Here is a 251,177-nt window from a genome sequence, read left to right as displayed (position 1 = left end):
TCTGAATAATGTGGATATACAATCCTTTGGCAACTGTTAAAGCCACTACAATGGTGTTTACTTTGGAGTAAGCATGCAGGATCAGACTCTTAAGCTTGCAGAGGTCACCTGCAGCATCCAGAATTGTGGGTGCCTGTCAATGAATGGCAAAGTTGGTGGAGTGGTTTAGGAAAGGCAAACTTTCTCTCAGCCTCCATCCAGCCTCCCACCCCTCCAATTTAAGATCATGTATGGCTGCCTATTTGCTTTAAGGTGCTGGCACTGGTCTTCAAAACACTAAATGGCTTGGGACCCAAATAGCTGACAGAATTTATCGAGAATTCAAACTTCTCTACTGTATGAGAAAGTAAAATTGAGTCCTATCAAATGCGGTTTTTTCTTCCTCTTTTTCTCTCAGGTCTTCCTTTCCCCTCTTAAACTGGATACTGAAGGTCATTTCTGTTAACTTGCAATAGAAGTTATTACTGTAGCACAAACTCTGATACTTGTACATACACAATGGGGAAAGAGGAACCTTGCAGCCTGGAGAAAAAGTGAGTTCATTCTGTCTTCTTATTTCCTAATTCCTAATTGCAGCTACTCTCTCTAGCCCCATTCCAGCAGATGGAGTTATGAAATTGGCTACATTAGATTTCAGGCAGCACCTGGTATTGTCAATTTCATTTCCTTAAAATATGTTCTCCAGTGTGACAGAAAAGGGCAGTATATACTGTTCAAATAGGAAAAACCTAGAAAATGTTTTTCAAATCTTCTGGCCATGGAGGAGCAGATACCTCTGTGCTTCCCTACCCTTTTTATTTATTTGTATTTGTTTGGAGAAAGATCCCCTGCCTTTCCAAAGCTTTCTCACAACTCAGAGCAGTTTACTCTGAAACTGAAATACAGTGGTACCTTGGGTTACATATGCTTCAGGTTACAGACTTTGCTAACCCAGAAATAGTACCTCGGATTAAGAACTTTGCTTCAGGATGAGAATAGAAATTGTGCTCCAGCAGCGCGGTGGCAGCAGGAAGCCCCATTAGCTAAAGTGGTACCTCAGGTTAAGAACAGTTTCAGGTTAAGAACGGACCTCCGGAACGAATTAAGTACTTAACCCGAGGTACCACTGTACTACATTCCCATAACAAAACCATAGTTTTCAAAGGCTCATAGGGAAAAGCAGATATGAACACATTGCAACACTGTGGAAGTGGGGGGGTGTTTAAATAAGAAACTTTAATATTTTGTCTGGGCAGAGGCTGAGGAGAAGGAAGAGTGTGTTACCCATCTCCAGCGATGTTATACCCAGTAGCTTATGCAGTGATGCCAATGGGTATCCAATGGGTATCCTTTGCAGCCATTCAGACATATTGCTGCAGAGCTACTTGGGCTGTCCGGTGTTTCGCTTTGTGTCATGTGCTGCTTTAAGGACTACAAAATCCTGAAAAGCTAGTTTGTCCAAAAGCTATGGCAAAACATGTACCATAAACACTAAAAGACCTTCAGTATTGCCTGTTATAACAGCTGAAGTGCTACGGTGCTGGGCTGGATGCAAAAGCAAAACTTCATGAGCATTTGAATTAAAAGCCACAGAAATGCTGATTCTAACACAGTTAATAGGATGAAATTGCCTATAATGATATGCAGACTAGAGATAACCAAGCAAGGTGACGAGAGCAGTTTTAAAAGCTATGCCCATGCTATTTTCATTTACATATTTATCAACTGCCCTTCACTATAAGATACCAGGTCAGGTTACAGCACTAAAACAATATTTAAAATGGTTGAAAGCCAAGCCAGTAGAATTCCAGTAGGATGATGGTGTCCAAGTATGTTTACCTGGATAGACAAGCATTTCACAGAATGGTAGAGTTGGTTTGTTCAACATTTTTCTTTCTGCAGACATGAAGTCATCTTGTGCCATGCTCTTCTTGAATAAAAATGATCACCACCAGAATAGAACTGGGTCTAGTTTACAGGTAATTTCCAAGCAAATAATCAACATTGACAGAAGAGGCCTACCAAAATTGATCCAAATACAAACTCTGAAGCTTCAAGTTTTGACTCTGCGTTTAAACTGACAGCCAGCTGGTCAACTGTAACCAGGTGAACTTTGTGAACTTCCCACCAGACGTTGTACACCAGGCATCTTTTCCTCCCATGTGCCTCCCATGTGCCTCCCTGCCCCAGACTGTACACAAGAGTCTGAAAGCCTTGAATCTCTTTAACAGGCCTAATATGTGCTGCATGGGGACAGGATGGCAAATCCTAAATCACAAAGTTCAGCGAAGAACATAATTTAAATCTGCATTTTGTTTTCCTCAAATAGAAACCAGGGGAAAACAATAAAAAGGGCATGGTGGCAGGAGTCAGAAGGGTGGGAGAAGGGAATTTCCTCCACATTCTAAATGTTAAAAATGCTGTGTAGCTTTGCATTTACAGAATAATGTATAAACTGGTCCATTATTAGTTTCGAACAGAGAGGCAGTGAGAGATTCCAAGATGATTCCAGGCGGTATATATTAAAGTGCCCAGGGGTACAGACTTTCCTCAGGGATATTCCAGGCTATTTTCTGAATGTTGAGCTTTTAGTAAAGGAAATATGAAGAAAGTATTGGCAATATTCTCTCCCCCAATTGCTCATTAAAGAATAAAATGTTTCCACCTTCCCGTATTCTAGCCGTTGAGCTCAATGACCCTGGGATAACTGACAAACATGGCTGCCTCATTTCTTTTTAAAAAAAAAACACCTCACTTTAATTGTATTTTATTTTACTTGTATTTATTAACATGCTAGGCTACTGTGAGGGTTTGATTAGCTGCTTGTGCGTGAAAACGTGCTCCCTCAGAGTTTGTGCGCCCCCACAAACCTCCGTGTGTGACGGAGCTCCTCAGACATGTCTGCTCTAGTCACTAGTAGAGTCCGACAGTGGCTGTCTGCGGAAGCGTTTCCAGCAAAGAAGTTCCTTAACGGAAACGCGTCTCCTGGACTCACGGCGTGACAGTTTCCTGCGAGGTATGGGTCTCCCTATGGGAGACTCCGATACCTCCCCACTGTTCTCGCTGGAAGCCTCCCTGAGCCCTCCCTCCTGCTCGCATTCCCTCAGAGACCCACTCCTCCCCCTGCTGGTCCCTGCTTCAGCAGTTGAGTCTCTTTCATCCTGCCTGAGTCCCTCCACCACCTGATGCTCTGATGGCAGTTCCCTGACATCCACCTCCCCTCCAGGGCCCCCCTCACCCCCTCCCAATTCCTCCCCCCTGGGAGGTGAAGGGCTAAAACCCCGAAACGAATCTTCCTCATCTTCTGACGTCTCGAACAATTCTCTCCATCGATCGTCGTCCTGGCCAGCTGAATCCTCCTCCTCTTCAGAATCTGGGAACCCCTCCAACTCCTCTTCCTCGTCGGTGGTGGCAAAGTATTCCCTTCGGAACCTCGCTACAGGCTGAGGTTTACGTGGGAACCTCTGATGAAAAGTCTCTATTAAAACCTCGTCATTGACATCCTCTGCCCTAACCCAGGTGTTTTCCGACTCCGGTTCCCCTTCCCACATTACCAAATACTCTACTTGATCTCCCTTCCACCTGGAATCGAGGATCTCCGCTACATGGTAGCTGTGTTCCTTCTCCTCCATTGCTGGTCCCCTAGTGACCCTCCCCTCACTGTCTCCTCTATACGGTGACAGCAACGACCTGTGAAAAACTGGGTGCAGCTTCATGTGGTTCGGTAACCGGAGCCTGAAAGCCACTGGATTGACCTGCTGTATGACTTCAAACGGACCCAGCCTTTTGGGTCTTAATTTCTTACAACCTCCTTTGAATGGCAACCCTTGGGTTGACAGCCACACCTGGTCCCCCACCCTGATGCTTTCACCTTCCCTTCTGTTTTTGTCTGCTTGCCTCTTATATTCCTCCTTAGCCCTGTTTAAGTTGAGTTGGAGCTGGCGATGGATCGCTTCCATTTCTTCCACGAACTGTTCTGCAGCTGGAACGCTCCAGTTCTCCCCCTCCCCCCCTGGGAAGGCTCTGGGATGGCACCCGTGATTAGCCAAAAAGGGGCTCATCCCCGTGGACACGTTCTCTGCATTGTTGTAGGCAAATTCTGCCAACGCCAGCTTCTCCACCCAATCATTCTCTCTGTCATTAACATAACACCTCAAATATTGTTGGAGAACCCCATTTGCTCTTTCCGCCTGCCCGTTGGTTTCAGGATGACGGGCCGTCGAGAAATTAACCTCTACATGCAGTAAGCTCATGAGCTTCCTCCAGAACCTGGAAGTAAATTGTTTCCCTCGGTCTGAAACCACCCTCAAGGGGGCGCCATGCAACCTAAACACATTCTCTACAAACAATTTGGCGGTTTCTTCTGCTGTAACCGCATGTGAGCAGGCTATGAAGTGGGCCATTTTAGTTAACAGGTCTACTACAACCATGATGGCTGTTTTCCCTCTAGACCTTGGCAGATCAGTCATGAAATCTATTGCCACTGCTTCCCACGGTCTCTCAGGTGTGGGCAGTGGTTCTAATAAACCAGCCGGCGCCTGCCTCTCCCCCTTGGCTCTTTGGCATTGTTCACACCCTCTCACATACTCCCGCACATCTTCCCTGACCTTGGGCCACCAAAATTCCCTGGTAACCAGCCACATGGTTTTGTGTTGCCCAAAGTGCCCTGCTGTGGGGCTATCGTGCAGCTGCTTGAGTACTTTCTCCCTCAATTCCCCTTCAGGTATATATAACGCTCCCTTATAATACAATGCCCCATTTCTCTCCTCAAAACCACCGGGTTTGTCTTCCTCCCCTCTGAGATCCCTGAGTTTCCCCTGGGCGTATGCATCCTGCACCGTACCCTCTACCAATTCCCTTTGCCCCACCAAAGTCGCCCCACACACCCAGCGGTCCTCTGGAATGATATGGGTTTCTTCGGGTGCTCCCTCCCCCTCCAAATATTCAGGTTTGCGTGAGAGAGCGTCCGCCCTAACATTCTCTGGGCCTGGCACATAACAAATCTCAAAGTTAAATTTGGAGAACTCTTGGGCCCATCTCAACTGCCTTTGGTTGAGCACTCGCGCCGTTCTCCAGTACTCTAGATTTTTATGGTCCGTGCACACTTGCACTTTATGTTGTGCACCAACTAGCAGATGCCTCCATCTCCGGAACGCCTCATGAATAGCAAGCAGTTCTCGGTCGTACACCGTGTAGTTCCTCTCGGATTTGTTCAGCTTCCGCGAGAAGAAGGCACACGGACGCCACTCCGACTCCTCCTTCCCCGGCTGCAGAAGAAGCACCGCCCCTATGGCTCTGTCAGATGCGTCTGTTTCAACCCTTAGCTTCTTTCGTAAATCCACATGCAGAAGTTGTTCTTCAGAGGCGAAGGCCCTTTTCAGTTCCTCAAACGCTCGCTCCGCCTCCGCCGTCCATACAAACTTCTTCTTACTGCTGAGACAGTCAGTGATGGGCGCCGTCAGATGGGCGAAGTTGCGGATGAACTTACGATAAAAGTTTCCAAACCCTAGGAACCTCTGCACATCCTTCTTGGTTTTGGGTGTTTTCCATTCCAGCACTGCCTGTACCTTGCCGGGATCCATGGCCAATCCCTTGTCTGACAGGCGGTACCCCAGGAATTCCACCTCCTTGGTATGGAACCGACACTTCTCCAGTTTGACCCACAGCCTGTTGGCTTGCAGTCTGCTCAACACTTCTCTGACGTCTCTCACATGTTGCTCCTCATTCTCAGAATACACCAACACATCATCTAGAAAGGCAACGCAATTCTTGTAGAGCAAAGGGCCCAGCACGTGGTTCATAAAAGATTGAAAACACGCGGAGCCTGCTTGTAATCCAAATGGCATAACGAGGTATTCAAACGCCCCCAAAGGGGTAAACATGGTGGTTTTCCATTCATCCCCTTTCCTTATGCGTATCAGGTTGTACGCCCCCCTTAGATCCAGCTTTGTGAAAATCTTTCCCTTCCTCACCATGGTCAAAATATCATCAATTCTGGGCATAGGGAACGCCACCGGTTCAGTCACTGCATTCAGCCGCCTAAAATCACATACAAGTCTCGGCTTGTCCGCATTTTTTTTGTCCACAAAGAACACTGGGCTCCCCCCTGCTGCTTTGGACTCTCTGATGAAGCCTCTCTTCAGGTTCTTGTCAATGAACCCTCGCAACTCCTGCATTTCCCTGTCTGACATGGCATACAACTTGCCCACGGGAAGCTGTGCTCCAGGGAGTAAATTGATCTGACAATCAAAGGGTCTATGAGGTGGTAGTTGGTCAGCTTCCTTCTCGCTGAACACGTCGCTGAGATCTGCATACTGTGGTGGTACCTTCACCTTCCCCATTACTTCAGTCCCTGCTAGGGTGGCTTGGGCCCCTACTGAACCCTTCTCCCCTTTGCAGTGTTCTAGGCAATGTGCTGAACCAAAGGACACCACTCTTTGATGCCAGCCAACCAGCGGATCATGTAGAGCTAGCCAGCTCATTCCCAAAATGATGGGAGCGCCTCCCAGGGTGGCCACATTAAACGCTATCAGTTCTGTGTGCCTTGCCACCCTCATTATCATTGGGACAGTCTGCAAGCGGACTCCTCCTCCCAACAACTCCCTGCCATCAATCGTGGTCACCTGCAGGGGGTTGCTTAAAGGGATGGTCTGTATCTGGTGTTCAGCAGCAAACTCCTTGCTCATAAAATTGCAGGAGCTGCCTGAGTCCAATAGCGCCTTTATTTTTAGGGGGTGCCCATTCTGCAGCTCTAGCGACACTTCAATCACTAGAGCAGGTCGAGGAGCTTCTGGCACGGGCACTTTCACTGCTCTTTGGCCTGGCTGCAGTGCCCCAATTGTGGCAACCAGGCGTTGGCTTTTACCTGCTCCGCTCCCCCTTCTTCTCCCCCCTCAACAGCTCCCACCATCCCTTGCCATTCCTTCCTCTGGGGGCAGACTCTGGCAAAGTGGCCTGGCTGTTGGCAGAGATAGCATTTCCGGGGGCCCTTTCCCTCCTTCTTAGCTCCCTCGCTGGTTTTTGAAAATGCGCGCGCGCGCGCTGTTCCGATTTCCATCGGCTCTGCCGGCGGGAAAGCTGGCTCAGGAATGTCTGGAATGCGGAACTCCTTCCAACGTTCCCCTCTCCCTTCCCGCCTCTCCAAGGCTCTTGCCTCCTGCCGCGCTCCTATGGTCAGCGCAGATTTGGTCAGCTGATCCATAGACTCCGCCCTGGGGCTCCGTGCCAGCTCGTCTTTCACCCCCGAAGAAAGACCTTCTTCAAATAGCATTTGAACGGGTGCCGCCGATAAATCCCAACTCAGTCTGTGAATCAGCATGGTAAACTCAGTCCAATATTCACGGACAGATCGACTCCCCTGCTTACAAGCCATTAGCTGTCTGCGCACCACCCCTTCCTCAATATCGCTGGAAAACATGATATCCATTGCACGAAAGAACTTCATTGTGTCCTTTAGTATGTCATTGTGCGTTGCCATTAGGGGTCGAACCCAGTCTCTAGCCCCTTTCTCAAGATGCCCAATTACAAGAGCAACTCGCGATTCCTCATCAGGGAACTCATCGAACTGCACATTAAGGGCATATTGCATCTCTGTCCTAAAAGCATGGTAGTCCTTGGGGTCCCCCCCCAAATTTCTGCACCAATCCTGGTACCTTTCTGGGGAATTGAGTGGCTCTCCCCTTCTTGTCTGCATCCTGAGCCCTTCTCTCCTCCAGCCTCGCCGTCTGCAGGGCCAGTTGAACCTCCAACGCTCGGTATCTATCTTCCAAGCTTGGACCAGCTCCAGCCCCTGCTCCTCCGGTTCCGGTTGGTTCGCTCATGATGCCTTCTCTTGCACAGGCAGCGTACAAAGACTGTCGGACTGCTGTGAGGGTTTGATTAGCTGCTTGTGCGTGAAAACGTGCTCCCTCAGAGTTTGTGCGCCCCCACAAACCTCCGTGTGTGACGGAGCTCCTCAGACATGTCTGCTCTAGTCACTAGTAGAGTCCGACAGTGGCTGTCTGCGGAAGCGTTTCCAGCAAAGAAGTTCCTTAACGGAAACGCGTCTCCTGGACTCACGGCGTGACAGTTTCCTGCGAGGTATGGGTCTCCCTATGGGAGACTCCGATACCTCCCCACTGTTCTCGCTGGAAGCCTCCCTGAGCCCTCCCTCCTGCTCGCATTCCCTCAGAGACCCACTCCTCCCCCTGCTGGTCCCTGCTTCAGCAGTTGAGTCTCTTTCATCCTGCCTGAGTCCCTCCACCACCTGATGCTCTGATGGCAGTTCCCTGACAGCTACCTATATGTTCTGGCTGCTCTGCAGTGTTTCTCTGATCTCCTAAAACAGGCTTCCTCCAGATGTTTTTGGCCTACAACTCCCATGATCCCTAGCTAGCAGGACCAGTGGCCAGGGATGATGGGAGTTGCAGTCCCAAAACATCTGGAGGGCCGAGGTTGAGGAAGCCTGTCCTAAAGTCTCACAATAAAATGTCTGGCAACAGATTTGGTTCTTTGTTGTTCTTTGAATGTATTAATCAAGGATACCACTGACTGGTTGATTTTTAAAATTTCATGGGCACAGCATAAAAAAACCATCTAAAAAGTTATGGAAATCTAAAAGACTTCCTGATGAGTTTTACCGCTCAGTGTGCCTGGAATACAACCTTTGTAAAGCCTTGATGTGAGGAAGAAATATGCCTGAAAGATGTTGCTTCAAATATTCTTTTCTTATTTCCTGCATGCATGTATATCTGAAGTTAAAAAGATGTATGTGCTGTTGTCATACAGGAAGTGATTTTGGTTAAGAAAAAGGCTTACGTTTTGAAGTGGTACCAGGTTTCAATGGTAGATAGGCTTAGTAAATTGTAAGCCAAAGAAAACTTCTCTTCGGTATAGAATTAGACCACAATTTCTGTAAGCTTAAACTAGGTCTCTAATTATAGATTACACTCTTAGTCAAGCCTGAAGGTTATAATTTAAAACTGTCATAGCAACTATAGTTCAAGTTACACAAAATCCTGTCATGGGGACTTAGTAGAAGCATGAGAACGAAACCTTTAAAATGTAGTCATGTGTCTTTTTAATGGGTTGGGATGAAGCAAAGACAAACAGTAAACTCAAACAGAGGGAAGAAAAGGAGACAACCTCCGCCTCTTCTTAACAGCAGAGCGCAATTGTATCAAGAACAGGATGTGCATTTATTTAAAAGCATTTCCCAACCGCTGTCCAAAACACACACTCAAAAAGGAAAAATAGATTTATTAACATATACAGTGTGGTAGTGAACTAGCTGATCATGTGCGAACTTCTATGGAGTCTGGAAGTATGTCCCATAAAAAGTTTGGAAGATGGTGGGTGATAAATATGGAAATATAAGCTGCCATATGCAAAGTGAGACCATTGGTTCAGCTGGCTCAGTATTGTCCACACTGTGCAGCAGCTACTCCACTGTGTGGGTTGCAGGCAAATATATTTCCCTGCCCTATCTGGAGATGCCAGGGATTAAATTTGGGACATCGTTAGTTAGTTAGTTAGTTAGTTAGTTAGTTAGTTAGTTAGTTAATTTATATTCCTCACATTCAGTATGAGTTTATGCTCTCAGGGCAGCAAAGAGAATCATAAGAAACAAAAGCTACCATTTTTGAAATGAAATAGATTGGAAAATCAAACTGTTCTAAGTTAAAGAATGCTTGCATTCACAGTTCTTCAACTGGGAAAACAGAAATGTTTTTGTCTGACATTTAAATGATAGGCAGGCCTCTTTGGGGAGGGCATTCTCAAGATGAGGAGCCACTACAGAAAAGCCTCTCCAGTTACTATCACCCACTGAACTTCAGATCAGATGCATAGCGTGGGCAAGGGGGCTATTGCCCTGGATACAGCTTTTTTTGAGGCCACATTTTGCTCCTCACACCACCCCTGCCAGCACTGCACTGCTTTGTGAGTCGGATCCCTCATCCCAGCAAAGCGGCGTGGAGCTGGCAGGGCATCAGGAGGACACAACAGGCATGTGCCCTTCCAATCAGCCCAGTCAAACCGATTTTAAGGGCACCTGCCTGCCTTGCTACGTCCTCCTCATGTCACCCTCCGCACCACCACCACCCTGGCGTGTCTGTCCTGGGCGCCTTGAAGACACATTCCACTGCTGCTTCAGATGGTGCAGTTCCCTGGAGAAAGATCTCAGATGATGATCTCAGTGGATGAGCAGATTGATACAGGAGAAGGTGGTCCAACAAATATATGCATGGTCGTCTTCTTCCTTGGCAATCACTCATAGCCGAGTAAGATTGTCTTCCATAAACAGGGTTTTAACAATGAGTCCATAAGTGACTCTGGAGGCCAATTCTGGATCCCCACGTCCTTCCACAGTGGAGACATTGGTTTCCGGGTAGGAGTTGATCACGGTGTGGATTTGCCAAGCGAGCCTTCCTCTTAGCACATTTCTCCATTGCGTCCTGAGATCAAGTGTCTTCAAAGCCCATGACACTTTTGGTAAAGGCTGTTCTCCAATTGGAGCGCTCACGGGCAAGTGTTTCCCAATTGTTAGTGTTTATACTACATTTTTAAAAATTTGCATTGAGACAGTCTTTAAACCTCTTTTGTTGACCACCAGCATTATGCTTTCCTTTTTCAAGATTGGAATAGGGTAGTTGCTTTGGAATACGATAATCAGGCATCCACACAACATGACCAGTCCCACGAAGCTGATGTTGAAGAATCATTGCTTCAACACTGATGAGCTTAAGCTTTAAAGAGAAACCACTTTGAAATGAGATGAGAAACTCGTAGGGAGCCAGTGGAGTTGTTCCAATGCAGACAATACAAGCTCTCTTCACCAGATCCCTGATAGCAACCCAGCGGCCATGTTCTAGACTAGCTTCAGTTTACAAACAATCTTCAAAGGCAGCCCTACATAAAGGGCATTTTAGTAATCCAGCCTCAAATTTACAACAACATGGATAACTGTAGTTAGGCTATCTTTGTACAAGAAGGGGATCATAGTTTACCTATAAGTCTCAAACTGATAGAAGGTCCTTTGGACTACCAAAGCTACTTGAACTTCAAGTGATCAAGATGTCATTTCCCAATGTTGGTATCACATCATTGTGTTCAAATTCTTCTGCTTTGGAAATAATATATGTATTTGTCATGGAATTCTACTTAATATTGATCCAGAGCAGAACCTCAATGTATAGTTAGCAGAGTAAAAACTTAAGCACGTTGCAGGATTCCCCCCCAAAATAGACTACTGAAGGCAAATGAGCATAATGGTCACAAATCCAATACATTTAGGATTGGCACTGTCCATAAGAAAACAAGTTGCAGCAGACTTAATTTAAACTTACAATAACTTATAAGTCTAAACTTTAACACTAAGCAAACTATGTACAGAACCCCACCCCAGAAGGAAAAGAGATAGAAAGAGAAAGTGAAACCCAGGCTCCTTCTGGCCTGACTTTTATAGTCAGCATGACTGAAACAGATAAGAGAACCAGTTTAAGCCAGCTGTACTCAGCTTCTCTGAAGGAATAACCCAAACATCATTAACTTTCTGCTTGTTTCTTTCACACAGAGAAGCTTCCAGGACCCTCTAATTAATTAATTAGAATAGGAAAGATATCTACACATCAGATTGATACTTTCTGCACTAAGAAATGCAAACTGACAGTACAGTGGTACCTCGGGTTAAGTACTTAATTCGTTCCAGAGGTCCGTTCTTAACCTGAAATTGTACTTAACCTGAAGCACCACTTTAGCTAATGGGGCCTCCCGCTGCCGCCACGCCGCCGGAACACGATTTCTGTTCTCATCCTGAACCAAAGTTCTTAACCTGAGGTAATATTTCTGGGTTAGTGGAGTCTGTAACCTGAAGCATATGTAACCCGAGGTACCACTGTATGTATTGTTGTTTTTAGCTCTCCTTAGAAACTCCCCTTAGGCAAATGGCTGGTTATTGTGAGAGCGCAATGTTGGATTAGATGAGCCACACTGGCCGGATCCAGCAAGGGTCTTCTCAAGCCCAGCTCTGCATGGCAGCCATGGCAGAAGGGGGAAGGTTGCAGGGTGTAGGCTGCAGGCTGGCACAGAAACTGGGTTTAGATCGGGCCCAATGGCTATGATACCATTTGGGGATTCAGTGCTTTCTCTTGCCCCCTCTCACTCTGGCAGGGATACCACCAGTAGGTCTACCACCTGCCCACATTTTCAGCAGAGCTGACTAGGACCACTCTGCTAAATCCAAGGCCCTCGCAGCTCACCATAAGGAGTAGCAGGTTGGATTGTCCTGTAAAATAGCAGGGTGGGGAATGGTGCTTCTCAATGCAGATTTGTTGCACGCAAGCTACCAGTGAGGAAAGAGTAAGCATACCTAATTATAGTTTTAATTGGATATAAATACCTGATCAACAGATTTAATATTCAGTGGAACCATCTGGCTACTGCAGAAGTACATAATATATTTGGCTTATTAGTGAGAAGCAGAAATGGGGGGGGGGGGAGAGAGACATAATAAAGAGGCAATGAAAATTCTTCTCTAGCTGAAGTGGCAAATTTCTGTCTTTGTGACAGTATTTAATAATGTTCTAATTGTACCAGCACTGTGAAGTTATAAGTAACTCAAGTGTGCAGTGATGATTAGAGGATCACAGTTGGCTAAAGACATGTATCCAAGATTAGATTAATGGAATCTTTATTTAGCATAAAGTTAAAATTGTTTCATGACAAAGCCAAAAAGAAAGAAATGAAAATACCCTATTAACATTTTCACAAGCATTTTTCTTTTTAAATTGCTGCTAGTAAAGCTTTTCTGCTATACCATTTCTTATCTAGAAGCATTATTCTTATCATATTTGCCCATTTTTTCCACAATACATATTTATTTCATTAGTATGTCTAGACAAGAATGTGAAATCACCCTGATGCCATATGTTTAACTGTTTATTTTATTTTAGTATGACTGTAGCTCAGCTGAATGCCTACTATTATTAAATCTTCTGAAAGAACAAACAAACATTTGAACTCTCTGACACCTCAAAAATGTAATACATGTTTAAATTCTACAGTAGGTAATAAGGCCCAGCAATTTCATTCAGGCTTAGCTGTGAAAGAGTTGCACAAAATTAATGTAAACCTCTGTTATAATCCTATACTTGAGATCTGTGGCAGAAGAGTAACAGGATTTGGCAGAAGCCCTTCTATGCAAGTAGAATGCCAGATATACCATTAAAAAGATGCTGGCAGAAAATCCCACATGCCCCATGAAAATAGGCTACCAGCAGACTCATTCCACTGGTATAGATATGCTGGCGCAATGGCCCAAAGAGGGTGAAGTTTTGGGTAGAACATGAGCAACATACATATGCTGTATCCTAGTAGCCTTCAACCTTTTCAGACTCCAGTACTCACCTTCAGCCCAAACATGCATTTTGGGACCAACTACTTAAGTTTTTCACCATATAGTTATATGGTAGCTGTACTACTGTTGCGACTCAGTATTGGGTCTTAACCCACCAGTTGAAGACCAATCCTCTACTCCAGGGGTGGGCAACTCTCAAGAGACTGTGATCTACTTTCAGAATTAAAAACTGGCAGTGATCTACCTCCTTTTTGGGAGAGGGGGGTTCAGCTCAAAGTTGTTGAGCTTTTTGTGTGTCTTATGGAGCGAAAAAACAGCACTTAATACAGTGGTGCCCCGCAAGACGAATGCCTCGCAAGACGAAAAACTCGCTAGACGAAAGGGTTTTGCGTTTTTTTGCAAGTTTGTTTCCTTTTTCTTAACGCCCTTAATACAGTTGCGACTTGACTTCAAGGAGCAACTCATAGAACGCAGTGTGGTAGCCTTTTTGGGGGGGTTTTGGCAATTTTTGAAGCTTTTCCAAAACTTTTCCGACACCGTGCTTCGCAAGACGAAAAATTCGCTAGACGAAAAAACTCGCGGAACGAATTAATTTCGTCTTGCGAGGCACCACTGTAAATCTATATAATTGAAGACTTAGGCTGGATATATAACAGAAGACTTAGGCTGGATCTAGACACATCAAAGAAGCATTTCATTTAAAGGTGTTGCAAACTTCATACAGGGAAATCCCGTTGGCGAAAGACAGGACTCCACAGCGCCATCTGATGTCACAGTGTTAAAACGCATATAAAGCGCTTTTATCTTTACGAATGTAGCTGAGTCCTTAGTGGTGTAGGGAAAAACATTACCTTTTCCAGCTGCCGTCATGCTGGAGACTGAAACAATGTCATGATTTGTTAGAACCACTAATCTAGAGCAGTATCAGAGAAGGTTTCAGTTACCCGCTACTGCATAGCCAGATGAGTAATGCAATCACACACCTACTAAGTTTGTATTTGCAAGCCAGCACTGATACTAATGAACAAACACACTTTTGTTCTACACTAGTGGATCCTGAAATGAATTTGCTGGCAAGGAATAGTTGCACCGAAGGGTCTTTCAGTTCTCTTTTAATTATTGAAGCACTTTATCATTGCAGGTGCATATTATTCAAAGTGTGAGGGCTAACCTTTAAAGCCTTCTTGATGGCCTTGGTACCTGAAGGAATGCCTGGCCTCCACAGGAGCCTGCCCACATGCTGAGTCCTTCTTGTGGGATGTAATCACTATAGCAGTCAAATACAACATTTCCTGTTTGCCTAGAGTGGACATGCAGGGGAATGTTACTCCAGCCAGGAGGACTTCCTGTCACACCTGTCTGGAGGATCCTTCCCCTGCGTGTGACCAGGTAGATGGCCGTGGCCCTGGGAGACCCCATAAAAGGGCTGGTCACGAAGCCACCTTCCCTTCTTCCATTTTTTTCTCTTGGACTGCACTGATGGCTCTCAGCTAGCAGCACATGGGTCCATCTTCACAAAGGGTGTAAGCCACATTCTGTAACTGTAACTACCAGCCAAAGCCTGCCTTCAGGGATCATACTGTGAACTGAATGTAAGTAAACTTCTCATTACTTATGAAGAAGACTGTTGTGTCTTTATTCTTTTAAAGATTGAACAAAGGGGATTTACCAGGAATAAATTCCAATCTGGACAAGCCAGATTGGATTGCTTAACTCAAGAGAGTCAAACGAATCCACCAACCAGCTTCCTGCAATATAAAAGGGTAATGTACTCTGCTGCTGACTCACCAGCGTGAGTGAGGAAGGATAATATTTAATCAATATATCCTCTCCTACTATTCACAACATCCCCACACTTCTCTGTCTTTTCCCCAGGTGTGCCTTGCCAAATGAGGTGAGGCAGGTAGTGAATGGGAACAGTGAAGACATATTCCATTACAGTTAGAATGGGTAAAGGTAACTTTTGGCCTTCCAAGTGTTGCTGAACTACACCTCTCATCACCAATGACCGTTGGCCATGCTTGCAACCAGCTTGAGGTGAAACAGGAAGGTGCCGCCCTACCACCTCCCAACGCCTCCCTTACCTGGGTTGTGAGGCAGTGCCTCCAAAGCAGGGACAATGATGACAGGTTTCTTGCTGGAACTCACTTCCAGAGGTGGGGCACCCATGGGCTGGTTATTCCACCTGAGGTGGCTGCCTAAGCCCATCTGCTTGCACCATCTGGAGAGCCATAGATTCCCCACACCTTACTGTATGCTTGTGAAATGTGGACCACTTATAAACACCATCTCCAACTCCTCAAAAGATTCCATCAACGGTGTTTCCAAAAATTTTTAAACATCACTTGGGAAGATAGGCGAACTAATGCCAGCATACTGGAAGAAGGAAAGATGACCAGTGTCAAAGCAATGATTCTTCAACATCAGCTTCGTCGGACTGGTCATGTTGTGCGGATGCCTGATTATCGTCTTCTGAAGCAACTACTCTAGAAAGCATAATGCTGGTGGTCAACAAAAGAGGTTTAAAGACTCTCTCAAGGCAAATCTAAAAAAATGTAGTATAAACACTGATAAATGGGAAGCACTGACCTGTGAGCGCTCCAGTTGGAGAACAGCCTCTACCAAAGGTGTCCCGGGCTTTGAAGACGCTCGAACTCAGGACAAAAGGGAGAAACGTGCTAAGAGGAAGGCACACTTAGCAAACTCTCACCATGATCAACTCCTGCCCAGAAACCTATGTCCCCACTGTGGAAGGACGTGTGGATCCAGAATTGACCTCTACAGTCACTTACGGACCCACTGTGGAAGGATGTGTTCATGGAAGACTATCTTACTCAGCTATGAGGGATCACCAAAGAAGAAGAAGAAGAGACACCTAAATTAGAAGAAAACCATTCTGTGTTTTTTGTTTTGTTTTGTTTTTCAAAAAGAGCACAAAGGTTGATAACATCCCATCCGCCCAGTGTAATCTAGGGTGAGAATTTTTAGCATTGGAGAAATGAAGGTAGTAAATGGTCATTTTCAAAATCTCATCCATTAAATACACACAGAAGCGAGGCTGGAACTCTGAAGCTAAGCAACCTGATTTGGAAGCATATGGCTTTGGAATTCATGGCATTGAACTTCCAAGTTAATGTATGAGGATTTGGACGTTCTGTTCACTAAGCTGGTGATACTGTTAAGTAATGCCCAGGGCTGGTCTTCAATAGGTGTGGTTTGTGGACACTATGAAATCTGATTCATCCTACTTTGACTTTATGAATAAGGATTATACTTGAACACAGGTAATCACTACTCGGAAACTGTAGCGGTAAAAGTAAATCATAAAGGGGAAACCACAGGAAACCTCTTGTTTGTTTCTCAGACAGATGAATCATTGCAGAAAAATAGAAAGGGCTTCATTCCACCCCCACCCCCATGAAAGAATAGTTGCAATTAATGGTGACCTATTATTCCAAATAAAGGTGCAATCTCCTGCTGGAAAAAAAATAAAGCACAATAGCTGAGTCTCGTGCAACTTTTGGAGATGGTAAAGTTCCCAAGTGATTAACGTACCCTGACATTTTTCTGTGGGCGCACTCTTAAACTGTGATGAGTTAGAACTGCATGGGCTACAAAGTGATTTGCCTGGAAGGGAGGTGTTATGTATTCAGTGGTCTATGTTTGCCTGAGCTTGAGTTTAGACACTAAGGATTCTGAGCTCCTGTGTTCTGATTCGATACATGATTTCCAGTCACAGAACAGTTCCGGATTTGGGCCTCTGCCATTGGCCCTTAAACTCTGAGTCATGATTTGCAGCTTGGAAGTTTAGACAGCCAATGACGTTGGAAATGGGAGTGGCCCAGGCCTTCAGAAATGTATATAAGCAGTTGCTTTGCCCCTGTTGTCCAGTTCTGTTAGTTCAATAAAACTTCTTGCTGTTATCACTGTGTCTTGCCTCATGGGAACCCACCTACACTTCAGGATGGGTGTTCTAAACTGATTACTTAGAAATATTTCTTCATTTCTTTGCAGGAATGTGTCAACCTTGAGCGTCCGTGGACAGGACAAGGTATGCATACAATAGCAAATTTAAAAAATCTAAAAAAATAAACGTATGCACATGCACACACCCCAATACATTCATGCGTAGGTTTATGGGAAGTGGATTATCCTTTTCCACCTGTGCTGTGATTTCAAAAAGCAATTAAAAATCCCCCACAACCCTCCAAAGCTGCAATTTGACTCAGAAAGGAAGTTGCCAGGGCTTTGACAGGAACACCAGCCTGTCCACAGGAAACCCCTGTTGGGTCTCAGGAACCTTTATGGATTTGTCATTCTAACTACCAACCAACCTTGCAGAGAGGAATAATCGCCATAAGCCTAACCTTCACTGGGAATTGACCTGACCATTACAAGTGACTCAACAGAGAGATCCCTACTCTCAGATGACCATCTTCTTGCCCAGATGGGAATACCAGATTGAACGTATATCCTGTTAAATGGGTCAGGCAGGCTGATGACACCATGGATCAGCAATGCAGCCTCAGCAAAAATATTGGAGTTTCCCAGATCCGATCGCCGTGGGGTTGTCAACATCAGATCTCAGACCACTTCGGTCAGCTTAGGCTTTGGGGAGACTTTCAGGCATTCACAACACACTTTCCAGTGACAAGTTGTTGAAGTGTTTTATTATAATAGTCACAATACCAGACTATCTCTTTGTGCAGCTTTGTGCATCGTCAAGAAGCTGGGTAAGTGGGAAAATAAATCACTGTTCCTTGCTGATGCTTTGTCGAGAGTGCTGTGTTCCCTCTGTATTTAAGTAACCATGTATGACCTAACTTACGAATAATCTTTCCTATTATAGGCTGGAACAAAGCTGGCTGCTAAATACATTCATTATAGGCTTCAAGCGCTGAAACGGTTCTTGGTTGTTTTCAATGGAGCCTAGGAAATACATTGTTGGTTGGGAAGTTAAAAGCTGCAGAAGCCTTGTGCTGTTTACAACTCGCAGCTGTTTCCCTGCCTTCTGAAGTGTCAGTTCCAGTCTGTTCCAGCTTTGCCGTTTTCAGTTAAGGCCCTATCAGTGTGTGCCTGTGCAAGGCAGAACCCCCTGAGAGATATTCTAAACATGTCCCTGAATGCTCATATTGTAGACAGATAGATCTTTTACTTGTGGAGATTGAAAGAAAAGCATGCAGGCAATAGTTTACTCAATGGCTCCCTAAGAGGTAAGACATTCAAGTAACCTTAATCATGTTGAGTCACCTGTATTTTATGTTCTGGTTTATCTGGACTACACTGTGGCCCCCACCTCACCACAAAATTTCTGCCTACAGGGCTGGTAAACTCTGGGCAATAGTGGCAGCTTCGCCTCCCAGGTGAGTAGCTGCTTGGGGAGGAATTTCCATTGGGCCTATGTCACAGAAAAGAGTTAAACAAACCAACCAACCAACCACTCTTCCACAGGCCATGGGACCAGTCCCTATCATAAGCACTCCAATGGCAGCTATTTCAAAAAAGGACAAACCCATTAAATGCATGTACACACAGGGTGTGATGTGGTGGTGGTGCCACAGAGGTAGTAGCCCCGGGCACAAAATTTGTTAGGGGCGCAAAATTTCAACACCTGGTGCTGCCTCAATACAGCTACGTGCTTCCGTCGCTGGGCTCTATTGAAAACAGCTTCTCAATGAGAACCAAGAAGTGACCTCTCCAGGCAACAAAACAATTCTTCTTTTCCTCTCTCTGCAATCTCTTGGTTGATGCGGACACCTTAGGCAGCAGAATACTCATGCATGCTCTGTCTGTTTCTCTCCCTCCACTCCTCCACATTGTCCCGGGTGCAGGCAACCCATGCTATGCCACTGCGTACACATATGATGTATCCTTCAGAAGAGCAGAAAATGGAATCCTGGCTAGGAATCAGGGCCACTGTAGCCATGCTTTTAAAGCACAGGTGTTCTGGATGCAAACAATGGCCTTGAATAGCGGGGTATCTTCCTTTTTGTCCTCTGGGACATAGCCATCATCCAGCTGAAATCTAGAGATGGGTTCTTCTGAAAAAATCTCAACATCAAGCTTATCTGCACAGATTTTTCTTTCTTTCTAATTTCCATCTTACGCCTTGATCCTAATGAGAAGTGAGTTATTAGGAACATGAGAAGAGTCCTGCTGGCTCAGAGCAAAGGCTCATTCAGTCAAGCTTCCTGGTCTCACACTGGCCAACCGGATGCCTGTGGGAAGCCTGCAAGGCTTTTTTATTCTCACTATTTTACCAAATTCTATACAGCTATACCCTCCATGTTCTCAAAAGTAACTGCACCCACCCAAAAAGATACTACAATGCATAGGACTGTATAAAAATACTTACCTATTAATACTTTCAAAATTAAGTTGCAGAAATAAAGCCTTTAATATTTATTATACATACTATAGGAGACTCTTGAGAATCCCATGGACTGCAAGAAGATCAAACCTCTCCATTCTGAAGGAAATCAGCCCTGAGTGCTCACTGGAAGGACAGATCATGAAGCTGAGGCTCCAATACTTTGGCCACCTCATGAGAAGAGAAGACTCCCTGGAAAAGACCCTGATGTTGGGAAAGATGGAGGGCACAAGGAGAAGGGGACGACAGAGGACGAGATGGTTGGACAGTGTTCTCGAAGCTACCAGCATGAGTTTGACCAAATTGCGGGAGGCAGTGAAAGACAGGAGTGCCTGGCATGCTCTGGTCCATGGCGTCACGAAGAGTCGGACACGACTAAATGACTAAACAACAACATACATACTGTATATGTTTAGGCTTTTTGCATACAGTTTTATGTATAATGTTGTATATAATTATCGTTCTGGAGGTCTGTTCTTAACCTAAAACTATTCTTAACCTGAAGCACCACTTTAGCTAATGGGGCCTCCTGCTGCCGCTGCACCGCCAGAGCACGATTTCTGCTCTCATCCTGAAGCAAAGTTCTTAACCCGAGGTAATATTTCTGGGTTAGCGGAGTCTGTAACCTGAAGGGTATGTAGCCTGAAGCGTATGTAACCCGAGGTACCATTGTAGTCAAGTTTTTTTTTAATGCACAAGTGACTTGGACATAAGAGAGCTCATGTGATTAAAGAGGTGGTTCAATGTGGCTGCTTAATCAGCTTAAAGTGTTCCCAGTATTCAGTGATTAATTGTTTTAACTCTAAATTCATGGAATCATAGAATTGTAGAGTTGGAAGGGACATCTGGTCCAACCCCCTACAATCCAGGAATCTCAACTGAAGCATCCATGACAGATGGCCATCCAACCTCTGCTTAAAAACCTCCAAGGAAGGAGAGTCCACCACCTCTCGTGGGAGTCGACACAACTTTAAAAACAGTTCAAAACATTTTAAGGTGACCAAATGATAAGAAGGACGCGGGTGGTGCTGTGGGTTAAACCACAGAGCCTAGGGCTTGCCGATCAGAAGGTCGGCAGTTCGAATCCCCGCGACGGGGTGAGCTCCCGTTGCTCGGTCCCTGCTCCTGCCAACCTAGCAGTTTGAAAGCACCAAGTGCAAGTAGATAAACAGGTACCGCTCTGGCGGGAAGGTAAATGGTGTTTCTGTGCGCTGCTCTGGTTTGCCAGAAGCGGCTTAGGGCTTAGTCATGCTGGCCAAATGACCCGGAAGCTGTATGCCGGCTCCCTCGGCCAATAAAGCGAGATGAGCGCCGCAACCCCAGAGTCAGTCACTACTGGACCTAATGGTCAGGGGTCCCTTTACCTTTATATGATAAGAAAGCTCTGTTGATGCTAACTTCTCTTTAATAGCCCATGTCACACAGTCATGCCACCATATGGTACTTGTCGTCATCACATGATCCACCGGGCAATTATGATGTCCCTAGACCAGTATTGTAAATAGGAACTATGTATTCTAATTGCATTTATGTTTTTCTTTTTTGTAGTCCAGTAACCCCTGGAGGGCCACAGGTTTCTTTTTCTAATTCTTTAATTGAAGTTTTTATCTCTACGAAATAACAGAAAAAAGAAAAGTTTACATATATGTACATGTTAGTAACACAAAGCATCCCACCACCTCACCCCACCACCATCACCATTGGTTCGACATAACTCGAAATGTGAGTTAAAATCTGACTTCCTTAATTCTATAACTTATCCTTACAGTTGTGTTGTTACATTGTATTTGACAAATATTCTGATTTTACTAAGCTTTTCCCCTTACAAACTTTGTACTTTACATATCAATATTTCTGTACCGGAGCAGTGTTTTTTCGTATATTCATTCACGCAACTCCATTCTTTTATTAAATTTTGATTTGTTTGACCTCTGACAGCTGCCGTCATTTTGGCCAATTCAACAATTTCATTATGTTTTTCGATGCTCACCAGGAGGAAACAAATGTAGTAACACACTTTCATGCCTAGAAATTCATGTGGTTTGTGGTTTCCGTAGTTCTTGTGGTATTATGGTTTCCTTAGAAGCTACGAAATACACCCACTGATTGCTGTGCTGTGTCGCAGGTCCCACCAGCCCTGTTATATACACACATATATGCACAGAAAACTCACTCTCTCCGCCCCCCCCCCCATTAAACTCAGGGACATTATCATGAGCCATGAACTGATATCAGCTAGTCACCTGCATGTGTTTTCTAAAGCCCATATTTGAATAATATACAGGAAGGGAAGTAGATTATTTCAAGTGACAGTGCTCAGTACAAAAGAGAGGTCAGTTTCCAGGAAATGAGACAGATGCATGGAAATAAATTTTGCAATTTTATTAGCTCCATTCATGCATTTTATATTAGGTTGACATTGGTTGGTGGAACAGATATGTGCTGTAGCCTGCTTAAATTAACTGATACGTATAAATATGAATTAGTAGCAAAATTTTGTAGTATCCAGTCTCTTTTCTCCAATATCTAAGTAAGTTTCTCCCTGTCAGCAAAAGATGACTGTTATTGCACTTTAAATGCTGTGTTTTTAGTAACTATGTTTTTTATAGATTGTATACCCCAAAAAACACACAAAAACAAATAAGAGAAAACCTGAATACACATCCTGCTCACATAGACTTGGGTCCAAATAACTAAAGAGAAAATGTATTAGGGTTTCTCTTGGAGCTTTTGCACTCAAGCTAGTGGAAAGGTTTACACAAGTCTGTGCAAATGGAGAAATTCTTCTGGATTTGAGGTCACGTTTAACATGAAATGTACTTTTGCTAAGTCAGAAACAGGTCATCATGGAAGAGGCTTTACTTTGGAACCTACCCAAAGTTAATATTTATAGAATAGTTTAGATTATAATGTGAAAATTATAGACAGAGGGCACAATTCTTTCCCTCTGACACATATGTCTGTGTGCATGCAGAAGGAATTCCTACAGGCTTTCAACCCCACTGCGATTTTGAGTGCAATGCACCACTCAACAGCAATAATTCAAAGCTCTTTTGTACCCCGCATAGAGGTTCTTCAGCAGTCTCTGGCACACAGAAAACACTTGCCCCTTGTGGGAGGCAGGACTGGGCAAGAGCAGATATGGGGATCCATTGGTTCTGATGATGTTGCTGAACCAAAGCTCCCATCTGCTCCAGCAGACATGCCCAAGGGTCAGGAATGATGGGAGTTGTAGTTTGGCAATGTCTAGCAGCACATATACTAAAATTGGAATGATACAGAGAAGATTAGCATGGCCCCTGCGCAAGGATGACATGCAAATTCGTGAAGCGTTCCATATTTTTGGGACGTGGGTGGTGCTGTGGGTTAAACCACAGAGCCTAGGACTTGCTGATCAGAAGGTTAGCGGTTCAAACCCCCGCGATGGGTGAGCTCCCGTTGCTCGGTCCCTGCTCCTGCCAACCTAGCAGTTCAAAAGCACGTCAAAGTGCAAGTAGATAAATAGGTACTGCTCCAGTGGGAAGGCAAACGGCATTTCCATGCGCTGCTCTGGTTCGTCAGAAGCGGCTTAGTCATGCTGGCCACCTGACCTGGAAGCTGTACGCCGGCTCCCTCGGCCAATAAAGCGAGATGAGCACTGTCGAGAACCAGCTCGACATCAGTAAGAAAATCAGTAAGAAATCAGTCTCACACCAAGATGACTTGAAGAAAAAGCTTTGGCTTCAGCCGTGCCATGTTTATTGTGTGCAGTAAGAAATAAATCATCCTTTCTCCTCCAGCACTGCGCTTGCTCTGCCTGGTACTCAAAAGTACCAAATCAAAGGAATGTAACCTTGCTTTTGCCCACAGACAAAGAGAGTGTTATGCTACGTGAGCCAATCATTAGTCTAGCATGAGGTGTTCACGTGCTCATCAAGCTCTTAACAATATCTCGTGCTGTAAAATCACTCTGCAATAATAAGAACTCTGCTCATGCTCTTATGTACAAGCAATCATTTTCCCACAGAGCACCGCAACCCCAGAGTCGTCCGCGACTAGACCTAATGGTCAGGGGTCCCTTTACCTTTAGTGGGCACCGGTTCCCCACATCTGAGCTAGAGGGTGAGGACCAAAACAGGAGAAGGAAGTTCTCATTCAACATGGGTAGTATTCCTCAATGCCTTCTTTGCCTCAGTCTTCTCCGATAAAGAAAACAATGCCCGACCTGAAGAATTTGGAGCAAATGATTCAGCAAAGGAAACACAGCCCAGAATATCTAAGGAGATAGTACAAGAATACTTGGCTAGTTTAGATGTATTCAAGTCTCCAGGGCCAGATGAACTGCATCCAAGAGTATTAAAAGAACTGGCAGATGTAGAAGAAGAAGAAGAAGAAGAAGAAGAGTTTGGATTTGATATCCCGCCTTTCACTCCCCTTCAGGAGTCTCAAAGCGGCTAACATTCTCCTTTCCCTTCCTCCCCCACAACAAACACTCTGTGAGGTGAGTGGGGCTGAGAGACTGGCCCAAGGTCACCCAGCAGCTGCATGTGGAGGAGCGGAGACACGAACCCGGTTTCCCAGATTACGTGACTACCGCTCTTAACCACTACACCACACTGGCTCTCGTGATCTCAGAACCACTGGCAGTCATCTTTGAGAATTCCTGGAGAACAGGCGAAGTCCCGGCAGACTGGAGGAGGGCAAATGTTGTCCCTATTTTCAAAAAGGGGAAAAGAGAGGACCCAAATAATTACCGCCCAGTCAGTCTGACATCAATAGCAGGGAAGATTCTGGAGCAGATCATTAAGCAAACAGTCTGTGAGCACCTAGAAAGGAATGCTGTGATCACCAATAGTCAGCATGGATTTCTGAAAAATAAGTCATGTCAGACTAACCTGATCTCGTTTTTTTACAGAATTACAAGCCTGGTAGATGAAGGGAACGCAGTGGATGTAGCCTACCTTGATTTCAGCAAGGCATTTGACAAGGTGCCCCATGATATTCTTGTAAAGAAGCTGGTAAAATGCGGTCTTGACTATGCTACCACTCAGTGGATTTGTAACTGGCTGATTGACCGAACCCAAAGGGTTCTCATCAATGGTTCCTCTTCATCCTGGAGAAGAGTGACTAGTGGGGTGCCACAGGGTTCTGTCTTGGGCCCGGTCTTATTCAACATCTTTATCAACGACTTGGATGATGGACTCAAGGGCATCCTGATCAAATTTGCAGATGACACCAAACTGGGAGGGGTGGCTAACACCCCAGAGGACAGGATCACACTTCAAAACGACCTTGACAGATTAGAGAACTGGGCCAAAACAAACAAGATGAACTTTAACAGGGAGAAATGTAAAGTATTGCACTTGGGCAAAAAAAAAAAAATGAGAGGCACAAATACAAGATGGGTGACACCTGGCTTGAGAGCAGTACATGTGAAAAGGATCTAGGAGTCTTGGTTGACCACAAACTTGACATGAGCCAACAGTGTGACGCGGCAGCTAAAAAAGCCAATGCAATTCTGGGCTGCATCAATAGGAGTATAGCATCTAGATCAAGGGAAGTAATAGTGCCACTGTATTCTGCTCTGGTCAGACCTCACCTGGAGTACTGTGTCCAGTTCTGGGCACCACAGTTCAGGAAGGACACTGACAAACTGGAACGTGTCCAGAGGAGGGCAACCAAAATGGTCAAAGGCCTGGAAACGATGCCTTATGAGGAACGGCTAAGGGAGCTGGGCATGTTTAGCCTGGAGAAGAGGAGGTTAAGGGGTGATATGATAGCCATGTTCAAATATATAAAAGGATGTCACATAGAGGAGGGAGAAAGGTTGTTTTCTGCTGCTCCAGAGAAGCGAACACGGAGCAATGGATCCAAACTACAAGAAAGAAGATTCCACCTAAACATTAGGAAGAACTTCCTGACAGTAAGAGCTGTTTGACAGTGGAATTTGCTGCCAAGGAGTGTGGTGGAGTCTCCTACTTTGGGGGTCTTTAAGCAGAGGCTTGACAACCATATGTCAGGAGTGCTCTGATGGTGTTTCCTGCTTGGCAGGGGGTTGGACTCGATGGCCCTTGTGGTCTATTCCAACTCTATGATTCTATGATTCTATGATTCTATTCTATGGCCTCTACATGGGAGCATGGCTTAGTGCACTTGAGGTTCCCTGTAGTCTGCTAGGCCAGAAATGGAAGAAGACAAAGTCCCCACCAGAGAGGAAAGGCAAGCTAAGCAGATGGACTATGCTGAAACGGCAAAGCTGACTGGAAAACTCAGGAACCCAGAGGACAAAACTTTTTAAAAGAATGAGGGGAAATTATAACTGATCTAGGAGACCACTGCAAGCAGATGGAAACATTAGCAGGATTTTAATTCTACTTGTAATGTTAAAAATACTATGGATAATATGGATTGTTATAAAATTTAGAGTATTGAAGGGTATGCCGTTCTAAATGTTGAAAATAGGACCCAATGGGGGGGGATTGTGAGATTCAGAGTGATCTCAATATATGTATAGGTACTTGGACTGTTATAATGTTATATTTGTAAAATCAAATAAAAATGATTAAAAGAAGAAGTTCCCTATAGTCAATCAGGAAGCTAAACGGTTGGAGACAAGGGATTTCCTTGTACAGTTCAGTCTTCCAGTGGACTGGCATATGACCATATGATAACTTACATCATCATCATCATATTTTTTTATTTATACCCCGCCCTTCCCGGTTCAGAAAACCAGGCTCAGGGCGGCTAACAACAAATTTAAAACACTTAATTGTAGAAGCAGCATAAAATACAGTATAAAAACATGAATAACAATAAAATTCAAAGTTCAGAAATCAATTTGGGGGAAATCCATCTAATAAGCATTAGATAATCCCCAGGGCTAACTGGCGGAATTGGTCCTACTTGGGCCAGCGAGGAGTCCAGGGGAGAATTAGCTGTGGGGTCTCAGAGCGGGTAATCTTCATAAAAGGGGAGGGGGAGGGAAGGGAAGAGAAGGGAAATAAAAGATCAGGCTGAATTCAAATTAAAGGCCAGGCGGAATAGCTCTGTCTTACAGGCCTGACGGGCCCTAGTCTCATGGGACAGAGCATTCCACCAGGTTGGAGCCAACACTGAAAAGGCCCTGGCCCTGGTGGAGGATAGTCTGACTTCCTTAGGGCCCGGGACCACTTAACTATGGTTATTCATGGACCTTAAGTCCTCTGCGGGGCATACCAGGAGAGGCGGTCCCTTAAATATGAGGGCCCTAAGCCACAAAGGGCTTTAAAGGTCAAAATCAGCACCTTGAACCTGACCCTATACTCAACCGGGAGCCAGTACAACTGGTAAAGCACTGGGTGCATACGCCTCTTTTCTTTTGACTTGAACAGGGGCAAACAATTTTAAGCGCTTTGCCACTTTAAATACTGAGGTGTCTGCTTTGAGCTCCCAAATAGTCTCCTTTTCCAGGTTTCTGGTTTAAATCCAACATGTAAATTCCAAAGTTCCAAATTACTTAATTTCTCCCAGTCATGTCATTGTGATCTGGCTATAGCTGGAGCCAATGGCTCTTCGCAAAAAGCTGTGGCTTGTTAATACTTGCAATGGGGTTAACAGTGCCGCCTGGGCTGAGGAGCTGCAGAATTCACAATATGCCCCCGCTTCATAACTGAAAGCAAACAACAGTGAGGTTGAAACACAGAACCCAAGCCACCTCCCTCTGACTTTGGCCTCCAGCTGTGAGTCAAACTAAGGTGCATGTTTGGAATAACTCAACAGTGTTTATTCTGTTGGGTGGGGAATGTACTCTGGGAAACAGACTTATCTAGATGTGCAGCCCAGACTTATCTATGCATGTTACCTGCTGAGTTCAATAGAAAGTTTAGGACTGTAGGATTATGCCCATTTCACAACTGATGCAATTATACGACACACACACATGTACTTGCAGTAAGCGTCGTTGAACATAATGGGTTTTGCTTCTGAGTAAACTTGATTAGCAAAGGGCAGCAAATCAACATTGCATTTACTGCATGGTACATTAACCATAAAGCAACACCGATTGCAACGTAAATCCAATTTTGCGGTGCTTTTTCCCCCCTGCTGGCTGTACCATATTCACAAGCGACACAATCCAGACTGAGGAGGGTTTCTCTCTTTTCTTTTGGTTTGCTTATTTTTAGCACTGCTCGTGAAAAATGATCTCACTGTTTGGGCTTCAAAGGTTAAAGAGCTTCCGAAACAGCTTCCCTTTGAACGTAAATGCAGCGACACATCTTATTCTGCATTTAAGTGGCAAGAATTTAGCCGGCGTTTTTTTGATAGAAGTCACACTCCTTTAAAAAATGCAAACGAATCATTCAATATATTCATACAATATATTACTGCTGTGGCTTGGCATATATATATATATATATATATATATATATATATATGTTAACTGGGTTGGCAGCCAAGTTGCAAACAGGCAACTGAGACATGGTTATGCCAGGCTTTTATCTTTTATGCCCCAAGAGCATTTGTCCCAAATCCCCAATGGTGTGAAATCTCTGTTGTTTTCTCAGCCAGTTGCTGCCGCCTTCTTTTTCTTACCAACTGCATCTTTTATTGGGCAAGCTTATGGAAGGGTTGGTAGTTCTGTGTTGCAATGTCTCATGTACATTAATGGCCAAACCTCGCTGGATCTGTGCCAGTTCTATTTTCAAACAGCTTGTGGGCCATCCAAGGTGGGCAGGGGAAATGATCTCATTGTCTTTTTCAGCATGGGGGAAATGGAGGGAAATGATCGCATTGCCTTTTTGGACATTGTTGGTAATAAAAGACGACTGCGATGCAACTGTAAAACATGGTGTTTGACCAAAGGGCCAATAGAACTAATGTCTGCAGACTCCAAAAGACAATGGCTGTTTCTCTGCCTGTGGGTAACTTATTTTTACTTATGGGCACCCTCAACCCACTTCCCAGGATTTTTTGGGGGGAAGCCATGACAGTTAAATTAGTAACAATACCAATAAAAATGTACAACTGCCTTCTAATCGGTGTCGGTACCAGGCTACTTTGTGCCCTGGGTTAACTATTTGCACTCCCCCCCCCCCAAAAAAAGATCGCTAACTTCAATTTTCAAAAGCAGCTGTCTTGTAGAAAAAATGAAAGGCACAGAATTTGAAACTGCTAAACTTATTTTCAATTGCAAGGGTAAGTAATGCAACCATACTGTATTTGGTTATCTTTTTCAAATGCTATATATATATAGCATTTATATATATATATATGCGTGCGTGCGTGTGTGTATTCTAGCACACGAATCATTCTGTGAATTGTGATGTTAACATTTAAGTCTTGCAATTTCAGGTACATCCAAATCTCACTTTGTGTGGCTTTTCCTTTGCCAATTTTGTCACCTGTCCCTTCAGGTCAAGTGCTGATGCCATTGTCCTCAGAGACACCCCCATCCCTGAGGGGGGAAACCTGTGGCAATGTAATCACCATCTAATACAATTTATTTGTACAGTATTACTAGGTGCTTTGGCAGAGAGAGGGAGAGGCGAGGCTGCAGCTTCTGCATCTTCCATAATATCGAGTTCCGGCTGAAGTTTCAGTTCAAAAATGCAGCAAGATTTCGGGAGGCAGGACAAGTAGTTTGTGCGAACCAAGTCTCTCAACAGGGCTAGCAATGGATGTCTTGAATGCCTGCAGAATGAAGTGAAGAATGGAAGCAGTCACTGGGCATATTCTGAGGTTGGAGGGCACAGAACAGCTAAATCACTATTCACTAAGCTGTGGCACTACACTGTCAGATGATAATGCCATTTTGAAGGTAATCGACTGGGATCAGAAATAGGAACAATGAAATGGAATCAGGGACTTTGTGTTTCATTTCCATCCCCTTGGTCCTCTCTGGTGTTAGGTTTAACCAAGACCCCATAGCTGAGAAAACCGCATTCTTTTGGCATGGTGATTAATGCTTCACTTGACAGGAATTCTTGCTGGCTGAAACTCAACTATGCACTCAGGTTTCTATTTGGCTGTTTTCAGCATGGAAACGTCCTACCAAGACCGATTCCAAACTTCGCACAATAACAACATGGCTGGCAATTAAAAATGTACATGCTAATTGCTGGGCATAAAATGCCTCATTTACTTCTTTGCACACGAAGCAGGGGCAGAAGTAGGGGAGGAATGCAGAGTCTTGAAATGTAGAGAGATGTCAGAACTTGGTCCAAAACATCCAAAATTCTGTACCCACAGATGGTACGCTCATTCTTTGTTTATGCAAATCCGCATAAACTAACAGCATCGTTCATTGACTTGCAGCACCTGGACTGTGGCAGAATCTGTAAATTTCTGGGAAGAAAATAGTATGGAAGAATGCGCAGGACAAATTGGCATGGCAATCACACCCAACTCCCCTGGCAGACTGAAGGTTGGGTTTCCCTTGGTGGTTCCTTGGCTGCTGCCTCCCACCTCTTCGTCCTGCCAGTCCCTGACCCCCCGCCCCCATCCCTGAAGTTGCGTGCTCTCTTCCTTGGCTTATGGGTGCTCATGCTCTGTTGTGTACACACACACACAACATGCACACAATGACATGCAGCCCTTTAAAAAAAACCAACAACAAAGTTTTTTGGTTTTTTCCCACATTTTAACTTAACCATTTCAAACATTAAAATACAAGGTTCTTTCGAACCTTCGGACCTCCCTCCCTCCTTCCATGGGTTCCATGTTTAAGATTAAATTTGCTGGATCTTTTACCATTATCCATCTGTTAAATATCCATAATTATCATAAATAATTCCACATTACAAGGGTCAATGCCAATGATTTTAACTGTTTACAGTGGTCTTTTAAATAAATTTAAAATTTACTTCAGTCCTTTGGAAATACTTGATCTTCCTGGTTTCGGATCTTCCCCATCAGTTTCGCCATCTCTGCATACTCCATCAGTTTCATCTGCCGTTCTTCGTTTGTTGGTACATCTTCCTTCCTTCCTTCCATCTCTGGGCTACTAGCATCCCGCTGACGTCATTGCATACATAGAAAGTCTTTTGCCTTCTCTTGGTATCTCTTCACCTATTATACCTAACAAAAAGGCTCCTGGTTTTTTAACAAATGTGTTTTTAAACCTTTCCTTTGATTCATTATATATCATTCCCCAGAAAGCCTTTACCAGTGTACATGTCCACCACATGTGGTAAAAAGTACCTTCCTTCCCTTTACATTTCCAACATCGATTTGAATTCGTTTTGTACATTTTTGCAATTTTAGTCAGTGTTAAATACCAACGATACGGCATACGGCCCTTGAAGACAACGCCAATCCTCAATGTGGCCCTTGGGCTGGGGAAAAAATAGCTACTTCCTGAATTATTGCCTCCAAGTTGGAGTCTTGGGAGTCTGAAGAGGGTAATACTGGCAAAATACATAGACGCCTCTGGGGTGGAACTACTGAGGAGGCCCGGGTCTCAAAGGCCGCCTCAAAGGGCACATTATCTATCCAGTCCATGGTGTCCTCTGAATTAAAAGTGTCTTCCCCTGAGGATGGGGATTCAGATCTCTGGGTCATGCCAGCATCTCTTCTCAAGTGACATATAAATAAAATTGTAGTTTGCAGCATTTTATGAGCCTCTAAATAGGCCTGAGCTATTTGTAGTGTTATAAACTCCCCACCCCTAACATCCATCTCCCATATATCAGGTGTTTCCTAACACAGTTGCTACTGGAAAAAAATAATATTTCTTTGCTTAAGGCTGTTTTATTTCTCTCCGTACCACCCAAATAGAAGCTGGGCATTCTGAGGCATAGTCTAGCCCATAGAATATATTTTTTTAAAATACTAATACTTGCAAACATATTTATAGTCTCCTCTATTAGGCTATCTGACATTTTATATAAGCAACACCAGCTGCTCTTGCAGAGATGATTACTTTATGCTACTGTTTATTTCCCCCCTCTGTAAAGGATATAGCACTTTGCAAAAATCTGGATTACAGTGTCACTAGAAAATGATAGTTAAGTTATACCAGAATGGTGACATTTGTCAATAGAAAAATTACAGAACAGTCCCAGAGCTCCAAACAGAAGGTGGAGGATTTTAAAAATGTGTTCCTGTTAAGCTAGTCTCAATAATAACACTCACTATTTTAAGTTTTCTTTTTTCCGTGTTTTTTCCCTTTGCTATTCCTGCACAAAATTTACAGCATGGAGTCGAAAATACTGATAAATATGAGTCACGTTGCGTTTAGACTGTACAAACTACAAGACTTCAAATAAACGGGGAGCTATAAAACAATGAAAAATAGAGGAAATAGAAATTAAATTCACCACAATGACCACGGGATGAATAACAGACATTGGGGCAATATTGGGCAACTCATATATTACTCCTCATAAGCTCATTAGGAAGAATTGAAATGGGCTGAATTTAAAAGGAGAAAACTTTTAATTAATGTTTCAGGGAATCTTTGCTGAATGAGACTAATGTGTGCAGAAGGCTCATGGCCGCAAGGAACAGCGCTGCCAAATACAGTACCACAGGGAGCGCTTCTGTGCAAACTTCATTTAAAATCTGAGTCTAGCTAATTGTGGAAAACCGATACCTCAGCAGTGCTAAAGGGCTCTAATGTAGACGCAACCTTCCCGCTGCTACAATTTACACTTGGCCATCTATTGATTTTGCCACGACTAAAGATGAAGGGAAGCACAGTATGGTTGTCTAAGAAGTGGTCCTCCTCATGAGGTACTCTCAAAGAGAATCCAGAATTGTTCTCAAGAAGTTCATGGAGGATGGTTTGCAATTAAGTCCCAGGTTGAAGAGAAAACCTGCTTTGAATGTACATAAACATTCCAGTGATAGATATCCTAACCAGGGCTTTTGAAATATACTCAGAGTCCTGTAGTGATTTCATGCTCTTTATTGCAGCTTATAAAACAGTGATTGAATTGGCCCCCAAACCTCAGGCTTTTATATACATTATTTACACAATGAGTCACGTCTGATTGGCTGATTCTGCTTCCCTCCTGGAGCCTGATTGGTCTTTTCCTGCAGGCCAATCAATTGTTGCATTCTACGATCCTACCAACCTAATAGGCTGATTAACTTCCTCCTGGAGCCTGATTGGTCTTTTCCTGCAAGCCAATCAGTTGTTGCATTCTAGGATCCTGCTTGCCTATTGTTCTAGGATCCAAGCTTAGTACATAACAGCTTTCTTTTGGCCGGAATTTGCCGGAACTCAGTTCTGACACCCCTTAGGTGGGCGCCATTGCCATTATAAGAGAACAAGGGAGGCGTTCACGGTGAGTTCTGACACCTCTTTTTCTAGAAAATAGCACTCCTAACTAACTATACCAGTGCAATCGGATGCCTGAGACGAGTAATGTTTAATGCCTGAGACTATTAATGTTGTATTTTAACTTGTAACCTGTCCTGGAACCTAAGGATGAAGTAAAATAAAATAATATTGGTATATAATTGGTAAGTACATCATGGTTTGGAGCTGCAGCTGAACTGCATATACTTCAGAAGCAGACATGCACTCTTTATTCATACTACTTAACTTTTATCACAGACAACAGAGTCTAATGTCATCTTGGATTCTGGTTTATGAGCCCCTTGTGGAAAAGCTAAATTTAGCAAAAAAATATCTACGGTGCAATAAATCACTAGAATGGAACATTGCATTAACAAATCCTGTTCAAAGAGGATTTATGAGTCAATGCTTAGATATTTTACTACTTCACTTCTTGATTTTTTATTAACACTGTAGAGTCATAAGCCATTATCTCTAAATATACATATGGCAATATGGATCTAGTTGAAATTATTCTGTATAGTACAGATAATGTCTGTAAAAAGCATTTTGTTTGATATAACTTTTTGTTGTTGTTTTGCGGGAAGACTAGAATTACCGTGGCTAATGGAAAAGAAGGAACCTTAAACCCTCAAAAGCTGTGAAATCTCTTTTTTACATACGGTTAAAACCCACTGACTGTATTAAATTAATTGTAATAACAAGAATAAAGTATTTTAAGTTGTTGGTTCATTGGGACATTATGATGTAAACATCAAATAAATTTCTAACCAAAGAATGATGTCAGCATGGCTGTTGATTTGCCAAGCGGAAGCGGATGGAGTCGTGAATGAGGCCCGTCAGCAAAAGCTCTACTCAAGGACTTCCACTTCTGCAATGGGGCTTTCATCCCTCTTGTGCCCCACACCTCCCCAAATAGGCTTGTGGGGGCATCGGAGAACCCCCAGAACAGTACACAGGGTGTGGCAGTGGGGATTGCTCTATCTGAAATGTGCCAGTGTTGATGGAACTTTGACCCTAGTGCCAGGGGCGGAGGAAGAGGGACGGTGGGGGCGGTCCACCTTGGGTGTCATCACTGAGGGGGGGTGACATTCGGGACGGTGCTGGCCCCGTGGGTTACCTGAGAGGCGAGGTCCAAGTCCGGTCCGTGGTCAGAGGTGCAACGTGGAGGCAGTCTGTAGTAGCTGAAACTGGGTGAAGGGCAGGGAGTCGGGTGAAGTCAGGAACAGGCTTGCAAGCAGGGAGCCAGAGCGCGTCAGGAGCTCAGGCAGGGGAGCAGGACAGGGTTCAGGCAGGAACTAGCAACCAACAATGTTGTTCCCGCAACTTGGGACTGGGGCTGGCTGGCTTTTATCTGCCCCGAGGCATAGGGCGGCCCCGATCCTCTGGTGACTCGCCTCTCCTGGCCTGGAGGCGAGCACTCCTCCTGCGAGAACTTAGTTCCCTCCGCCTCTCTGCCCTGAGCCTCTGCATCTCAGGAGAGGCTGGAGGGTTACCGGACCCAGAGGCAACCTCAGCTTCCTCTGACGGGGCTGAGAGTGGAGCACCTGCAGGCAATGGGTCCTCCATCACCTCAGGAGCCAGAGCAGACTCAGCTGGTGCCTGCACCTGAGGATTCAGCACAGGTGAGGACCCTTCAGGCTCAGGCCCCAGCCCCAGCTCAGCTGCTTCTGGAGGCGGGGACTCCTGTGCAGGCTGGGATTCCTCAGGTTCAGCATCCGAGTCCGAATCCCAGGCCATCACAGGCACACTGCCCGCCCACAACCTCCAAGCCATTGGGGGGAAGGGGCAGAGCTGCACCACCTTGCAGCTGGCCCTTACCCGTTTGTTTTGACAGCTCAGTGGAGGCTTGGAAGTTGCAGGCGGGCGGCACGCCATTGCCCCCCACTCCCGGGCTTCTTCCATGGGGGGAAGCCTCCCCCGAGCTGTGAAAAGGAAGATGGAAGGGAGGAAGACTGCTGGCAAAGCGGCGCAGCTCCCTCCTCCCCACCCAGGAAGCAGCCCACCATGGACAGCTCGCTCTGCCCCCATGGGCACCTCATCCCTGGGATGCTCGCCTCGCCCCCGGGTGCACAGCATGCTAGCTCCGCCTCTGCATAGTGCAACAGTGAATTCAACTGATTATTGTTGCATCAAGGAAAGCTGATTTCTCCATGTTGAGTGTCAAAGCTGAAACGTCAGTTCCTCCCAACACTACCCCGTCTCTGCAAGTAACTAGCATAGGGAGACTTTGATACTACAGTCAAACCTCTGTTCCCAAACACCTCCGTTTTGGAACGTTGCAGCTCTCGAATGCCAAAAACCCAGAAGTAAGTGTTCCGGTTTTCGAACGTTTTTCGGAAGCCGAACGTCCGACGTGGCTTCCGCCTGAGTGCAGGAAGCTCCTGCAGCCGATCGGAAGCCACGCCTTGGTTGTCAAACATTTTGGAAACCGAATGGGCTTCCCGAATGGATTACATTCGACAACCGAGGTTTGACTGTATGTAGGATGAACACAACACAGCCAGATTCACAGGCATGGGTAGTAGGTTAAATCAATATTCTCCAGCTATCTTCCTAATTCCAACAGAATAACATTTCTCTAACCCAACCCAGGCACTAATTGGCCTCCATTTCCACATTTTAGAATCATAGAATCATAGAGTTGGATGGGACCATGAAAAACATCTAGCCCAACTCCCTGAAATGCAGGAATCTTTTGCTCAACATGAGGCTCAAACCCATGATTCTGAGATGAAGAGTCTAATTTGCTCTGTCTTTTATCTTCAGAGGTAGCGACTAGCATCTTCTGTTACTGAGGGGAACAGACTACACAGAAGCAGTCACACCCATTTATGTGATGGAGATTTCCCTTTCTTCAGCCACTGCCACTACTGACTACCCCACCATAGAGGAATGTGTACAAACAAGTTGTGAAAAATGCTATTTTTAAGCTTCTGAAGTTGAAATATACTCGGAGTCGAGAGTGGATTTCATGCTCTTTATTCAGCTCATAGTGGTGAGGAAAAATGGAAGTTCCACCAGAATGTCTGCTTTATATACATTATTTACACAACGGGCCCCACGTGATTGGCTAATTCCGGGATTCTACTGTAGGCCAATCAGGTTGCGGATTCACTTCCACCTGGAGCTGGATTGGATGGCTCCTGTGGACCAATCAGACTGCTGCATTCTGGGTCCTATTGTTCTAGGACCAATCAGACTGCTGCATTCTGGATCCTATTGTTCTAGGACCAATCAGACTGCTGCATTTTGGATCCTATTCAACTCAGTACGTAACAGAAGTTTATCTTGATCCACGTGCCCCAAGATCTTTGGAATGGCAAACTGAGTAAATTTACACTTAAATTGTGCTGGTATTAACATTACCATCACAATCATTTTCTATGTGCACAAGATGATGTTTGTTCCATCCTAGTCATATGCAAATACTGGTATTTGAATCACAGATTCACCACATAGGTTATTGCAATCTTTGGGTCTCTGTCCCTCCCCTGTTCTTGTCACACAGATTGCAGCTGCTTTCTAAATCTGATTGTGTGTGGCTGCTTAAAAACAAACAAACCTACAAACAAACTAGGGGCATTTAAAACTTAAGCCATTGCCGAGCTTCCAGTTTAGCCGGTGTTTTCATTAGAAGTTTGTATTATTTGGCTGAGCTCTTCAGCATCCTCTTGGACTGTTTGTTTTATTTCTCCTTCATTCATTGCAGATGCATATAGCTATTTCAAGTAAATGCACAGCTGCTGACCCCTACAGTAGAATATAAAAAGACACTTGGCGATGGTACATTGTAGGAATGCTGGAACAGTGTGAGAAAAGAGATTTCCCCCACCCCCAAGAGACTGTTTCTTTCTTGCCTTTCTTCAGTACTCCATCCGCGTTTTGTTTTTTAATTGGGGAGGAATAGAAGGAACATGCAACCCAAGCCTACACATGTGTGGGCCATACTAGATGTGATGTTAAATGTGTGCTGGCATTCATCGTACATACAGTGGTACCTCGGGTTACATACGCTTCAGGTTACATACGCTTCAGGTTACAGTCTCCGCTAACCCAGAAATATTACCTCAGGTTAAGAACTTTGCTTCAGGATAAGAACAGCAGCAGGAGGCCCCATTAGCTAAAGTGGTGCTTCAGGTTAAGAACAGTTTCAGGTTAAGAACAGACCTCCAGAATGAAATAAGTTCTTAACCCGAGGTACCACTGTATTTCAAAAATAGAAATAGCCACCATGACCTGGAGTAGGAATGGGACTGTGTTGGGTGGCGAGGGGAACACAACTCATTCTTCTTGCCACAATCCATGTTGCTATTTCAGACCCTCAAAGTGTCCCTATTTTTCCAGGGACAGTCCCAGATTTACAGAAGCCATCCCGGTTTCTGATTTGATCCTAGCTTTTGCTGAGGACACCCCTATTTTAATCAGAGAAATGTTCAAGGATATGGTAGGACATCCCCAGGGCTTTTTTACCCAGCCAAAACTCAGCGGCTCTCCATTGGGTGCCATTGCTATTCTAAGAGATGAGTGAGGTGTGCATGGCGAGTTCCGACACCGCTTTTTCTATAAAAATAGCTCTGGACGTTCCTATTTTCATCAGAGAAATGTTGGAGGGTATGCCATTTCAAATAGTATTCGCAGATGAGAGAAAATGTCCCATTGTAGAGGTCTAGTTGTTCCAGTTGTCCTGCTCCTAGAGAGGAAGTTTGGACGCCATATTTCTTAGACATTAAATTCTGGCAACAGTTGTCCAATAATGAAAACTGTCACCTGATCTGTCTGAGTGGCACATGTAGTTTTGGTGTAGTGGTTCAGAGCGGTGGACTCGTAATCTGGTGAACTGGGTTCGCGTCTCCGCTCCTCCACATGCAGCTGCTGGGTGACCTTGGGCTAGTCACACTTCTCTGAAGTCTCTCAGCCCCACTCACCTCACAGAGTGTTTGTTGTGGGGGAGGAAGGGAAAGGAGATTGTTAGCCGCTTCTTTGGGTAGCAATAAAGTGGGATATCAAATCCAAACTACTACTCTTCTTCTTCTTCTTCTTCTTCTTCTTCTTCTTCTTCTTCTTCTTCTTCTTCTTCTTCTTCTTCTTCACAATACAAGCTATTATTCAAGTCCATAGTATTCAAGAGGTTTCTGAGATTTTAAGCACTCTAGCCAGGGGCCACCTCTACTTCATTTTCTCTACACAGTGAACACATTTCATTCTGTTTCTCCTGTACACACTTCTCTGGTTGTAATTGGGATTTACATTGGAGTAAACATGTCCAGGATTTTGCACTTTTAAGATAAATAGTAAGCCTGTAAGGTCGGCCTTGCAATTCTTAAAAATTGTTATATTTTATGCAGTCATTTTAAGTGCTTTCTTATTAAAATATGATGATGATAGAGATACAGTGGTACCTTGGGTTACATACGCTTCAGGTTACAGACTCTGCTAACCCAGAAATATTACCTCGGGTTAAGAACTTTGCTTCAGGATGAGAACAGAAATCGTGCAGCAGCGGCGCAGTGGCAGCGGGAGGCCCCATTAGCTAAAGTGGTGCTTCAGGTTAAGAACAGTTTCAGGTTAAGAACGGACCTTCGGAACGAATTAAGTACTTAACCCGAGGTACCACTGTAGTTGGTATGAAGACTGAAGACAGAGGGCGGGATTCACCTAACATATCCCATCAGCAGAAGCCCTGGGCAATGCTTGTGAAATGGGGGTTTCCCCATTCCTCCTCGTGTAACCCCTAAAATTGGCTTGATGGGGGCAGGTCTGGAAAACCTCCAGAGGGGCGGGGAATCATCCCCCTTGGCAAGGGGATATGTTTGTGAAGACAGAAAGTTTGCAGAATCGCAGCGGCCACCATTTTGTTTTTCCCAGCAAGCCCCCTTCTGAAGTGCTTTTTTGAATTTTGAGGCGTTCAAACTGTCTGCCTCCTTTGGGGACTACTTTTATAGCGGGCAGCAGTTAAAATGGTAAAGAAAAGTTTGTTTTTATATAGTTGGTGGGTTGTTCAACAAGCTGTTCATTTCATTCAAGAGGGTACTGTGTGAAACAGCTTCAAAGAGAGTGCAGTGATTGAAGAAGGATTATTAAAAAAAAAAAGAAGATATATCGTTCCATTCCATGCCACCTTTATTTAAAACCTTAAATACGAGGAAAAAACTACTGTATTTTTCCGTGTATAACACGGCCACATGTATAAGGTGATCCCTATTTTTTGGGACCGCAACAATTATTTTTGAGGGGGGCAGGGGGAATTGCCCAAAGCTGCTGAGCTTTTTTTTGCCCTGAGTTGTTCAGCTTTTGTGGGGGGCACCACCGCCAATCGCTCTACTGCCTAGCTGCAAATGCAAATAGCACGGCTCGCCACAGCCACCAATCGTCTGTACGCTCGCCGCCAAAAGCCCACCTGCACACTCAATGCAACCACAGCTGATTGCACACACACCTTGCAGCTACAGCCAATCATCAGCAAGCCTGGCTGCAGCAACCAATCACATGCCCAAACGCTGCTGACAATCTCCTGCTGGCTGCTGCCACCAATCACCAGTCCGCCCGCCCCCCCGCTATCCGTGTATAAGACGAACTGCAATTTTGGCTTATTATTTGTAGGGGGGGGAATCGTTTTATACACAGGAAAATACAGTATTTGTATTGGGGTGTATTTGTTTTTTAAAAGGTAAGACTGCCTTGGAACCCCCTGCCCAATACTCTTTATTCAAAAGCAAGCCCACAGGGTTGAAAGGTGTCTCATACTATATTTGGGGGGGGGGGGTCAGGGTGTGGGAGCTAAGAGAACAACAGATCAACGGTGTGTTGTGTAAGTCTAATGGGACTTACTTGCAAATAAATATGCTGATGATTCAGACAAATGATTTGAGGAAACAAAGTTGGAAAGGGTACGCTTTGATGAAACCATTTCTCCTTAAATTACTGGGTCAATTTCACCAGTTTCTGGTCAAACCGGAATGTAGAAAAATTGTGTGCTTTTTGGCAAGTGTCTGTGGAAATAAAAGGATAGAACACAGGTTTTGTTTGTTTTTTGGAGATGAGATGGGAAACCCAGTAGTTTTAATTACAAAAACATCGCTGTTCAGAAGATGGTACACTCGGGGAATGAATATTTTGCAACAAAATGAATTTACTACATTACAAATGTCAGACATTTATATATAAATATGCTGCTGGCTATAATCTGTTTCAGATAATATCGTAACAGTGAGTTGTGGTATTTAGTTGAGAAATGTGGAAGTTTTGTTCTGATGTTGATGTAATATCGTTATGGGACTTCCACAACTAGTACGATAAAGAAATCAAGAGCTGTTTTATTCCCAGTTGAACAAAACATCCCATCGAATTACGCCAGTGCTTTGGCCGAATATCAAGAGCTTGGTGGGAGTTTTTAATTCACATATTGACAAACAGATGGTTGAAAGAGAGAATGATACCGACATTCAGTAGCACGAATAACTAGGTTAGACTTTAATTTATGTGCTGCCTTTCCACAAAAGAAACTTTGTTCAAGGCATCTCACAATATATCAAACAAATACAGTAGTGAGTAGAACAATATATCTGGTAATTGTTGAAAGGAACAATATTAATTTTCACAATATGATGACTGAGAAGGATCTGAGATGACCCTAAGCTTGAGGGGCATTTGATTGTGTGTTTTGGCAATAAAATCCTTGTTTTACATTTGACACAAAGCGAGGCATTATTGCCAGGGGTTTGATTATGTTTTGTCATGCTGAATCCTGATTATAACCATTCATGGCATGAAAACTTTACTAATTAGGTCAAGGTTAACGGAAACATGGCTTGCTAATAGTTGAAATCATGTACTGAAAATAGCAGTAACCAGAGCTTGGGAAATTTATTTTAAAAAGTAACTGGTTCGAGTTCAATATGCTCAAAAAGGAACTAATTCCAATTTACCCTCATCCCTTTACAAAATGAACTAGTTTGGCTTAGGTTCAGTTTACAGTTCACTGCAAGTTTATCCAAATGCTCCTCAGCAGAATAAATTCAGAATTGAGAATGTTACAAGCTGCTATGCTGAAATATAACACAGATTTAAGAAGACCCATAAAAGGTCTATCTGAATGGTTTAATTCTGCTCCCCCTCCCAACATTTATGATATTTAAACAAACTCAAAATGGTTCAAAGTTCTACCCAAAATCAATTTAATTCACATTAAGTACACTAGGCAACGATGAGAACTACTTTCAGGCATGGTTCAAATATTTCTGATCTAGTGAAGCTTATTAAATTGAACTAGTTCATTCCAAGCCCAGAAATAGCTAAGGCCAGATGGCAGGTGCTTAGCTGACATAGGGTAAGGTTGCCATATTTCAAAAAGTGAAAATCCAGACACAAAAAGTTGTTGAGCTTTTTTTTGGCAAAATCTAACAAAACCCAAGTTTTTAGCTGTTTTTGAGAAAATTTCCCAAAATCTGCACTTCCAACACGGGTTGCCATACGGCTGGATTTTCCTGGACATATTCCAGTGATTTCTGCCCAGATGCTGTTTACAAGGACCGAATCCCAGCTATGTCTGGGAAATTCCAAAAGTATGACGCCCTGAACATAGGGCTAACCTGGCCATACATTAGGGTGAAGTGACTTAACTTCAGGCAGCACCATGAGGGGGAAAGAGATGAACAATTAATGTCTGATTACTGCTGGATTTTTTAAAAAAGGTTGGCTCTAGCAGGGGTGGAGAGAGCACAATTTGGGTTCCATTGCAGACAGCAAATTATCTTGCCTGCCATTGGCTGAAAACAAAACACTTGTCTACCATTTCCTTTCTTCACATAACGTTTAGTAAGGCAGATTTGAATACACGATGCAGTGTTGCATTACGTATGCCCCTGTATCATTCACAACAGTTCATTGGGGAAAGCCTACAACATTAGACAAAAGCATGATGTGTCTCCATAATGCAACATAGAAGCTCAGCTGCTATATATGGGCAAATGCATTTAGAATTATGAACAATAAAGAAGCTGTAACACCAGGTGAATGATGAGCATTGGGTGAGTGACAGCTGTGACACACTTCATGAGCAAACAATTCAGATTTCAATATTTGGGGCCAGCTACAATGCTAAATAAGTCAGAACCTTTTGCACAAAACAGAAATATCACTGCTGGATTTTGTTGGTACTTGAAAAATATTTTGACGATATCTAAATATGGACAATGAAGGCATGCATTTAGAATTCTAGGTTTCAATGAGATCCTTTAACTCCCTGAAAATCAGTGAGGACCAGGCCTTAGAGGTCTTTGCAAATTGGTTGGAGAAGAATGGAGAGAGAGTTGGAAAGCTTTTTGACAGCCACCATAAAAAGGTTTACTAATGAGTTCCCAAACAGTCACAGTGTGAAACCTGGACAAAATGTGGCCAGCTTCTGTGAACTGGGATTGTGGAATGGCCCAACGGACCACTATGACAATACCTTACATTATAGCTAGCCAAAAAGCTTAGCAATTATTGGTGGACGTTTCATTGCCTAGTTTTGGTTATCCATTTGCAACTCACTCTATTAAGTTTGGGCCTAACATGTCATGATACTTGGGATATGGTGCGGTTCCTCCTCCGCCAGCAATTCTAACATGTTTTTCATACTTACATGAAATTTCATACTGAAAATAAAGCATTCGCTCCGTGAACGAATTGCCTACAAAGTTGCTAGGGACAACAGTTGATCACATTTCCTTCCAGCAACCGTAACGTTTACATTCTGTTCTTGGGTACAATGGGTTGAAGCTGTAAAAGCAAACGGCGCTATGAATCGCTATGTTCCTGCTCCATCTCTTCAAACTTCTACACAGGCACCTAGCAGCAGCAAAGTGGAGCTCTAACTCTTTCACAAACCTGCTACGTCGACGAGGTAATTTATAGTCATTATACTCAATATGTGTTTCAAAAAAAGCACGGAAAGAATAGGACTGGGGTTATTATTGGCCAGTGTTTGGAACAGATGAAAAAGAAGTAACAGGAAGATGTCTCGCAGCTTTTTCAGAACCGCAACTCAAAGGAAATCATTACAAAGTGGAGAAGTAAAAGGCCAGAGTCGCCGCCTCATACAGAAGGATCTGAAAAGTTTTTGTATTGTCGATCTCTGATTTCATTACTCCTAATAACTCGTTTCCTGATGGAAGGTAAAGAGCTACCTGAAACACAGATCCATGTCCTTTTAGTTAAACCTTTATCCCTTTGTCATTGTGGGTTTTTTCTTCTTCTTCCTCTGTACCTCCATTCATCTGCTCTACTGGAAGAGCCGCACGGTGTTAGAAAATGGCTGTTCGGAGCTAATATGCATTAACTTTTTAAAAACTGTTTTATACATAACCTATTGTATTAATATAAAACGCGAAGGCCATTCCCCCCCACATTTCCTGGGAATGGCCCATTACATTGTGAGCAATCTACACGTGCCTTTAAAAAAAGAAGAAGACGACTTTGAACTCAATACAAAAGGAAAATATAATCATGTACAACTATAAAGACGGCTTTCCCCCCCGCTTTTGTGCAGTCTAACTGAGGTGGATGTGTAGGATGGTAATGAAGAGATGGCCCGCCTTTATTAGCAGGCTCAGTGAAAAGGGTTCTTTTCAGAACTTCAACTTTTCTTATCTCCCTAGTTTTCGTGGTGTCTAAAATGGACGCTTTCATTTCATGACTTTCTTTCAAATGCTCCAAGTAGATTGGCAAAGCCAAGCCAGTTCAACCTTCTATCCAAAGGAGGCTAGGAGCAAGGTCGGCTAGTTTGGACGCTCCCATTCAAACAAAAGTTTTCTTGCATTTAGACTTGGTTTGGGTAGCTACTGTTAAAAGATGTCTCGTGCGTCGGGCGCCTTAATTTGTCAAGAAATATCCATGAAAAGTTAGTGAGTCAATATATATATATTTAGAAATGGAGTGAGGAAGTGCTAATGATGTAGACTTTCCCCTCAACTACCGTAAAAAGGCCTAGTTATGCTACTTAACCTGCTGCCCTTGAAATTGTTTAATATAGTAAGTTTTCTTAGGATTATTTGATGATCTCCAGGCCTCTTCTCTTTATTATTTTCCTAGCTCTCTTTTGGCGCTGTCTCCTCTCCTCCCACCCACTCTCTCGTTTTCCTTCAGTGCTCCTCCCAGTACATCTCCCGGGAGAACTCTTTTAGCATAGTCTGAATTCGCTTTGATCTTTCTCAATTAGAAAGAAAACATGCAGTTAAATGGGGGTGAAATACGACCGTGAAGGCCTTTTACAAACAAGAAGGCAGAAAAAACTATGAACGCCACCCATTTTCACAAATACTTTATCCAATGGCAGAAACTATATCATTCCACACCCCCACACCCCATCGTAGTGAACTCCAAGGAAGATGCCTACTTTCAGATTTCGGTCTTAGTAATGAAATGATCGGATTTTAAAGGATTTTCACTGGTGCCAAATCCAGTCAGAAATCAACATACATAGGTCGTTTTATGGAAATGTAAATGGACTGGGAGGTATTGATAAATTGTTCTTTCTCTTCTTCGGCATAAATATAAATAAATAATAGAATAGGATGTCCCTATTTTCATCAGAGAAATAATTGAGGGTATGCATTCAGGTGTCGATACCGTTGACTTAAGCATTCTTGCCATTGCCCTGTAGTATCTTCCTAGAATCATAGGATCATAGAGTTGGAAGAGACCACAAGGGCCATGGAGTCCAACCCCCTGCCAAGCAGGAAACACCATCAGAGCACTCCTGACATATGGTTGTCAAGCCTCTGCTTAAAGGCCTTCCTCTCTTTGTACTGGCCATCTTTCTTCACTTGCTACTTTTGAAGGCTAAAACTGCCTCTTAAGGTACAAATGATGCATCACTTCTGTCCTGAATGCACACCTCTTCCACATACTTCCTTCATTCTTCTTGACCCTACAAAGCCCACGCTTCCTTATGTGCGATTAACATTATAGAGGATTTGCAACCGATGAGAAAAACCTAGAGCGGGAGCTGCCAAAGGGAATCGTGCAAGCTGTGTAATGCCTATGCAGACTATTCCTTCTGGATTGTTAATGGGTTGCTTTTTAAATTTCCTTAACATTCTATAAACCAACAACATTTTGCCATTATAAAGACATATTGATAACTAAATTTGATTTATTGGTTTCTTCGTCATGTTTTTCTGCTTTGTTAGCACATAATGTGTCAATTTATTGTGGCACCATTGACATAAATATAATACTCTGCCCTGATTATAGTTGAAAAACAATGGGGAAAATGATAGATAATACAGCCACAAGCATGCTATGAACGGAAGCATCTTTATCCCAGGTAACATGCAATATATATCAAGAGATTAATTAAGCCGACCCAGTTGATTCTGTAATGAGCCATTATTTAACATGTCCCTTTTCTTTTCTCTTTAAAATCAAGTACCTTTCTAGCCTTTGCATCCTTGGAGATACCTGTCAGTCTATTAGACATCCAATTCTGGTGCTTGTTTACTCAGAAGTAAATGAAACAGTTCATTGGGGCCTGCTCACATGAAACATGTGCATAGAATTCCAGCCATTTAATTGCACCTCATTCCCCCCTCCACCCCCAGATTTTCATAAAAGAAGGTAATGAGCTGATGGTATTAGCAGCCCTAAATTGAAAACATGGTGCCCTTGCTATTTTATAGGTATTGCAGAATCCATTCTGCAAATGGTAATGTCCAACTATTCTTGAACACACCGAATCTGAAGCATTCTTTAGTGAATCTGGGCCTTGAATTTAAGTTGATAAATTAAAATTGGTTGGATTTTTTTCTTTAATTGGATTATATGCTGGGTTCACAACTGGATAACATATCACACATGCTTTATTTCCTTCTTTTGTCTCCTTATATTGTGCCAGAGCTGAATCAACTGGATCCTTCCACTGCTCCATAACTGTGGGGAAGTATTCAAATATGCTTGCCTTCTGAAGTGGTACAGGCCACTCTGTCACCTCAGTATTCTGCATGTGTAAAACTGGCCTCTATTATAGCCAACAAGAAGGCTGATAAAAGGATCTGTGGGTTTGTTCTCATTATAGATGACTGTGGAATTGACTTTTCCATTTCCAAGAGCAATCCAAATCTCAAATGTCATGCTAATCAGGGAAATGATTGCATCTACCAAGGAACAAAACATTGTGGTTTAGTTCTGAGAAAAATGAAGTATCTTCAAATTGGAAATGTTTACTTGCAAAAAGGATATCTGGAGGCCAAGGGTTATGCTGCTGTTCCGTTAACACGGCAGACATCTTATGCAACGGAACATCTCCTTTTTCTCCTCTCCCCATGCATCCTCAGAATTGGCTCAGAAGATTGGGGAACCCTTCAAATAAGATTTAGGGGGCACATGGAGAAAGAAAATCCCATAGAACTCTCCTCATACAGCACTGGATAGAATCCCAAGCAACAACTTCACATTTGCTGTGGTAAACTCTCTGTACACAGGGTAGGAACATTGGTTTTGTACTTATGCATTTTCCAAAGAGAGGAAACGCATCACCCAAAAAACCAGGAGACATAGTTACCTAAAAATTGAGACTCCTAATTTATATGCATAGATACAAATTTGGAAGCAGCTAGTATAATTTAAATAGAAATACAACATATCTCATTATAGTGGGAAAGACAGTGAACACTAGGTGATTTGTGAGCTCGCTCAACGTGATATCTGGCGCTAACTGTTGATTGGATATTTCAGACTCCCGGCTCTCTCGTCTTATGATTTCTGATCTTTAAATTGTCTCAGGGCATGCAGTCCTTCCAAGAGAGGACTGTGGTCTGTAAAGTAGGACACACTAGTTTTGCATCTTATGCAATCACAATGAAAAATGGTTCAAGTTAAGAAACTACATAGGGTTCAGTCTTTTAAAGTACTGAGATATATATAGAGAGAGAGAGAGAAAGAGAAATTGAGAGAGAGATTTTTCTGGTTTCTGTGCTCCTAATATGTGCTTTTCTGTGATCTCATTCATCCCTGTAACGTGGGCAAAACAATATAATGAATTTCAGTTCATGCCAAAGACACTGCAGCATATAAGATTTGTTAAGCTGTAAATACTTCTGTGCTTCTTAAAAAAATAACATTTTTTGTTTGATCTGTTTAACCATTGAATAAGATGTTTCTAAAATATATTGGACTGGTGCCATTTGTAGACTACATTTTTTTACCATACATAGTAAAATATGAACAATTTATAGCATTTTGACATCATGTGTTTCTCCTCCCTAAAAACCAGTGTTTGATTCACAGCCCAGAATAAAAAGTGACATTGGGAACATTTCTTTTTAAAATCTGCAATTAAACAGGTAACTTACGTATTATGTAGTTATTTTATGTGTATTCTTGGTTTGTTTGTTTTTAATGTTAGCCTACTCCAAGCACTCAAAATAGGATATGCTGCTTATTTAAAATAAATAAATAAATAAAATTGCTGCAATCCTCCAAACATTACTGGAAGGCATGGAAAATAAATTTGTGAATCATTTTGAAAACAAAACAAAACAAAACAAAACAAAACACATGCTTCCCAAATGATGCTCCATTCTTCCCTGTCTCTTGACCACTGAATTTATAACCAATGAAGGAATGGCCCATGAAATATGATAGGTCAACAGGACTTTGGAATGAAGGACACTCTCTCTCCATCTTCCCTATTTCTCACACTTTGATGTTCCCCAATTCTTGCCCTTATCTAACCCTAGATTCCTTCTTCCTTTAACCCCTCCCTTTTTATTCTGAGCAATGGCCTCAACAGCATAGAGGCAAGGCTTCAATGGTACCCTGGACAGTGCCATGCAAGGTTCAGACTGGATATTCCGTAATAGATGTTGCTTCAGTAATGGATGGAGGGGGGGGTTGATGCCTTCGCCTGCCCCTCCTCAGTAAGGGTATCCTGTTAAAGGGATTCAGGGTGTGAATACTGTCTGAAGCCTGGGCTAGGGCCATGTCACAGCCCCTATGGGGACCCCACGGGGTGCCACTATCTGATGTAAGTTACAGGGCACCCCCAATCGGTGGTTTACCCTTCCGTGGACTCCCTGCAGACGGGCAAGAGTCAAGATATAGCCTGGCTTCACCCCAATGCCTAAGCCAAATTGCTCATATCCGTAACCAATAAAGTTGTGGCCTACTCAAACCCATAAACCTAATGTTCTGTGTCAGTGTGATTTATTGTTCTCCTGGGAACTTTGGGGCTCAGGTGCCTTGGCATGCAAGGGAGCCCCCTAGTTCGTCCAGAAGAGCAGGTTCCTTCCATAGCAGGAGGAACTTATTGGCATCTGCTAAGGGATGCGGGTGGCACTGTGGGTTAAACCACAGAGCCTAGGACTTGCTGATCAGAAGGTTGGTGCTTCGAATCCCCACGACGGGGTGAGCTCCCGTTGCTCGGTCCCTGCTCCTGCCCACCTAGCAGTTCGAAAGCACGTCGAAGTGCAAGTAGATAAATAGGTACCGCTCCAGCGGGAAGGTAAACAGTGTTTCCGAGAGCTGCTCCGGTTCACCAGAAGCGGCTTAGTCATGCTGGCCACATGACCTGGAAGCTGTATGCCAGCTCCCTCGGCCAATAAAGCGAGATGAGCGCCGCAACCCCATAGTCGGCCACGACTGGACCTAATGGTCAGGGGTCCCTTTACCTTTACCTTAAAGGCCTTGGCAAGCCACTGCCAGCCAGGATGGTGCTGGGCTTCATAGACCAATGATCTTAATCTGCATTCTGCCACCTATTTCTAATCCCTAATGTAGCTTGTTACATGTTTGGCTTCCGCACGGAGCAACATTTCAAAGGGGATAAACTAAGCACTTCATTTAGGGCAATAAAAGTGTCCTTTAAAGCGTATAATCTACATATGCATCAAGAAACTTGAGACTAGTGCATTTTATTCTGTAAACAATATATTATTGTTGAATGGACATTATTATCCTTATTATATCTACCTCAAGTTGCTATCTTTGTACCTCATGAACTCGTTATGATATTTAAATGAATCCCTTTGACTGCACCTTTTAAGAAAAGGGTTGGTAAAAAAAACAACAACAAAAAAAGAGTTCAGGCATTGTTGCAAAGACATGAAAAACTGAAAGCGTACTGACCACACATATTTTTCTCTTTTCAATTGCTGGGCATTTGCATTGCTGTGAAATGCTTTTAACTAAGTAGTTATTTCTCAACCCCCACAAGAGACATTCCTGAAACATGAATTGCAGTCTGGCTTGGGCTGTTCCCACTACTGCTGCTGACCAGATCATGTGCAGCCAAATGGAAGCATTTTCAAGTTATGGTGGATTGCCAAGTATGGAAAGACAAGAGATGTGAATAAGGGCAGAAAGCCCATTGGAAAGAAATGCATACTAAGCCTTGGAAAACCTTATAATGTGTATGATACTGCGGATAGTGCTCCCAGAATAAAACTTTGATATAACATGCAAGTTTCTAAATGTGATTAGAATCTGCAGCATGGTTCATGACTATAGTTAATCTCAGGGTTGTGGGTTCGAGCCTTGAAGGTAAAGGTAAAGGTCCAGTCACGGATGACTCTGGGGTTGCGCACTCATCTCGCTCTATAGGCCGAGGGAGCTGGCATTTGTCCACAGACAGCTTCCGGGTCATGTGGCTGGCATGACTAAGCCACTTCTGACGAACCAGAGCAGCGCACGGAAACGCCGTTTACCTTCCCGCCAGAGAGGTACCTATCTACTTGCACTTTGACGTGCTTTAAAACTGCTAGGTGGGCAGGAGCTGGGACCGAACAACGGGAGCTCACTCCGTCGTGGGGATTCGAACCGCCGACCTTTCGATCAGCAAGCCCTAGGCTCTGTGGTTTATGACTACAGTAAATCTCAAGGTTGTGGGTTCGAGCCTTACTCTGGGCTAAAGATCCCCATATTGCAGGGGGTTGGACTAGATGGTCCTTTTAGTCCCCTTAAACACTACAATTATATGATTCTATGATTTATTCATTTAAATAGCTGTCCACATGGATCTTTGCATCAGAGCCATAAGGCAATAGCTAAGTATGAGATCTAAGGCTGCTAACATAACCTCACTTACCTAGGAGTAAGCCCCATTGAATTCAGCAGGACTTACAAGCAAAATAGTTAGGATTGCACTGTAAGTCCAGTTTACTATGTGCGAATTCCTACTGTTCTGGGGATTTCGACTTTCTGCCAACATTTGGATTTGTGCTAACAAGTTAGCGTACAAATGGAAGACAGGAAGCCGCCTTACGCCAAATCAAACCACTGGTTCAACACCAAGTCATGTTTATACTGGTCAACCACAGCTCTCCAGAGTTTCAGTCCCAGGTTCAAGTCTGGGAGAACCCCATCTGAAATCCTGGAGAGCCACAATCAGTGTCCTATGGATGTACACTCAGAATTAAGTCCAATGAATTCAGTGGGACTCCCAGGTGTCATAGGATTGCAGCCTAAGTGAATAAATCATAGAATCATAGACTTGTAGAGCTGGAAGGGACCTCAAGGGTACAACCCCCTGTGATGCAGGAATCTCAGCTAAAGCATCCATGACAGATTACCATCCAATCTCCGCTTAAAAACCTCCAAGGAAGGAGGGTCCACAACCTCCCAAGGGAGACTGTTTCACTGACGAACAGCTCTTACAGTCAGAAAGTTTTCCCCCTGATGTTTATAAATTGGAATCTCAGGTGCTGACCTTTAAAGCCCTAAATTGCCTCGGCCCTCCATACCTGAAGGAGCGTCTCCACCCCCATCATTAAGCCTGGACACTGAGACCCATCGCCGAGAGCCTTCTGGTGGTTCCCTCCATGCGAGGTTACAGGGAACCAGGCAGAGGGCCTTCTAGGTAGTGGTGCCCGTCCTGTGGAACGCCCTCCCATCAGATGTCAAGAAAATAAACAACTACCTGACTTTTAGAAAACATCTGAAGGCAGCCCTGTTTAGGGAAGTTTTTAATGTTTGATGTTTTATTGTGTTTTTAATATTCTATTGGGAAACCCAACCAGATGGGTGGGGTATAAACAAACAAACAACCAACAACAACAATCTTGTAACTTGAAGCCATGGGTTTGAGTCCTATTCTCCAGATCAGGAGAAAGCAAACTTGTTCCCTCTTCCATGCGACAGCCCTTAAGATATTTGAAGATGGCTATCATCTCTCAGTCTCCTCTTTTCCAGGCTAAACATACCCAGTTCCTTCAACCGTTCCTCTCAAGGCTTGGTTTCCAAACCCTTGATCATCTTTGCTGCCTTCCTGTGCACACGTTCTGGCTTGTCAACATCCTTCTGAAATTGTGGTACCCAGAACCGGACACAGTATTGCAGGTGTGGTACATACATGCACTTTAAATTTATCTTTTATTTGTTGATGATCTCAACTGCAAACTGCTGCCTTATGTAGCTGGGATTGAAAGAGTTACAAGGAAGTGGGGTGAGCAAGGTTGACTTATGTACTTATCGCAGGCAATCTCGAAACAAGTTGCTGGACTATACACACAGCATGTCTGATCTGGTCTGGCAATTCCAAGGCTCAGTGTCCCAGCACGCCTTTCTGACTCAACTTTGTAGGCCCTGATCAGAGAGCGGAGGTGGGGGCGAAGTGCTGTAGCATTAATGGAAAAGCAGGGGGTGAGGCTTGGCTCTGCATCAAATGTAATGTAACTAATCAGCTTTGGTAAGTAGATTATGGCATGACAGAAGGGCTGCTATAGTATAATGTAATTGAAAACAAATGTATTGCCTCTGCACAAGAATGCCTAAAGATTAGGGAGTAAATCCAGCAAACAATATTTAAACCAACTCTGCCATAAGGGAAAGTTATGCAGCGTTGCATTTTAAGACGGGAAAGGGGACACCATAAATATATCAGGAAGCATGAGGTTCCCCTGGGGTACCGTAGGATCTACCAGCCAAAAATGCTTGATGTGACTATCATTACGTTCAGAGGCTGGGTGCCCTGCCATGCCTAGGAGCAGATTGTGAGGGTTAGTGCAGATTCCAAACTCACATCTGGCACACTTTCATTAATTGCGTTTTTATCCCAAGCTTCTTCCAAGTAGCTCGAAGCAATGTGGAAGGTGAACCTCCATCTTGCTGTCACAACAACTAAATGAGGTAGGGCCAAAGTTCACATGGATCTTGTGAAAGAGTCACTTTTCCACCATACATACATTCTAGGCAATGCAGATGCCTAGCATTTGTACTGTTTGAGCAGACAAGCCCACCCTGTAGTTGTTATATGCAACTTGTAGATGGGGGCAGTGCCAAAACGCATTGAAACGTCCCGGGACAATATCAGTGCTATTTGTTGTGAGCCGCACAGCATTGTGGGAATCAGGTTTTGATTGGCAGGCCCTGAGATGAAGGAGGAGCCAGAAACAGAGCGGGGAACTGAATGGTGGGAATGTGAATTGGAGGAAGTGTTGGAGGGAGGAGCAGGGAAGCCATCTCCTCCCCCCACCCCCTCCACACAACCTCCCTGCAGAGGGGAGAGCCTCAGGGGAGGCTGGGGAGGAGCTTGTGAGCAGCTGAACGGGGAAGCAGAACTGGAGGTGGCAGCAACTGGGCAGGAGTTTGGTCTTGTCACCTAGAACCAGGGGCCACCTTCGCTGATGGGAGTAGACTCACCATCCCCAGTGGAGTGCATGTTTGCAATCTTGGCATTCCCACAGAGCAAGTGAGCCTCGTGAGTGAGCGTGCCATGCCTTGTCTCCAAAAGTTTGGCAGGCAGGACTTGGGAAAATGTTGGGACGTCTTCATAGCTTCCATCCAGTCCTAAACTTCTTGCCTTGTTCGTGGACTCTTGAGCCCTGTGTCTACTGCTGAGCCTGCACAGTTACTTGCCTGTGGAATAAGCATTATTTCTTAGGAAAATTAAGTTGTAATTTCCTGGGCAGGCCACAGGCCTTCCTGTTATATACCTGCTGGGAATGACAACCTGAATCTCATAGCTCTCCTGACAGGTGATTTGGTCTGCAGCCACAGCGTGGAAATAAAGGAGGAGATTGTCCACCAGATACCAGGCACTCTATTATTCAAATTAGGCCTCTGGTTTTTTTTTCTTACAATCCCTTTCTCAATGAATTAATCAATTTTAATCTAGCATTTAAATTCTCAAAACTTTCTTATTTGTTAATTTGAGCAACTACTGCTATCACTTCATTACAAACAGTATTTCTACCTGCAACACACTTGAGCAAACCTGCTCCTCTTCCTTTCACAGATATTTTGTTTCCATTTGCAACTGTAGCTGCTTCTAATGAGTTATCATTTAACTCTTTGGGGGGGGGATTAGCATCAGACGTCATGCGCATGGAAGATGCCAAATCAATTAACCAACTAGAAGGGTTGTTAATAGTGCCAGTTTTCCTATAACTTGATATCGCTGGATAGTTCTGATGAACTGCAAAAGCATTTTTAGTTTGCTTTCTGTTGCCACCCTGGAACTTTTCTTTATTAGTGCCACTTTGTTTTGTACAATTCCTTCAATGAAGGAAAACAAATTTTCTGCTTGTATATATTGATAATATAATTTTGGTTACTGAGAACAAACAAGATTGTACAAAAACAAGATTGGGTGCAGGCCTGTCCAGGACATAGGCGTCCTGTGACAAAGGTGACCTGTGTGCTTGCTTGCTTGCTTAACAGCTATTGGAAACTTCAAGGTCCCTGTTCTCCCTTCTTATGGTCTTTGTACTGGACCTGGAGACTCCAATAGAGAGCATTCCATGTCAAGAAGGAGGGCAAGTGGGCACTCTATCAAATGACAGGGCAGGAGTTACACGGAGAAGGGCCTTTTCAGTCGTGGTGCCCATTGTATGGCTCGCTCTTCCCAGACCTGCTCTCTTTTTTGGTCTGTATTTTGGAGTTTTATAATTTAGGAAGACTTTGGAAGAACTGGTTGACAAGTCTTATCAGTCGCTGACATATGAACAGATTTTATTTGCTGCAATTCTGGGCTTCTGGTGCACCAGGGTTTACACCAGCATAATAGAGTTGGCCAGGATGCCAGAAGGTATACAATTTACGAGCTTTCTCCATTATCTGCACAGCAGGGGGTGTTCAGTCGACAGTGCAAAGGCTGAGCTGAAGCATTTCCTGCTGGTTACCTATAGGGGTCGCTGTTTGGTAGTACCCGATTGCTGAGCTGTCAGATTCTAGAGCTCCCTATTGGTGGCTCTTAGGTAATTCCAAAAATACAGAGTGCATTAATAAAACACAGTGATCATTCATAAATAAATCTCCATTTCTACATATTGGGTGTGTATTTCAGCGGTTGAACGTACAGGTTTATGGACATGCTGTAGTGTAGTGCTTATGCGACTGTGAATAAAAGATGGCTGGGCTCATCGTCCCGGGGTTTTTTTGGGGGGGGGAAGGTGACAAAACTGATTTCCAATAAGTGCCCACCCTTTATTTCCATAACAAGTCCTTGAATCTGTATTCTGAATAGTGACACCAGAGACCTAGAAGGTGCAGGGCTTGTCAGTCCAACCCCTGCACAGTCTCATCAGGGCTGACCTTAAGGCAATTGGAGCAACTTTGCCAAATTGGGGCCTGCAGGCCGCTCCCAAGGGGGCCCCCGCACCAGGGCAATCTAGATGGATTTTATTTATATCTATAGCGCTACCTCGGGGTAAGTATTTAATTTGTTCTGTAGGTCTGTTCTTAACCTGAAACTGTTCTTAACCTGAAGACCACTTTAGCTAATGGGGCCTCCTGCTGCTGCCGCGCTGCCGCCACGCGATTTCTGTTCTCATCCTGAAGCAAAGTTCTTAATCCAAGGTACTATTTCTGGGTTAGCAGAGTCTGTAACCTGAAGTGTATGTAACCTGAAGCATATGTAACCCAAGGTACCACTGTATAAGGTTTTGCAGACTTTGACTGTGAACTGGAGCCCTACAAAAAAACAAACACTCAAGTTGGGCCCCACTTCTTCAAATTGGGCCCCACTGGCTAGCCCTGAGTCTCATAGTTGCTGGGCCTGAATTGCCCTGCCCTTGCATGAAGTTCTTGGGTTTGCAATTTTGGGAGAAGGGAGACTGCGGCACTGGGGAGCTGGCAGGCTGGCGAGGCCCCCTAGATTTAGAGACCCAAGTTGCCCTGCCCTCACATGAAGTCTTGGATTTGCAGTTTTGGGAGAGGGGATGTTGCCTGCTGGGGCGCAGGCAGGCTGGCGAGGCCCCCTAGATTTAGAGGCCCTAGGCTTCAGCCTACTTAGCCTATACATAAATCCAGTACAGTGGTACCTCAGGTTAAGAACTTAATTCGTTCTGGAGGTCTGTTCTTAACCTGAAACCGTTCTTAACCTGAGGTACCACTTTAGCTAATGGGGCCTCCCGCTGCCGCCGCACGATTTCTGTTCTCATCCTGAAGCAAAGTTCTTAACCTGAGGTACTATTTCTGGGTTAGCGGAGTCTGTAACCTGAAGCGTCTGTAACCTGAGGTACCACTGTACTGCACACAGAGCACTTGGTCTAAGCAGGAGCTGCCTCAGTCGCTTCAACAGGAATGCTCTGCTATCACAATTGTATGCCTGCAAAATATTTCCCCATATGGAAGTGGAGGAACTATCCTTCCTGTTTGCATAGAGCTTCATGTGAATTTCGGAGCCTTGCCCTGTAGAGTGCTGGATCCAAGCCACTACTTCCCGATGTACACAGAGAGAGCAATCATGTTTTCATGGTAGTATAATCTTGTTGTTTTTTCCACCATGGTATTTATTTCATGGCTTATGTTCTTCTACAAGTAGGTCACAAGCTATTTTGGTTGGAATGTGTAGATTATAATTAGTCCTACAAACGGAGTGCTAGTTCTGCAAACCACCAGGCATGTTTCTGGAGACGATGGCCACGCCGTTACAGATTTGTAACATTTCCCCTTGGATGGGAACTCTCCCATTGTGCAAAGGCTTGAACTTCATGTTACAGGGCAGACATGGGGTCTCCAATCTGTGTTTGACTTGTAATGCTGTTGCTGGAGGAAGGGTAACTAACACAGGGAAGAATGAGCAGATTGGGTTATTGTGCTTAACCCTTCCCCTGAGATATGAGGCAAACTGTACAGCCATTGTAATACTCCATCTGTGTGAGAATATAGCTTTCTTCACCCTTTCAGTGTTTTACTTTGCTGCCAACCCCCCAGACCCTGGAAACAAATCTTGTGGACTTATATGTATGTATGCAAGGGAGGGAGAAAGAGGGGAGGCATACGATTGCATAAAAGGTGAAGGTAAAGGGACCCCTGACCATTAGGTCCAGTTGTGGCCGACTCTGGGGTTGCGGTGCTCATCTCGCTTTATTGGCCGAGGGAGCCGGCGTACAGCTTCCGGGTCATGTGGCCAGAATGACCAAGCCGCTTCTGGTGAACCAGAGCAGCACATGGAAATGCCGTTTACCTTTCCTCTGGAGCGGTACCTATTTATCTACTTGCACTTTGACGTGCTTTCGAACTGCTAGGTTGGCAGGAGCAGGGACTGAGCAACGGGAGCTCAACCCGTCACGGGGATTCAAACCGCCGACCTTGTGATCAGCAAGTCCTGGGCTCTGTGGTTTAACCCACAGCACCACCTGCGTCCCATATGATTGCATACTTTCTCAAAATTCAGAATGTGTCTGCTGGCCTTGCAGCAGCACAACAGAAGTTGCTGCATCAACAAACCCAACATTAAATCTCCCTCTATGCTTCTTCTGACCCCTAGAACGCCCTGCAACAAAACTTGAACTTGCAATAATATCAATTTTGTACATAAGTACAAGCTTTCTTGCTATTTAAGAACTCCTCCATCTGGTAGGGTTTTTGGTTTTTTTAAGTATTATGAAATCAAACATTCACTAAGCTGTGTTTTCTGGAGTAGTTCAGAACAGTAGATTATGATCTCACTTAATCGTTTTTCTTTTCTTTTCACAGGGCATAAAATACCATATAATTAGCAGCCTTCTCTAAAGCCGCATGCAGAACACAAATTCAACGTGACGTGATAACACGCCCTTTTATGCCTTACAGGTGTGGGAAAGCCATCAACATATGCATATCGAGGTGATGGGGAAAGGTATGGAAGTGTATGTGTTGGAGCAAACCACCAATAATTTCCCTATGAACTGAGAGGGAATTCCTTTACCCAAAACTCCTCTTTCAAGAGGTGCTCTTTTCCAAATATAGATTCTTTACATCTAAAGAGCTGCAGGCCGAACAATCAACCTTGGTGGCATGCTCAGGGCATACTGCCAAAGAGAAATTGACCTGGGAGTTGCACTGAAGCTCCCAATTCTAATTTGCTCATCTGCCGCTGTATACAACAAAGGGGGTGGAGTGATTTGTCAAATAGTGAACCAGCATCTGGCAGAATATGCGGGGACATGGGAGCATTGTGGATGAAATCCCTGGTTTTCAGCACTGAGTGGTAGGGAAGGCACAGCAGAAGTGAAATGGCATCTGGGTTATATAAGGTAAAAAAAGGCAAAGGATCCCTGGATAGTTGTTGTTGTTGTTTAGTCGTTCAGTTGTGTCCGACTCTTTGTGACCCCATGGACCAGAGCACGCCAGGCACTCCTGTCTTCCACTGCCTCCCGCAGTTTGGTCAGACCCATGTTTGTAGCTTCGAGAACACTGTCCAACCATCTCGTCCTCTGTCGTCCCCTTCTCCTTGTGCCCTCCATCTTTCCCAACATCAGGGTCTTTTCCAGGGAGTCTTCTCTTCTCATGAGGTGGCCAAAACATTGGAGTCTCAGCTTCAGGATCTGTCCTTCCAGTGAGCACTCAGGGTTGATTTCCTTAAGAATGGATAGGTTTGATCTTCTTGCAGTCCATGGGACTCTCAAGAGTCTCCTCCAGCACCATCATTCAAAAGCATCAATTCTTTGGCGATCAGCCTTCTTTATGGTCCAGGTCTCACTTCCATACATCACTACTGGGAAAACCATAGCTTTAACTATACGGACCTTTGTTGGCAAGGTGATGACTCTGCTTAAGTCCAGTCAAAGGCAACTATGGGGTTGCGGCACTCATCTCGCTTTTAGGCCGAGGGAGCTGGCGTTTGTCCACAGACAGCTTTCCGGGTCATATGGCGAGCATGACTAAACCACTTCTGGCGCATCAGAACACCGTGACAGAAATCAGAGTGCACGGAAATGCTGTTTACCTTCCCGCCGCAGTGATACCTATTTATCTACTTGCACTGGTGTGCTTTCAAACTGCTAGGTTGGCAGGAGCTGGGACAGAGCAATGGGAGCTCACCCCATCGTCAGGATTAGAACCGCCGACCTTCTGATCGGCAAGCCCAAGAAGCTCAGCATTTTTGCAGCTATTGCCTATGCCGTTCAAAACACAAGACTGGAGTCACAGCAAACGGAGGGGAAAGATATCCTTCTCCCTCAAAACAATCTCGAGGAACCTGCCTTCCTCACTTGCTCTTTGCTTTCGGGCAAAAATTTATTTTGGCATTTTCTGCTTGATTAGAATCCGACATGTAATACTTTAATTTCACGTGGATGGGCTTTGAAATTTATCCTGGGCTTTGAAATTTATCCTACTTGAGAGGAAACAAAACTGCATTAGTGTACAACTGCATGATGCTACCACTGCTAGAGGTTTGCTTGTCCTATTGTGGATAAACTGGACATCGTGGTGGTCCAATCCAATGCATGCCATGCCAAATTCCTTTTCAAACAGGGAAGGAGTGATTGAAAACTTAGTAAGGATGGGTTGCAAAAGGGCACTAAGCAACATTTGGACAATGTGTTTTATGTGTCTTTTATCTTGTTTCCTTGACACTGGCCATTGACTGTAGTGATAAATATTTGATTTGGTTCTATACTCCTGCCTCCTGAAAACAGTGGATTTTCTTCCAGCTGGGAAGGGGCAGTTTCAGAGTGTAGGCAATTCATCATCGCCTTGTTGACCACCCGCTACTGAACTATACTTCACCCCACCTCATTCCTGCTTTTATAGGGCTTCAGCAACAACTCGACGCAGAGACATGAGTCTCTGCATATCTAGTTTGGACCTTAATGACATAGCTAAAACACACACACATGGAGGATGTACAGAAAATATTTCATGAGGAACTGCGAGGCTCAAAATGGAAGGGAAACACGAGCCCTTGTGACCTTCACTTCAACTAGCCAAGTTCCTCTGAGCAGCCGGCTATGAACAGGGAGTTCTGTTTGGGGTCGTGTTTTCCTAGAGGCTGTCGTGTTCAAATATTTGATTGCTTACTTCTGCAAAAATAGATTTAAATTAGTGCTGCAATAATAATAATAATAATAATAATAAATCATCTGTTGAAAGAGTGCAGCTTTCAATCTGTAGCTGAAGTGATCCACCAGGGTTATAAGTAATACACTGCTTCACTCCAGAAATATTCATACTGGGTGAAAGGGTAGGATATCCTGTCGGTCAAGAATACTTCAAACACACATAGTTTAGGTTTCTCCTATTTTAAGAGCTTTTGGGAGTGGTGGATTCTTCCTATGGTAAGGGAGGAAAGCTTGCTCCCGATTGCTTCTGACCTACTTTGTTTTGATGGTTCAGGCAAAGAAATGATCCTCCCAGTTTCTCCATCAGTACTGTGCGTCTAATCACCGGTTGTGGACCAAATATGCTGAGTGAAGTGAACCCAGAAAGAAAAGCAACTCCCCTCCAACTAATGATAACAAATGGGTGGTGGTGGGTGTGATTCAGGAATAGTTGGGAACTTTGTTATGGGCAGTCCCAAATCTAGTAGTTGGATTGTGTAGAGTTGTACTGAAGGCACAGAGGTGGTGAAGCAAAAGACCAAAACAAAAACGAAGCAATAAGAGCAGGGCTCTTCTGTTTGTTTATTTGAAACATCCACATGTGAGCCCTTAGTTTGACAGCTCCCATGCGTGGTTTCCCCCAAAGTTTTCTTAAGCTCAGCATCCAAATACAGAGAAAGAACCACTGTTGCACCATTGGAAGTCAGAAATCCTTCCTGATCTATGATTAGATCCGGATCCAGCCTCTGTCTCCCCCGGTGTAGAAGAAAGACTGATCATGGAGTTGTATCTTTTATTATTATTTTTGGTAACTGCCACATCAAGCGAGTATTGTGCAAACTGGATCTGTTCCTTAAAAAGATAAAAATAAAAGCAAAACCCACGTTCCAAATAAACGTGTTTGGAATTGCACTCAAGTTGCTAACAACTCAGAAGGACATTTTGAATACCGCTGGGTCGCTGCTTCATTTATCACCAGTTATGACCCTTGCTGAGGAAGAAAGCAGTGGGAATGTGTTGCTCGGAAAATCTGAGACCATTTGAGATAAGGAAAGTATTCTGAAAATGCAGGATTTATTGCAAAGTAAATCTTGTGAATCTTTTTAATCTACCTCAAACTCTAGTGGGAATTATACACAGATACCTTTGTGTACCAACATGGGAATTCATTGCCCTAATTTTAGTTTTGCTGCATAGTTTCTTTTTTAAAAAATAATTCACTTCAGAATTCCTCCTTTTGTTTTTGCAGGAAAGTAGCATCTGAAGATGACAGGTTTATTGCACAGCTGCTGTCGTTGAGCTTTCTATGGCCCAACAGCATTCTAGGTAATGTTTACAATCACTATCTACCTTCTGTTTCCAGCAGCAAAAACACAGTTCTTACCTAGGGGAGATTCTTTTATACTTTGTCCTCCCATTCTCCATTGTTCTTCACTTGCTGGAACACTTTTCCACTGAGTTGTGTTCTTCTAGAGTTAAGCCGTCTGTGTATTCCATTTGCTCCATTCCTTACTAATTCATTCTGGCCGTAAAATGGAAATGTCATGTTCATGTATAAACTTGTAGCTGTTTTGCATCAAGAGCACATGAGTTCAGACTCTAGATAGAAGGCTGCAAATATTGGGGTATAAAGTTACTTTTACAAGGAGTCATGCAACCAGCGTGCCAGCTAATCAGCTATGGATGGCTATGCCTGTTTCTCTAGTTCCATTTGCTCAGTTTCAGTATTTTTGTTTTAAGGGTGCCACCACCAGGAGCTTAGAGAAACAGAAACTTTAAAGACATATAAAAGCAACCCAGCATGACAGAAATTAAGGCGCACTAATACTGTGCTGTAAGATTACATTAAACCACAGAGCCTAGGACTTGCTGATCAGAAGGTCGGCAGTTCAAATCCCCGCGACGGGGTGAGCTCCCGTTGCTCGGTCCCTGCTCCTGCCAACCTAACAGTTCAAAAGCACGTCAAAGTGCAAGTAGATAAATAGGTACTGCTCCGGCTGGAAGGTAAACGGCGTTTCCGAGCGCTGCTCTGGTTCACCAGAAGCAGCTTAGTCATGCTGGCCACATGAAGCTGTCTGCAGACAAACGCCGGCTCCCTCGGCTCCCTCGGCCCATAGAGCGAGATGAGCGCCGCAACCCCAGAGTCGGTCATGACTGGACCTAATGGTCAGGGGTACCTTTACCTTTACCTTTAAGATTACGTTGGGTTTGTGTGGAGTGCCAGGGCAAAATGCTGCTGTGAAAATGGGAATGTTAACAGTGTGTCTGTGCTTTGCTTTTAGAGGGGCAACTCATCTCTTGGGCTGAAAATGTTGCAGGTTACCTGTCAGTGTCAACTCAGTCTCCGACACAAATTGGAATTCTCCTGGTGCATAAACTGATGTCTCTTGTGACACATCCTTAAGGACTGTGGAGGTGGGTGGTATGGCTGGTGATTAGAAGGAGTCATGAGAGTAACATTAAAAAATGGAGAAGTCAGAACAAAATGACTAAGGAAGATAACAAGCATGATACAATACAGTGGTATCTTGGGTTAAGTACTTAATTCGTTCCGGAGGTCCGTACTTAACCTGAAACTGCTCTTAACCTGAAGCACCACTTTAGCTAATGGGGCCTCCCACTGATGCCGCGCCGCCGGAGCACAATTTCTGTTCTCATCCTGAAGCAAAGTTCTTAACCTGAAGCACTATTTCAGGGTTAGCAGAGTCTGTAACCTGAAACGTATGTAACCTGAAGCATATGTAACCTGAGGTACCACTGTAATTTAAAAATCCTTTAACAATTCAGACAACACAACACCACTTACAAAATGTATTTTTTAAAAAATGTTAAAAGGAAAAAACAAATTCTGGAAAATTTGAGGTTTCAAAAGACCACAAGGATGAGCTGCCCTTTCAATCAATATTTCATGGAGAAAAAAGATTGCAGGAAGGTGTGATTAACAGAGGAAGCATAAGGTGAAGAAAAAACTTTGTTTTGCTGAGAATAAGGACAACATATGACCTTCGGGGCAAAATACCACCCAGGGAGCTGGGAGCCAAAAATTATTAACATTAGTAAAACCCAAGTTGCTCAATCAATTGTGAAATGATTTTTTTTTTAAAGAAGACAGTCAAAGTCACTTACATCAGTTTCAAATTACAAGGTGGTTAGTGAACTGAATGACTTAATGAGCTGATTTTGTGCAACCAAATGAAAAATTCCAGCAAGATCCATCCCTATTATTCTGACGTGGTTATTCCAGTTCCTGAGTGTTCATTACAGCTCTACCAGCCACTAGAAACTGACATCCTAGCGGTTACTAAAAATTACAGTAGATGCTTGTTATGCATTAGTTTAGATTAGAACTTACAAAAATAGAACTTAACAATGGCAGCAAAGGAGATTTAGGGACCTGCTGACAGGTAACTTTACATACATGCTCAAAAGCAGAGCCACAAAATGCAGCTACAATGGGACACTGCCACCACATGTATCAGACAGTGCTTTTCCAAACATGGGGTGCATTTAAACCACCAGAAGTTTGTATGTTTGTTACTGTGTGCAAAACTAAAGTCATGTGTCTCTGCTCTAAGCACAGTGATTTGGAAATAGGTGTAACTTCCTTTAAGCAAATGTAATTAGGATTTTCACCTCAATTAGTCCATTTGTTCTTACGGGAAGATGCTAACCTTTCCTACCATAGCTAACCAATGGTTACCAAATGTTAGGCATAGAACTTTGGATATGAACCCAACCCTCTCCCTAGGTTGGGATGTGTAGCTAAGCAGTTGTGCCCCAGCCCCTGTTGGTTGTCCTTCAGGTCATAGGCACACATATACCCAAACATGCATAAATGCAGAAGCAAAGAACCGCACTAGCACTTGGTGGTCTCAGTAGGGCACAATAATGAAATTACATCAACCCCCTACTCCCCTAGTGTCTCCTTAATGTAATTGCTTCCTGCTTCTCCCATGGGATGTTGTGATAATGAGATTTCAGAACAAGTGCTTCTCGCAGGGTCGCCATGAGATTTCAAAGATGGTAAAGAAACCTAAAATTGAAATGCTACCTACATGAGCACATGTACTTTCCGTTAACTAGAACTTAGGAAAGTTTTACGCCATTGTACTTTTCACTCCTTACATTTTGGTTTGTTTTGCACATAGAATCATAGAACTCTAGAGTAGGAAGGGACCCCAAGGGTCATTCGGTCTAACTCCATGCAATCTCAGCTAAAGCATCCATGACAGCTGGCCATCCAGCCCCTGCTTAAAAACTTCAAAGGAAGGAGAGTCCACAACCGCCTGAGGGAGACCTTTCTCTTTTGAAGGAAAGGAAAAGGCAGCACTGAAGAACCATACAAAGTTTACATGTATCTGTATTGGGGTTTCCCAAACTTGGGTCTCCGGCTGTTTTGGGACTACAACTCCCATCATCCCTAGATAGCAGGACCTGTGGTCAAAGATGATGGGAATTGCAGTCCAAAAAAATACAGTGGGACCTCAGGTTAAGAACTTAATTCGTTCTGGAGATCCATTCTTAACCTGAAACTGTTCTTAACCTGAGGTACCACTTTAGCTAATGGGGCCTCCCGTGCTGCTGCTGCACGATTTCTGTTCTCATCCTGAAGCAAAGTTCTTAACCCGAGTATTTTTGGGTTAGCGGAGTCTGTAACCTGAAGCGCCTGTAACCCGAGGTACCACTGTAAATGAAGACCCAAGTTTGGGAAACTCTGATCTAAATGTTACACTTATGCGTGTACAACTTTGCATTGAAGGAAGCGAAGCAGAAAGAGAAACATTCCACTTTAATAGTGACCCTGACAGATGATCTGTTAATTCCAATCTGGTTTGCTGTTAGGGGCAAACAATATACGATGCTGAATGTAGGACTTGGTGTCATGCCTAGCTCTGACTGGGTGCCAGGCATGCAAGGATGAACTAGACGCCTTACAAGACAAGGACCTTGAAGAGCAGGCAGGGTCCACTGAGTTCCAGGTTCTCTGAATTGATACCTGAAGAGGAGGAGGTGGTACCATCCCCCAATCCTTGAGAGTGCTGGTGCCAGAAGCTCGGGGTCCAGGCCGAAGAGTGATGAAAAGTATCTAGGGACCCCAGAGTCAGTACGCTACCTATGAGTAGGGGGTTTACAGGTGTATAAGCAATTACTGATACTCCTTCACTGCCAGCAGCTGTGGTTAGGCTGCAGTTGAGAAGGCCAGATTATATATAAGGCCTCTTTCCCAAGTCTTCCTGTTATTGGAAGCATCCCAGGGATCTGGTTAGTTCCCGCTTGCTGTGTTGTACCTTGTGAGAGAAACCTTGGACTGTTTGTGGCCATAGCATTGGAATCATGATATGTCATAAATGGATGCTTGGTTTGTTTGGACATGGTTTGTATGGTGAGAGGCAGGGCTTTTCTTCAGCCGGAACTCACTAGAACCCAGTTCTGGCACCTCTCAGGTGGGCGCCATTGCCATTATAAGAGAAGCAATGATTCTTCAACATCAGTTTCGTTGGAATGGTCATGTTGTGCGCATGCCCGGTTATCGTCTTCCAAAGCTGCTCTATTCCGAACTTAAAAACGGAAAGCGTAATGCTGGTGGTCAACAAAGGAGGTTTAAAGACACTCTCAAGGCAAACCTTTAAAAATATAGTATAAACACAGAGATCTGGGAAAAACTGGCCTGCAAGTGCTCCAATTGGAGAACGGCCTTTACCAAAGGTGTCGTGGGCTTTGAAGACGCTTGAACTCTGGATGAAAGGGAGAAATGTGCTAAGAGGAAGGCATGTTTGGCAAACCCTCAACTCTTGCCTGGAAACCAATTTGTCCACCGCAGAAGGATGTGGGAGTCCAGAATTGGCCTCCACAGTTACGGACTCGCTGTTAAGATCGTGTTCATGGAAGACAATCTTACTCAGCTTCAAGGGATCGCCAAAGAAGAAGAGAAAATGGGAGGCGTTCATGAAGAGTTTCGGCACCTCTTTTTCTAGAAAAATAACACTGGCGAGCGGCTTACATCCCCTGCAAGCCAAGGGGACCACCAGTGTGGCACTCTGGAGTCCTAGAGGGTTTGTGTTTTTTGGCATGGCGGTAGGGAGAGAAATGGGGTGATTTTCCTCAGGAATGATGTGCACCAAGAGCTTCCGTTCTCTTATTTCTCTGGAGGCAGGTGGCAGCGGCCTTGTCTCCAGCCGCAGTGATATTATCATTACAGCTAAGGGCCAGGAGAGGAAGGCCCGGCCCGGTGGGTTAAGATAGGTGAGGCGCCCCTCTTCCTCCTCCTCCCTCCCAAGCGTCGCCAGCCTCTGCGCCAAGCAGCGTAGAGCCGAGGCCCCTCTTCTTCTTCTTCTTCATTGCCGAGGCTGACTTCAGGGGTTTATATTTAGCCCATTGTGTCCAAAGGGAGACTGCAGCGCTCGCAGAACAGACCCGCCGCACGAGCCCAGGGAAGGGGGGAGAAGGCGGGCGCCTAGGTGACAGAGACGGACGAGCCAGGTGGCGCTGCTGCCGACTGCGCAGCGACGGGGCGACGCGGGGAGGCGGCTGCAGGCGGGAGCCCCTCCAGGCTGCGGGCAGGGAGGCGCTGAAGGTGCCGGCGAGGCAGCGCCAAGGAGCAGCAGGCAGCGGGGAGGAAGGGAGCCGAGCCGAGCAGCCACCCACCGCGGCGGCAGCATCAGTAGCCGCCTGGGTCGGTGCCCTGGGAAAAGATGGTCGCTGCTCACACTTCCCATTCTTCCTCCTCCACCGAGTGGATCGCTTGCCTGGATAAAAGGTACCACCGGCGCCTTTGTGTTTTTTGGGGGTGTGTGTGTGAGGGAATGGGGTGCACCCTCCTGACTGGGTGTCGTCCCCCCCTCTCCCTTCGCTACAGTCGTGGCCTATATAGGAATACATTCAACCCACGAAGCAGCTGGGTGGGAATATCGAAATCCCTGCGCGGGAAGAGGGCGGGGTAGTGGGACCCCCGTGTTTGTAAGCGGGGGGGGGGGGCAGCGCTTTCTCCACACGGGTGTATTATCGTGTGTCTCTGGGGAGGTGAGAACAAGCCCCGAGGGGCCACGCGTTTCGCCTGGGAGATAATGCACGTGCCCGAGGAATAGGAAACGAAAGGGTTGTTCACCCCCACCCCAAGCACCCCATAGGAGCTTCTGGCTCCGCCTCGTGTCTTTCCTGGCCTCCCGCTGCTGCTGCTGGTGGCTCCTGTGAGGGCTCTTGCTGCAAGGCCTGTGCATTTAGGCACTGCTGGCAAGGGAGAAACGGGGAGATCAATAATCCATCTGTGCAAGAGCACCTACCTTGGAGATGGGTCACAAGACTTTGGGTGGGTGGGGTGGATATATATATATGTGTGTGTGTGTGTGTGTGTGTGTGTGTGTGTGTATAAATGTTACACTGCAGAAGATGCGCACTCTCTCTATATATATACACAGTGGTACCTCGGGTTACATGCGCTTCAGGTTACATACGCTTCAGGTTACAGACTCCGCTAACCCAGAAATAGTACCTCGGGTTAAGAACTTTGCTTCAGGATGAGAACAGAAATCGTGCTCCAGCGGTGCGGCGGCAGCAGGAGGCCCCATTAGCTAAAGTGGTGGTTCAGGTTAAGAACAGTTTCAGGTTAAGAACGGACCTCCGTAACGAATTAAGTACTTAACCTGAGGTACCACTGTATGCGCTAACTTTTCCGGAATGATGTTTCAGTTGTGGGATGGTACGAGTGTGTAAGAGAGAGGGAGACACAGTGAAGACATAGGCCATTGCAATTATGCCTGGTCAGATTGTCCAGGGATGTCTAATCTGACTGGCAGAGAGACACTCTGGGGTTTCAGGCAGATTGACCCTGTGGGTTGGGGGGGAATGCTGTCCTTGGGAAGCCCTAAAAAGGTGATATTCATGTACATTCTGACTCCATATTCTTAATGTGTTGGTGTGGGTTGATTTTATTGTGTGGCTTGATTTCGTAGGAAAGCGAAGACGTACCTGCATTGGCGAGATGGACTTAGCTGGCCTTTTGGTCCCTGAAATGAGATGGTTCTGTATGAACTTGGGCTCCCTGGTGTATCTGTGTAGTGCGTTATACTGGTATACTATATACACATACCCTTTGTGGTATATTCCAAAAAACGATTCAGTCAAACAAGGAGGCCACTTGGCATCTCAGATGCTTGAAGACCACGCACCAAGCTGCATGCATGTAGCTGCTCACAACATGGATCCTATTGCTCACCACGGTGGATTTCACCACCCCATCGCAATCCACAACAACTGTGGTTAGTGAGGTGGAATCAGCAGATTGGTGTGGTGTGAGGAGTTATGCAGGAGAGTCTTGCCTCCAAGGCCCACCTGCAGCCATTCTCGGTTTTCAAGCAGACATGGCAGGGTCACTTGTTCCAGATGACTGGCCCTCTGGCTTAAAGCAGGGGGTTCCCAAACACTAGCCCATGGGCCGTTGCTTCATTCAGGTAGTTCAGTGTGTCTGTGAATTTGTGGCTGAAGTCAAGAGATGGCACAACCATCGTATTAAATATATTGATTTGTAATTGTATATTTTTCGCTGCTTTTATTCCTTACGCTGTTTTATGGCAAATGCATGTTATACAATAAAATGAAACCTGTAAGATATGAAAGGAATAAAAAGACCGCGTTGAAAGGACTGCATCTAGCACTGCACATTGCAATTACTACAACAGGTGTAAAAATCTGCCAAGACCTGCAGCAATTTGCAAGTGGTCCATGGTGGTGGTGGTGGTGGTGGGAGTTCTTGTACCGCTGGCTTAAAGCCCATAGTGCAGATGAGAATACCGGTACCTTTATTACTGCGCCCACCGATACAAGTATGCCAACTCTCCCCTTGTTACTTCCATTTTCTCTGGGGATTTGAATTCCCATTTTAAAAAATCCCGTGAGTTAACATCTCCTCTTACCTGACTACATTCCTGGAGATTTATCCTTTCTCCTTCACATGAAAGTGAAAGATCTCTCTACCTTATGTCAGTAAAAGCCAAGTTGGTAACAGAATGACACTCATCACTTCATTCTCTTCCCCACCTTAAAGTTTCTTAAATGATTTCTTCATCACCATGGGCTGCAAATGTGATTGTTCCCGGATGCTGGCAGGCAGGGTAATTTCACATTGGATCTGATTGTAGGTTTGGCAATAAACAATACGTTGTTAGTCACTGTTCATTAACACTGATTGATGGGTGAAAAGAGAGTAGTAAAGCAACATTTTTCCTTAACGCACCTGAATTATTCTTGGGGATTGGATATGGCAAAAAAAGACTAGTGTGATCTCATCCTATCACCGGCAATCACATGATAGTCATCTTGCAGTGTGCACCATTCATGACCTTAGCTGATCATACTGATTGTAAAATTGATTTCAGTAGGTTATATCTCTTCAGCTGTTTCCCTAAATTAATTGTTGAGCGTTTTTCAGGTAAATGGTGCATATTTATTCAGGAGTATGGCTTTCACTGAGTATGGCATTCACACCAAGCCTTTGCTTCCCCCCCTAAAGTATCCTGGGGAGTATAGTTTTTAAAGGTGCTGGGAATTGGCTCTTTGAGGGAATAAACTGCAGTTCCCAGTATTCTTTGAAAGAAGCCATGTGCTCCGCTCTAAATGTGCTTTGAGTGTATTGTGTGTATGCAGCCTTCAAAGCGCATTTAGAGCACATAGCTTCTTTCAGCGCATGGTGTTTATGCAGCCTTCAGTGGGGCTTACTCCCAGGTAAGTGTGTATACTGTGTGTGGCATTAAGAGTTAAGTCCCTGTGCAGCGTATGGGATTGCAGCCTACAGAGTCGTGCCTCATACTGTACAGATCTGAAAATACCAGAGAGGGAGAAATAATGTGAGACAAGGCTGTGGTGTGAAGAAGGCCTATGATAATAGCAACCTCACAGAAGCTAAGCTGGTATGAGTCTGATGAAGACCTCCTTGGGAGTTCTGCATGAGTGCTGTTGAAGAAAGGCAGCTTATCAAAGAAATTGCTTTCCAGGCTAAACAGCACAGCTGTTATTTTTGGCTGACAGTAACTTGCTTATAACCACACCTAATTTAGCTCGGTTTGGTACCAAAAGAACGGGTACCTTTCCACCCAGCCCTTCATGTCACAAAGAGGGAGGCTGCTAGGTTGTAAACCCTCTTGCCTCCAGAGTGGTGGGCAAACATCTGTCTTGTAGGAACTGCTTCGTATTTTACTAGAATCATAGAACCCTGAGGTATGCCTGTCAAAGCCATATTCAAAATGGTGGCACAGTGAGCAAAGCTGGTGGGCTACTGCATCCCAATTGAAATAAATAAAAGCCGCCTCAGAAGATCTCAAAACCAGGGCAGGCTTGGATACCCTGGACCCAAGCCATGTAGGGCTTTGTAGCTCATAACCAGCACTTTGAATTGAGCCTGGAAACTGACAAGTGGAGCAGTTGCAACAAGGAGTTTGTGTTCCTCTTGTAACTGGCTCTGGTCAGCAATCTGACTGCAGGATCTTGGACCTGCTGAATTGGCCCAACACTTTGTAAAGGTAGCCCCATGTAGCTCATCTTACTGTCATCCAAATGGGATGAAACTAAAGCTGTTCAGATATTTGGACCCTAAGTTGTTTAGGGCTATAAAGCACCAGGACAAATTGGGCCTGGAAATGAACAAGCAGTCGGTGTAACTCTTCAATGTGTAATATGGCTCCGTTTCCCCACACCGGATTTGTTGTAGCTGAATTCTTCAGCAGTCGTATTTGAGGGCAGCACCACATCTAATGCATTGCAACTCTTTTTCAAGAGCCTCTGGTTGGTTATGTACACCCGAGGCTGATTCCCTCATCCCTTGAAGAAGGCAGGGTCTGATCCTGGGAGCCATGACCCTAAGAGACCAGAATTGAAATCTCTTTAAATCAGAGTTGAAGACTGGATATATGTGAGCCCAACATGTATTCCCAGCTTGCTAGGCTATGGTTTACTAAGCTAGGAACTTTGTGTCCAAAAGTAGTGAGGTACTCTAGTGTCTCAGTACTCTTACACAATGCTTAGAAGATCAAAGTTAAGAGCACAGCATCCCCTCATTGCAGAGTAAGTCTTCCAGACTTCTTGCTGTGGTCTAAAAAAGAACGGCCACATTTACATCTTTGTTTTATAGAATTTAAGATGATGCATGTTCCATATGAACGATGATGTTCAAAGATCACACCAGTTAGCCCAAGGAATACAGTTCCATACAGTGAAGTATATATTAATTCTTAGGCTCTCTTTGCAGTTTTCAGAACCTGCAGTGCCTTTGCCAGTTCTTGTACTTGCTTGCAGGAGCTGATCACAGAAGAAACCATGTAATGCCACTGTCCTGGTGTGTCAAGAATGTTATGATCCTTGCTTGGCTTTTCATGAATTATTTAAAGATTGAGGGTTGCTTTGAGGACACAGTGCACTGAGCTAGTATTTGCGGTGTGACCTTTGTTTGAGTGTACCTTTTGAAAATGAATATATAAGTACAGCATTAACGCTAAAACAAACAGATGGTGCATGCAAAATGCATGTGATTATGGGCAGGCTCTATGTGCTTTTCAAGGAGGAAAAAGGTAGCCAGAGCAACAAATGTGTGTGTTTGTGGGGAAGCTTCAGAGGTTTTCCAGGTGCTAGGTGAAGTCCTCAAGGATGCCATTGCAACGATTGGCATCATGCTGACAACTCCAAGACTTGAGGAATGGTAATGCTGGACAGGATTGTTGCCAATCTGTATTATTTGCCTGATTATTATTATTATTATTTGCCTGGTGTAGGGATGTGGGTGGCGCTGTGGTCTAAACCACTGAACCTCTTGGGCTTGCCAATCAGAAGGTAGGCAGTTCTAATCCCTGCAATGGAGTGCGCTCCCGTTGCTCGGTCCCAGCTCCTGCCCACCTATCAGTTTGAAAGCATGCCAGTGCGAATAGATAAATAGGTACCACTGCGGCGGGAAGGAAAATGGCGTTTCCATGCACTATGGTTTCCATCACGGTGTTCTGTTGCGCCAGGAGCGGTTTAGTCATGCTGGCCACATGACCCGGAAAGCTGTCTATGGACAAATGCTGGCTCCCTTGGCCTAAGAGCGAGATGAGCGCCGCAGTCCCATAGTTGCCTTTGACTGGACTTAAACATCCAGGGGTCCTTTACCTTTACCTATTTGCCTGATAATAAGTAAGAGCAGATCAAACCAGGCTGCACCAAGTCTTAATTAAGCAGATTTAATTGAACTTGATACAGATTTAATGAAAACCTGACACACATTTGTTGTATTTGCAACTGGGTGCGCCAATCACACTCCTCCTGCCTTGCAGGTTAGATTTGGGAGTTTTGCTTTTCAAATTAAAAATGGTTAGACAAATGGTTAACAGATCTTCCAATAGAGAACATGAGGCACTTGGCCATTGGTTGCTTTGTCTTAACTCTTGGTATGTTGCTTAGTAGTGATAAATTCTTTTCATTGTCCTAATATTGCACTTAAGAAAAAAGAAAGATCATCATTATTAATTATTTTAAAAAGGATACAGGCTGATGCTTCCCCGATCCACTAAAAATCCTGACTAATCCCAATGAAGATTTATTATTTATAAAAAATACTGATATACCACAGTATTATGAAAATATATCACAGCATGTTTGCAACAATATAGAAACGTAAAGCCAGACAATAACATTAAAAAATGTTTAAAACAAGGCCACAGCAAAAAAATAAATTAAAAACAAATATTGATAGACTATTGTGGGTGATGCCTACTTAATCGCCTGCATAGGCCTTGGTGGAATAGAAAAGTTTTTAGTAGGCGTTAAAAATTTGGCACAGAAGGCACCCACTGATTTTTTATTGGCAAAGTATTTCACGAGACTAGACTAATGGCACTAAAGACTCAGTTTCTTGTTGTTGTCGATGAGCCTCATCAACTGGGGGAGAGATGACCAACGACACTCTGAACAACTTGGGTTCAGCCAATCCCTGAGGTATCCTGGCCCCACGTTGTTCAGGACTTTGTGAATCCTTACAAATTATTTGTAAAACAACAAATGGCAAACGATAGTCTGATGAGGCAAGGTAACAGGATGACCAGAGGTGGACAGTGGCTTTGTAGGAAGCCCTTGAGCCATGACTGGTGCATTTAAAAATGGCGGAGAGGAGGAGAGATCCAGAGTTAGACGTTACTGCAGTATTCTGAGCATGTAGCAAGAAAAAGCCATAGTTGTGCTGGGGCTTGGAAGTGTTCAGAGAGACTCGCAGCCTAGCACAACTGTGAGGCTCTCTTCCCCCACTTGCCTGCAGCAGCCTCAGAGGGAAGCCTTTGCGTTATTGCAGCACTGAGCTTCCGGGATTATCTGAGCATCTTAGCCAAAACGGCAAGCCTTAGCATTCCTGTCTGGAACTGAATTTTTAAGCTCGGCTACAGAGGCACTCTTGAGTGGCTCAGCATTCTAGTGCCAAAATGAGTGGCAGGTTTCCTTTTCTGGCTTGCACCTCAAGGACGGACAATATCCCTGTTGATGCGCGAGGCGTCCAAAATGCTCAGAGCGCCATAAGCACACCCAATCCTAATTCCCCCTCCCTCAGTTCCCACGTTGTGAAGGAAGTCTGGGGGTTGTTTTGTCATGGTTACCAGCAGGCGATGGAGGAATACTTGTCATGAAAAGTCTGGTAAGCAGAATTGTATACCCTTTGCAGAATAAAATTCTGAGCTTCCCATTGCAAAACCCCTAGGGAAACCCAACAAAACATTTAGCAGATGCTGACCTAAAATTTATGAATGGGGCTGAAGATACTGTAGTTACTAATCTGGGGCCTACCCTGATCAGACTGAAATACTTGAAGTCCCTTTGATTTCAATCAAAAGGTTAAGTAGGTGTAATAAAGCGTAAAAGCATGCTTACAAGTAATTAATTTGTTGCTGGTTCAATTAGGCTCAGTAAGTTTGTTTTAAGTTATTCCAATTACAGGGATTTTTTTAAAGCCCACAAGCTGACTTCTGACACCATTTATAAAAACAGCTTGACCATAAATCAATTTTCTCTTGAGATTTTCAGCCTGCAAGAATTTTTTTTTTAAGGTTTATGAGGTTTCAGCAGAGTAGTAATCGCTAGATTTGTAGCTAAGTGCTTTCCTGACAAAGTGGTATCTGTCCCACAAAAGCTTATGCCCACAAGTATTTTAAGCATCACAGGACTCTTAATTTGCTCTTTTTGTTTGGAATCTCTGGATTTTAATTTGATTTCACACTTGAGTTTGTAAGAGAGTCTAAATCAGTGGTCTCCAGCTGTTTTTGGACTACAGTTTCCATCATCCCTGACCACTGGTCTTGCTAGCTAGCGATGATGGGAGTTGTCATCCAAAAACAGCTACACATACACACACACAATGAGTGGACTCCCTACCTTTCTATCTGTGTCAGCGTTGACACAATGCTGCAGGTATCCTGACCATAGCTGTCAACTTACAGATTTGAAAATAAGGGACCAGCAGCCTTGAAAATAAGGGACCAGCAGCCAAAATAAGGGACCTGCAGCCTCACCTGTTCCAGGCACTCCAGTCTTCCTGTCCTCCTGCAGTCTGGTCAAACTCATGCTGGTAGCTTCGAGAACACTGTCTAACCAACTTTGTAACCAGAGGTTCAACTGAATAGAATCTGAATCACATGCACCACAAGGCCTGTGCAGCCTCAACTTAAGATGGCTCCCCGGCCTGGCTTTGCATTGCAAAGTTTGCAGCAGCACATGCAACAAAATGGCATCCAGCATTCAAAAAACCCCTCAGCTTGCATTAACTAGCCACACACAAGGCATGCAAGCTCCACCCCCCAGTCGTTCTTAGACTTCTTATTGGGTGAGCAACACAGCCAATAAACACAGTTGGAGCCTCCCTCCTCCCTGGCCGGCAGGGAGGGAGGGAGAGGGAGAGGAGCTGCTTCCTTTGAAATTTAAGGGACATCATTTAAGGGACATCTATCAATAAGGGACATCTATCAATAAGGGACAGCAGTAGGACATGGCGCTGGAATAAGGGACTGTCTCTTCAAATAAGGGACACTTGACAGCTATGATCCTGACCACATTTCAGAGATACAATAAACATAATTTTTCATGGTGCACTAATGCTTGCTCCTTTTAAGGCAGCTTGCAGTTTGAGCACTGTTCAGATACTATAAACAGATTGCCACCATTGATTGCTTGATGATGGCACTGCACAAAACTTGTGCAAACAGTGATGAAGCCTGAATTTTCTGGTCTGCGAAGAAATAATCAACCAACCGTTTATTATTTAATTAGCAGTTAAATAATTGCCATTACAACTTCCAGCCATTCTTCTGAAAACTTGGACAAACCGTTGGCAGTTCAAAAACAGTCAGGCAAAAAGAGTTTCTTTGGTTCAGGCAGACTCTTAAAGAATCTGTGGTGGATCTTAGAGTTCATCTCATGCAGTGTCTTTCATGTGCATTGAGTTCTTTTTCAACTAGAGCAGCCCGCACAGGTACAGGTTGCAGATTGTTTCTGGGGCCATGCAGTTGCCTTGCTGCTGCAACTGATCAAGAGTGGAATTTCTTATCAGAGCCAGAATTCAGTAGCCAAAGAACCTTCACCCATCCATACAGAACCACGCAGAATCTATCTGGAAAGATAGGCTTGTAGGTATTTTATGTTATTTAAGACCCCACCTTTTAATTTTACACACACATACACAATAGGCAGCTTTCAGCAATAAATAATACATATATTAACACCTGAATAGGCAAAAAATCAACATCAGATAAAATCAGCATCCCTGGTTTGTTTTTTAAAAAGCATCAATTATATTTTATTACATTTCAGCATTTCTAGCATACACAGTCAAAACACGATTACATCTTTTTTATTTTTGTCGACTTCCCACCTCATTTGTTGTTTTTCCCCTTCTGCTGCACCTTAGCTTCTAAATAAACAACATCTCTGTTTATTAAGAGCATGAACAAATACACACACACACACACACACACACACACACACACACAGTCTTAAAACAGAAAAAGGTTTGGTGTCAGATTAACATTTCTATAGCAGGAATTCCACAGCCTGGCACCACTCTGGAAAGGGCCTTATTGATGATTGTCACATGCCTAACCTCTGAGGTTGGGGACATCTGGATATGACCTTAACTGTCAAGTCAGGTTCATGTGAGAGCTGGTGGTCCTTGAGATATCAGGGATGCCGCCAGACGCAAGGGCTGTAACTCAACAATAGAATACCTGCTTGGCATGAAGAAGGACTTGGATATCCATTGTCTATACAATCTGGGCTGCGGCCGACTCTTCACTGAAATGCTGGGGAACTGCTGATAGTCAATGGTATAAGGCAGCTTCCTATGTACTTATGCATAGCCTCAGAAACCAAAGTGAGAATGAGTAGCGTTGCCATTTGTTAAGGAGAACAAAGCTTCTGGTGCACTGCAGAGTCCGTACCCCGTTCCCCACCAGCAAAAGGCTCATACAAGTAAACAAAGCAAACATGCTTTACTTGCATATTCTGTACAGGTCACAGAACCCGGCTCTTTTCTCAAGGCAGCATTTCGGTCTCCCTGGCCTCATTCTCCAGGAGTGTGCTGGAGGTAGAGAGAAATGTTTATGAAATGGTAGCAGAGGGAAGACTCTTTCGAAACATCATCATTTCGAAGCTCCTTCCCTGATCAAAGAAGCACGATTATTTGGGCACATCCAAGGCTGCAGAGACATCACCTTGCCAACAAAGGTCCGTATAGTTAAAGCTATGGCTTTCCCAGTAGTGATGTATGGAAGTGAGACCTGGACCATAAAGAAGGCTGATCGCCGAAGAATTGATGCTTTTGAATTCTGGTGCTGGAGGAGACTCTTGAGAGTCCCATGGACTGCAAGAAGATCAAACCTATCCATTCTTAAGGAAATCAGCCCTGAGTTCTCACTGAAAGGACAGATCGTGAAGCTGAGGCTCCAATACTTTGGCCACCTCACAAGAAGAGAAGGACTCCCTGGAAAAGACCCTGATGTTGGGAAAGGTGGAGGGCACAAGGAGAAGGGGATGACAGAGGACGAGATGGTTGGATAGTGTCTTCGAAGCTACCAGCGTGAGTTTGACCAAACTGTGGGAGGCAGTGGAAGACAAGAGTGCCTGGCGTGCTCTGGTCCATGGGGTCACGAAGAGTCGGACACGACTAAACGACTAAACAACAACAACAAGGCTGCAGGGCTCATCCCCTTGGGGTTTCGAGATGAGAAGGAATTTTGGGGATTCCATTTCTCCCGCACTGCAGATGTGTGGGATTGTTACATGTCACATGCCTGTTTACATTCCAGCACAGATTGTTGGAGTCTCGTGAGCGGAACATCCGCTCTGTATTGCTTTTGTGTTGTCTCTCTCTGAGAAGAACAACAAGGAGAGAGGCCATGTTTTCTTTGTCCTGATTTATGTACAATAAAAGTAGCCTAGTATCCACGCCTCGAGCCAGATCTGTTGTGTGTTTACTCTGCTGAGTAACGTGTGCTCATGCACGCCAGCATGAGTCGCAGATGCACGTCGGAGGAGGAGTAGTGATGGATCTCCGCAGCGGCAAGGCTGAGAAGGGGGACGCTCCAGCTGGGGCCTGTCCATCTGGCTTTCCATTCCACGGTTCTGACAGGAATGATTAGCAGATTAAAAAAATAAAAACAGCATTGGTTTTAGTGTGTTCGTTGAAAACACGTGCTATACTTGTAGGCCCCTTCTGTGAGACTTTGGCACATAATCCCAAAGACTCTTCATATTTTGTGAAGGTTTCCTTAGCTATTGTTTCTGGAAAGCTATTGCGGGGAGGGGTGTAAACTGGCAAAAACAGGGAGGGTGTGAGGGTGTAGATTCCATTAAGAATGGCCTTCTCCCTGCCATAATAAAATTTGAGCACTGTCCCAAGTACATGCCCCACCATTTATTATTTCAATCATCTTTGCTGAACGAGAAGCAACATGTGGCAAGTCATTCAAATCCTTCCTCCTTTTGGAATCCTTGCTGATGGAAATTCTCTGGGCATGGGTCAGTTGCTGCTATTTCCTAGACAAGTGAGGACACAAGACATCCACAAGTGCTCTCTGTGAAAGCCGGAATATTTGGAAACAGCTTCCCATGCACTTGTTGCTGATGCAAAGCCTTATAATACCAGCACCAGGAGCTGCCCGGGAAGGTTTGGCTTATCATCCAAACTGGGGGTCGGGGCGAAAGCCACTCTTCCTTAACTATGATCTGCAATGGCAACAGATTATGCTTAAAGGGGAGGGAGTTTAACCACGATCCTGGATTCAGGTGATAATCTAAATTAATCTTTGCTTAGGTGCCATACCATGCTTTGCTAGAAGGACAGGGGAGAAACGGATGTGAGCTCCTCTCTTGGAGCCAGAATGGCTGAGTGATCCTAGTAAACCAAAGTTTGATTTTGCTGTGATTTGTGAACCAGTCCAGTAAATGGAGATTCTCATTTTTCAATGTTTGCAGGTTGGAGTAATGCATTAGCTGTACTCTTTGGGTTCTTCTAGATTACCTGTTTGTTAAGCATTCATCCTGACTTGTTTGCACAAAGCTTACATGATGGTTCCATTGCATCTAGTCTTTATTTAATATTTATTCTGATTCATTTGTGGGAAGGTTGTAAGACAATAAGTATTCATCCTCCATCCATCCTGATTTGTTTGCGGGCTCTTCTAAATCTTCCCATTCATTATTTGTTCATTACTTTTCAACGCATTTTCCCATCACCTTCCTAACCATAAAAATCTCAGTTTCTTTTTAAGAATTGAGTTTGTTGTACTAGGGTGGCAGAGTGCTTTAATCCACTGTGCAAACCTAAATTTAACTGTTTGCTTGAATCCTTGCTGCAAAGCGCTGATAGTCTGGAGCTTCTAGAAAAGACCTCTAGAAAAATGTTTTCAGTAGCTACTTAAGCATTGCAGAATTCTGTGCAGCTCATCAGAGTTGGTGCACTTTTCTGAAGTTCCTAGTTGAAGATATAATCATCTCCTTGCAGTACTAACACTTATAACCTAGGATAGGTTGGTATTTGTTGCTGAAGGGTTGAGGGTGTGTGTTTGTGTGTGTGTATTAATCATCCATAGCCTTTGGGAAAAGGTAACCTATAAAGAAAAATGAACCCATTATTTGATAGACAGGCAAACATCTCATTTCTGTCCTTGCAGGCCTTTGGAGCGCTCTGGTGAAGATGTGGATATTATATTCACCCGGCTGAAAGAAGTGAAAGCTTTTGAGAAGTTTCATCCAAATCTTCTGCAGCAAATATGTCTCTGTGGCTATTACGAAAATCTGGAAAAGGGAATTACATGTAAGATTTTTTTCTCTCTTTCTGTGGATAAGAAAATCTCTTAGCAGTAATCAGAAATCACAAGGTCTTTGAATTATTAGAATGTTGGTAGCATAGAACATTCTTTGTAGCAGTGGTTTGTTTGACTGCAGTACTATTGGTCTTGTAAATCTTACTTCCATTTCCGCTGTGTAGTTTGCAAAAACTCTTATTTTTAATAGGAAATCCTTCAGTTTTATGTAAATAAACCCTTTACAATTGTTAGAATAGTCTGCAGCAAACTTGAATCTCCAGCTGTTTTTGGACTACAATTCCTATCATCCCTGACCACTGTTCTTGCTAGCTAGGGATGATGGGAGTTGTAGTCCAAAAACAGCCAGAGACCCAAGTTTGGGAAAACTCTGGTCTACAAAATCTTTGCATAGGGGCCTGGTAACACTTGACAATAAATTTCCAGACTCTGGCTGCGACGCTGCCTTGACAGCGATAAAGGCTAATGACACGGGGAGGACACACAGTTTGCCCCATCATCAGTACTACATCTGTGCATACTTGTGAGAATTTCCAAATATTGTTATCTCCTCTTTGCACTAGGTTTTCTTAAAAAGCAGCATTGATAAACTACAGCAAAACCTGCAGAATATTATGTACATACATCTGTCACATACAAAGAAAACTGAGCAGGGACACTGTCAAACTATTGAGTCATTGAAGTCACCAAGGCTTCAGCTATCTGTGGCATAGCCTTGTCATAAGGAAGTGTGAATGGCTGGAGGTCTGGCATTAACACCACTGCTGTTTACTTCGCAGTGGTATAGAGGAACCATACCTTGTCAAAAGGATCGTGTTTTGTTTGACAGCTCTAACAACCCCTCTGTGTTGCATTAGGTCAGGAGTCCAGCAGGGGGCCGGTCCACTGTCCCTCAGGCCTTGTGGGGGGCTGGACTATATTTTGAAGGGGGAAAAAATGAACGAATTCCTACGCCCCACAAATAACCCAGAGATGCATTTTAAATAAAAGCACACATTCAACTCATGTTAAAACACACTGATTCCCAGACCATCCATGGGCCGGAATGAGAAGGCGATTGGGCCGGATCCGGCCCCCGGGCCTTAGTTTGCCTATCCATGTGTTAGGTGCTCAGGAAGAGCTGGAACCCAAACTTTCCATTGCCATCCTCTCCACGATGGACCTTTCCAATGGGAAGTGATGTCTTTTAAGTGGCCAACATCGTACAGTATGGCAGTTCTTTACGTACAAGGGGAGGTTCCTAATAGGTGTTTAGTGACAGAAGGACCAGGAGCAGGGCTCTGGAGGGAGAAGGAGAAGGGAGAAAACTGTTACAATGCTAAGATTACTAGAATGCAGCTTAAATATCAAGTGATGACTATTTGTAAACTAGCTATTGCTCATCAGTCACCATAGACAGAAAAGTCACACATGGCTTCTAGGTTGCCGTCTGGAGAGACAAGCCACACAGCTCTGAAAGATAATGCTACCACAGTTTCTCCTGCCCACCCCATCTGTTTTCCTGCCTCCCCCTCTCCTGTTTGCTGAAGCAAGAAGGGTTCTTGACTTGCTGCACAGCAGATGGGAGATGAATGTGAGAACAGGACCATAACAGAAGCAAGGTGAGAGAAGCCATGGCTTCATCCTCTTCCACATTTGTGGGACATGACAGTTTTCCAGGATGTGGCCTAACAACCCGGCTCCATCAGTTGCAGACTTCGGGCTTTAAAGTTTGGCGGCCCCCTGTGCAATGCTAAAATTTGGTGTCCCCCCCCTTCTGTTGTACATTATTGTTATGGTGCCCTCTCAGCTCGGCACCCAGTGCAGATGAACTGGTTGTGCTCCCCTAAATCTGCCTCTTGCTCTAGAACCCCTGCCCATCGTTCCAGACACAATGCTTTTCAATGGAGACAGCTTCTATCATGGCGGCTTCTCCCATTATGGTGTTTTGGTCATCCGTACTCTTTCCTTTGTTACCCTCGAGGCATGAGTTTTGCACCTCTTCAAAGGAAGAAAAGTCAATCGAGGAGGCTGTATTTATTTCTGGGATTGTATTGGCATAGCGCAGAGATGAAAAACCAATTTTTGGCTCAATTTAAGAAACATTGGGGCCACCCGCCTGTCAATCACACGGCGTCTTTATTTGACATCACCTCTCTGTACAGTTTCATGTAAATGTTTTGAAAGCCCAGGAATCCAGAATAGATCTCTGTAGAATTCCACAGAAAGGTCTCCCACTGGAAGCAACAGCAAGTTCCAGTTACCACTTCATAGAACAGGCATAGGCAAACTCGGCCCTCCAGATTTTTTTGGGACTACAACTCCCATCATCCCTAGCTAACAGGACCAGTGGTCAGGGATGATGGGATTGTAGTCCCAAAACATCTGGAGGGCTGAGTTTGCCTATGCCTGTCATAGAATCCTGCAGTGAGTAGAATAATTGCAGAGAAGCTCAACCCACACAGTTGTGTCCTGAAGGTTACTAAAAGCTGCCAAGAGATCTAGAAGAACCAGCAAGATCCTACTCCCCCAATCCACATCTCTCCTTGTAAAGGTAATTAGCCAGGACAAGCAAAGCCATCTCTGACTGGATGCCAAATTAAACAGCTCCAAACTGAACTTGCATCATGCAAGAACCGAAGAAGTTCCACAGCCGCCATCCACCTTGGCCACAACTGAGTTCTGGTGTGCATTGTCAGCAATATGCTGACAGCACACAGCTCTGCTTCTCCTGTACGTCTGCAGATGTGGCAGGTGTATACTGGACTGTTGTCTTGCCTCAGTAATGGACTGGATAAAAGCTAACAAACCGAAGCTCAATCCAGATAAGACTGAGGCGCTGCTAGTGGACCCGATAGATGGGAGGGTGCCTGCTCTTGAGGGTTATAAGCCCTCTGAAGGGGCAGGTATGTAGCTTCTTCATGTGTTTCTGTGAGAAGCCCAGAGGGCTGGAACACGAGAACGGGCCTTTTTTGTGATGGCTCCCCATTTGTGGAATACTCTCCCCTGGAAGACTTGCCTGGCCTCTTCATTAAATATATTTAGGCGCCAGGCAAACACCCAAGGCCTTCGGCTAATTAAACAGTTGATGACCTTTTAAACTGTGTGTTTGGGGGGGGTGTTCTTTCATTTGTTACTGTCTTACGTATTTTTGTATTTTAATTTTTTAAATCACCCTGTCATTCTTGGATGAAGAGCAGTATAGAAATCAAATGAATGAATAAATAAATAAATAAAAACAAAAGATTAGCCTGTGGTTCTCTTAAAAAAAAGAGAGAGAGAGTACTGTCTCTTTTTAGCTGTATCCACCCCCAGTGCTCTGTCCCAAGGAAACATTGATTATATGATGCAAATAGGCCAGGCATGTCTCCTGGATCTTCAGGTCTAGACAAGATGAACCATGGGTTGAACAGACACGTTGCAGGCATGAACTGAACCATGTACCCTGCCCACATTATTGGGTGTCAGAAACTGATGCTCATCCAAAACAAACACAAAATTAACATGAAGAGAATGGCTCTGCTATTAACTCAGCATCCGTGGTGGAGTCAAGGTCAGAGCCATTGCGAATGCACCTCTCTGAAAGAAGAAAAGAAAGGTTTGGCAAGTTACCAAAGATTCTCTAACCTTTCCAAAGAATAGGTAGGGGCAAAATGCAAAAGTCCAGTAACTATACAAACAAGAATGTAAAGACTCAGAGATTTCTTCTCTGCCTTCACCACTACAGAGTAGGCTTTATGATGCACTCTAGGCCATGGGTAGGCAAACTAAGGCCCAGGGGCCGGATCCGGCCCAATAGCCTTCTAAATCTGGCCCACGGACGGTCCGGGAATCAGTGTGTTTTTACATGAGTAGAATGTGTCCTTTTATTTAAAATGCCTCTCTGGGTTATTTGTGGGGCCTGCCTGGTGTTTTTACATGAGTAGAATGTGTGCTTTTATTTAAAATGCATCTCTGGGTTATTTGTGGGGCATAGGAATTCGTTCCCCCCAAAATATAGTTTGACCCCCCCCCACAAGATCTGAGGGACAGTGGACCAGCCCCCTGCTGAAAAAGTTCACTGACCCCTGCTCTAAGCCATGTTTGAGAAAGAAGAATAAGAAAGTGGGGGGTTGAGGGGAGGTGCCAAAGTAGCAGTAGAGATGGGAAAACACGGGCAGTAAAAAGACAAACTTAACCCAAATATAGAGGTTTTGGAAACTGTTCTGTCTCCTTGAAAGTATAACTTCTGATCTGAACATCAAAATGGGTGAAATGGTTCATTGTGCAAACTTTGTGCCCTGATAGTTTAACCTGCACACCCCACCCCCCACCCTGATTTTGTTGTTTATGATGGGATATCGGTAGAAAGCAATAAGGGAGGGTCTACATTTTAAATATATATATATATTTTTTTTTTTCAACCAGTTTGACTGTCAAACTTTAAGTAATCCTGAGAGTTGTAGTTTGATGTGGGTGCTAAACATTCTTTTAGGGGTTCCCTGTCCCCACCCACAATACTATAGAACCCATGGTTTGTTTGTTTTTTAAGGAAAGAGAAGTAATATTAATATAGATATGCCCCTTGTTAGAAAGCAGTTGTCACACATTAGTCAGCATCAACCATATAGTTACTATATGGTATGTCAACAGCTATGGTTAGTCACCATACAAGTTAAGAATCTGTTGTTTGGAAACAGATGCAGTCCCAGCACAGTCGTATAGTAATGGTGGTTGAATATGCCTTTTAACCTGAGTCCTTTTCTTTTTCTTTTCTTTTCTTTCCTTTCCTTTCATTCTTTCTCTTTCTCTCACAGTATTTCGCCAAGGTGATATTGGAACAAATTGGTATGCCGTGCTGACGGGATCTTTGGATGTTAAAGTTTCTGATACGAGCAACCATCAGGTAAAATTACATCTCTGACATGGCTTCAATTGTCTGAAGAAAATGCTACCCTACAACTGGATAAAACTGTTGAGGGGTTTTGTCGATATTGTGCTCTTTCCCCCACCCCTCGCCACACACACACATTGACACCGGTGTCAAGTATCAAACGTCTGCGGTAGCAGTGTGAATTGCTTTCAGATGTGAAATATTTTGTGAGCGCTTCTCAATTTCTTTTCGTTACTACTGTGGGCGAGGGACTCTGTGTCATGATCCTAACCATCTGTGACTTGGGCACTGATTTAACAGCCAGAGTTTAGCAACTAGGGACCACCTGACTCTGAAATGTGCAGATTGCAGGCCAGAGTCAGACCCTAACAAGCCTTGCCTCCCCCTCCCAAGAAAATCTTGCTTACCACAGACGTGTCCTGAAAGAGAAAAAAAGGAAGGTGATCCAGTCCTCTACTAAAAACCAGAGGGTTGACTCTTCAGGGATTTCTATTCTTCAGCGAGGAGGCAGGGGCTGCCTAAAGGCCTGGAGCGCCTCTGCCAGTCAGAGTAGACAATTTTGAGCTGGAAAAAACCAATGATCTGTCTCCGTATGAAACAGCTTCCTATGAAGGGATCTGTATTTTTATGATAATTTGCAAAATGCCATGTATACAAGTACCATATTTTTCGCCCTATAGGACGCACTTTTTCCCCTCCAAAAATGAAGCGGAAATGCGTGTGCGTCCTATGGGGCGAATACAGGCTTTCGCGGAAGCCTGGAGAGCGAGAGGGGTCGGTGCGCACTGACCCCTCTTGCTCTCCAGGCTTCAGGAAGCTCCGCGCTGGGCTCCCGAGGATTGCGCAGAGCTGCCTGCGCTCCGGGGCTCAGCGCAGCTCCGCGCAACCCTCCGGAGCCTGGTGCGAAGCCGCGCCGGGCTCCCGAAGGTTGCGCAGAGCTGCCTGCGCTCCCGGGCGCGCAGCCAGAGCGATGCCGAATCTGAGTGCAGCTTCGGCATCGCTCTGGCTCCCGTTCTGGGGGCTGGGGTCAGGGGAAGCTCGGGCTTCCCCCGCCCCAGCCCCGCACCTGTACGGGGGGGGGGAAATAAATTTTCCCCCTTTATTTCCCCCTCCCCCCAAATCTAGGTGTGTCCTATGGGCCGGAGCGTCCAATAGGGCGAAAAATACGGTAAATACTGGGAGGGGGGTGGACAATTAAGATGGAGCTGAACTGAAAGTGTGGGGGGAAAAACATCACTTTTGTTTGTCTCTGAAAACAGCTGTCTAATGTTATATGGCTGATTTTTATGGGGACAGAAGTTGAAGCAGCAAGGGAGGAACTCAGCAGATATTGGTATAGTGTTGCAATCCTCTTGGATTTTCATGCTCTTCCTGTACAGGTCTCAGTGATGGTTGGACGCAGTATGCTTCTGAATTTCAGCCGCTGGGAATCACACATGGGAAGAGTGCTGTGTGGGCTCAGGTCATGCTTATGGGCTTCTCATGGGCATTTGGTGGCCCACCTTGAGAACATGAAGGTGGTCTAGATGGGCCACTAGCTCTTCTTACACTCCTAACTTTTGGCTTCTCATATGCACTGGCATCTCATATGTTTAACATTTTAAACCAAAGGATCTAAGCTTTCCCCCCCTGGAAAAAATGGTGGGGGAACTCGCCTCAAAGTGGCTGCCAGTGGCAGCGCCACCTCCCTTCCCATGCAGTGGCTAAATGTAAGATGTGATCCATAAACTCAAGCAGACCACAATCTGGGTTAGAAATGGCAACAACTTTACGGGGACGCTGGTAGTGCTGTGGTTTAAACTACTGTGCTGCTTGGACTTGCCGATCGGAAGGTTGGCTGTTCGAGGCCCCGCTACGGCGTGAGCTCCTGTTGTTCAGTCCCAGTTTCTGCCTACCTAGCAGTTCGAAAGTATGCAGTGCAAGTAGATAAATAGGTACCACTCCGGTGGGAAGGTAAAGGATGTTTTTGTGTGCTGCTCTGGCTTTGCCAGAAGTGGCTTAGTCATGCTGGCAACATGACCCGGAAAAACTGTCTGCAGAAGCGGACAAACGCCGGCTCCCTCGGCCTGTAAAGTGAAATGAGCGCCGCAACTCCAGAGTCGTTCGCAACTGGACTTGACTGTCAGGGGTCCCTTTACCTTATTGATTACAGATATAGGTGGATTTTTGGCTCAGGTGTTGGGTGTATATCCATTCCAGCCTGCCCGCCCTCGACAAAACAACCACCATATTTTTCGCTCTATAAGACGCACCAGACCATAAGACGCACCTAGTATTTGGAGGAGGAAAACAAGAAGAAAAAAATTCTGAATCCCAGAAGCCAGAACAGCAAGAGGGATCACTGCGCAGTGAAAGCAGCGATCCCTCTTGCTGTTCTGGCTTCTGGGATAGCTGCGCAGCCTGCATTCGCTCCACAAGACACACACACATTTCCCCTTACTTTTTACGAGGGAAAAAGTGAGTCTTATAGAGCAAAAAATACGGTGATTGTTTAAAGTAAGGGAACTCAGTTCCTGCTTAAAAATTCAAAAAACCCCAACCTGGATATAAGTGTACTAGAAATCACCCCCCTCCAGTTTAGACATGAATTATACAGTGGTACCTCGGCTTTCAAACGTAATCCATTCTGGAAGTCCATTCGAGATCCGAAACGTTTGAAAACCAAAAGCGGAAGCCTCAAAATGGAAGCCTCAATATGGAAAAACTCAAAACAGAAGCCGCGTTTCCTGTTCAACTTCCGAGGAGCGTTTGAAAACCGAGGCATTTACTTCCGGGTTTTTGGCGTTTGCGTTCCGAAACGTTCGACTACGGAGGCGTTTGAAAGCCGAGGTACCGCTGTACCAGCTGTTGGTTTAGGGAAATAATAAACTCAGAATTTCACAGGCAAGTGTAATGCTGGATTGTATGAATATCTGTAGAATGATAGCATGCCACAAGAGGGCAGTACGAGAATGCATTAAGATTTCTTTTCTTTTCTTTTTTTAGTCGCATGAAAATAGGCCGACTTAAGTGCCCATGCAGTTATAGCATTTTTCTTTCTATGGGAAGTCGTGCTTGATTATGGGAGCAAACCTACAAAGTTTACGAGGCAATAAAATCTAGCCTACCTAAATCTCTGTGGGCATACTATGGCTGTCCAAGTAGGATAGCAATGGCAGTTCATGGGTACTGGTTTGGCCATATTAGGGGTGACAATCACTTCTTCTTCTTCTTCTTGTCGTCATTGTCGTATTATTATTATTATTATTATTATTATTATTATTATTATTATTATTATTATTATTATATACCACCCTATACCCGCAGGTCTCAGGGCGGTTCACGACACTAAAATCTCAATATAAAACCACAAAATGCACAATGAAAACAAAAACAAGGACAGCCCATTAACCCCCCTCCCCAACACATTTTAGTCTCTTGCACACATGCCAGCTCCCCACTCATTGTTACAGAAGCAGCAGAGGAAACAGGAAGCCACAACCGCCCATCTGATTTTGCCACTGTTGGCATAAGCAAGGAGATAGTTGGCATTGTGGCCATGTGCAGTGCGGGATAGAGGCGGCGGATCATTTTAGGCATGTCCAGTTGGTGCGTGTGTCCTTTTGGACCTGGAAGAGAGCAGAACGGGGAGCTGGGGTGGAAAGGGGCTGACCTGTACGTTGGGGCAAGACATGGAACCCCCATGCAAAATGGTTGTCACCTGTACAGTGGTACCTCAGGTTAAGTACTTAATTCGTTCCGGAGGTCTGTACTTAACCTGAAACTGTTCTTAACCTGAAGCACCACTTTAGGTAATGGGGCTTCCTGCTGCTGCCGCGCCGCCGGAGCCCGATTTCTGTTCTCATCCTGAAGCAAAGTTCTTAACCTGAAGCACTATTTCTGGGTTAGTGGAGTCTGTAACCTGAAGCGTATGTAACCTGAGGTACCACTGTACTTCATTTCCCCCGCTTCTAGCTCCTTTGTTGCACTTGGCAGAGGAAGCAAAATACAGTGGTACCTCAGTTTACGAACTTAATCTGTTCCAGAAGTCCGTTCTTAAACCAAAACCATTCTTAAACTGAGGCGCGCTTTTCCTAATGAGGCCTCCCGCCGCCGGTGCCCTTCCACCGTTCGGATTCCGTTCTTAGACTGAGGTAAAGTTCTCAAACCAAGACACTATTTCCGGTTTTGCGGAGCTTGACAACCAAATCGTTCTTAAACCGGACTGTTCTCAAACCGAGGTACCACTGTAAGTTTGGGAACTGGCAGGGGGCGGAGAGGCAGCAGAAGCATATAGACAGCAGGTAGAATGTCTGCGATTCGACCTGTCAGTCACCCAGCATCTTGTTATAGGCATTTTAGAAGTATCAGATAAAGCAGAGAGGAGGAACCTGTGGGCCTTCCAGATGTTACCAGGCTGCCGCTCACGTTACTCTTGATAATTGTTCATGCTGGTTGGAGTTGATGGGAGTTATATAAGGAGGACCACAGGCTCCCCAGCCCAGAAGTAAAGGATAAATGCTAAGCATTTTTTCAGGATGGAGAAAAACCTGAAAGGGTTTCCAAGAGGCAAATCGTTCTGCTTGCCTACTCCCCTCCCCCCAAAGAAAAAAGAATGATTGTTGCGCTTTTTAAGACCTTTTCTGTGTAAAGATACTGTATAGGCTTTATGTGCTGGTTAACAGACAATAGCTTATTGGGATCAAAGGGGTCTAACATTCAAGTATTTCCCCCTAAGATATAGAATATCAGCTTTTGAAGTTTTTTCTCCACCTCCCATTCCCACTTCAAGCAATTTGTAACCTTTTGTGGCCCAGAGAAGACAATAAATGAGTTAGGACAGGCTGGACATTCAAGATTATGGTGCAGTTTGTTGAATACACCGTGTGAAATAAATTTGCCTGGTGGTACAGTAAAAGAAATGGCCTTTAACAGCACAAGCCTACTCAGAAGTAAGCCTCACTGAGATCAGTTGAATTTACTCCCTAGAAAGTATGGACCACAGCTTAAAAAAAAAATTTTTTTTTTGTAGGTTGCTGTAAAGGTAAAGGGACCCCTGACCATTAGGTCCAGTCCTGGCCGACTCTGGGGTTGCGGCGCTCATCTCGCTTTATTGGCCAAGGGAGCTAGCGTACAGCTTCCGGGTCATGTGGCCAACATGACAAAGCCGCTTCTGGTGAACCAGAGCAGCACACGGAAACGCCGTTTACCTTCCCGCTGGAGCGGTACCTATTTATCTGCTTTCACTTTGATATGTTTCTGAACTGCTAAGTGGGCAGGATTGGCTTCCGATTGCACAGGCATGCCGGAAACAATAGCAGAAGCCCAGTGCCGGATATACGTATAAGCTAAACAAGCTACAGTATAGCTTAGGGGCCCGCTCTCTTGCCCCCCCCAATATACTTCTTCTTAATTGTATTTCACTATTAATATACTACTTCTTAATTGTATTCTGGCGAACCAGAGCAGCGCACGGAAACACCGTTTACCTTCCCGCTGGAGCGGTACCTATTTATCTACTTGCACTTTGACGTGATTTCGAACTGTTAGGTTGGCAGGAGCAGGGACCGAGCAACGGGAGCTCACCCCGTCGCGGGGATTCGAACCGCCGACCTTCTGATTGGCAAGTCCTAGGGACTGTGGTTTAACCCTCAGGTTGCTGTAGGAAAGGGTATAAATAAATTATGTAGGATGGTTGTCATTGTTATTCATACATTGAGTTCTGGCTGGACAAAACCCATAAATTAGAAAGTAAGAAGCTTAGCATCACATGCAAGGCACATTTATTGGGTGGGTGGGTATAATTTTCCTCAATTTCTTAAATTTCACATACAGAGCTCCCTTATTTGCTAGTTTTAAATATTTCTACAGTAAATTGCTTTTTAAGCAGGTTTCAAGCTAATCATGGCTTGGATTGGCTCTCCAAGTTGGGGCTGGGCAGTATTGCTTTGCAGTGCTTCCACTCCTGTTTGGATAGTTGACTCCAGAAAGTGTTGCTGGGGACCCTTCACTGTGAGGTTCCATGGGGTTTAATCTTGCATTCCATGCTGTTTGAAATGACACGCAATGAAAGCATTGTGATCATCTTCTGACCTAATAAACCTAATACAGTCGTACCTTGGTTTTCGAACAGAATGTGTTCCGGAAGTCCGTTCAACTTCCGAAATGTTCGGAAACCAAGGCGCAGCTTCTGATTGGCTTCCGATTGCGCAGGCACGCCGGAAACAATAACAGAAGCCCAGTGCCGGATATATGTATAAGCTAAACAAGCTACTGTATAGCTTAGGGGCCCGCTCTCTTGCCCCCCCCAATATACTTCTTCTTAATTGCATTTCAGTTCAACAATTACCGTATTTTTCGCTCTATAAGACGCACCAGACCACAAGATGCACCTGGTTTTTGGAGGAGGAAAACAAGAAAAAAAATAAATTCTGAATCTCAGAAGCCAGAACAGCAAGAGGGATCGCTGCGCAGTGAAAGCAGCAGATCCCTCTTGCTGTTCTGGCTTCTGGGATAGCTGCGCAGCCTGCATTTGCTCCATAAGACGCACACACATTTCCTCTTACTTTTTAGGAGGGAAAAGGTGAGTCTTATAGAGCAAAAAATACGGTACTTTGATAAAATACATATTTTGTTAGGTGCAAATGGCTTTATATACCCATTAGGTCCATAAATTACCAGATAGCATTCAACACAAAAAACAGTGACAATTTGTTGTTGACAAAGGACAGCTGGACATACAAAGGGCCCCATTACCTTCAGTAGCTTAGGGCCTCATCAAACCTAAATCCAGCCCTGCAGAAGCCGCATCAGACGTTTGGCTTCCAAAAAAAGTTCAAAAACCAGAACACTCACTTCCGGGTTTTGATTGTTCGGGAGCTGAAACGTACGAGTACCAAGGTGTTTGACAAGCAAGGCACGACTGTATGCTATTCTACAAACTGTACAAGTCAGCCTACAACATTCATATTAGAGTTTGCAGTAAGGATCATATCCAGGGTGCTTGCCAGAACCTGATAGATCGTGCAAGATCACCGACAACAAAACAAACAGAAAAATACCTGACTTTATAAGCATAAAATAACTACACTTACCTGCTGCTATGAATAATTTTGCAAATGAACATTACAAAACGAACATTACAAAACTGGGTGATACGGTTTTTATTTATTTATTTGAGCTCAAGGCTATCTGGTCTCCTCTTGAAACCACAACACTGACCTTTTAAAACCAAAAGGTGCCTGTAGGATTTGAGCCATTCAGGTGTGCTATGTACCGTATTTTTCGCTCCATAGGATGCACCGGACCATAGGAGGGGGAGAACGGGTGCGGAATTCTCCCCCTCTCTGCTCAGCGTCCCTTCAGCGAAGCGGCAGGCGAAACGGAGCCCCTTCCATTTTTCCTCCTGCTTCGCTGAAGGGGTGCTGCGCAGAGAGGGAAAACTGTGCAGCGCCTCTCCAGCGAAGCGAAGCCTGGAGAGCAAGAGGGATCAGTGTACACCGACCCCTCTCACTCTCCAGGCTTCAGGCGGGAACTCCTGCTGCGCTCCGAAGGCTTGCGGATAACTGCCTGAAGCCCCCAGAGCGCAGCGGGAGTTCCCTGCGCTCCGGGGGCTTCAGACGGCCTCAGTGAAAGCAACGTGAAGCCTCCAGAGCGCGGGGGGGGGGAGCTCTCCCTCTGCCCTTCGGAAGCTTCGCGTTGCTATCGCTGAAGCCAAGGAGCCGGCATTCGCTCCATAAGACACACACACGTTTCTCCTTAATTTTTGAAGGGGAAAAAGTGCGTCTTATAGAGCGAAAAATACGGTAATGCAGGTTTGAGATTCGTGATGTGAACTTCACGCTTTGCCAGAATAGCAGATTTGTAGGTTGCAAAACAAACACACCTTTCAGTACGTGTGTGTGTGTTTCTAAAGCGCTTGCCTTCTTTTTAGACAGTTCTGTGGCTGACCCAGCCATTCTGTGGCACCCAGGCGTGGGGATCCCCTGCAGCTTCTGGGGTTGCAGGCGGGTGGGGAGGGGGAAGCGTAGAGCAAGGCATCTGATAACATTCTCAAAGCCAATCCATGGGAACAGCGGGGGTTCTTTGGGAGCCATGTTAACCAGTCTATAATAGGCCCCAGGTGCCCCATTTTCCCAAGGATGGTAGATGCAGAAACAGGGAATAGAAAGAAATTAGGACTCTGAAGTCTAGGGTGTCGAATAGGCTTGCTTCCTGACCGAAGCAGATTTTGTTTTAAGCCCCTTCTTTCCTAAAACCTCAGATTCTTTTTCTTTGATATATGAACACAGTTTCCCCCCCTCTCCACTTCTCCATCCTGATCTGTTACTATCTAAATGGAAACTTTGATTTATGTCACCAGGTTCATGGATGGTAAAACAACAAGAAATTATGGACTTTCCTGTGTTGTTTACTGTTTCCTTTTTTTAAAAAAAGAGGTTTTCTTAGAGAAGAGAGAATTTGAGATTCTTACATCTTTTTTCCAGGAAGTAGGAAGGCAGAATAAAAAAAAGCTTAGATGTTGTCGAGAGCAGGAACATCCCTACCTCAGTTGAAACGGGCGATATGTTGAATTCGGCTACCCTGAGTGAAACCCGTACATCTAATTTATCTTTGTTTTTGAACTGTGAATTCCCCTCTTCAGACAAAAGCAGAGAATTGGTTGTCAGCCTTATGATGAATACTATCAGGGATAGACAGTAAAGGTTATTTCTCTTAATAAACCTTATCTGAGTATGTTGCTTTATAACTGTAGGTTATGCTCTCGACCGCAAAGATCAGGACTATTGTTAAAAGCTATATATAGGTGCTGGCTCAGGGTTGCCAGCAGCTGCCCCTTCTCTTAGCTCTGCTGCTATAGCTTGTAACATCATTATGGTATAGAGGAATTTAAGCAGGGGAGGGTTTTCCAGGTGCTTTTCATTCTTAATTTCTGTATGTCAGGTGCTGTTCATAGCACAGCAACAAGGGTGGCCAGCAAACCTAGCTAGGACTTGGACATGCATATAAGCTGTTCGCTCTGATCTGAAACACCCACTGTCTGCCTAATCTGAAAGTATTTGAGGGCTGACAATGGCAGAACTTAAATTATGATAGGAAAAGGTGGGGTGAAATCCCTAAGTTTCACTTCTTGAGATTACCCCCTAGGTATCAGTGGCGTAGCGTGGGTTGTCAGCACCCGGGGCAAGGCAAGTAATTTGCGCCCCCTAACCCGTGGATTTGCGCCCCCTAACTTGTGGATTTGCACCCCCTAACCCGTGGATTTGCGCCCCTAACCCTAACCCCCAGATGTTGCGCCCGGTGCGGCCGGCCCCCCCTGCACCCCCCACGCTACGCCACTGCTAGGTATATCCATATTGTGTTCCTCTTAGCTCTTTCTAAAAGCTAGCCATATTGTGTTCAGCTTTCTAAGGGCCACTATCAGGGTGGATTTGATTTCACAATTTAAATCACTAGTCATTAAGACTTGATTTAATTAATTAATTAATTAATTAATTTTACAGAAAGACGTGTCTTTGCTGATATAATCTTAATGTTTACATCCAGATGAAGGTTTCATTTTTGGAATAATAAATTTTCAGAGTAGTTTTTACAGTTCTATCAAAAATTACTGATTTGGTTATGCTTTTACAAATACATAGACAGATAGTTATGAAATTATTGTGAAGTTCAATAAGCCAGCTGTTTATATTTGGATAACTTTTCTGCTGTACTTTATTGGAAGGAGAAGAATAACCATTTACTTAATAACAGTTTAAACAATTTATTAAATTAAACAATAACATTATAGCATATGTATCCATGTTTGTTAACTGATGTGGCTAAATGGTGTTTTTTTTAGACTGAGTTTCAGCACACATGAAAAACTTAAAACAAATCCTTATTTCCTGAAGAATAGCCTTTGGACTATAATGTAACTTAAATAGAAAACTAGAAAGATTTTTCCTCCAAAAGCATTTTATTTTAAAAATCCAATTTAAATTTTAAAAAAATCTGATTTAAATTTTTAAAAATCTGATTTTTAAAATATTTTTTATTTCATTGATTTTTATCCCCCCTGGCCACATATGGTGGATGTCACAAAAGGTAGCAAGATGAGACCCCCCCCCCCCGGTCCTCCCTTCTAATTTGAGCACTGGGCGGTGGTGATAGAAAGCTATTCTCTCATAGGCAAAAATCTCTATGATTTGCATTGGGCAGACAAAATACAGGTTCATTCTGATCCTGAGCTTTGGTTCAAATGAAGACACGGTTTTGCTAAAACCCCGCTCTGCTGTGCATGACTTAGACAGGCATAGGCAAACTCTGCCCTCCAGATGTTTTGAGACTACAGTTTCCATCATCCCTGACCACTGGTCCTGTTAGCTAGGGATGATGGGAGTTGTAGTCCCAAAACATCTGGAGGGCCGAGTTTGCCTATGCCTGACTTGGAATATCTGTTTACAAGCGAAGGCTGCTGCAAATCTTTTAACAGGTCTGTAGCGTTAAACCCTCCAGAACCTAAAGTCTATGATTCTATGATTCTAAGTTCATGTCCCTTGAACTTCACAGGATGCTGTGACAATATGCACATTGGGAATAGGAACAGCTTTCGGAGAGTCAATTTTGGATAACACCCCTCGCCATGCCACTATTGTTACAAGGGAGAACAGCGAGCTGCTGCGGATTGAACAGAAGGATTTCAAGGCACTTTGGGAGGTAAGCTCAAAAGACTACTCGATGGAATTATAACATAGGGGAGAAGACATGGAGCTTAAGGAGCCTAGCTGTGTTATTAGATGTGTGTGGAATGCACAGGGAACCTTGACTAATACAGTGGTACCTTGGTTTAAGAACAGCTTAGTTTATGAACAACTTGGATTAAGAACACTGCAAACCCGGAAGTAGTTGTTTTGGTTTGTGAACTTTGCCTTGGAATAAGAACATGTTTCGCTTCCTGTTGAGTGTGTTCCATTTGTAAATTGAGTCCCCTGCTGCTATGGGAAAGCACGCCTTGGTTTAAGGACGCTTTGGTTTTAAGAACAGACTTCCGGAACAGATTTAAGTTCGTAAACCAAGGTACCACTGTCAAAATTTGTTGTTAGGCCGGCTCTGAAAGTGTGTGTTTGTTACATAAAACAAGAATATATAACTTACATACAAGTAATTGCTGAAAGAAGGTGACAAATTTGTACCAATATTATGAAACTTAACAAGTCATAACATACTAGTTCATAATGTGGAAATATATATATATGGTTGCCCTTTCTTAAAAAAACAACCACCAATGGCCATTTCTTCATATAGTTGTCTGTTTGTGTACTGTTGTAACATCACATAAAATAAATCGGTTCAGTCATTAAAGCAATCTCCCATTTTCTCTCGAGCCCTAAGAAATTACTGGTTTTTTGTAGTTTTATCAGCGCCTGCTCCACTCAGGCCTCAACTGCACTCACCTCTAAGCCGAAACATGGCTTAGCAAGAGTGAACAGTCAGGGCAGAAATCACAGCCTCTCTGCTCGTCCCTTGGTCCTGACTGGCTACCCAGAGCTAAGCCATGGTTTGGCTTAGCATTACATCCAAACCATGGCTTGCGGTTTGGCTCCCCTCCCGCTGCCAACAAGCCTTGAACCGTAAGCCAGAATAAACTTTGATTACAGCTTGTGGTTTATTGGGAGAGAAACAAACCATGGGTCTGGGTTTCCGATGTAACAATAAACTGAACAATGGCTTAGCTCTGGGTAGCACGGGGGTAGCAGGACCAGGAGAGGAACAAAGCAGCCATGGCTTTTGCTCTGGGTACCTGTATGCTTGCTCCATCCTTGCTTAGCCATGGGTTGGCTTTTAGTGTTCCGTGCAAACTGGACCATATTCTTGCTGCCATCCATGAATCAAATATTTATTTTTAATCCACTGATACTAGTTTTCCTTTAGTTTATGATAACGAGGAGGAAGATTTTGAATTTGTTTGTTGCTTTTTACAATAAGCAAGATTTAAAATGCAAAAATGCCATTAATAGAGAGCAGTGGAAGCATATGTAACATTAGGTAACCAAATAAGATGAAATTATGTGGTTTTAAGAAATTTTGCAGAGGTGTAGCTATTTTATCTCCCCACTCACACACCCTAGTTTGCTAACTGGTGTTTCCTATGAACATTCCATGACATAGTTTTTCGTTTTAATTAGCTAGCTTTCCATACTTAATTTGCTGAAATGAAAATGCCTTTGTATTAAACACCGGTAGTGTTAAAACGGCCTTTTATCTGCAACGTGACTTTTTATTTGGCAAACTTTGCTTTTCTTCTGTTGCGCTGCCCCAGAAGTATGGATGCCGCTAACTATTTCTCATGTTGTGGGGAGAATCCTGATGTCAGGCCTTTGCTGAAGTTTAGAATTGGCAGTAAGATGAAATTAATGAAATTGAGAGTACATGGGTGAGAAACCGTTGAAGCTCTCGCTGCTTTTAATTAGTCACGTCTTCATGCTCAATAAGCATCATTCATGTGTTGACGTACTAATCTGGCAGGCATTTCAGAGAAAGCACTTTCAAGGTTTTAAAATGTGACCTAAAAAGTACTGGGAAAGGCATATTTGTTTCTCACTAGGAGCTGCATAGCCTGTAGGCCTTACATCACTGAGAAGGGACTCTTGCTGTACATGGGATTCCATAGAAGCGATAACAGTCTACTTTTTACCTGTCAGGCTATATGATACAGAACCAAAAATCTATTATCAATCCATTGTTGCTCAGTTTTGGGAAAGGTTATTTAATGTGCTTGAGGCCATGTACCTGATAGCATCTTAGCCCTAGGTGCAAGAAATCAGAGTTTGACACTAATTCCCTGGCCAACATTGGATGTCAGTTTGTGGAAAGAGACTTGGCCTTTTGGCTCTAGGTATATTTAGACAGCACCTGATTCTTGCGTCTTGTTCTTCAAAGGTCACCCTGCAGTATGACTATGTGACAGCATCAGAACAAACACTCTCTACTGGTTTCTTTGCATTTTATTTAGCTCAAATTATACTTTCGTCTTTATAAATGCCGTATTGTCATGCTCTGGGTAGAAATTGCAAATATTGCAGGTGGTATTCAACTAAATATGTGCCCTAGGTCAACGGGATTTCTTTCCCCCACCCCTGCATGTATTCTGCACCATCTCCAAAGCTGTTCCAAAGGCTTGAAGAACCCCCAGAACAAATTTAGAGGGCGTTGGGAGGAGGTTGAGAAGGGGAGAGAATGTTCCATTGCACAAGGAGAACTGGCAGAACATTCACCGTAATGCTATGTTGAATACTGTACAACCCTCAATGTCTGCTTGAGGAACTTAACCAATTGTAGAGGATAGTGGTTCAGTTCAGAACTATGAGGACTGGAATAAACGTTGAGCTTCCATGCTCCTGGTCACTTCTGGCTTATTTATTTAATTCATTATTTGTACAGTGGTACCTTGGGTTACATACGCTTCAGGTTACATACGCTTCAGGTTACAGACTCAGCTAACCCAGAAATAGTGCTTCAGGTTAAGAACCTTGCTTCAGGATGAGAACAGAAATCGTGCTCCGGCAGCGTGGCGGCAGCGGGAGGCCCCATTAGCTAAAGTGGTGCTTCAGGTTAAGAACAGTTTCAGGTTAAGAATGAACCTCCGGAACAAATTAAGTACTTAACCCAAGGTACCACTGTATTTGGCTTTTGAAAGGAGTACCCAAAGTGGCTCAAGTCCCTGATAAAATATGACAGGAGCAGACCTGGTGGTGTCTTCATCTGCGCCACTCCTTCCCCTCCTGAGTCTTTGCATAGGGCAGTTGTCCTTTTTGGCAAACCATAGTTTGCCATTGCATTTGAAATAACAAACCATAGTTTCATCTTAATGGTTTCCCTGCTATTAATTTTCAACATTATATCAAAACAACCAATATTCTCCTTCTGGCAGCAATTATTAGCAAAAATAGCTGTCTCCTCCCGCATTGTCTACTTCTGTTAGAATAACACCCAGCCGATGAACATCTGCTTAGCCATGGATCATGTTCTTCCTCAGAGACATCTAGTTTTACAAAGGCAGCTGTTGAAGCAGCTTGTTAAAAAGTGAAACATTGGGTTTTAAGATGCCCGATCCCTTATCTGCAAACCACGAAGCTCTAAAACTGGTGAGCTCATGAATCCTTAGGCTTTTAATTTTTAAATTGCACCAAGTTTAGAACGACAGGCTGCTCTCTGCAGGCTTTGAAATTGGCTTCAAAGGAATACAAATCCGAAACACAGTATTATTATTATTATTATCATTTAGATTTAGATTTCATCCTCCAGTCCAGAGGTTCATGATAGACTATAAAATGTATAACCAGTATAAAAGCCATGGAAAAAAATATCAAAAAACCCGAAGTACTAAAACAAAAAAGAACCAGAAATTACAAGCAGTCTAGCAACCAGTCTAAAAGCTCTCAACCACAATATACATAAAAGAGGAGCTTTTGACCGCTTGCTTTTGGGAAGAAAGGATGGCAGAAAATGAGTTTATTTGTACACATTGCAGGATGTTGCAGTCGCTCTGCTCACTCTGTGCCCATGCATTTTCCTTCAGTTCAATCACATAAATTCAGACAGGAAGGGAGTGAATCCACTAAGAGCTTTACTTATTTTTAGTGCTTACTTTCCGTAGTGTCCCTATGCGTGGCTTGGAACTTCCCCGAAGTGACAGCAGAAAAAAACAAACACGTTTTCTCTTACGTGGAATAAAAAATAATAGTTTGGCGCAATTGGAATCCGTGGATAAGAGTCTGTGTACAAGGCGTTACCAGAGTGTTTTCCAGGGAGTGATAAGAGCAAGTTTTCTTCCTTGGTTATTTGGAAAGAGATCACGACAGGACTTCGACGGTGGTCTGGCTCTTCCTTTTGGCTAGGTATAGTAGCAATGAACTGAGAGATTTGATAAGTGCTGCCATATCTCATTTTCTTTTGATTGTTATGTGTGTGTCTCTTGCTAAGCCGTAAATCTGAAAATTAAATTTCCTGAGCCAGCCTAAAAGCAACAACAACCCATAGCAGAAATGTGTGGCTTAAAAAAAAAAAAAATACAAATTGCACGGTGCTGGAACGGTTACATAACATCAGATTCGAATGCTTTTTGAAAGGATCAGGAAGATTTCTTAAAACCAAAATACGATTAAAGGCCTTGACTCAAATATACCACTCATCTGAAGTCTAGATCCTTACGTACATAGCTTTTAAAGAGAATGCCAGTATTATACCTACATTTTTTAATATACACTAATGAGAATTCTGTTTGCAGCTCAGGAAGCAGATTAGACAGTACAGTTTAATAAGCTTTGTGATTGGAAGGATGAAGTCTACTCCACATTTCAAAAAATCCTGATATATTATGGTGGTGTCTAATGGCTACGGTGTTGCAGTGGTGCTGATGATGAAATGGACTTTTCGCTTATATTTGCATATATTTAAATTTGGATTTTTATAGTATTGTACCATGCCATGAGATTGGTGTCAACGAGGAATGATTTAGAACTATACGAAACAAAGCCTAATTTCAGTCATGTATTTTAGATATTTGTCTAAACAGTACTAGGCACTTCAGCTGCTTTTGAAATGTTCTAGGGGATGTTTGTGTGTGTTTAATGATGCCGTTCCTGTTCCTGTGGATATTTGAAATGAATGACTCAAATGTACAGTACTGTTGACCATTCGACCATTTGTTTGATCATTAGCAGATTGGACATAGTATGTGTTAATTACAATTTAAATGCAACTAGAAGTAGCTACTTTACAACAGTAGCTGTGGTTTGAGGAGCAGTTGGAGTGCTGTGTCAGTAAAATATAACTTATATTTCCCCCTTCTTCTTCTTCTTCTTCTTCTTCTTCTTCTTCTTCTTCTTCTTCTTCTTCCTCCTTTCAAGCGTTGCACGTCAGCGAGTGTTTTACAGTTCATTTGCGAAAGAGATTAAACTTGATATAAGACCTGAAATATTGCAGTAAAAATTCAAGAGGAACTTTCGATTCTAAGGCTAGCCACTCGAAATTACTGGGTTGATTTATGGGGGGCTGTTTTGTCAGTTTATTACACAGTAATCAACTCCAGAGATCTTTGCTAGGATTTAGTGATTTCTCCCTAGGCAAGCCCTGTACAGATACAAAAACCAGAGAGTTAATAAAGTGAGGAATATTGGGTTTTATGGGATGATCATGTGATTTCAAGTAGTAAAGTGTTTAGAGACCCTCAGAAGCACTAAAAACACAGCCAAGAAGCAGGCAGCTGCTCTGTAGACACTTAACTGACACGCTCTGTGTAGACTGCTCTGATTCATCTATTTGTTGTTGTTGTTTAGCCGCGTCCGACTCTTTGTGACCCCATGGACCAGAGCACACCAGGCACTCCTGTCTTCCACTGCCTCCCGCAGTTTGGTCAAACTCATGTTAATAATAATAATAATAATAATAATAATAATAATAATAATAATAATAATAATAAATTTATTTGTACGCCACCCATCTGGTTGGGCTTCCCCAGCCACTCTGGGCAGCTTTCAACAAAATATTAAAATACAGTAATGCATCATCAAACATTAAAAGCTTCCCTAAACAGGGCTGCCTTCAGATGTCTTCTAAAAGTCTGGTAGTAGTTCTCTTTGACATCTGGTGGGAGGGCATTCCACAGGGCGGGTGCCACTACCGAGAAGGCCCTCTGCCTGGTTCCCTGTAACTTGGCTTCTCGCAGTGAGGGAACCACCAGAAGGCCCTCAGCGCTGAAGGCCCTCTACCTCAGTGTCCGGGTAGAACGGTGGGGATGGAGACGCTCCTTCAGATATACTGGACCGAGGCCGTTTAGGGCTTTAAAGGTCAGCACCAACACTTTGAATTGTGCTTGGAAACGTACTACGGAAACATAGTAGCTTCGAGACCACTGTCCAACCATCTTGTCCTCTGTTGTCCCCTTCTCCTTGTGCCCTCCATCTTTCCCAACATCAGGGTCTTTCCCACCAATATGCCTTTTTTCTCCCTCTCTCTAAATGCAAAGTGGGTGGTGGGAGATCATGATGTTGCAGCACAACAAAACTGATTGCATTCAGCAAAAGTTAAGCAGCTCACCTGCTGCTGTTGCTCCCATATTATACAGTGGTGCCTCGCAAGACGAAAAGAATCCGTTCTGTGATTCTCTTCGTCTAGCGGTTTTTTCGTCTTGCGAAGCAAGCCCATTGAAGGATTAGCGGATTAGCGCTATTAGCGGCTTTTAGCGGCTTATCTGCTGATCGGATCAGCTGATAAGCGGCTTAGCGGCTTAGAAAAAGGGGGGGAGAGGAAAAAAACCAGCAGGAACTTGCAAGACATTTTCGTCTTGCGAAGCAAGCCCATAGGAGATTCTTTTTGCGAAGCACCTCCAAAACGGAAAACTCTTTCGTCTAGCGAGTTTTCCGTCTTGCGAGGCATTCGTCTTGCGGGGCACCACTGTAATAGGATTGCCACAGACTGCAAAAGAAAAAGGAGGGAAGCAGTCACTCTCGTAGCGAGAAATACACCCAAACACACTGGATTTAAGCAAACAGAGACATACTTACCCTTTCCACACCATTTCACATAGAATCGGTCTGCAGGCCGGCCCTACTGTTCAGTAGAGCAAGGCAACCACCTTGGGCTGCAGCTGTTGGGCATGGGGGGAGAGCAAACAACGATGAGACACAGTTGTTTGTGCCACGCGGTCTACCCTGTATCCTTTAAGCTAGCCTGCTGCCCTTAGTTGGATGATGCTGTGTCATTTTCAGGATTTAACTGCCTTCCTGCTTGGCTCCTGTACGTGGAACCTGTGGTGGGAGGCATCTTGTCCTATGCCTCAGGCAGCAAAACGTTTTGGGCTTTGTTTGAATTGGTAGCAGGGGGAAGTGGAATTGTGCCCACTAGCCTCACCCGTACAGCCTCATCTTGGTCCAAAAAAGCGTGAGCAGAGGAATCCGCTATAAAGCTGCAAATATGATGTTTTAAGTGCATTGTGCAAATGTGACACAAGATGGCAATGGTGAACTAATAGGAAATTCCATATATATTTTAAAAGTTGTTTTTTTTAAAAAAAACAACCACATTTTCACAGCATTTTTAAAAATATATGTCTAGATTCAGCCTGCGTCTACTCTGCATGCAGACTGAATTTTTATGTGCACAGGGTATGTAACACCTATGGCTTAACTATTCAGACATCCGAGGGGCACGATGTTGATTGATAAGGAGAATTACTGTACAAAACGGGCTGGTGTCTTTGGTGACTGTAAGGTTGAAGACAGACATAAGTTTGGTTTGTTTGGTTGTTGTTGTTTTTAAAGAAAAATAGAGGCAGTTTGATAGTACCATTGCCATCCCCGGCACTTGATTACGCTTTTTTTTCTGTCCTGGGGCAGCCTCTAAAAAAAAACAAACAAACAAAAAAAAAACCTGGTTCTGTAGGTTCTATAGATTTGAGGAGTATGAAAAATGATTCTGAAGTTGCTGTGATTTTCATAACTTCAACAAGACACAATTTCTGATAAGCATGGATTCAATTATCCTGAGACAGATCTACAGCTAATCCATCGTTTCTATGGTGAGATGATGTGGGGTCTTGGGCTGCCATTTTATTATTTCTGTCGCATCTTCTGTTTTCCATGCTTTTCGTTCAGAGGTTTGTAGTTTTAGCAGGTATTCCTCTTCTGGTTGGATCTCCATTCCTCTGGAATTAGAAGCTGGCACACTGTCTACAACTTATTGCTGACAATTTTTTAAAGGGCGTCGTCAAAGTAGTGTAACCCTGAATGCTTTTAAGTATTTCTAATGTTTTATTTTTAGGAAATGATCTTTAGATGTAATCAGATTTTATGCCATCTCAGTGCACAATGTTGCACACAAGGTTTATTGATCTACTCTTAATGTTGTGCTTCTGGTGGATATTGCATTTTGTGACCACTCCAACTGCAATACCTAGAGGAAATGTATATCTATGGCAATTTGCTCTGCAGAATGCCGTTCCACAGAAAGAATAGGAGCCTGTTAGATATTATTCACAATTTCACAAGCAATGAGCAACACATTTCCCCTTATACACCAGGAATTGGAAACCTGAGGCCTTCCAAGTGTTGCTGTACTACAACTCAACAACTTTCACTTTTTGAAATATGGCAGCCCTAACTACGATATCCCTGGACCATTGGTCGTGCTGCTTTGGGCTGATGGGAACTGGAGTCCAATAACATCTGCAGGGCAACAGCTTCTTCAACCCCATAGTCGCCTTTGACTGGACATAACCATCCAGGGGTCCTTTACCTTTTTTTACCTCATAAATTACGAAGGGAAATGGCTAGATTGGGGCTTTCAGGAGTATTGCACCAAAAAAATAAAGTGTGGTCGGAGGACATGCTTTGTTTGATCACAGTAAGGAGGCCTCTTTTTCAGCCTCTTAAGAAATGTTAACATCATGAGTGTGCTGGTCCCGTGGGTTACCCGAGAGGCGAGGTCCAAGTCCGGTCCATGGTCAAAGGTGCAACGTGGAGGCAGTCTCTAGTAGCTGAAGCTGGGTGAAGGGCAGGGAGTTGGGTGAAGTCAGGAACAGGCATGCAAGCAGGGAGTCAGGAGTTCAGGCAGGAAAGCAGGACATGGTTCAGGCAGGAACTAGCAACCAACAATGTTGCTCCCGCAACTTGGGACTGGGGCTGGCCGCTTTTATCTGCCCCGAGGCATAGGGCGGCCCTGATCCTCAGGTGACTCGCCTCTCCTGGCCTGGAGGTGAGCACTCCTCCTGCAGGAACTTAGCTCCCTCTGCCTCTCTGCCCCGAGCCTCTGCAGCTCAGGAGAGGCTGGAGGGTTACCGGACCCGGAGGCAACCTCACCTTCCCCTGACGGGGCTGAGAGTGGAGCACCTGCAGGCAATGGGTCCTCCATCACCTCAGAAGCCAGAGCAGACTCAGCTGGTGCCTGCACCTGAGGATCCAGCACAGGTGAGGGCCCTTCAGGTTCAAGCCCCAGCCCCAGCTCAGCTGGTTCTGGAGGTGGGGAATCCTGTGCATGCTGGGATTCCTCGGGTTCAGCATCCGAGTCCGAATCCCAGGCCATCACAATGAGATTGGACAGCTCCCACAAGACAAAAGGAAGAGAAATAGGAAGTTGCCTTATAGTGAGTCAGGCCGTTGGTCCAATTCATTGACTGTCTCCATTGACCGGCAGCAGTTTCTCCAGGGTTTTGAGCGGAATTCTCCCCCTACCGGGAGATGGCAGGGATTAAATCTGGGACCTTCTCCTACTGAGCTGCAATCTTTCCCAATCAGGAAATGTAAGCAATAAGAACAAAAAAACACCGCACTCAGTAGCCCAGTCTTTAGCGCCAAAACTCCACAAGAGGGTCAGGGAGAAGGCAAGAGAACTGCGCGAGTAAACTAGTCAATCCCGTAGGCTTCTCTTTTAGCTGTTTGGTTTAATCTGATAGGGATATTTAGGTTTTGACTAATCATGCGGAGCTCTGTGAGGCGCGCCCCATGCTGAGTTTTTAATTAAAATGTAAAGCTTAGGGAGAGAACTCCAGGAAAGAAATTCTAATTCAGGACTCTCGGGGGTATATACAAGCTAAACCTGGTTATTTTAAGTCTAACAGTATACGCGTTGGGGAAATTTGTGTGGGACAAGATTGAAGAAAGGATTTTTAGCAGCTTGATTTTTTTAAAAAAAGAAGTATAAACTGTTTAAACACGTGACTCTTCAGTCCTTTGATAGCTAAATCGATCCTGCATAGTCTGCACAAACAGCAGATTGTGAGGGTGGATTGTACCCCTTCAGACTCTGGTGGAGAAATGTGTGTGAGTGTGTTTAAAAAAATCCTTAGTTTATTGAGGAGAAAGGATATTGCTCAGCCTACTTCTTTCTGGGCTTTCTACTTGGATGGAATTTGGCTTAGTGGTGGGTTTTTACCATACGAACCCCGCTTGCAGTGAAATAGTCTGTCCTATTCTACTTCTTTAGGATTCTACAACATTCTGCTGCATACAAAGATCAAGCCTGCCTTAATTTCTTAATCCAGTGGAGCAGTGCATAGATGATAGATAGATAGATAGATAGATAGATAGATAGATAGATAGATAGATAGTATGGCGCATCCTCATTTTAAAATATGGCATCTCCTTACTTTGTTCTTAAACACATTTTGCAAAGCACAGCTGAAAACATAAAAATTGCATATTCTGTATTAGTTCTAGCTTTTTGATAATTGATTTTTCGTGACTGAGAAAAGATCGTGGCAAAATACATTATGTTTGCATTTATGTCAGAAATGCGCATTTTTATTTTTATAATATTTGTTAGATTTGATCAAAACTTTGTGTTGTTGTTTTTAACATGTGACTAGTAGGAACATTGACTGCTCTTCTAAGAATAGCACAATAAGTACTGGTGAAAACCTACACTTATATTTCTGGAATTTGCAGTTCACCCAGTCACGCTAATTCCCAAGGTCATATGCGACTGAGGTTATTTCAGGGACTGAAATTTCTAATCTCTCAGCTACTATTCCCATCTCACTCCCCTTGGCTTTTTAAAAAAATAAATAAATCTTGCTACCATAAAGGATTAATCTGTGTGTACTGTACTTGTAGCGGCATAGTTTTATCTTGTTTCAAGTAACTATTTCATTTTGTAATGGAAAATATTTTTAAATATATACTGATGATGGTGGCTATTATAATATTTCATGCTTGGTTTAGGAAGTGTACTATATATACATTTACAGTGGTACCTCAGATGTCCAACGGAATCCATTCCGGAAGTCTGTTCGACTTCCAAAACGTTCAGAAACCAAAGTGTACCTTCTGATTGGCTGCAGGAAGCTCCTGCAGCCAATCAGAAGCCCCGTCGGATGTTCGGCTTCCAAAAATAGTTTCCAAACCGGAACAGTCACTTCCAGGTTTGCGGCATTTGGGAGCCAAAACGTTCGAGAACTAAGCTGTTCGAAAACCAAGGTATATTTGTTAAGGGGAATGTAAACTGACCGATTAATGTACATAATAACCAGCTATTGTGCATGTTCACCAGGCCTCATAGATAATGTGCACATAACCCTTCCAGGGAGGGAGAATTGTGCACATGCCCCAGCCAATATGCAGATAACAGGTTTGTAGGCCCCCTTAAGCATATTCCCAGTGCTCAACTTTATCACCCATAATAATAATTTATTATTTATACCCCGCCCATCTGGCTGAGTTTCCCAGCCACTCTGGGCGGCTTCCAATCAAGTGTTAAAAACAATACAGCATTAAATATTAAAAACTTCCCTAAACAGGGCTGCCTTCAGATGTCTGTTAAAAAGAAGATAGCTGCTTATTTTCTTCACATCTGAAGGGAGGGCGTTCCACAGGGCAGGCGCCACTACCAAGAAGGCCCTCTGTCTGGTTCCCTGTAACCTCACTTCTTGCAATGAGGGAACCGCCAGAAGGCCTTCGGTGCTGGATCTCAGTGTCCGGGCAGAACGATGGGGGTGGAGACGCTCCTTCAGGTATACTGGGCCGAGGCCGTTTAGGCCTTTAAAGGTCAGCACCAACACTTTGAATTGTGCTCGGAAACGTACTGGGAGCCAATGCAGATCTCTCAGGACCGGTGTTATGTGGTCCCGGCGGCCACTTCCAGTCACCAGTCTAGCTGCCGCATTCTGGATTAATTGCAGTTTCCGGGTCACCTTCAAAGGTAGCCCCACGTAGAGCGCATTGCAGTAGTCCAAGCGGGAGATAACTAGAGCATGCACCACTCTGGCAAGACAGTCCGCAGGCAGGCAGGTCTCAGCCTGCGTACCAGAAGGAGCTGGTAGACAGCCGCCCTGGACACAGAATTAACCTGCGCCTCCATGGACGACTGTGAGTCCAAAATGACTCCCAGGCTGCGCACCTGGTCCTTCAGGGGGCACAGTTACCCCATTCAAGACCAGGGAGTCCCCCACACCTGCCCGTCTCTTGTCCCGCCAAAACAGTACTTCAGTCTTGTCAGGATTCAACCTCAATCAGTTAGCCGCCATCCATCCTCCAACCGCTTCCAGGCACTCACACAGGACCTTCACTGCCTTCACTGGTTCTGATTTAAAAGAGAGGTAGAGAGGTTCTAAATTTTGTGGCGAGCACCTGTGAGCAGAATCTCTCATGTAGAAGTTCCTCCATCCCACACGAGGGATGCTGGAGCTGAGTGACAGGAGGGGGAGGACAAGTATGTACCCACTCTCTCCTCCTGCAATCCTAGTTGTGGGGGGAGGGAGGGATGGGACTCCCCGGACAGGGCTATAGATATCACGAAGCTTGAATTGCAAGTCTCTTTGTGTGTGTGGTTTGCTGGCAGATCAGAGACTACGGTTTCCTAAGCCATGGTTTGGTATGATGTCTGAACTAAGCCAGGCATGTTATAGCTGTGATAGGCAGCAGCGGGAAGACAGTTTAAGAGGTGTAGGATGAGGGAAGCTGCGTTCGTGGGACCGGAGCGTTCTGCTTTCTATTTTGATGCATTAAAAAATGTACACTTGGAAAATAGCATGATTGGGAAAAAGAGCATGATGAGGCTAAGCAATCTTCTGTTCTAGTTCTGATTTGTGAACTTCAGGTGCTGTAATTTTGACAAAATATTTATCTGGAAATCCTTGCAGAGTGGATGATGATATAAGGAAACAGACTGAGAAACAAAACTGTATCATTTAGGCTCCATCTTACTGCTACCGCCGCCTACAAAAGCTTGTCAAAGGACTAGTCTATACAGTACTTGTACATGTAGAGAACTCCCCCCCCCATATCACCTACATAGCTTAGCTCCTTAGTTTGAAACTACAGGCAGAACAGGGGGGAAATTAAATTAGTCATAGAGAAATAAATTTCTTTGGGGAGCTTGGCTGGCCGAGAATTTGACACTTAATTTGTCCCCAGAGATAGTTCCCCTCTCGGCTTCTCTCGGTACTATTTAAGTCCCTAGCTCATTATAAAACTCTTTTCTCTGCACCTCTTTCAGATGGGTCAATTTCTCCATCTGTTTGAAGCCCGCAACAATTTCCAGAGTTTACATCTTCTGTTTGAGGGAAATCTCCATGAACTGAAGCTATGTTGTCAGGTTATCAGTTTGAAATTCTAATTTTAGAGCCTGTAAACTCTCAGTTGTTGTTCAGGTTCTTGGTGGTCCTTCGTCACCACCTTATTCTTCCATATTCTTTCTCTCGCCTCAGGGCAGTACCACCTGGGTACCGTTCCAACTGCCCCTCAAATCTGCTGCCGCTCACACCAAACTTATTTTAAAAGCGTAGGAAGCGTCTTCCCTTCCCTTTGCCAAAATAGAACCCCACAGTGTTTCAAATTCCACTTGCCCATGCTCTGCCTGGATCTTTTTCTCTCCTCACCACTTACAGGACAAACAGCAGCTTTTAATGGGGTCTCGTCTGAAAAATATCACGAGGAAATGTTAGGCTCCCCCCACCTCAGCGCCCCATCATAATTGAAAAAAGATCGATACTTGTGTCAGCAAAATGGAGGCGTATAGGAATTGCTGAGACCATTGTCAGATCTATAGTGCAATGGAAGCAAGTATGGAAGCGAGTATATGCAGGTGGCACTGTGGTCTAAACCACTGAGCCTCTTGGGCTTGCTGATCAGAAGGTTAGCGGTTCGAGTCCCCATGATGTGGTGAGCTCCCATTGCTCTGTCCCAGCTCCTGCCCACCTAGCAGTTCGAAAGCATGCCAGTTCAAGTAGATAAATAGGTACCGCTGCGGCGGGAAGGTAGACAGCATTTCTGTGCGCTCTGGTTTCCGTCACGTTGTTCCATTGCGCCAGAAGCAGTTTAGTCCTGCTGGCCACATGACCTGGAAAGCTGACTGTGGATGAACGCCGGCTTCCTCAGTCTGAAAGCGAGAGGAGCGCTGCAACCCCATAGTCAGCTTTTACTGGACTTAACCGTCCAGGGGTCCTTTACCATTACCTATATCACTATAACTGCCAGGACTTCCCCAGAGAATTGTGGGAATTGTAGTTTAATGGTCAGAATTCTGTTAAAAATCCCTAGTCCAGATCCTGCTGCCTTGACTCTTCTGTTTTTCGTAGCATCATTCATGTTTACAGTATCTCCGTTAGCAACCATGATGTGTTCTCCAGCTCCAAACAGCACTCTTGATCCCGTTGATCCTATTGGATGACCATGATTCGCTTTCAAAAAAACCCTGATGTTTACATAGTTACGATTAAAAAAAACAAAATAAAATGCAACAATGCGTCGTGATGGGGAGGTCTGCACTGCTTTCCATGCTTCAGCCTTGACTCATGCTGCCTCCAGAGAAGGATGAGAAAATAAAATGATGCTTGCACCATTACCGTTAATGGAATGCAAACAAACAAGAACATCTTAAGAAAAGAGGGTTGACCTCGATATGCATTGCACCAATTCAAGAGCTAACACTCTTGGATGAACTGCGTATGTATGAAAAGTAAGAACGCAGCCCAAGGACAATGAGCACTATGCCATTGGTTTACTGCTGGAGGTACCACTTTTTATTTTTATTAATATTTTATTAGAACAATTCCATTTATAAAAAGAGAGTGAGAAAAGTGAATGAGATTGAAAAGAAATAAATACTGTTACATTACCATATATTAATATACAGGTGTGTATATTCTTATTATCCTAATGCACATATAACCTTATATCACGTGTCCTTGTGTTTTCATTCCACTATGCGGGGATCGGGTCCTTGAACCACAAAGACTCTCCTCCTGCAAGAGAGGGGAGTGGATGTGGTCGGGAGCCGGACTCCGCCTCAAGCCTCCCACTCACCTGGCTAGCGCCCACGCCCATGGGCAGGCACCCAACCAGGTGCCTCCGAGGGGCGTGTACAGCAGCCTTAATACTGCGGCGCCAGCCCCTCCTCAGCCTCACTCTTTGTCGACCCGTCGCGATTCACCCACCCTCCACTCCCTTTGAGCTCAGGGTCTTAGTTTCCTTGGCCTTGCTATGGACCTTAGGTTGGTCGCCCTGGTTGTCCGGGGGGCCTGGTAGGAATTTTTCCATTTGGCATTAGGCTTTTTGGTTTTTTCGCCTACCTCGTAGCAATCGCCACAACTTTCGTGGTATTGGTGGGTAGGTTAGGCATTGGAATAATGTGTTGTGGTGTGTCGAAGGGCTAGGTGTGGCCATCGCCTACGCCTTCAATTTTTGGGTATTCCGTTAAAGGAATCCGGCGGTCGTGTATTCTGTCCGATGCCTGCTTGGCGGGAGGCCATGGCACGACCCTCGGTGACATCAGGGGAGAGCCTATAGTTGGATTAGCATCAACAGGCTCCACCTACTGGTGAATAAACCCCCCTGTTTTAGACTCACCCCTCTCTGAGGGGCTGGAGTCAGCTGACGTAATCCAATGCCTAAGCCAATACCTTTTCACTTTGCTGTAATGAATAAAGTTGTGGCCTTTTCTTGCCCATTAACCTTATATCACGTGTCCTTGTGTTTTCGTTCCACTATGCGGGGATCGGGTCCTCGAACCACAATGTTGTCATGTCAAGCCATTGATTAAGGGGAATCGTATCTCTATTCTTCCTTAATGATGGCCCTACCTCTGTGGCAGACTTCACATGTTACGTTAAGTGCTGTTATCACTGGAAAAAAGGGTATCGGGAATAATTGGCTTTTTAAAATCTCATGCATTTTTATACGGCCCTTCATTGTATCAGATGTTAGGGTGGTGTGTACAGCTTGAGAGAAATACCACCAGCAGCCCAAACAGGAAAACAGCTGTTAAAGCTTTGAGACAGACTAAAACTTGTCCAGTTCTTAGCATAGCAGGTATGTTATCTGAATATATGAATTTGGGATGGGAGGAGATAAAAACTACCACAGGGGTTCTCCTCACCTGTCACAGCCAGTTGGTGACCCACAAGATAATTCTGTCTGCTTCCCAAGTTTGTCATTTATGCAGCTAATCAGGAACTCTCGGGTGTGGGTCTCCACTTCCACCTATTTATGAGCAGTGATAACAAATCTGAGAAGTGTCCAGGAGTGGCCAGGACTCTCACAATCCTTTCTGATTGTTTTTCTTTTTTTTAATCATTCTGCTAACTTACAAAGCATGATGCTCCAGTCCTTCCTGCTTCGCAAGTGCACAAGTCTGTACATTTTCTTAGCTGTGGGTGGGATGGAATAAGATTAAATAAAACATAAGCAGTGCATAACTCTTGCACACAACAGCTTGCAAGCCTAAGTTACCTTGCTTTCTCCTTTCCATATGCTGTCCCATATGCTTTTAATTTTATTTTTTTGCTGCTCTTGTGCCTAGAAATATCTTTAACTAAATTTCAAGTTAAAAAATAAAATAAATGAGCAAATGATATAATTACTCCAACTGCAAAGAGGAAGCATAATTTCCTTAGCATTATTTCAGTGCGCCAAATTCAAAGGAAACTCTTTAAACCCCACCTGATAAATCAAGCTCATGGATTGTCTGGGGGCAAAATAAACCAGGCAATCCATGAGCAGTAAGCCATAGAACAAATCTTGGCTACAGAATGTGGCTGCTTTGTTCCTTCTCCAGTCCTGCTGTTGCCACGCTGCTAGAAGCTAAGCCATGGTTTGGTTTAGCATTACAGTGGTGCCCCGCAAGTCGAATGCCTCGCAAGACAGAAAACTCGCTAGACGAAAGGGTTTTCCGTTTTGGAGGTGCTTCGCAAAACGAATTTCCTATGGGCTTGCTTCGCAAGACGACAATGTCTTGCGAGTTCCTGCTGGTTTTTTCCCCTCCCCCCCTTTTTCTAAGACGCTAAGCCGCTTATCAGCTGATCCGATCAGCAGATAAGCCGCTAATAGCGCTAATCCGCTAATCCTTCAATGGGCTTGCTTCGCAAGACGAAAAAACCGCTAGACGAAGAGAATCACAGAACAGATTCTTTTCGTCTTGCGAGGCACCACTGTACATCCAAACCCAGACTTATTGCTTATGTCACTCCAGCCAATGAGTCTGAGTTTGGATGTAATGCTAGGCCATGCCATGGCTTAGCTTATAGCAGCACAGCAGTAGTAGGACTGGAGGAGCGGGAAAAGCAGTCACAATTTTCTCTCCAGGAACCAGCATGTTTGCCCCATGGTTTGGCTTAGAATTCCATGTGGTCCAGGTCAAATCCTGGATGAGGTACACCCAGGCAACTTGTTTGCTTAGTAAGAATTTGAGTCCTGGTCTTCCCAGGCCTTTTAATCCCTATAGCATGCCAATTTTCCAAGGTTTTAGACTCTTTATTTATTATTCTTTATTCACTGTATTCTTTATTTTCTGTGAACTGTTTCTTTGTTTTGGCCATTTACCATCATTTTGCTTCTGCTGCTTGCTTCTGTTGGTGGGGTGCAATACTGTTGGTAGATAAGTCATTCTTTGTTAAAAAATATATACAGTCATACCTCATGTTATGTCCGCTTCATGTTAACGTTCTTTCAGGTTACGTCCCGCGGTGACCTGGAAGTACTGGAAAGGGTGACTTCTGGGTTTCGCTGCTCGCACATGCACAGAAGCACAAAATGATGTCACATGCATGCGCAGAAGCGGCGAATCGCAACCCCCACTTGTGCAGAGGCGCCGCTGCGGGTTGCGTTCTTTCCATGTTGTGAACAGGCCTCCGGAACGGACTCCGTTCGCAACCAGAGGTACCACTGTATACCTTTTTCCATCTATAAGACGCCCCCATGTATAAGACACCCCCTATTTGGGGGGACTTCGATTTAAGAAAATGGGAAGAGATCTATCCGTGTATAAGACACCCCCCAAATTTTGGACATCATTTTTTAGGGGGGAAACCTAGTCTTATACACGGAAAAATACAGTAGTTACAGTAGATGTGGTAGCATGTTTGACTTTGCCACCTATTGCCCTAAGTAATTTCTCATTTGGTAAGTGTGCATGTCCCTTTTCCATGTCGGATGCCAAACATCTGCACAGCATGTACACAAAACTTGAGCAAATGGGAGCAGGCTCCTTTTGTAGCAAGTGGGGATAGGATACCCTCCTATCCTAGCCCTCTTTGAATGCTTGTGGAAGTCAGTTTGCATTTCAAACCGGATGCCATGCTGGCAGTGCTGCACTTCCCCAGAATATCAAAGCCACCCGTGACTCGTTTTAATAATTAATTATGAATTTAGCAAATAGCAAATCAAATGACTCAAGGGACAGAAATATTCCGGTTGTTGCTGTCGACGTTAAAGTTAAGGTGATTGCAATTTCTCTTTATATTTCTAGTGGTGCTTTGCTTTTAAATAAATGATGTGGCAGCTTATAATGCTTGGCACTTCAGTTTTATTGTAAAAATGGATGTGAAAGCTGCTGTGGTGCTCTGTGGCAGTTGTGTTGGGAGAGAGAGGTTCGAATCCCCACTGAGCCTCAAAGTTTCTTGGCTGGCTTGGGCAAACCCACTTTGTCGGATATCCCATGGAGCCTGCTAGGGAGGTGAAATGCCACATCTAGTATCCCGAGTTTCTTGGAGTAAGGGAACAGTGGCTCGGCTGTATCCCTCCAGATGTTGTTTGACCACAACTTCCACCAGCCCCAGCCGGCATCAACATCTGGAAGGCCACAGAAGAACCACCTGCTGGAGTAAGGCCTGGATAAAAACGTAACAAATAAATAGGAAACAAATTGCAAATAGTTTCCTGTGCCGTGCCAGGAAAAAACAAGACAGATGTTAGCTCTGGTGCTTATAAAAGAACCCAAGAAAACTCACTTTGATTTTCTGAAACAATCGTTTTATCTAGAGAACGGTATTATTCTTAGGCTAGGCTTCAGCTCATCTGGTCGAAAGTCAGGTGTGGTATATTATCGGACTACAGTGGTACCTTGGTTCTCAAATGTAATCCGTTCCGGACGTCTGTTCCAAAACCAAAGCGTTCCAAAACCAAGGCATGCTTTCCCATAGAAAGTAATGCAAAATGGATTAATCCGTTCCAGACTTTTAAAACAACCCCTAAAACAGCATTTTATCATGAATTTTACTATCTAACGAAACCATTGATCCATATAATGAAAGCAGTAATCAATGTACTGTACTATAAAATAAATAAAACAGTATTGTAGATGATAAAAATTAAAATTAATTTTCTTTCTTACCTGCACTGATGATAGTCATTGTTTGGATGGGGGGCTTTTATCCATTTCTGCAGTCAATCAATCAATCAATCAATCAAGCCATCTATCAATCAAATCAATCAGTAGCTGAACTGGGATCCACACAGTCACAAAAACAAATTAACTGAAAAAGCCTCAAAACAAAAAACGCAAAATAAACAAAAGCACCAAATACAAGCTCCAAATATCACCTCAGAACACTGCAATCGGAAACAGAAGGCTTGAATTACAATGGGAAGGAGGCAACTTAGCAGTACAACAGGAAACACAGGGGGACTCAAAACGGAGCAAGTTTGGCTTCTGGGGGAAAAGTTCAAAAACTGGAACACCTTCTTCCGGTTTTGCAGCGTTCGGGTTCCAGGTTGTTTGTGAACTAAGCTGTTCAAAAACTGAGATACCACTGTATGTTTTTTATTTGTTCGTTCTTTTAGCCCTGCATTTGTGGTGTCAGCTGATCAGCGGGAGGGTGGGGTTCGATCCCACATTGGGTCCCTGCAGCCGATGCAGTAGGATGCAGCCCCCATTCATCAGCCGATGAGTGGGGATTCAATTCTGCTCGGGGAACAGGCACATGTGTAAGACGCAGGCTTTGTTTTCACACTTCCTGCAGTGGCAGCAGCAAATGAAGGGGAGAAAGAATCTTCTATATTCTCCGTAGTAGGGTTGGAATGTATCTGATTGGTAGGATGGTTGTCTACCCAATGTTGAGCATGCTTATTCTCCATTTGTGCTAGCGTTCATGTGGATTTCCAGTACCGACATTGTGGGATGGGCAGCGGTGCTTACCTGAGTGCAGATTACCCAGCAGCGGAAATGCTGTATTTTCTTCATTGGTGCCTTCAGACAGCGCCCACCTCCCTGCCACTCTGCCCCTTCCATTCTAACTTCTGGTAAGCCCCAACGGAGCAGAGACATCGCCTTGCCAACAAAGGCCCGTATAGTTAAAGCTATGGTTTTCCCAATAGTGATGTATGGAAGTGAGAGCTGGACCATAAAGAAGGCTGATCGCCAAAGAATTGGTGCTTTTGAATTATGGTGCTGGAGGAGACTCTTGAGAGTCCCATGGACTGCAAGAAGACCTAACCTCTCCATTCTTAAGGAAATCAGCCCTGAGTGCTCACTGGAAGGACAGATTCTGAAGCTGAGGCTCCAATACTTTGGCCACCTCATGAGAAGAGAAGACTCCCTGGAAAAGACCCTGATGTGAGGGCACAAGGAGAAGGGGACGACAGAGGACGAGATTTTTTGATAGTGTTCTCGAAGCTACCAGCATGAGTTTGACCAAACTGCGGGAGGCAGTGGAAGACAGGAGTGCCTGGCGTGCTCTGGTCCATGGGGTCACGAAGAGTCGGACACGACTAAATGACTAAACAACAACAACAAGCCCCATTGGCCTCCCCTGCCATCTGCTACCTTGCATTTCAGTCTAGATAAGGGAGTTCACATATGCAACATGGAAATATTGTGCCTCCTGATGCCTGGGAAACGAATTAGGTACAGAACAGACCCATAAAAGCTGAGCTTCCTTTGGCTTTTTTAAAGAAAGCCGGGGGGGGGGGGGACGGGGACCGACAAGCAAGTTGGGAAAGTGGGTTCTCACATGAAACAGTGGGCAGGCATGTGCTCTGCCACTCCTGCTATTTAATGGTATCTTCAAAGGGATTGTAAAACAGGGAAGATCTTCTTTGCTTCCAGCCACTACAGATCCCATGACACGTTTGCTGCAAGAGCAGAAATTATTTCTCTCCTCCCACTCCCCTCTCGTGGCCAGAACTAATTTCTGTTTGGATAACTTGCTCTGCCAAAGCCAACATCTCCCCGGCAATCTCAGCCGGTTACAGTATTCCGCCGAATCTCCTGCCCCTAGAATTGTGCAGCATTGCTAGTTGTTGTCAGTTGCTGGAAATCTGCCGAATTGAGAGGCTGTAATTCAAGACGGGAGTGAGGACATCCTTCTGTACATTCATAAGATTCTTCTGGTGTTGGGATAAAAGGTGCTAAATCTCTTTATTGTTACTATTTGAGGAAGTTGAAAGATTAACAACAACAACAACAACAACAACAACAACATCACTTCATGGTGCATTTTGAAAAGCTACCATTTTGGTAATTCTCTGCATTTTTTTGTTTTTGCAAGATTGTTACATGCAATAATCGAGGCTGCACTGATCTTCTCAACTCTTAAATGTATATTTATTTATTTATCACACATTTTCATCCCGCCTTATTTCCAAAGGTCTTGAGGCAGAATATGTTGTTTTATCATTGCAACAATCGCCCTGCAAGGTAGCTTTGGCTGAGAGAGCCTGGCCTGAAAGCACACAGTAAGGGACTTGAATGAAGTTTCCCTAGCCTTAGTCCTACACTGGGATGCACTGTGGTCTAAACCACATCCATCAGTGGACCCTCTCTGACAAGAGCACCCTGGAAGTTAAGCAAGAAAGTCAAGAAGGAAGAATCAATTCTTGGGAGCTTTTGCTCTTTCTCACTTTATTCGTTTTGTTACAATGCTGTGCTGCCTTTCTCAGGATTAAGTCCCACTGTGTTCAATAGGATTTACTCCCAGGTCAGGGACGTGGGTGGCGCTGTGGTCTAAACCCCTGAGCCTCTTGGGCTTGCTGATCAGAAGGTTGGTGGTTCTAATCCCCATGACGGGGTGAACTCCCGTTGCTCTGTCCCAGCTCCTGCCAACCTAGCAGTTTGAAAGCACACCAGTGCAAGTAGATAAATAGGTACCCCTGCGGCGGGAAGGTAAACAGCATTTCTGTGTGCTCTGGTTTCCTTCACGGTGTTCCATTGTGCCAGAAGCGGTTTAGTCATGGTGGCTACATGACTCAGTAAGCTTTCTGTGGACAAACGCCAGCTCCCTCAGCCTGAAAGCGAGATGAGTGCTGTAACTCCATAGTCTCCTTTGACTGGAGACTATGGGGTCCAGGGGTCCTTTACCTTTACCTTTTACCTAGTCCTACACTCTGACCACAGCACTGCACAAGCTCTCTGTATGGACAAGAGTTCATACAACAACACTGATGCCTTGAAGATCATCTCATGTCAACTGGACATTTGCTGTTATTCACAGAGCAGGTCTGTTTCCTTCAGCTTCAGATTTATAGCAGGAGGGGTGGAGAGCAATTAAACTAGGCAGAAGCGTGGTATTGATTGATTTAGACAGGGAGCAAAGTTGTCAGGCTGTTCAGATTTTGAAATGAATAAAAGCTGTGGGGCATTTTCTATTACTTGAGTGTTTGAGAGTGCTTATGAAAATTTTAAACTTAAAAAAAAAATACAATCTTGTGGTGTCTTGGCCTGAAAACATCATGAATAAAATATGGTCCCTTATTGCTAGGACACTCCTTGATTACTCGAAAGCCTGGAAGAACGTGGCAGCGGTTCATTCACTTTGTCCTTTGCTAATTGCTGTAGTAAACTTGTTGGCATCTTCGGAGGCGCAGTGTAAAACATCAGCCGTGAGAACAGTTCTTAAGAAGAGCAACTTGCAGCACACTTTGAAATGTCAGACGTTCCAAAGCGAGCAGGGCAAGAGGAAGTGGATTTGAGCGAGAGAGTGAGTGTGTAACCTATGCATCCTGTGCAGTGTAATTAAATAAAACCTATTTATGAGCACGAGCTCATGGCCGCTAATGGATGTTAAATGCATTAAAGCCTGACCCACTTTGTATCCGGTTTCCCCAAAACACTATTACACTGAGCAAATAGTAAATCTGAATGTGTATGGCTATTATCAATGAGTTACACATATCAAAATTCCTGAGTTTCTGCATGCAAATTATTTGCCCGAGACCATCTGTCTAAGCTAAATATATTTCAGAAGAATAAATTGCAAACAGACCTTCGAACCACAGCAGCCTTCTTTTGCAGGAAGGGAAGGGCACCTATGGTGACTACTTCTTTCCCAGCAGGGAAATTGGAAGTGAGAATCAATACATCCAAACAGTGTGATTTCTTGCATGCCTATCAGTTGTTTCATAGGGGATGGACTGGGTGGGGAGAAAGAGAGAGAGAGAGAGAGAGAAATCCATGCTGCATTGGCTGTCTAATTTGGATTGCCAATGGTAATGCAGAGCCACTCGCTTAAAAGAAAGGTAGGATGCAGAGGCAGAAACATTAGTGCTAATCTGCAGCAGAAAGACTAGATAAATCAGCAGAGCTCGCCTCTCGTACATCACTAAGGGAGAAGCTGAGTGCTACTCGACCATGTGCCTGAACAGTCACATCATTAAGAATGGAGCATGGATGCAAAATCTAAAATTCACTTTTAAGGCTGCTTGCTGGGTTGGACTGATAAGAACACTACAGTGTAAGTTTTTGAAATTTCATATAGGTGGGGGCGGCGGCAGGCTCAGCATTATTTTCTAATTGAATCGTGTTCTTTTCACTTTTGCTCTATTTGAGCTCATGCCTTCTTGATATATAATTGGCATTGCTTGACTAACGAATCGGAGTTTTCCATTTTAACATTTCTTTGTGCTTAGCCAGAGGAGTTTGGATATTTCCCTCCACCCCCCATTAACTCTCAATTTTTAAATGCTGCAAATTAGTGGGGGAAATACTTGAGAAGCAAGAGTAATGCCTCTCAGTGTGTGTGTGTGTGTGTGTGTGTGTGTGTGTTAGTGCACCAATGTTATAAGTGTTTTATTCTTGGCAATGCTTGCTAATGAAAGGATGCTTTCTGGAAAAAAAAGGGTTCTGAAAATGTAGTATAGGTATTTTCCATAATTTTTTCCCCAAAACTGAGCAGTTGTATTTAACATCACTTTTACATCTGCAACAGAGAGCAGGGAGGGAAATGGCACAGGAACTATTGATTGCCAACATGAAATCTGCATTTAAGAAGTTTTTGAACAGATTTGATTTCACGCTGGTTCCTATCCTCCAAAAGCAACCAGATTAGATTATCATATTTAATCACCACACAGTATGTAGCAAATAAATGCATTTGAAACTCCTCAAATATATTATCCTGCATTAAGCTGAAACGCTGCTCTCAATAGATGTTTAAAAAACTAAGCCTGACGCTACTTTTCAGAAGAACATGATTTAATAATAGATGTGCCAAGTGCAAAGGGAAACAAATGGAGTTTTGCTGTAGAGATTCAGAGGTAGTGATTTTAGTTCAAAAATGCAATTTTTGAACCTTAAATGCTGAAATCTAAAGAGCACATGTCCTTTATGGCATTAGGAAAAGTCATTATGATACTGTTAGTCACAGTATTCGCCATCAGAAAGAAAGAAAAACAGTTAGTTCATTGGATGAAGTGTTGTTTGGATAGAGAAAGTGGGTTCTAATTTCACCTCATTTAAGAATGCACTGGCTGGCTGTGTTAGCATTTTCCCAGCTTCCAGTTTTCTAGTCTGGAAAGTATGAAAGACGATCTCTATATCTGCAGGGCTGTTATAAGAATGAATGGTTGTCACCTCGGTGGTTGTCCCAGGCTGTGTCTAGAGTTTGGAGCTCCCGTGGCAGTTTGATTTAACAAATGTAGTGCTAAACAGGAAGTGTGTGTTGTGGTCGTTGGGGTCCCAGCTTCCTTATTCCTTGCACTACTGAGTTTTTGTTTACAAGCAGAAGAAACTGCTGATTTGATTTTGACTGCTCTGCAGTGCCACCCTGAAAGTGGACAGGGAGTTTCCTGGAGCCAATAAGGTTCCACCTGGCCTTGAGTAACTCCTGATTTTGGTTTCTCCATCTAAGCATTGCGTCTTTCAGTTTAAGATGAGCTGCTCTCCTGTTCCTGGGAGAACCATCAGCTTGTGCCTTAGGTAACAGCTCTAACTTGGAAAAAAACCACACACATTACATATATTTATTAATATACTCACTCATACCTTAAGAGTTTCCTAGGAGACCGCGTGCTTAGAGACACTGATTGATTAGGTCATCTCGGTCCAGTATCTTCCACAATAGTGGAAGGAAAGGAATTCAAAGAATATTCTCTGTACCCACAGCCTGTGTTGCGTTGCCATAAGAGTGCCTAACATCTGGAGGAGCCAGGATCAAATCTCTACTCAGTCACGAAGTAGGTCACCTAAGAGTGATCTTAGGTAGGGTTGCCATATTTCAAAAAGTGAAATTGTTGAGCTATTTTTGGCCAAAGTTGCTGAGCGTTTCTTAGCTTTGCCAAAAGTTGCTGAGTTTTTTTAAAAAGGAAAATCAGCAAAAACGACCCTGCCGACATACATCTGGATTTTCCCAGACATTTTTGCCAATTTCTGCCCAGGCACTGCATCCGACTGCAGTGTTCAGAGTACCGTATGTCTGGGAAATTCCAGACTTATTGCAACCCTACCTTAGGCCAGACTAGCCTACTACGCAAGGTTGTTGTGAGGATAAAGAATGTGTGTTGGGGGGGAGAAGCATGTGATCACCTTGAGCTCCTTGAGGAAAAGGTGGGATATGAAAAAAATGATAATAAATAATATGCACACACACGTGCGTGCACACACACACACACACACACACACACACACTTCCACAACCACTCAATCTCCACTTCCCCCAAGAAGTTCTAATCTGGCATATGTACGGTTACGAAACGTAATGAGTGTTTTACTTCACTGTCATGTGAGACATCAGGCTCTTCCTTGAGCCCAATTAATGTCTACTTCAATTTGGGAGGTTTGGTGAAGCACTCGTATGATTTGGATTGACTGGTCACACAAATTCTGTTACAAAGTCATGGATTTTGCTTGTTATTCATCAAATAACGAATGCGTTCCACACGGCGGGGACCGTTGTCGTTTGGTTCACAACACCAAATAAACTTGTTCATTTACAAGTTTTTCTTCAGAACTGGGTTGACAAAATGAGGGTACTGCTTTCGTTTTCTGTCCCCCCCTCCTTTTTTTAATGGAATGTTATCACTGAGGTCCATAATAAGACAGATGTGTTCCTGTTTGCATCTGTCAGCGTTGCCATAAATTTGTCAGTGTTATGCATCGTGACCCTGCGCAAGTGAAGTTCAAGAGGCACTGACTGAAGACTGTTAAATCAACTACGAGGGTCAGCAGTTCAGGGTGTTAAGCCAGATGGTGCCAGGAGTTCAGGTTAGGGTCAAGAGATCCTTTCCAGGGAATTGGAAGCTGAGTGTCTGGAAAAGATGTGCAAGCCTGATAGTGTGAGCAGGAGAAGCCGAGGAACAAAAACAGGCTCTAAGCAAGGACAAAGATAATGGAGAGAGAGACATTGGGTTAACAGTAGCAGAATATTGTCTCTCTTGCTGAGACAAGATTAGTCAGTCTGGGTGATTTTCAAGTACAGTCATATCTTGGATCCTGAACATCTTGGTACTTGGACGTTTTGGTTCCCGAACACCGCAAACCTGGAAGTGAGTGTTCTGGTTTATGAACTATTTTGGGAAGCCAAACATCCGATGGGGCTTCCGCGGTTTCCTTTTGGCTGCAGGAGCTTCTTGCAGCCAATCAGAAGCCGCAGTTTTGTTTCCGAACATTTTGGAAGTCGAACAGACTTCTGGAACGGGTTCTGTTCGACTTCCAAGGTACGGCTGTATCTTTGCGGGGAGGGGAAGTCTTTTGGAGAATATTCTGTTTTAATAGCAGGGTTGCATTCCTAGCTACAGCCCAAAAGGTTCTGAGTTCAAGGCTAGCTGCTACTGAAAAGATTTATATGTGTTAATGTTATCCTGCCTGTATAGCATATCCTATAAAGACTGTTGACAGAAGTATCCTTTTGTGTGGTATGCATTTCTCAACCCTGTGTGAAATATAACAGGAAAACTGGAAACGGACATTTGTCAATGTAATTCAGCATGGAGGCCGTTAGTAGGCTTCAGACACCATACTCCTGTTTGGGATGAATTTGACCACCTCCTTTTTCTGATCTAGAGACAGAGAAGAACTTTACTTTCTAAACAGTTGTGTGATTACTTTTGGCAGGGACGAAGGCAATTTGCATGTGTAAGACCAACTGCTCTGGTTTGTCAGGCCCAAATTGGACATGGCAGCTGCAGACCTGCCTTCTGAAATGCAGGTCTGCTCTTGCCATGAGGAAAGCATGGCTGGGAGGATAGTCTGATGTTAAGAACCAAAGGGATGTATCCATGGGGAGGGGTAATGCCCCTCTCCAGCCCTGTAGTTTTGTTGTTGTGGTTTAGTCGTTTAGTCATGTCCGCCTCTTCATGACCCCATGGACCAGAGCACGCCAGGCACTCCTGTCTTCCACTGCCTCCGCCAGCTTGGTCAAACTCATGCTGGTAGCTTTGCGAACACTATCCAACCATCTCGTCCTCTGTCGTCCCCTTCTCCTTGTGCCCTCCATCTTTCCCAACATCAGGGTCTTTTCTAGGGAGTCTTCTCTTCTCATGAGGTGGCCAAAGTATTGGAGCCTCAGCTTCAGGATCTGTCCTTCCAGTGAGCACTCAGGGCTGATTTCCTTAAGAATGGATATGTTTGATTTAGAGCCCCAATATTCTCCTCTAGCCCCCAGGATTCTATGCTGAAGTGAGATTAGTTGGGAGAAAAGGACCTGGGATGGAGGCCCCAGGGTGAGAGAAGTGGTAAGCACCCCTCACCCAGCTTTGATGTGTGATGGGGCATTCAGGAGGACAAGTCTGTCACCGTCATGTATGTTGCCGAGAGCATTGTGCCTTGGGGGTGGCAGGAACAGTATGGCAAAAGAAAATGTCTGGCCTGCTTAGTTTCATTCCACAAAAATGGCTTTATGAACATAGTGCAGCTGGGGATGGCAGATGTTTCCTCCTGACATGGAAAATCTGTGGAGTCTTGTGCCCTGAAAAGGTGAAACCTTTTGTGGACTAGAGGCTACATCATCTGATGAGTGAAATGATATCCTAAGCTCGCACCAATGCCAGGTTCTCTGGATGGTCTCCCATCCATGTATTGACCAGATCCAGACCTGCCTAGCTTTAGCAAGATGCTGGCCTAATGGACTTTCAGACCATACCCTGGAGATTCATATTTTGTTCTGCTTGCCTTTGTGTGAAAATACACAATCTGCATTTTAACAAATGACACTGAAGTCAGAGGATCCATGTCAATGCTATATTCAGTATCTCTCTCTCCCCGCCCCCCAGTTTAGACATTAGGCATTCAGCTGACTGATCCTTTTGCATGGTCGAAGAGCAGGCGTGTTGCGCTCTCCTCCAAAGTTTCCTTCTTCCCATTTGATTCAGCACCACCACCACTGACTTATTACTCACCCAAAGGTTTTTTTTTACCAGCAGTCTACAATAAAAGCTAACAACAGTAAAATGCAATAAAATCAATGGGTAATGATTAACTGTGTTTTCATAACAGTTTAAACCAAGCAGTGGAAATCACTTCCATAACACCGGAATCCATTTTCTGCAGTCGAAAGCCCATCTTGAACTCAGTAGAAGTTCCCCACTCATAGGATATCCCCTCTTTTCTTGAGAAGGAAGGATCTCATGTTGTGAACCTTCACAAGTACAACCAGGGCTTGCTTTATAATGGCATATTATTGCACGTGAGAGGCGAACAGCTCTTCCACCAAGTTAAAAGATGAGCTAGCAAGGCAAGCATCTGAGCCAGGGCTATCTAAGCCAAGGTTTACTAGTGTCCTTGCAGACACTTTTTTTGGTTCAGCATTCAAAGCCTTCTTTCCCTTTCTTGATAATGAGACTTCGTGTTCCCAGTGAATGCTTGCCCCCAATATACAATGACAATTATTCTTTCCCCAATTATGCTACATCCATCTGTGCAGAGGATTTCTTTTCTTCCTTTTTTTTTAAATGAAGTTTTAATAATAATGACAGAATGGTGTCTAGCACATCTCCTAGGATTAATGATGAGCTGGAAGAGTTGATGGCTGAAATGTATCCAAAGGCTATTAACGCCAGTTAGTCATTAATCCTTTCTAAAGCCCCAGGCAGAGGTCGTTGCCACTGTTATCAGATGGGCATGAGACAAAAACAGGTCGGTAGTGGATTTTACCATAATGCCTGTATAAATTGATATGTTCAGTCTATATGCGTTATGGGTCATTTGAGATCAAGATTCAAGGGTTTGGGATCGTGTCTCCATAGCTACTATGGTCATGACTGCTTTTCTTTTTTTTAAAAAAAAACTAGTGTTCATACGTATTCATGACCATATGCCAAAAGAACTGCAAACAATATGCACAACAAAGATTTGCTTTGCTGAGAATACATTTCTAGGCTCTCCTGGAAGAAGCAGCCGCCACTGTGATAGGATTTCTAATGGGCTTACCAGCTTCTGAACTAGAACCTCAGCTGCAGCAATGAACAAATCTCCACGTTTCGCTCCATCCCTGAAAACCTTCCCTTTGGGTTCCTGCATATTAAATCTCTGTTAAAGGAAGACGTGAAACAGCAGACCAGGGCTTCGTTTCTGGGCTATTGGCAACCCTGTACATGAACGAAACTGCCGGTGTGCTGAGTTTCCTGGGTTCGTGGGGATAGGGAAGGAATATTTGGTGCCTAATACTGGTTGTGGGGCTTTTGGCCCATTCCATGATATCATTGTACTTTCATATGATGCTTGATAGCTTCTTTTACGGTTGTGCATTTTCACAGCTGTGCCCAGTATAGGGCAACAGATATCCATGAATATCAGGTGTCTGTACAGGCAAATGTAATGCAAGGAGGACCTTTGTAGAAGAGCTAAGATAACAGCACTACTCTTGCATCTGGGGAGGTCAAAGGTTTTGGACCATTCCCTCAGGAGGGCTGAGATTACACATCTACAGCCAGACACATCCTAACCTTTCCTCCTTATCTCTGTGCAGTCGCCATTAAGCGATGTCAGTATTAATGCTGTACTGGGACTATAAGAGCTGGGGATGCTCTGATTTTTTTGCTTGTCTAAGTGAGATGCTTTTGGGGATGCCTGTATAGATTCAGGTTTATGGACGTGGGAAAACATAATCTGGAATTGCCACCAGCATCTCTGCTGACTTTGCACCTGGCTGCAGAGTGGGGTGCCTTGATAGCTTCTGCTTGCTTTAATTCTACACCCTGCATGCATGCCTTCTCCTGTACAGAGCAACACCACTCTAGTACTGCAGAATTTCTGCACTGTACAGAAAGACAGATAAAATTTCCATGTAGAAACAAAAGGGGAGATTTCTGAAACGTAGCAGAGGCTTTTTAGTGGTGGTCACATTTCAGCAAATAATGAACTCAAGGTGGGCCACAAAGCCCTACATGCTGCACACAGTTTTAAAAACCTTATTGGGTTGCCACTGGACTCCTGAGAATCTCAAGGTTCATTTTTCCACCCTTCATGTATGCAGAGAAATGTTTTAAAATGTGATAGAGAAACAATGAATTAGAATGGGTCTCATGAAGTTTAAATGAGAAACGATCTAATTGACATTTTGCAAACCACTACACAACCTGCATTGGGGTTTTTTGACATTCGCTCTTCTAATTTTGTGGTGCAGTTCTGCAACCAAATAATATGCACAAAGAATGCAGGAATCTGGAGAATGGAATTTAAAATTAGAAAGCAGAAAAATTGAAAGAAACCCAAGTCGACAAATTCACCCATCCGCAAGGAGGCCATGCTACTTCTTAAGTTCCTAGTTTTGGGCCCGATTAGTAACTGGTTTCCTTGTTGCTGTTAAGCGTCAAGAAGCGTTGTTCTAGCAGTACAGTGACTTTTCACTTGAGTATCCTTGATAGACAAGCAGAGAAGAGATTTATTTTGTGGGGCAGGATTTGCCAAAAGCACCTGGCATTACTCCAGCTTATGTTACTGAAATATGAAATAGAGAGCCTCCAGTTCAGAGTGACTCTTTGTTGTTTGCTTAGAGCTATTTCCTAGCATAAGATATTAGCGAAGTCCTGATCCCTTGCAAATTCTAGCCCTGCTTACCTGAATTCAGTGGGACTTGCTTCTGAGTAGACATGCTAGCATTGCAGCCTTGTTCAGCAGCAAAACAGTGCTTTGGCTGTTTCAAAAGCCAATGTTATCTAAAATTTGCAGCTTTGAACAATGTTTTCCACCAGCCTTCCAGCTAACTCTTTTTGTGCGTTTGTGGTTTGATTTATTAAGACGTATGCCAGTACATGCTCATTTGTCGTGACAGCTTCCTGCCTAGGCCATCTCCCCAAAGACCCAGCCAGACGGAATAACATTTTAATTTTTTATTCGCATCCTTCAACTCTGCTTAGCTGATAGTTGCGGTTCTCTCCGTGAATAAGGACCAATTAAAATTACTGTGTTGGCGAGCTTGGAGATATAGAGTAGGTTTGTGGGGGATTTGGTCTTGTGATTGCTTCATCATGTGCCTAGTCCACATGATGCTACCATTTTGCCTGCTTCATCCTGTGCCAAATTCTACATCGATCCACTTAACCCACATTCTCAACAATATCAGTTTGGTCATGTGAATTGCCCTGAGGGGAGAGAATCCCAGCAGTCAGTTTGAAATAGTCACAGCATTTATTTATGAGGCTTTCCTAGATTTGCAGGCATAGCGCAGAATTGATTTTAGGGCTGAACCAACTCTGTTTGCCGTTTTAGAAAATGAGGGGTGGGGAGGCTTTTGAAAGTTCCTGTCATGTTTAGTCAGGCCTTCGCTATGTGCTTTTTTCCACCAGTGACAGCAAATGATGTGGGCACGCAAGTGTCACGGTGTGTCGCGGTGTGATGACATGGCCTAAACATCACAGGGACAGGGTAACTAGCCTTAATCTTCATATTGATGTTAAAAGCCACACCTTTGCTTCAGTACTTTTGACATGTCACTAGCAATTCTCTTGTTTCACACTGAGGGAAAATATTTTTCTTTGAAGAGATTTTTCTTTTTCAGATATATACATATCATTATTATTTTTAAATATATATATATATAAATCCTTCCTGGTGTGTGTTTTTTTCCAGATTCCAAAATTAGAACAAGGCAAATTTCCTCATGGGACTCTTGGTGCAAGGAGGCATTGAACTTTTGCTGCCACTATAGCCTGAAGGAGCTTTTGCCGGTGGATGGGCCTATGTTTTTCTGTGCTGTTGCCCCTTAAATTTGACTGTGTTGTGCTTTTGGCTTCTGCCGCTGCTCCAAATTGTACTGTTTTGTAAATTGTGACGCTTGTGCGTATCGTTTACTTAAGAAACCACTGAAACCAACTCCTCTGTGATGTTTGTTACGCAGTATGTCAACGTGCCAAGTTAAAGTTGTTACAGATATTGTCAAAGTTGAATCTCCTTCACTTTGAGAGTCAGTCTGTGTGTGATTAAAAATGGCAGCAACATTAAAATGTAATTGGTGTATTTATATGTATCGATGGTTCCGGTGAACTCACAGACCCAATATTTAACATGAGTAGTAGAGTTCAGGGGGTGGGGAAACTTGCCATTATATTTTCCTGGATTTATACAGTTTCATTCTGGAAACATTTTAGAAGCCTTGCATTCAAAACGAGAGATTAATGATCCAGTCATTTGCTGTGCAATCACAGTCACGGCCAAAAGCTACAACCCACACATCATTTTAAATGAATGGCAAAACTTTCATGAGAAGTCCATAATATCGCCTGTCATTCTACTTCTTTTCTTCCCTTCCCCCCTTTCCCCTGTGAAATCAACAAGGCATTCTTAATATCGCTCATCATCCCAAATATTGGTCTAACACTTGAAAAGTGGAAGAAACAAGTAATCCTTAAAAATGCAAACACATAATAGTGTCGTACCCAAAATATTCAGGAAAAATTGTAAAGTATAGTGGAAACAGAACATAGGGAAATGATGGATTAGTTTATGCTTTCATATCTTAGTTGCACAGCAGAAGTGTTTGCTATACTGGAGTCCCTTCGAGTGGGGCACGTTTATCAACTAAAACTGCCAAAATATATTGCAAATCTATGTAGCTGGATTTCTTTTTACTTTTTTGTGGTTTTACAAGAAAATCACGCCTCTGATTCCATGTATACATGGATCTAAACCTTGTTCATGTAAATATACATTTTGTTCAGAATGTCTTCTTATCTGTGTGTGTAGAACTGGGGTGGATGGGGAGAATTAATGGAAAAGTAAAAATGGACAAGGAAGTCAACGTTTCCTTAACCTTTACTTTCACTGCTAGTCGGTCACAGATTTCAGAATTGCAGGTAATGCATTACTGCATTAAAGAAGGAATAACTGTCTATGGTGTTGGTAGAAATCTATGAAAGCAGAATTGCCCTTGATTTGGGAGTAAACATCACTGCTTGGTTATTAAAATAGGGTGTTGTGCAGATATTTGGTGCCAAAGCTATATGTACCAAATAAAAATCTCTCCTCTGAAAGTGAGGTGATTGATTTGTCTCCATTGATGTGCTTTGCTCTAAAATATTATCTTATATAGATGATGTGTGCATATAGAAAAGCAGTTGGACACAGCACTCCAGGTGAGAGTCAACTAAAGCAGAATAAGGTGGCACTATTATTTCTCCTTGGGAAAGGAGTACGGCAAGGCTGTATATTGTCTCCCTGCTTATTTAACTTATATGCAGAATTCATCATGCGAAAGGCTGGGCTGGATGAATCCCAAGCCGGAATTAAGATTGCCCGAAGAAATATCAACAACCTCAGATATGCAGATGACACAACCTTGATGGCAGAAAGTGAGGAGGAATTAAAGAACCTATTAATGAGGGTGAAAGAGGAGAGCGCAAAATATGGTCTGAAGCTCAACATCAAAAAAACGAAGATCATGGCCACTGGTCCCATCACCTCCTGGCAAATAGAAGGGGAAGAAATGGAGGCAGTGAGAGATTTTACTTTCTTGGGCTCCATGATCACTGCAGATGGTGACAGCAATCACGAAATTAAAAGACGCCTGCTCCTTGGGAGAAAGGCGATGGCAAACCTAGACAGCATCTTAAAAAGCAGAGACATCACCTTACCAACAAAGGTCCGTATAGTTAAAGCCATGGTTTTCCCAGTAGTGATGTATGGAAGTGAGAGCTGGACCATAAAGAAGGCTGATCGCCGAAGAATTGATGCTTTTGAATTATGGTGCTGGAGGAGACTCTTGAGAGTCCCATGGACTGCAAGAAGACCAAACGTATCCATTCTGAAGGAAATCAGCCCTGAGTGCTCACTGGAAGGACAGATCCTGAAGCTGAGGCTCCAATACTTTGGCCACCTCATGAGAAGGGAAGACTCCCTGGAAAAGACCCTGATGTGGGGAAAGATTGAGGGCACAAGGAGAAGGGAATAACAGAGGACGAGATGGTTGGACAGCGTTCTCGAAGCTACAAACATGAGTCTGACCAAACTGCGGGAGGCAGTGGAAGACAGGAGTGCCTGGCGTGCTCTGGTCCATGGGGTCACGAAGAGTCGGTCACGACTAAATGACTAAACAACAACATTATTTCTCATGATTTGGTCACTATAAATGCCCATTGTTGCCGTCTAGAACTGTGTTTGCTGTTTCAGCATTACTACTATTACTCCATTTATACCTCAACGTCTTCTAAAGAGCTCAAGGGGGCCTCATTTTATCCTCACAACCAGTGCTTTTTTTTCTATATAAAAAAAATGTTTGGGGGTAGTCATATTGAAATAGTGCCCCTCAATGAGGCCAAACAAAGATTCACAAAATGTTTAGGGGTATGCGTCCCCCCCAAAAGCACTGCTCATAACAAACCTGTGCAGAGAGAGAGAGAGAGAGAATGACTTGCCTATTTAACCCAGAGAGCCTAGTCCAACATTTGAAGAGTTATATTACACCGACTGTCTTACATTGACGATAGCATGTTGCTGACTCATTTTAAGTGTGTGGTCTACTAAGACCCTTAGTTTTTCCTCCACATGTACTACTCTCTGCCTGGGTGCCACCCACCCTATATTGGTGCATCTGGCTTTTCCTTCCTGAATGCAGTGCTTATTATTATTTATCTCCCTACTGAACTTAATTTTACAATGTTTGATGAAATGTCGCGGGGCAGTGGGACCAGAAAAGCATCTAGCTACTGAAAGCATTTATCATCTCTCCCCCCATTTTTCCACCTTGGCCAACAGCTGCTTTTCAACAAGGCACAAATATCCTATAGCTGTTGAGTCACTGCCTTAATTAGCTTTTCAGAAGCAGGTGGCCGACTGTTGCAGTAGGAGTCTTACTTTTTTTTTTTTGCCAGCGTCCCTGAAATGTAACAGAGACTGGCATTTCACCTAAGGCAAGGAACCAGATCACTGCCTCTCAGGTCTCCTAATGAGAATCTGCAGGATTTGTCAAACATTGAGCAATATTTTTGAGTTGTTAGCTACCTCGCACCCCTCTTCCGTTTGAGTTGGCAGGGGAAAAAACCTGTAGCACTTGTAACTATGAAATCTTGTTTCTGTTTGTAGGTTCGCTGGCTCTAGATATGGTCGCTGGCTCTAGATATTGTTGTGTGTCGCTGGCTCTAGATATTGTTGTGTGTAGCCATAGTGCACATGGCCTGGTTTGCACATCATGCTCAGGCAGATCTTAGCTCAGCCAGCGGCATAACTAGGCTCCTTTGCACCCTTGGTAAGGAGCTGAATTGGTGCCGGGAGAGATCATGGATCAAAAACTCAAAAAGTTTGCTTTTCGTCGCCTTTTGTGCTCCACCAGTGACACAGCCATTGGGGTTGCGTCTTCTCCCCTCTGGCTCTCCTCCTCATCTTCCTCTTCCTCTGTTGGTCCATCTGGCTGCCTTCCTATGTGATTTTTGTGCTCCCCCGGTTCTGCGCCCTGGCGGGGGCCAACTTACCCAATCCCTAGGTACACTCCTGAGCTCAGCACGGCAGGGAAAAGGATCATGGGGGAGCAAGCAGGCTGCAAACTCCACTCCAGAAGCCCACACATTCAAACTGAGCCATGGTTTCGCTTAGTGTGATGTGATTCTCTCTCATATTGCTATCAGTTGGAAGATACTTATGTATTAGCTGCTTTCAATGTTCCCCTTACATATTTAAGCATGATAAACTACTTTAAATATAAACAATATAAGTAACATGTTGGGTAGGAAACATACACCTGTTGTTGCAGCATCATCATCATCATCGTTGTTGTTGCTATTATTCAAACTTGAAACAAATAATAAAATATGCTGGGCAAAACAGTATGATATCGAAGTGAAATTGATGGGCAATTGATGTAACTGTTAAGTGATCCAAAGGGGAATAAATAAATAAATTTATGAGGGTACAGAAGCACTGATCTATTTTTGATATGTTCACACATCATATCTTTGGTTTAGACAAAAAAACATCTCTCATTTCTGGTGGGTTAGATATGGGAGGCCTTCGTAGCCATTTTGAAGGGCTTAGTCATGTGCTTTTTTAATGATGTCATGGGCTTATCTGCATCCCTGGTATTCAATAACTGTCTATAGTAAATAGAGCGGGCAGTGGGAATTAGTGCTAGAACTGACGTCCTCATCATTCCTGTCAGCTTCCATGAGTTGGGGGGGGGCAGAGTTCTGAAGCAGGGAGATCCTGTTCTTGTTCTGAAACATGGGTAGGCAAACTAAGGCCTGGGGCTGGATCTGGCCCAATCGCCTTTTCAATCCGGCCCGCGGATGGTCCAGGAATCAGCATGTTTTTACATGAGTAAAATATGTGCTTTTATTTAAAATGCATCTCCGGGTTATTTGTGGGGCACAGGAGTTCGTTCATTCCCCTCCCCAAAATATAGTCCGGCCCCCCCGCAAGGTCTAAGGGACAGTGAACCGGCCCCCTGCTGAAAAAGTCTGCTGACCCCTGTAAAACATAAGATCCCCTTAGGAGAACAGGAGGCTCCCCGCTTCATGGAGCCCCACCGCAACTTGTGGAGGGGAACGAGAACCATAGCTGTCAATGTTTCCCTTTTATAAGGGAAATTCCCTTATTCCGAATAGGATTCATCGCAAGAAAAGGGAAAAGTTGACAGCTATGACCAGAACAACAATGAGAGGGTGGTTCTGGTGTGCTCATTCTTGCTCCCCTCCATTGTGTGTTTACTATGCATAGTTAACAGAATGCCTGAAGAGGGCCAGACTTTGTAGTCATTCCTTACCCTCCCACAGGACATCATGGGAACTACTGGTGTCTCACAGAATTTGGAGCACCTCATCAAACGATGGGGAGGGAATTCCACAACTTAGGGGCTGCCTCAGTGAACATCCTCCCCTGGGCTGCCAACCGCCCCAAACTTCTGAGGGCATTGGAACTACCCTTTCTTGATCTTAATGCCTAAGAGGGTCTGTGGTATTTGGTATTTGGGCTTCGGTTCTTTAGGGCTTTGTTTGTTTATATTATGTTTATATAGCAACTTCATTTTCCAAGGAGCTCCATCGTTCTGCCCGGACACTGAGTTCCAGTGCCGAGGGCCTTCTGGCGGTTCCCTCGCTGCGAGAAGCCAAGTTACAGGGAACCAGGCAGAGGGCCTTCTCGGTAGTGGCACTCGCCCTGTGGAACGCCCTCCCATCAGATGTCAAAGAGAAAAACAACTACCAGACTTTTAGAAGACATCTGAAGGCAGCCCTGTTTAGGGAAGCTTTTCATGTTTAACAGACTATTGTATTTTAATATTTTGTTGGAAGCCGCCCAGAGTAGCTGGGGAAACCCAGCCAGATAGGTGGGGTATAAATAACAAATAATAATAAAATTATTATTTATTATTTATTATTTTATTTTATTTTATTTTAAAAATATTTTTATTATTATATAAAGGAGACTGGCCCGAGGTCACCCACTGAGCTTCATGGTCGAGTGTTGATTTAAAACCCGGGATCCCAAGCCTTAGTCCAACACTCTAACCATTACTCCACTCTGGCTGAATTGGGCCTGAAAACGAACTATTGAACCAGCGCAGCTGTTTTAAAAGGGGGTTGTGGTTCGAGGACACGATCCCCCCCAAAGTGGAATGAATACACAAGGACACGTGATATAAGGTTAATGGGCAAGAAAAGGCCACAACTTTATTGATTACAGCAAGTGAAAAGGTATTGGCTTAGGCATTGGATTACGTCAGCTGACTCCACCCCCTCAGAGAGGGGTGACTCTGAAACAAGGGGGGTTTATTCACCAGTAGGTGGAGCCTGTTGATGCTAATCCAACTATAGGCTCTCCCCTGATGTCACCGAGGGTCGTGCCATGGCCTCCCGCCAAGCAGGCATCGGACAGAATACACGACCGCCGGATTCCTTTAACGGAATACCCAAAAATTGAAGGCGTAGGCGATGGCCACACCTAGCCCTTCGACACACCACAACACATTATTCCAATGCCTAACCTACCCACCAATACCACGAAAGTTGTGGCGATTGCTACGAGGTAGGCGAAAAAACCCAAAAGCCTAATGCCAAATGGAAAAATTCCTACCAGGCCCCCAGGATAACCAGGGCGACCAACCTAAGGTCCATAGCAAGGCCAAAGAAAACTAAGACCCTGAGCTCAAAGGGAGTGGAGGGTGGGTGAATCGCGACGGGTCGACGAAGAGTGAGGCTGAGGAGGGGCTGGCGCCGCAGTATTAAGGCTGCTGTACACGCCCCTCGGAGGCACCTGGTTGGGTGCCTGCCGATGGGTGTGGGAGCCAGCCAGGTGAGTGGGAGGCAGGGGGCTAACGCCCCCTGCTAGAGGCGGGGCTCGGGCTCCCGCCCACAACCACTCCCCTCTCTTCAGGAGTAGAGTCTTTATATGAGTTCTTAAATGGAAACCCATCCAGAAATCTGGATGCTGCATTTTGGCACAGCTGAAGGAACCAATCATCCCACCTCCTGTTCAGATATTTATATAAGACGCCCAAAATTCGCTTTGTGTTCGTTGGCCAGCTATATCTCCTGAAACAAAGCCTAAGTATGTGCAGCTCAACTGAAAACATATTATTCCCCTGTTACCTCCTCCTGCATCTTCCTCTCCTCCCTCTGTTCCTAACCCCATATTGAATTTTTTTATTGGAGTCTTCTCCAGGCAGGGATTTATGTTTTTTTCTCAGGTTTAAATGGATCTTTATTTTATGTAGAAGTCTGTTGTCTTAGTAAATGCTGGTGTCTGCAATCAGACACTTTCTATTGTGAAAGAATGACATTTTTGCCAGGCTTCGCTCCTATAAACACCCCCGCCCACGGGCTTTGCTTAAAATGCAAGGAAGTGAGGTTCCTCAGATCAGTCTTATGGAATTGCTGAACATGGGCATTATAGCTGTACAGAAATCATATCCTTTAAATGGTCATATAATTCCCCTGATAAATGTGCTAGCCTTTTACAGAGTGTCCAATAGAGAATCTGTGGTCAGTGCCATAGAGCGCTTTTAAAAATCCAAAATAGATAAAATTTTAAGTTTGCTCTGAACCAGAGGGTGAGCAATTTATTGCGTAGAAAAGCCTTAAGGGAGAAAGTTGAACAGCGTATGAAATCCCCTCCCAGTTGTTCTGTGTAGTATTCAAATCTTGCCTTGAGGCAGGGTGTCAAGAGATGCGCTAGACAGGTCCTTCAGAGGGGTATTAGCCACAGTGACAAAGAATTCCTGAATGTGAGACTGAGTATTAAGTCATCTGTGAAAATGGAGACATGGTAGCAACATGGAGCATGCACCGCATGATGATCTGTGGTTCTGTTCAAACACATTTAAGATGGTTCGCTGAATAGCTCTTCTCAGTGGATTCATGTGCACAGTGTGCAGTGGTACCTCTGGTTACGAACTTAATTCGTTCCAGAGGTCTGTTCTTAACCTGAAACCGTTCTTAACCTGAGGTACCACTTTAGCTAATGGGGCCTCCCACTGCCGTCGTGCGATTTCTGTTGTCATCCTGAGGTAAAGTTCTTAACCCGAGGTACTACTTCTGGGTTAGAGGAGTATGTAACCCAAAGTGTTTGTAACCCGAGATGTTTGTAACCCGAGGTACCACTGTACATTTCTGCTGCTCTGATTCTTATGGAATACCTTGCTTTTGGTATGTTCAAAGGTGTCTGAACAAAGGTGTTTTCTCAGTTTAGGCTAAGCAGCCAAGCAAAGGACAAGAGCCTACCTAACTGCTCTGCAGATGCAGGTAAGGTAGTGCACCAATATTTTGTGTGGCTAATAATAATGGCTATAATTATACCCGGTCCATCTGGCTGGGTTTCCCCAGCCACTCTGGGCGGTTTACGGCATATCTAAAGACATAATAAAAACATCAAGCGTTAAAAACCTCCTGATACAGGGCTGCCTTCAGATGTCTTCTAAAAGTTGTGTAATTCTTTATCTCCTTGACATCTGACGGGAGGGTGTTCCACAGGGAGGGCACCACTACCGAGAAGGCCCTCTGCCTGGTTCCCTGTAACTTCACTTCTCACAGTGAGGGAATAAACAGAAGACCCTCGGAGGAGGACCTCAGGCTAAGCATGGACCCCTTCACAGATCTTCTCTTTATCTATTTTGTTGTGGTCCTGTCAATTCCAAAATCTTGAGGTTTGTGCCTCTTCATTCTTGGTCTGTCTACAACATTTTTGAGGACCTGTTGTTTTTCACCTTATCCTCTTCTCTTGAAGAACAGGAGTCATTTATTGAAACTGAACTTTTGGCTATACTCTGATATAAAACCCAAGCCCAGGAATGGAGAACCTGTGGTCCTCCAAATGTTGATGGACCGCAGTTTCCCTTATCATTGACCATTGGGTGTGCTTGCTTAGCCTGATGGAAGTTGGAGACAGGTTTCTCATCCATGTTATATATCACCATGTTGATTTTGCAAAGGAGGGTAAAGGTAAAGGTAAAGGGACCCCTGACTATTAGGTCTAGTTGTGGCCGTCTCTGGGGTTGCGGCGCTCATCTCTTTATTGGCCGAGGGAGCCTGCATACAGCTTCCGGGTCATGTGGCCAGCATGACTAAGCCGCTTCTGGCAAACCAGAGCAGCGCATGGAAACGCTGTTTACCTTCCCGCCGGAGCAGTACCTATTTATCTACTTGCACTTTGACGTGTTTTCGAACTGCTAGGTTGGCAGGAGCAGGGACCGAGCAACGGGAGCTCACCCCGTCGCGGGGATTCGAACCGCCAACCTTCTGATTGGCAAGTCCTAGGCTCTGTGTTTTAACCCACAGCGCCACCCGCGTCCCTGCAAAGGAGTGTACAAGCTATTAAATAAATAGTTGGGGTGTTCGTTTGTTTTTGCCACATTGCATAGAAAACAGCACTCCTCAGGCAGAAAGCGCTGTCTGGTGTTTTTAGGAAGCTCTAGAATGTACCTATGCAAAGTTTTACAGAATGAAGGACTTTTGTCTGCTTAAGGAGTTATACAGCGGAAGGTTCTCGGAAGACCATCTACAGTGGTACCTCAGGTTACAGACGCTTCAGGTTACAGATGCTTCAGGTAACAGACTCCGCTAACCCAGAAATAGTACCTCGGGTTAAGAACTTTGCTTCAGGATGAGAACAGAAATCATGCGGCGGCAGCGGGAGGCTCCATTAGCTAAAGTGGTACCTCAGGTTATTCCACGTTGAGCTTGGAAAGCTTGCTATCATTTGCATCGTCCTATAACTTCTTTCCTCACTCTCTCGCTTCTTATTAAATGGAATCAAAGAGGCTTCAGTTAAGTCAAGCCATGCTGTTCTAAAAGCATCATTCACACAAGTGGCAAGAGGGAGATATTCTCTTCAGTACTTTAATATAAAAAAAAAATTGAGCAAATGCCAGCGCTCCATCAAAACAATGTAATTTCACAATATTTTTGCATGTGGAAATGTGCTTCATTAAATAAAACCACAGTTAAAATTAAGGCTTCTTTAGAAAGGCCATTGTATAATTGAGATTCAGGCTTAGAGGCTGATGCGACTTCTCACAGGTAGATCATTAGATTCCCCTTGTGTTTCGTTGCAGACACAATGCCAGTACTCTTCCAGTATGATTCATCATGTTTTGCTTCATGAGTTCCTTAAAAAAACAACTTTAAACAATTTTTAGACATGATGCATCAAAACCCATTACAGTGGTATCTCAGGTTAGGTACTTAATTCGTTCTGGAGGTCCGTTCTTAACCTGAAACTGTTCTTAACCTGAAGCACCACTTTAGCTAATGGGGCCTCCTGCTGTTGCCGCGCTGCCGGAGCCCGATTTCTGTTCTCACCCTGAAGCAAAGTTCTTAACCTGAAGCACTATTTCAGGGTTAGCGGAGTCTGTAACCTGAAGCGTATGTAACCCGAAGTACCACTGTAGTTAATATTGATTTACTTGATTTATATCCCGCCTGCTCTCCAGGGAACTCAAGGTGGCACACGTGGTTCCCTCCTGCCCATTTTATCCTAACAACAACCCTGTGAGGTAGGTTAGGCTAAGAGGCAGTGACTGGCCCAAGGTCCCCCAATGAGCTTCATTTGAACATGGCCACCACCTCACCTTGCCCTGCCCTGCCCCGCCCCATCCCTGTTCTAGTGCCCCATCCCTCTCCTAGTCAGAGGCAGCATCGCCCCCACTGCTGTTCTGCCAAACTCATTACACTGCTCCGTGTAGCAATGTTTTCCTCTTTGTGTTCTTAAAGGTAAGATACAGTAGGTCAAATCTATAAACCGTTGTTCTCTCTCTCTCCCACAGACAATTGCGTCGTAATTGATGTTTTCAGCTGTTCTATGATTCCTCTGTTTTAAAGCACTTTTCCTGGTTTTCCTTAATGCATTTCACAGCTTCTCTTACTATGCCACCGTAGCTTCAAATCTGATAGATTGCAGGGAGAAGCAAAAAAATTCCCCACTGCAAGGCAGCAAGGGGAAAGGATTTTGTTTCGAGGATTATATAATACAGTATGAGAGAAAGCCAATATACCATACTTTTCCATCTATAAGACGCCCCCATCTATAAGACCCCCTCTATTTTTGGGGACTCAAATTTAAGAAAATGAAGGGAGATGGCGGAGGATTGCCCAGAGTTGTTGAGCTTTTTTTTGGGGGGGGGGGAATTGCTGAAAATTCCTCACTGCACACATCGCTAAATCTGCCTCCCATCTGTCCAATCGGCGGCAGAAGCTACCAATCGCTCGCCCAATCAACACCACGTATTGATGCAGCAACCAATAACACCCACAATAGCCGCTGACAGCCTCGGCAGCAACAAATCAAACGTCCATCCTATGCATTACCCATGTATAAGTCAACCCCCACTTTTTAGCATGGTTTTAAAAGAAAGAAAAATAGTCTTATACACAGAAAAGTACTGAACTTTATTCCATTCCTGCATCACTGTAATAACAGATCCGCTTTAGAAACACTTTCTGAGAGTGGGAGCCAGGACACCTATTGCCATGAAAGTAATAGGTGCCTGGCTCCCACTCTCAGATACACAGTGCTCAGACTCGTGGCTCAATAGTTCCCCAAGGCTTTATTCCACAAGTCGCTACATGGCTTGAACGTAGGTCAAAGATGCAGGTCACAGAAGCAGAGCTCTATGGTGCATGGCTAGGCCAAATCGAAGACACTTGACAGGGAAGGCGGGCACCATCATTCACATGGTTCTCATCCTGAAGGAAAGGGCTGAGCCAGCAAGCAGGCACTCATGTGGGCAGGGTAGATTGGCCCATGCCAGTACCTCCAATGGTGTGACCTTGCAGAATGGAGACTCCTCAACTGGTTCACGCCCTTCCCTTCTTGCCGGGACCACCTTGCTCTCAGGAGATCTGTCAGGGTCTGGCCCCATGAGCTCTTCATCTTTTGCTGTGCCATCTAACACCAGCAGGGCAGGGGTGATACCTGATGAACTGTCCCTCAGACCTTGTGGGGGGCTGGACTATATTTTGAAAAAATAATAATGAATGAATTCCTGTGCCCCACAAATAACCCAGAGATGCATTTTAAATAAAAGGACACATTCTACTTATGAAAAAACATGCTGACTCCCAGACCGTCCGCGGGCCGGATTGAGAAGGCGATTGGGCCGAATCCGGCCCCCGGGCCTTAGTTTGCCTACCCATGTTTCAGAACATCTTTGGAAAGTATGAGGGAGGGATGAATCTTTCATGTGATTATTCATGTGATTATATATTGGGTATGTATGTGTGTAGATATAGATGTATTATTATTATTATTATTATTATTATTATTATTAATACCCCGCCCATCTGGCAGGGTTTTCCCAGCCACTCTGGATGGTTTACAGCACACATTTTTTTTTGTAAAACATTAAATTTTCCTGATACAGTGTTGCCTTCAGATGTTTTCTAAAAGTCTGATACAGTCAAACCTCAGTTGTCAAACGTAATCGGTTCCAGAAGACCATTCAACTTCCGAAACATTCAACAACTGAAAACTGAAAGTGGAAGCCTCAATGCAGTAGGGAAATTCAAAACGGAAGCCGCATAGTACGTTCAGCTTCAAAAATCGTTCAAAAACCGGAGCAGTTACTTCCTGGTTTTCGGCATTCAGGAGCTGAAACGTTCGAAAACGGGGCTGTTCGAGAACCAAGGATTGACTGTCGTGTGTTTCCTTGACATCTGATGGGAGGGCCCTCTGTCTGGTTCCCTGTAACTTCACTTCTTGCAGTGAGGGAACCGCCAGAAGCCCTCAGCGCTGGACCTCAGTGTCCGGGCTGAACGATGGGGGTGGAGACGCTCCTTCAGGTATACAGGACCGAGGCTGTTTAGGGCTTTATAGGTCAGCACCAACACTTTGAATTGTGCTCGGAAACGTACCTGGAGCTGTATACTGTGGACCCTCTAGTTACATACCGCTCTGGATACGTAGCTTTTGGGTTACGAACGCGACAAACCTGGAAGTGTATACTTCTAGGTTTTGCCATACACGAATGCCCAGAAGCGCTCAATCATGCTGCACGCATGGGCAAAAGCAGTCCCTCTGCCTACGGACTTTTTGGGTTGTGGACGGACCCCCGAACGAATTTAATTTGTATCCAGAGGGACCACTGTAGCTAGATTATGGGCATGGTATGCATGGACCACCTGCATGGGTACTTCAGATTTGGTGGGTCCCTCATTAGTAATGCCCCCTCAGATGGCATTACTCTTGGCAGCACCCTTCCCTAGGTGGACCCTCCAACGTCAGTGATGGCTTCCCTTGCCCTGATGGCGGCAGACCCAGTAGAAAAACAACAGCAACAAAATGGTCCAACTGGCAAGCACTGCTGCTGCCACTCACCATTTTATCCCCCCCCCCCCATAATGGTGCTCTGGGGACCACCATGTCATGGGACCCGAAAGGCATTGTGGGATATTTAAAATAGTGGGCCTAGCCTGGGCTCCAGCAGTAAGAGCAGGGCCAAGCCTAAGTAGCTGTGGCTGATATGCTGAGTAAACAGTAGCATGGTGGGTGATGGGCCCTTCTGAGGACTTTGGCAAGTACCTGGTGTGCTAATCCCTGTTACTGGTCCTCTGTGTGTGTGTGTGTGAATGACATTTGATAGTTCCGTTCCTTTCATTTGTGTCTTGCCAAAGACCCCTCTCTCTTCCTATTTATTTTTTATTTATTTTGGGGGGGGAGTCTAGACCAGGCATAGGTAAACTCGGCCCTCCAGATGTTTTGGGACTACAACTCCCATCATCCCTAGCTAACAGGACCAGTGGTCAGGGATGTAGTCCCAAAACATCTGGAGGGCCGAGTTTGCCTATGCCTGGTCTAGATGATTCGTCCATTCTCTCGTGCAGCCTTCCACAAGGAAATATTCTTCTGAGAAGGAGAAGGACAGGAGAACTGTCTTCTGCCTCTACATACAGAGAACAAAGTGTTTGAAACAAAAAGGGAGAGAGGAAGCCAGGAGTGACACAGGCAGTTTCAAGCTGCTCGGCAGCAATGGGGAGCACCAGCCTTTGAATACCAGCTGGCAGAAGTGATGGGGGAGATGGTTGTTCTACACTATCTTTTGTGTGACAAAATTCATTTAGAACTGAGATCTGGACTCTAAGACCAGTTTGTTTAGGATAATAGGCAATCCTATGGTTACTTCTTTAGGACACAATTAAGGTGCACTGATTTTTGTATCGGTCATAGTTTTAGTAGCTTTTGACAACTGTTAACACTGCTAATTGATCTATACTGTTCCACTGTTGATTTTCCCAAGATCTCTACTTTTTTTACAAACTGCTTTGAAGGTGGGGTTTGTTTGGGTTTTTTTTATAGTCAAGCAGTATATAAATCTTATTTATTTATTTGTCACTTTTTACACAACAGTGTGCCAAAGCGTAGGAACAAGAAGCATTAAAACCAATTATGAAGAGGAGTTAGTTACAATTGTCCATTGTGTCAGGGTTAACCAGCATTGTATCTTGTCTACTGTCATATACAGCGGTACCTTGGTTTACAACCATAATCCATTCCTGAGGTCCGGTTGTAAACCAAAACAGGTTGTAACCCAAGGCACGCTTTCGCCAATGGGGCCTCCAAAAAAAAACGGGTTGTAATCCAAAAAAAGGGACACGCACTTCCGGGTTTGACATGGTTGTCATCCAAAACAGTTGTAATCCAAAACGATTGCAAACCAAGGTACCACTGTATATTATTATAAACTTTTCTACTTGTATCCATGTATTTTATTAAGTTACTTTGCTTTTGCTCTAGTTTGGTCTAGTCCTTTGTTGACGTATAAAGCCCCAAATGGTTTAGGGAAAAAGTCTAAAGGATCGCCTTATCCTATTATGAGTCTGCCCATATACTGAGATTATTATCAGATGCCAAGCTTTTGCCACCCTTTTTCTTCTGAGGTTAGACAATGGTTACAGGAACAGGGCCTTCCTGGTGTTGGTCCCCCAGAGTGTGGAATAACCTTTCTAGAGACATTTGCTTGGTACCCATTCTTGGTTCATTTCAGCACCATTTGTAAGTACTTTTAATGCACTCTGTCCTGCACCCTTAAGATATAGTTAGTTATTTGCTACTGTTTATACTGATGCAGCATCAAGTCGTTAGTGCTTCCAAACATTTTAGAAAGAAGGGGAAGAAATGACTACAGGACTGCTAGTTTTTGTGCGATTCCTGGGCAATTTCTGTGGGGGATGTAATGTGTAGTCTGTTAAGTAATGCAGTTGATGGGTTAATTCCCCATGTGCAGAAATTACTCATTTCCTACAATGCACCTGCAGGCATCTTGTCACTTTCTTATCTCTGTTACTTGTGTAGATTTGGCAAGTAACTCTGTGCGTAAAAGGGCTCGGGTTACAACAAACTGGGTGGGTAGGAGATAGCTTTCAACAATTCCTGCAATCTGTTGGAACTGCAGATTTGAGTGAAGGCTTTTTTAAAAGGAGATCATCTGAGAAAAGAGTTGGGAAATTGCCAGGCACCAAGACTCGGAGAACACTATCAGTTATAGGACTTTGCAAGCAACTGACTGGGCTGTGGACTCTTAACACAGCAAGGACTTCGAGGCAAAGAACCCTCTCTGGGTTCAGAGAGAGAAGACTTACTTGCAGCATCTGTGTATGTTGGTGATGGCTAAGTAAAGACAACTGCAAAATGGCTGTTTTCTGTGGTGAGCTTCACTTCTTGACTGAGCTTCTGTAGCACATACATCCAAGAACCCCAAACTTTTGACATGTTAACTGGGTTCATTGTGCTTGAGATATTGTAAGGGGAATACAAGAGTTCCATCTGTGGTGGTTCAATCTGTGATGAGGGTTTCACACATGGAAGCCAGCTACCACTTGCTTTCAGTCACTGCATGATGAACGTATAGATTTGAACAAGCCTTAAGAAAGCAGCACGCTAAGCTTAGTTCAAGACTACATTGAAATGATTAGAACTTGAGTGTGTTTAATACTTGGGAGAATCTGACCGACTGTTGACCAGTTCCAGAATTTGTGATCTCTATGTATATCTACCAAAATGCACACTGACAGTTGCTTATGACATAATCAAATAAATTTTGAAACAAGGCCAGAAAGCATGCTTCCAGTGCAATATATACGGATTAAAGGCCTTCTTTGATACAAAATTAACCAAAGAAAGGGCTTTCTCTTGTATTTAATCATAATGGAAACAGGCTTCCCTTTGTGGGATTAGCAATCAAAAAGACTGATTGAATATTAAAAAGGCATCCAGGGTTTCTTCAGCAAAGGCTGTTTTGAGAAGTATCATCTAAGGTCAGCCCTGGGCCTGATGAACGCAGGATTTGCCATCGGTTTCAAAGAGAATTGGTTAGATACCTCATTTCCTTCCTGATCATGATGGCTTTAAAAGGCTAAACAGGTTTTTTTAAAAAAACAACAAAACAAAAAACTTGGCTTCTCAAGATTACAATAGTCATATATAAAATTTCAACCTTTAATACTTCCTAGAAAATAATTTCACCCCAACATTTGCAGAAATCAAGGTAAATAAAGGGGAAAAGGAAACCCTTCTTAGTATGAATATTTTTCCATTAGAAAACTTAACTGAACATCATGGGGAAAGCAAGCAAGTATGGAATTTGAAAAGATAACAGTGAAGGATTGAAAGCACTGCAAAGGACTAGCATCAGATGCAACCTTATGATTAGGTACACTCTAAATATTTGGAGTATGTATGTGATCACTATGGATTCAATTGAAAGAGTCTCTGAAACAAAAATAATATTTTTTAATGAAGTGCAACAATCGGGCAGAATTGCGGTAAAGTTATTCTGGGTAGGTATATCCCCCTGTCATAATTCATAAAAGAAGGTAAAAGGTAAAGGTAAAGGACCCCTGGATGGTTAAGTCCAGTCAAAGGCGACTGTGGGGTTGTGGCACTCATCTCGCTTTCAGGCCGAGGGAGCCGGCGTTTATCCACAGACAGTTTTCCGGGTCATGTGGCCAGCATGACTAAGCCACTTCTGGCACACGGAGGACCATGATGAGTGCCAGGGTGCACGGAAACGCTGTTTACCTTCCTGCCGCAGTGCTACCTATTTATCAACTTGCACTGGTGTGCTTTCGAACTGCTAGGTTGGCAGGAGCTGGGACAGAACAATGGGAGCTCACCCCGTTGCAGGGATTTGAACCGCCAACCTTCCAATTGGCAAGCCCAAGGGGCTCAGTGGTTTAGACCACAATGCCACCTGTGTCCCCGATACATAAAAGAAGACCTACCTAAGACTCTGCTAGAAACAGAAACAGCAGGAGACCTTTAACATAATTGGTGGTGGTCTCACAAAGTGAAAGTTACAAGGAAACTGTTAATAATAATAACACCTCAATTAATAGGGATGCATAATCTTTTTAAAACTTAAATTATATAAATGGGTTTGTTAAACAAGTACAGTGGTACCTCTGGATGCGAATGGGATCCGTTCTGGAGCCCCTTTCGCACCCTGAAGCGAACGCAACCCACGTCTGTGCATGCGCGGGTCGCGATTTGCCGCTTCTGCGCATGTGCGTGATGTCATTTTGAGCGTCTGCGCATGCATGAGTGGCAGAACCCGGAAGTAACACGTTCCGTACTTCCGGGTCACCGCAGAGTGCAACCCGGAAATGCTCAACTTCAACCCGAAGTATGACTACATAAAAAGCTAGTTTCATACATGATCATAGTAGCTGGAGTACATTATGCAAAAAAGGACTGGATAGACAGATGATGGGAATGCACTCATATGGCAAACAGGCTAAATATAATGGAAACCAGGTGTGCTTTTATTGCATATAGCAGAAGTAGATCAACATATCTCAATATACTGTATAGTTTTTTTTTTTATTTAGGGCTGAAAATTAGGAAATTAAGTGTGTAAGATATGTCACATTTAATAATGCCTTTTGTTTTTGTTTTTCTCTGGATCATTTGTTTGTATACCCTTTTAGGAAGTTTGGAATTCCTGAGTTAAATTTTGAAAGATGTATACACACCTCTCACACACAAATATGTAGATTGTCTTCCGCATTATCACCGCCACAATGAATTACATTGGCTGCTCCTGCAACACTATACCTTCCCATCTTATTGTGCAAAAAGCTAGGGAGGAAAGCAGATTAAAGCCCTGTGCAGGCAGCTAAATGTGGGGGGTAATCAATGTGCAGATCAGCTGTCATCCACAAAGCCCACGTGAGTATAAGCTAGATGCACAAAGGGACTGTTACCCATGTTTAGGCTCTGTGGAGAAGAGCCCACCAATGAATGGAGGCTGGGGCAGACCATTGGGCAAAAACTAGCCTTGTCTTCACACATATCCCCACATTTAGTTGTATCTACCAGGTCTTTTTAAGTATGGGGACCCCCAAATTGTCCCCATGTGTTCAGTTTCTGAAGTTTTACTGAATCTTCGGATTGGGTCTTGGATAATTGGAGAATAGGCTTCAAGGCTGATTAGAGCCTTTGTGTAGCACTTCCAGTCCAGCACTCTGTCTAACTGCTGGACCAGTTGGCTCCACAAAATGGAAAACATAAAGCAAATGCAATAACACCGTTCTATTGGGCCAACTCGAGTCATTACTCGTTTGCAATGTTGGTGGATTAGCTGTATTTTTGGAGCCTGTGTCCATAAAAAGTAGAAAAGCCTGATTAAGTTTGATGCTCTTTAGGACAAATGAGAAGCAGCTGAAGCAGACTATGTTAATTAGATAGAAATAATTAGAGCCTCGTTAAGAGTTATGGCTGGGGTCTTGGGTTGCATGGGCTTTCCAGAGACAACATAACACATTTAAAATTATACTACTAGTGAAAACGTAATGGCATAAGAATACAAGGTATTTTCTCAATCACAAGTTACTTTGGAAGATGATATGTGTGTTGGGAAAGGGGAAATGGGTTTTGAGTGAAGTATGTGGAACAAAAAAATCTTCCAGAACTAACTCCTCTTGTGAAAAACATCGCCCCAGCTAATGTTTTCATTGTTTAGAAGATGGAAATATATGTTCTGCTGTGAAAGTGATGTCCAAACAACTTAAAGTGTGGTTATAAGCACTCTCAACACACAGAGATTATGCAAAATGGGACGTTGCCTGATTCAGTAGTTTGGCTCTCTGTGTGCTTTCAAACCATGTTGTTGACTTCATCACTGCGAAGGATGATTTGCAATTGTTAGAGCATGAAGAGGGATATTCTCATGCTGTTTGCATCATCCCTACAATTTCCCGCTATGTTCTGATTGCGGAATCTCTACTACAGAGATAATGGAAGAGGCAGAAAGGACGCAGCTTGACTTCTCAGGTTCTGTTTTCAGGCCTAGGCACTTAGATAATTCATCATTTGATTTATAAAGTGAGTGTTTTTAGTCAGCAGCTCATTCAGGAAAAACAAAAAGGCAGCATCTTCCTAATGTTATTTTTATAGTCACTTTTTCTTCTGACTTTACCTGCGTGTAAAGATCCTAGGACTGGTGGTGAGCTGATCTGATCTGGGGTCTTGTGAGTGACTTGAGCTATGATTTTCCAACTTTGTCGGGAAAACGGACAAATGGGACCAGATGGGCCCTCCCCCCCCAACCATTTATATGTTTTTCTGTCCTCTTCTGGGACATAAATAGTCCCCACCCATTAAGTGCTTTACGGAGTGGGTTTGTCTGGGAAACTGAGTTAGACTCTTTCTGAATTTTGAGCTGGAAGACTACAATATGGGATTTCAGTCCATAAATTAACTGAAGCAGAATAGTACTAAGCAATTTGTTGTTTGGGTCATTGTTGCTGCATTTTGTTTCCTTGGAGATGAGTTTGCAGACCATGCACTCTTACCTTAGCATACACATCCGCTAGAAAAACTCATCTTGTAACTTGGCACAATATCATTTGAGCAGAGCACATTTTCGCCTCCTGTTTTAAGCCCAAGGAGATTGTGTGCTGTGTGCACGAAGTTTTTTCAAGCATACAAGATTAATTGAAGTAAGTACTGTAAAGGAAAGGCAGGTCTTGGCAAAAGCAGGGGGCAGGGGAGAAATATCACACAAGTTGAATACTAGTAGTTTCATTGACTTTGGTCTCTTCCTGCATTTCTAGTTTCTGCCCTTCTCGTCCTTGTGCACCACCACCCTGGGTGACTTATAACAATTTAAAAGTGTACCATATATTTAAAAAATAAATAAAAATGCATATTATATCATATACAGTTGTACCTTGGTTGCCGAACGCCTTGGAACTTGTACATTTTGTCTTCCGAACGATCGAAAACCGGAAGTTTTCGGAAGCCAAATGTCCAGCGCGGCTTCCGATTGGCTGCAGGGCACTCCTGCAGCCAATCGGAAGCTGCGCCTTGGTTTTCGAACAGTTCTGGGAGTCAGACTCCCAGAACGCATTGTTCGAGAATCAAGGTACGATTGTAAAAGCAAGTTGTTGAATTAAACCGCAACATAAATGCAACCAAGGCAGAAACCACTGATAAAATTCCGATAGATAAAACAACAGGTACTTAGCATGCAAATTTCTGCCAGAATAAAGATGTGAGAAAGAGCCAGATAGGGGGCCACATGGGCGTCATGAGGCAAGATGTTCCCTGATGTTGGTACAGCCATTGTTAAGGCGCTGTCTCTTGGGATTTCCCATGCCCCATGGCTGTCACGGAAGTGTGTCTACTAATGTGGTAGAATTTTGAAGACATCTGTAACTGCATACAACTGAGCCCAGTGGGTTAGAGCATGGTGCTGATAATGCCAAGGTTGAAGGTTGGATCAGAAGACGAAGGTTTACAGTAATAATATAAATAACAATATAGAAATGTGTTTAAAGTTAAAATATGAAGGATTTACAGACAAGTTGAGGGAAGTCGAAAAAAAGAGAAATAAGATGTAATTAAGATGTATGGAGTGTATAATTTTGTTTTGTATTTGAAAATTAATTATATATATATATATATATAACAAGGTTGAAGGTTGGATCCCCAGATGGGACAGCTGCATATTCCTGCCTTGCAGAGGGTTGGACTAGATGATCCTCAGGGTCCCCTCCATCTCTACAATTCTGTGATTCTATGATATATGAAACGTAAAATTATATACGCATTGACCTGGTTCAGATATAACACTAAACCATAGTTTAGCGTTACATGCATTCGGCTGCTGTATTTATTGATCCTCCAAAAGAGCACTGATTCATTATTTAGCTTTAAAATAAATTGCTCATGCAATGCTCTTCTTCAACAGTTCTTACTTGAATAGAAAATGTTTTCCCCTCTAGCTGTAGAGCATACAGTGGTGCCCCGCAAGACGAATGCCTCGCAAGACGGAAAACCCGCTAGACGAACGGGTTTTCCGTTTTTGAGCTGCTTCGCAAGACGATTTTCCCTATGGGCTTGCTTTGCAAGACAAAAACGTCTTGCGAGTGTTCCGATTTTTCCCCGCTCCCCCCCTTTTTCTAATCCGCTAAGCCGCTAATAGCCGCTAAGCCTTTAATAGCCGCTAAACCACTAATAGCGCTAATCCGCTAAGCCACTAATAGGGTTGCTTCGCAAGACGAAAAAACCGCTAGACGAAGAGACTCGCGGAATGGATTAATTTCGTCTTGCGAGGCACCACTGTATTTAGATCCAGGCCACTGTATTTGGCATGATTGGTTAACAATTCCTCCCATATATCTGCATCTTTCTTCCCTTTTTCTTCTTTATTGAATTTGCATAAGAAGCAAATAAACAGATGTATACAAATATATGAAAAACACATTTTAGGATAAAATTTATCTGTAAGCTGTTTTAATTATTTTTAAGCATCATAGTTTAAGTAGCCGGTACTGTTTTGTTCCTGTTTGCAGCCTCTATATTCCCACATTAAATACCCAGGAATTAGGATCTGGAATTAATTTTGTTTCAGAACACTATTGTCAGGTAACTTAAATAAAAAAAATACTGATACCCTGATATGGACAGTTCAGAAACCAAATCTGCAACATTTTAAGCAAGTTTGCCTTTGTTGTTTATAGTATTACTTGCATAGCCCCATTCAGATTTGATGCAGTTACTGCAATAGTATCTACAACATTGTAACTGCAAGTCTAGTTTAGGATTTACTATCCAATAACAAATAGCCACGAGGCAGGTCCTTTTTATGACATTCAGTTAAGTGGCATTGATCTGCCATGCGTGTTTCCCTTCACCACTCCCATACTATTTGAACTTGCCTTGCAGAAATGCTTACTAATTACTCTAATACACAGAGCAGGCAATATCTTAAATTAGAACCATGCCAGCGACTCCTCAGCAGATCTCGGAACATAATATTTTATTAATGCAAATACATTGGCTGGTTTTTCTCCTGAAACTGCAATAGGAGCCCTTCAGCAGATTTCTGGTGGCTCTGTGCAAAAATATTTGCAAGTGATGTTGCAAAAAAATTCAGAAAGTGGACGCAGTAAACAATCTGGGAGCCAAGATTCTGTCCAGCTCTTTTGATATAACATGACTAATAACTAATAAAACAAATATGCAAGACATTTATATGGCCAGTAGCAATTTTATGGAACGCGCTTCCAGTTGAGGTAAGATAGGCCTATTCCCTGCTGAACCAGTAACACCTATTGGAGATTTCGTTTATTCCATTTACTGATTTTTTTACCTTTTTTGTATTGTATCCTTGTAAAGCACTCAGAGAAAAGTGTAGTTAAACAGATCAAGGGAAGTAATGGTGCCACTGTATTCTGCTCTGGTCAGACCTCACCTGGAGTACTGTGTCCAGTTCTGGGCACCACAGTTCAAGAAGGACACTGACAAACTGGAACGTGTCCAGAGGAGGGCAACCAAAATGGTCAAAGGCCTGGAAACGATGCCTTATGAGGAACGGCTAAGGGAGCTGGGCATGTTTAGCCTGGAGAAGAGGAGGTTAAGGGGTGATATGATAGCCGTGTTCAAATATATAAAAGGATGTCACATAGAGGAGGGAGAAAGTTGTTTTCTGCTGCTCCAGAGAAGCGGACACGGAGCAATGGATCCAAACTACAAGAAAGAAGATTCCACCTAAACATTAGGAAGAACTTCCTGACAGTAAGAGCTGTTCGACAGTGGAATTTGCTGCCAAGGAGTGTGGTGGAGTCTCCTACTTTGGAGGTCTTTAAGCAGAGGCTTGACAACCATATGTCAGGAGTGCTCTGATGGTGTTTCCTGCTTGGCAGGGGGTTGGACTCGATGGCCCTTGTGGTCTATTCCAACTCGATGATTCGATGATTCGATGATTCTAGAATGTAAATTGTTTGAATCAATTTTTAAAAAGCTGCCCTATGTGTACACACAGCTAGAAAGTGCATTTGCTACCTCCCCAAAATGCATTTCATTTTGGCTGAGTGTGCATACATTGTCATCTTCATTTTGTTAGTATTTCATTCATTTTGATGGTCTGTAAGAGCTTTTTGACGGAACAGTGATAAGCCAGCTTACATCTACAATGCATTCTGCAGCTCCTCTTGCCTTTTGTGGAAACCGAGAGAGCATGCTTGGGGAGAGTCTTACGATGTTGTCCAGCCACATTTGTGTAGCCACCCAACCCCTCTTTGGTGGAGACTCACCTGATAAATACCTGAGCCATTTGTTGTTCTTGACTCCATTATTGTTTTACATAATTCTTCCAGTGGATTTCAGTATACAGTTTTACCTTGGTTTGTGAACGCCTTGTGAATTGAACTTTTTGGCTCCCGAATGCCGCAAACCCGGAAATGAGTGTTCCGGTTTGCGAACATTTTTTGGAAGCCGAACGTCCGATGCGGCTTCCAATTGGCTACAGTTACTGATGACTTCGTAACTTATAAAGTAGCACTATAGTGGTACCTTGGGTTACGAACTTAATTCGTTCTGGAGGTCCGTTCTTAACTGGAAACTGTTCCTAACCTGAGGTACCACTTTAGCTAATGGGGCCTCCCGCCGCCACCGCCCGATTTCTGTTCTCATCCTGAAACAAAGTTCTTAACCTGAGGTACTATTTCTGGGTTAGTGGTGACTGTAACCTGAAGCGCCTGTAACCTGAGGTACCACTGTATATGCGTTGGCAGCTAAGAAGATCAGGAGAAAAGAACTAGATAAGATAGTGGTCAATTGCAAAGGTGATTCGGATATTTAAGCTGGCACATTTAACTGAGAACCCCTTGCTATTCTATTGTATGCAACAAATAATTCTCAGGAGATGTGATCGTGGTTTATTGTATCTGCAGTGCCTGATGTTTTTATGGTTATTGTTGCTTTCCTTTTAGTTCCCTTTGTGAATGATGCCATGGCCTTTGGCTAGTGCAATAAAGTTTGTGATGATAATGATTGGTTGTGCCCGCCCTGTGGAACGCCCTCCCTTCAGATGTGAAGGAAATAAGCAGCTATCCTATCTTTAAAAGACATCTGAAGGCAGCCCTGTTTAGGGAAGTTTTTAATATTTAATGCTGTTTTGTTTTTAACACTTGATTGGAAGCCACCCAGAGTGGCTGGGGAAACTCAGCCAGATGGGCGGGGTGTAAATAATAATAATAATAATTATTATTATTATTATTATTATTATTATTATTATTATTATTATTGCAGGAGCTTCCTGCAGCCAATCGGAAGCCATGCCTTGGTTTCCAAACATTATGGAAGTCAAATGGACTTCCGGAATGGATTCCATTTTACTTCCGAGGTACCACTGTACTGATATTTCAGTCTTTGGAGAATTGCATAGATTTCACCAAAGCTTTGCTCTTTAAATGGGGGTGGGGGGCAGAAACAGGCTCCAGTAGGTGTTTGTGAACTTTAAAAGGATGGGTGGAAACAGTTACCATTAACTCCTTCTCTATACTCATTGACAATTGGAAAGGGGCATGGCTTTTTTTTTAAAAAGTAATCCCTCCTCTTTATTAAAATCCTGTTTAACATTGGACTCACTACAAACTTTTCCCACTGCCTTGCAATAAAACAGCCATCCGTGGCACAAGAACAGGCAGCTTCTGAGAATATAGAGTGTAATATAACTTACTGCACCTGCACAACCTCTAGTACCGGACTTCTTGTATATCAGCAAACTTGCCGGGTAGATGTTGAAAGGAGATTGCTCACAAAGAAATGAATAGCTGCTAGCCACTGAGTACATGCCACCCATGTGTACCAGTGGCAATAATTTAACAGCTGCTCATTCCATCTGCATAGCTTGCAGGTATGGACACTTGCAAAGCATTGTGCTTTTAGAACACCCCAAACCACAGCACTTCAAAGGCTAAAGTGTGTACACAGCCCCAGTCTAAAAATAGTTAGGATGTTCAGAGTATCCTGTAAGCTTTTTTCGGTTCTTTCCATTTCCATTTCCCCTCTCATGTGCAGATGTTCTTGTTTTTCTTCATTTTGGGGTGGGTGGGCTGGTTGTGCGAATGCTAACGACCTTCTAACCATTGCAGACTTAGCTTTGGAACCATCCGTGGTTTGTTAAAGCAGCAGTACAGATGTAGGAGTAATAATAATTATTTCTGAAAATGAAAACGACCAGGAATTTTCACACAGGAGAAGGCAAGCATAGGCAGCGTGCGGGAGGGGGGGGGGATACTCCCAAAAGTACCTCACCCCCCTACTTGCCCCCCATTGCTGAACTCCTTTCATTAATATATGTTGTTGTTTTTCTTTCTCGCCCACCTAGAAATATACTTTCCCCCTTTTGTGGCTACCCATACATATTTTTTCTGATTCTGGAGATAAGGGAAAAGCAGTAAAGCCTTTGGGATGTTCCCAACTGCCTAACAACAGATAGGATAAATAAAAAAATTCCTTCCAGTAGCACCTTAAAGACCAACTAAGTTAGTTCTTGGTATGAGCTTTCGTGTGCATGCACACTTCTTCAGATACACGAAATCTGAATGCATGCACACGAAAGCTCATACCAAGAACTAACTTAGTTGGTCTTTAAGGTGCTACTGGAAGGAATTTTTTTATTTTGACTATGGCAGACCAACACGGCTACCTATCTACTAACAGATAGGATAGTGAGTAGTTATGACTGCACCAAGTCATAGTAGACACATTTGCCAAACACACTAATGCTTCACTTTTCCCACTTTTTCTCTTTTGTGCCCATGAGAAGGAATTCAGAAACTTCTGCTTCTGGTTTTAAGCAAGCCACAGTTCCTTGTGACATCTGAACATGGAACTGTGGTTTGTTTAAACTGTGGTTAGTGAGAACCCTCCGTGATAAGGCTGTGTTTTTTTTAATTGAAACTGTAAGCTGTTGCTCCTGCTGTTCCTTTACTGGCATGCAAAAGAGGAGGAAGAAGCATACAAGCGTAAGGCTTGTAGTGCAAAACCACAGTTTCCCATTGCATCTGAACTGAGACACAGTATTGACAAGAAGGTATTGAAATATTAATTTATTTTATATGGCCAAAGTGGGATGAAAAGCCTCAAAGCCCTTTTGGGGTCTGGTTAAAAGAATACTTGCAGCATCCAGGAGGCTGGAAGGTAGCTGTATTGAGGGACTCTGGTTATTTTTCACTAAAAATAGGCAGCCTTCCTTTTAAAAGCTGTTATATAACAGTCTTTGGCAAACTGCATTACTGTGGTAGAAGGAAATATAGTTATGCTGAATAGGATTTCAGATCAGCAGATAAGTAACAGAGCCCTGTGATTGATAGATCCTTTAAAAAGCATGGGGGTGAGTTTCTTTTACACCGTCGGTGCATAGAGCTTTGCAGTTTCACATGCAGTGGTACCTCGGGTTAAGAACTTTGTTAGCTGCCACTAACAAAGCCAGGAAGCTCTTGGATCAGGCTGTGACACGCAAGGTGTTTGCATCTACCGTGCAGATGGCGTTCACCTTTCTGACGACGGAAATGATGTTTGGTTGCCTGATAATGATGATGTTTGGTTTGGAAATGATGTTTGGTTGCCAAGGAGTGTGGTGGAGTCTCCTTCTTTGGAGGTCTTTAAGCAGAGGCTTGACAACCATATGTCAGGAGTGCTCTGATGGTGTTTACTGCTTGGCAGGGGGTTGGACTCGATGGCCCTTGTGGTCTCTTCCAACTCTATGATTCTATGATTCTATTCTATGATTCTAATATCGAAAGCATAAGAGGAGGGTTGCAGGTGTGAGGGTATTGGCGGCGAGCTTTGGGCTTGTGTGGCGGTTAGGCATTGGAATAGCAATTGGGGGGGAGGGGAGGGGCGGCCATCCCCTGCCTCTCCGTGCGTAAGGGTATTCCGTTAAAGGAATCCAGGGGTGTGGATCTCATCCGAAGCCCGCGGAGGGGCTAGGGCCATGCCACGACCCCAGCGGGAACCCAGGGGGTTGATCTGCATCGGTGGGGCTCCCCCTACTGGTGGATTACCCTTCCAGACTTCCTGCAAAGTGGGCAGGAGTCAGATACAGTCTTGATGCCACTGCCTAAGCCAGTACCGCTCACATTCTGTACCAATAAAGTTGTGGCCTAAATTTTGTCCATTAACATTAGCCGAAATTCTGTGTCCTTGTGTCTTTATTCTCCTGGGGCTGGCTTGGGGGTCTTGAAGCGCAAGCAAGAGAACCCGAAATTGACAGGTTGCTCATCCCTAGGCATTTTGCAAGACAGAGGAGGAGTCAAAATTGCCCCTCATGCAAAGGATATCATATTCAAGCTGGGCTACTGAGGGATACGCTTGTCAATGCATACTTTGGGGGTTTTTTTGCTTTAACCAGTGGTTAGGGATGGGGAGCTGGATTATGAGGGGAAGGGACTTTAATTGTTTGCACCCCCCAACATGGTCCTCATCCAAAAGCGTTTATGCGTGAGTTTGAACAGACATTCAGCTTTGAAATTAATGCTGGCAAAGCAGAGTTTATATATTTTGATTAATCATGAAAAAGAAGCTATAACGGGACTTTGGAGGGTTAAATGGAATAGTAAGCTTGTAAAATATTTAGGTGTTTTTACTGAACTCCAGTTTGGATCAATAAGGTAAAATCAATTATAACCCAGTCAAAACATTAAAAAAGATATTTACAGTGATAGGAGCAGTGTAAGCTGTCTTAGTTTGGAAAAATAGCATCAATAAAGCGAACCTTGAATACTCTCACTCCTCCTCCTCTTTTTGCTGTTAGGCAAAAGTTTATTAGAAAAGTGGCAGGAAAGTGCTTCAGTCTTCATGTACTTTGCTGATGGGTTGGGGGAAGAGCAAGGAGACCAAATGAAGGACCTGCAGATGTTCAAAAAGCAAACAGAAGCAGTGCTTCACTGTACAGCTCAGCGTTTGATTTGGAAAGAGATTGCGTCACATCACAGCCTGGATAGGTCAGTTGCTTAGAGTGTGGTGCTGATAATGTCAAGGTTGCAGGTTTGATCGCCACATGCGACAGGTGCATATTCCTGGGGTTAGACTAAATGATCCTCAGGATCCCTTCCATCTCTATGATTCTATGTTATGCTGGGGAGAGCATCAGCAAGTAAGCCTAAACCAGGGTGGATAAAAATCAATGATTTTTTTTTTAAAAAAACGGATTTCTAAAATTTAAATCAGTTTTTTTTAAAATAAAATGCTTTTGGAGGAAAAATCTTTCTAAATATAGCTTTCTGTTTAAGTTACATTATACAGTGGTACTCGGGTTACAGATGCTTCAGGTTACAGACGCTTCAGGTTACAGACTCCACTAACCCAGAAATAGTACTTCAGATTAAGAACTTTACCTCAGGATGAGAACAGAAATCGCGTGACGGCAGCGGGAGGCCCCATTAGCTAAAGTGGTACCTCATGTTAAGAACAGTTTCAGGTTAAGAATGGACCTCCAGAACGAATTAAGTTCCTAACCTGTCAGGGAACTGCCATCGGAGCCAGGGGGAGAGGGAGGGCTCCAGAGGGATTCCGGAGAGCGTCCCGGGAGGGAGAGAAGCAGCACATCTTCTGGGGAAGGAAATCAGCGTAGCACCAGTGGAGAAGGGGGGCAGATGGGGGAATCGGCGAGGTGGCTCCATGACTCCTCGCCGGGGACCAGCGGGGAGAGCACAGGTCCTCCGCTGCCCACACCCTCCCTGCGCAGAAGGCTTCCGCGCAGGGAGAGTAGGCGGAGACTAGGCGTCAAAGAACTTCTTTGCTGGAAGAAGTTCAAGAAACGCCCACTGACGGATTCTGCCAGTGATTGAGACAGCCACGGGCGAGTGGCTGTCCGGACAGAAAGGGTTCACTCAGGCAACCCAGCCAGGTGTGGCGCCGATTTACGCACGAGCAACCCCTAGAACCATTACAGCACCCGAGGTACCACTATAGTCCAAAGGCTATTCATCAAGAAATAAGCATTTGTTTTAAGTATTTCTTGTGTGCTAAAACTAAGTTTAAGTTTATTTTTTTAAAAAAGTTTAACCACATCACTTAACAAACATGGATACATATGCTATACAGTGGTGCCCCGCAAGACGAACGCCTCGCGAGACGAAAAACTCGCAAGACAAAAGGTTTTTTCGTTTTCGAGTTGCTTCGCAAGACGAATTTCCCTATGGTCTTGCTTCGCAAAACAAAGCTTGCCCCCGCACCCCGGACCTCTTTTGAAGCAAGGGGCGGCGGGGAGAAGATCGCTTCTCCCCGTTGCCAGCCCCGCAATCTCCGGGGACAGAGAGATCTGTCCCCGGACCCCTTTTGAACCAAGGGGCGGCAACGGAGAGAAGCGATCTTCTCCCCTCCGCCCCTTGCTTCAAAAGAGGGGACAGAGGGGAAGGCGCGCGCCTTCCCCTCTCTCCCGGACCCCTTTTGAACCAAGGGGCGGCAACGGGGAGAAGCGATTCTCCCCGCTGCCCCTTCCCTTGCTTTAAAACAGGTCCGGGGACGGTCCCCGGACGGTCTCCATAGGAATGCATTGATTGATTTTCAATGCATTCCTATGGGAAACCATGCTTTGCAAGACGAAAAACTCGCAAGAAGAAAAAACTTGCGGAACGAATTAATTTCGTTTTGCGAGGCACCACTGTAATGTACAATGAGACCAGTAATAGTCCTGACCACTTCTTCTAGTGAAGGCAAAGTTGACAGTAAGTGGTCCTCCCCAATATGGAAGATGTGGGAGCTCCAAGAGGCGAGTGGTGGGCGCATTATATGCAGTCAGCTGCTGAGCTTTCCCGTCTCTGAATCCAGGGCCAGGATCATCTCTGCAAGCTGGGTTGTTAAATGTCTGGGGTTTTCACTCTAGCACTGAAGACATCACACACATGGGACACTCAATTGTGGCTTGTTTGCATGCATCCTAAAGGATTTACACGGGCTCTCAGTACAGTAGTACCTCGGGTTATATACGCTTCAGGTTACATACGCTTCAGGTTACAGACTTCGATAACCCAGAAATAGTGCTTCAGGTTAAGAACTTTGCTTCAGGATGAGAACAGAAATTGTGCTCTGGCAGCGCAGCAGCAGCAGCAGGAGGCCCCATTAAGTAAAGTGGTGCTTCAGGTTAAGAACAGTTTTAGGTTAAGAACGGACCTCCGAAATGAATTAAATACTGAACCCGAGGTACCACTATATGTTTCTGAGCACAATTCAAAGTGTTGGTGTTGACCTTTAAAGCCTTAAATAGCCTCAGCCCTGTATACCTGAAGGAGCGTCTCCACCCCCATTGTTCAGCCCAGACAATGAGGGCCTTCTGGCGGTTCCCTCACTACAAGATGTGAAGCTACAGGGAACCAGGCAGAGGGCCTTCTCGGTAGTGGCACCCGCCCTATGGAACGCCCTCCCATCAGATGTCAAACAGATACACAACTGTTTGACTTTTAGGAAACATCTGAAGGCAGCCCTGTTCAGGGAAGTTTTTAATGGCTGATGTTTTACTGTGTTTTTAATATTTTGTTGGGAGCCGCCCAGAGTGGCTTGGGCAACCCAGTCAGATGGGCGGCATATAAATAAAATATTATTATTATTATTATTATTATTATTATTATTATTATTATTATTATTATTTGCCATTAGGTTCAGAGGATGATGGTTTTTCATTAGAATGGTGTTATGAATGAGATATTCTCAGACATGCATGTTGAAGTTGACATGAATATCAATTAGCCAACGGTCCGAAAACAACTCTTTGTAGTGCCAAACGCTTTGTAGAGTGTGGGGAAAGAATAATACAGAATGATTCCTAGATCCTTCTTTAACAGAGATGTCTTGTGGACCCATTCTAAACGGGATTAGATTGTGAGCTCATCAATATAACCACAAGGAGATATGACTCACAATGCTTTGGTGTAAGTGCCTATGGATTTATGTTAAAATAGAACCTTCGTTGGTTTTGTTGCACACTGCTTTTTGTTTCCCATGTTACTGGGATATCACTTAAAATGTTAGACAGAAAGTTACATAAGCCTGATAGTTTATTGATCATGTCTGCACTGTATTTGCCTTCAGTGGCATGGGGCATCAATGAGACAATACCAGTTACAAATGATTGTGATTTACTGTACATCACATCAATACTGAGTTCTGAGAAGCTTTTCCATGAGCTGCCTGTGTCACTAAATACTGATGTTAACTGAGTTGTCTGTTTATATCATGAGCCGTGGGGAAGCGGAAAGAGTTGAAAATCATGTCTCCAACTTGAGCAAATACAGTCGTACCTTGGATCCTGAACGCCTTGGTACTCAGACGTTTTGGCTCCCGAACGCAGTAAACCCGGAAGTGATTGTTCCGCTTTGCGAACGGTCTTTGGAACCTGAATGTCTAACAGGGCTTCCGATTGGCTGCAGGAGTTTCCTGCAGCCAATCAGATGCCGTTCTTTGGTTTCTGAACGTTTTGGAAGTCGAACGGACTTCTGGAACGGATTCTGTTCAACTTCCAACGTACGACTGTACATTTAGTTTGGAAACATGAACAAATGGAAATGTGATGTTTTTCAACCAGTACTCTGGGTAACAGCATCTGGATTACTTAGACTTCTCACCCCCATGTTGGGAGCCCTTCACTTTGTGCTAATCCCACAACAAAGGGGAGTCGACAGCGCATCATGTAGGAGGTGGGACTACCCTACACAGTCTAGACAACCCTTTTGCACATTTGCACGACTTCACTATGACCAGACAACTGCTAAGGTTAAAGTAAAGGTAAAGGGACCCCTGACCATTAGGTCCAGTTGTGGCCAACTCTGGGGTTGGGGCGCTCATCTCGCTTTTTTGGCCGAGAGAGCCGGCGTGCAACTTCCGGGTCATGTGGCCAGCATGACTAAGCCGCTTCTGGCGAACCAGAGCAGCGCACGTAAACATAGTTTACCTTCCCGCCAGAGTGGTACCTATTTATCTACTTGCACTTTGACGTGCTTTCGAACTGCTAGGTTGGCAGGAGCAGGAACCGAGCAACAGGAGCTCACCCCGTTGCAAGGATCCGAACCGCCGATCTTCTGATCGGCAAGTCCTAGGCTCTGTGGTTTAACCCAAAGCACCACCCACATCCCGTAGTCCTAAGGTTATGACCAGTTTAATTTTAAGCAGGCATTCCACAAGTGACATCTGTATGTGCCGCTCCAATTTGCTTGGGATGTGAATGTCATGATGTTTTCTTAGGTTCTAAGCAAAGGGAGGACGAGAAAAGTGGGTTGTGATGCCGAAAATAGGGCCAAGCAAAGGAACAAACAAATAGAATAGAGTTTTCATAACATTTTTTGCAAGCATGAAAGATTAAACAGCAACAGCAATCCAGCAGGTGTTATGACAGGTTGTTGGATGTGGGCAGACTCTCTCATACACTACTGCAGGCACACGTACAGGCAGACACAAACGCACACACTTCCAGGAACATAAAATACCAGGGACACACACATGGGGACAGGCACTTGCAAGTAAGTACAGATAGAATTAGAGCAGGCACCCGCAGCCACAGACAGCCACACAAACAGGTTAAAGTAACATAAACAGTGTCATAGGAATATGCAGTGTTATACAGTGGTACCTCGGGTTACAGGCGCTTCAGATTACAGACTCCATTAACCCAGAAATAGTACCTCAGGTTAAGAACTTTGCTTCAGGATGAGAACAGAAATCATGCAGCGGGGACGGGAGGCCCATTAGCTAAAGTGGTACCTCAGGTTAAGAACAGTTTCCGGTTAAGAACGGACTTCCAGAATGAATTAAGTTTGTAACCCGAGGTACCACTGTACACCAGCATACATCCACCTTGGGACACAATGCGCTGGTTCTTGCTGTTTGCTCTGGGAGAGAAATGGAAAAAATGAACTCTGTTCTGGCTGGGAGTGGAACTTTGCTCACCCAAAATAGAGCTTAGGGCAGTGTACAACGTAAGAAAATACAGGGGGAGAAAGAATCCTAAAATATTGCCAAAGGGTTTAAAACCCCAGTTACATTCCACGTGTAGCCCCAGGAATTTTATTTTTAGGCTTTATCTCATTTTTAAAAATTGGATGTGGATAACTTTCAGCAAAGTGACGTTTCAACCATTTCCCCTCCCCTCAGAAATACCGACAGTACATGTCAGGACTTCTGGCTCCTCCTTATGGTGTTATGGAAACTGGCTCCAACAATGACAGTAAGTACCTCAGCAAAAGTATCTGTAAAATGGGAACAATGGCGATCTTTATGTCAGGCGGTCCCTGGTGTCAGAGGTGAATTTTAGGGCAGCGTGGCTGGTTCCGCTGCCTTGGCGCCAAACAGAATGGGAGGTTGGGTGGGTGCCAGATTTTGCCCTCAAGCGCTGCCGAAATTTGAAAGACCAAAGTCTGCTGTGACTGATGTAAGTGAAAAGAACCATCCCATTTGAAGAGCAACATTTAATCCTCAGGCATATTGTTCTGATGTGTCTACTGTTTTCTTACAGGAATGCCCGACAAGGATAACATGTCAAGTAGTAGTCTGTGCTCAATCTCTAAAAACTGCAATAAGGTAAATATTTTTTCTTCTTCATTTTGCCTGTAAACACCAACATATTGGTACGTGGGCAAAACAGTTCTTCTTCACAAGCAAGGCTGGGGGGAACGGCCACCACATTTTGTGCCTAGCTGTTTCTCAGTGGCCAAGGGGGGTCTTTTCTTCTTTCCTCCCATTGGCTGCAATAGAGGAAAATAACACGGCTTGAGCTATTTTTGTTGGGTGTGCCGGAGGAACAAAGGGGCTTTGTATCAGTCCTGCCCCGATAGCGGCACTGCTGACATGCTTGGATTCTCCTGACCACAGATGGAAGAGGTGCATAAGTCCCCTCAGCTGGCCTTACGATAAGTGTAAGATTGCTCCCTAAATTAACTTTTGTGTGTGGAAACATTAATAAAACGCAGGTGCTTCAGTTGTCAAAAAAAGGTAGATGCTTATGAAACTGAATATACTTTACTAAGACTGGGTTCTATATTGCTTCTCTGACGGCTAATCACAGCAGAAAGTGTCACTGCAACTGATATTAAAAATGAAGCGGTTTGCCAGTATTGTTCATTGGGCCATTTCTGTTAGCAAAGTTCTGTTGAGTTTATACACCACAAGTTAGAAAAAAAGTAAGATAGCAAAGAAAACGGTTGTGAAAGGCAGGCAATTTGCTTATACACTTGGCACTAATAGTATATCACTCCAAGACATTTAGATTTTGCAAGTGGAAAAAAACAAATTGAATTAATTTAAGATTTATTTTATTCAGAAGTTCAGAAACTAGTAAACGAAATTCTACAGAAATAAGCAATGTAAAATTCCCTTCTTTGCCCAAAATGCATATAGCTTTAGGCTCCATTTAGCTTTATGGAGCAACCCGGCTGTTTCCATGCCACAATGGTTCCTGCACCACTCCCAGTGATAGCTGTAATTACCGCCCAAATGGCATATTGTCAGATTATGGATCATACTATTGATGTATCTCCTACTATGGCAAGCGACACATGATTGTATGTTACCACATAATCTGGCCTAAGTATGTGAGAAGAAATTTCAGATGTTGCCTGGAGTGGAGTGGGAACAGAGGATGAGAACATGCGAGCATAGTACTGCTCCATGTATTTGTATTTACATAAAAACTTATGTGCCACTTTTCATTCGTAAAAAGTATCAGAGTAGTTTGCAACATAGAATACAAAATATATTGGAACTAAAACAATAAGCTATCATCGAAATCAAATTAACCACACACACACACACACACACACACACACACACACATATTGTTTAATAGTCAGGAAATTGCAGGGGAAAGTCTTCAACTTTATTTAATGTTACATAGGATCTAAGTTATTAATGATGAAAAGCATGGCAAAACATGACATTAGCAAAGTGTGGTACAGCTATAACAGCAGCAGCAGCAGCAACATTTATACCCCACCCACTCTGGGAAACATATATCCTGTGAACAAAGCCCCACTTTTTTATTTTGGATTGACAGAAGTCCGAAATCATTCAGCCGACACCATAAAATAGCCACAAATACATTGATAATGCCTTTTTCTGTATAACTTACCAGCTAGGGATAGAACAACAACCAAGTTAATCTGTGTTGCTTGAATTTTTATTTTATTACATTCCCCCTTTTGTTAACTAGGCTTTTTTCTGCATGGTTGAATGTATTGCTTGTTTCCTGTAGGTTAAATAATCCATATTCTTAAAATAAATACGTAGTCTGATCTGATCAGAAGAATACTTTTGGCACTCTTTACTCACCAGCTCCATAAACAGCCACACTTTTTTCTTTCTTTATTGAGGTTCACTACTTCCTGTCTGCCTGTCCGTCTGCCCTGTTTCCTTAAAGAGACTGATCTTTTAACACATCTTTTTAACCTTTAATAACGTTAGAGACATTGCTGCATATATTTGTTTTTCCTCCTGTCTTGTTACATGGTATTTCCTGTCCCATCCTTATCCTGCTTGAAAACAAACCAGTTTGGGTGAAGTTTATAATAAGATGTGCCATACCAATAGCAATTTTCATTGTGGCGAGTAACAATAAAAATTATCACTCTAAAACAAGGGTTACTACGTGAGCTTACTTGAAAGTAAACTCCACTGAGCCTATGGGCATTTAGGATTGTGTTATAAGTATACTTTTTTATATAATACCACCTGAGATTATAATTTAGTATATCAGTTAAAGAAGGAATGGAGAGAAAAGGGCAGCCACTTGGGATAAAGGGAATAGTTTTGTGGTGGAAAACAACATACAAAAACTCCATTATATTAGGGGAAGTTGCTTTCCAAAGTATATTAGGCAAAATTGCATTTTTTAAAAAGGGTAGATTAGGAGAAATTTGCGCTAGAATGCTGATGAGGGCATTTAAAATATAAATTCACAAACCAATTTAGGAATGTGGAAAATGGAGATTAAGACTAGAAAACGGAGAACTTGATTTGCCTGTCCCTAGTCCTAATAGAGAAGCATGTTGACAGGAAGGATAAGACACTTTTGGTTCCTAAATTGCCCCCAGCATCTTTGCTACATCCAAACACTCTCTCAACAGGTGAGATGGCGCATGCTGTCCTCCAAACATTCTTCAAATGCAGCCACATGGCGTGCCTTTGCTGTGGAGTCACTCCTCTAGGTTACAAAGGCTTGAAAGGCATCTATCTCAAGCACACAAACCTCACGCGGATGGGAATTGAGAATGGTGTCTCATGATTTATCCAAATCACTACCAGCGAATTGTTTTCCCATCTCTGCCCCCTTTGGAGCAATTAATAAATAGCCCAAAGTGTTGCAGATGATCCTGAGCGTCTGAAGTTGCGTCACATGCAAGGAAAGAAAAGTAAAACAAAAGTGAAACTCGCAAAGCACAAAAGTGCGGAGGAGTCTGTGACAAATGCATTCATGATAAATCCATCTTGACATGTGTGCAGGTCTTCACTTGTCATCGGTTCACTAGTTACATAAGATAAAGTACAAAAGCACATTGAGGTTTGCATAAGCTGCTCTTATATAAGTTGAGGGGTTGGAAAGCCCAGTCTGTAAGCAGTGACGATATTGTTTCACACTCTCCCTTCTCCGAGCACAAGTAGTTCAGAGTTACCGATATTGCAAAGAGGCTTCCGTGGTACAGAGGGAAAGGATGTTGGAAAGAAGATACAGGACTGTAAAATCTCGGAAGATCTTGTGGGAGTATACAGCATTTCTGTAACAATCAGCTCCTGGTTTCAAGGTGTAAATCTGCTAAATTTATCTCGTAGAGCCAGGAGTGGGCAGACTTCTGGTTTGTTGGATCTATATGGCATTCCGTAGGATGGTTGCGTCAAAGCACCAGGTACTTTGTGCCTAAATAATGGATATAATTTAATCTCCACCCCCCTCGTTCAGCCAAGACACTAAGGTCCAGCGCCGAGGGCCTTCTGGCGGTTCCCTCACTGCGAGAAGCGAGGTTACAGGGAACCAGGCAGAGGGCCTTCCTGGTAGTGGCGCTTGCCCTGTGGAACGCCCTCCCACCAGGTGTCAAAGAAATTAACAACTATCTGACATTTAGAAGACATCTGAAGGCAGCCCTGTTTAGGAAAGTTTTTAACGACTGATGTTTTAATGTATTTTTAATCTCTTGTTGGAAGCCGCCGAGAATGGCTTGGGAAACCCGGCCAGACGGGCGGGGTATAAATTATTATTATTATTATTATTATTATTATTATTATTATTATTATTGGTACAGGAACACAGGAAATGACCACATCACTTGGGGGCACAAGATTGCAGTGTGAGATGAGATAGTCTGAAATATGCTTTGTGCCCTAGCTCCTTTGCACATGTTCGGTGTGATTCCATCACCGTCTATAAAGACACGCAAACACGCTCCATTAGTTTTTGCAGTTGGGCAGTCGGGAAAAAAAGTAATTACGGTGAGAAACAGGGTCGTCCTTTTCAAGGGTCAGTTCTTCTGACAAGTCGAGCGCATACGAGCAGCACATTTGGCACTTACGCTTGAAACAGTCAAATGAACACCTCCCCACCCCATCCCGAAATCTTGCAATTATTCTTTCAACTTCGGCAGAAAAATTGAAAAAAGGAAATTTAAAAAACTTGGAAGATCTCGCAGAATCTTGCAAATGTGTGCTGTGAGCACGCGTCCTACAAGTAATTCTGGAAACTGGGAATTGCAGAGTGAAAATACAATAGGAAGCCAATGAAAGAATCAATAAATGCATGCAGCAATTGTGGCAGCCATTCTTTATGTGTGAAAAGGGAGATTGGTGGCAAAGATTTCAGTGATTAATAAGGAACGAGAAAATGATTTATTGTCTGCCTGACGTTTGTTTGGAGCAGATTCTTAACGTGATCCTAATCATGTTTGCTCAAGAAGCAAACCCTAGTGATTTTAGCAGGGATCGTTTTCCAGGTAAGTACACCTGAGGATTGCAGCTCCTGAGCGGGAAGTATTGCATTTCCAAGGCGTGTGCAGGCTATTATCCCATTATTTCAACGGTGCAAAAATGCCACACAAGCATGTGGAGATTTACAGCTTTTGCAACTCTACATTATTCATTATTTATATAAAAGCAGGAAGGAGGCTTTGGGAAGAAAGGAGAAAGCACAGGAAACAGACACACCCTTTTGTAACAGCCAGGAGGAATTGGGAGCACAGAACATTCTGTGCAAACCACCTTCTCATTAACACCCCCTTTCTACTGAATAGGTCAGGGACATGGATCAAAACCACAAGAGGAAAAAAGTGTGTGTATTTCTTTTTTTAAAAAAAATGTGTATACCACTTTATGGTCCTTGAGAGCGTTCCAAAGGCAGTTTCCAACACAAACGCACAATAAGTGGGGTATTTTTAACAATACTGCAATTAAAGCAATAAAGACGACAAAGCAACTTTTTAAATAAAAAAAGCTAAATAGCAACATACAAGCAACAGGACGCGAACACCCCCTTTAACCGAGAGGAATACAAAGGTCTTTTTTGTCCCAGGAGGATGGACCCTACTAGGCAACAGACATTTTGGAAAACATTGACATCCTGCCATGTCATTCCTCATGCCCTGGCAGCGACGGCGCTTATTTATTTCTGCCTGGGATTGCCTTGCCTGGTCACCTTCTCCCAGTGTGTCACAGGACATTTGCAAGAAGCTGCCAACCGCATGACCAAGAAAAGAGGTGGAAATCCCAGGCCATGCATTCCAGCGGGCGTTGTGCATGTGTGATGAATGCTGGCACCATTTGCTTACACAAAGTGTAAGTGATGTAGTAGTGAATGAGTAGCACTGAGGACAGCGCAATGTGTGCTGCGCAGCAGTAAACCAGCCTGCTTCCAAGGTACAGTGGAACCTCGGTTGTCGAACGCTTTGGAAGCCGAACAATTCGGAAGCTGAACGCCGACAACCCGGAAGCGAATGCATCCGTTTTTGAATGCGCCTCGGAAGTTGAACGGCTTCCGAGGTGCGTTTCTCAATTTTTTAAAAGGAATTTGCCGACTGGCAATTGCGCCTTGGTTGTTGAACGTTTTGGAAGTTGAACGGTCTTCTGGAACGGATTACGTTCGAGAACCGAGGTTCTACTGTACCAGAGTGGTCAGCTTCTGTATGTAGAATGGCAGGGGCACTGTCTTGTACAGTGGTACCTCTGGTTGCAAATGGGATCCGTTCCGGAGGCCCGTTCGCAACATGGAAAGAGCGCAACCTGCAGCGGCGCGTCTGCGCATGCGCGGGTTGCGACTTGCCGCTTCTGCGCATACATGTGATGTTATTTTGCGCTTCTGCGCATGCACAAGCGACGAAACACAGAAGTAATCCTTTCCGGTATTTCCGGGTCGCCGTGGGATGTAACCTGAAAGAACGTAACATGAAGCGGACGTAACATGAGGTATGACTGTATTTGCCTCATGTAGAAAGATGTCTTGGGTCAGACCTCTGTTGTACCATTATAAAAAGCTGAGGGAAGGGAGGCCTTTGACTTAGGGAAGGAGTTCCCTTGGTTGAAGGGCACAAACAGAAAAAGCTCTCCTCAAAGGGAAAAGGCAAATATCACACTTTTTGTGGTCGACTAAGGCGGCCACTTCCTATTTTTGGCAGATTTCTGCAGTCTTGATTCTGGAAGCACAAATCATTTAAGTACCCGTGCTGTATTTGGTGTACAGGGAAGACGATCCATTATTCTTGCTTAAATTAAAACACTTCCAGCAAACCATTTCCATCTTCCCACTGAGAATGGCTATGAAAAATAGGGCCTCAGTCTGTCGACTGAGCATATGCTGGAGTTTCATCTTTGGAGCACTTTATTCAATTCATGCAAAACTGTTTTAGCAGCTGTTAACGCTGTAGCAGAGAAGCAGGGAAATGACAGGAAAATAAGACATCATTAGTTGTGTTCCAATCTTTATGCATGTGTTTGTGCACAGACCGTATTCCGCGCGTTCCTTTCCTTTTGACACTGGCCGCAATGTGTCATTTTGGGTAATGGTTGGGCCATTTTATGTGTCTTAAAGTGGAGGGCATTTATAGCTGCAGCACACTATGTAATGCTAAATAATGCATGCCTGGTATATCATTCTAACATACGTTGGTTGCTCTGATTGCACAAAAATATTTTTAAAGTCCACATTTTAGCAGTTTTAGAGATAAACAGAAGCTTTGTTCGAATTACTCCTCTTCAGATGAGGCGTTTCTTCAATTTCAGCTGTCAAGCAGGGGTCAAATTAGATTTTACAAAACGTACCTGTAACTTTCCTCCCAAGGGTGAAAAGATTGGCTTTGGGGAGGGTTGCGGTTTTGTTCTGAAAAAATAGCACGGGAAAGGGTTAAGCAGCTTGCCTCGCCCACTTCACCCATAGCTCACATGCTTTGCATCCTGAAGGTGTGAAATCTGCTCTGGAGGGAGAAACCGATTTAGGGATTTAATTGTACAAAGATGAATCACTCGCATAGTATGAAGCGTAGAGGGAATATGTGAATCTTTTGAACAGTTACAGGATAGTTTTAGTGAATAGTTTTAGTGTATGCGCAAAGTTGGCTCTGAGAAAAGGCGACTCGGAACTTCTATTCAAAAAAACCGGCATATGAATTTTCAATTACACAGGGCTTCCCTCCCCTCCCCCCCTTTTTTTTTGCTACTGATATCTGCATCTCATCACCATGTTTTAACTCAGTAGCTGTTTATGCATCTTTCTGTTTTCATCTAAATGTAGAACCTAGTTATTCTTGATTGCGACAAATGATACTGTGGAAAATTGCATATTTCACGTCTTCTCAGACTTCCAACATTTTCAGATTTCGTATGTTCATTTATTTATTTATTTTTCTTTTGAAAAATCCACTTCCACGTTTGTTTACTTTTATCACTGCCCCCTTTGTTTCTTTCACTTAAATTTTATTTTTCAGACTCCTTTCATTGATCATCACATCCCAATCCGTCCAGCTACAGCCAATGTAGAGGTAAAGAGGTTAGATGTACAGCAGTCCTGGGTTGCTGTAGGAACTGAAGTGCTTTGGGGTTATCCAATTACCCACCCTGCCATTGCAATGATGCTTTGACTGTAATATATCTGAGTAAATTAGCTTCATGTTGTCTCATTGCATTAAGTGTGAATGCTCTAGAGTAAAGTGTTTACCTGAGGACTTTGCAACAGTGCCCGGAAGTCATCAGTATATGTAACTTACTTTTTTACCTGTGCTATCTAATAAATACCTCACCGTTAGTGTTGTTGCCGTGCTACTTGCAATGCAACATAACTGATAAGTTGCTTTGAATTACTAGGGGCTGCAGATAGAACATAACTGGTTGGATCAATAAAATATCAGGGGGAACTCCTTTCTGCTAAGGCAATTGGCTTTCCTGGCTGCTCCCTCATCTCAGGGCAGTTCACAACATAAAATCACAACATAAAAATGAGACTTGATGAAACTGCAGTGTAAACGAACACAGACAAAAGTGAGAAAGTGCACCAAGCCGATCTACACTCAAACCCAATTTTGCTCTGTTTGCTTTAGGTGTAGGCGCTCTGATAGACACACACAGCAAAGGTGGCATTTTTCCATCTCCGCCTTATTAAGCAGTTGGTCCCTTACTTTCTCGCCCTGATCTGGCCACAGTGATCCATGCGACGGTCACTTCCAGGCTTGATTATTGTAACTCACTCTACACGGGGCTGCCTTTGAAGCTGACCCAGAAACTCCAGCGGGTGCAGAATGCCGCAACGAGGCTCCTTACTTGCTCCTTACTCCTTGCTGCAGGATCACATTCATCCAGTGCTTTCCCAACTGCACTGGCTCCCGGTGGAGTACAGGGTCAGATTTAAGGTGCTGGTTTTGACCTTTAAAGCCCTATGCAGCCTAGGACCCACATACCTTCGGGACTGCCTCTCCTGGTATGCCCCGCGGAGGACCTTAAGGTCCACAAATGACAACACTTTGTGGAGGTCCCAAGTCATAAGGTGGCTAGATTGGTCTCAACTAGGGCCAGGGCCTTTTCAGTACTGGCCCTGACTTGGTGGAACGCTTTGTCACAAGAGACTAGGGCCCTACGGGACTTGACATCTTTCTGCAGGGCCTGCAAGACAGAGCTGTTCCGCCTGGCCTTTGGCTTGGACTCAGTCTGACCCTTATGTTTCCCTCTCCTTATGGTTTTGATCTATGGGCTACTTTTAAAATGAGCCTGCATTTTAAATTGCATTTTAAACTGTATTTTAATTTTTTCCCCTATTATGTTTTTATTGTAATTTTACTGGTTGGGGAGGGTGGGGTATAAATAAAATTTATTATTATTATTATTATTATTATTATTATTATTATTATTATTATTACACATAGACCTGCTGTTACACACACCTCGAAAGGACGGATTCATTTCAGTGTCCTTGCATGTGCAAATTCCTTGGCAGAAACTAGGAAGTGCACACCGTGTGCAGCTGAGGTGCATAGATCCCTGGATTGGTTATATCCTGCAGGTTGAAGGAGATCTACAAACATGGGGGCAAATGTACACATCCCATTATGACATTAAAGCCCAGATTAATAAGCTTCATTGCATTGTAAAAAAAACCCCATATTTGTAAATACCACTGTTACATAAAAGTCTTTTCAGGAAAACAGAAAAGCATAAAATATTTCTTGCCTGCTTCCTCCTCCTCCTCCTCCTCCTCCAGGTTCCATCAGAAAGAATCCTTCAAGCTGGGAAAGTATTACGGAATGCCATCCTCTCCCGAGCCCCTCACATGATAAGAGACCGTAAATATCACCTGAAGACGTACAGGTATTTGTGAGCAGCTGATTGCATAACGGTTTGGGGGCCGTTACATATTGCGAGCACCATCTAATGACTTTTAATTGTAGCTTGCTGCTTTTTGAGGTTCTCAAAAACGGTCGTACCTTGGTAATAATAATAATAATAATAATAATAATTATTATTATTATTATTATTATTATTATTATTATTATTATTATTTATTTATTTATACCCCTCCCACCTGGCTGGGTTTCCCCAGCCACTCTGGGCGGCTTCCAACAAAGCACTAAAATACAATAACCAATTAAACATTAAAAGCTTCCCTAAACAGGGCTGCCTTCAAATGTCTTCTAAAAGTTTGGTAGTTATTTTTCTCTTTGACATCTGGTGGGAGGGCGTTCCACAGGGCGGGTGCCACTACTGAGAAGGCCCTCTGCCTGGTTCCCTGTAACTTGGCTTCTTGCAGTGAGGGAACCACCAGAAGGCCCTCGGCGCTGGACCTCAGTGTCCGGGCAGAACGATAGAGGTGGAGACGTTCCTTCAGGTATACTGGATTTAGCGCTTTAAAGGTCAGCACCAACACTTTGAATTGTGCTCGGAAACGTACTGGGAGCCAGTGTAGGTCTTTCAAGACCGGTGTTATATGGTCTCGGCGGCCGCTCCCAGTCACCAGTCTAGCTGCCGCATTCTGGATTAGTTGTAGTTTCTGGGTCACCTTCAAAGGTAGCCCCACGTAGAGCGCATTGCAGTAGTCCAAGCGAGAGATAACTAGAGCATGCACCACTCTGGCAAGACAGTCCGCAGGCAGGCAGGTCTCAGCCTGCGTACCAGAAGGAGCTGGTAGACAGCCGCCCTGGACACAGAATTAACCTGCGCCTCCATGGACAGCTGTGAGTCCAGAATGACTCCCAGGCTGCGCACCTGATCCTTCAGGGGCACAGTTGCCCCATTCAGGACCAGGGGGTCCTCCACATCCGCCCGTCTCCTGTCCCCCAAAGACAGTACTTCTCTCTTGTCAGGATTCAACCTCAATCTGTTAGCCGCCATCCATCCTCCAACCGCCTCCAGACAAACGGAATCCGTTCCGGAAGTCTGTTCGACTTCCAAAAACGTTTGACAACCAAGTCGCAGCTTCCGATTGGTTGCAGGAGCTTCCTGCACGCAATCAGAAGCCACGGAAGCCGTGTCGGATGTTCGTCTTCCAAAGAACGTTCGCAAACCGGAACAGTCCTTTCTGGGTTTGTGGTGTTCAGGCGAAAACGTTCAAGTCGCAAGGCGTTTGGGACCCAAGGTACGACTGTATCGGTGCTTGCGATACGATGGCAACCCACCAAGTACAGATTGAAAACGATCGCCCTGAGTATGTGTCATTCTAGTCTGTTAAACAGAAGAAATGATGCATGCATAGCCTAGGCAGTTGGGTTCAAACAAAGAGCCTGTGTGGCATTATGATTATAGTGTGCTGGACCATGACCTTGGAAACCAAGGTTCAAATCCCTGCTCAGTCATTAAGCTCATTGGGCCAGTCACCATCTCTTAGTCTAACCTACCTCACAGGGTCGTTGTGAAGAAGAAATGGGGGGAGAATGAGCACCATGTACATACCACCTTGAGCTCCTTGGATGAGAAAGGTGGTAAGTAAAGGCAAAGGGACCCCTGACCATTAGCTCCAGTTGTGACCGACTCTGGGGTTGCGGCGCTCATCTCGCTTTACCGGCCGAGGTAGCCGGCGTACAGCTTCCGGGTCATGTGGCAAACCAGAGCAGCACACAGAAACGCCATTTACCTTCCCGCTGGAGCGGTACCTATTTATCTACTTGCACTTTGACGTGCTTTTGAACTGCTAGGTTGGCAGGAATAGGGACCGAGCAATGGGAGCTCACCCCGTCGTGGGGATTCGAACCGCCGACCTTCTGATCAGCAAGTCCTAGACTCTGTAGTTTAATCCACAGCGCCACCCGTGTCCTGCACCACCCGCGAGTAAGGTGGTATAATAATAATAATAATAATAATAATAATAATAATAATAATAATAATAATAATAATAATGGCAAAGGCCATATGGTGGTCTACCATTAGGGCAAATCTGTCAATTTCTCATTTTCCCTGTTAAGTTCAGGTCTCTACATATCAACATCAGTTTGATGATCAGTTTTTTAAAATCCTCGTGAAATTTTGTCAACATTTCAGAGCGAATGTCTCCTAACATGCAGATTTTTGTATGTTGTTTTTGCCTAATCTGCACACTTTACTTAGTAAATGCATTAGTTGTTGGAGAATTGCACTGCAGAATTTGGAAAAGTGCAGATTTTGAAGGATGGCTGTGTTCCTCTTCATATACTGTTTCAGGAAGTGCAAATTAGGTAGATTTGCCCTTTAATAGGCAAACTGAATTTCCCCTGAAGCCCAAAATGCCACATGAACAATAACATTCTTTAAATGTCCAATTTCATGCTTAAATTGGGCCTGCCCCCTTAGATTTGGCTTCAATGTACTTGTAATTCTTTCGTCCTCTCTCTGTTATAGTAGATATAGGTTTATGTTTATTATCGCTCATGCTTCTGTGTATCCTGCTGGTGGCAGCACTGCCTTGGGTGAACTAAATAAAAAAATTCCTTCCAGTAGCACTTCTGAAGAAGTGTGCATGCACACGAAAGCTCATACCAAGAACTAACTTAGTTGGTCTTTAAGGTGCTACTGGAAGGAATTTTTTTATTTTGACTATGGCAGACCAACACGGCTACCTATCTGTAATTGGGTGAACTAAATTATCTGTGTAGTTCTGCCAGAATAGAAATTTAAAACTAAGGATAGTTAACTTACCTTTCTTTCTTTCCCCGTACTAATAGTAATAGTAATGTGGTGTACCTTCTCAAGAGGACTGAATAATTTAATTAAATACTCTTGAGGGCTTAGCTTTTCTGTTGCTAATAGTAAATACGTGTGGGAAGTTAGGAGCTGGGGATTTATTATTTTTTCTATATTAGGAACGAAATAGGTTACAAAGACTTATTTTATTCAACTTGCAATCATTTGAATTACACAGAACTCCTCATCAGAATGGAAAACAAACCTTCATCTAGGTCTAGGAACAGATGAGGTTTACTTTTTTGTTTTCATCACAGTGAAACTCAATAAAGGATAGCTCTAGCCCAGGCATAGGCAAACTCAGCCCTCCAGCTGTTTTTTGGGACTACAACTCCCATGATCCCTAGCTAACAGGACCAGTGGTCAGGAATGATGGGAATTGTAGTCCCAAAACATTTGGAGAGTTGCGTTTGCCTATGCCTGCTCTAGCCTATCAGAATATAGTTCCGTTGGAATTGACCCTTTATTATTGAATCAGGGGTCCACAGATTTCAATGGGCCTTGGTAGCCGGCCACTTTCTGTAGTCATCTCCAAACTCACTTGTCCTCCTAAATCCCCTGGCACATGCAGAAGATTCGAGGAAGATGAGAGACCAAACTCTCATTTTGTCCCAGCCTTTCCAGATACAGTCATACCTCGGGTTGAAGTTGCTTCAGGTTGAGCGCTTTCGGGTTGCGCTCCGTGGCGACCTGGAAGTAACGGAATGCGTTACTTCTGGGTTTTGCCGCTTGTGCATGCGCAGGCAGTCAAAATGATGTCATGCGCCGAAGCGGCAAATCGCAACACACGCGAACGCGGGTTGCGTTCGCTTCAGGATCGAACGGGGCTCCGGAACGTGGTACAGTGGTACCTTGGTTTACAAACTTAATCCATTCCGAAAGTCCATTCTTAAACCAAAGCATTCTTCAACCAAGGCGTGCTTCCCCATAATAGCGGGGACTCAATTTACAAATGGAACACACTCAACAGGAAGCAGAACATGTTCTGCTTCCAAGGCAAAGTTCACAAACCAAAACACCTACTTCCGGGTTTGCAGTGTTCTTAATCTATGTTGTTCATAAACTAAGCTGTTCTTAAACCAAGGTACCACTGTAGTTGAAAGCCGTGAAAATCCCTTCTGCTGTTTCTGAGGGCCTTCAGAAGATGGCACGGGTAGAGTTATTTATCACTCGGTTCCATGCTCTGAAACACACTCGCTTTACCCTTGTACCTTTACAGTACACAGACTGAATGGCCCTCTTCCTTCATCAAGTTCCAGGAGACTTGGGGAGGGCAGACTAGTTGCCGTTGGATTCTGCAGACCCAGAAAGGCTGACTGTTCCCTCTCCCGAGTCCGCTGGAGGAAAGGATGCAAAGCGAGTGCCTTCAAATGAGTGAACTGTCCCCACTTTGCTCTGTGAAGTCGGACACCAGAGGCTGTGATAGGAGAGAGAGAGTGCCATTGTTTCCAAATCTCTGTAAAGCCCAGTATAAAATGAGAGAACCAAGGTGGAGTCCGTTTTTCCAACCTGGCATTCAGTGAGAGAGTCTTCCCTCTGAATTCTCCGTGGTGTGTGGAGAATTTGGGAGAGGCGGGAAGGATAAAGGGGGCCTCTCATGTTTTCCCGGGATTGGGGGCAAATGTTTTCCAGGTTGTTTTCCTCATTCCTTAAAGCAGGCATAGGCAAACTTGGCCCTCCCGATGTTTTGGGACTACAATTCCCGTCATCCCTGACCACTGGTCCTGTTAGCTAGGGCTGATGGGAGTTGTAGTCCCAAAACAGCTGGAAGGCCAAGTTTGCCTATGCCTGGCTTAAAGGGGAAACCTGTGATGCATAATCCTGTATCTAGTGTCTTGCCATTTTCTTCAAAGTCCCTTTCTTGACCTGGTTCCATTTACTTCTAAATAGTTATTATATATCAAATGTTTAAAACCATTAGATGATGTAAAACATTAAAAAATATGTATTTCTTTCCTCAGACAGTGCTGTGTAGGAACAGAACTGGTAGACTGGATAATGCAGCAGAGTTCGTGCGTTCATTTACGGACGCAGGCGGTGGGCATGTGGCAAGTGTTGTTGGAGGAAGGTGTTCTCAATCATGGTAAGAGAAGCTCTTTTGCTTTATAGGAAATTCCTCCCCCTCGGATCAGTGTTTCCCAAACATGGGTCTCCAGCTGTTTTTTGTGGACTACAACTCCCATCATCCCTAGCTAACAAGACCCAGTGGTCAGGGATGATGGGAATTGTAGTCTGAAAACAGCCGGCGACTCAAGTTTGGAAAACACTTTACTAGATCCATGGCATAGATTCCTTAGCAACCCCAAAAGGGATCGCAGTTCTTTTAGGAGCATAACCATCTGTGAAAATACATAATATTATGGAGTGTCTTTGGAATGTCAGTATTTTGCAGGAGGGATTTGAGTACATACTGGGAAATTTGGATTGTGCAATTCAAATGGTGGGGAAGGGGGTTGGTATGCTATTGCCTCAACTTAATTAGTCAATTAAAAAAATATTTATTTTCTATACCCCCTTTCATCAAAATATCTCAGGGCGGTTAATGTCCATTTCTTTTGTAAACTGGTGGGATTTTGTTGAATAGTTGGCTACCACCCATTGAGTTTTATAGCAGTAAGGAGGGTTTTTATTAAATAGCCCCATACTTACATGTGCGTAACTCTAGATTATGTGATGCTTTGGAATTGTGCAATGCTAACAGTGTCATGGCACTTAGGAACTTGCTCATAGATAGATGGAAATGTTTGGTGAGATAATGGCCCTCTAACAACAACAACAACAACAACAACAACAACAACAACAACAACAACATTATTTATACCCCATCCATCTGGCTGGGCCTCCCCAGCCACTCTGGGCGGCTCCCAACAGAATATTAAAAACACGATAAAACATCAAACATTAAAAACTTCCCTAAACCAGGCTGGCTTCAGATGTCTTCTAAAAGTCAGATAGTTGTTTATTTCCTTCACATCTGAAGGGAGGGAGTTCCACAGGGCGGGCGCCACTACCGAGAAAGGCCCTCTGCCTGGTTCCCTGTAACCTCACTTCTTGCAGTGAGGGAACTGCCAGAAAGCCCTTGGTGCTGGACCTCAGTGTCCAGACTGAATGATGGAGGTGCAGATGTTCCTCTTGACTATGCAAGGGCAGAAAGAGCACGCCAACCCCCAACATTCCTTTGTGTACCAGCCCTACTCCTCCACTGCCAAATTTTGTGCTTATCTCTGAAGGGGCTTGCATTGCCAATTGCAAGGAGGCTCGTAAGCATGTACACCCCTTTTGTGGTCAGACTGAATGCATGAAGAGGCAAGTGTGTCTTGACTATGCAGGTACTACATGAGAAGGATTTCTGCTAGCATAATGGGGATTTACCCCTGCCCACACACCCAGTTGGCTTCGGGGAGTTGGGAAAACCACCAGAACAGTGCTTGAGGGGAGGAGAGGGGTGCATAGCTGTCAACTTACAGATTTGAAAATAAGGGACCAGCAGCCAAAATAAGGGACCTGCAGCCTCACCTGTTCCAGGCACTCCAGTCTTCCTGTCCTCCTGCAGTCTGGTCTAACTCATGCTGGTAGCTTCGAGAACACTGTCCAACCAACTTTGTAACCAGAGGTTCAACTGAATAGAATCTGAATCACATGCACCACAAGGCCTATGCAGCCTCAACTTAAGATGGCTCCCCGGCCTGGCTTTGCACTGCAAATTTTGCAGCAGCACGTGCAACAAAATGGCGTCCAGCATTCAAAACCCCCCTCAGCTTGCATTAACTAGCCACACACAAGGCATGCAAGCCCCACCCCCCAGTCGTTCTTAGACTTCTTATTGGGTGAGCAACACAGCCAAGCAACACAGTTGGAGCCTCCCTCCTCCTTGGCCGGCAGGGAGGGAGGGAGAGGAGCTGCTTCCTTTGAAATTTAAGGGACATCATTTAAGGGACATTTAAGGGACATCCATCAATAAGGGACAGCAGTGGGACATGGCTCTGGAATAAGGGACTGTCCCGCCAAATAAGGGACACTTGACAGCTATGGAGGGGTGGGGATCGTTCTCTCTGGCAAGCCAAAATGCTTGCCCTGATGCAATGATCAGAAGACAGTGACTTTGAAGTTCTCCCATTGGAGAACTAGGCTTCCGGGCCATGATACCTTATTTAAGCTATAATGCCTTCCTGTGCTAATGGTTACATTCGTATTGATGTTTTCAGTGGATCAAGAACAAAACTTCCAGGACAAATACTTGTTTTATCGGTTTTTGGACGACGAGCATGAAGATGCCCCGATGCCAACTGAGGAAGAGAAGAAAGAATGTGATGAAGAACTGCAAGACACCATGCTTCTCCTCTCGCAGATTGGACCAGACGCCCATATGAGGATGATCCTCAGAAAGCCGTAAGATAATCAACAATTACTGACTTGTCTCTGACAGCAGGTTGATACATTTCAAACCTTGAGCCTTATTCCCATTGCTAGATAACTAGGTTGCCACTTGCCCTTCAAGAACTCTGTGGCCACAGTCCAACATTTGCCTGACACCTTTCTCCTGTGAGAAACCTACTTAGGATAGGATGGTTTGAAAGGACAGGATAATTTGAGGTTGCTTTTCAGTTTCTTCCTTTCTTTGTATTTAAAAAGCCAAAGGTAAAATAAAAGAGAGGTGCATGCAGCTTGGAGCTTGGCTGTCAGTGTAAGAGAGAGTACAGTGGTACCTCGGGTTACATACGCTTCAGCTTACATACCCTTCAGGTTACACACTCCACTAACCCAGAAATAGTGCTTCAGGTTAAGAACTTTGCTTCAGGATAAGAACAGAAATTGTGCTCCGGCGGTGCGGCAGCAGCAGGAGGCCCCATTAGTTAAAGTGGTGCTTTAGTTAAAGGTTAAGAACAATTTCAGGTTAAGAACGGACCTCCGGAATGAATTAAGTACGTAATCCGACGTACCACTGTATGAAGCTGTTTTGGATAAGTTTGTTGATTTCTTCCAGCAGTCTCTTGAGGAATGTCGCTTGCAAAGATTCCTTCAGCTTTCTGGGTCCTTCTTGTCCTTACCCCTTTGCTTCCCTTCTCGTCTCATCATCCTGAGTATGAGTCATGCTGTCATGTAGCCTTTGTATTTTAAGTTGCAGGCATCTATTGCAATATCCCTGTTGTATATGAATACCTTCAGATCTTTCTCCAAGGACCAGTTCTGCCTTCTCCACTGTCTGCAGGATGTTGGGAGGCCTCAAACAGGCAAGGCCTTTCCATCTTTGGCACCAGAATTGTGGAACTCCTGGAAGACATTCTGTTAATTCTCTTCCTTCCCTTGATGTATGCAAATAGATTTATGCTATTTGTATGTGATGTGAAGAGAAAAGAAAAGAGGGTACACTATTGTTTTCACACTTAAACCCTCTGCTTGTGAAAGCCAATGAGCTATATTAATAGATGAAATAGGGGTATCCTTTCCCTTTAATATATCTATAACAGAGTCGAATGTTACAATAATATTTGAGAGGAACTGTAGCTCTCTATACTTTGATTTTATTTGGGGGGAGGGGATTATGTCCCACTGCATTCATAATCAGCTCCATAGATCGAATATCTCCAAATATTAGCTGGATACCACTGTTTGTTTTAGCTGCTTCAGAATTGATCCTACAGGTTGCTTCTGTATAAGCTAATGTATTTTTAATTTTTTGTTGGAAGCCGCCCAGAGTGGCTGGGGAAACCCAGCCAGATGGGTGAGGTATAAATATATTATTATTATTATTATTATTATTATTATTATTATTATTATTATTATTATTATTTAGACTCCATGCACACCTAAAATGGTAGCCAAAAATTCTTCCAAAAGTTCCACAGAATTTCCACCTCCAAATTTTACCTCATGTGACTTTTTGTATTTGCATGCAGATAACATAAAACTACCATACTTTCCCATCTATAAGACGCCCCCATGTATAAGATGCTCTCAAATTAAAAAAATGGGGGGAGATGGCACAGAGTTGTTGAGCTTTTTTAGGGGGGGAGCCCACGGTTGTGGAGCAGTTTTTTTGGGGGGGGGGTGGAATGCCAAACCAAATATCACTCATCCAACTGGGAAACCCTAACAATCGCAAGCAACACAAGCCAAATTGCCGACCGCATTGGACAATCTACCTGGGTACCAAAAAAAACAACAACCCATGGGTCTCAGATGGCCTTTTCCATTTTTGCTGGAGTATGGCAAGACCTCTGACCCAGCAGAGGATTTGAGTTACCTTAATGGGCCTTGTTCTTAGAAAGAAGCAAGTAAGGGCATAAGCCATTGGCTGGACTGTACCACTTCCAACTGCCGCTGGGGGTCCATGTGAGAATACAGTCGTACCTTGGAAGTCAAAACGTCTTGCAAGTCGAACGTTTTGGCTCCTGAATGCCACAAACCCGGAAGTGAGTGTTATGGTTTGCAAACGTTCTTTTGGAACCCGAATGTCCGACACAGGTTCCACAGCTTCCGATTGGCTGTAGGAGCTTCTGTTCGACTTCCGAGGACTCCGTTCGACTTCTGAGGTACGACTGTACTCCACTGTTCCCCACATATGTAAATCTATATATGAGGGAGAAAAGTTCTAATCTCCTCTTCCTCCTCCTCCAAGTTTGAGTATGGTCCCTATCATGTTAGTCCTGATCTGTAGTCAGCGGTACAGTCCAGGCACAGATTTATTGTCTAATATGTGGGAACTTGCCCTAGTTTTGACAAGTTATCCTGGCCATACGATGAAAGTTTACAAGAGGTGTAGAATATTGGCTCTGTATTGGCTTGAAAAAATACTTCCTATTTGCATATCGGCACAGCTGCTGCCTTTGACATGCAACTCTCCAAGAGGATGCATAAAACTCGCATAATTACCGTGAAAGAAATAATGCAATTTCAAAAAGAAAGAAAAAACATGCTGAAAAGATCACTTTGAGCATTTGATTGTATAATGACGCTGTTGCTTTAAAAGGTGCTTTCTATTGTTTCCAATTTGAAACTCACTTGCAGAATGTGTCACTTGTTTTGACAGGCAACTTTAAAAATTCTCTATTTATTACATTAACTGCTACGTTTTAACTGTCAATTGATGAAAGAAAGCCTGTAGTGTTGTTGTTGTTTTTTAAAAAAAGAAGGCAGAAAAGAAAGCTGTAAGGGGGAAAAATTGGCAGACTCTTGTTGCTATTGGTAAGGTTGTTTCTCTCCCTGCCACCCGCCACATTCCTTGTTAAAAACATGCATTGCTAGAAATGTAAAATTAGCTTCTTTTTCAGTGCAAGCAACAAAGCTGTGAGTAGAAATCCATAGTTATGCGCCTAGATTTTTTTTTAAAGCTGTGACTTAATTTTTTTAAAATTTTATTTAAAATTTAAATGACAACCTAAATTGAATTTTTATTTACTAATCTGTATCTAGCTGATTGCACAAATTCAAGCAGTTAAAAACGATGAATCAAATCCAGTATTTAACAAGGAAATTGCTAACTGTAATACGCAGTTGCTGTGTGATGAGGCTATGGATCCTTTCTTGCTACTTTGCCCAGTTTTCCAAGTGCCGTACTGGGCATGTTACAAGATCTCTTGCAGTCTTTAAAAATACTAATAGCAGTTATGGGAAAGCCCAATTTTGATCACTGGGGGGAGCAGATTTACTCTTTTTCCAGCACCGTTTTTCTCATTAAAATCCCTCCCCTCCTTCTCACTATCAGCCCTTAAGGTCAAGACATACAGCAGGCCAGTATCAGCATCCTATGGGAATGTTTAGGGATGCGAGGGAGGATATATTGCCTAAGATATCCTATCCCAACTTGTCTTTACAAGTTCAACAAAATCAGCAGAGTTAACATTCCCCTTTTTTTAAACACACGCACAGCAGATAGCCTGCTCAGACTCGTTAGAGTCTCTGTAAATATTTCCTGGTATTTTCCCTGTTTAATCCCTCCCAAAATAAGACGCTACACAGTCTTCTGTATAAAACGTTTACTCACAAGTAATCATCTGTTCACACAAAGGTTCCCAGAAGGCAGACTTAAAAGGTTATAACATAGTTTAAATGTGGATCTCCTTATGGGAGAAAGCCCCCTTTTTCTTCTCTTGGCCTGGAGCCAAGGGTGCATCTTAGTAGTGCTGTTGTTAAGATGGCGTCGATAGAGACCAGAGGAGACAAGATGGTCGCCAGCCTGTGGTTCTGGTTCTTTCTACTCCATCTCAAGTTACACATAGGAAGTTTCGTCTCAGTCCTGGAAAGCAGGAAGTTCTGGCTGGAGGACTGAGACAACCTTCATGTCTACTCTAGCAATGTTGTGTTTGATTGCACCTGATTCTTACATCCCACACATCCAACACATTTTGGCAAGTACTGTGGCAAGTACTAGCCCCAGCAGGGCCCACAGGGGCATCCCCTTGCCTGCTCAGCCCAGTGGCGGAAGAAGGGGGTATGGTGGCAGTGGGTTGACCCGGGTGTCACTACTGAGGGGCGTGACAAAATGCCGGGCAGCATTCACTGTGGGGCCTGCAGGATGCCCAAGCCACGTGTCTCTCCTGGGAGTGACGTGGTGGCTTGGGTGCCCGCAGGATCCATGCTGCCCCAAACGGTCCGCCTGCTGCCTCCCCCTCAGCTGTAGGACAGCTCCCCCTCCTAGCTGTAGGAGCATCCTGCCCCGGCTGGTCCCGCATCCACGGGCGCAGGCCACATGCGCCGCCCCAGGCGCCCGATCGGCTTGCTCCACTGCTGGCTCACCCCCCAGAGTATTGCACACAAACACGGCCCATTAGGGATGGTGGAAGCCGCAGCAGTGCTTTTGCACTCACCAAACACCTCCCCTGATCTAGCTGGTTGGCTGACATACCCAATGGTGGCACAGGAACTGGTTATGAGGGAGCCAGGTCACCACTGTTCTGTTCATATAAAAACAGCGTGGAAGGAAAGGTGGGAAGTCAAGTTATAAGAGAAATGTATAACATATTCGAAGTTTGAAATTAATTACAGTGGTACCTTGGGGTACATACGCTTCAGGTTACATACGCTTCAGACTCCGCTTAACCCGAGAAATATTACCTCGGGTTAAGAACTTTGCTTCAGATTGAGAACAGAAATTGTGCTCCGGCGGCGCGGCGGCAGCGGGAGGCCCCATTAGCTAAAGTGGTGCTTCAGGTTAAGAACAGTTTCAGGTTAAGAACGGACCTCCGGAACGAATTAAATACTTAACCCGAGGTACCACTGTAGTTAAAGTTATGAAAATGTAATAAAAAAATATTTATTTTTTAAAAAAGAAGAGTTTGGATTTGATATCCCGCTTTATCACTACCCAAAGGAGTCTCTAAGCGGCTAACATTCTCCTTTCCCTTCCTCCCCCACAACAAACACTCTGTGAGGTGAGTGGGGCTGAGAGACTTCAAAGAAGCGTGACTGGCCCAAGGTCACCCAGCAGCTGCATGTGGAGGAACGGAGACGCGAACCCGGTTCCCCAGATTGCAAGTCCGCCACTCTTAACCACTTCACCACACTGGCTCTCATTTTGGGACACATCACTACAGTTCCCTATACAATGCCTGGCATATAGTAGACCCTAAATAAAATTATATTGACTGCCATCTTGTCCTCTTCACCCTGATCTTTTTTCTTCTTGGACAGAGGTTTATTCAAGTTTGCAGTAAGAACAGGGATAAGCAGGCATCGTGAGGCACAGCAGTGCTTATATACCGAGATACAATTTTCATTCTTGTCCACACGGCAGCAACAGAGAAACTCGGTGTCTGTGACCTTGATAGACTACTCAAGCAGCCAACAGTGTTTATTGATCATGTAATTTCAACCAAGCTCTCCCTTCCACTAATGTGTAGTTTGCTTCTCCCGGAACCTCCCATTTACTTTATCTTGGGTATAACTAAGACATAGCTCACCCAACTGGTTTCCTGCAGAAAGTAGGTCTTCACACAGCAGGATCCGAGAAATCTACATCATTGGTGCACCACACCGCTTAATATCTTCCCATACCTGGACAAGCAGAAGTCGGAGGCGCCTCTGCAACAGACCGTGTGACATTTTCACTCGTGTTAAAGGAAAGCTTAAAGTATATATGAATCAGAACGGCATGTCTACCAGATAAAAAGTAGGTTGTTAATGCAGTGGGAATTTAGGGGCTTATACCTGTGTGGCTGATTACCAAAACCAATCAAAAAACACCCCAAATGAATGCAAGCGCGCTCACACATAAAATAAAAAGCACATTTGCAACTGCACTGTTGAAATACTGCCAGCAAATAATAAAAAGATGATATCCATACAATTAAAAACTTCTAATGAGGTGCTGCTTTTAAAAGGTGATGATGACATGGAAAGGGGGAAAACAGAGTCAGCGTTTTGATCTTGAGCCTGCCAATCTTCAAATATGCCCAAGTAGCAGTCACATTTGCAATTATCACCAGATATGACTTTCCAGAGCAGCCCTTTTCTCGGTCCAACCAACAACTGATGTGAATTTGGTGGGAAATCAAGAAAGGGCCTTTTTAGTGGCTATATCCAGATTTTGAAAATTCATTTTCAAAGATGTTCATTTAGCCTCCTTGTTGCTCGGTTTCTGGCAGGTGGCAAAAAACCTTTTTATTTAAACAGGGCTTTTTCCCTTTTGCCTGTTTCGTTGTGTTTAATCTCTGTTTTAAAATTTAACTATGTTTTTAAACTGGCTGCCATCTGATCTGCTTTTTATACAGTTTTATGACTTTTATGTAGATTGTTTATTTTTAATGGTGGAATTTATTAATGTTATACTGCAAACGTAATAAATGAATGAATAATAAAACATGCCTTTGAATGGAAAAATCTAACCATAGTCTGTTTTGCCGATGAAAATTATAACAACAAAAAAGATGTTTCAACTAGAGATACAGTTTTATATGTCTTTTCATTTTGCTGTTATTCTGTGCTACTTTTCAAACATGTCCCACTGCAAGTTAGTAAATGTTTTGCCTGCATTTTAACCGTTTTGCAGACCCAATCTCGCCATGTTTAGTTGGAAGAAAATTCCACTGATTTCTATAGTATATACTTCCAAGTCTGTGTGCATAGGATTCAAGTTATTTGGCAGAATAGTGTAGAATCAAGTCCAGTCAAAGGCGACTATGGGGTTGCTGTGCTCATTTCGCTTCAGTCTGAGGAAACCAGCGTTTGTCCACAGACAGCTTTCTGGGTCATGTGGCCAGCAGGACTAAACCACCATGACAGAAACCAGAGCGCATGGAAACGCTGTTTACCTTCCCAACACAGCAGTACCTATCTATCTACTTGCACTGGTGTGCTTTCTAATTGCTAGGTTGGCAGGAGCAGGGACAGAGCAATGGGAGCTCACCCGGTCACGGGGATTCGAACTGCCGACCTTATGATTGGCAAGCCCAAGAGGCTTGGGCGCCACCCACGTCCCCACCAAAATCTCCCTGTAGCTGTACTAAAGCAGCTTTTGTTTTATATCGACTAACATAAGACACTCATAATGTAATGCTTTCTCTCTCGCACATGCACACACAAAATGCAGTTTCCTGTGTGTCATGATATCATTGTCAACTGGGCTTTTCAAACACGGCAGTTCAGCCGAGAGATCTTGACTTTTTTGCAGACTTTTCTACCACGAAAAGGTATTCATCGGCCAGAAATTAAAAGCGACTCTTCATTCAATACATTCCAATTAGAAACCGCCACCCCAAAAAAACCTGCTTTGAGATTCTGGCTCCAGAAAAGTTTAGCAACTCTGTTATAGGCATACTTGATGAAAAATAGCTTCCTTGACAGATCTGTGAGGTAAAGTCACTTTAGATTCCAAATGACCTTTTCCGGGGCTACATCTATTTAAATGAGAAATTCCAGCCCACTTCTTTTTTGGCAAAGATGAAATACTGTAACTGCTGAGTGAAAAGATTGCCGGGTAGTGCCACAAACCTTTCTCTCTCTCCCTCTCTCTCTTCCTCCCTCATACATTATTTATACGGTCGGTTGCAAAGAAGGGAACTTCACACAGGCAGCAAATACACCTCTATTTAGTGTGACTCTTCTGCCCAGGACGATGAGAAAATTTCTTTTGAGTTTTGAAGCATTTCAAAGCAAAGTCAGCCATTTTGCAGAGTTTTTGTTAATAGAGGGAGAGAGAGATGGAGAGAAAAGCGCCCTGTAAGAATGTAAAAGGAACCTTGCTAGAGTAGACCAAAGACCTGCCTAGTCCAGGACCCTGTTTCTCCACAGTGACTAATCAGATGCCTCTGTGCAGCCCTTAACCAGGACATAACACAAGGGTCCTCTCCTGCTGTAGTTCCTTAGCAACAGGTATTCTCCGCGTCAAGGCAGCAAGCCCAAAATTCCTTACCCTAGCTATGGAGAGGTGGGAGTTATCTGATTCCAGGTAGAGATCATTTTGGGGGATGCTTTGGTGAGGTCAGGTAAAGGACCCCTGGACGGTTAAGTCCACTCAAAGGCGACTATGGGGTTGTGGCGCTCATTTCGCTTTCAGGCCGAGGGAGCTGGTGTTTGTCCACAGACAGCTATCTGGGTCATGTGGCCAGCATGACGAAACTGCTTCTGGCGCAACGGAACACTGTAACCGAAACAGAGCACACAGAAACACCGTTTCCGTTCCCGTCACAGCGGTACCTATTTATCTACTTGCACTGGTGTGCTTTCGAACTGCTGGGTTGGCAGGAGCTGGGACAGAGCAATTGGAGCTCACCCCGTCGTGTGGATTCGAACCACCAACCTTCTGATCAGCAAGCCCAAGAGGCTCGGGTTTAAACCACAGCGCCACCCGCGTCCCTTTACCCTTTGCCTTGCTTTGGTGAATACAATGTGTGAATACAATTAATCTGTTTGAAGAATATGCAAGACTGCAAAATGCTCTTGTATGGAAGCAATTAGTTTTTAAATCGGTTAACTATGGTCAGGTAGTATGGTCTGAAAGCCCGTAAAGCTGCCATCTTGCAGAAGTTGATTAGGGCTGGATCTGATCATTGTCTGGACAGCTGACTTCCTGCAGCCGCATGCATGTCACCTTGGGTTCTTTGACGAAATAAAGGTAGAATATAAATATAAGACCACAAACAAACTCCTCTTATGGCCAAACAGTTCACTTAAATTTAGTTTGTGATATTCTGTTGTTACTCAGTTTGTAATATTTGTGTATGCTTTATCATAGGCCTGGCCAGAGAACTGCTGATGACCTAGAAATTATATATGAAGAACTTCTGCACATTAAAGCTTTGTCTCATCTTTCAACAACAGTGAGCATTTTATATTTTGTGACCCTTAATGGCAAATAAATAAATAAATAGAATAGAATAGAATAGAATAGAATAGAATAGAATAGAATAGAATAGAATTGTAGCTGACCGATGCCTCCCTTATATGGGTACAAAAGGGGCATAGTATTGGATTGTGAGGACAAGTTCTGTCCCAGCCAATCATTTAGTTACACATTCATGATGATTTGTGCTCATGATGGTATCTGGGCAGTTACACACGATCACACTTTAAATACTATTTGCACCTGAAAAATAAGTTTCAGGGCAGACTTACCACTTCATTTTCCATCGTTTCATGTCCCGTTATGACCTGCTGAAACCCCAGCACTTTTTATATATCATGAATATTCTGGGGTTGTATGAGTTTTGTTGCACTATAGTGCCAGAGTGCTCCAACAGCAGTAACCCTTGGGGAAGGATTGCAGAACAATTTATAAAGCGGAATTAGGTGCGAACAGTCTAGTATATATATACCATTACTGTCTTGTTGTTGCAATGACACGTTGCGGGTCGGGGCTGCTGATTCTTCTAGATCTGTCAGCAGCTTTCGACATGGTCGATCACGAACTTCTGGACCACCGCCTCGCCGACGTGGGGATCCAGGGCACAGTCCTTCAATGGCTGCGCTCGTTTCTCTCTGGTCGGGGACAGAGGGTGGCGCTTGGGGGGGAACTGTCATCCCGCCACTCCTTGGTGTGTGGAGTGCCTCAGGGTGCGATTCTCTCCCCGATGCTTTTTAACATCTTTATGCGCCCCCTCGCCCAGCTTGTCCGGAGTTTTGGGCTGGGCTGCCATCAGTATGCTGATGACACCCAACTCTATCTGTTGATGGATGGCCATCCTGACTCGGCCCCAGACACACTGATCAGATGCTTGGAAGCTGTGGCTGGATGGTTACGTGGGAGCCGGTTGAAGTTAAATCCTTCGAAGACAGAGGTCCTCTGGCTGGGACGGGACGATATGGGATTGAGGGGGCAACTCCCATCTCTTGCGGGGGTGCAATTAGTGCCAGCACCGTCCGTTAAGAGTTTGGGTGTAATCTTCGATACCTCCCTCTCCATGGAGGCGCAGATTGCAGCTATAACAAAGGCGGCATTTTTTCATCTCCGCCAAGCTAAGCAGTTGGCTCCTTACCTCTCTCGGCCTGACCTAGCCACTGTGATCCATGCGACGGTCACCTCCAGACTGGATTATTGTAACTCGCTCTACGTGGGGCTGCCCTTGAGACTGACCCAGAAACTCCAGCGGGTGCAGAATGCCGCAGCGAGACTCCTTACGGGGTCTTCGCTGCGGGATCACATTCATCCGGTGCTATACCAGCTGCACTGGCTCCCGGTGGAGTACAGGATCAGGTTTAAGGTGCTGGTTTTAACCTTCAAAGCCCTACACGGCCTAGGACCCTCGTATCTACGGGACCGCCTCTCCTGGTATGCCCCACAGAGGAACTTACGGTCCTCAAATAAAAACATCTTGAAGGTCCCAGGCCACAGAGAGGTTAGGCTGGCCTCAACTAGAGCCAGGGCTTTTTCGGCTGCGGCTCCAACCTGGTGGAACGCTCTGTCACAAGAGACAAGGGCCCTGCAGGACTTGACATCTTTCCGCAGGGCCTGCAAGACAGAGCTGTTCCACCAGGCCTTTGGTTAGGGCACAGCCTGACTCCCTCCTTTGGCAATCTTTACAATACTTTAGTTTATGGTTGCCATCAATTTTGATTTTAATTAATTCTTATGATGTTTTTATAATGTTGCACTATTTTAGTGTTGTTAGCCGCCCTGAGCCCGGCTTCGGCTGGGGAGGGCGGGATATAAATAAAATTTATTATTATTATTATTATTATTACTTCAAAAACAAAACAAAACCCAGCCATATATAAGAGTGACTGGGTGGGCATGTGGTGTCCTCCATATAATTGCATTTATACAAGGAATTTGTATGCTCTTGGGTTTGATTATGTTGATCCCATAGCACTATGTCAGACTGCTGTCTGCCACGTTCTGCTAAATCCTACCAAATTATTTAGAGAGTCATGTACTTTCTGCATGACTTCTCATACTCTCTTTGCATTCCACAACAGATGCAATAGCGACCCTACACTGACGAAGATGCTCAATGCTGCTTTCTGTGACTGTTTTGGCACCCGTTCCCTTCCGAACCCTCCCCCACCCTTCCTATGAGTTGATATATAGACTAGAACACAAGTCAAGGATGTAAAAACAAAACTATAATGCTTGTTGTTTGTCTTGCTTCAAGGTAAAGCGGGAGCTAGCAGGTGTTCTAGTGTTTGAGTCGCATCCCAAAGCAGGAACCGTCTGTAAGTGAAATTAATTTTACCACAGGTTTACACTTGAGCTAACTGTATTGACCTAATTGCTTTTGGCACTGCAGTTGAAAACTCAGGACCCAAGGGCAAAAAAAAAAAAAAAAAGAGCACAAAACCTTAAGGAATTTGCTGGGCCATTTGTACTGGGGTTGTGTATCCCATGTTAACCTGAGTGGCTGAGCACAAGAGTCTTTTACCTGATTCTGGACAATTCCTCCCCCTGCCCCCCACTTCCATTGCAGTTCTGTTTAACACAGCCCACAAAGTTTGGCAGATCTCCTCAAAACCCTCTGGAGAGAGTTTGGAGGTGGGTTACGAGGGGCTGTAGGGAAGAGGGTAAGGAAAGATCTGTTGCATGAGCTGTCTTCTGCATGCTCAACCTTGGACAAAATCCAGTGCTGGTTTTTTTCCTAGGAAAAAGAGGTGCCAGAACTCACCATGAACGCTTCCCTCATTCTCTTACAAAGGACAATGGCGCCCACCAGAGTGGTGCTGGAACGGAGTTTCTCTTGAGTTCCCCTGAAAAAAAAAGCCCTGGATAAATCCCATTATGTATGGGATGAATTTATTTATACAGTACTCGGGTCTTTGTTAACCACAGGGAAGGATTCAATAGTCCCTTTTCGTTCTCTGTGAGAGTGAATTGGAAATGCCCACTTTTCAAAACAGGATGCTTATTCCATCCATATTTATTTGGTCGTATGTCATAGGGATCTTCATAGTGCATACTTCCAAATAATTTTGATTGGGAATAGCATTGTTAAGCTGGGACTGCACATGCAGCAGAATGGATCGTACCATTTCAGACTTCAAATGGGGGGTGATTTTGAATGCTCCCCCATGCAAAAAAGAAAAGTCCTTTCAAGGAAGAAGTCTTAGAAAATCAGGGAGAGAGGTTCTAGCTGAACCTACTTCCTGGTGTGATGGTGATGATATTTATATGCCACCCATCTGACTGGGTTGCCCCAGCCACTCTGGGCGGCTCCCAACAAAATATTAAGAACACAAGAAAACATCAAATATTAGTTAGTTTTCTTCTCCCAGGGAGTTTTGACATGCAGGAACATTGAATACTTGGGTGTCGTCGCAAGAAGTACAGTGGACGCTTGGGTTGCGAACGTGATCCATGTGGGATGCACGTTGGCAACCCGCAGCGGCATGTCTGCGCACGAGCAGGTTGCGATTCAACATGCACAAAACGTGATTTAGTGCTTCTGCGCATGTGCGACTGCCGAAACCTGGAAGTAACCCCTTCTGGTACTTGCGGGTTTCGGCGGGTGTGTAACCCGAAAAAAACGCAACCTGAAGCAGCTGTAACCCGAGGTATGACTGTATCTTGTTTGTGCTTTGCATTCTGGCCTCGGTCCAGTATACCTGAAGGAGCGTCTCCACCTCCATCGTTCTACCCGGACACTGAGGTCCAACGCCGAGGGCCTTCTGGCGGTTCCCTCACTGCGAGAAGCCAAGTTACAGGGAACCAGGCAGAGGGCCTTCTCGGTAGTGGCGCCCTCCCTGTGGAACACCCTCCCATCAGATGTCAAAGAGAACAACAACTGCCAGACTTTTAGAAGACATCTGAAGGCAGCCCTGTTTAGGGAAGCTTTTAATGTTTGATGTATCACAGTATTTTAATATTCTTTTGGAAGCCGCCCAGAGTGGCTGGGGAAACCCAGCCAGATGGGCGGGGTATAAATAATAAATTAATATTATTATTATTATTCTACCACCTCAGAACCCCAGTACTTCAATCTTCTGTGGATTCCACCCCCTCTCCTGTTGTGCTTTTAAGGTGTTGAATGTTCTTCTTTTCTCAGTAAATAAATCTCATTACTGCCTCTCCTCCCTGGCCACTTTACATTATTCTCTCCTTCTCTCTCTCTCTCTCTCTCTTCTGCAGTATTTAATCAGGGAGAAGAAGGAACTTCTTGGTACATTATTCTGAAAGGATCAGTCAATGTAGTCATTTATGGCAAGGTACTGTTTTAAGATTCTTAGTATTTCTCATATTTCATGTATAGGTGATGCCCGGAATGGAACGCCGGCATAAAATGGTTCTCATTTGGATGTGCCTAAAATTATCACAGCTTGTATGTGTAAGAGAATGTGCGCATGCAGTCATATGTGTGTTGTGAAAATGTTTGTTTTCTGCTGTGGAAGCAATGGGCAGTATCCAGCCAAATACCGTATTTTTCTGTGTATAAGACGAGGTTATTTTATTTAAAAATTATGCAAAAAAAATGGGGGTTGTCTCATACATGGATAGTGGAGAGTTGGGATGGGCAATTGGTGGCTGCCACAAACAGGAGATTGTCAGCAGTGTTTTTCCGGGTGATTGGTGGGTTGCTTTTGGCGAGCGTGCAGACGATTGGTGGCTTTGTCGATGTGTGTGGGATTGGCTGTGGCGGTCCTGCAGGTGACCCAAAAAAGCTCAACAAGTCTGGGCAATCTCCCCCCCCCCCATATTCTCAATTTGGAGTCCCCAAAAAGAGGGACACGGGGGCATCTTATGCACAGAAAAATACGGTATATCCACTAGCACAAGGATGTCAGCTTAGCCAGTATAACTTCTCCTCGCTGTTCTTTCCCTGTGCATCTTTGCGCCCTCCCTTATTCTGTGGGAACCCCAAGAACAGATTTAGGGGACATACCCAACAGCTAGAAAAGGCTGAGAGTGAATTCCCCATTCCTAGTAGCCAGAACAGATGGATCTGGGTTTAGAGGGCCCAATTGTCTCTTGTCAGCATAATGCAGCTTCATGTGCCCAGCCCAAACAACTGTGGTTCCTTTTAAACCTGAAATTATGCTACTATTTGCATACTGTGAGCCACTCTGATGACATATTTAAGGGGGGGGGGGAAGTGGCATAAGAGATTTTTTAATAAAATAAGCCAAATATTTTCTTTGGTGTTAAGGAAAAACTAGATACAATTAAAAACCCCTCTTGTCATTATAACAAATGGGACTTAACAGTGCAGTCTGATAGCAGGCAAGAATACATATCAGAAACTGGCAGTCTGTTGTTCAACAAACTTGATTAAAAAAATTGACTTTATAAAAAAATAAAAAGAAAGTTGCCACCATTAGCAGAGCCAGAAGTCTGTCTGTCTCTGAAACAAATTTCAGAGAACAAACCCCATTCTTTCTTTGCCCTTGCCTTTCTGTAGCATTAGTAATAACCAGCTGCCATGTATTGTCTTCTCATCGTTATTTTGGCTGTTAAATTCCCTGCCAGATACATTTGTTATAGTATTTGGCTTAGAAATCCTGTGTTTGCACATGGAGCGTCAATGGGACCGACTCCCCAATTACGGTTTCTCTGTGTGAATGTGTTTTTCTTCTTCTTGTTGTTGTTTTTAGGGCGTGGTATGTACCCTACACGAAGGCGATGATTTTGGCAAGCTAGCATTAGTGAACGATGCGCCTAGAGCTGCTTCCATTGTTCTGCGAGAAGATAACTGCCACTTCTTGAGAGTCGACAAGGAAGACTTTAATAGGATACTGCGGGTAAGTTAAGAGTTTGCCCAACTTTTAAGAGCTTGCTCTAGAGCGCTGCGAACGTTTCGCAACTCTCCCTTTGCACGCTCAGGGTTCCTTCGCTCATCTGTGCACAGACATAAGCCATCGTTGGCAGCTGTTGCACCACTGCTGGTGTAAAAACAGTGGTGAAAGAGGGTGTTGTAGTCTCTCCAGCTGTGGAGCACACTGCTGAACTTTGCAAAAACCATTGTGCTACACTTGGCTGTGGAGAGAATGATTATGACTGGAATAGGCTGTCAATCTTACTACTAGTAGTAGTAGTGGTCATGATAGTAGTATAGTGCTAATAGTACTACTCATAATTAGTTAAGCATTAGTAAGGAATCTGAATCCAGTTTTGTACTGGGGGAGAAAGGATTTAGTTAAAGTATTGTAAGGAACCTAAGGCGAAGCCTTCCCTTTGAACTACGAAAAAGACATCTGGGGAAAAGGATTAATTTTCTATAGAGCCTGGATAAAAAGAATGTGTTTAGCACTTCCGCTGTAATGAAGGAAGATTCATGGATAGATAAAGGAAGTAGAGAAAGCTGCTTAGGTTGGTTAAATCTTGACCTAACTGAACACAATGTTGTGATCTAAGGTCCTGAAGACCCAAGAGAAGTTCCTTTGTTTATTGAATTTATATCCCGCCTTTTTCTCTAGAGAGCTCAAGGTGGCATACATGGTTTCCCCCCTCCTCATTTAATCCTCACAACAACCCTGTGAGGGAGGTTAGGCTGAGAGATTGTGACTGGCCCAATGTCACCCAATGAGCTTGATGGCTGAGTGGGGATTTGAACCCTGGTCTCCGAGGTCATAGTCCAACACTTAACCATTACACCACACTGACTTCAGTCATGCTGGAAATACATGGACCTTAAGTTAGTTGCAAGTTCCATACAGCTTGCCCCACAGATGCCAATAACACTAAAGGGCAGCTGTCTTTCCCGGGATGGGGTCCCATACTTTTTCTAGGAGTATAAAACCATATATCAATGGCCTTTTAATTTTCATTTGCAGCATGGCTTTTAACCAAGTTGTTTCTATCTGGCGTGTTAATGATTAAAAATCATCTTTCAGGATGTCGAAGCAAACACAGTCAGACTTAAGGAACATGACCAAGATGTCTTGGTACTTGAGAAGATCCCAGCAGGAAACAGGGCTCCTAATCAAGGAAACTCGCAGCCTCCTCAGCACAAGTATGACTTAATTCCACAGTGTTGATGCAAGACTATGATTAACTCTTCCAAATGGTTTTATTTAGCCAATAGTCTTTTCTTTCTGCCTTTGAAAAGAGTGCATTATGTCGCATTTGAAAAGATATCACCAGCTGGTCACATGCCCTGCAGCGCACAACATATATCAACTTGCAAACGCATTAGCTGTGGCCCTTTAGCTGTCAAAAATCAACTCTAGGCAGGTCTCGCTGTAAATAGTGCAAAATCTGTTCACAGACCATAAGGAATGTTATTACTGAGCAGAGTAATTACTGATAAAAAAGCTTTTAAAACCACATTCGTTTTGCTATTAAGAAAACATAATTTATTATTTTTATTTCCAATTCCTAAAGTGCACATCAATCTTATTAGTCACTTTGCATCAAGTTGTCTGGCCCAACTCCTGCAGGGTAGGAATTGAGGATGTACTGAAGGACTGCCTTCAGAGGTCTTCTAAAGGTTGCATAGGTACTGTATTTTTTGCACCATAACACTCACTTTTTTCCTCCTAAAAAGTAAGGGGAAATGTCTGTGCGAGTTATGGAGGGAATGCCTATGGGTGGCATGCCTACTGATTTTCTTCCTCTAAAAACTACGTGCGTGTTATGGTCGGGTGCGTGTTATAGAGCGAAAAATATGGTACTTATCTCCCCTTGCCTTAGGGGCTGCATAACTCCATACCCTCCAACATTTCTCCAATTAAAACAGGAATGTCCTGAGGAAAAGTGGGACATTCCAGGATCAAATCAGAAACCAGGACAGCTTCTGTAAATCTGGGACTGTCCCTGGAAAATAGGGAAGGAGGAGGAGGAGGAGTTTGGACTTGATATCCCACCTTTCACGCCCCTTAAGGAGTCTCAAAGCGGCTAACAATCTCCTTTTCCCTTCCTCTCCCACAACAAACACTCTGTGAGGTGAATGGGGCTGAGAGACTTCAGAGAAGTATGACTAGCCCAAGGTCACACAGCAGCTACATGTGGAGGAGCGGGGAATCGAACCCAGTTCACCAGATTATGAGTCCACCACTCTTAACCCCTACACCACACTGGCTCTCATTTTGGGACACATCACTACAGTTCCCTATAAAATGCCTGGCATATAGTAGACCCTATAAGTGCCTATGAGTAATCATAAGCAGTTTTCATGTCTCTGGGATAATTGTTCCCAGTACACAAGGCACCAGTGTCTAGAACTGGCTTCTTTCATTTGGGAAGTGGCAAAGGCTGGGAAAGGCTTAAGAATTGGGAACGAATGACCTGAGATGCAATTTGGGTCTGTTCCATGTTCCCCAATGCTTCCTCTCTCTTGCAGTGTTCAAAGGGATGTTGCTAGCAGAGCCCACTGTGAAGCACTCTCTATGCCCCTCTCCCTTTACGGGCAAACACATCTTCTCTTTGCCGACTGATCTCTTGCAGAGTTCTGCTGCCAACTAGTCTCCAGGCACCGCAAGCCACTTCCACAATTTCATTTCCACTTTCATATTGAAAGTACAGCAAGCTCTCTCTCTCTCTCTCTCTCTCTCTCTCTCTCTCTCTCTCTCTCTCTCTTTCCCTGCTTCACTCCCCAAGACACACAGTTAGTATCTCTGCAAGTATCTCTCTGTGCACTTGGCTTAACAAGGGGTTTGCATTCTTGGGACATCAATGCAGCTCTTCCCAAAGGGCTGGCAGGTAAAAGAACCGTATGATGGCCAGTCCTCAAAGTGAGGAGAAGCTCCCAGGAGCGCAGCTCCACTACTTATTTCTCAGCAGGAGCTTTTTTTTTTTTTAGGGGGGAAGTTTCCTAGATTTCCCCCTATACTTGAGCGCAGTAAAATGATGCAAAGTTGTAAGAAGAACCAAGAGGTTCACTAAAGAAACCCATTTACTGCGGAAGGAAATAGGAAAGCTTAATAGATAAGTTCCTATTTTTCAGTGAACCTCAATAGTTTGATGCTCAGAGAAGTGACAAATGGGGCCTGTTAGCTTCTTTCATGATGGCTGCCGTAGCTACCGTTTTTCGAGGGCTACTTGAGGATACGAGCCAGTTGGCTCAATTTGGGGAGAAGGTACAGATTTCCTAAGGACCTTTCCCCTCATAATTCAAACGCTACAGCAGCAAGAGGCAACATACATGACCCACCTCTCCTCCCTTTTGGGATCACATCTTAGCTGTTGCCATTGGCCATCGCAGAGCATTGGGCTAAAAAGAGAGAGAAAGAAATCAAACACACTTACAAAAGCATAACGTAGGAAGATGACCACACAATGAAGCATCTCGAGAAAACATCATGGCTTGGATCCCAAAGCAGCACATCACAAGGAACTTCATTCTGATCAAGGCTAGCTTGACTATGAGGCAAAGTGAGATGGCGGCCTCAGGTCTTGGATACTGGGTGTCTGTTCGTGAATGAGTTGTGGGAGCCTCCACCCCCACCCCCCGCCATTCCTCCTGAGATTCCCCCATCCCACCCCCAGTTGTGCAATTCTGCTGGAGGACAGAACTGTGCCATGTGGCCAGTTCTGCAACCCCTAGGTTTGTCTGCTGCCCTTGAGAGTGGTGGAGGACACTGTCCCATTGCCAGTGTCACAGTAAGATTCAGTGGCCAGCCTGGTCTGTTTCTGTATGTAGAATGATGGTTGGTTGGTGTGTGTGTGTGTGTGTGTGTGTGTGTGTGTGTGTGTGCGCGCGTTCATGCACCATCTTGCCTTTAAGTCCAGAGAGCAAATGAGCTGGCCCTGTTCCTAAACGTGCCTGTTTCCCACCCCAACTCGCCCAGCGGCCATATTGACCATGCTTTGGCTCTCTTCTTGACTGTTGTAGACTGTCATGTGGAGGGAGACTGGCTAATTGAGAACAAATGGGTCACCAGCCCACCAGCCTCAATCTGCCCCTCAACCAACTACCTGCCTTAACATGCTGCCCATCCAAGGGGCAGCACAGCCTGCCAGCTTCCTCCTCCTCCTTCTCCTCCTTAGTCTCAGTGTTGCCTCTTGTAGAAAGAGGAAGATGAGGACAGAGCTAGAATGAGTTGGTTCTGTCTGTCATTGGCTCCACCTCCGTCTAATGTGGGGCTCCTTGCTTTCCACCCTACTAGCCCCAGTGGGGAATGGCTGCCACTCAAATTGTCTAGTGGCAGATGCTTATTTTGTTGGTGTCACTATTGCGTCCCATATTTCCACTGCTCTGCTGGCAGTTCTGTTCCCCTCTCCTGTAGAAACAACTCACTTGTCTTTTTTTTTGGCCCTTTTTCTCAAATTGAAGCTACTAAAACAGGTCATATTGCAAACATGTCATATTGCAAAACGTATGCTAAAATCAGTCAAGATGTAAAGATATTCTGCACTGGGAATCTTTCCTATGCTAAAGCTTTACACACACGTGTGTATATGTGTGCGTGTGCGTGTGTGCTTTGTTACACTCGTATTCATCTTCTCTTTCCAACAAGCTCAGAGTGGTTTTTAAGGTCACTGTTTCTTTTCTTCCTTTACTCAGGTATATCGTGATGTCAGGAACGCCCGAGAAAATTCTAGAACACTTCCTCGAAACAATGCGTCTCGAATCAGCATTAAGCGAAGGAACAGGTAGAATGTTTAAATAAAGATGTCGGTGCAGCTGTAGATCAACGTAAGAAGTGAATGCTGCAATCCGACATTTCCAAACAGCAGTCATTCAATTTAAACTGGGGCTTAAGCACCCAGATTCTTTGGCTCGGTCTTGCTTTTGTACTGAGTGTCGCTGTTGCATTCAGTGTGTGTTAGAAAGAGCTACAACCTTGAAACAACCTTTCGGTGGTGCCCTAAAAAGTAAGGGAGGGCTAGTCTCAAGTTTGCAGCTTCTCTTAGGGACATTTTGTTTTATTTTCCAAAACCTTCCAGTACAACTTCACTTTTGAAACGTATTTTGAATCAATCCTTTTCCAAAATATCTTGGGGCAGTATTCCATTTGTTAGCAGGCAACTAGAAATTTGAACCACAGCGTTTCTTTCTTTGCTTGTCAGATCACAAACATCTGCAATCACTGATCCCCCCCCCTTTGCATTACTTTGAAATTGTTTTTGTTTTGTTTAATCAGTTTGTTTGCATAGTAGCAGTGAAAACAATGCCTTGGCAAACAGCCATAATTTTTTGTACACTTTCCACTGAAATACATTTCCTTTTGTGTTAGAGGGCATTGGGGGACCACATAAATTTAATCTGAGCCAGTTGATTTCAGGGAAAATATCCAGGATTAAAATGATTCATTTTTTTCCATGAAAGATTTGACTGATTGGTTAAAAACATATGAAAGTCACTCCCAAACACTGGAACTATATATTGCTCCTTCATATATCTAGCCCATACATCCAATCATCCCTGGTTCTTTTGTTTGTCCTCTAACTTACTGCTAAAAACATACAAGCCTCCTTTCTTAATACATATAGCTCTTTCTCCTATTCCTAAGTTCCTCATTTCCTTGCCACTTTCTTCCCTGCCACCCTTAATTTGCTTCTGCTTCCTCCATCCATCTGTCTCATGAGCCTCTGCTTCCACAATCCACTCCCTGGACCTTGTGTCTGTGTTTAATTCCCCTAATTCCTGTGCCCTCTTCTCCCAGCTCCTAGTCAGAGACATCTTTAGCTAGAGCTCTGTAAAATGCTTACAAGCAACCCATGGCATAGCAACAGCAAAGCCTGTGGCTAAATATTTCAAAAAACTGCCTGGCATCTTCTTGTGGCCTGGGTTGCCCTTAAAAAGGCAAAAGGAAGAAAAATTTTTTGGAAACAATTGTTGTGTGCAGATAAAAGGGAGCAGACAGGAAAGTCCCATTTTGCAAGCAGAATGATCCTTGCAGTTCTTAGGATCCAAGACAAGTTACTGTAATTTACAGTGCAATTTTATATATGTCTATTCAGATATAAGTCCCACGATATTCAGTGGGGTTTAAATACATTGAGTATTGGACCTGGGAACAAGTCCTACTGAACTCAAAGAGACTTGCTTCTGACAAGACATGTCTAGGATCGCACTGTTAATTAATTGCTTTTAATGTGCAAAACACATCTGGTATAACTCTTTTTGTGCTGTTTACCGCGGAGGAGGGAACCATATATTTTGCAATGGTGGGAAATTATATTGGCATGCAGGAGTATAACGTTCTGTTACTTTTGATTTTCACAGATGCTGGTGTACTTGATTTTGTTATGATGCATTGCATATTCATGCCAAATAATCAGCTTTGTCCGGCTTTGATGGCTCAATATCCTTTTTGATTATTATTTTTTAAAAAACAACGAAAACATATTAGACACCTAATTCGGTGGTAAGCAAGGCTGGCATCAACGCTTGGCGTGGTCGGGAAACTGCTGAGCTACCACATCCATCAGTAGACCCTTTCTGACAAGAAAGCCCATGGAAGTTAAGCAAGAAAGTCAAGAAGGGAGAATCAACTCTTGGAGCGTTAGCTCTTTTTCACTTTATTCATTTTGTTACAATGCTGTGCTGCGTTTCTCAGGATTAAGTCCCACTCTGTTCAATAGGATTTACTCCCAAGTCAGGGATGCATGTGGCGCTGTGGTCTAAACCCCTGAGCCTCTTGGGCTTGCCGATCAGAAGGTCGGCGGTTCGAATCCCCGCAACGGGGTGAGCTCCTGTTGCTCGGTCCCTGCTCCTGCCAACCCAACAATTTGAAAGCATGCCAGTGCAAGTAGATAAATAGGTACCGCTGCAGCGGGAAGGTAACCGGTGTTTCCATGTGCTCTGGTTTCCACCAGGGTGTCTCGTTGTTTCAGAAGCAGTTTAGTCATGCTGGCCACATGACCCGGAAAGCTGTCTTTGGACAAACACCAGCTCCCTCGGCCTGAAAGCGAGATGAGCGCCGCAACCCCATAGTCACTTTTGACTGGATTTAACCGTCCAGGGGTCCTTTCCCTTACTCCCAGGTCAGAGCACATAAGATAGGAGCCTGTGAGTATTAATCATTCCAGCATCATTCATGATGGAACTAAACTCTCAAGCCATCTCATTCCTAGAGCAAGATTAACCAGTATGGATGGAACATCTGCCTTAAGCCTAATGCTATGAATGACTGCGAGTATTTTGCAAGCCATTTCCCCAATGCTCATAAGAACCTAAGGAAAGCCCTGTTGGATCAAGCCAAGGTTTATATAGTCCTGAACCCTGTTCTCAAGGTGGCCATCGAGATGCCTATGGGAATCCCGCAAACAGGGCATGAGTGCAACAGCGCTTGTGATCCCCGGCAACTCTGCCTCCTATTGTCTCCCTTGCTTGTTTCTCCTCCACCTCTATCCCCAAGTGTTGGCTTTACCCACCAGCAGGTTATACTAAATCATTTAAAATAATAAGCTCTTTGGAGGCCACCTATTTTCAAATTTCTACATCGGCTTGCAAGATCACCCTGGAAACTAGATCTGTTTGAATGCTATTGTGGTGCCACAAATAGCAAAAGTAATTAAAAACCTGTGACATGTGTTGAGGAAAGCAACAAAAGCCACATAAATACAGCCCAGCTGACGGTATTTGTGTGTGTGTGTGTGTGTGTGTGTTTGTGTGACAGGAGCAAAATCTTTTTTTCCCCACCAAAGAAACAGATGAACTAAATGTTGGAAGTACAGAAATCCTGCCTGGCTTCAGTCACGTTGTGCAGGATGTAGTCTGTTTTCGTAGCACAGAACCTAGCTTAGATTTAATTCACATTCTCCTGCCTTTTTCTTTTCTTGGGACCTGGCCTCTCTTGGATTTCAGCTTCCTTATTGTTCACTAAATGTAGCCTTGCGTGGTCTCCAGGGGTTGACTTAAGACTGTGTACACATTACTGGCTTAAAACAGAACTAGGTCCAGAGGGCAGGGATGTTGTTGTTTTTCTGTGTTCGAAATGAAGTTAGTTTTGGGGGAAACAGATCAAACCTCAGCATTTCCCAAGGAACGACAGGATAAATATGGGTTGTGTGGCGAACGCCGTGTGTGCACCACTTCCCAAACCAATGTTGGGAGCGTACTGGATTCAGAAGTGTGTGCACAGCCCTGTTCTCAGTCCTTTTCTGCCTCCTGCCTCTGGCCTTTGGTGTCAGTCTCTTACTAGTTTAATGCACGATTCTCCACCAACACCCACTCCAAACCTCTTCTGTGTTTTCCACCAAGCCTCCAGACCAGATTTGTGGGTGGTGGAGGTACACAGTTGAATACCACTTATTGTATTATTATTATATTATTATTTCTGTATTGTTTTAAGAGAAAGGTTAGCATGTTACACACACATGATCTGATCCCATTCATCTACTCTCTCATGGTGATAAATACCGAACATTTGGTTCCAATGCACGTGAAAAGGAACTAGATCCCTGCTTGCATTGAGGGAGGAACGGGCTGTAAAAAATTATTGCAATTTTAAAGCAACGAAACTTGTTGAGATCGGTATTCAGTCACAACATCGTTGTTGATTAATACCTTTCAAAATTACAGCCTCTCTGTCATTTATTTATACATAACGCTATTATTCTAATAGATATGCAGCGTGAACATTTGGGGAGGGAGGGTTCCCCCTCCCCCCCCCCGCACACCCCACGATCACATTTGCATGGGAGAAATTATTAGCAGAATTAAAAATAAGTAGATGAGCAATGAAAAATAACGGCAAAAATTACTAGCGCCTGTGGTGAGTCACTTAATAAGCAGATAGAAGGATATTAAATAATTACAGGGCTTGCATGGTAGAAGCTGCAGGGAGAGAACGGCTCAGTGAAATGCTACTTGATTTATGGAATGTTATAACTGTCCCTACAAACAGTTAAAGGGACCAAGCTAGGCAATGCAATGTCTACTCTCACCTCCATCAGGTAGCCTGACTTTTCTAATCTCAACCAAATATATACATTTTTATAAGTTCAGTTAAAACCTGCAGTCATGACATATTGCACCATGTTCCTTAGACATGCTAAGGAACAGGTGATTGTTATTTTGTCCTCGTATGTAAAACTGCAGAATTCAAAGAGGGTGTACTTTCTTTTTCCCATGACTCTAGATTTCAGTAGGATGTCCCATGTCCTAGGCTGTTAAGTAGCTGTAGCAGTGTCTAAGGGAAACAAAAAAAAATGGCTTAATAAGCCCAGTTTCTATCCCCCCCCTTAAATTACTGCTTTAGTCATATTGTGCAAGAGGCTCTATTGATGCATTTGTTTTCCCTTCTGATCAGCTCACAGTCTCTTGAGACATCCCAGAGATTGCATGTCAAAGCCCCCGTGCTTTGATTTGAAAGAAACAGTTTATTTTAAGACTTACATTCACAACGGCCCTGTGCTTGTCAGAACTGTCATATGCAGAAAATATTCTGGGCCATTAATTCCACATGGAACGCACAAAATACTATTATATTCAATTTCCTCCCTGTTTCGTGAGGATCTAGCTATATACAGCTGTCTGTCAGATCTGTCTGTCACTGGATCCCAAGTCAGCCTGGACTAAGTAGAATTTCAGTAGTGCTTGTAGACTCATCTCTGCTGACCCTGGACTGATAAGAGATGCATTGTGAACAAGCACGTCCCTCAAACCAAGGTTGTGCTGGGCAGTCGCCATTTCTGATATTAATGTCAAGATATGCCCTTTCCAAAAGGGAGAAGTTTACACCCGAGTTGCCCTGTAACAACAAAACTCTGACATATGCGTACATTTCAAAATACTGTTTGCTGCACCTGTTCTGCGTGGGAAGGAACCAGGATACAGAGGAAACTGCATCTGAAGTTGGTGAGGGTAGCATTCCATTGCATCTTAATTGCTGGCTTGCAAACAGTAATAATCACAATGAAATTTTAATGGATTCCATTGACTTGTTTAATGATACAGATTTATATTATTGCTAACATAACCATATATACTTTAAAAAAAACCAACGTGCTCTTTCCCTTGGTCATGCTGGACTCGGGGTTGGAAATGCACACATACCAAAGGTCTGTGTGAGCAGAAGGTTGATGAGGCAATATATCTATGTGCAAAGATGCTCTGCCTGTCTTATTTTCAAAGGGAGATGGCTGTGAAAGGCTGGGGCTTCAGAAAACTCCATCATAAATGGAAGCAGCAGTTGCTGCTGTTCATTGTTTCATCCCAGACCTGGAATGGAAATCAGTCCAGTGAATAGGATTAGTACTCACTCATAAGGTTCTTGGGTTGGTTGGTTTTTAAGCCTGCAACTGATACATCATGAATGACCTTTTTATTTTTATTTTTATTAAAAACATTGGTTTGACATGTCCTTTAAATCAGAACAAGTGGTGTGGAAATAATTGTGCCATTAATTATGTTGTCGAACTAATTATATACATTACATTAAATAGTGGACGGTGAGAAATACAATATTTGGCAGAAACAGGACTGCAGCAGAAGAGAAACAGCGCTGGTTGTGACAAAGATAGGTTGGAACAGAAATAGCTGCTTTCTTACTTCCCTAATGAAAGGACAGGCTGAATTATGTTAGGGAAGCCAAATGCCTCACCTCCACTGACAGGAAGGCAAATACCACCAGCCCCCACATCACAGAGTCCCAGGCTAATGTCACCACAGTGCAAGCTAGAAGTGGCAATAGAAACTAGAACCAGCCCTATGCCCCCACCCCCCGATCTGTGGCAGTGGCCTGGAAAACCAGTGGTCCTTGCCTTCCCCCCAACACACACACACACACACTTTCATATGCCCCATGCTGCCAAGCAATTAACTCGTGAACAAATCACAGCAAAAAGAATCAACAATTGTTGCATGTACATCTCCTGCAAATAGAATCACTGAGGTCCTCCTCCGAGGGCCTTCTGGCGGTTCCCTCCCTGCGAGAAGTGATGTTACAGGGAACCAGGCAGAGGGCCTTCTTGTTGTTGGTGCCCGCCCTGTGGAACGCCCTCCCACCAGATGTCAAGGAAATAAACAACTATCTGACTTTTAGAAGACATTTGAAGACAACCCTGTTTAGGGAAGTTTTTAATGTTTGATGTTTTATCGTGTTTTTAATATTCTGTTGGGAGCCGCCCAGAGTGGCTGGGGAAACCCAGCCAGATGGGTGGGGTATAAATAATAAATTATTATTATTTCTCTGCAGAGGCAAAAACCACAAGTTAAAGTTGAAGAGCACAACATCAGCTAAAACAGGACTATAGAAATGTGCTGTGCTATCTGCCTCCTACACAAATACAAAGCCATAGAAATAATATATCTACCTACACTTTGTTCAGTTTATTACTACAGTGGCTATCGTGCATCTTTCTGCATCTCCCTTAAGGCCAGAGGGCTTGCTTTGATCCCACTCTTCCACCACCAACGAGCATCCACAGTCCAGGGAAAGTAACGAATTGGGTCCATGTCCCTTGAACCATTTGCCAATTGTACTTTACAAGGAAAGGCCCGTTGGGTTCACCTCCCCACCACCGCCATGCTAAGTCATCAAAAGCCATGAAAGTATATAAACTGGAGAACACACAAAATGTTACTGATCTTGAAAATCCTGCTGGGCAGTTGTGTCTTTCACAGCGCTTGAAAGCATCAATTTTAAGCGCGCTTTGTTAGGAGGAAGCGATGGGAAATTCTGAGGGGGGTGGATGAAGTAGCAGAGTGAACGTTTTCCTTGACATCTTGGCACTTACCACGCTCAGCCTTCGCAGGGTACGGAGCAAGAAAAAATGGATTATGCCCTAAACAACAAACGGCGAGTCATTCGCTTAGTGCTGCAATGGGCTGCTTTGTATGGAGATATCCTGCAAGAGGACGAAGCGGCAATGGCCTTTCTGGAGGTAGGGCACAATTGATTAGTACTGCTGCTTCGTTGAAATCAATATTAACTAGTTACTGAGGCAGGAGAGCTGAGCCAAGACTGTTTTCCAAGCTTTTAGAATTCTTCCTAAGGATGTTACATTCAAGTACAAACAACTATAGATGTCCTTGGGGTTTTTGCATTGCTGCTGCAAACAATCTCATGCCTTGTTGCCACTGGCTGCAATTTCAGGAAGGAAAGTGGGGGTGGAGGTATCAGTCTGTTTTCTAATACAGAGACAGTCACATTGAAAGAAATGGGCATTGTGAGAATATGTAACCTAGACATTTCCAGCGCAATCCCATGCCTGTAATACTACTTGGCAGTAAACCGTACTGTGTTAGGTGGCGCTGTGGTCTAAACCACTGAGCCTCTTGGGCTTGCCGATCAGAAGGTCGGAGGTTCGAATCCCCACAATGGACTTAACCACCCAGGGGTCCTTTACCTTTTAAATAACTGACATTCTCTCTCTCTTTAATGACATGGAAGATCTGTTGCTAGAGGTGACCATCTCACTCTGCCAACTCCATCTCTTGAGATAATATTGGATTAGAGGTGGAGTAAGATTCAGAGGGCATCTTCCATCCTTTTGAACTTTTCCAATGCGGACATTTGTTTCTCCGGTATTTGTCAGGAACCTCTATTGAACCGTTTTTCTTCGTAGTCAGCCCACCTGCAATACATATCTTGACAAGTTGACTGCCTCTTTGTATTATTGTTTGAAGAGTGTTCTTTTTCATTTAATAGGAGTTTTATGTATGTGTATCAGATGATACGAGGATGATTACAGCGCTCAAAGAGCAACTACCAGAGCTAGAGAAGACTATGAAACAAATGTAAGCATAACCTTGAATTTGTTCATCTCTAAACTAGCTTTTGCAAATACAGAGAGAAAGCTTCACTGTATTCCGTCTCCCCATCAGCAAAGAATTTGGCTAGAACTTTTTAAGAGTTTTATACCAAAAAGAGCAGGAAAACATATAGTATTATGAAATGTCATTGTGCTATTGAGCAATCAACCACGGTTTAGCATGATGTCCAAACCAGGCCAACAAAGTGGAGTAGGGAAACCTGAAGTGCCAAGGCATCCTACCATACATCTGTGTTTCTAGATGTTACAGGAGAGAGGAAGAGGAAGACTGTGGTTTGCAAACATGGATTTTGAATCCTGCAAAGGAATTCAGTACGTTTCCAAGCACAATTCAAAGTGTTGGTGCTGACCTTTAAAGCCCTAAACGGCCCTGGTCCAGGAGGACCGTCTCCACCCCCATCGTTCTACCCGGACACTGAGGTCCAGCGCCGAGGGCCTTCTGGTGGTTCCCTCACTGCGAGAAGCCAAGTTACAGGGAACCAGGAAGAGGGCCTTCTTGGTAGTGGCGCCCTCCCTGTGGAATGCCCTCCCACCAGATGTCAAAGAGAACAACAACTACCAGACTTTTAGAAGACATCTGAAGGCAGCCCTGTTTAGGGAAGCTTCTTAATGTTTGATGTATTACAGTATTTTAATATTTTTTTGGAAGCCGTCCAGAGTGGCTGGGGAAGCCCAGCCAGATGGGCAGGGTATAAATAATAAATTATTATTATTATTATTATTATTATTATTATTATTATTATTATTATTATTATTATTATTAGGCTCTTGGGTGAAGGAGCTTCCACCTGCCCCTGCTTCTTTGCTCTAGATTTTTGGGGAAGGGCCACAGCTCAGTGGCAGAGGATCTGCTTTACAGGTAGAAGCCAATACCTGTCTTTTCCAGGTAGAATCCCTGCCTGAAACCCCAGAGAGATGTGTCCGTCAGTGTAGAAGATGAACACTGAGCTTAATGGAATCTACAATCCACTAATGGACTCACTGGAAAGGCAGCAACCTATGTTACTATGTCCCTCCTCTTGAAACAGCTTTGCTTCAAAAAACAAACCACCTTGATCTCTTTTTTCATACATAATGCAAAGCAAGGATTCTTTGAATGATTAAATGCTAGAAGAGTTCTTTTCCTAGCCTCATGGGGAGAAGGAGAGTGGCATGCACAAGCCTGAGGCTTCGCTTGGATTTCGCTTGTGCACATTGTGCCAAACCATGGTTTAGTGTTACGTGTGAACCAAACCATTGTTGCTAAAATCTTCCAAATTTCACTCTCCAAAAATATGCTGTATTTTTTCTTTTTGCAGATCAGAGGAAGCTAAAGCACCACAGAAAAAGGTAACTATTTTGATTGATCGGCCCACATAAAATGTTAAACTGTTATTTTCCCAACCACTAAGGGCAAGTGGATTGGCAAGTACATCTTTGCTATTGTATCCTGTCCGACGCATCTGTATCGTTTATACTTTGGAAAGCACATTGGTTGTGCAGACGTGTTATAGTTTTGTGTGTACGCATAACGTTACATGCATGCGGTTAAAACAGAAGATGTGAAGGTGCCCTGGGAATTTAGTCTCCAAAGAAGAAGCAAGTCCACGCAATGAAATTTGATCAGATCTATGGGTATTCTGTTATTCTTTCTCCCACACGCACCATCAGCTGTATAACACATCACAAAGTTAAATGATGGGATTCACCACCACAGCATACAGTGGCGGCTGCCAACTTGGATGGCTTCAGAAAGGGATTAGGCAAACTCATGACCAATAGCCGCTAGCCACACAAAGGCTTTGTGTAGACTGCCTCCAGTATCAAAGGCCGTATGTCTCCAAATCACTGAGGTCAGCTCCCATAGGGCAAATGGTCCACTGCCCCACCAACCTCAGGTTGCTCTCGGCCAGCCCGCACCCACCTGCCTTCTCAATAATCTGTCCAGGTGGTGGCGCTATCTTCTCAGCTTCCTCAGTCCTTGTAGAACTCAGCAGGAAAGAGGATGGGGACAAAACAAGGATTCTGATACGGGCTCTGGCTCCACCTAGTGTTGGTCTTCCTGCCTTCTGCCCCACTAGTCCCATTCAGCACCAGCCACCTCTGCTCTGAATGCCAGTTGCTGGGGAGGGCATAGAATCGTAGAACTGTTGAAAGGGACCACAGGGGTCATCTAGTCCAACCCCCTGCAATGCAGGAATTTTTTGTCCATCGTAGAACTCGAACCCACAACCCTGAGATTAAGAGTCTCATGCTCTAGAGCGAGGAGATTGCTTAATAGGCAAGATGTTAAATTGTTTTTATATGCAACAACTGCAGCAAGAGTATTGTTAGCCCAGAAATGGAAACAAGAAGAAATTCCGACGAAAGAAGAATGGCAGGCGAAATTAATGGACTATGCAGAATTGGACAAAATGACAGGAAGGATTCGAAACCTGCGGGACCAGAGATTTACCGAAGATTGGGAGAAGTATATGAATTATTTGAGGAGCAACTGTAATCAACAAATTATGCTAGTAGGACCACAAGAAGTTTCGTAAGGAGAAATATACGAAGTGTTACAAAGTAGAAAAAGATAGAGATATTGGTTATGAGTTTGAAATGTAATAGGGAAGATAAGAAATGCATACCGAGAGATTAGATTGGAAAATTTTCAGACAGGATTGATGGAAGTCAAAAATTTGAATAAGATGTAAAAGTATGTTTAATTACTGTTGAAAATGATATGGTAAAAAAACTAATACAGTGGTGCCCCGCAAGACGAATGCCTCGCAAGACGGAAAACCCGCTAGACGAAAGGGTTTTCCGTTTTGGAGGTGCTTCGCAAAACGAATCTCCTATGGGCTTGCTTCGCAAGACAAAAATGTCTAAGCTAAGCCGCTTAACAGCTGATCCGCTAAGCCACTTATCAGCTGATCCTAAGCCGCTAAACCGCTTATCAGCTGATCCGCTAAATCCGCTAAGCCGCTAATAGCGCTAATCCGCTAATGGGCTGCCGGACTAGGTGGATCTTGGGCCTGATCTGGCATGACAACTCTTACATAACATGCAGTAGCTTTCTGGAAAAGTTTTCTACTTGCATTTACAATCGTGGCGTTTTGTCGGGTTTGTTTCCCCAGCACAAAGTTCTCTTGCAGCACTTCAACACGAGTGACGAAAGAACGCAAAAACGACAGCCCATAAGGGGAAGTGATGAACGTAAGTCATTGAGTACGATCGCAAGACTTGGATGATAGAAGAAAAGCACCACCAGCCCCGGATGGAATTTTGCCCAGGGTCTCTTCTCATGTTGAGACGGCCCCTGAGCTGGGTTAGGAGTGGTCAGGATTAAACCATCTTCTCCCCGCTAGCAACTCACCGCCCTTTCTTAGTCTGCCAAGCATCAAGGACTGGTATTTACTGGACTGCCTCTCCTGGTATGCCCCGCAGAGGACCTTAAGGTCCATGAATAACCACATTTTAGAGGTCCCGGGCCCTAAGGAAGTCAGACTATCCTCCACCAGGGCCAGGGCCTTTTCAGTGTTGGATCCAACCTGGTGGAATGCTCTGTCCCATGAGACTAGGGCCCTTCAGGATTTAACCTCCTTCCGTCAGGCCTGTAAGACAGAGCTATTCCACCTGGCCTTTAATTTGAATTCAGCCTGATCTTTTATTACCCTTCTCTTCCATCCTCTTCCCCTTTTATGAAGATTACCCGCTCTGAGACCCCATAGCTAATTCTCCCCTGGCCTCCTCGCTGGCCCAAGTAGGACTAATTCCACCAGCTAGCCCTGGTGACTATCTAATGCTCATTAGATGGATTTCCCCTACATTGATTTCTGAACTTTGAATTTTATTGTTATTCGTGTTTTTATACTGTATTTTATGCTGCTTTTACAATTAAGTGTTTTAAATTTGTTGTTAACCGCTCTGAGCCTGGTTTTTGAACCGGGGAGGGCAGGGTATAGCTAAATATTAATTAATTAATTAATTAATTAATTAATTAATTAATTATCAACAATAGGGATAAAAATGCATGCCTACTGCCAATCTCTGGGACTTTCTGGTTCGGCTGCTGCTCCTCCTTGCTGTTGGTGCCCTGCTCTCTCAACAGCATGTGAGCGGTGTGAGGAGCAAGGAGAAACAGAAGGAAGCCTCCACAGATCTTGCCTCCTCCCTCTCAGACAGAGATGGGGATCCTGTGGTTTTCCAGATGTTCTTGGACTCCAGCTCTCCTTCGCCCCAGCCACAATGGTCAGGGGTGACGGGAGCAACATCAACTTCCCCATCTCTGCTTTAGGATTGGGCCTAGGAGAAGCAAGGAACTATGGGGCCCACTGAGAACACCCTCCCCTTTAACGAAAGAAAGTAAAATGTGGCAGTGCTAAGTTGCATACAGTTGTAATGCAATACCTCAAGGACCACCTCTTTCCATATGAACCTCCTTGGACCCTGAGGCCCTCCTTCGTGTGCCTCCTCCTCGTTCCTTTTTAACCAGGCCTTTGGTTGATCTGATTTACATCCTATGCCCTATATATCCTATACAGTGGTGCCCCGCAAGACGAATGCCTCGCAAGACGGAAAACTCGCTAGACGAAAGAGTTTTCCGTTTTGGAGGTGCTTCGCAAAACGAATCTCCTATGGGCTTGCTTCGCAAGACGACAATGTCTTGCGAGTTCCTGCGGGGTTTTTTTCCTTCCCCCCTTTTTCTAAGCCGCTAAGCCGCTTATCAGCTGATCTGATCAGCAGATAAGCCGCTAGAAGCCGCTAATAGCGCTAATCCGTTAATCTGTCAATGGGCTTGCTTCGCAAGACGAAAAAACCGCTAGACGAAGAGAATCACAGAACGGATTCTTTTCGTCTTGCGAGGCACCACTGTATATCCTATATATTGTATTTTAATACTTTGTTGGAAGCCGCCCAGAGTGGCTGGGGAAACCCAGCCAGATGGGCAGGGTATAAATCATCATCATCATCATCATCATAGTCTGCATCCTACCTTGTTTCATCTTCTTACAGCCCTTATTCATGATGTGCCTTGTTTTTGTCTGAAGTTTTGTTCAAGGTGTACTGCATCGACCAAACCTACACGACAATCCGCATTCCAGTGTTGTCTTCCGTAAAAGAAGTTATCAGTGCCGTAGCTGACAAGCTAGGCTCTGGAGATGGCTTGATATTAGTAAAGATGAGCTCGGGAGGAGGTAAGGGAATTTGCATAATCTTTAACACTCCTCATTTACCTTTGGGGCAGCAGACCATGAAGGAATGGTAAAAGCTCGCGCTGATTTCTTTAAAGACTTTTCGTGTTTCATTTTTAATACCTGGCCAACCGGACTGCACCTTTCGCTGTGGGCGGCGGAATCTAAATTTCTGCGCCTTGGCTGTCATCAACCTCCCCACCACACCACACCACCCCCAAATCTGCAGCCGGAAACCTCAGTCTGAAGCCACAGCACATTACACAAATTAGATCCATGGCCAGAGTGAGAATGTAAGCTTTCAGCCTTTAATTGTAGATTAATCCAATGGATTGGTTTAGTTGTACATTAATCAGCTAAAGCTTTAGTTGATTACTTGGGAGGCAGCGTATTAACGGCTCACCTGTTTATTTTTGAGGCTGCCCCATGTGCCTGGTTTGCCGCTGCTGTGAAGAGAATATTAAAGATATTCTTGCCATCTCACCATGATGAAAATCATTAAACTGGAAATCACCTCACGGTTCGTTTAATAGATAAAAAAAAGAGGCACATACGTACCCTGTACGTTTTCAGAAATAAGCAAGTATGTTTAAACTTAATAGATTCATTGGTTTAAAAGCCAGTCGATGAATCAGCCGAAAAATATTTAGTTGGTCGACAGACTTGATTCAATAATTTGACTGATGTATATCTTCCATGATATTTTTAAATAAAGAGGCTTTTTTAGTAGTATATCTGTGTTAGGATCGGTGAACTGCCCTGAGATCTGTAGTTATACAGCGGTATATAAACTGAAATAATAATAACAATAAAAATAGCACAACAGCTTTGTGGTAATATATAAACTCTGGTGGAAAGACAGGATACAAATTTAACAAATAAGGATGCAGCCCTATTTACACTTAGCTGACATGGTCCTCCTGCTTTCCGTTTTCTCCTCACAACGACCCTGTGAGGTAGGTTAGGCTAAAAAAAATGTGATTGGCCCAAGCTCACCCAGTGCGCTTCATGGCTGAGTGGGGATTTGATCCTTGGTCTTCAAGTCCAACATTTGAACCACTACACCATGCTAGCTGGCATGCTGCCTCTGGGTGGTCTGTGAAGGTATCTCATGTCCCCATCCAACCTACCTTCTCTCCTTAGTATTTATGTGTGGGTCCATTGCTCGGTCCCAGCTCCTGCCAACCTAGCAGTTTGAAAGCATGTCAAAGTGCAAGTAGATAAATAGGTACCACTCCGGAGGGAAGGTAAACGGCGTTTCCGTGCGCTGCTCTGGTTCGCCAGAAGCGGCTTAGTCATGCTGGCCACATGACCCGGAAGCTGTACGCCCGCTCCCTCGGCCAATAAAGCGGGATGAGCGCCGCAACCCCAGAGTCAGTCACAACTGGACCTAATGGTCTGGGGTCCCTTTACCTTTAATGCTTGAGGCGGGGGGAACAAGGTTCTATAAATCCTATGGGAATCCTTCTTGCATAGGAGATCATGCCCTATATGTTTTCATTTGGTAAAATTTAGGGTGGGTTTTTTGGGAGAGGGGAGGGAGGGTCCTATGGCAAAAGCTTTGTTTTGATAGAAGATTACATATTTGACCTTTAAGGCCGAGCATTAGTTGAAGGGAAGTCTTTAAGAAAGGTATTGCTGCGTTGAGGTACGACTGCTGGTTCCAATTTTGTGTGGCGCTGTGAATTCTGACAGAGTTAATTAAAGCTACATTGGAACGCAAATAGAAACTGTTGTCGCGGACAATTCTTTTTCCGCAAATGAATTGATACCAGGGGCGTCCCTATTCTGCAATTTCAATAGGATTTATTTCACCAGAGTGGGAGGCATTCTGGTGGACCTACGCTGGGACAAAAAGATTTATAAGGCAGTTAATTAGCCCTTCTGAACCAATCTGTGACGTGCAGGTATCTTTTGTTGATGGGATTGCGAGAGCTAAATATAACTGACAGCACAATCTTACGCATCTCTTCCAAAAAGCAAGCCCAACCATCGCTATTACATTCCGATATGAATTATTACATTATATGTTAGGGTTGCTGTGGTAAAACTTTCCCCACCTTCATCTGAATGTGATAAATCTCATTGACAGCTCTTTAGACCCATTTCCCTGAACAGGAACATCAGTGTTTTTGCCATCAGCCTTCTTCCAGCGCTGTGGACTAAACCACAGAGCCCTAGGGCTTGCGGATCAGAAGGTCGGCGGTTCAAATCCCCGCGACGGGGTGAGCTCCCGTTGCTCGGTCCCTGTTCCTGCCAACATAGCAGTTCGAAAGCACGTCAAAGTGCAAGTAGATAAATAGGTATCACTCCGGTGGGAAGGTAAACGGCATTTCCGTGCGCTGCTCTGGTTTGCCAGAAGCGGCTTAGTCATGCTGGCCACATGACCCGGAAGCTGTACGCCGGCTCCCTCAGCCAGTAAAGCGAGATGAGCACTGCAACCCCAGAGTTGGTCACGACTGGAACTAATGGTCAGGGGTCCCTTTACCTTTACCTTCTTCCATTTATAGAGGACGGTAGTGAAGTCTATCCAGCTCAGACTCAGAAACAGGCTTCAGGTACTTGGGAATGCTCACCTCAGGTGAACACAGGAAGGCCTCAGATTCTTCCTTTGAAGAGTTCCCCACCACCACACGCACCCTGATTTCCCCAGGGTCTAAGCAGGCCCCATGCAACACAGTGGAGAAATCTCTTGCTTTGCTGGAGGGCTTTGAAGAGCTTCCTCTAGGACAGCTGGCAGAGTTGCCATCACACCAAGAACAACCAGCACAGAGTGGATTTTCTCAAATCACTTTTCCTATGGGCACTTCTAGCAAGGGAGATGTTGTGCGAGAGACGTTGTCCCCCAGACAATCTGGGGTTGGGAGCCAAAAGTCAATTCTCATAGAGAACTTTTCTGTGGCGATCACACAGGGTCCCTGGACGTTTCACTGTCTGTTCATCCCTGTGCCACCACTTTATTTCTCGCTGCCACCACCCAGGCCCTACCTGGTACAATACTGAGTCCAGTCAGGGTTAAATTGGAACATAAACTTCTGTTTATTTATTGCAGTTTAACAAGCGTGTGGTTTCATAAACGGGATCGGTCCATTACAATCATGGGGTGCCTATCCAGACCTATAACTTCCGCTCCCTGCTCTCACTCACTAAACCACCTCTCAGATATTTACTTGTCTTCCTAGCTCCTGACTCAGCTTATTTCGCTACACTAACTCAACCTACCCACAGACTCTATCCCAATTCGCTCCCACTCCAACCAACCACCCAACTCCCAACGAACTCCTCCCTTCGCCCCTCCCAGAGCTGGTTTTATAGTCCCTCTGACTCCACCCCCAGGTTCTGATTGGGTAACCTGTTTAACTATCTCACCTCCAGCACTCTCATATGTTAACGTCACACCATTTTACCCTAAAGGCAGCCTTTAGGATTGACTGGGCATGGGGTGCTCTGCTAGCCCAAGAATTGGGCTTCCCCATCCCCAGCTTTCCCAGATGCAATCCTTCAAAGAACACCCCTACCACCACCACCCCCGCAAAAAAAGGAAGGGCAGTAGAAGCATTTCTCCATAGGGTGCTGCCAAGAAGAGCTTGAGAAATGATCCAAGTTCCTCCTAATTTTTTGTTGAAGAACTCTTGATGACTCCAAGTTAGTCTGAGGAAAGCGGGGAAGAATTCACCCATCTCCTTACACTTCATGCCAGGGAGAGTTTAAAAAGTAAGGTGGCTAGAGATTTGAGTCCCAGTAGAATGGCATCGCCGTTTAATGGTAGACACTGGTCTGGTGTAGAAGAGGGTCTCGTCATAACTGAGAGCATAGGCAGGCTGCAGTCCAGGCGCCTGAAGATCTTTACAAGACAAAGATCAAATCCCAAAGCTGACCTGGAACCAGTGGCGTAGCGTGGGTTGTCAGCACCCGGGGCAAGGCAAGTAATTTGCGCCCCCTAACCCGTGGATTTGCACCCCCTAACCCTAACCCCCAGACGTTGCGCCCGGTGCGGCCGGCCCCCCTTGCACCCCCCACGCTACTCCACTGCCTAGAACTATGAATACAAGTAAAATGTTGTTGCTGTTTTTTGGTTTTGGTTTTTTTTTATAAAAAAAAGGTTTATTGGTAACTTCCTGTTGTTTTTCTTAAAGATGCCAGCTTTTCTAGGAGCAGTATAGATTGACTGCAATGGAGAAAAGAGTCACGTGGTTCTACTACGGATGTGATTAGAAAAACATTGGGATCAAAAAATTAACACTCATAAATTTGATATTTGAAAGAGTGTTACGGAGTGTAATGACAATTGAAAACAAACAATGAATGTCTGCCCCAGTGGTCTCTGTACTGTGTACATAAAAACTTTTTGGCATAAAAACACAAACAAATAAAAACAAATTTTATATATCCAAATCACAAGTAACGCCACCGACTGAGCCGCTGCTAATACTTACCTAACCTTTGAGTGCCACACATGAATATTTGAATGTGTCATCCAGCCAAGTGGTCTCTCAAATTATAAAAGCTGCCCTTCCAAATGGAAGAGAGTGTCTCAAATTCCACCGTAGGCAGCCATTCTGTTTTGTTCCAATGAGAATTCTTGACAACTTACTTTTCTTGTGATAATGGGCGTGCGTTTTCTGTAGTATATCCCATGCTTTTCACGTTCACAGAAAAGGTGGTGCTAAAACCCAACGATGTTTCGGTGTTTACAACGCTCAGTGTTAACGGACGCCTCTTTGCTTGCCCTCGAGACCAGTTTGACTCACTGGTATGTAAGTATGCTAGGCCTCTGAACGTCTTTCGGGTCAGAGGCCGTGCTTTGTACTCCTTACTTGAACGCTATATAACATACGCATTTCTTACCCTGAAAATTTCTCCTCAGCCTTTCTGCATAACTATCCACAAGACATCTGAAGGCAGCACAGTACAAAGAAGCGTTTTAATGTTTACTGTTTTGTTATGTTTTTATATATGTTGGAAGCCACCCAGAGTGGCTGGGGCAACCCAGTCAGATGGGTGGGGTACAAATTTATTATTACTATTATTATTATTATTATTATTATTATTATTATTATTATTATTATTGGAGATTTTCAAAGTTTGGCAAGAGGGCTGCAAAGAGTTGTGTGGGGAAGATCCATACTATGGGAGTGGATAGCATTCTCTGAGTAGGACGTCCCCTGAGTCAGACCAGGTTTTTAAAATGAATTTATTTAGACAAATTTATATACTATGTGTATTTTCAATATGAATACCAGCCGCTTCTCTCATCTTTCACTCAAGAGCTACCCTAGTATCACACCCTCATCCTAGAGAGGTCTAGAAATCAACCACATAGCAGTAGGGCCTCACAGAAAACAGTGGCAGGAACCAGCAAAAGTACAGTATAGCTGTACCTTGGAAGTCGAACGGAATCCGTTCCCGAAGTCCGTTCGGCTTCCAGAACGTTTGGAAACCAAAGCACGGCTTCTGATTGGCTGCAGGAAGCTCCTGCAGCCAATCGGAAACCCTGTTGGGAGTTCAGCTTCCAAAAGAAGGTTCGGAAACCGGAACACTCACTTCCGGGTTTCGATGATTTAGGAGCCGATTCGTTTGGGAGACAAGACGTTTGAGATCCAAGGTACGACTGTATTGAGGTGGTGATGGCCTTGGGGCGACCCCAATGATATCCTTTGGTGTTGCCACGTGTGGGGTTGCCCTGCTGGCAGGCAGCTTATTACCCATGGCAGATATGGCTAAAGACCCCTAGTCCTGGGAGCGCCAAGAGCAGTCGCCTGCTTACTCAAATGATGAGCCAGCTATTTTCAGTGAACCTGTAGGGACAGGAGAATAAAACTCCCTGTGCTTGTGGCCTGAGAGCATATTTCTGTCCTTTTTTTAAGTGCAGTAAAAAGAAGTGTGCAGTGGTACCTCAGGTTAAGTACTTAATTCGTTCTGGAGGTCTGTTCTTAACCTGAAACTGTTCTTAACTTGAAGCACCACTTTAGCTAATGGGGCCTCCTGCTGCTGCCGCACCGCCGGAGCACGATTTCTGTTCTCATTCTGAAGCAAAGTTCTTAACCCAAGGTAATATTTCTGGGTTAGTGGAGTCTGTAACCTGAAGCGTATGTAACCTGAAGCATATGTAACCCGAGGTACCACTGTACATGTAATTTTTTAAAAAAGCATTATATATAGGCTGGCATATTATGGAGGCACAGAATAAACTCTTTCAAGTCGTTCCTCAGGGCTCTATAATTAAAACCACTGTTCTCATTGGAAAGTCTGGCTTTCCTTAAAACATTCAAAATGTTTGCCAGTACTAACAGCAGAGTAATCCCGCCATGCTCCCATGGGGTCCACTTCCAGAGACCTGAATTATTATTATAAAGTGCTTTTGGGTCCTTTCATTCAGAGCAGTTTTCGTTGGCAGGCCAGCATGAATTAAGTCCCTCGCTCCAAGCCTTCATCCTGGCTCTTGTCCCCTCAAAATGAGACACTTTGTAGGATTCAATCCATTTCATAGGAACTGTGAAATGGAAGCTTTGACGTCGCTTCAGATACAAAGATAGTTTTGGATCACGATTGTTTAAAATATAAAGGAAGCAACTAAATTTAAATGCGAATGTAAATTTTGTTTAGGTGGTAGTGTGCTTCTGGCATGCCGACGCTTGCGTCCTTCATTCATCATTTTAAAGAGCCTACTGTATTTTGGACACAGCAGGCAGGTTGCAAAGAGCTGTAGGCAAGAGTTTTGGCATTTGCCTGGCACTAAGCAGCAGCGCTTTGGGGTTTTTGGGGAAGGGGTGTGGATCCTTCCTTTGCAGTCCTTTGTGTTTAAAAGATTGGGAGATCTTCAGAGTAGATACAAATGTAGTTGAAGGATAGCCAAAGATGGGTACATCCATGGAACTCTCTCAGTCCTGGTTCGTAATCATAGTAAAAGGCACTGTCTCATTCATTTTAACAACAACAACAAAAATCAGTGCCTTCTACTGAATCAGTAAAATTTAAAAGTGCTTAACTTGGCTTGGGTTGTGCCTGCGTTTTTTGGTGCTTTCGACCATTATTCCTTCTACTCCTTAGGAAAGCTTGCGTTTAGGATAGCCTTAAAAGTGCCAGGCAAAAGCTTCCAGTTTTATGTTAATGTTTAGGGAACATATTGCAATATGGAAACAATTTGGAAAGGGAAATGTTGTCAATGAACTGCACTGCCCTCTCGTGGAGTAAAAAGCAGCTAGGAAGGATAGCTTCACCTATCGTTGGGCGGCTGCCAGCTCAAATTACTGGTAACTAAAATGCAAACGGTGTTAAGTTAATTCTTCTTAATGCAGGACTGTAGATATCAGCTCCGCTTACAAATTCAAGTGGGGAGCCGATTCTGATCAATTAAAATCCTTCAAAATGGAACATCTCATATCTTGCATGATTCTGCCTCTGCAGCTACAATTCAGGCTATGAATGGCAACCAAAATGCTGTCTAGTCTCTAAACCCTGTTTTCCCAAGGTCAAAAGAATCCTCATAGGAGACCCTTACAATCCACTCGCCGTTGCATCACTCACAAGCTGAGAGAGATAGAAATGCCATTTCTTAGCAGATGGAACATTTCGCTATAGATTAATGCAATGTTAACATTGCTTAGCATTTATAGAGCGCTTTAGAGTCCGAAGTATTTTGCATGGATTATCTCAGTAGCTTTAAGTGGTTAACATCGTCCCCGTTCTGCTTGCTGAGTCGGGGTGAGGCCAGCATAACAGCAGCATACCTAAGGCTGTGCAGAATTTCAACCCAATATTTTCAGCTCACATATTCATCACAACACAGCATTAGTTCTCTTTAGGTCATCTATCAAACATACAAACTTTCCATTCGCGCACCAGGCGGCATCTTCATTCCTCGCCTTACGTGGCATGGGAAAACGCCGTTTTGATGTTTCTTGTTTGTTTTAATGAAAGATGGGAACAATTAAGATTAATTTAGCCCGCACTTTGTATGTGCATATAGCTGTAATTAATATAATTGTGAGTGAAGGTCATGTGGAAACAAATGGCAGATAATGAATGGTATATTTATTCATGAGTGTACTCTTCGTATGTCAGAAGCCCCCGGTGTCAAGTAAACAAAAGAAGATTCCCCAGATGATTCCTAGGTCTGGAGATATGTGCTGTAAATGGCTTGTAAACGCTCAAGGATTTCTCCCCAGCCTGTTTCCTAAAGTGATATTTGCCCCGCTGGGGGAAAACACACAGTGGGTACCAAAGGGCCCAGGCAACTCCAGGAAGGAATTGGTGTCCCCTATTAGGAAGCATGGAAAGCCACTGCCAGTCAGTGTAGACTGGGCTAGATAGACCACCGGCCTCACGTTTCCTGGCAGCTTTCTCCTGTATTCTTCCGCCCTGCAATGCAGCAGGAATGATGCATGAGAGAGAAAGAGATTTATATCATTGTATTTTAAGGCTGCTTTGTTTCAGTTATTCGACCCGACCTGGCCACAGTGATCCATGCGACGGTCACCTCCAGGCTTGACTACTGTAATTTGCTCTACGTGGGGCTGCCCTTGAAGCTATCCCAGAAACTCCAGCGGATGCAGAATGCTGCAGCGAGGCTCCTCACAGGGTCTCTGCCATGAGAGAATATTCACCCAGTGCTTTTCCAGCTGCACTGGCTCCCGGTGGAGTACAGGGTCAGATTTAAGGTGCTGCTTTTGACCTTTAAAGCCCTTCACGGCCTAGGACCCTCGTACCTACGGGACCGCCTCTCCTGGTATGCCCCACAGAGAGCCTCAAGGTCCATAAATAGCAACACCCTAGTGGTCCCTGGCCCTAAGGAAGTTAGATTAGCCTCAACCAGAGCCAGGGCCTTTTCAACACTGGCTCCGGCCTGGTGGAACGCTCTGCCTCATGAGACCAGGGCCCTGCAGGATCTGATTTCTTTCCGCAGGGCCTGTAAGACAGAGTTGTTCCGCCTGGCCTTTGGCTCGGAGCCAATTTGATTCCCTCCCCCTCTTTCTTCTTTCTTTTCCTTTCTCCTGTGATGAGGCTACATTTTAATATTTTAATGTTGTATTTTAATTTTGTTTTTAAGTTGTAGTCATTCAACTTGTTTTTATTATTGCTTGTTAGCCACCCTGAGCCCGGCCTTGGCTGGGGAGGACGGGGTATAAATAAAAATTGTTGTTGTTGTTGTTGTTGTTGTTGTTGTTATTATTATTATTATTATTATTATTATTATTATTATTATTATTCGTTTCCTGCAGCAAAGAAAACAATGAAACCTAGCTCACGTTGTTGGCATCCACCTGTCTCAAGAGACAATGGACAGAGCCTCCAGGGGTGAAGTCAAATCGCTGTGCTGGCAGCGTCAAAGTGACCTCCCCAGAGCACAAGCCCTGGGCTGCCCAGATGACAAGGCCCCCCTCTCAGCCTCGCTGATGTGGTCCAAAGGAAAGCAGAGCAATCGGTTTGGCACCAGCTTGGCTGCAGGGAGTTGCTGGAAGGAGGCGTACAAGGCACCATCCAACCGTCTTAGGGACTCCACTCCAGATTTGTATAGGGTTTACTGCTTAGCCTTTTCTTCTCTTGAAGATATCCCACAAGGCAGCAGAGGTTTAGGATAAGAGTTTCCCCTTCTCCTAGATGGGCTACCTTTGCAGGTTGACGAGTCCCTCTTGCCCTTACCTAGCTCACAGTGACAATCACCCCTGTATGCTTTTCTCTGTGCGTTTATGCAGCAATGTGCGTGTTGTGCATTTAACTTCGAAGCCATTATTTTTGTTTTGTGCTGTGACCAATATCCACACAGTCAGTTTTATACAAGCGTGCAAAAAAGCAAAGCAGAAAAAGAGCTGTTGAAACAGAGTGAGAGATCAGGTGGATGAGAACGTTTACAGAGAGCTTCGTCGTTGTTTTTCCCAGGTTCCACTGCAGGAACAAGAAGGCCCATCGACTGGGACTGTGGGAATGTTTGAACTCATGAGCTCCAAAGACTTAGCGTATCAAATGACCATTTATGAGTGGGAGCTTTTCAACTGCGTGCATGAGGTGAGGAGAATTCTCGTGCATGTCCCATCACAAGGCTGAGACAGAAGTGGCTAACATGGCAGGGCAGAGTTGCGACAGAACTAGGTCTCTTCCCAGTGCACCTACGCCATGTTGGCCCTCCCATTCCTTTGCCCCCACACCCGTCTCTCTCTCCCAGTAAGCAGCAGTAGCGCATTTGCCAGGAACTTAGTCTTGCAGCTCTGACCCCCCTGGACAGAGTGCTTCTGGGCTGCAAAATTCGGTGGTAAAATCCAGAGGCGGTAGAATGAGTTTTATCACTTCAGACTGCAAGTGCAGAATGCCATTTGGCACACCAGGGAGCTCTAACATTTCTGCCAATTCTTAAGTGAAAGGAAAACGTTTCTGTTTCTGGAAATATTACACAATTTGGGAGAAATTGAAATACGTTCAAATACTTTCTCATCAAACCTAATCTTACATTGTTGCTTATAAAATTTTAACTTAGGCTGCATTCACACGGCAGTTTATTCTGTTTTTATTTTTTTTAATTTATAGTTGGCCCTTCATGTGATTTAAAAGCCACGTCCAGAAATGCAGGTTAATGCAAGTTTAGCACTCATTTCCATACTATTTGCAAACAGAGCTCTCTCTGCTTCTTTTGTAGCAACTAACATGGAAAAGAGAAGCAAACTTGCAGCATTTTCCACTATAGTTCCAATATAATGTGGAACTTAACAGGGAAAGTCATGAAAATGGAATAAACTGCTTTGTGAATGCAACCTTAGTTAACAGCGCGTAATGTTGGGCTCTTTCATATATCCTGGCTTGTTCCGAAGCTTTCAGCCGTATTTTCCAAGTAACGATAAAATGGGAAACTATAGTTAATGGAAGTTAATGGTTGGTTTACAAACTTATGCAAAGGTGTGGCCAGTGCACGTATTCATAAGTTGACAAGACTCTTGTCTACTACAAACAACTAGAAGGAGAATTTAGTCAGCTTTTGGGAAGAGAGGAGGAACAGAAATGTGATCAGAGAACACTTGCTACATAGCAAGATCCAACCCTCAGACTATTTGGAAACGTAACTAGAGATTTGTTCCAGGGCGGTTCTTTTTTTTCTTTTTAAAAAAGCACAAATCATTTGTCTAACCCTGATATTCTCCCCCTCCTCCTTTTTCCCCTCCCCTAGTTGGAACTGGTCTACCACACATTTGGGAGACACAATTTTAAGAAGACCACAGCGAATTTGGATTTGTTTTTGCGAAGGTTCAATGAACTCCAGTTCTGGGTAGTCACAGAGATTTGTCTTTGTTCCCAACTCAGCAAACGTGTCCAGCTCTTAAAGAAGTTCATCAAGATTGCAGCCCAGTAAGTATAGCTCAACGACTTTAACGTTGCAACTCCTGTAAAGTTCCCTGGGAATGAGAGGAAGTCCCATTGAACTGAATGGGGCTTACTTTTCAGTAGGCATGTACAGTGGTACCTTGGTTCTCAAACTTAATCCGTCCTTTCCAAAAGCAAAGCGTTCCAAAACCAAGGCGCGCTTTCCCATAGAAAGTAATGCAAAATGGATCAATCTGTTCCAGACTTTTTAAGACAACCTCTAAAACAGCAATTGAACATAAATTTGGCTATCTAATGAGATCATTGATCCATAAAATTAAAACAATAATCAGTGTACTGTACTATAAAATAAATAAGGCAGTATTGTAGATGATACAAATTAAAATTATTATTTTTTCTTACCTGCACTGATGATAGTCATTGTTTGGATGGGGGGCTTTTATCCATTTCCACAGTCACACAATCAATCAATCAATCAATCAATCAATAGCTGAACTGGGTTCCACACAGTCACAAAAACAAATTAACCAAAAAAGCCTCAAAAGCAAAAACGCAAAATAAATACCAAAAACAAAAGCACCAAACTTAATCTGTTCTGGAAATTGGTTTGACTTCCAAAATGTTCGAAAATCAAGGCACAGCTTTTGATTGGTGCAGGCACCCCGGAAACAATAGCTGATAGCCACATCGGACCTTTGGCTTCCGAAAAACGTTCGAAAACCAGAACACTTACTTCCGGGTTTTTGGTGTCTGGGAACCAAGGCGTTTGAGAACCAAGGTACAGGATTGCACTATGGCAAGAGAGGTGTAAAATATGTCCTTAATTTGGGCTATTACACCTGCCATGGACTGAAAGCCACGGCAGACTGCTGTAGACTTCACATGATCGGTTTTCTGTCTCTGGCGGGATGAGTAAGAATTCTTTTGTATGAAGATTTTGTTCTGCATCAGAGATAGTTAATTCTTATTGCCTCTCAGACTGCCTGTGAGAAAGGAATTGTCTAGGAGCGGTCTGACCATTGCATGATTTTATATTCTTATTTATTACACTTATTTGTTGCTTCCCAATCGCCAAAATGAGACACAAAGCAACTTACAAAAAAAAAAGAACATTAAAAGCAAACGTAAAACATATAATTGAACAGCCTAAAATACACAAATTATATGTGTGTGTGTGTGTGTGTGTGTGTGTGTGTAAATAAACAGATCTAACTCCACTCCACCCCACTAAAATAAAGATCCAAAGGCTTGGGTGAATGAGAGTGTTTTTGCCTGTGGGACACGGGTGGCGCTGTGGGTTAAACCACAGAGCCTAGGACTTGCCGATCAGAGGGTTGGCGGTTCGAATCCCCGCGACGGGGTGAGCTCCCATTGCTTGGTCGCTGCTCCTGCCAACCCAGCAGTTCGAAAGCATGTCAAAGTGCAAGTAGATAAATAGGTACCGCTCCGGCGGGAAGGTAAACGGCGTTTCCGTGTGCTGCTCTGGTTTGCCAGAAGCGGCTTAGTCATGCTGGTCACGTGACCTAGAAGATGTACACCGGCTCCCTCGGCCAATAAAGCGAGATGAGTGCCGTAACCCCAGAGTCGGTCACGACTGGACCTAATGGTCAGGGGTCCCTTTACCTTTACTTAACACCAGCTAGTGACGGCACCAGTCTGCCAGAATCTGGGTTTTTCCCATTTTGTAAAGTCCAAATTCTCCATAGGACACCCAGCATCACCACTGCAGGTAGCATAGGTTATGCTTCCATTATTATCCTATGCAATGATACTGGTACGGAATGTGGCAGGCCACATTCAAAGACTCGCAGTGCGTTAACGGTGTAAAGAGAATGGAATCCCCCGTTTTTAGCCATTTTTGCACAGAGCTGTTCTGCATTCTGTCCAGCAGAGGGCAGTAGCACATATAGATAAGAACAAAATGTGGTTCCTTTTCCTAATCATTAGCAGAAAACAGGAATAAATTTCATTAAGCTAAATAATTTGAACAATTTCCTTATATACACTATTTTTAAAACACACACAGCCCCCGCCCCCCAGGCGCACAAACACTGATGAACATTTACTTTCAGTATGGGGAAAAATATCAGCATTGCCTGAGGCAAGCAGATAACTAATATCCCAGAATCACTACTTACAGGATTAACCTCATGTTAATTCCCGTTTGACAACCTCCTGTTTCTGTCAATATCCCCCCCCCCCCCGTCTCTAAAGTTCTCGGGATCTTTTTTATTTATTGAATGCAAATAGTTGGGCAGATTTGATATTCCTAATATAAAACGATGACATCTTATTTCTGTTATTTCAGTTTCGTGGAGCTGTTCTTCGCAGTAAAAAAAAAAATCGCTACTATGGCAACATGTTTTTTTGTGTGTGTGTTAACTATACAGTGAAACAGGAAAATGTAATGGGATCATGAGGTCGATCAAATGTAGTTTTGCTCAAAATAGGTGAATTTCAAGGATGCGAGTGGATATTGTTTGTGAATGACTTGCCTCAAGCTGCACCCATGTGAACTTGCTGTGATCCAGAAAACTCTGGAAGCACCATGTGGCCCATGGATTTGTCTGGGTTTCCAAAGAAAGGGAGAGAGGCGGAATGGCTCCTCCTTATTTTATTTGCTCCACTCACTTTTGGTTCTTGCTTGTCCCACCATGAAATGTGGTCCACGTTTGCCTTTCCCCATGAGTTAAAGGACCCTCATGGGGGGGGGGGGGGAAGGTTCCTTAGCCTTGTCCTAAACCAGTAGCGGAGAACCTAACAGTTTAGCCCAGATATCTCTTCCCCACAAACCACCTCCAGATATTTACTGAACTGCAGCTCCCATCGTGCCTGACAAGTGACATGATGGGAGTTGGAGTCCGAGAACTTCTAAACATTGACTAGTCCTGTGCTGGGGTCCTGAGCATTCTGGGGGTATTACCCGTGACCATTTCATCACAGATAAGGGGAAGGTTTGGCACGGAGAATACATATGTGATTTCCCTCACCCGAGCATGATTCAGATGTATAAAACTTATTTCCCCCCCGATAGTTTTTTGCTCCCCCATAGTTAATTTTCTGGGCGGCATACATCAAACCATAAATGCAAATACAACATTAAAAACTAACAACAGCAGAGATAAAAATTACCATGTAGGTTACCAGAACACCATAGGATCTTATGGGGAAATGTCCCCTTGCACCAACAGAAGCAACGTTTGAATTCGGCCTTTGTCTCTTAGCAGGTTATGTTAGTTTTGTTTCTCTAAATTGGAAGCTGAATTTCTGCTGAATGGGACTCCCAAAACCTAGCTAAGTGAGCATTGTTTTTGGAAATGCCCCGAGGATTTATTGAGTGGAAGAGAATTAAGAAATACGTAGAACAAAAATAAAGTGGTATGAAGAGGTCTTTTAAGGAGTATCAGAATAAGACGCTAAGTGGTGAGATTGTGGGTGTATTATTAAATCTTTCTTGTTTCACAATTGCTTGTGATTTGATGTAATCCTCAAGAGGCTAACTTGGAAGTCAGTCCGGGTGATTCAGATGGTTTGTTTGTGAGAAAATATGCTCAGAATTGCAACCGAAGGAGTTAGTCTAAAATAAATACAGTAGGATATCCTTACAAGCACGATAATAAGACTTGTCTGGATGAATACTTCCAAAATTTAGAAGCACTCTAGAAGCCAGGCTTTCTGATTCTCAGTTTGTTCCCTGCCCCCCCCCCCGCCCAATCAAACTGTGAACCTCTTCTTTTCTAGTTGCAAGGAATACAAAAACTTGAATTCCTTTTTCGCTTTGATCATGGGACTGAGCAACGTTGCGGTAAGCCGCCTCACAATGACCTGGGAGGTGAGTGCAGAGTAAATCCTAGTTCTACAAATGTCGCCGCCTTTCATTTCTTCCTTTGATTTTTCTGCTTTTGCACATCGTGGTAAACCGTCGTTGACAGTTCACCACGAATGCAGAGACTTCTCCCAATTTGCTCCTCCCCTACCGGGAAGAATGAACCATGATCCCTAGCGGAGCATTACATCTGGATCAGGCACCACAGAGCACAAGATGAAGTCAAGTGTTCCTTTTCTCTTACCATTCATGGTTTGTTCAGAGCAAAACAAGTCGTGGTTCTTAGTGATTTCATCACACTAAGCCCTGGGATTGTGGTTCTGTGCCATTGCTTGTGCTAAGGGAGGAGTGATCTCTGCATTCACAGTAAACCATTTACCATTGTTTACAGTGGCAGTGGAACCAAACGTAAGAAGGGCTGTGCTGGATCAGGCCAGTGACTCTACTAGTTAAGAAGCCCTAAACGGCCTCGGTCCAGTATACCTGAAGGAGCGTCTCCACCCCCATTGTTCTACCCGGACACTGAGGTCCAGCGCTGAGGGCCTTCTGGCAGTTCCCTCACTGAGCTGCAGCAGCACACGCTCCCACTTCAGTTTCCTGCAACTGGTATTCAGAAGCCTGCACTGGGCCACAATTGAGTGTTGGATAAAAAAAAAGAAGATGTTTAAAATGAGTACAGTCGTACTCATTGGCGTGCAGAAGGTTTCGGGTTCAATCCCTACCATCTCCAGGGAGGGCTGGGAAGGATTCTCTGCCTGAAACCCAGGATAGACATTGCTAGTCAACGGGGATGCGACTGAGCTCAGTGGACCTAATAGCAATGAACTCAGCTTCCTATGTTCCTGTGAGGGAGCTGATGGTCATTTAAAAACAACAAGTCAAAAGTCCCCTGTAGCTCAGAGAACTAGTGTATACATTTGTTGGATCCTGACCTTAGTCATACGTATTCTAGCAATGATAACAAAGGAGAGAGAGAGAGAGAGAAACAGCAGCGACCTTTGGTTCCAGAGCTAGTTCAGATTATATATGGTAGTCCATATTATACAGCACCTTCCGGAAGTGCGCACTTGAGGAACGATTGGCCTGTGTACACACTGTAGAGGTCTGTTGTTCTTTAATGTAAATAATTTCGCCAGATCACTGCTCCCAAGGACGTCATTATTTATTTCTTAAATGCGCTGCACTAAAGATGGGGCCGACGTGAAACTTGAAACAGATGTGTCTTCTTCATCCCCTCACCACAAAAAAAAACCCCAAACAAATCCTGAACGCTGGGAAATCCACACTGGCATGTGGACCGCTTTGCTGCTCTGTAACCTCTGCGAACCAAGAGAAAATCTCTCTGGCATTTCCCAGGGTATTGGGGGAGGGGTGTGTTTTGGATCCCAAACGGCTAAAAGCTTCGTGGCTCTCTATTTATAATCTGGTTGCTAGGAGACTTACTGTATTTTTCCCCCCGCAGCTGCATTGTTGTAAACCTGTGGCAAGAGAGCAAGTCTTTTTCCATCTCGGGGCTGTGTTGTAGGAACTGTGCGTTGGGGAGATTCAGTCCGCCACACACACAGTTCAGTCCATCTTGATTCGATTACAGGCTTCCCACATGTGTGCTTGTCTCTTTTCTTGACAGAAACTCCCGAGCAAGTTCAAGAAGATCTATGCAGAGTTTGAAAGCTTAATGGTAACTGGCTTAATGCTTAAGTGTGCGCTACCTGGATTCACCCTGGGTTCTGAACACCTGATCTGAATTTGTCTATTTCCCAACGTTTTATGTGTCCTTGTGTGACTTTAAGGAATTTATGAGCCCGCCACAGCACTGATAAAACAAGCATGTATGACTAATAAATTAGACTCTCAGGGAGCCTATTCTGAGAAAATATATGCCCTATTTAAAGTCAGCCTGGGAAATTTAGAAAACTTTATCATCCCTTGATATTCCATATTCCAACCAGCATGCATTATTGTTACAGATTTATGGTTTTAGAGCTTTGCAGAGATGGCTCAGCGAATGCATAAAGGAGAAGTATGCAACAGTTCTCTTCTTCAGATAAGCACACTGTTTAATAACCACACCTCTAGCTGTATTTTCCCTTTTGATAATAAACACTTCTTTTGTTAAGTAATTACACTCTCATCAGACAGCACGTAACTTATAAGGAACAGGCAGCTAATGAAATGGATGATTACTATCTTTCCAAAGAAGTGTTGAAAGAAGACTATCCTTATTATGAACGAAGCATAAATTAGGTTATGAAATTATTACATTTAAAAAAAAAACCACAACTGTTAACTAACAAATATTTGTATTTTACGAAATATTTGCACAGGTCTGACTGTGTCTTTTCCCCCCCAGGACCCATCAAGAAATCACAGGGCCTACAGACTGACGGTAGCTAAACTTCAACCTCCCGTTATTCCATTCATGCCTTTACTCATAAAAGGTAACTATCTGAAGGGGGTGAAGAGCATGTAATAATAATAATAATAATAATAATAATAATAATAATAATAATAATAATAATCTCAAATGATACTTTTGATCCCCGTTTCCCCATTTTGCAGAAGTCCTAAGAAAGAAAAAGGTTCTTTCACAAATCTAAGCGTTACTGTCTAAATGTTACTTTTTTCTTTTTCTTTTCCTTTTTACAAGTAAATGCTTTGAATGGGCAATAGCATGTAGGAAGTGAGAAAGCTGGTCCATTTTCTCAGTGTCTGGATATCTATATATGTCGGATTCAACTATTGCCAGTTACACAGGTGGTGCCTTTATTTGTATTGCAGACATGACATTTATCCATGAAGGGAACAAGACCTTCATCGACAATCTAGTGAACTTTGAAAAAATGGTAAGTAGGGCATATTACTAAAGCAAGATTTTCAATGGCTCTGTAAGAGTGATGACTGAACACTGGGCGTTACCTACAGAAATGGGTGGGGGGAAACTGATTCCCATTGCTTTTGGGATGTGGGTCCACCCCATAGTTGTACAAAAAGGGCTGAGTAGCAGGCTGGCCCCAGGACAAGGCAGGCTTTCAGACTGGAAAATATTTCAGAGGGCAGCAGGTTTCAGTTCAGAGTAAAATCTATTGCCTTTCTGGGTTGCAGGTCTGTGTTTTAAAGTACAGTCGTACCTTGGTTTTTGAACAGCTTAGTTCTCGAACGTTTTGGCTCCCGAACGCCGCAAACCCGGAAGTGACTGTTCCGGTTTGTAAAGTATTTTTAGAAGCCGAACATCCGAAGGGGCTTCCGATTGGCTGCAGGAGTTTCCTGCAGCCAATCAGAAGCCGCACTTTGGTTTCCAAACGTTTTGGAAGTCGGACAGACTTCCAGAACGGATTCCGTTCAACTTCCAAGGTATATACTGTATACTGTTTTGTTGCTTTTATGTACAGTGGTACCTCGGGTTAAGTACTTAATTCGTTCCGGAGGTCCGTTCTTAACCTGAAACTGTTCTTAACCTGAAGCACCACTTTAGCTAATGGGGCCTCCAGCTGCTGCCGCACCGCCGGAACCCAATTTCTGTTCTTATCCTGAAGCAAAGTTCTTAACCTGAAGCACTATTTCTGGGTTAGCAGAGTCTGTAACCTGAAGCGTATGTAACCTGAAGCGTATGTAACCCGAGGTACCACTGTATACCACTTGCATATTTTGAAATCCTAAGCAGTTTGGAAATGCTTTAAAGTGATTGGCAAATAAATGAACCACTGATTCAGTTCCATGGATCCAGCATAAAAAACATATTTTAAAGTTACTTGCCCCTTGCAGGTTAGTGTTTCTCATCTACATACTGCCAATGAAGCCACAGCAAGTTCTCTTACCAAAATCATTATTTATCTGCCTTTTTTCCTCTCAGTAGCATGTTTTGCTGGCAGATGCCAATGGTTAGGCATATTCTGATCTACCTGGAATTTCCTGCTTCCTTAGGAAACGGACTTCCTTGACGCACATCAGTTAAAAGAATTCTGCTGCTTCCTTTCTTTTTCTCTTTTTTCTTTCACTTCTCACTCAGACTACCTGTTCTCCAAATCAGCCTCTAGAGGGCAGCCTCTCACATACCAAGTCAATGGATTGTGTAATGGCATGTTAATAACACTGTACTATTTATTATTATTATTTCAAAAAACCTACCTATTTTAAAAGTATTTCGATTTTCCTAATGGATTTGGTACAGCATGTTGAGCAGGCAGTGGCATCCCTGGAGCCCGTAAGGACTGTCTGCATTAGACCACAAATTTAGAGGCCTTTTTGTCTGAGTTAGCACCCCTATAGTACGACAAAGGCCCAGTTTTTAAATGTTGCAGGTCTCTAACTTTAAGCATGCCAACGTAGCTCTTGTGAACGGATAGTTTTCTGTGCAAATAATAAAATAATAACCATAGCAACAAAATATTTTGAATATTAGTAAAGTGTAGTTGTCTGGAGAAATTGTTTATGAGGTAAATAATATTTTTTTAAAAAAAAAAAAAAAAGGTCAGGGAGATAAAGGCCTTAGATTTCCCCTCACATGCCCATTTTCTACATGCAGGGAACATTTGTTTTTGCCCGAAAGACCATTCAGTACATCCCAGAGATGAAGGTTTGCCGCGTCGTCTGCTTTTTGGGAGAGTTGTGACTTAATCTGTGCCAAAAATCAAGCCCAGTGTGGCTTTAATTCCCCACCACCACCACCACCAAAAAAAACAACAACAGAAGCCGGTTTTGCAAATTGCCTGATTCTGTGAGGCTGCCATTCACCTGTCAGGCTAGTGAGTTCTCCAGGACGAATTATGCAGTCAAATATTTGGCACCGGTGCTGTCGTGGGGGGAGGGACGGGGGACTAGAGGCCTAGAAGGACAGGCCTTCTCTGTCTTTAATAGCTGCGCTAAAGAAAGAGTCCTGGCAGGTGCCACTTTTCATGCAGGAATGACAAAAGCTGCTGAAATTTGCCTTTTTGCACAACTCCCGAAAGGCTCAGGAGTCCTGGTCAGGGTTTGGTTTTTTTTAAAATCCAGTCTTCACTAACCTACCTGTCACTTACTGACACAGCATCTTCTCCCAGTCCTGTTTTGCCTGATCCAGGCAATGGGGATAAAATGCAGCTGCAAAACTGTGGCTCCTAACCTGACCAAGAAAAAAAATCAAAGCTTCTGTTGTAGGTAAAGGTAGACGAAGAACCATAGCTGTCAAGCATCCCTTATTTGGCGGGACAGTCCCTTATCCCAGCGCCGTGTCCCTTATTGATGATGTCCCTTAAATTTCCCGGGTTTCAAAGGAAGCAGCTCCTCTCCCTCCCTCCCTCCCTCCCTGCCGGCCAGGGAGGAGGGAGGCTCCAACTGTGTTGCTTGGCTGCGTTGCTCACCCAATAAGGAGTCTAAGAACGACTGGGGGGTGGAGCTTGCATGCCTTGTGCCGATCAAATCGACTGCGTTGCCTGGGGACTCGCCTTTGCTCAGCGCTTCCCAGCGGAGAGGTGACAGTGGTTTTCCTTGCTGCATCCCCTTTGCCGAGTTGCTGTGCTGTGGGAACCACTGCTTGAGGCTTCGCTTGGCTGCTGGATGGGCTTTCTGCCTTTGGCTCAGAGGGGCTCAGACGTTGAACATACCTGTGCTGGGAAAATCCCTTATTTTGGCTGCTGATCCCTTATTTTCGAGGCTGCTGGTCCCTTATTTTCAAATCTGTAAGTTGACAGCTATGCGAAGAACTGCAGGTGCATAGCTGGGGGCCTAGCTAGAGAGTTTTGCCTTTATGCCTGGAGTTGGCCATGAGAGGAACATGCCTTCCTGATGGAAAAGCAAGATGCACAAGAACAGATTCCACTGTTGTCCCTGTCTCTCTCCCCCCTCCCCAAATTCCTTGCATCAGGAAAAGAGCTTCTGGTGGCACTTATCTAATGTGCTTCGCGAGAATATCGCTGTCATGGTACTTGCTGAAAAGCAGCCCATAGGGGCATTCCAAGACGCCTCTGCAACACAAGCTTCTCCATCCATGGCCGTACAAAAATAGTGCCACCAGCCACTGGTTCTCCTTTTTACTGAGACTCTTCACCCTTGAGGTGTGAAATGAGGATTAGCGAATTTGTGCATATTGGTTTTCAGGTTTTATGGAGCTGAACAAAAGGAATCCACGCACTGATCCTTATGGGGGGGGGGGAAGAGGGCAAGCATTCTTTGGTTTTTGGAACATAAAGATTATGCCAAAAAAAAGTGAAGTATGTGACTTAAACCCTTAGTGGTTTTTGTGTGGTATGGTATGAATATTTATAACAACATTGGAGCCTGGGTCTAGGAATGGATTAGCAGAAAATGTCCTGGCTTGCTGCCACTATTCTAGGCTGCCTGCAAGCTGAATTGGAACTGCAGGGTGAGATGACGGGGCAAGCCTGGAGAATTCATTGTAACGTATGGCTGGCTCTGTTTTGGAGGGATCCAGATTTAGTGCTGCATAACTTTCCAGCAATGGAGTTCCAAACCACACTGGGAAAACTTAAAACTATTTTTTTTGGGGGGGGGAATACAAAGTTAGCAAACAGTTTGATTGTGGGGGTTGCATGTGTGTGAGTATTACTACAGCCGCACCTTGGATCCTGAACACCTTGCTAGTTGAACGTTGTGGCTTCCTTAACCGGTTTGCAAACGTTCTTTGGAACCCGAACGTCCGCTGTGGGTTCTATGGGTTCCGATTGGCTGCAGGAGCCTCCTGCAGCCAATCGGAAGCCGCACTTTGGTTTCCGAACGTTTGGGAAGTCAAATGGACTTCTGGAACGGATTCCGTTCGACTTTTCCGAGGTACGACTGTATTTTTTTTGCAGGACTTCGAACTCTTTGTTATCCCTCAGACGTTTGAATTTGTAAGTAGAGTCAACAATCTGCTGCTGGGTTTCCCAAACGTGGGTCTCCAGCTGTTTTTGGACTACAACTCCCATCATCCCTAGCTAGCAGAACCAGCAGTCAGGGATGATGGGAATTGTAGTCCCGAAACATCTGGAGAGCCACGTTTGGGGAAACCTGATCTACTGTTTCCCTTATGAAACATTACTAAGGCCAGCTTTACAACCAGTTTGAAAGCCAGATTCCTAAATGAAAAATAATAAAAAGAACCAGATTTATAACCATAATTTTTTTTAAAAAAATGCAAAGGGTCCGTGCATTGTACAGTTATATGTTTTCCTGAGTCGTATTGGTCTGAAAGAGTCATTGGCAATCATTCCTCTTTGGTACAGTACCTTTCGGTAGATGTGGCTACGGGAATGTTGTGTTTGTGTTCACTGCTGTTTCCAAATGTTTGGTACTGCATGGTTTTTTAAAACACTCCCAGGTAAATGTAAGAATGAAACATAAATAAACACCCTGTTCAGCGTGGAGGAGGTCCCTGAAAAGATTTTACCGGAACAGAAAAAGGATTAAACAAATTCATTCAAGAGATAGGGCAGCAGAATCTTGCCTCCTTGTTCACAAGCAGTGTGTTTCTGAATAGCAGATACCTGGGGGCGACAAAAAAAGAAAGCAAATTTTCTCCATGCCCTATCAGCCTTCTTCAAGCTGGTATACTCCGGGTGTTTTTTTTGGTTTTTTACTACAACTCCCACCATCCTTGACAATTAGCTATACTAGCTGGGGCTGATGGTCTTTTTGTTTCAAAGCTTCTGGAAGACACCAGGCTGAATTATAAATAGAGCCTTGGTTTGATCCCACAGGTGGATTTGCTTAGGTTGCATACAAACATTCTTATTTTTTTGTTATTCTTGCTGGAAAAGCCTCAGAGACCTTGTTCAGATACTGCAGAAAAGCACGTGTGGGGCATTTTATCATTTCTGAACATAGGTGGAGCAGTCCATCTATAAATGCATCCCCATGTTAAAAGAGGCATGCCTATAGAAAAGTTGGGCTCCTGGAATGGGGAGGAAGTCTAGACTAAACCCTTTTTAATTCTGACAGGCTTGCTTGCCACATGCAGGATGATGGTTTTAATATGGTTGGCTATTATTTTTTCCTTTCAGCGTATGATTTCAAAAACGGTTAGGACAGTGAAATTCTGCCGGAGCCAGCCTTTCAGTAAGTATCAAAATATGTGTGTTGTTACTGATACAGTTGTTCCCTCTATGCCACAAGCTTATAGGCTGCGAACACAATCTGGAATTACAGCCTATGTTAGAGGCACAATCTAATTCTACTGAAATCAGGGTGTGCCTCCTGAGTCATTTTACTAGAGATATCAAGGTTTTGGGGTTTTAATCAGGTTACCTATGCTGATAAAATAATGCACACCGTTCCTCCAGTGTTTGTGAAAAATAACCAAGGAGAACTAAACGAAGCACCAATTTGTGGGACGAGGATTACAGAAGAATGCAGCAAGGTTAATTTGAAAGGGACGGAAGGACGGGGCTTTGTGAATGTGGCGTTCTGGCTTTGCATGTTTATATATTATTCTGCTGGTGGAAGGCTGCGTGGCTTGTCTTGTTCTGCTCAGATTTGCGTTTGACTAAGCGTACCAATAGCACATCACTTCTGTTTCATCAGATCCCGACGCATCTCTGGTGAATAAGAACCATCAGGATGTCCGGAGTTACGTTCGGCAATTAAGTGTGATTGACAACCAGAGGACTTTATCACAGATGTCACACCGGCTAGAACCACGACGTGCTTAAAACCTTTCAAGTGATTACACCTTCCCCTTTTCCTCCGGTACAAGGTCATTTGTTCGACTTTCTGTGCTACTGCACTGCCACTGCAAATATAAGCAACAACAGATTCTAACATCTTAGGTAATTAACGCACAATGGTACCTGCCTTCCCTGAGAAATAACAGAGGCTGTTTGAAGAGGTCGTGAGCTGTAGCTGGGAGATTACTGGTGTTATATATACTTCTGGTTCGTTTTGAAACACACGAAACGTCTTGTATATAAAATAAATCTTTATTTAAGAAATTAAAAAAAAGGAGGAGAGAAAAAGAGGACACCAAAAGCAAAATGGTATAACAGCTGGTGAAAAGTTGAACCTATAACTTCTGCCGTTTCCAGTGAATGTATAGGTGGGTTCTCTTATCTAATAAAAGAAATAGCAGTATTTTCTAATACATTATCAAATTGAAGGCCAACTTCTGCCCTTCGTTTTGCATGTTTGGCTCTCAAGAGCTTTAGTAGCAAAAGAAAAATTAAAAATAAAATACCTAATGGCAGAAAACAAGGTACAGTTACAAATTGCCATGGCTTTAGTATTCAGAGAATAGTCAAAAAAGCCTTTCCCTGTAAGAGAATTATATTTTTTAAGTCAGCTCTTAACCACATTTGCCTTACTACAGTAGAGCATTGTGGCCACAAGTTAACCTGAGCACTGACTGGGCCTCTAATACTTAGGTACATATTTGTTTACATTTCATTTCTTTTGGGATTTTTCTTTAAACTGCCAATCAGGATTTTACAAAATGCCAGGAAAAAGTAATGATAGTTTGGGAGGAGGGGGGGAAGCATTAAAAACTTGCAAAAAACAACAACAACCCACAAAACTTCTTCAGAAAGAGCACAATATGCACAACATCTTTTCAAAATAATAATGTTTCTTTTTTCCTGGGCACTGAAACCTTCGACAATCAGCTACAATGGGCTGATTAGGTTTGTCTTTTCTGGATTTTAAACTTTACAAAATATCCTCCGATTTTCAGGAACCGTTTTGCACTTTTAAGTAGGCAGTATACAGAAACGTCAAATCTTTGTGAGGATTATTTATTTCTTTACGTGTTCGTTGTTGCGCCACAACAAATTACTTTAATCTTGCTTTATTCAGCATGTAATTGAAATACAATTTGGTCTTTGTACTGTACACGCTCTACATTTCATGGCTACGAGGAGTGTGTTGTATGTTTTATGTAAATAAAATGCACTGTCTTCATTAAACGTAACTGCCGATGAAAGCATGTGTGCCATCCTTTATTAAAAACGGTAGCGCCTGTTATTTGCACCTTGATCTATTACTATAGACACTATCTTTGCCCAACGTAGACAGTAGTTGAACTTTGCTATTATGCATTCAATAAGTACTTCCCTCCTCTCTCCCTTTCAGCAAACCTCCTATTTGACACTGAAATAGCTGGACTATAGCACAAATGATAGAGCAGACTGCATGCCAGAAAGCTTCAGATTCAATCCGTAGTATCTCTAGGTTGGACTGGAAAGCTTCTGCCCATGAGCACAGATACTTCTGAGCTAGATGGACCATTGGTCTGGCTTGCCTTCCTATGAGTTTGGGCTTCACTAGACTGAAGGCATTCAAGCACATTGGAACTTTAGGTTTGCACAGTTAAAGGGGGTTCAAGGGCCCTGTTGCCCTAGCAAGACAAATCCACTTCATCAAAGAATTGGGTGCTTTGTGGTCCGCAGCAAATACACAGAAAGGCGTAGGATGAACAAACAGCCGAAAGGAAGGCATCTGAACACCCTGCAAGCAAATCGGGATGAATGCGCAACAAAAACTAGATATAATCCAACTTCAGCATAAACTTCGTGTGAGCAAATCAGGATGAACGCATGACAAACAAGCGGTCTGCCTTTTTGAAGGTGAAAAGGACCCAGAGAAGAATTCAAGCGGCATTGCGTAGAAATGGCTTTCTCAACTCCAGCAAACAAGTAGAGGCAACTTGGTGACGGGCACCCTACTCATATGTGTTACGTGAGTCCAAAGGGTTTAATGCAACACGCTGGGATAGGCAAGAGAGGAAAACAATGCTCTCGAAAGCCTCCTAAACTTAGGCAAGGATTGTCTCTCTTCAAACGACAGATTGGGGCATGTCCCCACCCTTTAAAAATCACGTTAACATACCAGGCTGTAATCCTGGAATTTAGTCATCAGCTTGGCATAAAATGAGAAGGTGGGTGTACAACTGACAGGCCGAGGTTTCTTGATTGTGAAAGGAAACTCCCTCCAGATTTTTAGAAACCAATGTTTTCACTGAGCTAGTGCAAAGGGTGGTGTTCCTCAGTCTCAGGGCTGGCCCAAGACACTTTGCTACCCTTCCCATAGTCCAAGTTAAGGAACGTAGGGGAAGGGGGAGGGGCATTTGATTCAGTTTGCATTTTAAGGTAAACTTACCTAACTTACATTTTCTGAAAAAGATGAGAACTGGAACAGACTTTTCCCAAATTTTGCAGTGCAGTTTTCCAACTGGCGTATTCAAAAATGCATGCATGAGGGTAAAGTGTGCATATAAATGCATATATTCATGAAAATTGTTTTGTAAAGGTGTGTATGGAGGAGACTCATGAGAGTCCCATGGACTGCAAGAAGATCAAACCTATCCATTCTGAAGGAAATCAGCCCTGAGTGCTCACTGGAAGGACAGATCCTGAAGCTGAGGCTCCAATACTTTGGCCACCTCATGAGAAGAGAAGAGTCCCTGGAAAAGACCCTGATGTTGGGAAAGATGGAGGGCACAAGTAGAAGGGTACGACAGAGGACGAGATGGTTGGACAGTGTTCTCGAAGCTACAAACATGGGTCTGACCAAACTGTGGGAGGCAGTGGAAGACAGGAGTGCCTGGCGTGCTCTGGTCCATGGGGTCACAAAGAGTCGGGCACGACTAAACGACTAAACAACAACAACAAAGGTGTGTATATAAGCCCAAATCACATAGAAAAAATGGGTGTGTTTTAGAGAAATCCGCACTAAAATGCTCATGAATTCTGGTGAGGGCTTTAAAAAAAATAAATAAATTGCAAACCGATGTAGCAATGTGGAGAACTGAACTTATGGTTGGAAAAATGAGTAGCTGAAATCTATATATTCATACCTCCCTACATAGTACCCAAATTATTTTGGCACGTGAGGCAGAAAATCCCACATAAAATACCTCACCTCCCCCGGCAGTCCAAAAACAAGGAAAATTGAAACAACGAACCATTTTGGTACTTTTTCACAACACCCCAAATTGGCTTCCTGCCTGAGGTGGCTGCCTCACTCTGCTGAATGGTAGGGCTGGGTTTGCGTGAAGAAGAGTCTTCTTCAAACCTGGAAAGAGTAAAGACACATTTACAAACCTCCTCATTTCACCCTTTTAAAATGAGCCTTGCTATATTCTTCCTTTATACTTGACCCACAAATGGGTGCTTCGCTTAGCTTTTTATTAGTGGAGACTAATTAGTCAGTGGCTGTTGTTTTAAATTTGGCTTTTGTCTGCCCATCACGTGAAGGGTCCAGGGTGGATCACAGCTGTTTACAATACAATCACAGAAGCAACTTCTGGTTATGTTTTACGCGGAGCAACAGAACCTGGTTTAAGATCTGACACCTTTCAGCAATAGTCTCCCAAGGACGCCTGTGTTTCCTCCTTAATGGTATTAATTGTAGTAGCATGAATAATCTAGGCACGCAGCTGGCGTGCAGGAATTTATAAATGATCAAACTAATGCTGCTTTTGAAAACAACAGTCTTCTCCTTTGCGCTACTCAAGCCACCCCCCATGGTCTCAAAGGAGCTACATGTTGATGATAAAATAAACAGCTTAAATTAACGCTTATGACAATTGATATCTTCCCTCATTAGATTTCATGTCAACATCCACTATCAAAGATGAGACAATTTGCATCTTTTAAAGCAAATTTTAAGTATGCCTTTAACACACACACAAACACGCACACACACACACACACACACACAGAGAGAGAGAGAGAGAGAGAGAGAGAGAGAGAGAGAGTTGTTGCTAGAAGTCAGAGCTTAAGAAAGAATATCACGAGAAAGAGGAAAGATACAGTGAAGACTGAAGCCCTTTTGAGCATTCAAAGTGTTTCCCATTTGTAGGGTACAGCAATCTTGCTGTAATCAGTTGCCTGGTCATATTGTGGTAAATGAATGCCATGGTTTTCATTCAATATCTAAGCATGGGTTTTGTATCCACATTCTTGGTGCCTCACTGTCTCCCTACATCCTTTTTGTAGCACAGACAGGGACATCTAGTCCACACCCCTGCAATGTGGGAATCTTAGCGAAAGCATCCATGACAGATGGTCATCCAAGGTAAAGGGACCCCTGACCATTAGGTCCAGTCGCGGATGACTCTGGGGTTGTGGCGCTCATCTCGCTTTCAGGCCGAGGGAGCCGGCGTTTGTCCGCAGACAGCTTCCGGGTCATGTGGCCAGCATGACTAAGCCGCTTCTGGCAAACCAGAGCAGTGCACGGAAACGCTGTTTACCTTCCCGCCGGAGCAGTGCCTATTTATCTACTTGCACTTTGACATGCTTTTGAACTGCGAGGTGGGCAGGAGCAGGGACCAAGCAACGGGAGCTCACCCCATCGCAGGGATTCGAACCATCGACCTTCTGATCGGCAAGCCCTAGGCTCTGAGGTTTAGACCACAGCGCCACCCGCGTCCCTCTGCTTAAAAACGTCCAATGAAGGAGAATCCACAATCAGTCCGAGGGAGTCCATTCTTTCTTTCTTTCTTTTTAATGCTTTATTGTTCAGAATTATATTTGTACAGCGTAAACTCATAATCATCATTACCAAGGGAGTCCATTCTACGGTCGAACAGTTCTTGCTGCCAGTAAGTTCTTTCTGATGTTTAGTCAGAACCTCCTTTCTGACAACTTGGTGGTGCCTGTCTCTGCCACTCTGGATTCAGGGATCTGAACCCTGATTGGCCAACGGCAATGGAGGCAATCACCCATCCCTTCAGAATGGTGTTTTCCTATCTCTTAGGACGACTGGCCCACATTCTACCAGTGTTGACATGGAACCCTTCTCCAGTTCTCATTTGAATGTTTGCTACTACCACCGAGATCTGTACCCACAGTTGTTCCATCCACTTCCCATGCCCTTAAGGGCTCATCACAGCAGCCCCCCTTGTTGTGGTGTAGCCCCCGGAGCCAACCAAGTATATAGTGAAGCTGGTAGAGATCCATTGCATATCTGGAAAGAATCAGTTGCATTCAGTGATGTGGGTTTTCTGGAAACTTTTGAAGTGGAAAACTGAGGATACTAGCCCATAGCTGGGATCCAGACCCCCATGCATTCCTTGGCTTTCAATTGCAATCTGCAGAACGGGAAAGCTGAATTTTGGGTTTCCGCTGTGGGAAGTGAGGAAGATCTGGTTGCAGACGTTGTTCCTCTTTGTTCAAAAGCAGACAGTATATCTGTCTCCAACAGAAAGACATGCATCAAGAGTCTGAAGCTCTGAAGTTCATGGAACTGCTTTAACAACATACCAAGTTTCATCTCCTGCACTGTTGAGCCCCAAAGCATGATTCCAGGAGAAAGTGGCTATACAGTGGTACCTTGGTTTTTGAACATCTTGGAAGTCGAACGTTTTAGTTTTCGTACACCAAAAACCCGGAAGTAACCCAGAACTTGAACAGTCTTCCAGAACAGATTACATTCGAAAACCGAGGTAGCTACCACTGTAAACACCAGAGCAAGAATCACTGAGACCATGCTGTCTCTTGTCCAGATAGGACTGCAGCTGACAAGTCAGCCTGCCTAAACTGGTAAAAAGTGTTCCATTCAACAGGAGAAATCTGTGCCTCCAAGTGACAGAGATGGTTCAGGGAGCACCCTCTCAAACCGCCAAGCACACTGGAGGGAGTGCAGTCCTGTACAAAAGCATAATAAATGGCATTCAGGTAGCCAAATTGCCAACCAACATCACTTCCATCTCAGCCCATGATCAAGCACTATTTTAGTAGTTCCACTGCCAGGGCTGTCTTAAGCATATGTGGTGCTGGGGTACAAAGATCCGTCGCCCCCCCCCCCCAGGTTGCCCAGTCTCAGGTGCGCAGGAGGGCGGAGCTCGCTGGCCACCTCAGCATCTCACTGACTTGGTTGCCCCCGAACTTGCGATGCAGAGCCGCCCAAAGCAGAAGAGCCCGCTGCGGTGCTCTGGCTGACGGTCGGGCTCTTCCCTGAACTCAACTCTCGGGCCCCAGACTCTTGGCCTGGCACCCCTGAGAGCCTGGCCCCCGGGTGCCCCGTACCCCTAGCACCTACTTGTAAAGATGGCCCTGCCCACTGCGTCACCCAAACCAGTTGAAAAAGAGAAATAAAGCTGTTACGTTATCTGCATATTGATAACACTTTACCCCAAAATCTCCACATGTGACTTCAGTTATTTTGTGTAGCTGTTAAGAATAAAAGATGTGCATGGCAATGACTTTTAAAAAAATCCTGCATGGATGACTCTCACAGTCTCTTCTAACCCTACAATTCTAGTTTTCATGTTATAGCATAATGCTACCATCTTCTGGAATTGGTCATCCAGGAAGGAATGGAACCACCTTAAAATGGCGCCTCCAATTCCCCATTGAGAAGAAACAACAGGGCCACACTCCCTTGTCTCCGGTCTAAGATATCCATCAGGGCATTAAAATCTAGATCTAATGCTCCACTGAAATAAATCCAGAAAACCAGCCTCATCCAAAAAATGCTTGGAATTGCCACAATACCCCTGAGCCCAGGAAGGGGACAGTAGCAACGGGCGGATGTTTAAATCTCCCACCTTTTGTTCATTCTAATAGTATCCCATTTTATTTTATTTTTAACTGAGAGGCAAAAATCACTTTTTACTCAGTCCCTAAGAGTAAAAAAAAAAGGAAGAAAAAATAATAATCCTGGAAACACTGCCTTACTGTATTAGAGGATGCTGTCTGCTGCTAGGTTCTGGCAATGAAAGGAGATGAAAAGACAAAACAAAATAATTCACTCCGCTGAAAGGGAAAAGGACCAGATAATTCTCTGCGAGTCAAATAACTTTTCATATAATTTTTAATGCCATTTAAAAAGCTAACAAAACAAGTTAAGATAAAAATCGAAGGGTTTAACCTGCAGGGGTACCTAGAAGGGATAATGAGTTTTGCTATGAAAAAATAAAATGAGGAGGAAAAAAAGAAATATTTTAACAAAATGTAACTGGAGAAAATTATAACTCTAAATTGTTAACATAGCTTCTTAGTAAGGTCAACTGCATAATATACGGTACCTTAACCTCTTCCAGCAATTTTTTAAACACCATGCAGCTTAAATAGCCTTCTTCTGAATTCAGAGGTATTTCTTCTGGGAGACCTGAATGCAAATCAAGAGGTAATAGTGGAAGGAAATTAAAAGATGTGCTATTCTCATTTCGGGTTTTTTTCCCCCTACTCGTAATAAGAAAAGCAGCACAGAGTGCGCTATGGCATAGTGAACCTCAGCCTTCTTGAATAGCTTTTCTTTCGCTGTTAATCTGAAATGCATTACACCCTGCCTTTTCAAATAACCATAGTGTTCTTTACTCTGATCAGCATTAAAGTTCAGCAGGAACAAGCAGCAGGTGTCACGAAGGGTCAACGTATTAGCAATCAAAGGAAATAATAGCCAGATTAAAAAGTTTTCCTTTAATAAAAAATAAAAAATCCCCAGAAACTTCTGCAACACCCAGGACCTTACTTTGAGCATAAACATTCCATGTACAGACTTCAACATTTGGGAGTCGAGATAAATTGTTAAGTAACACGGAGATCCGAATCTACGAGAATCCAGTTCGATGTGCCATTTTTAAAAAATAATAATTAATAGCTTGCCATCTGCAACTAAATTGGACTCAACACACACTTCTGGCTTGCCACAGAAGGATGATGGTAAGAGAGAGAGAGAGAAGAAAAATAAGAGACAAAATTGTGCCAAGCAGGGATGGGATAACTGAATGTGGCTTCTAGCTCTCTCTATCTGGTCCTCCAGTCAGGACTCCTCCCAGGCCAGACTTATCACTAGCTTTTTCTTGGGTGATGGCTGTCTTGCTTGAACTCTGATAAAGCTCCTTACTGGCCTGGGTAAGTCTGCCGTTCCCTCACACATCTTCAGTGCCGGAGGAGCTCTGTTTGACTCCTTGCTCATGTGGAACCCTAATCTGAGGAAAGATGCGACATCCTCATCGTTTCCTCTTCACAATTAGGTGGAAATATTGCTAGTCTTGGACAGCATCCATGGAAAAATAAAGATGGCTAGGTTACTTTTAACGACCTCTAGCACCATACAGCACACCGAGACCCTCCCAGAGGAGCCATACCATCTAGGCCTCAGCCCAGTATACCTGAAGGAGCGTCTCCAGCCCGGACACTGAGATCCACCTCTGAGGGTCTTCTGGCAGTTCCCTCACTGTGAGAAGTAAAGCTACAGGGAGGCAGGCAGAGGGACTTCTCGGTAGTGGCACCCGCCCTGTGGAACGCCCTCCCATCAGACGTCAAGGAGATAAACAACTAACTGACTTTTAGAAAAAGGCAGCCCTGTATTGAGAAGTTTTTAATTTTTGACATTTTATTATCTTTTTATATGTGCTGGAAGCCACCCAGAGTGGCAGAGGAAATCCAGTCAGATGGGTGGGGTATTATTATTATTATTATTATTATTATTATTATTATTATTATTATTAAATTTCGCCACAAAGTTGGCTACACCTACCCAAGGCCTGGTCCCAGAAAAATTCTGTTGCTCCACCCCTTTTCTGTTGCTTCATGGATATGCTTGTTGTATTATGATTTGTATTGTGTATATTTCTACAGTGGTACCTCGGGTTACAGGCGCTTCAGGTTACAGACTCCGCTAACCCAGAAATATTACCTTGGGTTAAGAACTTTGCTTCAGGATGAGAATGGAAATTGCACAGTGGCAGCGCGGGGGCAGCGGGAGGCCCCATTAGCTAAAGTGGTGCTTCAGGTTAAGAACAGTTTCAGGTTAAGAACAGACCTCCAGAACGAATTAAGTTCTTAACCCGAGGTACCACTGTATTATGATTTGTTTTCTTTTTCTTTTCCCTTTTTTATACCTGTACCTCAGCCCACATGTATTTCTAGGGAGGCTATATATCAAATATGTGTTGGATAACAATTTAATATTGATTAATTTATTTTAAAAAGACGCACACGTGCTAAATGGAAAGAAGTAGCATTCTGGCATCTTTTCACGTTACGCAGATCACACAAAAATGTTTTGGCAAGAACGTACTATTAGATTAGATTAGACAACGCAAATGGATGAAACAATGAGGCGCTCAAGAGTAGATTCATAAAACAAGGCGAACGATGTTAAAACCCACATTGCACCACAGAGGAAAGCCGCTCTGAAATTAGAACAGCAATTTAACACTATTGGATCTCAAAGTTTAATATAAGAACTAGCATGAGGGCTATATATAAGATTAGAAATATGTTTGGAAATATTTACAATGTAGGAGTAACTGCCAGCTGAGTAAAGCCATCAACTACAAACTGTGATACTAGTGGAAATATTAAAGGATAAAATGGTTTTAACTTCTGCATGGCTTAAAAGGGGGTGGGGTGCTATTAGAAACCAAATCTGTTGCCTATTAATCTTGTTCTCATGCTCCAGGCTTCTTCTGAAAACAGAACAATATAGAAGTGCATCTTTCTACAGGAGATACATGTTACTGGGGTGCAAACCAACTATCAGGAAGGATGATTTAATCTAATTGTAGATCATGTCCTAATTTACAAAGATCGGTCCTCACAACCTCGCCCGCTATGGTGAGGTGCGCATTTTTAGTTAGATCATAAAAATAATTTCAGAATCTGCAACAATACACGTGTGGGGGGGCGTGTGTGTGTGTGTATTTTATTCATATACTGCCCTTTCAAAGATCTTGGGGCAGTTCACAGAATAAAATACAAGATAAAACATAGTAAATAATTAAACTAAAACAACAAACACCCCCTTTCCACAGATGTAATTAAAATGCTGTAGATTATTAATAGCCATGGTTGACGAGGAACGTTTCCCCTGGCTCCTAAAATTATATAATAAAGGCGCCTGGCAAACGTCCCTGGGGAGAGCATTCCACAAACAGGGAGCCACTACAAAAAAGGCCCTTTATCATGCTACCATCATCCGGACTTCACGTGAATTATCATATGCAAATGCTATGCAAATCTGCGTCCTGTTGTGTGTGTTTTTTTTAGTGACATATTTCCTCTTTTTGGGGAGGTAATAATAATAGTAATATAATAATAATAATAATAATAATAATAATAATAATAATAATAATAATAATAATAATTCATACATACCCCACCCTCCCTGGCCAGAGCCGGGCTCAGGGCAGCTAACACCAGTAAAATTACAATAAAAACATAATTGGGGGGGGGACGACCATCAATTTAAAATACAGGTTAAAATACAATTTAAAATGCAGCCTCACTTCAAAAGTGGCCCATAGATGAAAACCATAAGGAGAGGGAAACATAAGGGTCAGACTGAGTCCAAGCCAAAGGCCAGGTGGAACAGCTCTGTCTTGCAGGCCCTGCGGAAAGATGTCAAATCCCGTAGGGCCCTAGTCTCTTGTGACAGAGCGTTCCACCAAGTCGGGCCAGTACTGAAAAGGCCCTGGCCCTAGTTGAGACCAATCAAACCACCTTACGACTTGGGACCTCCAAAGTGTTGTCATTTGTGGACCTTAAGGTCCTCCGCGGGGCATACCAGGAGAGGCGGTCCCATAGGTACATGGGTCCTAGGCCGCATAGGGCTTTAAAAGTCAAAACCAGCACCTTAAACCTGACCCTGTACTCCACCGGCAGCCAGTGCAGTTGGGAAAGCACTGGATGAATGTGATCCCACGGCAAGGACCCCGTAAGGAGCCTCGCTGCGGCATTCTGCACCCGCTAGAGTTTCTGGGTCAGCTTCAAGGGCAGCCCCACGTACAGCAAGTTACAATAATCAAGCCTGGAGGTGACTGTTATGAGGCCACCCTAATCTTTAGGGGAACGTCTTTCCCTGCATCTATATGTAGCGTTCAGTTATTGTGGCATTTGCCATAGCCAATCAGAAGCAACGTTAAAACAGGGCAAGCCACATTTGGAAGAGTGAAGTACGAGCCCAGAACCTCCAAGGTCTGCATTCAGCTGGTGACATGTTTGTGAAGATGGGAGACGGCACATCCATTACATTAACCACTGGTGTTGGTGTTAATTGTGTTTTTTCTTTTTGTTATGTACTGAAGTTCTCACCCTGGGCCAGCAGGGGGGTACTGTAGATAGTTATGCAAATAAGGGATCGAAAGTGACTTTCAGTGATTGGATAGTTTTAGAAAATTGTTACAGTTACATTGTACTGGAGCTCTATATAAGCAGGCAGATTGAACCCTTCAGTTCAGGTCTGTCCTGGCCTGTGAATAAACAAGAGCTGTTTGAAGAATCGCTGTGTCGTCTGATATGTTCACCCACAACTTAACACTTTTGTTTCTTATGTTGTATTTTATTGCACTGCAGTTTGAATGACTGGTCTCAAGCTATTCAAGATCCAGACCGGGAAATAGCTTGATGTTTGGCATAGCTGATAAAATTCATAAAACCACCTAGCTTGTGTTTTAAAACTGGTCTTGGCGCCCTTAACATTATTTATGAGTCCTCCCCTGAGGCATCCTGCCCTATGGACTAAGATGCAGACATCGATTTAATTATGAAGTGAGGCTGAGGCAACTGCCTGTGTGCGTCAGAGTGCTCTATGTCAATATATTAGCAAGTTGCTTGAATAAATTCACAGTTGCCTCAGACTAAAAGGTGTGGGGAGGTGGTAGAGAGAGGCGAGCGGAATAGTCACAGTATCTGAGGCAACAGTCATGCAATATTTTTTCTGAGATATGAATACCCAGAGATCTATATTGGTGAGTCAAAAAGGCCACAGCTGCTCCTGTAGTTAGCAGCAGCCAGTAATAAACATCAGTGGGGTGATACGAGGGGCAGAGAAGGGAACTTCCAGTCTAGGGGCTTCCCATTTAGCCAGACCCCACACCTGTTCTCTGGGACCCACCACTCCTAGGTGATTAGCCTCTAAACCAACCAAGGAGTGTGGGGAGACGGAAGAGAGAGGTTGCAGGGAGAGGAAGTTTCGAAATTCCTGATGCTCGCATCACCTACCACAGAGGTAGATTGAGTTGTGCTTTGTGTGTATGTGAAAGAGAGAGTGTTGGATGTTAAATATGGGAAGCTACCAAGATGCCACTGATACATAAAGCTACTTCCCTCAGAGGCTAATAATAATAATAAAATAATAATAATAATAATAATAATAATAATAATAATAATAATAATAATAATAATAATTTATACTCTGCCCATCCGGCTGGGTTTCCCCGGCCACTCCGGGTGGCTCCCAACAGAACAACAACAAAAACGTGATAAAACATCAAACATTAAAAGCTTCCCTAAACAGGACGGCCTTCAGATGTCTTCTAAAAGTCAGATACTTGCTTATTTCCTTGGCATCTGATGGGAGGGTGTTCCACAGGGTGGGTGCCACTACCAAGAAGGCCCTTATCTCACTTGGCAGGGGGCCCTTGAAGAAGGGCCTCAGATGAAGATGCCAGGGTCTGAGGGGAGAGGTGACCCTTCAAGTACTGAGGTCAAGATCCATGGGTGTAGCCAGGATTTTTTTTGGGGGGGCAGGCTTTTGTTGGGGGGGGGTAGAACCTCATATTTGCATTGATTTGTATTGATTTGGGGGGGAGTTGTCCCCTACCCCCCACTTGGCTACGCCCATGTCCAAACCCAGGGCTTTTCTCCAGCCAGAACTCACATGAACTCACTTCCGGCACCTCTCAGGTTGGCATCATTGCCATTCTAAGAGGCCATTCTAAGCATTCATGGTGACCTCCAGCACCTCTTTTTCTAGAAAAACAGCACTGTCAAAATCAGTTCTTTGAACCGGGCCACCAAAACAGAAACCACCAAAAATGGCACAGTACAGTACTGGCATAATATACAGTGGTACCTCAGGTTAAGTACTTAATTCGTTCCGGAGGTCCATTCTTAACCTGAAACTGTTCTTAACCTGAAGCACCACTTTAGCTAATGGGGCCTCCTGCTGCTGCTGCCGCGCTGCCGGAGCCCGATTTCTGTTCTCATCCTGAAGCAAAGTTCTTAACCTGAAGCACTATTTCAGGGTTAGCGGAGTCTGTAACCTGAAGCATATGTAACCTGAGGTACCACTGTATGTGCAATGTACCATGTCAGTTAGCAAGCATATTTTGTACCAACTGAAGTTTTCACAGTTAGCCACAGGTAACAACACATTTCAGTTACTGGCTCAATAATGAGCTCTTGCTTGCGTTTATAGAGATCAGGGGAAAATTCCATTTGGTTGTTTAAAGACAGGCCTACTTAAGCTGCATTTTCCGGGACAACATGTGGATCAAACCACAGGCCATCTTAATTAGCACTTCTATTAATTTTGCATATCTCTAGCCAAGTGATGTGCACAAAAATACACGCACTATCGGTGAAAATAACATACAAAGATGCATTCTGTTGGAAAGTGTTCTGCAAAAATGTGCATATTAGGCAAAATTGCATACAAACATCTGTATCATAAGATAAATTAGCACAAAAATACTGATAATTTTTTTCAGGAGGATTTAAAACAAAACGCTTTTGCTACTTGCAGTCAAGCCATCGTTGCACTGGGGTGGGGGGCATATGCAAGAGAGTTCTGCTCATTGGGAGAGATGGCGCTTGGAAGCAATTGTGTCAGCTCTGCATTCTACAAAGCCACCAGAATTTCAACAGCCACACCAGCAGAAAAATTTCCCTAGGGCCTGTGGAATACCTCAGAATCCATTGATCTCAGATAGTGGATTAGACTGTTTCCCTCTGCAAATGTGGTGCTGGGGGACAGGACCTGTCACTGAAAGTTTAATCCCCAGCAGGAAGTGGGCAGGTGTTAAATAAACAACAACCACCCACCCACTTCTAGAACACCATCCTCGCGTCCAACTTCACTCTGGTTACCGTGCATTGGAGAACCTTCCAAATTGTGGTGCATTATTCCCAGCAGTGCAGAGTGGGGTTGCTTTCATTACCTGGCTTCCTAATGCAGAGGTGGCTGCTGGTAACCAAGACAAGGTCAAAGTGATGTTGCTGCCGCAGCTGAGCTATTCTGATGCACCTGCTGCTGCTGCTGCACCCACACCAACAGCACTGCGGCCTCTCCCATCTTGGGTACTGCGCTGGGAAGCCGGATAAGCAAGGCTGCCCCACTAACTGCTACTGATAATTGTGTTTACTTAGCTTCTTGGGAGAAAAGCAATGACAAACCTAGATAGCATCTTAAAAAGCAGAGACATCACCTTGCCGACAAAGGTCCGTATAGTAAAAGCTATGGTTTTCCCTGTAGTGATGTATGGAAGTGAGAGTTGGACCATAAAGAAGGCTGATCGCCGAAGAATTGATGCTTTTGAATTATGGTGCTGGGGGAGACTCTTGAAAGTCCCATGGACTGCAAGAAGATCAAACCGATCCATTCTGAGGGAAATCAGCAGACTGGAAGGACAGATCGTGAAGCTGAGGCTCCAATACTTTGGCCACCTCATGAGAAGAGAAGACTCCCTGGAAAAGACCCTGATGTTGGGAAAGATGGAGGGCACAAGGAGAAGGGGACGACAGAGGACAAGATGGTTGGACAGTGTTCTCGGAGCTACTAACATGAGTTTGACCAAACCGCGGGAAGCAGTGGAAGACTCTGGTCCATGGGGTCACGAAGAGTTGGACACAACTGCGGTAAATGACTAAACAACAACAAGAAGAATCTTCTCCATACATGACTGGTACTCAGAGCTGTGGAGCAGACCTAGTGATCTCAAGGCCAAGCACAAAGTTCCAAGAAGTGACAGGTGGTCCAGGGATACGGTCACTGTTATTCTTCTCTTACAATTGTTGGCTTTGTTCAGCACCTCAGTCCACAAATCCTTGCATGCAGCAGCAGCAGCAGGCAGTTTAGGGCTACCACATTCACTTGGTCAGGCAACACAGGCCGGTAGGAGTCTGGGTCCAAAGTCAACGATGGCCAGGGGCAGAACGAAGAGACTGTCTTTTATCTGTCTTTGCATCATCCCTTTCTCTGTCTCTCTGCTGTTCAATCAATCAGTCTTTTATTGCGGTCAAAGACCAGGCAGCAGAATTAACAACAGCAACATATACTACATCAGCACCAAGGGGCGGGCGCAGTAGATGAAATTAAAAATTCCCTATAAACTTATTTGCATTAAAAAACAGCACTCCTTCAGCTGAAATCTCTCTGCCGTTGCCTTTCCCCTCCTTGCCACTTGCATTAATTTAAGAGTCGCATGACCTTATGTTGTGAACCGCCATGAGATCTGCGGGTATAGGGCTGTATACAAAGTTAAGAAATAATAATAATGATAATAATTAGGCCAAGAACCACAGGTTGCCCACCTTTGCTGCCAGCACACAAATGAGTGGATCTCTTCCAGACATGGCCCCCACCCCCACATTGAAAACACCTGAGAAACACTGACAAACCAAATCAAAGCCAACAATTTCTGTCTGCTGCTGGGTAGGCATGTCATGTGGTGATTCAAGTTCTGTGAGTTACACCCCAACCTTAATTATTACATTAAGAGTAGGAGGGAAAAAATTATGCTACTTTGGTGGGGGTTTTTATGTTGTAGCTCTGCATTACACAGTTGTATTTTAAAACGGCATATTTGGGGGCAAATAGCAGCTTGTGTGTGTTGTTTCTCCGTAGACCTGAACTGAGAGCACATTCAGACTGAAGGTTGCATGGGTGCTTTTTCTTTCAAAAGAAGAGTGACCAGTTATTTTGTGTCGTCTTTAGGAGACCAAATAGTACAACTAGAAGTTTGGCCCTTAGATTAAAGTATGTAACAGAAATATGTTCATGTCTCCCTTCTAACTTTTGTCGAATCCAAAAGCACAAGTTCTAAAAAGGCACGCGATTGGAGCAACCGGGGAGTTTATAGCCACACCGTGGCAATGTGCAAGTCTCCTTATATCAAATATAGGCTCTCCCGCAGATATTTTTTGTGTGTGTGTAACTGTTGATGTTTGAATAAGAAGCAAAGCTGGTGCCATTTGCCAGGAAATCTTGGGAAAACGTTTTTTCTAAACGTGCACACACAAATGACCTCGCCTCAGCAGGATTTATAAAACAGTAAGTTAGGCTTGCATTGATTTGCAAAGGAGGCCGGAACAGGACATTTAAACATTTCTGTGGAGAAATGCAGTTTATTCTATTCTGTTGGGCTCTTGCCTTCGAATTTGACAGGGGCTTAGTTGGGCTAAATATAAAGTTGGCTCTCTCGAGTATCTTTTATCCACCCCCCACCCCCCCACCCCGGTCGGTGTGCTGGGGACGGGAAAGAGCGCGAGGGATTAACGTCGCCCTCGACTCCCCAGTGATGTGGGGAAACTCCGCAGCTGCCTGGGAGCCAGCCGCCAAGTGGGCGGGCCGTGCTTTGCCCCTCGGCTCCTAGCCTGGCCGGGCGCGGGGTGGTGCTGTTCTTGCAAGCTCGGAAGGTACTTGGGAAGGCTGGGTTGTGGTGTGACTCCTTGTGACATTAACCGGAAGCGTGGGAGAGCCGGGGCACGCACACTCGCACTCACACGCTCACGCGCGCGCCCAGGGGAGCAAGCCGAGGTCCCGCGGGGTGAAAGCGGAGTTGCTCGGGACAAGTTGGCCGCTTCCCTCTTCGGCGGGTCCCTCCGGGAAGGTAAGGGAAAGCGCGCTCTGCTGCAAAGCCTGGCGGGCTCGGCATTGTGGTGGGTGGAGATTTCGCCGGAGGAGAAAGAAGCCCGGGTGTTTCTCCTGACTGGGTGGGAAAGGAGGTGGGGGGTGGCGGCGCGTGAACGCGCGTCCCCCCAAGAATGTCTGGAGCTGACATGGCGGGCGCGAGCGAGCGAGCGCGCTCCTCGCTTGGTTTGCCTCGGGGGTTAGGAGGCGGCGCGCACTTGGCACAGTTGAGCGCCAAAAGGCGAGCGACCCCGCCGAGGCTTTGCGCTTTTGGAACGGGAGAAGAAACCACTTTGCGCAATATGGGGTCTGGGCGGCCGGGGGGGGGGGGAGAAAGAAAATAGAGTCCTCTCCCCCCCCCCCCTCAGACGCTTGGAGGGATCACTGCAGTCTCGCTTGCGCAGCCCCCTTTGCCTGCCAAGAGGATTTATGTAAGTTTCTCAGCAAGTTGAAAGGATCATTTCCTGCTCTTGGCAGCGCCTCTCTGCGTTTAGCTCGGACACGCGCGCACACCCTCTCCTGTTCCCGCTTTGGTGGCACACACGCCTTTCCTCTCTTTAAAAAAAAGTAGCTTGCAACTTGCTGGGAAGTTTGGAGAAGGGCAGCTTCCGCAGGCCTTTCCGCCGCTGCCGCCCGGGTTTCAGGATTGCGCATACCTGTGCCGCGCCGCCCTGGGAATGGGCGCAGGGATGATTCAAGACACCTGTCATCTTCTGGGTTTCGGGCATTCCTCATCCTGGCGGGTAATCTCGCAGGAAATCGTTAGACTCGTTTTGGGTTTCTAGTCCCGTAGGGATGTCGAAAGTTTGCAGCAGCAGCAGCTGGAGTGGCACCAGTTGAGAAACAAAAAAGGCAAGCGAGCAAGGAAAAACTTGGGTATTTAGCTCTGGTTTGGGGACACCCCCTTGCCCTGTGTACTCCCCAAAGTTTGCTAAGCAATATTTCCCACCACCGCTACTTTTGACAGTGTGTGTAAAGAATGCATTCTGGCCTTTTAAGCAACAGAATGCCCCCAAAATTAACAAAGTGTGCAGTACTGTTTTTCTAGAAAAAGAGGCACCGGAACTCACCTGTTCTCTTAGAATGGCAATGGCGCCCACCTCAGAGATGCCGGAACTGAGTTCCTGCGAGTTCCATCTGGGGGGGGGGGGAAAGCCCTGATAATAGATCCTGAAATTTTGACAGCCTGATACTTGGCAGGTTTATTTGGAAGTAAAGCCTACCGGGTTTTAGGTGATGGTACCCTCATGGACTTGGTCCTAGGTGGGATCACTACGTAAACAAAACACGAAAGAGCTGTTAACATGGAAATGCAAGTGATCTAAGAGGGCATTGGTTATAGCCACAAAAGGAGCCATGGCATGTCAGGGCACTGGTGGGAAATAAAAATGGCTGCTTTCTACTGCTGCTGCCACCTCCAGGCT

The 251,177-nt window shown here is 44.1% G+C and overlaps 1 protein-coding gene and 3 long non-coding RNA genes across 9 annotated transcripts in view; 3 read left to right on the top strand and 1 right to left on the bottom strand.

Annotated features, from left to right (window-relative positions):
- The window catches only part of LOC308581785, a 3,618-nt gene extending 969 nt beyond the window's left edge, over positions 1 to 2,649 (top strand). The window contains exons 2-3 of one of the 2 annotated variants that reach the window (XR_014005281.1): positions 398 to 533; positions 1,882 to 2,649. This is a non-coding gene — a long non-coding RNA (uncharacterized lncRNA). Of the gene's footprint in view, positions 1 to 6; positions 534 to 1,881 lie in introns of those variants that run through there. The other variant, XR_014005282.1, reaches the window with a different exon arrangement.
- Positions 2,650 to 65,439: 62,790 nt separating this feature from the next.
- Positions 65,440 to 234,151, top strand: RAPGEF4 (Rap guanine nucleotide exchange factor 4). Of its 4 annotated transcripts, XM_081206607.1 has the most exons (31): positions 65,440 to 65,925; positions 78,332 to 78,474; positions 83,260 to 83,348; positions 93,867 to 94,013; positions 159,501 to 159,573; positions 159,862 to 159,926; positions 167,300 to 167,353; positions 169,063 to 169,169; positions 173,972 to 174,093; positions 176,216 to 176,399; positions 185,182 to 185,266; positions 187,538 to 187,598; positions 189,505 to 189,581; positions 190,965 to 191,111; positions 192,204 to 192,322; positions 195,815 to 195,903; positions 197,480 to 197,558; positions 202,935 to 203,085; positions 203,853 to 203,941; positions 205,275 to 205,305; positions 207,075 to 207,153; positions 208,989 to 209,135; positions 213,788 to 213,885; positions 219,012 to 219,137; positions 220,288 to 220,466; positions 224,184 to 224,274; positions 225,896 to 225,946; positions 226,619 to 226,706; positions 227,047 to 227,111; positions 232,242 to 232,296; positions 232,762 to 234,151. In XM_081206607.1, exons 1-31 carry the CDS (start codon positions 65,861 to 65,863, stop codon positions 232,887 to 232,889), a joined length of 3,084 nt encoding a protein of 1,027 aa, XP_081062733.1. In that variant the 5' UTR covers positions 65,440 to 65,860; the 3' UTR covers positions 232,890 to 234,151. The 4 variants fall into 4 exon arrangements, with proteins under 4 accessions (XP_081062733.1, XP_081062735.1, XP_081062734.1 ...); XM_081206609.1 differs by lacking the exon at positions 167,300 to 167,353; XM_081206608.1 differs by lacking the exons at positions 65,440 to 65,925; positions 78,332 to 78,474 and adding an exon at positions 81,813 to 82,061.
- On the top strand, positions 116,505 to 127,685 carry LOC308582256. Of its 2 annotated transcripts, none has more exons than XR_014005576.1 (2): positions 116,505 to 116,979; positions 126,282 to 127,685. It is a non-coding gene; the product is annotated as an uncharacterized lncRNA (long non-coding RNA). The 2 variants fall into 2 exon arrangements; XR_014005577.1 differs by lacking the exon at positions 116,505 to 116,979 and adding an exon at positions 125,866 to 126,077.
- A 1,623-nt stretch (positions 234,152 to 235,774) lies between the features above and the next one.
- On the bottom strand, positions 235,775 to 242,949 carry LOC308582279. Its single transcript, XR_014005595.1, has 3 exons — positions 241,289 to 242,949; positions 240,200 to 240,282; positions 235,775 to 236,241 (listed from the first exon to the last, which is right to left on the bottom strand). It is a non-coding gene; the product is annotated as an uncharacterized lncRNA (long non-coding RNA).
- Positions 242,950 to 251,177: the final 8,228 nt, after the last annotated feature.

This window comes from Podarcis bocagei (assembly GCF_964188305.1).
Source record: "Podarcis bocagei genome assembly, chromosome: 1".
Classification (NCBI taxonomy): Eukaryota; Metazoa; Chordata; class Lepidosauria; order Squamata; family Lacertidae; genus Podarcis; species Podarcis bocagei.
Note: the sequence above shows the minus strand (reverse complement) of the source record. Positions and strands in the feature narration are given on the sequence as shown.

Excerpts from the sequence above, each read along its gene's own strand:
- RAPGEF4 (XM_081206607.1), top strand. The coding sequence starts at position 65,861 with ATGGTCGCTGCTCACACTTCCCATTCTTCCTCCTCCACCGAGTGGATC. Across the intron at positions 192,323-195,814 it reads TCGCAGCCTCCTCAGCACAA|GTATATCGTGATGTCAGGAA; the intron begins GTATGACTTAAT and ends TCCTTTACTCAG. Across the intron at positions 226,707-227,046 it reads CATGCCTTTACTCATAAAAG|ACATGACATTTATCCATGAA; the intron begins GTAACTATCTGA and ends TTTGTATTGCAG.